The 288,358-nt window shown below is 35.7% G+C and overlaps 2 protein-coding genes and 1 long non-coding RNA gene across 3 annotated transcripts; all 3 read left to right on the top strand.

Annotated features, from left to right (window-relative positions):
- The first annotated feature begins 61,773 nt into the window (after window positions 1-61,773).
- Window positions 61,774-205,439, top strand: LOC145689447 (thrombin-like enzyme agkihpin-1). Its single transcript, XM_081763604.1, has 8 exons — window positions 61,774-61,910; window positions 105,964-106,043; window positions 126,870-126,991; window positions 132,090-132,202; window positions 138,407-138,530; window positions 188,301-188,411; window positions 191,457-191,612; window positions 205,296-205,439. The coding sequence occupies exons 1-8, from the start codon at window positions 61,903-61,905 to the stop codon at window positions 205,437-205,439; spliced, it is 858 nt and encodes a 285-aa protein (XP_081619730.1). The 5' UTR covers window positions 61,774-61,902.
- A 13,634-nt stretch (window positions 205,440-219,073) lies between these two features.
- On the top strand, window positions 219,074-226,836 carry LOC145688984 (uncharacterized). The gene is made up of 3 exons (XR_014132046.1): window positions 219,074-219,196; window positions 224,437-224,541; window positions 226,596-226,836. It is a non-coding gene; the product is annotated as an uncharacterized LOC145688984 (long non-coding RNA).
- A 3,317-nt stretch (window positions 226,837-230,153) lies between these two features.
- LOC145690621 (uncharacterized) lies at window positions 230,154-283,589 on the top strand. The gene is made up of 4 exons (XM_081765686.1): window positions 230,154-230,395; window positions 258,632-258,782; window positions 270,479-270,666; window positions 282,755-283,589. The coding sequence occupies exons 2-4, from the start codon at window positions 258,641-258,643 to the stop codon at window positions 283,424-283,426; spliced, it is 1,002 nt and encodes a 333-aa protein (XP_081621812.1). The 5' UTR covers window positions 230,154-230,395; window positions 258,632-258,640; the 3' UTR covers window positions 283,427-283,589.
- The last annotated feature ends 4,769 nt before the right edge of the window (window positions 283,590-288,358 follow it).

Here is a 288,358-nt window from a genome sequence, read left to right as displayed (position 1 = left end):
CCTGAGAGGGGAGAAGGCCCTAATACAAACAATAACTAACCCATTCCCCCGCTAGAAATGGTTCAATTCGGAAATGAATAGGAGCCCTTTCTGTTAGATTAAGCTGCCATTCTGAGAGTTAATATTACAAATATGAGACCTACTATATACATGCAATTACTGAATAAAAAAAATCACATTTACCAGAGACACTAACAAAATGCACAAAACAGGTCGTAATGTCCCTAACCCCTAACTAAACTCGTTGATTTGAAAGAAAAAGAAAGTAAAATCACTATTTCACTCTGTCTATTCTAGCTTGCAGCAACATGGCGTACTGTCAACCGGAATCTGATCTTTCGTTGAAGTATTAGCTGTTTCTTTAATAAAAATGTAGAATGTTGGGCTCCTAAGCCGCTTTCAGTTTTAACCAGGAACCTAAACTAGATTTTACCTAGATGTAATTAAACTGTCAGTCCTTTCTGGCAGAAATTGAGCAGTTGGTGTCGCGAATGGTGTTCCTTGATGCGTCCACGATGACAATAATAACATTGCGCCGAAAACGACAGAGATAGGAGGATTCCACCAATCAGGGCGAAATCTTTCAGCCGCGGAAATTACAAAGCAAATAGAAATTGGTGAAATCCAGATATAACCGGATCTCAAACTGACTATGGACTAGTGAGAGGGGGCGAGGGAAGATTTAGTTACCTAGCCAAATTCTACATTGGTCTGAAATTAAGAAAATTTATATCCAATGGCGGAACTATGTTTCGATATGACGTCCGAATGGTAAACCTTGTAACTATTCAACTTGTATATGCGAAAATGGGATGTACAATTAATCAAAATATAAATAAATATGTTATTCAGTGAAAATATGATTCCTAATGAGACCTTTCGATTCATTACATTCATTTGAAGTAAAGAGGATAAATAAATATTGTAATTAAACCGAAATCAAATTTTAAAAAAATTTACTAGGTACAGGGTGAGTAAAAAAAGTTGCCATTACTCTCAACTGTAACGTTGCATTACATTCTTCATGTCCTTTACGCACATCTGACGTACTGTTACTAGCACTTTTGATATTTCTTGATCAAAGGTTTGGAGAGGTCCGTGCCCCACCCAACCGTTTTCTCCAGAAAAATACGAAACCAGTATTCCCTCATTTTATGTCTACAATATGTGTGTACAATTTCGTTGACTTCGGTTCGCTTGTTTTCTTGCTTTTTTGGCGACAACTTTCAAAATTTTAGGTGGGGGTTTTAGCCCCCTAAAACAGTTTTTCCGCTAAAAAATAAAAAAACACGTATTCGTTTATTTTATGTGTAGTATTTATCTGCCAAATTTTATCAAAATCGAAGTGTTACACTTCGGAAGTGTTACTTGTGAGTAATGCTTATTAGCAACATCGTAGATGTTTGGAAAATATGCATAAAATATTTCTTTAAGCGTTGCCCGACTGAATGGTGGAGACAATTTTCCATGAAACCGACAGATGACTTACAAACATTGTTTTATGCGCACGAATAATAGACATGCAATCGCAAATTTCAAGTAATTAGAATCAACGCAAAAGTAAGCTTTCCGCAATCCACTAGCTCTGAAGAATGTTGTATCACAATGAAAAAAACAGTGGAAATGTTTATTGGTGAATTGTACGGGGTGCTTTTGCAAGAGTATGATGCTTTTCCAGAGAACCTGCTTGATGGGTCTAATCCCTAGATGGGTGCACGCTGTGCAGAATGCACCCATATTGAACATTTCTGCGAATAAAACTCTGATTTGGGATAGCCAATAGACGGTGATGCAAATGACCTGAGTGTACTCTGTCAGATTTTTCACTGTTCACTTCGTGTACAGTTATCTGTTTCACGCTTCTGAACGAGCAGAAAGTTTTGTCAATTGTTCATGATTGTCACTGATATCTCACATTTCCTAAATGTTTGCCGTTGTTTTTACAACTTCCTCTCATCGTTCAGTATTTTTCTCGATGTTTCGGTAATAAAAATGTCCTGGTCTTAACTCAAAGAATTTATCTAATAAAACCCTCAATTTCATGTCATTGTTAAACAATATACCATTCAAAGCGATCAAAAGTCATGAAAATCTGACAGCTCTAAATCTATAGAATACACAGAATAAGGCAGCACTTTCTATTCGAATTCCTGAATCACGGCCTTGGTCATTATTGACGATGTGATGACGGACATTGTCGTACTGCAGAAAAACGGATTTCGCCTATTCAGCTTTTTTCCTGAATTGCTCATTTGAATCGTATGTAGTTGTGGAACAAATTGCTCCGCATTGAGCATTTGGTTGTGTTCAAGGAGTTTGTAATGAATTATGCCTTCAGTTCCACCATACACACAATATATTCTTTCGAGGATGGAGGTCTTGTTTCTCTCGCGGAGTCGTTTGTATGTCGGGACTGCGCCATTCTTTTCTTTACTTCATATTTACGAAAAATTACCATTTTTTTCGTCGCCAGTCTTAGTGATGCAAAACTCTTTTTGTTGCAATATATTGAGCTATATCGACTGAGCAAACTGGCCCCAATTATGGGATGTTGATTTTGTTGTTTTTGCTAAAAGTGTATATCACTCCAAATACTGAATTTCTTAACCTTGCTCATTGTGTAAAGATAGTTTAGCACTTTTTTAAATGACAATCCATCTGTTCTGCCAATTCTCTGATCGCATAACGTGGATTACCGTGAAGAACGTTGCTCTTTAACGAACTCAATTTGTCCGGTGTATGGTCCATTCTTGAGGACAAAATTCCGGTTTTTGAAGTTGGAAAACTACAACGAGCAATACTTTGAGGCATTACTCCTTCTCCATACACAGCCCAAATCTCACCAGCAACTACGATGACCTTAACACTTCGATTAAATGCAAAAACCAAATTGTGTTTAAAATGCTTGGTTTTGTTCACTTGACATTCCACTTTAATGCTCTGAGAAGACACTAAAATCAATAAAATTAAAAACTACTGTGAACACATTTTTTTAAGCAAATAAATTTATTCTCATTAACATAAAACATTTTGCCAATGCAGTTTATTTCTGCGTGTATTTTTAAGTTTGAAAAATAAAACTCCGAAGGTTCTCAACCTCAATCCAATAATATAGCGGGGAAACTTAGAGGAAATCAATTGTGCACGAGGTTGGGATCCTGCAATTAAACAGAAGTGACTAATGTAAGTTATCCCGATTAATAATATAAAGAACTTGTCTTTCTGGAAATTTTTTTGGGAAAGAAAAAGGCTAAGCTCTGTGAGAAAAGCATGTAAATCTTTCAGTGAAAGGAAAAACTTACCCATCAAGAGAATAATGATAATGATGCTAAACAATAACGTATAGAAATATTTACACAATCAGAAGAAGAATGTAGAATATATACAGTGTTGTTTCTGGCGTTGAACAACGGTATGCCGCACCGTCGCCTTTTTAATGAGAAGAAAATATTTCCTCTTCGGTTTTAAAATTTGGTTGACGAGAAACTTTGAAAATAGCAAATAGGAAAAAAAATGTTTATTGGAAATCAGAGTTTTTATTGTTTTCCTTTTCTTCTTTCTAGAGAAAGAGTTGAGGATCTTTGTTCCTTCTTGAAGTTAGTTAATTGTGTTCAGGGAATAAAAATGTTTGGACCTTTTTGTCTTTTTATTCATTATTAGAAAGAGGAATAAGTGAAAACAACCCTTGAATTTCTTTTTCGCAAACTTTAGCCATCTATTTAGTAGAGGTTTGTAGAGCATTTTGGTAAAATTGATTATAGTGGCCGCGACGACTCGTGAAGCGTGGGCTCTACACGAATCATAGAACTGCTTTCTCTCACGTGTCATGAATCGGAAAAATTTGGTACGATTCCGGGAACTGCCTTCCGCACGCATGCTTGAGGAAAAGTGGAACAATTGAAGGGCACCAACAACATTGCCAAACTTACAGGACATGGCAAACAAGCGAAAGAAACAGCACTTCAAAAAACTATAAAACGAACACTAATAACACTAGTTAACAAAGGTTTTGTTACATAAAAGGAAATACCTGTTCTTAAAGGAACTTTTTGCGCTAAATTCGAATATGCACTCGGTTTTTCTCCATCACGTACGATTTTCCCGTAACAGAGGGATTTTCGGGAAAATCCCTCAAAAATTTCCCTTTTCGTTTATTTTACACCCCAAGATCTTGTCCCCTTGCATATACTAACATAGAAATTATACCTAAGTATACTTTGATTCATATTTAACAAACCCTCCAAGTTTCGTAATAATCGCTTTATTCTTTCTAGAGAAATAAATATGTTTGTATGTATACTGTGTGTACTGTTTATTGCACCTTATAGTAATGCTTTCAGATCTCTTAAGTTGAGGTAAAACGTTTTGCTTTATTACCACAAACACATATATAAAATATAATACAATATAATTTACAAGTGTGACAATTTACAATAAACAATAATACAAATGTACCAAAAGGTCATGAAAAGACAATCAAAACTATCACAATATATGAAACTTCCATTGGGTTACAAAAACGTACACTACTTCCTTCTTTTGTAAGAAATGTTGCATTCTCTAACAAGACCCCAACAATAGTCCCCCATCATTGAAGGATCCCATCGTCCCTGATACCTTTTCTCCATTGCCATTATATCTTGGTGGAATCTTTCCCCCTGTTCGTCGCTGAGAGCACCTAGGTTAGCAGGAAAGAAGCTGAGGTGGGAGTGCAAAAAGTGGATTTTTAAAGACATCCTACAACCCATCTCTTTGTATTTCTGTATCATGTCCTGTACGATTTATGTGTAACTCTCAGCTTTGTTATTGCCCAGAAAGTTGCGCACAACACACTTAAATGCTGTCCAGGCAGCTAGCTCAGCACTGTTTAACTTGCTGTCAAAGCTATCATCAAGCATTAATTTCCTAATTTGGGGACCAATAAACACTCCCGCTGAAATCGTAGCATCACTCAGGTTAGGGAACTTATCTCGCAAATACTTGAAACCTTCACCAGATGTGTCCATGGCTTTGACAAAGTTTTTCATAAGTCCTAACTTGATATGAAGTGGCGGTAGTAATATCTTATTAGGATCTACCAAAGGAGCGTATTTGACGTTGCATTCTCCAGGTACGTAATTCACTCTAGGTTCCCATTCCTTCACTTCATAATGTTTGTCATCAGCTCGGCTATCGCATAAACATAAAAAACATTGGTACTTCGTGTAACCGCACTGCAGTCCTAATAAAATACCAACTACCTTGAGATCACAACACATTTGCCAACAATTGTCCTTGTAATTTATAAGATTTAGCAAAGTTGACATGGTGTCATAGGATTCCTTAATCTTCACTGAGTGCACAAGTGGTATAGAAGGTTTTTTATTTCCATTATGTAAAAGGACAGCTTTAAGGCTGACCTTTGACGCGTCGATAAATAACCTCCATTCTTCTGGAACGTAAGGAATTCCTAGCTCCGCCATCAACCCATTTATATCCGTACATACGCACACATTATCTTGCATTGAGAAATAGTTTGAAAATTGAACATGCCTTTTCCTGTACACTGATATGTCCGTTTCTGCATCCAATAAGTTCCACTGCTGTAGCCTTGATCCCAGAAGTTCCGCCTCTTGTTTTGTCAGGTGCAAATCACGGACTAGGTCATTAAGTTCACATTGCCGGATGAAATGTGGCTCGCGAACACAGTCAGGGATGAACGTTGGATCCTTGGATGTACATGTTGATGTCGATGGTTCATCAAGGTCATGATCATCATCAGAGTCTCTTGGCCATATCTCTTCCCAGTTGGTAGGGGCCTCGGGAAGTGGAAGTTCATCCCCGTGCGGAATAGGTCTAATTGCGGATTTAACGTTGGGATAACTTATTGTGTATTTGCTTTTTTTAGAATGTCCCTTAATTACTGTGAGACAAAAATAACAATCATCCAGATGGTTGGTGGTTCTCTCCACACCATTGGTACAGCAAATTTCATGAACCTCCGTTTCCCTTTGGCCCATGCAAGTAAAGTGACGTAGCACGACGCACAAATTATGTTGGGTGCCCAAGTTTTGTCCTGATCTCCCACACGACATCCGAAATATATATTTATATAATATGCTAGTTTCACCGATGGCGTAATGGATCTACACTGTCCTTTAACTACAAACTGGCCACACACATAACGAAAACTATTTGGTGAGTTAACACACGAACGCCGTCCTCTTGACGCCATTGTACTGATCACAAACTAAACTTCTGGTCTTAGTTGGGTATAATGCCGTTAAGATCAAACATGAAAGCACTCTTAGCAGCAAAGACAACTTTGAAAGTGAAGTAGTGTTAAACCACACGTCAATATAAATATGTACAAAACTCCCTCACCAGGTGTCAAGAACACAAGAAAGAAAGAAATAAGCGGGGGGAGGGGGGAAACGATACCGTAGTGGAAAATTCAGACTGCATTAGTTCATTGTTGTCAACAATGAGTCTGTATTCCATTTTTTCTTTCTTTTACATTCTGTTACATTTGATAACAAATATTGATAACCATTTCATGAACAAAACGAAAAAACTTGGAGAATTGTATATATATGTATTAAGATATACATATACTGTACGTTTAAAAAAATATACGTTGGAAGTACATTCTATTTTTATACACGTTTCTAATTTACAGAGAGCAATACAAGTGTGTTGTTGACTATTGTAAATATTCATTTTTATGTCTGTGTTTGTAGTAATAAAGCAAATCGTTTTTACCCCAACTCAGAAGATCTGAAAGCATTACTATCAGGTGCAATAAACAGTGCACACAGTATACATACAAATATATTTATTTCTCTAGAAAGAACAAAGCGATTTTTACGAAACTTTTACGGTTTATTAAATATAAATCAAGGTATACTTAGATATAATTTCTATGTTACTATATGTAAGGGGACAGGAGCTAGGGGAATAAAATATCTGAAAAAGGGAATTTTTTGAGGGAATTTCCCGAAAATCCCTCTGTTACGGGAAAACTGTACGTAATGGAGAGAAACCGAGTGCATATTCGAATTCAGCGCAAAAAGTTCCTTTAAGATCAGGTGATTTTTCTCATGTAACAAACAAAAAGTTTAAATGTGTTAACTAGTGTAATTATTCGAATTAAGAGGCAACAATAATAATAGCAAAAATAACAAGAATAAATAATAACAAAACAAAACTTAGAGGCAGTCAGACAACACTGCACCCTGAGGACATGATTTCCGTACAGCACGAGAGACGACACAGACAAAATTTCATGGATGACGTTGATGACCAGGACACACCCTCTCGTTCTATTGGGTGGTGAAATTGGTAAATCTAGATCAAGCATCACGAGTCCTCGCGACTACTATAGTACTCTGAAGAACTGTAGTCTATGTAGGGGAAACTATGTGACGCCGGATTCAAAATATGGTTACATTGCTCTTTATTGAAGGAATTGAAAAAGGCTATTTTGGATTAATGTACATTTACAAGACGGTTTTCTCTTTTAGCTTATCATGAGCTGGTAACAGAGAATGGAACTACGCAAAACCTCGAAGGTGATCGTGGTTGTTTTACTGCGCAAAATTCATAGGATGTTTACTTATGCTTGGTTACTAACAGGATGAACATTTACAATTTTGTCAACGTGACCCCGCATTTGCGGAAATTTTGGTTAATAGTTAAGAATCTCTGGACCAGTAATAGATAAATGTGGATAATTCTGGAAATCCTGTTATTGAAATCTTCCGGCGGTAACAGTCACGCCATCCACGTGTGTGCTGGATCACGCCATAATTTTGGGTGCGGTTACTTGCTAATAGCCAATCAGAATGCAAAGAGCAAGTTTCCATATTTGTGAATCTGACGACCAGGATGTGATGACTGATGTGAGGTTTGGGAGTGGCCCTTGCAAAATAATAAAAAGGGACCTCAAGGTCTAGATTATTATTCTTCGGGCGGCAACGACATAGTGACTAGGAGCATAGTAACTCAGACATTCGGGACACCAAGTTGCAAGGTGTGACAAGACTTCTATACAAGGTATGTACATTCACAATTGCTATTTTGAGTTCAAGTAATAATATGTCAATCAGCACTACAAAATGATTCATCAGTCGATAGTAAAACTCTCACGACTAAGACTAAAAGTCGCATACTCCTAATTCATTTTTCATCTTTGCTAACTCAAATACTTGAATGTCCAATCAGTTATTCAATTCATGTTAATGTAGTCGAAAATCAATGAAGAGGCAGATATCAAATTACTTTTGTAAAATACCTAAATTAAATGTTGATGTATACTACCATTTTAGTTGTATAATAAACTAAATAACTTCAATTATATGTTGTCATTTCCCCTAGGTTAATCCACTTTTCCCATTAAAGTCATGGTGTAATTTGATTATAAAACTTTTGTGACATCCACTAACTTATAGTGCGAGCAGATCTCATCTTTGTGTGGAAATTACGAGCTAAATACTTAAAATGGAGACTGCCCTTCGTCACAAATGGGGGCTCGTCCAAAGCCTTTTCTTCCTTTTTCATTTTTCTTGCCGAAAAATTTTGTAGTGCTGCTATGACATCCTTCTTTTTTTTCTGTTTTGTTTTATGTTCTGTTCTGGTATATTGTTCATAGTGCATTATAATTTAAGTAAATTATGTAACTTGTTGTAATTTTACCAATGTATTATTGTGGATTATAATGGCAATTAGTGATTGATTATATTACTCATAGTGAAATACCCCCTTATATATTCTTCTTTCCTTCGATTAGAGAAAACGAAAATTTTAAGTAAAAATTCAAAATGTCTTTCCATTGGTTCCCCTTTTTCAAACCTAAGAAATTTCCGCCGAAGTTTCATGCTTGGTATATTACAAAATCGGGAGAGGCAAATTGCAAATATTGTAGGAAATCTCTTGCTCAGAAAACTGTGCTCACGAAGACCTTGCGTTCCGAGTTATGTCCTATGGCAAAGGAAGCAACCGATTTGCCAGTGCAACAGGCTAGTTTGCCAGTAGCTAGTTCGCCTACTTCTCTTGAATCGCGGATAAATCATCCACAGCAGTATAGTTTACCAGATTCTGTGGATAGGCAACCGATAACGAAAACGCAGCGTTATAAGGAAAATTTAGCTAAGTTTGAAGATACTTGTAATAAAATGTCATCCTTGACTCCTTTGGACAGTACACAATATAAACCAGTGGTCGCGAAACGAACAATTTTTCTTAAGCCAGAACAACTGACTAACCCTTCTAATGAAGATACAGTTAGTTCTTCCGAAGAATCCCCTGGTATTATGACGAGTGATTTTGAGTTTGATCCTAGGTTTGCGTCAACACCTTTAAAGACCGAAGAACAGCAGCAAGTAGTTGCTTCAGAAGCAGTCAAGGATGAAGTTTATTTTCCATTTGATATACCACCTCATGTGGGCGAACCCTTGAAAAATAAACTCCCAGAAAATTCACCGCCTGAATCAAGTAAATATGATTCAGAAGACGAAATTAAACAATTGGCAAAGAAGGAGCTCTATCAGGAAAAGACTGCACGTGACGTACTAACACCGAGTCCTTTCTCATATGAGTCAAGTGAAGAATTCAAAGATTTTGCAAATGACAAATCTTGTATTGAAAATCTAAGTTTTCCTAAATATCCGCAAATTGCTTCTCACCCTCCTCAAGTGAAATATTCCCCCACTGCCGATAATGCACTTGCACTATTGTTATATGAGAATATTAGGCAAGAAATATTAGTTAATCACGATATGAAGACTCCCTCAGAGGATTCTTTACAATTGGACGAGAATAAATCTATAAATTTAATTCACCCTCTCCGAAAGAATCCCAAGTTACAGAAAATAGGCAAAACCTTAATGAAACGATTGCACAGGAAGAAACTGATAATCAAGTAGCGACTGTCCCGGTATTCAAATTGCCAAAATTTAAAGGAAACCCTAACGAATCGGTTACTAAATTCCTTGATGAATATCAGACCATAGCCCGTGCCTTAAACTGGGATGACCGGGAGCAGTATATATATTTAGTGGCCTGTCTTGAAAATTCAGCTCTTGATTGGTTTCTATGTCATAAAGATGGCATCCAACTGTTACAGTTTCGGGAATTAAAGCAAATGATTTCTCGAGCATTTCCTGATGATTTGTATAAAGGTCAGCTTGAACAAAAGTTGAAGAGAAAACGACTCCCTCCTCGTTTTCCACCTGATAACTTCGCGTATACTTTAATACGGGGTTGGAAATTCGTGAGACCTGAAATTGGAGAAAGAGAGTTATTATGCCTACTATATAAGGCATTGCCTTCTAACTATGTCAAAGCCTTAGTCTTAAAAGAAGTATCGACCATAGATCAAGCTATCCATGTGCTGCGGTTATTGTACTTAGCTGACGTTTATACTGAATCTCATCGGGAAATGAAGAAAAATGTAAAGAATTAAGACCGCATCATGTAAAACCTTATATGGGTGCTAAAAGCAATTCGTTTGTTAAAAGAATGTGGAAATATAGACGTGAAATCGGGAGAGATGGTATGCCAATTGAAGTGAAAAGAGCTCGAACGAATTTGTGTGATCACAGATTGCCCACGATACCAATTCGAATTTTTAATAAAAAAGTAGATGCATTATTAGACAGTGGTTCACAAGTCTCTGTTTTGGCTGAAGAAATGATCCCTCAAAATTTTCCAATTGCTAAGCGAATGCGTGCCACTATTCGTTTGCGCACATTAGGGGATAAGTTAACTGAACCACTCCCAGTGGTTAGGTTAAGTTTCCAAGTTGGAACTTATGGTCGAAGATCGCGTCGATTATGGTTAAATGTGGCTTTAATTAAACAGTCTCAATTAGACGAGAAAATGGTTTTAGGAATAGATTTCATTCAGCGTTATACGTGTGGCATTGGGTTACAGTCCATTCTCATTAAAGGTAATCAAAGACATCCTAACATGAAGTTTTATGTTCAGTATTTGCCAAGTCGTAAAGAGCAAACAGTACTTAATTTATCGCATGTTCAGTTTTACAACAAAAATGGTAACTCTAGGACGAATAGCAAAGTTAGCTCAACATCAGTATCACTTACGAATATTGACGCGCCTCAAAGTAGTTTAGAACTCCATGATTCAATCTCCCTTTCTGAAGACGCACATTGTGATTCCCAATCTGAGGACGAATGTCCTATATTGAAAATCAACGGTATTGAGCAGCAAACATCTCGTAACTTGATCACAACTGCCGAGCGCATGCGAATACCTGCCGGGACAGTTGGTTTAGTGCAAGTTAAACCAAGTTATCCTATAACTGAAAATCATTTTGTTGAACTGAATGATGTTTTGCATCGAACATACTCATGCTTAATACCACCTACGATGTATGAAGAAGAAAATGGATATGCTAGACTGCCTGTGTTTAATTTGAGTAAGCGGGACGTCACTATTCCAGATGCTCAAATCATAGGACATTTAGAGGAATGTGTTCCTACACTAGAGGCAAGAGTGAACATGGTTAAGGCCAGCTCACCTTCCACTGAGAAAACAAAGGAATGGAATTCTAAAGTACAACACGATATTGGTAAAGAAATTGATATTTCTTCGGACTTGTCCCCCGAAGATCGAAAGAGAGTAGTAGATCTATTAACTGAATTTCAAGATATTTTAGCGTGGACAATTGACGATATGACCGTCACGCATGAATATGAACAGTCCATTGAATTAATTTCCAACATTCGAGTATCTTCACCTCCTTATAGAGAGACCTTAGAGACTAAGAGAGCCATGCAGGAAGAAATAGACAGATTGCTCAAACAAAACATCATATTTCCTTGTAGATCCCCTTATGCGTCTCCGGTCCTATTGTTCAATAAGAGAGATAATACTAAGAGATTGGTAGTGGACTTCAGAAAATTAAATTCTATAATATGTCCAGACTGTTATGCTCTTCCGTTAATCAACAATTTGATAGATCTATTCGCAAATATTCAATTTGTAAGCTCCATGGATTTGAGATCAGGATTTTTCCAAATCCCCTTAAGGGAAGAGGACAAATTGAAAACAGCCTTCATCTGTTCAGCGGATCTCTTTGCTTTCCATGTTACCCAACAGGGACTATCCACTTCTCCCGCAGCATTTCAAAGAATGATGGATAAAGTATTTGCCGGTTTGAAATTCGATATCATGGCATGCTATATGGACGATTTGATTGTGTTTGGAAAATCAATAGACGAGAAGCTAGATAGACTTAGAAAAGTATTCACTCGGTTGCGGGAAGCTAACTTAAAATTAAATCCATCAAAGTCCCACTTCATGTATTCTGAACTACCTATTTTAGGATTGGTCGTAGGACGCGACGGGGTAAAAATATCCCCTAAGCGAGTCGAGGCTATTGCTAACTTCCCCGAGGCTATTGCTAAAACAGTTCGTGATGTTCGCAGCTTTGTCGGGATGGCTAGTTATAATCGAAGGTTTATTAAAAAATTTTCTGTTATCGCGAAACCTCTAATAGATTTGACTAAGTCCGATGTACTCTTCCATTTTGGAGATAGAGAGCGTCAAGCCTTTAATATCCTAAAGGAAAAGTTAATTACTGCCCCTGTATTAGCCATCTTTGATCCGGAAGCAGATGCTACCAAGTTGTATGTAGATGCATGCGAGTACGGAATAGGTGCAGTATTAATGCAGATCAAAAACGGAGAAAAAAGGCCTGTTGCTTATTATAGCCGGAAAATCTCAGACCATGAAGCTAAGTCCTTGACGATTCCAGAAAAGGAGACAATGGGTTTGGTACAAGCCGTGTTACACTTTCATGAATATCTAATAGGAGTGCCGCACTTCACAGCATTTACTGATAGTTGTTGTGTATGCTATTTAAGGAACATGAAAAATCTGAAAGGCAAATACCTTCGTTGGTTAATCCGCTTACAATCTTACAACTTTTCGATTAAAGCGATAAGAGGTAATCCCTCTAATCGTCATTCCGATTGTATGTCAAGATATCCGACGCAAACTTTAAGTGAGGAAGAAAATGCCAATCGCGATGAAGGACTGTGCATAAACACGATGAAAATTGACGCGACCGATGTAGTCAAAGCACAGAAAGAAGATGAATATTTTGGTAGAATTCGTGATTTAGTGAAGTCTAATCCTACTAATAATGAGGCTCGTCCTTATGTATTAGTAGATGAGGTGTTATATCGTAAGTCTAATAATGATTTAAAACAATGTGTTCCTCGAAGTCTGGTTCCTGAGGTGCTATATGCTACACATACTTCATGTCTAGAAGGCGGACATCTTGGAGAACGTAAAGTATTTTCTCGTGTAAATGAGCGATTTTATTGGCCTCGAATGGGATTCGATATCAAACAGTATATTAAGTCATGTCGCGGATGTCAAGAACGTGAACCAATTAAACCAATAGCTCCTTTTCATACTTTAAATTTAGACGTGTTTGGCCCACTGCCCTCCTTAAACGGTTATAAGTATGTCATCACTGCGGTCGATCTGTTTTCAAACTATGTAGTAGCCCGACCGTTGAAAACCATAACAGCCAAGAATGTCGCAAAGTTTTTATTGGATGATATAATTTGTTATTTTGGGCCACCGCGTTGTCTATTAAGCGATCTTGGTTCCAATTTTATCGCAGAAATGACGCGAGAGATTACTGGTGTAGTGGGCATACATCAAAAATTTAGTACTGCTTATCATCCTAGAACAAATTCACGAGTGGAGAGATATAATCATACGTTAGCAAACTATTTGAGTAAATACGTCTCCACTTCCCAAAAGGATTGGTCGCTATTTGTTAAAACTGCTTGTTATGCATACAATACGGCAAGACACGAACATCATCGTTATTCTCCATATGAATTGGTGTTCGGCAGAAAAGCTGTATTAGGTATCGAACTCGAAACACCGTGTCGAACTCTATTTGGAAAACTTGTGAAAAAGAATCTAAGTCGAATAAGAAAGCTCGCTCAAAATGCCTTAATTAGGCAACAGGAAAAACAAAAAGTCAAAATTGACAAACATAGGAAGGCCCATACGTTTAAAGAAAACGATTTAGTCCTCGTTAGAAATTTCGCCACTAAGCCAGGATTATCTCCCAAGTTAGTAAGGGCTCGATATGTAGGCCCCTATAAAATTGTACGTATACATCCTAAAAACGTATGCGAGATTCTGCATGTGAATGGGAAAAGTCAGCCAAAGAAAGTTAATGTTGAACGAATGAAGCTGTATTATCCAAGTTCTCTGGTTCCGAATGGGATTGATTTTAATCGATCATCTTCTATCGCAAAGTCCAATTAAAAAAAAGTTATTTAATAAGTTATCGCGATAGGCGTAGAAACTTCTAACGTGAAATTCTATATTGAAGCAGGCTTTCTGAAAGAAATGACAGAGTAAAAAAAAGAACAAAGGAAACATGAATAATAAATAAATGATTGAATCCATAAGAAACTAAGTGATTTGTAGACAACGTTGTCCTAATAAGTAAAGTGTAATGTCTAAGTTAAGTTTAAAAAAATCCATTAATGGTCGGAAACACTGCAATTGAAATAAAGGAATATATTAAACAACATGAATACATTAAATACAACTAAGGAAGTTAACCGCTTACCTTGGCAAGGTATTATTCTCCTGGTGTTGACTAATAAGACAGATGGCCAGACAGACTGACCGACAAACCCATAACACCAAGTGAAAAAAAATTACAAAAAAAGGAGAAACTCATCTCCCTCCGTTAGAGAGAATAAATCGAAAAATAAAATCAACGATAGATGAATACCATGAAAGAATACACTTAAACTAGCATACGCCTTTCATATTTTGTAGGTCCAATTAAGGTCAATACTAACATCCGGCTACACCAATACGGATGTCAAAGGATTCTTCATTTGTTCGAAGTCCAGTCAGGACAAGAAGTAAGTGTCTTAACATGTGTGTAGAAAATCAATTCCCTTCTAGTTCTCTCGAAAAGGAAAAAGTATTAAAAACAAAAGTGGAAACACAATCAGAAATGGCTGGTATAACTGTAAATAAAAAAACTGCCCTCCATCACAATTCCCCCTTTTCTGGAAAATTAAATGAGGATATATCTCAATTTCTTGACGCGTATAAAACATGTTCAAATCTTTATTCCTGGAGCGACATCGAGATGAGAAAGTTTCTTCCCGCATATTTGCAAGGAAGTGCCGCTGATTGATATCATATGAAAAAAGACTCATTAGTGGCGTTGACAAAATTTGAAGATCTGGAGGTTCAGCTAAGAAAGGCCTTCGCAGCCTCAGCTGAGCTTGGTGAACCTTTTGCATTACTAGCGAGACGAAATAAAACTCCCCATGAAAGTTTTTCTGAATATATTTATGCAGTTTTAAGACTGTGTAACAAAGTAGATCCTAGTATGAGTGAGACTGAACGCAAACGACATATATTAAAAGGATTGGATCCGCGTGCATTAGAGTTCGTCATTACTCGTGAACCAGATAGTGTGGATGAAGTTGATAGATTGCTTAAATTGTATGAATCTGCTAAAGTTCAAGCAGGCTTGCGTGCCCTTTCTGATGCACCCTTGGAACTCCTTGAGGTGGAAGTTAATCAACCGAAGTTCGAAGTAAATCGACAGAGAATACAAAATCGTGTAGGACAAAGATTTTATAACAATAGAGGTCGTGGTACTCGAGGCCCCCGTCCTAATCTGATTCGAAGATTTCAGAATATAAATATTAATAATATACAATGTTACGCATGTGGTAAATATGGTCACTTTGCTCGCGAGTGCCGAACTCGACAAAATCAAAATCAGTATTGGGAACAATCTAATAGACCCCACCGCGGAAATCAATATTCAAACAGAGGTCAACCGATTAAAAGAGGACAATCTTTTGGAAGACGCCCAAATAGAGGAAGACGAATTAAAACGATAGAACTCAAAATGTAGACAATTCAAACAACACTCAAAAATAAGTATATATTGAAGTTCACTTTAAGTATATATTTTTTTTAGCGATAACTAAAGCGATAAAGTATACTGACTAGAGATTGGCACAATAATTTATATACCCTTATATTGTAGGATAACCAACTATGAACTACTATACGATTCACCCTCGAATAGGAGAATTAGGAACATTTCCGAATTCCATAAGGTCGTTAGTAGAGCATTGGTTGAAGGATATCTTACGGCTATGTTTCGAAGGTATCCCAGAAAGGTATGTCAAGTTCATAGTACCCCTTGAATTTTCGTTAATCTTAGCCACTGAAGCTTACCTAAGATATGCACATTTTCGTTCCGGATGTTTATTTAGATTTTGGTTATATAAATCAAAAAGACTATTAGTTTCTATAATTCGTAAACTTCGGAAAAAGTATGGCATTGCCTTCAAACTAATATTCAGGATAGATAGGAGACTTCAGCAAGTAATATTGTTAGTAGTGTCTAGAAGAATAACATGGCATGAATTTTTAATTGGTAATTAACTCTGTTCTTTACAGATGGGATTTCTTGTAATAGGGACTATTCTGATCAACTTAGGGTTATTAATAGATGTATCATCACCGACTTCAGGTAACCAATTCACTGTTTCAATCACAACAGGTGCATTCTGGAATAAGATTTCAAAGGTAATTCCTTATGAGGCTACAATTCCATTAGTTTACCATCAACAGGTAACCACTATACCCCCTGATGAAGATCAATTGGCTTTAATTCATAAGATAACTCAGGAAGTATGTTCTCAGCCAGAAAACGTAACCTTTTCATATTGTTCAGTAGTCCAGCACATTAATGAACTTGCTACGCTAATTAATGAACATGATATGACACATCTTGATTATACAATATTAGATCAAAGAGTGAAACGCGGTATAGATTTTCTCGGCTCTGCTCTTTCGTGGTGTTGTTCAGTAGCAACGATCTCGTTGGTAGATAAGGTGGCTGTTCGAACCACGGAAATGGAGCGAGTCATTGAAGGAATTAAGACTGAGATATATCAAGACCATAGAAACATAGTACAGTTTGTGAAGGCTGGTCAAAATTTCAATTCGCAGTTAAAAGCTACCATATCTAAACTAGAAACCCAAATTAAGTTGACTCAGAAAGCATTAAACCGCGAATTAGAGGAAGGCATTCCAGAAAAACAATTGTTAACCCTACAAGTCGCCGGGTTACACCAATTACTGATTCGAATCATCAAAAGTAACGAAGACCAAACAATATTAGCTCATTGTATGTCACAGAGAATACCTCCTATTATGATTACCCCAGATCAATTAAAAGCAAATTTGACTAAATTACAAGCTACATTAAGACGTTATTCATACATATTAGCTGTACCACTAACGGATCTGATGAAATATTATACATTACCTATTGCGTCTTGCCACTATGAGAATAATGATTTAAATGTAATAATTAAGGTACCTATTACTAGAAATCCGGGCAATGTCGAAGTATACGAATTAATAACAGTACCATATAAGTTCGGGAATGCTACTTGCTTAATCTCACATCAACCATCTATCGTTGTGAAACGTGCTAACGATATTTCAGTCTTGGCCACAGATCGTCTATCGGCATGCGATCCCAAGAGTAGTGAGTTATGTTACATTCCAAGTTATCCCGCGGATAATTTGCGTTCACCAGGTTGTGCAAGAACACTATTTCATACTGCCTTCGTAGCAGAGATCAGTAAATATTGTGTCTTTCGATGTGAAGAGACGAATGGATTATTGATCACTGAAGTAAGACCCGGACTATTTGCTTTAACCAACCCTCCTTCTGAAATCTATATAGAATGCCCCAAAGTCAAACGAACAATGCAACTCGATTCTACTATGCCTGGAGCTTATCAGTTATCATTGCCTTGTGAATGTAAAGCAATTATTACTGAGACTCATGTAATATCCCCTTCTTTTCCCTGCCCAGAAATTAATGATAAGGAATTGGAAATGAAAATCATAATTCCCGCTTCTTGGACTCAAGTTTCTACCTTAGAGTTGAAAGGATCAACCTTTGAAAATTCTGAATTCACACATCTCAGTCAGTGCCTAGATCCTAACTGGACAGCCCGCGTTCCCCACTTCAAAATCTCGACCACGTTATCTTCAGTTACGCCACTGACCACTCCGATCATACCCTTTGAAAAAATTCAATCTACCAGACCGTATTTAACAATTCTGTTTGTATGGAATGTCACTATCTCCTTAATTATTTTATGGTTTGGATATAAATTAAGGAGCCACTTGGGCATAGCCACCCTTATTTTATTGAGGCCAACCCCTGCAGAAGCCACACTATTACACGATATAGCAGAAGTAGTTTCATATACTCTTTTATCAGTTGTCATATTTGCACTATGTCTTTACATATTGTATAATTGTTGTTGTAAACATCTGTGTCCCCTTCTCGCTCAAATGAAGTCGCACAATAATATAGAAGCAGAAAATGTAGGAGACACAATATCGGTAAGAGCATTAGCTACCCCCGTAGCTACCCCTAGAACGGCGAGGCGAGGACTAAATCCATCAGACAATGTAGCTACCACAGCAATATGACTACTAACGATGCTCAGTGTTATCAATCATTCTGTTCAGTCATTATCAATTCCTACGTTAGCACATGGCGGATTGTCTATAGTTCCATTTGATTCACCAATTCTCTATGAATCAGCAGTAGTAATTCTTACAAAATTTTCTTATCCTCCAACTATTACGGAACAATATGAGTTTGAAACTTTTGATCAAAATATTTTATCCGAAACTATATCGGCTGATGACCCCTCAACAGGATCATTCTTTCATACAATTACTAGACTACATACGAAGCGACTACTGTTGACTAAGGACAATTTGGATTATATTCATTATCTAATCGGCAATTAAAATCAGAAACTGAATTTGAAAAATTATTAATTGGCTGTCAGCGACGAATGGTTCATCCGCAATTGATAAAGTTAACTGAATTGTCTTATGTAATAGAAGACATTCAATATCGGTTACAGCAAAAAGGAAAAACACTGAAAATAATACAATCAGACCCCGCTTCTATATATAATTATCCATTGGCCGAATGTCTTATATCGCCTCAGTATGCAATGCTAGGAATAAAACTTTCGGTCACTGACTTATCAGCTAATGATAGTGCATACATCATTTCCCCTCTTGCTTTCAGGCGACATCACCAAATTTGTCATTTGGATGTACCTCCTTTGTTTATAGTTTATCGTCACTGACTTATCAGCTAATGATAGTGCATACATCATTTCCCCTCTTGCTTTCAGGCGACATCACCAAATTTGTCATTTGGATGTACCTCCTTTGTTTATAGTTTATCGTCAAATCACCAACCAAATTCTTTATACTACTTGCAATATCCACACTGATTTATTATGTCTCGTGACCACTCCACCTGTTCACATGTTACAGTATATGGAATGTATTAAGGCCCAATTAAGTGGAAGAACAAAGGATATTGATCAATATTGTAAATGGAATTGCTTTAATCATTCAAGGGATATGTCAATATCATATATAAACTTTACTACAATATCCTTATTGATAGCTGAAGAACAAGATTTTACTATTTCATGTCCAACCGTAGATATCCCGTTGCATTCCACCCCCAAGGTAGGCTCTGTATTTGTACATCTAGGTTGCGATTGTAAACTAATGTTCGAAAATACGACATTAACTTCTAAATTTCCGTGTCTTTCATTGCAAACATTAATGGCCAAAGTGTCACATATAGTTCCATCATCTTGGTTAAGGTATAAACCGGAAGAAGTTCCAACCCTCATAACAAATTATGAAATATTAGACGATTCAGAAGGCATAGTAAATTATAATGAAACGCATGATGAAAGTTTAGGATGTATCATAACGTTAGTCGTGGGATTAATCATTAATATTATATTAGGTTGTCTTTTAATTGTATCCGTCTTTTATTATAGAAAATTGAGAAAACTCCCTCGACCCCCTAAGACTCTCCCCCGACCTCAAAATGTACCCGATGAATATGAAATGCCTCGCACCTTTCATACGAGACCCGAATATTGCGAAATATTGCAATAGTAAAATAATAATAATAATAATAATAATAATAATAATAATAATAATAATAATAAACAAATTTCGTAAGTATACGTCAGTACGAGTATAAGTATTAAAAAAAAACAATAATCAGATTATTACATAAATTACAGTAATAATTAAGAAATTACAGCTAAAATTGTCACTGTTAAATATCAAGCAATATACTTATAACTACATTTCTTTTTTTTTACTATAGGAAAGGAAACAAATTAAATAAACAAAAAAAAATATGGCTGGAAGGGAAAATTGTGTAATCTGCTCAGAAGGGTATATCAAGGAAGGTTGCGTGTTCGACTCACTAACGAGATATTTCAATCAAGTTGGCATATACCCCCATACCACAATCGAACAACAGCTACATGAGGACTCACAGAATGAGGAAATGATCTCGAAATGGAAGGAAGTATTCTTGAACCAACATATTCATGCTTTTTCTCCTTCCTTGTTGTTAAAAGCATTCCAAGGAATATTGAGAGATCGCTCCTTACTAGCTTCTTTGCGTTCATCTTCTTACCCACTGCGAAACTCTCCTTCCCAACCAACCTTCATAATTGATATCCAAGGCTTCTTATTGGGGAAATCGTATTATTTGCGTGAATTGGGAATCGCAACCCCAAATAGCACTTTCCTATTTCACTGCTTAGTCAACTTACCTTATTCCTTAGAATCCTTATTAGAAACTGATCAACGTCGAGTCCATTTTCAAACAACTCGCATTCATGGTCTTGAGTGGTCTCAATCTGAGGGGATTGCTTTTTCTACAATACAGAATATGCTGTCCACGTTAATTCCACCCAACAGCAGAATTTACTGTAAGGGCGGTAATAAAATTAAATAGCTCCAACAACTCTTCGCAATTAAAGCTGAGGATTTAGAAACCATAGGATGTCCTCTATTAGAACACCTCCCCCGCTCACACCAATGTTGTAGCTCGCATGCTCGAGTGAGCTCTGCGAGATGTGCTCTACGCCAGAGCAAAGCATTATGTGAATGGTTTGCACTTCACAAGATTAAGGCTAAAACGGAAATTGAAAGCCACCCCTCTGGGAGCGCACATAAGGAATGGCTTGTTTTAGAAATAAACTCCTCTCATGATGATTGGGAATAGATAACCCAATATATTCTGACTAATGGAATGAATGATTGGTATACATAGATTTAGGTTAAAAAAAGGGAGAACACAAAGATACAATTACAACTTGACATTTTTTTTTCAGACCTTTAAGGAAATCACACGCGGAACCTTAAACTTTCTGTAAGTATGGCTGAAAAAGCAATATTTCCAACCTTCGGCTCGCTATACTTTATGCAAACTTCATTAAATCTCCGCAAGGAAGTGGACAGACGAAAAACATTTTGTAATTGGCCTCATGTTTTTCTAAATCCCAATTTTCTGGCAAAATACGGTTTTTACTTTTCCCATCCCCCTGATTTTGTAAAGTGCATATTCTGCCAAGTTACATTAGGTAACTTTCGTCCGGGAGAATTTTTTCTACCGGTTATATTGCACGCCAACCCAAATTGCCCCTTAATACTACGCCGCGACACTCAAAATATTCCTATAGAGGAAGACTCTGGTTCGACCACTGCGCCATTTCAAACCATTGCATCAATAGGCCCCAAACCTATTCCTCCGAAAATTCATTTGGATCCCTTATATGTCATTGAATTGTATAATACACGGACTTATCTATGTAACCCTCCCCTGCTTCCAAAATATGCAATCGCGGGATCGCGATTAGAAACGTTTATCACATGGCCAAAAGGAACAGGTCAAAATTCAAAAGAACTTGTTCGATCTGGAATTTATTATACCGGAAATCATGATTTGGTTCTATGTTATTACTGTGGACTGGGATTATTTAACTGGAAACCTATGGATAATCCCTGGGTCAAACATTCAAAATACTCTCCCACCTGTTATTACTTATTGTTGTTAAAAGGAGCCGAATTTGTTCGACGAGTTCATCAAGAGTTGGAATCTTGTCCAAGATCCAACTATTTTGGTTCACATATAGGCGCTATGCCATATCCTCCAGTTAAAACTGACCAAAAAGAATTAAATAATGAAGAAAATGAGTCATACATAAGTAACACGAATCACAATTCGCCTTATGATATATCAGACAAATTTAAATGCAAGGTGTGTTATCAAAACGATCTCAACATTTTAGCCTTGCCTTGTAATCATTTAGCCGTATGTACCACATGCGCAGGTTCGGTGAATCATTGCGTAATATGTAGACATCCGTTAATAGGAGTTAGAAGAATATATTGGAACTAATTTGTGCTGTGTAAATTCAGACAATTAATATTACTGTAGTGATTTTACTGTTGTTTACCTATTCTTAGAGGTAAAATGAGTGACAGGTATAATCAACGACGACACGAAGCCGTACGCCGAAGAGAACGAACAGAAATTGATTCCTTTCAACACAAGAAAATGGACAATTCAAGGGACAGTCACTTTAAATACGTCTTATATGCAGAGCATTGTAAGTTAATGCCAGAAATCCCTTGCTACAGCTTAGCAGATTTTTCAAAGGCCAGAGAGATCATAACTTCTTCAAACCATTGCTACTTCCTTGTTCTTAAACCCTTACAGGATGATAAATACGATCTCTTCCTTTTAGGAGTCAGGCAGGCTTCCTTATCACACATAACTACTCTCTTTCAACGCTCCTCATTGTTCATGACTTTCATCGGTTATGTAATTGTGAATAAAAACTTTTCCTACAGACTAGCTTTTATTATTTTTACTGAATTGAATTATGACGATGTACAGCATCGACTTAATCACCTCAAAAACAAATTTGCATTGAAACACTTTATTCCATTAGTCAGAACAAGAAGTGTGCTCCAAAGCTTCAACTTTTATGATAAGAAGGCTTTTTTAGTGGCTTCACATAGAAGATCACTTTTACGCACAAGTGCATTCTCACAGACCGCTATAAATTGGTTGAGACGCCAGGCCCATGAGTAAATACTTCCCTTCTCGCCAGCTTGTCTATACTCGTACTGATTTTTCAAAACTTCAACTTTCAGTCCTTTATCTATGCTATGTGCCAGTTTTGCTTTTATAATTCTTGTAAAGTAAAGATATATGAAATAAATAGTAATAGATAGATTTGAAGAATTTGGTGTATAACCATATATAATCAATTATGTGTATATATCTATATGCAGTAGTTATTAGGTTGTTTTGATTTTCAAAATTCAGTATTCATTTAGTTTGTTTTAATTTTCAGTATTACATGGTTATTAGTTGTTACGTTTCCGTATTTAGTAGACATTTTAGATTTTTTTAGTAAAATAAAAATATTATGAAATAAATAATATTAGATAAAGTTGAGAATTAAATATATAAATATATGTAATTATTTATATGTATCTAACTACATGCAATAGTTATTAGGTTGTTTGATTTCCAATAATCTTTAGTTTTCAGCTTATTTTTACTTTTCAATATTCTAAGATTATTTAAATCATTTTAAGCTCAGTATTCAGTAAATGGATTATTTACTATTCAGTATTCAGTATTTTAGGTTATTATATTCTTGTTGAGTTTTCAGTATTTTATAGATATTTAAATGTTTTAATGTTTAGTATTCAATAATTACTCAGTTGTTTTAACTTTCAGTTGTATTATCTTGTAGTTAATAGTTGTTTAATTTTCAGTTTTTAGTAGATATTTAAGTAGTTATTATATTTTGGAATTATAGTTATATTTAGCACAATTTTATTATTTTAGACTACTATACATATATATATATTTGCACATTGGCATGATGTATCTTAGTAACATTCCATATAAATAATATGATAAATCCTTATTAAAGTTAGTACATATCTCGTATAGTCTACAGAATATATAAAGATACAATGCTAATATTCAAGAGAAAATTGTTAATTAGTACATTATATCTATATCCTTATATCATTATATCTATATTCTTATATCTTTAAATACATTATTGAATATCTCTAAGTGTCAACTAATTATAACTAACTAATTATGTGTAATTTCTATAGGCACTTTATTCTAGGTTACTAAAAGCTTTAACATAAGATAAAAACTCGATATGTACATGCATCATGCAACCACCCTTATATAACATATTGTGAGAACAACTACACAAGGCAAGAAAAAGTGACAATGCCTTAAAATAACAGTTGTGTTATTATGTACTGAATTCTACTAATACTACATGCTACATTCCAATGTTCATGCTACATTCCATTTAGTTACCCGAACACATATACCTCATCCCGCCTTAGTGCAAATTAATTCATGCTACTATTATGTGTAGATCCATTGGTGAAGGTCTTCAATCTCTTCTTCATCCACTTGGTCGAAAACATGCGAAGCAAATAAATAACACTCCATCAGGAGCCAACTTGCCAAACGGTATGAATGAAAAACGTTAGGTCAGGTTGGTTCCTTACAGAGGTCATTGGTAGTCATGCAAATGGGTCAGGTTCCACAACCAAAGAAATCCTTCTAACTCATGCAGCATCAATGGGGATGAATCTCCCTACCCTCCATTACAGGTATCTGTGTGCAATTGATATAGCTATCTACATTGTACCCCTATACCTGAGATGGCCAGTAGTTTAGAATTAAATCTTCTTGTATAGGATTCATAAGTATTAGTGAGTACCATCATCTTCCTCATGTGCCGTTATGTCGATCTTGTTTTCTACGACCTCATTAGTGTTTAATGATTAACCCATCTTAATAATTAGAGAGGACCAACACAGTGTGTTTTCTCGAGATTCTCCTGTTCCCTCCCACTTTTCTTATTTTTTTATTCTCATTCATTCTTTATTACACTGTCTCTCTTAACCTCACTGAAAAAAAAGTCAAGAATTTAAAATGTATTTTACTTATCCACTGAAATTCTTCACTACTTTAAAAAATTCTGGTACAAAGTAATATGTAACAAAAATAAATAAAGTGACTCTGATAAATAATGCAGTTTCACTTTACAGACCAAAATGGTTTGATTGCCAAACCAGTGAGTATAATTAAATTATCTAAACTGTATTCTTATTTCAGCTTACGACTGACTACTATCTTTAATTTCTATGCTAAGAGGTAAAAGTATATTCTTGTTAGATAAAACTCTAAAATAACATCGAAGATAATTAATCCTATAAATAGAGGCTTATGTTCATTAATGTTCATTCATGTTCAATTAATTGTTTTTTCTTTGTTCATTCACACCGTGCATAAAAGCATAGACAAGGTAATATTTAGGGATTTTGCATTGCTATCAGGTAATGAATAAGAATGTTTTATCGCCGATAGACTAATCGAAGATCCTATTGCCTCTGCTATCCAGCGACTGGGATAGAATTCTTATTCCAGGAAAGGTATGAAAGGAAAAAAAGGAAGCATGAAGCCGATATGAGCCAGACACATTCACCACTAACTAACTAACTAACTAACTCTATGGCCTATGGAACCCGGAGGTTCAGTGCCGCGTTCACAAAAGCTCTCCACTGACTTCTATCCTTAGCTACTTGCATCCAGTTTCTACTTTGTATTCCTATCTCTGCGAGATCCATCTTAATATTATCCTCCCATCTGCGCCTAGGTCTTCCTAATGGTCCTTTTCCTATGGGTCTACCAGTCAAGACTTTGAAAGCGTTTCTACTTTCTTCCATTCTAGCTACATGACCTGCCCACCTAAGCCTCCTAGACTTGACGACCCTAACAATGTTGGGTAAACTGTATAAACTATGTAGTTCCTCGTTATGAAGCTTCCGCCATTCCCCATTCTCGTTCCTCTTGGGTCCGAATATTCTTCTCAGGATCCTGTTCTCAAATACTTTCAGTCTATGTTCTTCCCTCAGAGTAAGCGACCATGTTTCGCAACCATACAGAACAACAGGCCTGATTATCGTTTTATATATTTTAAGCTTCAAATTCCTCGACAGAATTCGCGACGACAAGAGATTTTGAACCGAGTAGTAACACGAATTCCCTGCTTTTAGTCGACATTTAATTTCTTCGTGAATATGATTTTCGTCTGTTAATATTGATCCTAAATATTTGAAAGTATCCACTTTATCAAAAGCATTATTTAATATTTTAACGCCTCCACAATTTGCCGTATTACGGTCCCGACGCACTTCCATGTATTTAGTTTTCTCTGCATTTACTTCTAAACCCATGTCCCTGCAAGCGTTTAATAAGATCTCTGCATTTATTTCTACTGTTCTCCTATCCTCCCCTATTAAATTTACATCATCAGCATATGCCATAACCTGGTGAATGCCGTTCAACTCTAGGCCCTGGTTGCTATCTTTGATTTTCCTTATGGCGTATTCCAGCACAAAGTTAAATAATAAAGACACATTCACCACACGCACTTAAAACCCAAAAACAAAAACTGTTTTTATACTTAATAAAATAAATTAATATAAACTCTAAAACACATAACTCTACCACTATGTTACTATTTAGCTAACAAATAACATTATTCTCTCCAGTCTTGAATTATGTAATGCTAAAACAAAACAAAAAGAACCGGACGATGTTATCGTCACAAGTTCAGCTAAAGCTGATATCAAACGAACAAGGACATAGAGACGAATGAACTTTATAGTTTTTAGATACATCACACCATTGATTTATGTAAAAAAAAGTGAGATTTAATAATAATAATAATAATAATAATAAACAGCTTTTTATATATAGATTATTGAATCTCGTTAATGATGGTTAATACTTATTAAAATATATTAACAATTGGGATTTGTTAATTAGGGTTAATTAAATGTATTCTTTTATTATATTTATTTACTAATATCGTTATTTATATTTGTTTCATGAGTAATTATTGCCTACGGCATGTGAGTCGTATATGAGACTGCGCTGGGAGAAGATGCATCTGAACGATTGGTAAAACCTTCAAACACGTAACACAAATATTGGAAGAAACACACGGACGCCTGTTTCATTACTGGATAAGTTCAATGTTCACAGAATGCAATGTGACGTTAAAAACAATATATATATATATATATATATATATATATATATATATATATATATATATGATGTAAAGTATAGAATAGAGATATACTTACCTAATTAGTGAAAGTCTCCTTCTCACACCTGAGAAGTCCCATGCCTTCTAGGTAAATCCCGTATAAACGTTGCTTCACAAGTATCCGCGCACAAAGTGTTCGTGGTAATTCCTTCGACTCTTGCAGATTGAATAAGTGAAGAACTAATATATTACTATACAGAGTTCTTCACTCTTTGGGATAACGCCCTTCCTGTTATTCACTGATCACTTGCGAACGCCAATGAACTACCAGATTTCCTATTTTCAGACCATATTTGGTGATTGGATTTATTTCCTCCGATTCGTCAACCTCCCAATTATTCCAACCGGGTGCCTATTCTCTAGAATATGGATAACACAATTCAGAATTAACTGAATATCAAAAGTAGCAATTTTTAAACTCTTCCTTAGCTCACACTTACCGATCAAAATGGAAACACTGTTCTTGTTTTCGCAGTAGCAGTATTCATACAAGCTTCCTGTAATATTATTTTTAATATCATATCAGCGTCAACAGGAAGTCAGTATCAGCTTTTTGTGGTTTTTGTCCACTGCGTGGCACATAGTGATATTCAACCAAATTTTCCTCTATAAACTGTTTATGCATGATATGCGCATTTAAATTTGCACCTTTTCCTTAATGTATTTAATATTATATACCTTTTAGTTGTCGTGATTTTGTAGAATAGCCCCTCCCCCCCTGGAAACGTTGATTCCATACTGAATCAATGTTGATATTGTGAATGCGGTTTAGTTCTTGAATACAAGTACCCTGAGGTTCGATTCCCCTTCGTCACAAGATCGACAATCTAAAATCCTCTCTCCTCGCTCCATTGGCTACTTCAGCTCAATAATAGAAAGGAGAGACGATTGCTCCTCAGTCGAAAAGTTACAAATCCGACTATTGCCCCCTGCCCCTAGGGTTGTGGATATTCGCCTGTGGCAATGCTCTTTGATTGCCGGCACGAAATAAATAAAATATAAATGATTCAACTTCTTTAATTGCCTAAATTCGATATATCTGATACTTCACCCATAACCAGGCAGAAGCAAGAACCACTAGGTGTGGAGTTTCCAAACCTAAACAAGTATTGGTTCGATTCTCCGAAGTCCCCGAATCATAACAACAAGGGATCTTTTTCCTTCCTCGCTCCTTTTGAATACACTTGTAAACTTTTAAATTGCACAAAAAGGAGGAGAAAGGAAAGAGATGAACTCACCCTTTATATTGGTATAAGGACCAGATGGGTATAAAAAGAGAGCAATAATAACGGAACAGGGTCTCATGCCATGTAGACTCAAGGCGTACCTAAGGGCCAACTCCATTTTAAGTTTCTTTCTGTCTTGTCTATTTTTTTTTCAAAATTTTAGTGTAAGTACCTTACAAAAGCTATATGCCCATAGTCCCCCTTGATTCTACATGTTAAATCAATAATAATCAAAGCATTACTATCAGGTGCAATAAACAGTGCACACAGTATACATACAAATATATTTATTTCTCTAGAAAGAACAAAGCGATTTTTACGAAACTTTTAGGGTTTATTAAATATAAATCAAGGTATACTTAGATATAATTTCTATGTTACTATATGTAAGGGGACAGGAGCTAGGGGAATAAAATATCTGAAAAAGGGAAATTTTTGAGGGAATTTCCCGAAAATCCCTCTGTTACGGGAAAACTGTACGTAATGGAGAGAAACCGAGTGCATATTCGAATTCAGCGCAAAAAGTTCTTTTAAGATCAGGTGATTTTTCTCATTTAACAAACAAAAAGTTTAAATGTGTTAACTAGTGTAATTATTCGAATTAAGAGGCAACAATAATAATAGCAAAAATAACAAGAATAAATAATAACAAAACAAAACTTAGAGGCAGTCAGACAACACTGCACCCTGAGGACATGATTTCCGTACAGCACGAGAGACGACACAGACAAAATTTCATGGATGACGTTGATGACCAGGACACACCCTCTCGTTCTATTGGGTGGTGAAATTGGTAAATCTAGATCAAGCATCACGAGTCCTCGCGACTACTATAGTACTCTGAAGAACTGTAGTCTATGTAGGGGAAACTATGTGACGCCGGATTCAAAATATGGTTACATTGCTCTTTATTGAAGGAATTGAAAAAGGCTATTTTGGATTAATGTACATTTACAGGACGGTTTTCTCTTTTAGCTTATCATGAGCTGGTAACAGAGAACGGAACTACGCAAAACCTCGAAGGTGATTGTGGTTGTTTTACTGCGCAAAATTCATAGGATGTTTACTTATGCTTGGTTACTAACAGGATGAACATTTACAATTTTGTCAACGTGACCCCGCATTTGCGGAAATTTTGGTTAATAGTTAAGAATCTCTGGACCAGTAATAGATAAATGTGGATAATTCTGGAAATCCTGTTATTGAAATCTTCCGGCGGTAACAGTCACGCCATCCACGTGTGTGCTGGATCACGCCATAATTTTGGGTGCGGTTACTTGCTAATAGCCAATCAGAATGCAAAGAGCAACAAGTTTCCATATTTGTGAATCTGACGACCAGGATGTGATGACTGATGTGAGGTTTGGGAGTGGCCCTTGCAAAATAATAAAAAGGGACCTCAAGGTCTAGATTATTATTCTTCGGGCGGCAACGACGTAGTGACTAGGAGCATAGTAACTCAGACATTCGGGACACCAAGTTGCAAGGTGTAACAAGACTTCTATACAAGGTATGTACATGCACAATTGCTATTTTGAGTTCAAGTAATAATATGTCAATCAGCACTACAAAATGATTCATCAGTCGATAGTAAAACTCTCACGACTAAGACTAAAAGTCGCATACTTCTAATTCATTTTTCATCTTTGCTAACTCAAATACTTGAATGTCCAATCAGTTATTCAATTCATGTTAATGTAGTCGAAAATCAATGAAGAGGCAGATATCAAATTACTTTTGTAAAATACCTAAATTAAATGTTGATGTATACTACCATTTTAGTTGTATAATAAACTAAATAACTTCAATTATATGTTGTCATTTCCCCTAGGTTAATCCACTTTTCCCATTAAAGTCATGGTGTAATTTGATTATAAAACTTTTGTGACATCCACTAACTTATAGTGCGAGCAGATCTCATCTTTGTGTGGAAATTACGAGCTAAATACTTAAAATGGAGACTGCCCTTCGTCACAACTATACAGTCGTGGGCACCTTAAGGCAATTTTTTGGTGATTAATTTATAACTTTTATACGTTTGACGATATGTATCTAATATTTTTAAATTATATTGTTACAGTATGGGATTTCAAATAAATGTGATATCGGATTGAAATGTAACATTAGGTACGTGTAATATCTTTTTTTTTTTTAAAAAAAGTGCTATAGATGATAGTGATAGTGATGAGCTCTATAGAAACTGAGTTGGGCACTTTTGATTACAGTTACGGGCACATGTGCAAAATTTTCTAAAATTATTTAATAATGTCAAGATACATTACTTTGTGCATAATACAGCATCTCGTTTTGATGTTTTGTAATTTTACAGTAACAATTTTAATTAAAAAATTAGAATTTTTATGAAATAAGGCACTCTGTTTGCTTAATCACTGTCACTTTCTGGCCATACCAAAAAGTCCTTAAAAAGCGGCATATCTAATTTCTTGACTGGATACATTTTACCCTGGTCAGTAGTTCTATTTTGCTCTTCTGGTGTCACCTCAACCTGTAGAGAAGTGCTTGCTTCCTCAAGCTGTATTGCTAAAGCACTTTTAGTCTGTTGTAATCTTAGTGACTTTGAGGCTTCATATGACGGCAACTCATCATTGGTGTGGATTCTTATGAGCGTTTCATCTTTAGAAAATTCTTCAAATATCTTACAGAGAAGGCGAAAATCTCCACATTTTTCTTCATGACCATTTGCAGCTTTATCTTTAAATTGTTTTATTTGGTTACACTTCTCGGGCCCAAGTAAATCACGAAACTTATCATAAGTCAAATCACGAAAACTTCCATCGGTCGAACGACTCGAAGATTCACTAGTTTTACCTGTATCTTTCTCCTTGCGTCCAAGACACTTGCTAAAATCAATGTTTTCTGGGGCCCACGGAAACAAACCACAAGCTTTGAATCCACAACCAAAACGCATCTCACCCTTCACTGCAACTGTCCAGTTTCTTCAAACCACTAACCGGATGTTTGATTCCACTAACAGGGACTTGGCATAGTTGCACTTTCCGATGTTCGTGTAGCTAGTATAGGATGTCTTCGGAGAAAAGCTTTGTACTATTCTGTACCGGGCATATTATCATTAAAAGGGTTTTTCCGCTCATGAGACTGTAGAAAAGTTTGAACACTTGACTGCATGTCTTCCTTTCGACGAAGAAATCCCTTCTTACTTGATTCTAAGAACCAGTTACCTAACATAGTTTCTTCTTCTGATGTTAATATGGGGTTTGGACCAAAAGTGGTCTTTGATTGTCTTTTAAGGTGCAGCTGAAGTGTCGCCCGAGGAACATTGGGCCGCAGCCTTAATTTTCTCATAGTTTTCCACAGCATTGATGGCATCTGTTAGTTGTTCTTTTGTGTAGCTCGATTTTCCTTTGTTAGGCATATTTTCTGAAAAGGAAAAAGAAAATAAACATTAATTACCATTTTATTTACTCTAATGTATTATACAAACACATACGCAAAAACTCTATACACACATACTAAAACTTTTTTTTTTTTTTTTACAAAAGCATCTATTACAGTTGGCGAATGCGATTGTATTTCCTATCTTTACCGTAGCAAAATTCTCTACCAAATATGCCGACAAGATGCTCTCTATATGGTTTATGCCCTTTTAGCAATTAAGAGAGCAACTACGTTTCGAAATAATCTGATGGGGAAAATTCTAGTTCGTTAAATCAACAGAGGAGTTTTGCTGTTTGACCAGATATTGAATGTTGGGAACTGTAAATTGTATTCAAATAATATTGGAAATGATTCAGCCTCACTCAGCGCCGCGAACTAACTTGGGCAGCTACCTGAATTAAAACGCTGTGGTTAGTTTCTTAAAAGCCGGTATTAACAGCAGTGGAAAATGATGTGCTGAGTAATCACATTCAAGGCATCAATGCAAAAATCACCGATAGACACTGGCCATTACATCACGGAATTCAACTTAAAAAGTAACTAGGCTTATTTCATACTCCATAACTTCACGTGTAAGTACTGTACATACAGTCCTCGCACCACGAGAAAAGCCAGTGCAAAATGGCCACAACGTAAGTCAGTGGCGTTTCTCCCAGTGCGAGGACTGTAACCATATTTTAAATGTAATCACAATGGTGATTAAAAAAATATGAATAGGCCTTGTTATTAATTTTCAAGGAAAAAACTGTACACTTAGTAACATGAAAAAAGAGGTTAGGGACTTCCAACGCACACTGACGTTTATGCAGTGTTTCCTCTTCTTGTTCCTTTTCGGGATCATGATCTAGGTCTAGCTCAGTCTAAGCGTCGAAACCTCTCCTTTTATGTTGGTAAGAGTGCAGATTTCCTCTTTTTCCCTAATCAGATACATGAGAAACTTTAATCTAATTACGTAACCTTATTATAATGGGCCCTATACCGAGGTCATAGTTATACACTACCTTATACATTTTTTTTTTTCAGAAAGGTGTCTGTATAAAATAAGCCAAGTTCTATTGTTATGCTTAATCACGGCCGCCTTTATTGTTATACAGGCCAGAGTCTTGAAATGACAACTGAGCATTTTGGCCTTCCACAGTATCCACGCACTACAGCCGGCCGCCCACACTCGCTGTATTAATGTCTAGAGAAAGGGAGGGTCCTCGCTAAAATGTTAGAAAAATAATCTTTGGACTGCCAACTGTTGAAGGTGGACAGTCTGTGGCAGGCCGATTTGCGCAGTTGCCACATTCAATGTTCTAGCTTGTATAACAAAGGAGGCCGTGGCTTAATCCAATATAAATATGCAGTGATGAGTAGTGAGTTTACAGTAATGGGCACTGGGCCCATAACTGTTATAACCTTTAAATTTCATGAAATTTTCGAGCAAGAAACACAACAGCCTGAAATGCACTTTAGGCTTAAAATGACAAAAATTCATATATTAAAATATAGTTATGGGCACTGGGCAACGTGTCCCGGTGCGACCTCCGAAATATCACAGTATCAATAAAGGTATAAGTTTTTAGTAATAAATTCTTACAGTTTTATTGATAAAGAACCCGTGAAAGGTGCAGCGCGCCCTTTACATTAGGCGCTCTTCCGAGATCACATCAAAGATAAACGATTTTATTTACTCTTCTGTATAGTACAGTTCTGTACAATAAATATACACAGTTACTGTTGGCGAAGAACCCGTGTAAGGTACAGTGCGCCCTTTACATAAGGCGCCCTACGAAACATCACATTATAGATAAGTGGTTTTAGTTATCCTGTATACCATCTTTGTATAATAAATTCAAATACTGACTGGTAGTACAGAACCTGTGAAAAATACAAGGCGCCCTTTACGTAAGATGCCCTGCGAAATATCACATTATTTTTTATTTTATTTTATTCTTCTTATTTCAGTTTTGTATTATGAATTCATACAGTTGCTATTGGCAGAGAACAGGTAAAGAGTATAATCACTTACAAAAATATTATAAAGTTATATATCTATAAAACGAAACAATGTGATACATCAAGAATAGTTCGGATAGTCAAACGTACGATGCATTTATGTAATACCACACTGACGCTAGTCTCTAATTTACGATTTTTACGGCATCAAAGCTTTCACAGTCTTAATATGCATCCATATATCCGAGCATATTGATTTTTCCTGTGTATTTTAAAGCAGTGTTCGGATAATCAGTACCTGTTGTATTTCTGAAATATAGGTGTATTAATTTCCGTAAAATGTAGTCTTCCTGTCACCACAGCATGGCGCGTCCTCAGGTTGTGGATCGAGGAGAAGGTCTCTAGATACAGAGGTTAGCTGCGAATATACTGAATAAGCAGTCGCGGACAGACAAGGGGTGATAATCCAGCTTGAGAATTTGGTGTGAGGCTAACAACCTCATTCTGTAAAAGAAAGGAGTAGTAGTCCCCGACGTATGGCCGAATTGACCTTGATGACGTCATAGGTCAAAGGTCAATGACCTTGGCCCGGGGTCAATGACCGAGGGGTACCTAGGACCACCCCCTCTAAATTTTGGCAGGGGTACCTTGGCCCACCCCCTAAATTTTGGCAGGGGTACATAGGACCACCCCCCTTAAATTTTGGAAATTGCCAAATTTAAAAATTGGGTATGGTAGCCTAGGACCATAGTATGTACCTCTATTAGTATTGGGGGTCTATGTCGTTCCCTTTCATGGGTAAAAAATTGCCAAAAAGTCAAATTTCGGGGTTTTTTGACCTAATTTATCCCCTTTGATGAGGTGTTATTACCCTATATAGTTATATGGGCGTATACAGGGGTTCATTACCTTTCATAAGACATGGGTATATTAATGCACCCCTTGAAAAATTTGGGAGGGGTACCTTGGCCCACCCCTTAAATTTTGGAAATTGCCCAATTTAAACATTGGGTATTTTAGTACTGGACCCTAATATGTATTATGATAAATTTGGATGGTCCACCTCGTTCCCTTCTAGGGGTACAAAATTGCCAAAATATAAACGTAAGCAATACGTAGTACCACGTGTTTGGTTTTTGGTCGATTTTATCTCCTTGGATGAGGTCCTATTACCTTATATGGTTATATGGTCATGTATAGGGGTCCATTACCTTTCATAAGATATGGGTATATTTGTGCACTCCTTTAAAAATTTGGGAGGGGTACTTTGGCCCACCCCTTAAATTTTGGAAATTGCTCATTTTATATATTTGGTATTATAGTACTGGACCCTAACATGTATTATAATAAATTTGGGTGGTCCACTTCGTTCCCTTTTAGGGGTACAAAATTGCCAAAATATAAACGTAAGCAATACGTTGTACCACGTGTTTGGTTTCGACCCAAGTTATCCCCTTGGATGAGGTCCTATTACCTTATATGGTTATATGGTCATGTATAGGGGTCCATTCCCTTTCATAACATATGGGTATATTGGTGCACCCCTTTAAAAATTTGGGAGGGGTACATTGGCCCACCCCTTAAATTTTAGAAATTGACCATTTTACATATTTGGTATAATAGTATAGGACCCTAATATATATATATATATATATTACTATAAATTTGGGTGGTCCACCTCGTTCCCTTTCATGGGTACGAAATTGCCAAATTGTTAGTACAACCACGTGTTTCGTTTTTGACCTAATTTATTCCCTTGGATGAGGTCCTATTACCTTATATGGTTATATGGTCATGTATAGGGGTCTATTACCTATCATAAGACATAGGTACATTTGTGCACCCCTTTAAATTTTTGGGAGGGGTACCTTGGCCCACCCCTTTAATTTTGGAAATTACCCATTTAATATATTTGGTATTATAGTATAGGACCCTAATAGAGATTACTATAAATTTGGTTGGTCCACCTCGTTCCCTTCTAGGGGTACAAAATTGCCAAAATATAAACGTAAGCAATACGTTATACCACGTGTTTGGTTTTTGGTCGATTTTATCCCCTTTGATGAGGTGTTATTATCCTATATAGTTATATGGGCGTATACAGGGGTCCATTACCTTTCATAAGACATGGGTATATTAATGCACCCCTTGAAAAATTTGGGAGGGGTACCTTGGCCCACCCCTTAAATTTTGGAAATTGTCCAATTTAAACATTTGGTATTATAGTACTGGACCCTAATATGTATCATGATAAATTTGGATGGTCCACCTCGTTCCCTTCTAGGGGTACAAAATTGTCAAAATATAAACGTAAGCAATACGTAGTACCACGTGTTTGGTTTTTTTTTGTCGATTTTATTTCCTTTGATGAGGTGTTATTATCCTATATAGTTATATGGTCATGTATAGGGGTCCATTACATTTCATAAGATATGGGTATGTTTGTGCACTCCTTTAAAAATTTGGGAGGGGTACTTTGGCCCACCCCTTAAATTTTGGAAATTGCCCAATTTAAACATTTGGTATTATAGTACTGGACCCTAACATGTATTATGATAAATTTGGGTGGTCCACCTCGTTCCCTTCTAGGGGTACAAAATTGCCAAAATATAAACGTAAGCATTACGTTGTACCACGTGTTTGGTTTTTGACCTAATTTATTCCTTTGGATGAGGTCCTATTACCTTATATGGTAATGTATAGGTGTTCATTCCCTATCATAAGACATAGGTACATTGATGCACCCCGGGAGGGGATTCGGTACCATAGTACAGGCCTCAACATGTATTATGATAAATTTGGGTGGTCCACATCGTTCTCTTTTAGGGGTACAAAATTGCTAAAATATAAACATAAGCAATATGTTGTACCATGTGTTTGGTTTTTGGCCCAATTTCTCCCCCTTTGATGAGGTTCTATTACCTTATATGGTTATATGGTCATGTATATAGGTTCATTTCCTATCATAAGATATGGGTACGTTGATGCATCCTTTAAAAATTTGGGAGGGGTATCTTGACACATCCACTCGGTTTTAGAAATTGTTTAATATAAGCATTTGGTATCATAGTACAGGTCTTCAATATGTACCACTATAAATTTGGATGGTCCACATCGTTCCCTTTTCATAGGTAAAGAACTACCAAAAATCAAATTTCGGAGGTTATTGACCCCTATTTAGCACGTTATATGGTTTATTACCTTTATATGTTTATGTTCCCTTTTAAATTTGGGAATTATCGAATAACAAAATTCGGTAAACGTTTTCTAGGACCCGTTGGTATTCCTCTTATGGCCAAATATTCAAAATTTAAAGGTTATTGACCGGCTTTATTATTGAATAAGTACAGGATTTATTACTTTTTTCATAAGACACAGGTGTATTTGTGTACCAATCTTAAATTTTGGGAGGGGGTACATTTCTTATTGTCATATCAATAATTGGTAAATGTTCTTTGGGTAAATCATTGTGATCACGTGATCAGTTATTGACCTATGATGGGATTAGGAGTCCAGGACATTGGTACATTGAAACTTTGTAGGATAATTTGAGAATGCGTCATTGGTATTGATTATTACAGCCAAATATAAACGTAAGCAAGACGTTGTACCACGTGATTGACCTTGATGAGGTAGTGTACAGGGATACATAGCTAACCTTATTGAAACTTATGACTCATAGTCTTAAGGGAATACATGCTACAACACTGGCAAAGTTATTGTTGATGCAATTTGATTGGCTGATCACTATCTTTCGTGCAATCTGATTGGTTGATCACTATCTTTCGTGCAATCTGATTGGTTGATGAGTTTTAAATCTTTGCTGTATTCAGTTTTTAAGTTTTGTTTTACATTTAAAAATCTTGTTTTTGTTCAACATTTTGCACTCAATGATAAATATGATCAAAACCGTTTATTTGTTAATCGAATAGTTAAAAACCGGATAAAGTTTGACGGTTAACCGTGAAACGTAAAAATTTTTTAGTTTGAAATTTTTTTTGCTTGAAACATTTTGTTTGAAAATTCTTGCTTTCAAATTTTTTTTGTTTGAATTTTTTTGTTTGAGAATTTTGTTTGAAATTTTTTTTTGACAACTTTTGTTTCAAAATTTTTTGTTTAAAATTTTTTTGTTTGAAATTTTTTTCGTTTCAAAATTTTGTTTAAAATTTTTGTTTGAAATTTTTTCGTTTCCAAATTTTTTGTTTGAAAAAATTTTTGTTTGAAATTTTTTTGTTTCAAAATTTTGTTTCAAAATTTTGTTTGAATTTTTTCGTTTGAAATTTTTTGTTTAAAAATTTTTCGTTTGAAATTTTTTCGTTTCAAAATTTTGTTTAAAATTTTTTTCGTTTCAAAATTTTGTTTGGAAAATTTTGTTTGAATTTTTTTCGTTTGAATTTTTTTTCGTTTCAAAATTTTGTTTCAAAGATTTTTGTTTGAAATTTTTGTTTCAAAGTTTGAGTTGACATTTTTAAAAGTTTGTGCACCTATTAGTAAAGAACCGGAACTGTTTAGAACAAAAACCTTTGACAACATTGCGGTGCAATAGTACACGTCAGAACCTGGGGTTGTACTTGAAATGAAAAAACACAATTCATTGAAATGGATCATTTTATTACACTCCACATACATCCATACCAGATAGTGGTTCTGGATATTGTCGATACAATGTATTTTGAACTTCTTGCACTAGTTTGTCTTTAGCATATAATTTTAATTCCAGTTGAAGTCTTTTAAGGTCTAATGCAATATCAATTGGTGGAAACTCAATGGCCATTTGATCACAAATAAACTGTTTATCAATACAGTTATGTACCCACGAACGCTGTTGACAACCATCACAATATCTAGATACATGTTGTACAATATGCATAACACATTTTTCAAAATAGTACTTTTTCAGGAATATACTAGTTTTGTTGCACACTTCCACTGCATGTTTCACACACTGAAATACGCTGATGAATTTGTTCCATTCTGTTTCCGTTAGATACACCATGTTACGAGGGACATGGAATGTACTCTTTTTACGTAACAGCACCATCTTCTCTTCGAGGACTGTACGCAGCACCACTTCATGATTTGAGCCTAATGATTTGACTATGGTCACATTTAGCTCATCGTTCATTTGGTCGATTCGTGCCATTCTTCACAGGTCAGTTGTACACCAAATTGTTCTGCTTTGCCCAATCGAATCACTGGTTCAAATGTTCTAGCACTGATACCAATCATCACATGTTTTGTTTGAAATATATTTATTGGATAATAGCTTGCGAAGATGAACTCTTTATCGTTAGAAGTACACATCTTTCCTCCTGAAAAGCACTTGCTCAAATGATTTCGTGGGATGACACTGTATTTGCTGGTTTATAGTTATTGCTGATGTCGAATGTGCTGATTCATGATTTCATCACAGTTGCTGACGTCATGCTGACCAACCACATTCATACAACTACAGCTGACGTCATTGGAAAGAAATGTGCTGATTCATGATTTTGCTGACGAATCTGGCTGTGTACTAAATTCAAGTTGATGACTTCGACCCAAGAATCCTTTGTAACATAAAGATACAGATCCAGTATTTAAGAAACGCAGCAGTTCTTCTTGTTTTGATGCCTCCATGGGTAAATATCTTGCTGGTAAAATTATATTCTTATCATTTTCAAGCTTCACTACGATTCTTAATCCAAACTTTGTAGGGATCATTTGGCTAGCTAAGATTCTATAAGGTACATTCTGTTGTAAATCAGTAATCTTGGTAAATGATTTCATCACATCACGTGTGTTTAGAAACTGCAGACAAGTAGCCATGATGACGTTATCATGAATACTAACTCGAACGATACTTATATATGATGCAAAACTGATGACGTTGCATGATCATGTTCTGACGTGCACCACAATGTTGCCAGATGTTTTTGTTCTAAACAGTTCCGACTAGTGCATACCTGTATTGATAAACAGTTTATTTGTGATCAAATGGACATTGAGTTTCCACCAATTGATATTGCATTAGACCTTAAAAGACTTCAACTGGAATTAAAATTATATGCTAAAGACAAACTAGTGCAAGAAGTTCAAAATACATTGTATCGACAATATCCAGAACCACTATCTGGTATGGATGTATGTGGAGTGTAATAAAATGATCCATTTCAATGAATTGTGTTTTTTCATTTCAAGTACAACCCCAGGTTCTGACGTGTACTATTGCACCGCAATGTTGTCAAAGGTTTTTGTTCTAAACAGTTCCGGTTCTTTACTAATAGGTGCACAAACTTTTAAAAATGTCAACTCAAACTTTGAAACAAAAATTTCAAACAAAAATCTTTGAAACAAAATTTTGAAACGAAAAAAAATTCAAACGAAAAAAATTCAAACAAAATTTTCCAAACAAAATTTTGAAACGAAAAAAATTTTAAACAAAATTTTGAAACGAAAAAATTTCAAACGAAAAATTTTTAAACAAAAAATTTCAAACGAAAAAATTCAAACAAAATTTTGAAACAAAATTTTGAAACAAAAAAATTTCAAACAAAAATTTTTTCAAACAAAAAATTTGGAAACGAAAAAATTTCAAACAAAAATTTTAAACAAAATTTTGAAACGAAAAAAAATTTCAAACAAAAAAATTTTAAACAAAAAATTTTGAAACAAAAGTTGTCAAAAAAAAATTTCAAACAAAATTCTCAAACAAAAAAATTCAAACAAAAAAAATTTGAAAGCAAGAATTTTCAAACAAAATGTTTCAAGCAAAAAAAATTTCAAACTAAAAAATTTTTACGTTTCACGGTTAACCGTCAAACTTTATCCGGTTTTTAACTATTCGATTAACAAATAAACGGTTTTGATCATATTTATCATTGAGTGCAAAATGTTGAACAAAAACAAGATTTTTAAATGTAAAACAAAACTTAAAAACTGAATACAGCAAAGATTTAAAACTCATCAACCAATCAGATTGCACGAAAGATAGTGATCAACCAATCAGATTGCACGAAAGATAGTGATCAGCCAATCAAATTGCATCAACAATAACTTTGCCAGTGTTGTAGCATGTATTCCCTTAAGACTATGAGTCATAAGTTTCAATAAGGTTAGCTATGTATCCCTGTACACTACCTCATCAAGGTCAATCACGTGGTACAACGTCTTGCTTACGTTTATATTTGGCTGTAATAATCAATACCAATGACGCATTCTCAAATTATCCTACAAAGTTTCAATGTACCAATGTCCTGGACTCCTAATCCCATCATAGGTCAATAACTGATCACGTGATCACAATGATTTACCCAAAGAACATTTACCAATTATTGATATGACAATAAGAAATGTACCCCCTCCCAAAATTTAAGATTGGTACACAAATACACCTGTGTCTTATGAAAAAAGTAATAAATCCTGTACTTATTCAATAATAAAGCCGGTCAATAACCTTTAAATTTTGAATATTTGGCCATAAGAGGAATACCAACGGGTCCTAGAAAACGTTTACCGAATTTTGTTATTCGATAATTCCCAAATTTAAAAGGGAACATAAACATATAAAGGTAATAAACCATATAACGTGCTAAATAGGGGTCAATAACCTCCGAAATTTGATTTTTGGTAGTTCTTTACCTATGAAAAGGGAACGATGTGGACCATCCAAATTTATAGTGGTACATATTGAAGACCTGTACTATGATACCAAATGCTTATATTAAACAATTTCTAAAACCGAGTGGATGTGTCAAGATACCCCTCCCAAATTTTTAAAGGATGCATCAACGTACCCATATCTTATGATAGGAAATGAACCTATATACATGACCATATAACCATATAAGGTAATAGAACCTCATCAAAGGGGGAGAAATTGGGCCAAAAACCAAACACATGGTACAACATATTGCTTATGTTTATATTTTAGCAATTTTGTACCCCTAAAAGAGAACGATGTGGACCACCCAAATTTATCATAATACATGTTGAGGCCTGTACTATGGTACCGAATCCCCTCCCGGGGTGCATCAATGTACCTATGTCTTATGATAGGGAATGAACACCTATACATTACCATATAAGGTAATAGGACCTCATCCAAAGGAATAAATTAGGTCAAAAACCAAACACGTGGTACAACGTAATGCTTACGTTTATATTTTGGCAATTTTGTACCCCTAGAAGGGAACGAGGTGGACCACCCAAATTTATCATAATACATGTTAGGGTCCAGTACTATAATACCAAATGTTTAAATTGGGCAATTTCCAAAATTTAAGGGGTGGGCCAAAGTACCCCTCCCAAATTTTTAAAGGAGTGCACAAACATACCCATATCTTATGAAATGTAATGGACCCCTATACATGACCATATAACTATATAGGATAATAACACCTCATCAAAGGAAATAAAATCGACAAAAAAAAACCAAACACGTGGTACTACGTATTGCTTACGTTTATATTTTGACAATTTTGTACCCCTAGAAGGGAACGAGGTGGACCATCCAAATTTATCATGATACATATTAGGGTCCAGTACTATAATACCAAATGTTTAAATTGGACAATTTCCAAAATTTAAGGGGTGGGCCAAGGTACCCCTCCCAAATTTTTCAAGGGGTGCATTAATATACCCATGTCTTATGAAAGGTAATGGACCCCTGTATACGCCCATATAACTATATAGGATAATAACACCTCATCAAAGGGGATAAAATCGACCAAAAACCAAACACGTGGTATAACGTATTGCTTACGTTTATATTTTGGCAATTTTGTACCCCTAGAAGGGAACGAGGTGGACCAACCAAATTTATAGTAATCTCTATTAGGGTCCTATACTATAATACCAAATATATTAAATGGGTAATTTCCAAAATTAAAGGGGTGGGCCAAGGTACCCCTCCCAAAAATTTAAAGGGGTGCACAAATGTACCTATGTCTTATGATAGGTAATAGACCCCTATACATGACCATATAACCATATAAGGTAATAGGACCTCATCCAAGGGAATAAATTAGGTCAAAAACGAAACACGTGGTTGTACTAACAATTTGGCAATTTCGTACCCATGAAAGGGAACGAGGTGGACCACCCAAATTTATAGTAATATATATATATATATATATTAGGGTCCTATACTATTATACCAAATATGTAAAATGGTCAATTTCTAAAATTTAAGGGGTGGGCCAATGTACCCCTCCCAAATTTTTAAAGGGGTGCACCAATATACCCATATGTTATGAAAGGGAATGGACCCCTATACATGACCATATAACCATATAAGGTAATAGGACCTCATCCAAGGGGATAACTTGGGTCGAAACCAAACACGTGGTACAACGTATTGCTTACGTTTATATTTTGGCAATTTTGTACCCCTAAAAGGGAACGAAGTGGACCACCCAAATTTATTATAATACATGTTAGGGTCCAGTACTATAATACCAAATATATAAAATGAGCAATTTCCAAAATTTAAGGGGTGGGCCAAAGTACCCCTCCCAAATTTTTAAAGGAGTGCACAAATATACCCATATCTTATGAAAGGTAATGGACCCCTATACATGACCATATAACCATATAAGGTAATAGGACCTCATCCAAGGAGATAAAATCGACCAAAAACCAAACACGTGGTACTACGTATTGCTTACGTTTATATTTTGGCAATTTTGTACCCCTAGAAGGGAACGAGGTGGACCATCCAAATTTATCATAATACATATTAGGGTCCAGTACTAAAATACCCAATGTTTAAATTGGGCAATTTCCAAAATTTAAGGGGTGGGCCAAGGTACCCCTCCCAAATTTTTCAAGGGGTGCATTAATATACCCATGTCTTATGAAAGGTAATGAACCCCTGTATACGCCCATATAACTATATAGGGTAATAACACCTCATCAAAGGGGATAAATTAGGTCAAAAAACCCCGAAATTTGACTTTTTGGCAATTTTTTACCCATGAAAGGGAACGACATAGACCCCCAATACTAATAGAGGTACATACTATGGTCCTAGGCTACCATACCCAATTTTTAAATTTGGCAATTTCCAAAATTTAAGGGGGGTGGTCCTATGTACCCCTGCCAAAATTTAGGGGGTGGGCCAAGGTACCCCTGCCAAAATTTAGAGGGGGTGGTCCTAGGTACCCCTCGGTCATTGACCCCGGGCCAAGGTCATTGACCTTTGACCTATGACGTCATCAAGGTCAATTCGGCCATACGTCGGGGACTACTACTAAAGGATTGTTCAGATAAGTTAGCAGAATTCTCGGATCAGAACTGATAACTTGGCACGAACTCAGCAAAGTAAAATCGACATGAGTTTCGGAACATGGAATATTAGAAGTCTCTATAGGAAAGGCGAGTTAAAATTGTAACGAATGTATTTAGAAATAGAGGATGGACCTAGTGTGATATCAGGAAGTTAGATGAGAAGAAAATGGAGAAATGAAGTCGGGAAATTTTAAGTTCTTTTACGGGTAACGAATTAAAAATTACCAACTAGAAACAGGGCTTTCCGTTCTCAAACGAATACGTAATATCAGCAATTACATAGGTTGAATTTGTTAATGATAGATTTTCATTTACTTCTCTTAAGGGTCGGTGGTGTAATACTATTGTTTTAAATGCACATGCCCCAACAGAAAATAAGGATGGCGATAAAAAAAAATACAGTTTTTACGAAAGAATAGAACGGGTATTTGATCATCTCCTGCAATACCATACGAAAATTCTGCTAGGCGGTTTCAATGGGAAGGTAAGACGAGAGGGTATTTTCAAACCATTTATAGGGAATAAATGTTTGCATAAGGAAGGTTGTGACAACGGCGTTAGACTCGTGAACTGTGTAATATCCAGAAACCTAATCGTGAAGATCACAAAATTCCAACATCGCGAAATTCATGAATATACTTGGACTTCATCAGATGGAAAAACACATATTCAAACTGATGATGTTTTAGTAGACAGGAAAGAACAGTCTAGCACAGTAGTAGAAAATGGATCGATCTGGAACAGACCTGAGCCACTTTTGATCAACTCACAAGCCCCTGGGAAAATGACCACCATGCACCGTGAGACCACGGTCTTTTACGACCTCCATTTTAGGGGTGTATTCATTCCCTTTTACGAGCACTTTTAAGGGGGTGACCTCGTTCTCTTTTACGAGCTCCATTTTAGGGGGTGAACTCGTTCCCTTTTATGAGCATATTTTTCAACTCCTATGTTAATTACGAACACATAGAAGAACAGATAACACATAACACTACGTAACACACAGCAGAACAGATATCAGATAAGAATATGAAACATAGAAGGGGTGTATTCATTCTCTTTTACGACCTCCATTTTAGGGGTGAACTCATTCCCTTTTTTCAACCCTTATTTTAACATAGGAGATAACACATAAGATTACGAACGCATAAAAGAGAAGATAACACATAAGAGTACGTAACACACATCAGAGCAGATCATACATAGCACAGCTAATAAAAGAACATGGCTTATTTTCAACCCCTATTTTAACATAACAGAAATGACACTGAGATTATGAACACACAACAGAACAGGTAATACATAGCACAGTTAATAAAAGAACATGGATTATTTTCCAACCCCTATTTTAACATGACAGTGAATACGAAACATAGTGAAGATTAGATAACACATAAGAGTACATAACACAACAAGGGTGTATTCGTTCTCTTTTATGAGCATATTTTCCAACCCCTATTTCAACATGCCAGAGACTACGAAACATGGCGGACATAGCACAAGGGTGTATTCATTTTCTCCACCTCTAATTGAACATAGCAGAAATTACACTGAGAGTACGTAACACACAACATCCTCCATTTTAAGGGTGGACTCGTTTTCCAACCCCTATTTTAAGACAATGAATACCTATGTAACATAGCGATTGGATACGCTCTTTGAACCGATTTGGATAAAACTAGGCATATGGGGGTTTTCGACCATGCTGAGTACGAATATCATACCATTTTAGGGGTGAATTCGTTTTCAACCCCTATTTTAACATAACAGAAATGACATAAGAATACGTAACATAGCAGTGGGCCTATTTTTCCACCCTTATTTGAGCATAGTCCATTTTTAGGGTGAACTCGTTTCCAACCCCTATTTCAACATGACATATACTACGAAACATAGCAGAGGTGAACACACAGCAGATACATAAGACTTGTTCCACCCTATTTGAATCCATGGTCTTTTAGGGGGGTGAACTCGTTCCCTTTTCCAACCCCTATTTTAACATAACAGAGAATACACTGAGACTATGAACACACAGCACAACAGATAATACATAGCTACGGAGGGAGGGTGTACTCGTTCTCATTTTTCAACCATTATTTGAACATAACAGATAATACATTCGAACCTTATAGCAAAGATTCTAACCTATATTTGAACATAGCAGAGATGATTATTTAAAGAATGCGAAACTTCCGTGTTTTGTTATCAGTTACATAATAACTTCCGCCATATGTAGATAATTCTCATTACGTCATTCATCCGGATTTGAAAAAACATTGACCTAGTTTTCTCTTTAACAGACAATAACTTGTCGTCATTCAACGATAGGAATCCCTGAACGTAATGTAATCAATCACAAAGGTATAAAAAAAAAGAGGGGAATTCCCGAGGATGACTCATACTATTGCGCAACATGACGTAATACTGTCAGACAGGTATAAAAGACTGACCGACATGTTTTTTTGTAATCACTTCATGTTTACCGTGTGAAGCGTAAAGTTCAGATATTTTTTGTGTGTGTGCGTTTATATTATTAGTGTGGTTTATTAATAGTGTGGTTTTGTTTTCTTTTGTAAGTAAGACATTTTATAATAATACTATTAATATTATATTATAAAAACTCAGTTCAAAATTATTATAGTAACTTTGAAGAGTTAGTTTTTAAAAAAAAAATGGCAACAAAAAAGGTTAAATCAAATATTATCAATTCTGATACTCTATTTAATAATAATTTAAAAAATTTTATTTTAAAATGTGATACTGATTTAAATGAGGATAGTGGATGTTTTTTAAAGAATAAAAGAAAAGACTGTTTAGATATATTACAACAAGAACAAACTAAGACATCGTTTAAAGTAAATTTTTCTTTGGCTACAACTTTTGTAAAACCAGTAGATTTAGAAACATGTAGATTCTTTGTAAATAGTGGTAACGAAATTATTTTGCCGAGTACAGATTTGAATTCTATAATTGAAAAACTATTTAATAAAATTTTAGTTGAACAAGAAAATAGGGCAATTAAGAAATCAGGGTGGTCTTTATGTTCTGAACCAAACCATCAATTAGAAATTAAAATCAGTAAATATGATCCGCTTTCCGCTTCTTCTTTTATAAAATTACCTCAATGGATTTTATCCAAAAAGAAATGTGTTTTAAATATTCAAAATAATGATAATAGATGTTTTATGTACTGCATTATAGCTGCGTTGCATCCAGTAAAAGAAAATCCAAATCGTGTGAATAATTACATACAATATAGTAATACTTTATTACCATTATTTGAAAAAACCAATATACAATTTCCCGTCGAAGTAGAACACATAAGCAAATTTGAACATATGTATAATTCCGTATTTCCTAACGAACAAATTTCCATTAATATATATGGCATTAACTATGATCATGAAACTATTTTCCCATTACATATAAGCGAAAATGCAGGTGTATTTAAACATATTGATTTACTGTATTGTGAAGAAAATTGCAACAGTCATTATTGTCTTATAAAAAATATCAATGCGTTATTGAAGAGTCATAAAGAGAAAACTTATGTAAAATTGCCTCAATGGATTTTATCCACAAAATGTGTTTTAAATATTCAAAATAACGATAATAGAAGTTTTATGTATAGTATTCTAGCTGCATTGCATCCCGCAAAAGAACATCCAAATCGTGTGAATAATTACATACAATATAGTAATACTTTATTACCGTTATTTGAAAAATTTCCAGTCGAAATAGCACACATAAGCAAATTTGAACATATGTATAATTCCGTATTTCCTAAAGAACAAATTTCCATTAATATATATGGCATTAACTATGATCATGAAACTATTTTCCCATTATATATAAGCGAAAACACAGCTGTAGGTAAACATATTGATTTATTATATTTAAACTCTCATTATTGTCTAATAAAAAATATCAATGCGTTATTGAAGAGTCATATAAAATTGCCTCAATGGATTTTATCCACAAAATGTGTTTTAAATATTCAAAATAACGATAATAGAAGTTTTATGTATAGTATTCTAGCTGCATTGCATCCCACAAAAGATAATCCACATCGTGTGAATAATTACATACAATATAGTAATACTTTATTACCGTTATTTGAAAAATTTCCAGTCGAAATAGCACACATAAGCAAATTTGAACATATGTATAATTCCGTATTTCCTAAAGAACAAATTTCCATTAATATATATGGCATTAATTATGATCATGAAACTATTTTCCCATTACATATAAGCGAAAACACAGCTGTAGGTAAACATATTGATTTATTATATTTAAACTCTCATTATTGTTTAATTACAAATTTAAATGGTTTAGTCAGACATCAGTTAGGTAGTCATCAAACATTTATTTGTAGACGATGTTTAATATCATTTTATAACAAATCAAAATTAGATGAACATGACAAATTATGTAAAGAACACACTCCAACCAAAATTAACATGCCGAAACAAGGAGAAGTTTTAAAATTTCGAAAATTGAAATTGTTATTACAGAATGATGTGATAATAATTGCAGATATGGAAAGTTTATTAAAACCTATAAATAAACAAAGTGGATCTCATACAGTACAAATTCACCAACATATACCATGCAGTTTTGGTTATATTGTATGTTGGAGTAACAACTATATGAAATCAGATTTAGTTATTTATCGGGGAGAAAATGTATCGATGAAGTTTATGTCTGCTATGGAGAATGAATTAAGAAAAATCATAAACATATTAGATCAAGAAAAACCATTAATACCATTAACTAGTTCTCAGTTACAGGAGTTTAACCTATCCACTGAATGCTCAGTTTGTGATAGTAAATATACGAGTGACAATAGAAAAGTTAAACATCATAACCATTTAACTGGTCAATTTATTGCCACGGTGTGCAACAAGTGTAATTTACAAATTAAGCGTCAAAGTAATTTTATCCCTGTCTTCTTCCATAATTTGTCTGGGTATGATGCACATTTATTTGTGAAAGAATTAGGTTGCACCCCGGGAAATATTTTTGTAATTGCTGAAAGCACTGAGAAATACATAACATTCTCTAAGCACTTTAATTTTAATGGTAGACCTATCGAGTTACGTTTTGTAGACTTATTTAAATTCCTACCGTATAGTCTCGAAAATTTGGTGTCAAAATTAAAACCTGAGCAATTTGTCTACACAAAGCAATATTTTTCCGATGAAAAGTTTCCTTTAATTCTCCGTAAGGGAATTTATTTTTATGAATACATAACAAATTTAGATACATTTAAAGAAACTGAATTTCCTGGAAGAGAGGCGTTTAGTAGCAAATTGAATGGAACACAAATTTCCGAGACTGATTATCAATATGCAAAACTGATTTGGCGTGTGTTTAAATGTGAAAATTTAGGGGACTACCACGATCTATATTTAAAATGTGATGTACTTCTCACAGCAGATGTGTTGGAGAATTTTAGAAAGACATGTTTAAATGCTTTTTGTATTGATCCGATTAATTGTTTTACTGCACCTGGGTTGGCATGGCAAGCCATGTTATATAGAACAAAAATTGAACTTGAACTTTTATCAGATATCAATATGTATATGTTTGTAGAAAAATCGATTCGCGGAGGTATTACTCAAGCTGTGTTAAGGTATGCCAAAGCTAATAATCCTTACGTACATGATTTTGATGCGGAAAAAGAAAAATCTTATTTACTGTATATTGACATGAACAATCTGTACGGACTATCAATGATTGACTATTTACCATATGGTGGTTTTCGGTGGGAGGATAAAATTGACAACTGGCAAGACAAACATAAAATTATCAATTGGCCCACGGATAGTGAATGGGGATTTTTTCTAGAAGTGGATTTAGAGTATCCAAATTATTTACACGAATACCATTCTGATTTTCCGTGTGCTCCAACTAATGAAGTTCCACCGAATGGTAAATATTCAAAATTACTATTGACACTTAAACCGAAATCGAATTATATTTTGCATTATAGAGTATTACAATTTTATCTAAAACAAGGTTTAATATTGGTAAAAGTACATAAAATATTATGGTTTCGTCAATCTAAATGGCTTGCATCTTATATTCAAGAAAATACTCAACGCCGTGCAAATGCTACAATTGAATTTGAAAAAGATTTCTATAAGTTATTAAATAATTCTGTATACGGAAAGACAATGGAGAATGTACGAAAACGAATTGATATAAAATTAATTAACAATGAAAAAAAGTGTAAAAAATTAGTAGCGCAAAATCAGTTTGAAAATTGGGTAAAATTGGCTGATAATTTGGCATTGTTTCATATGGTAAAAAAATCGGTAACCCTTAATAAACCAATTTACGTAGGAGCAACAGTTTTAGAATTATCAAAATTAGCAATGTATGAATTCCATTATAATATAATGAAACCGCGATATGGAGATAAAATTAGAATTGCATATATGGATACTGACTCTTTCATTTACCAAATTAAAACTAACAATATTTATAACGATATAAAAGATATGAATGAGTATTTTGACACCTCAAATTATCCTGAAAATAATTCTTTATATAGCACAAAAAATAAACACGTTTTGGGTAAAATGAAAGACGAATTAGGTGGAGTTCCTATGATTGAATATGTTGGGTTACGAGCAAAAAATTATGCTATAAAAACTGGTGAAAATAAAGAATTGAAAAAATGTAAAGGGATCAAGAAAAATATAGTTAAAGAACAAATTACGTTTGACGATTATAAATCATGTATATTTAAAAACGAAACGATCTATAAAACACAATTTGAAATTAAAAGTAAATACCATAATTTAACAACAAATCAGGTAAGAAAATTAGCATTAGATCCGTATGATGACAAAAGAAAAATTTTAAATTGTAATATACACACTGTTCCTTGGGGGTATTATAATAATAAAGATGTAAAATGTACGATTTGTATATTGTAAATACGATATAAATTTTTTTTGGATATATTAGTATTAAAAAAAAATGTCACAATCAGTTCGAGAACAAATAGTTGCAGAATTACATAAAAGTGCAAGACGAAACTATCCTCGAATACCCGTTATAACGAAAGGGATTCATGATTTATGGCAAGCTGATTTAGTTGAAATGAATAGTGGAAAATTGAAAGGTCTAGCAAAAATTAATCGAAATTTCAAATATTTATTAACTGTGATAGATACATTCTCTAAATATGCTTGGGCTATTCCTGTGAAAAATAAAACTGGGAAAGAAATTACACAAGCATTTATAACAGTAATGAGAAAAGCAAACAAAAGCCCTAAATTTTTACAAACTGACAGGGGTCGAGAATTTTATAACTCAGAGTTTCAGAAGGCGATGAACCAAAATAACATTAAACATTATTCCACGTACAGTGATGTGAAAGCAAGTATTATTGAAAGATTTAATAGATCGTTACGTAATTTAATGTGGAGACAATTTACACTGCAGGGAAATTATAAATGGATTGGCATTCTGCCGGAATTACTACATAAATATAATAATACTATTCATTCCACTATTAAAATGAAACCTATCGACGCTATTAAAAAAGAAAATGAAAAACATCTATTGACAAACATCTATTGCAAAAAGTTTTCTGTGATAAAAAGAAAAAGTAAATTTAAGATAGGTGAATATGTAAGAATTAGTAAACTTAAGCGTCCTGGTTTTGATAGAGGTTTTACACGCAATTGGAGTACAGAAATTTTTCGAATTGCTAAAGTTTTCTTCACTAATCCTCCGACATATCACTTAGTATACTCAAATAATAAACCTATTGAAGGACGATTTTACGGACACGAATTACAATTAACGAAATTTCCAAACACATATTTAATTGAAAAAGTGTTGCGAAAGAAAAATAATAAGGCCTATGTGAAATGGTTAGGTCTGCCAAAAAGTGAAAATTCTTGGATCGATTTAAAACATACTATATTGTAAAAAAAAGAGAAGTCAAGAATTTATAGGTGAAGCATGTCGTCACAAGTATTTTAAATTCTAGCAACACTGTAAATTTTCGTTGCTTAGTTAAATTGTCATCATCATCATCATCATCACGAGGTCTATCAGTATCACAAGTTCTTCCACAAACGCTGTTTTTTTATGTAAAGGAGAAAAGAAAGCAAAATATTTAAAAACGCTATTTAAAATAAATTCAATATATCTGTAATAGAGATGGAATGGAAAATTCCTTTTACATGTATGGTAGCAGGTCCCACAGGTTGTGGAAAATCATATTTTGTTAAAACATTTCTTGACCATTATAGCAAGTTATTTAAAAATATTTTATGGTGTTATGGTGAATGGCAACCATTGTATGATACTCTTTCAAACTGTACGTTTAAAGAAGGTTTACCTCAAAATAATGAATTTCAAGCACATGAGGGTCCACATCTTGTCATTATAGATGATTTAATGCGTGAGTGTGACCATCGGATTGTAGATATATTTACTAAGGGTAGTCATCATAGAAATATAAGTGTAATATTTATCACACAGAATATTTTCCATCAACAAAAAGGAATGCGGGATATTTCGTTAAATTGTCATTATATTGTTTGTTTTAAAAATCCTAGAGACCAAGCTCAAATTAATTATCTCGCACGACAATTGTATCCAGGTAATACAAAATTTATTCAAGAAGCATATCAAGATGCAACTCGAATTGCTCATGGTTATTTACTCTTTGATTTAAAACAAAATACTTCTGATGAGCAGCGAGTTCGAACAAATATCTTTCCAACAGATTCTTTTAATTATGTTTATGTACCTGTAAAAAATAATAATTGTAATATGGTTTATATTCTAACAACTATTTGTGCTTTAATAGCCGTAAAAAATGATTAGTAAGGAAAATGCACATATGTTAAAACTTTTAGCAAAGTCAAAACCGAAAGCACGTAAGGCAATTTTACAAAATGCAGATCCTGATTTAATTCGCTCTATTTGTGAATGTTCCTATAACGTATTACAGGGAAATGTTCCATTAAATAAAACAGAGATAAATAAGCTAAAAAAATATAAAAAGGAACTGAGATATTTGGTGAAAAAAGGTCCGTCATTAAAACAAAAGAAAAAACGAATAATTATACAAAAAGGTGGTTTTCTTACTGCTTTGCTTGCACCTATTATTGGAGGTATACTATCTAGTTTAATTAAATAATTATGCAAAACGCACAAAAACTTATTTTAATCACACCAGAAAAATTACATCATTATCAAACGATATTTAATCTTGATGATGAAATGAAAGAAATTTTAAATAATAAAAGTTTAAATGTAGAAGATAAATGGACAAAATATAGAGAAGTCTTACAAAAATATTTAAATATAATTCATAAACCGGCAGCAGTTACAACAACAGCAACTACCACTACTACTACCGAGGAAGAACAAGGGGACGAGGATGAGGAGGATGATGATGAAATAATATCTACTCTCCCTGAAATTTGTAAACGTAAAGCGAGACCTTTATTACGTAAATTGAAACAAAATCCAAATATTCAATGGGACGATAATGGAAAAGTGAATATTAATAATAAATTAATTCCAGGTGCAAATATAGTGGATTTGATATCCGATTTTGTTAGATGTCGTAAGAAAAATATTTCAGTTGCTGGCTGGAAACCTTTTGCTACATTATTAGCAAAAGCCAATATACCTTTAGAGTACATTGGTAATCCTCAACGAATAGATTATATTAGAAAACTAACAGAAGAAGACGAAGAAGACGAAGAAGAAGATGGTCCTCCACCCCGTAAACGCAAATGGTGTACTTATAAGCAATAATAATAATAATATTCTATTGTTATCTATTGATATTTTTAAGTATATAGAAAGAAAGAAAGAAAGATGAATGAGCCCTATCTCAATTACTACATACACCAAGCAGGAAGTGATTATAACGTGTATAGAGGTGCACCATATCAAGAAGGTTATGGCATTGGTAGTTTTCTAGGAGGTTTATTTCGTACTGTATTTCCTTTATTAAAACAAGGTGCAAAAACTGTTGGTAAAGAATTGATACGTACAGGAATTAATGTAGCAGGAGATGTACTAGATAATAATAGACCTATTGAAGAGTCTTTACAAGATCGATGGCAAGAAGCCAAAACAAATTTAAAAAACAAAGCTCAAAATAAATTAAATCAGGTGTTGGAAGGATCTGGAAGAAGAAAAAGAAAGAAAGTTCATTTTAGTGGTGCTGGTGTGAAACGGATAAAAAGATCCAAAGATATTTTTGATTGATTGACTATGGAGCAAAGTGATAGTTTTTATCTCACACTTCCTAGCAATAGTTCTATGAAATATTTTCCTCAAAATACTCTTGCTTGTTATACTACTAAATTATATCAACCTATTGTACTGGAGAAAGGAGTGTGGGAAACAGCTGTTGTTGAAGTGCATTATACAAGTTCATTTCAGAATGTTTCCAAATATACAAATAATATTTATTATCGTCTCATGAATACAGAAAGCTGGAACATAACTAAAATCTTACCAGGACACTATTATAATGTTGATGATATTCTATCTCAAATTAATCATAAAAGTGATATATTAAATTTACAATTAAAAGTCAAAGCATCAGTGAAACGAATTGAGGTTAATAGAGTAATAAAAGATCAAGAGAAGCATATAGAAGTACGCCTATCTCCTGAACTAGCCCGAATACTAGGTTTTGATCATATTCAACAAGAAGATATTGCAGTTGTTCATCATGCTCGTTATCCACCTGATTTACAAAAAGCGCTACCTACACTTATGTATATTTACAGTGATATTGTAGAACCACAAATGGTGGGTGACACCGTAGCTCCATTGTTACGTATTATAAATACAAATATTACAGAGCATGGTGTTAATAATGTACATATTTTTGATAATCCTCATTATGTCACTGTGCAACGTAAACAATTTGATCAAATTATTATTGATTTAAGAGATAGTACAGGTAATCCACTTCCTTTCCAATATGGCAGTGTATGTGTAAAATTACATTTTCGTAGACGTAATACGGTATTGTAAATTTTACCATGTGTGAATATAATAGTAAGAAAAGAGAAAAAAGACAAAAATGCAGTGTGAGTGTATGAAATCAGAATTAGATTTATTTGCTGGTTTACCCACTCAAACCAGTATTATAGGTAATAAAATAGTTCCATATAAACCTGTGGCTTCATTAGCTGATAATGCACCAATAGAATTTGTAGTCCCCGGTCATGGGGATGACTATATTGACTTACCGCACACAATGTTATATGTTAAAGGTAAAATTACTAAATCAGATGGTTCTAATTTAACTTCTGCCGATAAGAAAATCGGCCCTGTAAATGATTTTCTCAATGCAATGTTCAGTGAATTGCAAGTATATTTAAATAATCAACTTATTTCCTACTCTTCACATACATATCCATATCGATCGTATATTGAAAAACTACTAAATTATAATGCTGAAGCTAAATCAACGCATCTTCAAACATCAATGTGGTTTAAAGATACTGCAGGGCATATGGACAGTGTGGCTGATGCTAATGTAGGATTTAAACAACGTTTTCTTCTCACTGCTTTAAGTCAGTCATTTGAATTATTGGGTTATATTCATGCTGATATTTTCAATCAGGAGAAATTTTTACTGAATGGTGTACAATTGCGTATTAAACTAATTCCAGCTAAACCTACATTTTGTCTAATGGGCGACGCAGATGCTGATGGAAAAGTTGTAATTACAGATGCAACATTGCTTGTGAAAAAGGTTGATGTATCACCGGCCGTTAAAATAGCACAAAATAAAGTATTACAAAATCCTAAATTTAGAGTAAAATATCCTATAACAAAAGTGCAAGTGAAGACTGAAACTCTGCCACAAGGAATTATGGATAGTACACTTCCAGATCTATTTTCAGGCCTAGTGCCTAAACGTATTATTATTGGTTTTGTTACTAATACTGCTTTTAATGGTAATTATCAAACAAATCCATTCAATTTTCAACATTTTAGTATGTCATTTTTTACATTGTATGTTGATGGAAATCCAGTCCCCTTCAAACCATTACAAACGGATTTTGATAATAATCTATATGTACAATCATATTCTACGTTATTTACAGGTTCAGGTATTTATTATTCTAATCAAGGTAATGATATTTCACGTGCTGAATATCCTAATGGTTATACTCTACTGGTGTTTGATTTAACTCCTGATTCAAGCGCAAGTGCTGCATTTCATACTAGTCCACAACGGCAAGGAAGTGTACGTTTAGAGGTTCATTTTAAAGAAGCACTACCATCTCCTGTAACAACAATTATTTATGGTGAATTCTCTTCAGAATTAGAAATTGATTTTCAGAGAAAAATATATATTAATTAAAGAAAGAAAATGTTAAATACAATTGAGCTTTATGAAGCATTACAACAAAATTTGCCTAAAGATCATTTTATTGGTGTGTATGCTGCTGATGAGTTACCTTTGTTTATTCATACATTTCCAGCCGCTATAATTATAAACACTGATTCTAGTGATAAGCCTGGTGAACATTGGGTTGCTGTTTATATATCTAATATGTGTGTGGGAGAGTATTTCGATAGCTATGGTATACCTCCCTATATACAACATCATATAAGGTTTTTAAAACGAAACTGTCTGTATTATACATGGAATAATAGACGTATTCAAGGTGATTTATCTCAATTTTGTGGACATTACTGTTTCCTATATTTAGCATGTCGTGCATCTGGTTATTCGATGCAGGATTTTTTAAACAAATTCTCACTCACTACTATTGATGCTAATGATATTATGCTTCATTCATTTATGAGAGTATGATGATGTTATTTTTTTAAACTCCGCCATTGCCGGTCCCAAGCCCTGGATGAGAAAGGAGGAGGGTTGGGGGTCTTGCTACCCCCGTAAAAGAAAATATGCTCATAAAAGAGAACGAATACACCCTTGTTGTGTTATGTACTCTTATGTGTTATCTAATCTTCACTATGTTTCGTATTCACTGTCATGTTAAAATAGGGGTTGGAAACGAGTTCACCCTAAAAATGGACTATGCTCAAATAAGGGTGGAAAAATAGGCCCACTGCTATGTTACGTATTCTTATGTCATTTCTGTTATGTTAAAATAGTGGTTGAAAACGAATTCACCCCTAAAATGGTATGATATTCGTACTCAGCATGGTCGAAAACCCCCATATGCCTAGTTTTATCCAAATCGGTTCAAAGAGCGTATCCAATCGCTATGTTACATAGGTATTCATTGTCTTAAAATAGGGGTTGGAAAACGAGTCCACCCTTAAAATGGAGGATGTTGTGTGTTACGTACTCTCAGTGTAATTTCTGCTATGTTCAATTAGAGGTGGAGAAAATGAATACACCCTTGTGCTATGTCCGCCATGTTTCGTAGTCTCTGGCATGTTGAAATAGGGGTTGGAAAATATGCTCATAAAAGAGAACGAATACACCCTTGTTGTGTTATGTACTCTTATGTGTTATCTAATCTTCACTATGTTTCGTATTCACTGTCATGTTAAAATAGGGGTTGGAAAATAATCCATGTTCTTTTATTAACTGTGCTATGTATTACCTGTTCTGTTGTGTGTTCATAATCTCAGTGTCATTTCTGTTATGTTAAAATAGGGGTTGAAAATAAGCCATGTTCTTTTATTAGCTGTGCTATGTATTATCTGCTCTGATGTGTGTTACGTACTCTTATGTGTTATCTTCTCTTTTATGCGTTCGTAATCTTATGTGTTATCTCCTATGTTAAAATAAGGGTTGAAAAAAGGGAATGAGTTCACCCCTAAAATGGAGGTCGTAAAAGAGAATGAATACACCCCTTCTATGTTTCATATTCTTATCTGATATCTGTTCTGCTGTGTGTTACGTAGTGTTATGTGTTATCTGTTCTTCTATGTGTTCGTAATTAACATAGGAGTTGAAAAATATGCTCATAAAAGGGAACGAGTTCACCCCCTAAAATGGAGCTCGTAAAAGAGAACGAGGTCACCCCCTTAAAAGTGCTCGTAAAAGGGAATGAATACACCCCTAAAATGGAGGTCGTAAAAGACCGTGGTCTCACGGTGCATGGTGGTCATTTTCCCAGGGGCTTGTGAGTTGATCAAAAGTGGCTCAGGTCTGTTCCAGATCGATCCATTTTCTACTACTTAGCACAACTGATGTTCGGTCGTTCAGAGGAGTTGATTGTGATAGTAAGAGACAGACTATCGTTGAATAAAGGAAATATTCAGTATCTGAAAACGGAGCGGTTTATTTATTTATTTTTTTTAAATAGAAGAGAATTAGGTGAGATGGGAGCCAGATTGAAGTGTCGAATAGATTCTCGGTTTTAGAAGGTTCGGAGTGCAATAGTGTTCAAGATACTTGGTTGAAATTACAGATAACATTAAAACTTCAGCAAAAGAAATATTGGGTCACACAGAAATACGTAGGAACAAACCATGGTTTAACCAGGAATGTACTAAAGTAGCAGAGAAGAGGAAACAGAAGAAACAGCGTTGGCTACAAGATCCGAACGAAATAACCACATACAATTTCATTGTCATCTGGCGGAAAACTTCAAAAACTTTTAGAACAAAGAAACACGACTTTTGAAAGTTAAAATTAATTAACTTGAAGATAATAGTGAAAACAAAAACATTCGGGACACGTATAAATGCATCAACGAACTTAAGAAAGGCTATCAACTTCGTGCTTATATATTAAACAAACCCAAAGGAGCAGTTCTCACTGATACAGATAGCATCTTAAATAGATGGACAGATTTCTTTGACGATTTGCTTAATACATAGCCAAAAACTAATGCGCGTGGAGAAAGTGAAATGCATGCAACATAACCGTATATTCCAGAACCTAACCAGACAGAAATAGAAATCGCTATTTTAAAAAATTAAACACACATCTCCGGATGTAGACGAAATTATGGTTGACTTAATTTTAGCTGGAGGGGAAAAATTGTAGAGCAAGATACACAAACTCATTCTCCTTATCTGGAACAAGGAAAAATTACCACAAGAGTGAAGAGAATCAATCATTGTTCCAGTTCAGAAGAAAAGCAACAAAACAGATTTAATAATTATCGAGGCATTTCTCTTCAGTCAACAGCCAATAAATCCTCTTAAACATTGTATTAGCAAGATTGACTCCATACGCAGATGAAATTATTGGAGATTATCAGCCCGAATTTAGGTAAAATCGATCAACTATCAACCAGATATTTACCATTCGACTAATACTTGAAAAGAACTGAGAGAATACAACATCCTGGCACATCAAAATTATTACTTTTAGACTCTGGTAGGGGGGAAACATTGTACAACATGCTTACAGAATTTGCAATACCGAAAAAGTTAGATTACTTAAGATATGTTTAAATGTATCCCAAAGTAATGTTCGAGTAGAGAAATTCTTGATCACGAGCTTTCATGTTGAGAATGACCTGAAACAAGGAGATGCGTTGTCGTCATTATTATTTAACTTTGTTCTGGAGAACACTATAAGGAAAGTCAAAGACAGCAATCCGGTCCTAGAGCTGAATTGTATTTGTCAGGTTATGACGTATGCTGATGATGTAAATTTAATAGGGAATGATAGAATAATAGAAAGGAATGCAGAAATCTTAATTAAAGCTTGCAGTGATATAGACTTAAAAGTAAATGCAGAGAAAACTAAATAAATGGAAGTTTGTCGGGATCGTAATACTGCATTTTATGGATGCGTTAAAATACCAACTTATATTTTCTTTCGACAAAGTGGATACTTTCAAATATCTAGGATCATTATTAACAGACCAAAACCATAATCACTTAAAAAAAATGATGTCAACTGAAAGCAGGGATTTCGGTTAAAAATTATTCAGTTAAAATTCTTTTGTTGTCGCTAATTCTGTTGAGAAATTTGTAGCTCAAAATATAAAACGATAATCATGCCTGTTGTGCTGTATGGTTGCGAAACATGATCACTGACTCTGAGGGAAGATCACAGACTGAAAGTATTTGAAAACAAGATTCTTAAACCAATATTCGAACTCCAAAAGAAACGGGAATGGGGAAAGGCGGAAACTTCATAAGGAGGAACTGCATAATTTTATACCATTTACCAAACATTGTTAAGGTCATCAAGTCTAGGAGGCTCAAATGGTCAGGTTATGTAGCCAGAATGGAAGAAATTAGAAACGCTTTCGAAGTTGTAACTGGAAATCCAAATGGGAAAATGACCGTTAGGAAGACCGAGGTGCAGATGGGAGGACAATATTAAAATTGTTCTCGCAGAGATTGAAATATAAAGTAGAAACTGGGTTCAGTTGGCTAAGGACAGAAATCAATGAAGAGATTTTGTAAATGCGGCAATGAACCTCCTACGTCCATTGGCTTGCTATATTAAGTTGTTAATACGTTTAGCTTCTTTTTATTTGACAAAAATGTTATTACAGGAACTAAAACGTTTTTCGCTTGTAAAGAGGATTTCGATTCGAGGTGAGCTATTTACGTTAATATTAAAACAAATTTGGTGGTGATTTTGATACAAAATGGCACCCATACTTTCTTTCAAAGTCTCTCTCTCTCTCTCTCTCTCTCTCTCTCTCTCTCTCTCTCTCTCTATATATATATATATATATATATATATATATATATATATATATATATATATATATATATATAGAGAGAGAGAGAGAGAGAGAGAGAGAGAGAGAATTATTTTAAGGTCGCGAAAATGAAGACGTGTAATTTTTCGTATTTAACATACTGAACAAAAACTGAACAAACAAAAAATAAAATAGCCTTTGTAAAGCCTTTTTCCAATGACTTTTAGGTAATGTGACAAAGTTTCAAGACACATATGGTCTTTTTTCTTTTTTCTTCAAATGTTAAACCTGACACGCTCGTTACCTTTATTTCATTTAAGCAAAGTAAAAATATTTCTCAAATATATATATATATGTATATATATATATATATATATATATATATATATATATATATATATATATATATATATGCTGTATGTAGAATACAAGAGAAACCTACCTTTATCAATAAATGGACATCTAAATCATCTAAATATTTTAGCTGAAGTAACCTATAATTATTAAGTGTTTTGATTGTTGTATATTAGCGTTATGCATAACGTAATTTTTTTTATCTAGTCTATAAATATTTTAAAATAAAGGTTAAGTACCAAATTTAAGTAACTTTTAGTAATTCTGAGTTGTATACGTTTTGTGATAATAAATGCAACTTTACTCCAATTTCCTTATCTTGAAGGTAAATATCAGTAAATTCTGATCACATGTTCAGTTATTTTACAGATTGACCAGATAGATAGAGATATATAGATAGATACAGATACATAGATATATAGATATAGCCTATACGTATATATCGCACTCAATAGCACATGTGACTGATCACAATTTGGTTTCTTTCTTTTGAACTATTTATCTCTACTTACACATCATTTTCATATTGCACACAAAAAACATGAATACTCCATAAAAATACTTTCCGGAATGCAGAAATGTACAGTTATAAGCGTCTGACTTCTAAACACAAGACAAAAAATGGTAAACATACCGTTTCGTATTAAACAAAACTATTTGTCAATTCATTTCTGGATCAATGACGTCATTTAATTCTCCTGTAACAATATGACATAAAACATTGGAATATACACCGTATAGTTTTTTTTTTTTTTTTTTTTAATTTCTCGTAAACTTTACAGTTCTTTTCACAAACGAGTGAAGGATTAACCATGCTGAGCGATGTACGTGTTAATGTCTTAGTGGATATGTAATGTTTCTTGCCAAAGTTTGTCTTCGTCATGGAGAAAATCTGATCTCTAATAAATTTTGAATTCACAGCTGGCGCAACTCAAGATGATTAGGTGAGTACAAAACCGGTTATAAAATCACACATTTTTGTCCGTAAGTTCTGATGTATGAGTCATATAAACTCAATATCATTAATTTAACAGAAGACAAATATATAGTTCTCCTGGAAGTTCAGTCAGGTGAAAACGTATTCGGGCATTGACTGTCAATGTTAGTCATTGTTCCTGGCTTTCTTGTGTCATTGTATTACTTGACAATTCAAATAACTTACCAATTTAATCTTGTTATCAAAAGTTTGGACCAGAAACAAACAGAATACATGAGTATGCACATGACAATTCTTTTTATTGGATCAAAAGATCCAATATATTTCAGGCAAAAAATTTCTTCTAGGGCTTATATCTGGAGAACTACGTATATTGTAGCCAAACCCAAACTGTCACTTAACTCAGTGTTTTGTGCTCATTCCGTAAAAATTACGAAAACTCGATTTAAAGTCCCTTCAAAAATTTTCTGCGCCCTGATCCAAAAAATTCAATATAAGTCATTCAATTAAAATTTTTCTTGTACGCCTTATATCTGGAGAACTACATATACTGTAACCAAATCCAAACAATCATTTAACTCAGTATCACGTGCTTATTTCGCAAAAAATACGAAAACTCGATTTAGGGGACGTTCAAAAATTTTATAACCCCTGATTCAAAAGCTAATTTTGGCCAAGATCGCAATCTTTTGATGCATTGTTTTGGGTCATTCCTAAAGTTTTTGGCCAAGATCGCAATCCTATGATCCATTTTTTGGGATTATTTCTGAAATTCTTGTTGCTCTATGCAGATTGGTATTACGAAACGTACACATATTCGTTCGTTAAAAATAAATTAATTTGCTTTGTGTTTAATCTTCTAATTATTTATTTCATGGGAAAAGAGACGGAAGGTGAGTTCATCTAGAGGTTTTAAGAGATTTTGCTATTCTTTAGCTTGGATCAAGGACGTCCTTGGGGTGGGTACTGAAAATCCGAACCCCACGAAACCCAAACTTTTCTATAAATTAGTATAACATTAGGGGTGATATTACATATCATAATATATTCATAATTTGAGTTGAGTTGAATTTCAGTTTAGCGTCCCTTTGAGCAGCGAGGCTATATGAGACATGGACCTACTGATTAACGTGGAATCCGAACCACATGAGCTCCCGCCGGGAATCGAACCCGGGTCTCCCGCGTCAAAGGCGCGTATGCTAACCGCTTAGCTATTCATAATTTATCTCTCAATTTAATTTGGACCCCCTAAAAGCTTTGGACCCTTCCCGAAATAAATTTCTGCGTACGTGCCTGGCTCGGATAGCGGAGACTTGTAACGAAACATTCCTTCTTAAATACGTCTCAGTACAACTTGACTTTCCTTAAATTCTTTCATGAAAAATGATACCAAAGCAACAAGAATTAAAGAAAAATATTTTTATTTCTCCAATCCTTCCATCCTCGCTCTTTCTTTTCTTTTCTTTTACCATTTTGATGGAAGACCTGAAGAAATCTTTCGAATTATCCAGAATAAATAAAACATGAAATCGTTCTGTTTAACGTTTCACCTTATGCTCTTTAGGCTAAGAGAGACGATAATGAAGGCAAGTAAATGATGATGGAACAATTGGTAGAATAAAATCGTGGGAGGAAACGGAAATACGTCGAAAAAAACACGGACAGTCCACCACAACAAACTTATTTGGGCAGGGATCAAACTAGAGACCCCACGCACCAGAGATAAGCGCTCTACCCTTCACTAGAGTGCCCACCCCCCCATCGATAGGATGAAGAAATAAGAGTTATTGGAGAGATATGAAGATATATGTATATATTATTTTCTTAAGAAAATTCGAGATACTCCAGGAACTGCAAATACCTTGTTTGTTATAGATTTCATTAAGATAATGACGTTTGCATAAGTCACTTGCCATATTACGATCTGTAATTCTTCATGTAGCGTAGTGTATGCAGGGTTTCTGCAAAGACGTTTTCCGATTTGTGTATGCGTGTGGTCTAATGGTATGGCCTGATGTATCGAATGAAACACCCATTTATGGACGACTCCAAAAGTGCACTCCCACCTGCCCTTCTCCCTTTCCTGCAGAACTATGCAATCCAAAAAAACAGGGTTGTTGGGATGGTTGAGAATTAGAAAGGCGTTGGACCAAACCTCAGTTTTGTTACAAATACAGGGTGTCCCAAATGTAATGGCGAAAAATTACACCAAAAATTCCTGGCACCAAAACAAGAAAAATGTTTATATGACATATAGTCCGGAAAGGTATTGGAGCGGAGGTAGACAGTTTCGAATCAGAGGGAAATGGAACTCCACACCTGTCAGTGAAATAATGATAGGAGCTAGGAAGGGGATTCAGAAATACATAAAAATCATATCAGCTTGACATGTTAAACGCATGTTACATAACTGCACCAGAGATTCTTCCTACGCCATTTAGAGATTCACCGAATGTGTTTACAGCAAGGGTACGGTGTAGTAAAGATGGGAACTATACATAAAAGAAGTTGTTATACATGGTAAAATTGCACGCACATATACAATGGGAATCAAAGCAAAGATCACTTAGCATGATTGCATAATCTCAGGGATCAATGAAAAGTGGTATACCAGATAGAAACTTGCAGACAAGAGGTAGAAATAAGAACAAGTGTAGCTAGACGTGTCATGTAATGAAATAACAGGCAGAATCCACAACGACGTACTGTATTTGTAACGTAGTATCTTACACAGAATAGCACTACAAACTACTAGGTCATGCGGGCTAACAATAAATGTACCTAGAGAGAATGTTCAAAGTACTCTTTTCCCATATATATGCAATGTGCTAATCGTGAGTTTCGAATGCATTCCATCACTCCCGGTGTGTTGCATAACTGTTCACACGCATTTTCAATGTAGTTTTCTAAATCGGCAAGTTCCATTCCCTAAGTGTGAAGTTTCTTTGCTCCTACATTCGAAGCTGTCTAGCTCCGTCCCTGTCCACTTCCGGACTATATGTCACAAACATTTTTTTCTTGTTTTGGTGCCAGGAATCTGTGGTTTCATTTTTCACCATTACTTTTGTTACACCCTGCATATCAGTGTGGCAAACTGCAAATAAGAAGAAAAACTGTTAAGAATGACGATTTTATTATCGTGAGGGAAATGAATAACAAAAAGTTACAAAATGATCGCACTTAAGAAGTTCAAATAACATGAATTTTAAGAAATAGATATCAGAAGAAAGCAGTTCGTCTCCTTTTTCCAAAAAATAATCTCGTAAAAAAAGGTTACATAATGTAAAGGTTTAATATAAAAACCTAACACCACAAAAGCAAACATCCACACGAAACGGAAAGAGAAATAAACATAGACTAAGGAACACCATTGGCGTAGCGGACTTGTTCGCCTCCCATGCAAGATAAAGAAATGGGACCCTAGTTGTAAACTCAACTGTTATAATAATAATAATAATAATAATAATAATAATAATAATAATAATAATAATAATAATTATTATTATTATTATTATTATTATTATTATTATTATTATTATTAAAAACTCTATTCCTTTCAAACCTCTGGTGCCTGGGGTCCCGGGTTCGATCCCAGCCCCCGCCAAGTGAACTTTGTGGTGGACAAACACCGTGCTCGTGGGTTTTCTCGGGGTTCTCCCGTTTCCTCCCACTTTCTTCATTCCACCATTTTCACTCATCTCTCATCATCACCGTCTCCTTTAGCCTAACCGGCATAACCGTGGGACGTAAAACTCAAAGATTTCATTTCATTTTTCTATTCCTTTCAAAAGTTTCAGACTCTGCCTAAGAGCATGTCTCCATATAGCGGTCATGTGTGCACTTTTTGTCAATGAGAGGTCCCAAAGGCCAAAAGGGATGGAAATTTCTCAGAGAGAGGAATAAACAATTTTCTTATGATTAATTCTAGATCAAAGTTCGATGCACTTGCTCTTGATAGTTTTTTTTTTTTTTTTTTTTTTTTTTGAACAGAAAAGTTTTGGTAGCAAAGAAATTACACTATATAATATTACGAATTTGCAAGTGGATTTATTTACATTTCAATTTGCGGTAATAAAGAAATTGTCATTAGAAAACATTATTCTAAAAATTAAGATTTATTTCCTCATCCATCGCAAGTCTTAGGGACCCCATATACGTCGTCTCACCCCTTAATGTCTATATCGAAAATTTAGGATATTGATACATCGATGTCGATATATTTGCGTTATCGAATGTTGATGTGTTAATATCGATATCGACGATATCGATAAAACCGCACAGAAATAAATCCAAGAAACGATGCTTGAAATATACTCGAATCAACAATAAAAATCTAAATATTTTGTTCCATTTCCGTACCTAAGGTTGAGTGGTTAGAGGGTGAACCAGAACAAACATTTTAAGAAAAAGACTTGTTAAAATAAAAGTAGTTATACTTCCCCCTTTATAGAAAACTATTATTGTAATTTATCTTTTACTTCTGTTTCTGATTGTCATTACAAATCAGCAACAATACTTTACATAGTATAGCAATATACTCTATAATTTTTCACAACTAAACAAACCGGAAGATGAAATTCCTGCGATATTAAAGTGGAATGTTCTACAAAATAATCAAAATTCATTGTCCTTATTTCTACCAGTACTTTCGCTACATACTGAGAGCTACAAAACTAATAGAACTAGAAATAAGAGATTTCATTCTTTTTTTCTCTCAGATTAAAAGACTTCTGCATTTTGCTAAAATTACCATTTTTTATATATATAAGTCCTCTATCCCAGGCTAATTCTGGCTATCTGAGTTTCGAGGTAATCGGCATCCGAAAGTGTAAAACATGTCAACTCGAAATTCTCGACAGTTTATTAAAAGGGATATCACATTTGATGTTAATTCTTCGTTAAAAAATACTTCTGGTTTACTCTATTCATTTTGTATTACTAACTATTACTTTTGTATTACTAAGAAAAATTCCGACTGCTAACACTATGCAGCTAAGTCATCCAATATACATCTTCTTATCTCATAATTGTGTCTGGTAATGAGTCTCTCTCTCTCTCTCTCTCTCTCTCTCTCTCTCCTCCTTTTCTCTCTCTCATACTAAAATAAGGAAACAAGATTAACACAATTCTAATTTCAAAATATACATGTATTAGTATCAACAAGAGGAGCAGATAACAAAATGGAAGATATACATTGAATAACTCTGTAAAGGAGACTGAGTTATTGAAGAAGAGATAGAGAAGGAAGAAGAGGTCGGAGAAAATGAATTAAGACCATCAATTTTACAGTGCGATTTTGACAATGCTTTGTAGAAAATACAACATTGTAAAGCCCAGGAATAGATCAAATACCAATGGAAGTGCTTAAGAATCTCGTAATAGCAACACAGAAGAAATCTTAATAATGAGATGCATACCTCCGGAAAAATACCAAGAGCCTTTGAGAAAAGCATATTGGTACCTAACCCGAAAAGGAAAGGCGTATGGAAAAGCGAAGAACACAGAACTTTAAGTTTGCTTCCCTATGCATCAAAAATACTGTGCAATAATTATCACACAACGAATAGAAGGGAAAATCAAAGAACGGCTATCGGAGGACCAGTTTGGATTCAGGAGAAAAAGGAGAACAAGGGAAGCAATATTGAGTCTATGGTTGATCATGGAACAGCACATCAGAATGAACAAACCAATTGTAATAGCATTTGCAGATATAGAAAAACTTTTGGCAACGTAGATTGGAATATCATGTTCGGAGCTTTGAAGAATCTGAAAGTGGATTACAGAGACAGAAGAATAATATATCAACTTCACAGGAGCTAGACAGCTGCTATAGGAAGAGGTCAGAAGGAAGCAAGAATAAGTAAAGGAGTGAGGCAAGGATGTGAACTTTACCTACCCCCTTCAATGTCTATATAGAAGAGGCTTTAAAAAAATTCTTTCAGAAAAAAGAAAGGCGTAACGGTAAACAGTTTGGTTTTCAGCACAATAAGGTTTGCTGGTGAGATACCATTGATAGCGGAGATCGAAAAAGACTTGCAGGAAGCACTTTCAAACTTGAACGACCAACTGGAAAAAACGTGCAAAATGAAGATAAATAAGAAGAAAACCAAAGTGATAGAGTGCACAAGAGCAGGAAAGGAAGAAGTAAATACATGGAAAGATGGAGAGAAAATTGAAGACGTTAAGAATTTCCCTGGTATTGAGTGTGGTGCTTTACGGATCAGAGACGAGGACATTGAGAAAATCTGAAATATCTAAGCTGGGAGCATTTGAAATGTGGTGTTGGTGCAGAATTCTGCGCATATCATGGGTACAAATGAAAAGGAATTAACACGTACTAACGGAAGGACGGAAGATCAAAACATAATAGGAAAAAGAAGGAACAGCATGCTTGGCCACCTTATTCGGCACTTCAATTGGCTCACCATGCTGATAGAGAGAAAGGCACAAGGAAAGGCAGGAAGAGGAAAACCAAGGATAGAATATCTAGATGCAGTTACGAAGAAGAGACCTTATCAAAGTGTAAAACTGTTCTCCCAAAGGACGAAAAAAGTTTTAAAATTTCCATGCTGCCCACCAACCTATGGTTGAGGTGAACAGCAACAAGAAGTATCAATAAATTGAAAGAATACACATGAGACGAAACTAGATTCATAAGTTGATGTAGGAAGAAACTTAAACATATTTCAATGTAAAATTGAAAGTAATAAATATCTGCTAGAGGTACAGAAGTGGGAAAGAGAAGAAAAAGGAGATAGAAGAAGAAAAAGAAAAGGAAGCACAGATAAAAAATTGGATTTAAACGTAGTAAGAAAATAACCTAACATTATAAAGTTCCGTTTCCAGAAATCTAACAGTAATATAGAAATAACGTTTATACCTTAAATACTTTTTCAGAACTATTTGAATATATAGAGGATGGTTGAATAATTCATTAAGTCACTTTTAAAATGAATACCAAACTTGGTATTCAAATTAAATGCCCAATTTCTAGTGAAACTCTAGAGTTCCGAGACATGTAGGATCATGCCAAAGTTTAATGCACACCCTTTCTTTCCGCGTGATTGCAAATTCGATAGTGTTCATTATACGTACCGATCCGAAATACATTATAATAAACCTAGGTGGTAGCGTAGGTCATACCTTCCATTTCAGACTAATAATACAAACTAAACGAAAAAGAAAAAGTAAAAGAAACAACTGAATGAGTGCTATATTACTGTTAAATTTCTGTCAGATAGAGCGTATATTAAAATTCCAAATTGTATCATAATGAAAAGTTACAAATGTTTAAAAGGAAAATTGGATACTCTTTATAGGCTTAGGAAATCTTGCATATTTCCTATTTCACACGTGGACAAAAATATTGAATTATAAGATGTAAACGAATATTGTGTCAATTAATATAAATAAAATCTTCATTTATAATAACCAAAAATGGGCCATTTTCTAGTCATTTCTGAACATTTCTTTGTTCTGAACATCCACTCTCGATTTCACCTATTGCGTTGTAATTCGCAATGATAGAGTGAACACGCTAAAGCTGAAACAAGTCATTGCATCAGTCAGGTGATGTGGGTTAGCTTATATACCACCACTGGGTCGAGGATTCGAACCCGTAGTGACACGGTGATTCGATTGAGGCTCGGTAACCCACAGGAAAATAAGATATTTTACTCATTTCTTAACATAAAGTGTGTGTTCGTGTGTGTGTATGTGTGACAGAGAAAGAGAGAGCGAAAGAGTAGGTGAAGATATAAGACATAAGGAAACATCAAGAAAGATGAATAGAGAGAGAGAGAGAGAGAGAGAGAGAGAGAGAGAGACTGAATATAAATATGAAAACTACTTATGATTACACTGTATGATGAAGACCGCACACAGTGTTTACTCATTTTCGGCAGTGATGCCTTGTAATTCTACAATCCCAGATGGATCTCTGTTAGTAACGAATGTTTTATGGGGAAGAAGATGCTACCTGATGCGGATTCAAACCGAGATTTTCCGTTTGGATGTCTAGCACGATACCAATACTCCACAGGTTACTCTTCCCGAAACTTGTTTAACGGAAGGTATAGTGTTTCTTTCTAAGAACAATAACATGAAAAGTGGATACTAGACCAATTAAGTGTTTCGAATTGTTCTAGTGCCCCCATGATTATTATTTTGCCTTTCCCAACATTCGTAAATCACTCTGTCATGATACAGGTTTTTGTTTCCACATTCTTATGGTCCACCTTTAGTATAGAATTTATCACAAGAGAGTTTTTTTGTTACTCTCTCTAGGAGATTTCCATCCCTTTTGGCCTATGGGACCGCTCATTGACAAAAAACGCACAGTTTATTATTATTATTATTATTATTATTATTATTATTATTATTATTATTAAAAACTTGTTTCGTTTCCAAAATCTCTGACTTAACAATGGGTTTACAACTTGGGTCCCATGTCCTTATTTACATGGGAGGTCCATAAGTCTGCTATGCCACTGGTGTCCCTTATGCTGTATTTGTCTCTCTTTCTGTTTCGTATGGATGTTTGTTTCTGCTGTCAGGCTTTTATGTTAAACCTTTACATTATGTAACCTTTTTCTTTTTTTACGAGATTTTTTGGGTAAAGAAGAGAAACTGTTTTCCTCTTATATCTATTTCTTACCATTCATATTGTTTGAACTGCTTAAGTAATATCATTTTGTAACTTTTTGTCATCCTTTGCCCTCACGATAATGAAATCGTTATTCTTAACAATTTATTTTATTCTCTTATTTGCAGTTCCACACTGATTGATATATTTATAACAAAATTGAGGTTTCGTCCAACCCCTTTCTAATTCTCAACCACCCCAGCGACCCTGTTTTTAGGTGCCTGCTATCGCAGGAAAGGGAGAATTGCAGGTTGGAATGCACTTTTGGTGTCGTCTATACATTCTTAACATGCATTTAAATTTTTGAACAAATGTGTGGTAGTCCTTTTATTATTGTAAAAAAGAATCAATAGCATTATATTTTGAAGACAGTGTCGTTAAAAATCTCCTCCTCTGCTTCGGTGAGTGGAATAGATTCTGATGATCTAATTTTACACTTTTGCTCCCATATTGGTAAATTTGCAATGGACCGTTCAATGTTTCTTTTCAATTCGCGGATGTTCCTAGCCTATTCTCATAGACGTGAGACTTTTCCATATAAAGTAAAAACATGATCTGGGTCGCCAATTAACGTCAATATTTCTCGACAGAACGTGTTTCGAGCAATTTTCGTGCAATAAAGGAAGAGTCTGGCGAGCTGCTTTTTCAAGTTGCACCGTATTATTTTAAAAAAAAAGAACATTGTTTATGACATGATTTGTCAGCTGAGGCCACAGAAAATGCATTACCATGATCCTGTATCGTTCGTCATTGATAGTAATTTGATTGCCATATTTATCCTCAAGAAATAAGAGCTGATCACACTATTAACACAAAATTCACACCACACCGTGAATTTCTGAGGATGGAGAGACATTTCGTGAATAGCGTGCGCATTTTCATTTCTCCAAATATAAATCAAGCATTCTTGTAGTTCGATTATGTTAATTATACATTCTTCGCGATGCAGGAAAAGTCCATAAACAGTCATTTTGATTACGTAAATTAGAATAATTTTCATACCTTGTTGAGTTATGTAGCTAGTGGTGTTAATTTATCATACGCTACTGCACATAGCTATCACAGTTTAATTTCCCAGATCCATTCAGTGTTATCATAAGACGATTTCAAAGTTCTGATGTTCATTTTCGCAACCCTTTATACTTGCCACAAGAAGATAGGGTTACTATTTTTCCACATTTATTTGAACAATTAATTCGAAACAATAAGCAAACTGCTCGAAGCACCAATTAAGTATATGGGAAGTATAGCGTGAACCAATATAAATTCAACATTTGTTCTAAAATTGATGTTGTGAATCTCAATCTTAGGTGATAAGGAAGGCCACGGATAAAGACCATCACTGAATCAGATCCGCGAAGGATCTCAATGTTGATCATTTGATCATAACTCAGCATTTGGAAAACTAGAAGAGATAACATAGAAGTTACATAAATTAAGTGTAAACCAAAGAAATCGACATTTTAAATTCTGCCCTACGGTGATCCAGCGCAAAAGAATCAATTTATCACTTACATTGGGGCATACGGGAAGAAATTAATCTTGTACGACAACCGACACATTTCATCAAACGTCAAATCACCCTTTCAGTTCTCAAATGTTTGCAAAGTCGAAGTTAATGTCAAAGAAGTTTGGTAAGTGTGAGACACTTCGTAACCACAAGGATCCACTGGAGCGAATAAGTAGTCAGTAAATTGGTTCAGCACACGAAAAACTTCAAGGTGTAGACCCAGCATTGGATAATGGATTAAAGAAGAGGCCTAATCATGTTACACGACAACAAAATGGATAAAAGACGTTTCAGAACTTACATACATTGCGATAGGAAACTCTTCCTCATTCACCGTAATCGCCAAATCTCGCCCACTCAATTCCACCTTTCCGCATTACCTGGACAAGGACGTGTCCTAACAACCAAGATAGTTCTAGAATGTCTCCCAAATCTTTATTTGTTCCATAACAGAAGATTTTTTATTAAAACTGAATATTTTTATAGATTTTTATAATAATATTCCTAGTTAACAGAGCTGTGTTGATAAGAGTGTTCTTTTCCGGTTTATTTCGTACAGCTTCAGGTAAGTTATGAGAAGCCAATATACAGGATGGTCCGAAAGTAGGAATACAGCTTCGCATTGATCCAGTATGAAAGAGCTTCCTTCTGTTCCGAGTTTAAGGTACAAGTGAAAAGTACTTAAGAACAAATAATATAAAAACTGAGTCAGCCAGTATGTGTAACAATGAATAAATTATATGAAATGCCATGAACCGATCAGTACGGGACTAAATACCTACTTTTTTGCCAACCTATATTGTAATCATTTGTGTAGGCAAGATATTTTCTTTCGGAAGAAGCTGGAATTCTAAACTGCAAAAATTTTAAAGCTAGTTTGGAAATGATGTTTTAGCATGAAAATATTTCGAAGATTTTGACAACTTTTAAAATCCATTCTGATAGTGTAACGTATCTCAAAACCATAGAGTTACTAAACTAGCCACTAGAACCACAATTGGCGCTGTAAATCTCATTCGTACTGCTGTATGGCAAAATCGTACTTCTATGGCAGAGTGTGTTATAAATAACGTTTGTTTAAAGAAAAAAATATCAATTTCTTGTGTCGTTTATGGCTCTACAGAGGGATTTAAAAATGATACCTTGTTTGCTCTTAAGTTACACTATCTTTAGATACAGGAAAATTATTTTTCTGCAAAAGTATTTTAATTTGTAAAATTAAGTTTCTAGTCCTGACCCAACCAATGGTTTCTCAGTTGTGGGAGCCTTGTTGAATTGCCTCGAAAGCTAACGTTTGTATTATTTTAATTATATATGAGGGGAGGTTACCAGTTCTCTAAAAAATTTAGAAGCTACAGTATTTATAACTTATCTACAGAAGATTAGTAGTCCGCAGTTTAAGTTGACAGATTACATCAGATTTAAAAAGGGCCACAAGTTCAATGTATGGCTGCAGAGAGGAATAAAAATAGTTTATATACAACGATAATTGTGTATTAATTAGAGCACTTATATATGATTTTATACTTGCATGATATCACAAAGTGCATGAAATGTTGAACTGACATATCGATGTGCAATAGTTCAAGTTTTGCTTTACTTTTCTGTCTTCCTTCAGATGATGTAGATAAATCCAAGAATTAACACAAGGTAAAGTGTAATAGATAAGTAAGGATTATCAATGAATCACGAGGCAACAGTGGCTTAGTAGTAGAGGCCCCTATCCTAGTACGTGACTCATTGTTCCGATTCCAGCTCGCGCTAAATGAGTTTTATGGTGGGCAAACCGCGTGTGTGGCTCTTCTGGGAGTCTTCCCGCTTCTCAATTCCTTCATCCCAGACGGCCCAGGGCCTGAGATTCATAGTGATCTGAGCCAAATCAGAGATTTTAAAAAAAGTATTTATTAACTTTATGTACACAATATATGCAATGTTTAACCACGTCCTAGAAAAAAAAAATATATTCTATCATTAGAAATCTAATAATATCATAGTTCAAACCTTCTCCCTGCTGACGTGCACATATCTCGACAAACAAGATATAACTTAAATGAGTGATGACTTATACATATAACTACGTGTTTTCCAGTTCTCTATTTTATATTATCTATCAATATATTTAAATGCATTTATTTATCTATATAGCATTGCATATGTATTATTACGAACATTTTAAATAGTTGTAGATATAATGTAACGCAAGTAATTAATTCTCACGACATTGTTGTTACTATACATCCATAGAAATGTACATTCCTTGATTTTTCCTGATGTAAATATGGCAATATTTCGTTTAGCGCATTGGGATTGATATGAATAATAATATAGATAAGAATTTAAAACAATCTCTAAATGTATAGCATTATTTTATTACCTTAATAACGTTTAAATACTGAGATTGAAAATGAGATCGTGGATGAAACATAGAAATATTGTGTATTCAATACAAAATAAAGAGCTATTATTCCTTAATTAAAATATGACGTATCAATGGAAAAGTTTGTCCATTTAATTATGAATGAAGATATCCAACTATGAAGTCTGTAAATAAAGCAATGAGACAGGAGTCATAATTCGCTGGGCATCCCTCTCAAAACTACGAGCAACAGGGGGCTATTAAATTCTGTCTCAAGTTTTGATACAACAAGATCCAGACTGTGAAAAAATTCAAATAAGCACACTGTGATGCTGCTTTGTCATAATCACAAGTTTTTTTTTTTTTTTTTTAAATTATGTATTATTCGAAGGCCGGGAATTAGTGAAAGTTGAGCTCTGTCTGGAAGGCTACTAATACTAAAAATTATGCAAATGTGGAAGGAATTGGAGACCTTGTGTGGATTAACAGTCAATTAACTGAGAGTAACAGCAGAACTTAATTTGAACCACACAAACGTTCATCCAAGTTTGATCAACAAATTGGAGATGAGAAAATTGTGCAAAACTGGAACCAAAAAATCTCACTTCTGAACAAATGAACAATAGGAGAAATGATGCCGTGATCTCTTGAGGTGGATTTCAAACGATGTAAATTTATTTGAAGAGGATCATCACAGACATGAATCTTTGAGTACAACCCGGAAACCAAACGACAAAGTACAGAGTGGCACACTTCCAACTCACTACGGCCAAAGAAAGCGTGTATAAAAATTCCAGAATCAAAACCATATTCATTTGTTTTTTAAAACAGTACAGACGATATCCATAAAGAGTTCGTCTCAAGGGCAAACGGTCAGCAGACATTTTATTCTAAAGTTCTTGGACGGCTGCGAAAACTAGTCGCTCGCCTGCGGCGAAATGTTTCGAACACTTGGATACTGGATCAAGACAATGCTCTTTATAACAGTGATTTCAGTCATGTAGTTTTTGGTATGTAAAACACATCTGTCGTTGTTCAGCATTCGTATTCGCCTGACTCGAATCCCTATGTGGAAACACATCTCAATGTCAATTATACGAGACTACGGAGAACATCAAAGTGTCTGTAACCAACCAACTAAAGACCATTTCGCTTTCTCAGTTTCAACATTGTTAGGAACATTAGAAGCAAAATCTTCATCGTTGAGCGCTCCGAAGAGAATAAGTTTATACAAGTGTAGATATACTTATTACAGATACTAATAAATTTCTCTATAGTAAGAAGAGTATTTCATTGATTTTTAGCAAATCTAGATTATAAATACACACCACACATGCTTCTCCCAATAGGTTTGTAAAGTCCAAGCCTTAATTAGATTGCCAACAATTCGAGAACTAATGATCCTCATTTAACCATTTTAAAAAGTTGGTAACTTTAACAAGCTTAATGTGTCTATGTCGGTAACCTTTAGGTCTTGAGTTTTCCGCCATGAAACTTTGTGTTCGAAGTCAAACTCCAAGAGCAGATGAGTTCTATTCATTGAATATATATATTTGCTATCTCTAATTCCAAAATTTAATACAAATAACTCGAGAACCAAAGGACTCCACTTCTCCATATTTGAAATGAGGATAGACTTTGAAGAGTTTAGTGAGCATATGAATTACTGTTTTATGCGGGGCTTTGGTTCCGGATTTATTGGCCATGTTGATTTGAGGTACAATCTTACTGAAAAAGTAAGTCCAAACCCCAGACTTGATGGCCTATAATGTGAATTCAAGTATGATGTGAATGATCTTGCTCTAAGCTTATTAAGTTGCGTAAAGACATGCCTCCATTGACGATTTACCAATGAACAGCTATGATTTCAAAAATAAATATTTTGGCCAAAATCGACAAAAATATAATTATAGACAAAATATATGAAAGAACTGCATAATTCAGAGAACCTCTGCAAATTTATGTTATTTTGGAAATGGAGATATATTTAAGTTTTACGTTACCATTATGCCGGCTAGGCTAAAGCAGACGCTGATGATGAGAAATGAATGCAATGGTCTAATGAATAAAGTGTGAAGAAACGGGAGAATCCCGAGAAAACCTACGAACACGGTGTTTGTCCACAAGTCCACTTGGTGTGAGGTGGGATCGAACCAGGGACCCCACGTACCAAAGGTGAAGCTGTAGCACTGAGCCACCGTGCGCCTCATTATGTTATTTTGGAATAGGCTTTTTTGTAACTTAAGTAGTACTTTCGTCACTTACCTAAGTTTTGTGTCTCATCTCCTACTCACAGATCCAATGACTTAAATGTGGATAGGTCCTCCCTCTAAATTTTGGCAGCAGTAATACTATGGCACATTTCTAAATTTTCGGAAGGGTACATAGGACCACCCCATTAAATTTTGGAAATTATTAAAACTAAAATTTTCTTATAGTAGTATAGGACCAATGTATATCCTTCTATAAGCTTAGGTGGTCCTTCTCGATCCCTTTTGTGGGTAAAAATTGCCAAAAAATTTGAAGATATTTGACCTATTTTCTTCTCTTTGATGAGCAGTTATCACATTATGGGGTTATATAGTTGAATATAGGAATTTATTCTCATCTATAAGACATGACCACATTAATGCATCTCCCATAAAGTTTGAGAAGATTACATTTGCCTACCATTTAAATTTGTGAATTCAGCCCCTTGGGACAAGATAATAATAACCCACAAAATTCGAATTTTTGAGATACAATAACTACAGTATCCGACATTAGATGGTTACTCAATCAACTATTAACATTATTTCGAAAACCACATTTTGTGACAAAATTCGAAGGTACTTATCATGTAACCCTAATATGTTACTCTCAAGACAATGGTAAGCCGGAAAATGTATGTAGTGTTTGTCTGGAGGCTAACAATGATACTCCATAGGATAAATGCACTTATAGTGAAAACAAGATGTTGTGTATTCGATATGGAACAGAGAGCATTATAGTGTAATAAGAATAACGAAATGACCCAATAGTCCGGAAACAAGTGTGTGTCTGTGTCAAGGCCTAAAATTGAGTGGAGTACTCCACACTTTGTGGAACTGTAGGAAAGAAGAGTGGAACTATAATTCTTAAAGTGTGGAGTGGTATTAATGTGAGTACCTTACTTTTCTCAGATTATGCATTTAAACGCGTTTAGTGTGTCAAACTAAGTCTTACTGATTCAATACATTCATTATGCAATGGGTTACTCAATTCCATATAACTGCCAGTATATGATATTAAGCCAGAGTTAATACGTATAGGTGTCTCCTAGATGTCAGGGAAAACCATTGCCAATTTTGAGGTGAACCTTTTAACTATATTTAGTTTTCAAACGTTTTCGGTTGCATTCATATAGTTTTAAAATATGCAACTAACTGCACGTTTCTCTTGTTCCAGTAGGACATTTCACTTTTCCGATATAATAAAATGTGTTGTTTTGAAGATAAAAATTACACGATCATTACAACCCGTTATAGAAATATATACTACCAGAGATAACATACATCAATAACAGCCAAAAATTTAGCCGAAGTACAGCATTACGAAAATCAGTAGAAAGAGTAATGTTTCCCAGAGTGACTTCGATAGTTACTGATAGTGAAAGCAGGAGAACACAAAGGAGAGTGGAAATTGTTAACTGATGAAAGAGTGCTTCAGGTGAAACCTTGCCTCTGTTGAAAATTTGGTGTGCTGCCCATCGCATTAATTTAGCATGGAAAGATGTCACAAAGAATGTTCAAGGAGTTTCATCTTTCATACAAGCAACATCTGGACTGTATGCTTTCCACCACTCTTCAGGGCAGCGAACGAAAGGTTTAACGATGGTAGCTTCAGAAAATAATTTAGAAGTTTTGCACTACCCAGAATATTTTGACGTCAGGTGGACAAAATTTTCATTTAGTATGCTCACTATTCTCCTAAAAAATTGGTATCCAAGCTGCCTTTACTTGTAAACGGAAAGCCATGTATGTAATGAAGCCAATGGTCATATGCGTAAATGGATAGAAGTAGATCACCTTCATCTTCTGTGTCTTGTGACAGACGCTCTATATGTTTTCAAGAACTGCCAGCAGAAGTTTGAGAGTGATGAAATGTTTCTTTTGGACATAATAACAAATAAAAATAGAACTATAGCACAATTGGAGAGTATGAAATAGAAACCTCTGTTAGGCGGGTGGGAAAAAACGTTTTTAAACGAACGTGTGCAAGAGAACGGTTACGGAAAAATACAGTACTCATTACATGGTATTCAACTTCATCGTAACACACGTCACAAAAAATCCCATAACAAATATGTCAGTGAGAAAAGAGATTTTACTGTAGTCCGCTACGAAGTCCTGGATTCCATAATTAACTTTGTTAGTGAACGTTTATTGTATGAAGACAGTATTGTTGCTTTGGAGCCTTTGCGTGTTTTGCAAGAGTATGTATCTGATGATGTCCTAAGAGAATGCCACAAAGTTATTTGTCTTGATACAGATCTTCTGCAGTTCGCAATGCAATATAGAGAGGCATCATCGTGCAGTATGTTGAAAGGTCTGGACGCTAAAAGCCTTCTCATGAAAATCTGTGGAAATCAGTTATTTCATGCTCTGTCAACAAGTCTAGCCCGAGTTGTTGCTTCGAAACCATCTTCTTCCGATTTTGAAAGACTTATAAATGACTGGAACATATTGAAAACAGATAACAGACTGTCTTTAGCCCCCACTATGTGAAAAATTACCTTCACGTTAATATAAATATGGGTCCGTTGTAAGATTTTAGCCCAACCCCTGCTGTTATGAAATGGCTGGCCAGAAAGAAAAGGCGTTTTGAAGTTAGTAGGAAGTCAAAGGAACAGCCCTGGTATGACGGTGTATTTGCCTTGGCAGAAAACAGACTGAGAAAGCGTGATGATCACGGAAAAATGACAGTAAAATTCTTATGTAAGAAAAAGTGACCTTTTTTCTTCCAGTGTGACTATTTTTCTTACCGGCTTTTCCCCTGCATTTTATGGTTAAATACAATACAATTAAATATGTATCCTAATGTGCCTTTAATTTTGTTTGCTCTGGATGCCAAAATTTTCCTAAATAATAATAATAATAATTTTTTTTGGTCGCAGGTAAACATGATGTACTGGACAGAACACTGATTATATGTCTAAACCAGCGTTTCCCAACCTTCTTCAACTTGCGGCACACTACGGGTATAACTTGAATTCTCGCGGCACACTTACAGATATTATTATTTGTAAACATAAAACACAGTGTTATTTTTTCCGTGATTACTGATCTTCTCACAGAGAAGAAAGCTCTATCACTAGTTTTCCCAGTGGTAAATCATTATGCTTATTCTTCATTCTAATTTAAAAATAGAAAACAATTGCAATGAAGTATTGGACTCAGGTTTTTAAAAATACGCTTTCTTTTCCGAAAACTGTATCCAACCTTTCACTACGTTGGAAGATCACTAAATAACGAACGAACAAACAAATCTTGTTTACTTATAAAACACAAATATACGTAATTTGTATGCATGTTTGCTTTGTCGAAGAGACTGAATAATATTTTTAATTTTCAAGTTACGAAATAGTCTGCAACAATAAACAAACAATAATGGTCATAACAATGATTATGACTACCATACTTTTTTCAACACTACCATACTTTTTTCAACATTAAAAATGTACAAAAAGTAACACGGTATGAAACTTAAAATGTAGATTCATGGTAGAGGTTCATGGTAGTGTGAAATAGAAATGTACATTTTTCCCTACGTTTTGTAATTTGATTGCTATAGAATTAATAATTTTGTTTCGATTTCCTCGCGGCACACCAACGGCCCATTCACGGCACACCAGTGTGCCGCGGCACACCGGTTGGGAAACGCTGGTCTAAACAAATACTGACTAAACTACCAAATGCTGACTATAAAATTTTTACCAGTGTGGAGCTGTGATTTCGTTGAATTTTAGGCCCTGGTCTGTGTGTTTGTAAAGTGTGATGTGTATGTGTGTAGTGTGGATTACCATTATATTGCACGGAAATTTGTTTTTATTGTGGGGTACCATCATCTTGACAGCATGGTATCCCAATTTCCTCATGGTATGCCACACAGTGTTGTAAAACTTCCCTTATTTTTTATTTCAGCCGAAAAAATGACCAAGAGAAGCAAAACAACCGTCGTACCCATCAGTTCCGACACAGCAAGACTGCTCAGCAGTTTCAGCATCAATCTCCTAGAAAGAGAAAAAGAAAATAACATCAATGAAAATGGAAACGTAATGAGAGAAAACAAAGGAGAAAAAGTAGGACAACTTACAGGGCCACAACAGGGAAAGAAGTGGTTGCAGCTACCATTGGGTCAACATGTGGTTGTGCTAGAAAATGTTTTCAAAGAATATCGGGTGACGAGCAGCAGAAACTATTTATAGAGTTTTGGGTTTTATCAGACTTTGATCTCCAAAATGCATATTTTACCGGCATAATGAAAGCGTGTAGTACGAAAAGAAGATACACAAAACCAGAGAAGAACAGAAGAAGTCACACGTTCCAATATTTCGTTAAAACCAAGGTCGGAGTGATATGTGTGTGTAAGAAAGGATCTCTATCAATACACAATTTACAATGTCACCGGGGAAGAGTTGAAAATATTCAAAAGCGCATGGTCATGAAAAGAAATCCTATGTGCGGAAAGATCATTAACATGAATGAAAGACCTAAACTAAGTAGACCTTGCCAGAATGTTATGGTAGTTATCAGTGGCGTAACTAAAAGCTTAGGGGCCCTCCTACAGACAGCGTGGAGTGGGACTTCTACCCTACCTCCCACTTCACGATTTGGGGGCCCCTGATGGCTAGAGGCCCCCGCAATGCGAGGTCTGCGGGGACCTTATTTACGCCCCTGGTATTTATCCCGCTAGAAATAAGGGCCAACCAGAAGTGTCTAGATAAGGTCGGAAGAAAGGATTGTGTGATGTATTACTAATCATATTCCTCTGAATGAAGAAAAGAGGCTAGTGGATGTGCTGCTTGTTGTCCTCTTATCAGAATGCTAAATGTGGGTCATGTATGGGAATATGAACATATACTGAATTTTCATGCTCACCGGTTCGCCTAAATGCATGCACACGATTGTCACTATGGCACAAGCACAAATAATTCTCATTGCTGAATACCTAAGTCCTTCAAAGTCCTTCATTCTTCTGGCCACTGCAGCCTCTCTCGACAATACAGGATATGTTATTAGTTATGAGTAGAGATGCAAAAAAGCCGGCTTTTTTGAATCGATAGTTTTTTCACATAAAAAGCCGGCTTTTTTGAAAAAAAACGAGAATTTTGGCTTTTTTTCATTTTCATGATTTTTCTATCTAAATAGCTTTCTTATAGTATATTTTATAGTTAGATAGGAATTCCATGACCTAAATGCCATATTTCGCTCTGAAATTCACCATCAAGATGGATGGAGCACATGTTTTACGAATTAAAGCAAACATAAAGAGTGTAATATTTGAGGGCGATTTTAGAGGCTGTTTAACTTTATTTTAACTTTTGAGTTATCGACATTTTTTTCATCTCTAGATCATTTTAGTTTGTTATCCGTATTTCATTTCTAAGAGCTTAGTACTCTAGCTTCTAGCGCCAAAGTTACACTTACGTTTTTCTATATATCCGTCCAGGGCCATGCTGGGATATTAATGAGGGCGGTGGACAAGTCTACTAAAAGGGCGCCCATACAAACGGAAATATATATATATGTGGGGGGGGGGGGTCGTTTGCAAATAGATTGGCCTTTTGAAGTTTTTCAATAGTAAGTTAAAAAATTGTTTTTAAAAATGAGTTCTTTTCGAGAGATATATTATTTATAAATATATCAATCTGGTAATCGGTATTTTTGACGTAGTTGGTAATGATTTAATATATTTTGAGAGGAAAGATGAATAGAAATGTCATTCTCCTGGGTGTCCCTATGTACAATTATTACTAACAACTCTTGTATATTTTCTTTTGATGTCAATTTTATTTAATAAATTTCACATACAATATTTGAAATATATGGCACTTTTTCAATTCAAAAAGAGAAAGCAAAAAATATATTTATATAATGAATTTTATATATCATCAAACTCTGTCCTTAATATTTCTGTCATTCTCCTGGGTGATTTCTCGTCTCTTTCAAGATCACATTTGATTACATGTACAAAATCGTAAGAGTTCATTTTTATACAGATACTACCTTCTATATCTGTGATATTGGCAGCACTGTTCAACCTGCCTGTTGCGTCAGACAGTTTCTGAGTAAGTGCACTGCGAAGTAGGTGTGTGCTTCTTTGCAGCATTTCCAGTCATTCTTCTGGTAGGTCATTTTAGTTTGTTTTTTACAATATATAAATTAATTAGCTTTCTTGAGAGAGACAAAACAGATATGTTTAAAATGAGTACATCATTTCATGTAACAGATAAATACGGTGTGAGATTTTAACGAAATGTTAGCGAAATGTCATTCTCCTGTCATAATTACACAGTCATTCTCCATGCATTTTCGTGCCAGGAGAATGACCGACTAGCCAGGAGAATGGCAACTACTACGTGATCAGGAGTCAGAGCACCCAGATGTTACTTATAAGGGATCTGAAGTGGACTTCCTTCTCACTTGCAGATGGCGAGAAAGAAGCAAAGTAATGATAAATGTCTTCAGAAAAAAAAGGGAAGCTGAACGTCGAAGACATGAGAGACTGAAGCAAAAGGCTGCGGAGTATCCTTCCTTCATTGCAGAATTGAAAGAAAAGTCCAGAATGAAATACCAAAGAAGACGGAAGAAAGGACAGGTTAAGCTAACAGCAAGAATGAGACAAAGGCGGAGGGTAGCAAGTAATACGACTATTTCTTGTGATATTATCCCACCAGACAGTGCTTCGGAACGCAAGGATGTTCCACATTCCCCAGAAATTGTAAAGACAACAGAGCAGGAGGAAACGAAAGTGAGAAGAGAAAAAATTGCGAGTTGAGAGTAAAAGATGAAGTGATTAAATGTCTGAAGAGAAAGTTTGATAAATACAAGAAACGGCTGCAAAGATTGAAAACGAAATCTTCTAGGGAAATTAGTTCAAACAAAGAAGCATTTTTAACTCCGAGAAAGAAAGTAGGAAAGCTCATAGCTTCAAGAAATAAGAGTGAAATAAGAAAAGGACTTCTCTTTGGTGAAGTTATTAATCAACAGTTAACACAATCAGTTAAGATAATGAAGGGTAGGGGTTCGGAGGGAAAAAAAACGAATGTTACACTTAATAACCAAAGGAAAATATTTAAAAAGTATCGGATGTTGTCCGCAGCTAGATTTCTGAAGAGTGCGCGTAAAAATGTTAGAGGCAGAAAATACCAGAGTGCGCAAGACAGTTACTCTGAAGCTTCAACATCTCGTTTTACGAGCAAGACAATGTCAGTAGAATATTCCCAGGAAAAAAGGATTATGTCAGTTGTAAGTGTGGAAAGCATCAACGAAGAGTATTGGAAGATAACGTGACCACCTTATATACAAAGTATTTGAGAGATAACCCGAAAAGGAAATATATCAGCTATAGCACGGTACCGGCCAAAATGGGTGACGGAAATGACTATCGGTGAAAGAGAGATGTGCAAATGTGTGAAGCATTCAAATATGGAAATGTTAATCAAAGCTCTCTATGCAAATGGCTGTTTAGATGTGTCAAAACCAGACTCGGTGTTAGAAATAATTTGCTGTGACTCGCAAGAGGAACAATGTTTATTAAGAGAATCTGAAAGATGCAACAAGAAAACAATCATTTTGAAGGAATTTGATGATCATGAAGCCGAATATTGAAAGTGGATCACAAAAACTGAAAATTATACAGATAGCAATGGGTGTCAAATCAGTGAAAAAAGTTGTTAAAGAAAAATAAATACGACAGTTTCAAAAATAGCAAATGAGTTAATAGAAACAGTAGATGAATTTTCGAAGCATGGGGCTCAAGTAAGACACCAGCAAAATAGTTTGAGATTGAAAAAAGCGATCATAACTCAAAGAGAAGCAATAATTCACATGGATTTTAGTGAGAATTATGCATGTTAGTATTCAGAAGAAATACAGTCATTTAACTTTGGAGGATCAAGACAAAAAGTGGCAATGCACACGGTGGTCGTTTATACCCGCGACAAAAGTGAGTGTAAGATTAATATACAAAGTTTTTATACTCTGCCAGTAACCTTCTACATGGAGTATCTGCGATTTGGGCCCATCTTCAAACAGTAATGAAAAAACTGCCTCCGACTATAAATATAATCCATTTCTAGAGTGACAGTCCTGTTACTCAATATAGGAATAACTTGATGTTTAGTGTTTTGTGTAGTGATTTTTTTTAAATGTACCCAAACATATCTAAAGCCACCTGGAGCTATCATGAAGCTGGTCATGGCAAAAGCGCACCAGATGGCATTGGTGGCACGTGCAAACGAGTGAAGACAACATAGTAGCACATGGTAAGGATATTGCAAACTCAGCAGCTTTAGTCAAGTGTTTAAAAGAGAGCATGCAAAGTGTAATCATTGAAGGGATACCATCGGATGATATTAAACAAATGCAGTGCAAATTATCCAGGAGAAAGGTAAAAAAAATTAAAGGAACCATGTCTGTACATCAAGAGGTCACTGAAAAGGACACAAGTAACAGACGATTACTCAGAATGAGAATGCTGTCTTGTTTTGATTGTACAGGCTATTGTTATCACTATGAATTAGGCCAGTACTCTAATTCTCAAATTTCAACCAAAGAAATACGAGTTGAAGACATTTATAGTAGTGATGATGATGCATCTTGTGCAAACGTTACTACTTCGGGACTCATTTAAGAGGGAAAATTTATTCGCGTTAATATAAAAGGTAGGAAAAAGGCCATTTCAGTACATTGCACTGTGTGGAAGTGATGTGAAGGATGGTGAAGTGAATGCTAAGTATCTTATTCAATGTGATAAAAACACGAGACTATAGAAGAGGAATCTCAATGTTATTACTTACAGTTGTAATGTTCATGAAGTTATTGAAGTTCTTCCACAACCAGAAATTATTGTAAAAGGACAGTGTGAGTTCTATAAATTTTAAGTATAGAATGGTAAAGAAGTGCTCTGTGTAAGTTCTTTTAAATTTAATAATACATTTGCTTCTATAGTATTGTAAAAGCTAATGATCGGTCTCCTACAATTATTATTGAATACGGTTTAAAGTCACACTCTTTTAGGTAAGATCTTGTTTTATTAGAAGTTATGTGAAAAATATATCAATTGCATTAAATTTATACTTTCCAAAACACAAAGCTTGTATGATGAAACGGTATGTTTGTTTTCAGACTTCTTGTCTTATAGCCGTCGAGTTTCAGGTTAGAATTTGTGTTAGGCTATATTCTTTAAGAAAGCATGTTGCTTCCTAGTTTCGCACATAGAAATGTGAATTTAAATTAGATTGAACGACTGTGATGTTACTGTTATATATCATTTTCTAAAACATAAATATATTATATACGTTTGTATGCATCTTGTAATTAAAATTAAGTATTATGTCATACATATCGCTTTATTATTTTATGTTCTCCCTATTCTTTATATAATAATATAATTTTAAAATTTTTTCACGCTCTGACTCCTTACTTTTTAACTATATTTAAAGGTTATTCTTGTATTAACACTTAAGCTTATGTGAGGCTCTGGCTGCCAGTTTAAGCATAAAATTAAAAAAAAATGTCATTCTCCTGGCTTCGCTGTCATTCTCCTGATGCATGGATTTCTCTTTTTGCTGTAAAAATGGTGAAAATCTTAATAAATAAATTGGCCTCGACCATGAACGGTTTAAATTTTTAGTGCGTATGATGAGTGCTAATTATGAGAATGATATTTTAATTATTTAAGTTTCGCCAATTTTTAGTCTCCAAAAAGCCAATTTATTTGCAAATGATCCATATATATATATATATATATATATATATATATATATATATATATATATATATATATATTTAGCGAGAGAGAGACTTTGAAAGAAAGTATGGGTGCCGTTTTATATCAAAATCACCACCAAATTTGCTTTAGTATTAACGTAAATAGCTAACCTCGAATCGAAATCCTCTTTACTATATAAAAAAAACTTATTTTCTGTAATAACATTTCTGACAAATAAAAAGAACCTAAATGTATCAACAACTTAATATTGCACGCAGGAGGCTTATTGCCGCGTTTACAAAAGCTCTCCATTGATTTCTGTCCTTAGAAAACTGAACCCAGTTTCTACTTTATATTTCAATCTCTGCGAGAACCATTCGCACAGATTGAAATATATCGAGAACCAATTGTCCTCCCATCTGCGCCTCGGTCTTCCTAACGGTCATTTTCTTATTTGGATTTCCAGTTACAACTTCGAAAGCGTTACTAATTTCTTCCATTCTGGCTACATAACCTGACCATTTGAGCCTCCTAGACTTGACTCTAGCAATGTTTGGTAACCGGTATAAAATTATACAGTTCCTTCTTATGAAGTTTCCGCCTTTCCTCATTCCCGTTCCTTTTTGATTTCGAATATTGGTTAAGAATCTTGTTTTCAAATACTTTCAGTCTGCGATTTTCCCTCAGAGTCAGTGACCATGGTTTCCAACCATACAGCACAACAGGCATGATTATCGTTTTATATTTTGAGCTACAAATTCCTCAACATTTAGTAACAGCAAAAGATTTTTAACTGAATAATAGCACGAAATCTCTGCTTTCAGTTGACAAGAAATTTTTTAGTAATTATGGTTTTGGTCTGTTAATATTCATCCTAGATATTTGAAAGTATCCACTTTGTCAAAAGAAAATATTATTTGGCATTTTAACGCGTCCATAAAATGCAGTATTACGATCCCTACAAATTTCCATTTATTTTGTTTTCTCTGCATTTACTTTTAAGCCTATATCCTTGCAAGCGTTAATTAAGATTTCTGCAGTAGTAGGCCCCCCGTTATGCGCGAATGACTCATCCTCACTCTCTTTTATGACCGGGATTTTTGAAATTCGTTCCCTTTTACGGCTAAGATGAGTGCTTTGGTATCTCGATTCTGATTGGCTGATAGAGGTCACGTGATGTTAGGCCCCGCCCACGCGGGAAATTCAAATTTTCCAGGTCACGTGGTATGACGTCATGAGTCACCCCGACCTCACCCGGGATTTTGAAATTTGTTCCCTTTTATGGGTAAGATGAGTGTTTATGATTGGTTGACAGAGGTCACGTGATCTTAGACCCTGGGATATTTGAAATTCGTTCCCTTTTACGACTAAGATGAATGCTTTGGTACCACGATGCTGATTGGGTGATAGAGGTCACGTGATCTTAGGCTCAGAGATTTTTTAAAAATTCGTTCCCTTTTATGGGTAAGATGAGTGGTTTGGTACCTTGAATTTGATTGGTTGATAGCGGTCACATGATCTTAGACCCTGGGATTTTGAAATTTGGGTATCCTCTTTGATGAGTACTTTGGTACTACGATACTGATTGCCTGATAGATGTCACATGATTTTAGACGCACCACATGATGAACAGATTACATGGAAATTCCTCACTCATACGTTTCATTTTACGGGTAAGATGTATGTTTTGGTACCTCAATTTTGATTGGAGGATAGAAGTCACATGATCTTAACCACACCCCATGCTAGAAATTCAGAGTGATATGACAGCGATTCACTCTTGACCGGGATTTTAGAATTTTGTTCACTTTTATGGTTATCCTTAAAGTTCCCATGGAGGGTTCAACCTCCTCTTAAATAACCTATTTGGTATCATGATATTGTACTGAAGTTTACCTTAAATATTATCCTTCTCTTTGACAGATAAGATGATTACCAGCTTTCTTACCTTGATGGAGAGACAGCTTGCCTTATATGTTTACGTATGGAGATCTTGTCCATTAATTAGTAGCCTATGCCTCTGAAAGGAACAATGGTGAAAGAGGGGTTCATCCTTGTCGCTTGTAGATTTCTTATAACATATTGTTGTGAGTTTAAGAGATTTTTTTAAACGCTCAGAAAACGCTTCATTAATGGAAACAGTGTTGCCAGATTTTTTCCTACCGAAACTGCTCCGATTCTTTTCGAAACGGTTCCACAGAGTGCAAGAAATTTTAAACTAAAATTTTTTCGAACTAAAAAAAATTTGTAACTAAAAAATTTTAAACAAAAATTTTCAAACAAAAAATTTTCGAACTAAAAAATTTGAAACAAAAATTTAAAAAAAGTTCGAACTAAAAAAAATTGAAACAAATTTTTCAAACCAAGAAAATTAAACTAAAAACTTTCGTACTAAATTTTCAAATCAAAAAAATTTCGAACAAAAGAAATTTTTAAAAAATTTCGAACCCAAAAAAATTTCAAACTAAAAAATTTGAAACAAAATTTTGTCGAACTAAAACATTTCTTAAAAACAAAAGTTTCGAACTAAAGATGTAAATCACATCTAAAAATTTTCAAATCAAACTTTTTATCAAACTAAACTTTTTAAATTTTCGAACTAAACTTTTAAAATTTTCGAACTAAACTTTTAAAATTTTCGAACTAGAAATTTAAACCAAGTTTTAGGAAACTAGAAAGAAAAATCCTAAGAAATGTTTCTCCCGGAATCGAACTCGGGTCTTTCAACCAAAGACGTGTATCCTAACCGCATAGCTATGAATGAATTCGGTTTTAATCGTGCTTGGTGGGTTTCGAACCATGGTCCTTGAAAATGATACACTTATACTTTAAGAAAATAAACCTGGCAGTGTAACGCTTCCGTTCGTGGATTAAAATAAAATGCTGATAGACTTCTTTGTGTGTTGACATAGAAGCACATACGACTGAAAATGCAAACGTCAGCGGATGTTGTATCGTATTACTTTAGTTTTACTACGAACGCGTCAGCATGATTCATGAAAGAAAAAAAGGAAACATTGACATTTTCTTACGGAATAGGAGGAAAATGAAATGTCGTCACAATTTACGACAGGTAGTGACATGATCCTGGCAGAAAGCATTTTGGGATGATGTCATGATCGGAATTGCGATACTAGATGTTGTAACTATTGAGAAACATGAATGACGTCACAATCGATTGTTACACAGCGTTTTGGTTCGTGATTCAGGACAAAAGCAGCGTTTTGATTGGTTCGTTGTGATGTCATTTTGTGAATTTCCTCGTTTCTGATTGGTTGATGATGACATCGTTTTCACAGCGACCTAAATAAAAATCTAAATTTCATTTTTCAAATCCTACACCGCTCTCAACTATCGTGTGAGAAGGTCTGTTTTTTAAAAGTGTCTTCATTGCACCGATTTTTCGTTCATTGAATTTGAGGTAAGTTCAGTGAGATTTTATTTTTCACACAAGATTCGAAAATCATTTTTATTTCATATTTGTGGGCGGTTCACTAATATAATGTTTTACTTTTAGTACGAAATATTTGGGCTATGTTGAATTAGTGGAATGGGAAAGTGGGAGTACACCGAATAAACTCGCGAGATCGAACCCACACATTAAAACTAAGCACGAGAAATGATATTGTTTAGCATCCCTTCAGCTTAATGTTGAATCTGAGCGACCCGTCGGGAATTGAACCATGGCTAAAAATGTGTGCGCTTGGGTTTGAAAAGAATGCATTCAAAATTTTGAAAACTACACCTGAGAACAATATGGTTCGATTCTCTTTGAAAACATTATTTTAGTTTAGCGTCCCTTCAGCTTAACGTGATATTCGAGCAATTGTCCGGGGTTGAACCAGGGCCAGAGGTGTGTACGTCAACCACTTAGCTTAGTTTTGAAAAGAATGTATGATAACGCGTGAGAATAATCAATTTCAGAAAAGGCTTGACAGCGATCCGACGTGAAAAAAGCAAACCCACCAAGGATTGAACCAGGACCTTCCACGTTAGAAGCATGTACGCTAAGCGCTTATAAAAAGAGTGCATGAATATTTGGTTAAAAGTTTTACGCTATACAGATTTTGTTTTGACAATTACGTATGCGTAACGTTAATGTTTGGTGAATCTCTTCAACTTGCAAACACATCATTTAAAGGTCGTTGTGAGTGGAAAAATGCTTACGCGTACTTTGCCACATCTCAGCACTGTTGAAACATTCATTCATGCATTCTTTTATCACTACAGAATGGTAGATCTGTTACATGCTGATGTAATGATCTCGAGTTTGACAGCAATAAAACACTCATTTCAGTAACATAATTATTTTTTAACTTTGATTTCTAGTACGTGTGCTTTAATAATGAGATTCTGAAGTCACCGCCAGGAATCAAACTCAGGACCTTTACATGAATTGCTTAGTTAAGAATTTATCATGAATGTTGATTTCCTGTTTATCAGATGATTAAGATTTTTCTTTCTTCTTTTCTTTTGAAGTAAATTCACGCTGGTCAATTCCTTTTTTCCCCATTACATATTTGTTTTACCGTATTGTACCTGTTTGTTTGTTTTCTCCTGTTTTAACCATGGCCGAATCGGGTTTTACTGTTCGTAATGAAATCACTCGTCATTATAGACTATTTAACATTGAGGGCCGAATGCTCGAAGTTCAATTTAACGCACCGCCCGTAGGAACCGATATTATCCAATACGTGCATAATAGTTTCCAAGCAATGTTGAACCATTTATTAGCCAATGTCGACGATGAGGCGATGGTTGGTTTATCGGTAATATCACCACGCAATACCAATAAGCCGTTTTGGGTGAGTTTTCGCCAAGCACGAAACCTGACACTGGAAACGATGTGGGCCTCGTTCGAAAGAGTTTTACAAAGTGGCAATGCATTTCTTCTTCACGAACCCTTCACCGTTCATTTTCATCGTGTGGATATTCCAAGAGGATACGGATATGGAGATCGTTTAGCCCAAGGAATACTACAAAACGAAGAATTGTTACGTTGCAAGCGAGGTATTGTACGTGTAAAAAATCAAGATTCAAGGTGCTTGGCGTACGCCCTTGTTATTGCTATTGGCCTGAAGGCATACAAGAATGTAGATGTGAAACGATATTGGCAATATCAACGTCAATCGAAATATGTTGTGGACGATGAAGTGGATGCGTTATGTGCAAATGCAGGAGTGAATTTGGATCATGGTGCCAGTGTAAATGAAATTCGGCAATTCCAATCATACCTCAAAGAATATAAAATTACAGTCTACACTAGCTTCACAGGCCATGATATCATGTACGAGGGGCCCAATGATGAAAATCGCACTCCCATAAATTTGATTTGTTTGGCTGGCCATTTTGACATCATCCAATCTTTAACGGCTTGTTTTGCAACCAAGTTCTACTGTGAGGCGTGCCATAAAAAGTATAGTAAACGTAATGAACATGTGAAAAATTGTCCTGTAACGTGTTCCAAATGCTTACAGAGACCTCTATGCGACAAGAACCAAACGTCGATATTGTGCAACGACTGCAATCGTTAATTTTACGGCGAAGAATGTTTTAACAATCATCGTAATATTGTATATCATCATGGGGAACCTGTATGCAAAATGGTGAAGCAATGTACTAAATGTTACAGAGTATATTCTTTTGTACGAAGTGGACAACGCATTCATGATTGTAATGAGATCTTTTGTAATGTTTGTAAGAAGATTGTTCCAGGATCACATCAATGTTTTATGCTTCCCGATCGACAATGCTTAAAACCTGGTGTTCCTTCACTCATGCACGCAAAGAAAGCATTATTGATTTTCTGCGATATAGAATCTATGCAAGACAAGAATATTGACGATAATACGTATGTACACGTTCCGAATTTATTGGTTGCACAACAAGTATGTTATGCATGTGTTGAAAACGACAATATCCAGCAGTCTTGCAGTACGTGTGGTCAGCGCCAGCATATTTTCCAAGGAGACGATCCAGTTTATGATTTTCTCCAGTACTTGCGGGAATGTCGTCCCAATATAAATAGGATTTTCTGTCTCGCTCACAACTCGAAGGGCTACGATGGACATTTTATTCTAAAGAGCATGGTAGAACAATGTCAATGGAGGCCTGACGTCATATTAAATGGGACCAAGATATTGAGTTTAACGTTGAATAATCTGACGTTCATTGACTCTTTGAACTTCCTGCCTATGGCATTAAGCAAATTGTCCAAAGCGTTCAATTTACCCGCAACCAAAGGCTACTTCCCGCATTTCTTCAACACCAAAGAAAATCAATCATATATTGGACCACTTCCAGAAACGAAGTATTATGGTGCAAATGAAATGGCCGTCGAAGACAGGAACAAGTTCATGCAGTGGTATAACGATCATCGCAATGACACGTTTGATTTCCAGAAAGAAATTCTCAAGTATTGTATTCAAGATGTCAATGTACTGCGACAAGCATGCGTTTCGTTTATGACGTCATTTGAAGCAGAAAACAAAAGTGAATCCCTTCTTGGAGACGATCACGATTGCCAGTGCTTCCAATTTAGTATTCCGCCGGAATTTCCTCAAACCCAACACCATTGGAATTCTACCGGCACATGGCTATCGATGGAGAAGTACCCAATCGATCGCTGCAATGCAATGGCTGGCCTACATTGAAAAAACCGAAGTAAAACAAATCTTACATGCGGCCCGACAAAAAGAAGTGTTTATTGCGGGATTCCATGTTGATGGCTACTACCAAGATCCTGAGACGTTAGAGGAGCACGTCTACGAGCATGCCGGCTGTTTTTATCACGGCTGTAAAGTATGTATTACTACAGGCCGTAATCAGCCCATCTACGGCAATCCAGAAGACACTATGGAATTCCGTTATGAACGAACGCAACGCAAAAATGCAAGACTGCGTGAATTGGGGTACATTGTACATGAAATGTGGGAGTGCGAATTTAATCAGTTCTTAAAACAAAATCCAACAATGGCGACGTATCTGAAAAATCACCCGTACATGAACCGCAGACCATTAAATCCAAGAGATAGCTTTTTTGGAGGAAGGACCAATTGTGTGAAATTGTACCACCAAGTCGACGAAAAAGCAGGAGAAGTAATAAAATATTTCGATATTGTTTCGCTTTATCCTTACATAAATAAGTGTGCTAAATACCCTGTAGGTCATCCTAGAATTTATCTACAGGGTGACGAAAATATAGCACCAATAAATAAAGTCAACGGTCTGATCAAAATGACGATATTACCAAGTCGCCATCTTTATCATGGTCTCCTGCCTTACCGATGTAACAAGAAACTACTCTTTCCACTGTGTGCTGCTTGTGCCGAAGAAATGAACCCAGACCCTACAGCAACGTGTACGCACAACGATCAGGAGCGGTGCCTCACTGGAACATGGGTATCATATGAAATACAGAAGGCAATAGAATTAGGATATCAACCGGTGGAAATTTTTGAAATTTGGGATTATGACATTGAACAATATGATCCCATCACGAAAACAGGTGGCTTGTTCACGGAATACATCAATACGTTTTTGAAATCGAAAATGGAAGCTTCTGGCTGGCCCAGTTCCTGTGTGACCGAAGAAGACAAATCAAAATTTATACAAACCGTCCTGGAGCTTGAAGGTATTGCATTGGATCCGTCCAAAATTGAAAATAATCCTGCACGAAGAAGTTTATCTAAGCTTTGTGTTAACTCTCTATGGGGAAAGCTTTGTCAGCGTTCAAACTTTAGCCAGACCACAATTATTGATCGGCCGGAAGAATTTTATGAAAAACTCACTTCCCCCGACATTAAACTCCATCAAATTGTACCTATCAATGATACGATGTTGTATGCGTTCTGGGAGTACAATGAACATGTGCCTGTTCAAAACCGAAACACCAATGTCGTGTTAGGTGCATTTACAACATGTCAGGCACGTCTGGAACTGTACAAATACCTGGAAATGTTGCAGGAACTTGTTTTATATTTCGACACGGATTCTGTGATATTTACAGAAAAGCCTGGAGAGCCAACCATTGAACCTTCAACGTACTTGGGATGCTTATCGGATGAGATGGAGTCTTATGGACAACGAACATACATCAAGACATTTGTTAGTGGAGGACCGAAAAATTACAGCTTAGAAATATACAATCCGGACACCAACGTCACCAGCTACATATGTAAAATTAGAGGATTTACATTAAATTACAATGCAGGACAACAATTAAATTTCAACACGCTAAAAGAAATGATTACAAATCAATGCCGTGGACAAGTCACCATTACCATCCCTCATAAAATATGCAGGACCAAAGACCATACCATCGTCACACGCAAAGAAGAAAAAATGTACAGCATCCAGTACACAAAACGTCGATTTAAAGAACTCAATTCCTATGATACGGTTCCGTACGGGTACGTTAAAAAACAGAAGTTCGAACTGGAAAAAGAAGAAGATGAAGAAAAAACTGTAAACACCCAATGAGGCCGCCATTTCTTTTTCCTTTTCCTTTTTTCTCCTTGACCACAAAACAGCAACACCAAGAAGAAAAAAATGAAGTACCCACAAGAGTTCATAAACCACCAACACCACCATCAGTGGAAGAAAATGTAGTCATCTCGTATCCAAGGGGGAACCTTGACCATAAAGCAGCAACACCAAGAAAAATGCAGTACCCAGAAGAGTTCATAAACCACCATCAGTGGAAGAAATGCTGTCATCTCGTACCCGAGGAGGAAGATGAGCCTAAACAGATCCATCATTTACGAGTAAGTTTTATTTCTCTCTTACCAATATTGACTCGTTTTTATTGTTTCAGGAAAAAAGAAATTCATAAAGTAATCCATTGTTTCTTCTTTTTCTTTACAGGATACGTCTACAAGATTCGAAGATGATGACACGTCCAAAATATTCATTAAACTAGATCCTGTATTTATTATGTTAATAAAATTGTATGAGAAGAGCACATACCTTTCGTTAAAATACAAGCTAAAAAAAATATGTTTTATTATTTCTCGAAACCCTGAACACTTGTTTTCAAATAATGGTAATCTTCAAAATTTAAGGTGGAAAATACATCCAAGATTTGGTTTAAATGATTTTGTTCGAAAAATTAATTAATTTTTAGTGTCCAAAATTTGGTTTTTAATTTAGTTCAAAAAATTGATTTGAAAATTTTCAAATGTGGTTTACATCTTTAGTTCGAAACTTGTTTTTAAAAATTGGTTCGAATTTTTTTAAAATTTTTTTGTTCGAAAAAATTTTGATTTGAAAATTTAGTTCGAAAGTTTTTAGTTTAAATTTTTTGTTCGAAAAATTTGTTTAAATTTTTTTAGTTCGAAATTTTTTTTGAAATTTTTGTTTGAAAATTTTTAGTTCGAAAATTTTTTGTTTGAAAATTTTTGTTTAAAATTTTTTAGTTAAATTTTTTTAGTTCGAAAAAAATTTAGTTTAAAATTTCTTGCACTCTGCGGAACCGTTTCGAAAAGAATCGGAGCAGTTTAGGTAAGAAAAATCTGGCAACACTGTTTCCATTAATGAATCGCTTACTGAGCGTTTAAAAAATCGCTTAAACTCACATCAATGTGTTATAAAAAATCTACAAGCGACAAGGATGCCCCTTCCCCTCTTTCACCATTGTTTAAAAAGGTAAGAAAGCTGGTAATCATCTTATCTGTCAAAGAGAAGGATAATATTTAAGGTAAACTTCAGTAGAATATCATGATACCAAAAAGGTTATTTAAGGAGGTGGTTGAACCCTCCATGGGAACTTTAAGGATAACCATAAAAGTGAACAAAATTCTAAAATCCCGGTCAAGAGTGAATCGCTGTCATATCAGTCTGAATTTCTAGCATGGGGTGTGGTTAAGATCATGTGACTTCTATCCTCCAATCAAAATTGAGGTACCAAAACATACATCTTGCCCGTAAAATGAAACGTATGAGTGAGGAATTTCCATGTAATCTGTTCATCATGTGGTGCGTCTAAAATCATGTGACATCTATCAGGCAATCAGTATCATAGTACCAAAGTACTCATCAAAGAGGATACCCAAATTTCAAAATCCCAGGGTCTAAGATCATGTGACCGCTATCAACCAATCAAATTCAAGGTACCAAACCACTCATCTTACCCATAAAAGGGAACGAATTTTAAAAAAATCCCTGAGACTAAGATCACGTGACCTCTATCACCCAATCAGCATCGTGGTACCAAAGCATTCATCTTAATCGTAAAAGGGAACGAATTTCAAATATCCCAGGGTCTAAGATCACGTGACCTCTGTCAACCAATCATAAACACTCATCTTACCCATAAAAGGGAACAAATTTCAAAATCCCGGGTGAGGTCGGGGTGACTCATGACGTCATACCACGTGACCTGGAAAATTTGAATTTCCCGCGTGGGCGGGGCCTAACATCACGTGACCTCTATCAGCCAATCGGAATCGAGATACCAAAGCACTCATCTTAGCCGTAAAAGGGAACGAATTTCAAAAATCCCGGTCATAAAAGAGAGTGAGGATGAGTCATTCGCGCATAACGGGGGGCCTACTACTTCTGCATTCCTTTCTATTATTCTATCATTTCCTATTAAATTTGCATAATCAGCATACGCCATAACCTGGCAAATACAATTCAGCTCTGGGACCTGATTACTGTCTTTGATTTTCCTTATCGTGTTCTCCAGAACAAAGTAAATAATAATGACGACAACGCATCTCCTTGTTTCAGATCATTCTCAACGTGAAAGCTCGTGAACAAGAATTTCTCTAACCGAAGCTTACTTTGAGATTCCTGTAAATATATCTTAATTAATCTACCTTTTTCGGTATTGCAAATTCTGTAAACATGTTGTACAATGTTTCCCTCCTACCAAAGTCTAAAGTCAATGATTGATGTACCAGGATGTATTCTCTCATTTCTTTTCAAGTATTAGTCGAATGGTAAATATCTGGTCGATAGTTGATCGATTCTACCTAAATCCGTTCTGAAAATCTCCAATAATTTCATCTGCGTATGGAGTCAATCTTGCTAATACAATGTTTAAGAGGATTTATTGGATGTTGACAGAAGAGAAATGCCTCGATAATTATTAAATCTGTTTTGTTGCTTATCTTCTGAACTGGAACAATGATTGATTCTAACGAGTTTGTGTACCTTGCTCTACAATTTTTCCCCTTCAGCTAAAATTAAGTCAACTAGAATTTCGTCTACACCCGGAGATGTGTGTTTAATTTTTTTAAATAGCGACTTATATTTCTGTCTGGTTAGGTCCTGGAATATACGGTTATGCTGCATGCATTTCACTTTCTCCACGCGCATTAGTTTTTGGCTATTTGTTAAGCAAAAGAAATCTTTCCATCGATTTAACATGCTATCTGTATCAGTGAGAACTGTTCCTTTAGGTTTCTTATATATATAAGCACGAAGTTGATAGCTTTCTTAAGTTCGTTGATGCATTTATACATGTCCCGAATGTTTTCGTTTTCACTATTATCAAGTTAATTAATTTTAACTTTCAAAAGTCTCGTTTCTTTGTTCTAAAAGTTTTAGAAGTTCTCTCCCAAGTTACAATGAAATTTTATGTAGTTATTTTGTAACGATTTTGTAGCCAACGCAGTTTCTTCTGTTTTCTCTTCTCTGCTACTTTAGTACATTCCTGGTTGGACCATGGTTTGTTCCTACATATTTCTTTTGCTGAAATTTTAATGTTATCTCTAATTTCAACCAAGTATTTTGAACACTAGTGTACTCCGAACCTTCTAAAACCGAGAATCTATTCGACACTTCAATCTGGCTCCCCTCTCACCTCACTCTCCTCCGCTCCGTTTTCTGATATTGAATATTTCCTTTATTCAACGATATTCTCTCTCTTACTATCACAATCAACTCCTCTGAACGACCGAACATCAGTTGTGCTAGACTGTTCTTTTCTGTCTACTAAAACATGATCAGTTTGAATATGTGTTTTTCCATCTGATGAAGTCCAAGTATATTTATGAATGTCGCGATGTGAGAATTTTGTAATCTTCACGATAAGGTTTCTGGATATTGCACAGTTCACGAGTCTGACGCCGTTGTCACAACCTTCCTTATGCAAACATTTATTCCCTATAATCGGTTTGAAAATACTCTCTGGTCCTACCTTCTCATTAAAACCGCTTAACAGAATTCTCATATGGTATTGCAGGAGATGATCAAATACCCGTTCTATTCTTTCATAAAAACTGTATTTTTTTAATCGCCATCCTTATTTTCTGATGGGACATGTGCATTTAAAACGATAATATTACACAACCGACCGTTAAGAGAAGTAAACAAAATCTATCATTAACAAATTCCAACCTATGCAATTGCTGATATTACGTATTTATTTGTGAACGGAAAGCCCTGTTTCTAGTTGGTAATTTTTAATTTGTTCCCCGTAAAAGAATGTAAAATTTCCCGACTTGACTCCTCCATTTCCTTCTCATCTAACTTCTTGATATCTCAATAGGTCCAACCTCTATTTCTAAACTCATTTTTTACAAATTTTAACGCGCCTGCCCTATTGAGACTTATATTTCATGTTCAACATCTCATGTCGATTTTACTTTGCGGAGTTCGTACCAAGTTATCAGTTCTGATCCGAGGATTCTGCGAACTTATCTGAACAATCTTTTATTACAGGATGAGATTGTTATCCTCCCACCAAATTCTCAAGCTGGATTATCATCCCTTGTCTGTCCGTGACTGCTTACTCGGTATATTCGCAGCTAACCTCTATATCCCAGAGGCCTTCTCCTCGATCCACAACCTGAGGACGCGTTATGCCGTGGTGACAGGAAGACCACATTTTACGGAAATTAAAACAGCTATATTTCAGAAATACAGCAGGTACTGATTATCCGAACACTGCTTTAAAACACACAGGAACAATGAATATGCTTGGATATATGGATGCATCTTAAGACTGTGAAAGCTTTGATGCTGTAAAAATCGTAAATTAGAGACTAGTGTCAGTGTAGTACTACCTAAATGCATCGTACGGTTGTCTATCCGAACTATTCTTGATGTATACATTGTTTCGTTTTATAGCTATATAACTTTATAATATTTTTGTAAGTGATTATACTGTTTACCTGTTCTATGCCAATAGCAACTGTATGAATTTATAATACAAAACTGAAATACACAAGAATGAAATTTAAAAAAAGTTATATTTTGCAGTGCACCTTATGTAAAGGGCGCCTTGTATTCTTCACAGGTTCTGTACTACCAGTCAGTATTTGAATTTATTAAACAAACTGGTATACAGGATAAATAAAACCACTTATCTATAAAGTGATGTTTCGTAGGGCGCCTTATGTAAAGGGCGCACTGTAACTTTCACGGGTTCTTCGCCAACAGTAGCTGTGTGTATTTATTGTACAGAACTGCGCTATACAGAAGAGTAAATAAAATCGTTCATCTTTGATGTGGTCTCGGAAGGGCGTCTAATGTAAAGGGCGCACTGCACCTTTCACGGGTTCTTTACCAATAAAACTGTAAGAATTTATTACTAAATACTTGTACCTTTATTTCTACTGTGATATTTCGGAGGGCGCACCGGGACACGTCCCGGTGTCCCGGTGGGCCAGCACGTGCCTGTATCCGTCAAAGCGTACGTTTTTCAATATATCCGTCAAACCGTACTACCACATTTCTGTTATACTGTAGCAGTGCAAAGATTTAACAATAATTTCCCGGATACAACATTAAATATCAATTTATACAAATAATCAGTAGAGGATTTAGAAAAGTCTTTGGGAGGGGTTTCTCTGATTGTTTCGTTTTTTTTTAAATAGTCCTAATTTTATTTGAGAGGTGCTTGAAGTTTATGAGTACAGTTACAACTAATATTTCGTTTCGTTTATATATTCAGCTATTATCTTCTGGCTACAACCTTGAAGATCATTTTACACTGAGAATCAGTGGCCAATTTAGAAAAGTATTTTAGAAGGGATTTTTCTTACTAATGTTTAGTTTCTCGTAATTTTTATTTGACGGGAGCTTAAAGTTTATGAGTAAAGGCATAACTAATAGATATTTCGCTTGTTTTAGACATTCCGTAACTTTGGGGAACAAGCATCAGTCCGAAAGACCGCCCCCCTAACCTTCGTAAAACCGTCACTGCTGGTAATTAGTAATTATAACGATTTAAAAACAATAAGAAAGGAAGTCGGCTAACTCACAGTACACGCACTATTTTTACATTCATAGATGGAATGAATGAAAGCTTTGTCAGAATGGTCGAATGCTGGGTTGAATCCCGGACTTCCCGATAAAAGCGCAAAAGCTAACCACTGTCATGTTTGTTGTATTTAGCTTAAATATATTTCGTAGTCCTTTTTGGAGGGATGGGTGGGGTGGGGAGTTCCGAAATGATATCTTGAGCCCCTCTTGTTAAAAATTCAGAAAACTTGAGGACTGATGTGAGTAAACCGTGATGTGGCGGGCCGGCGGTATGCGTTTGCGTAGACCGGCACCCACACAAGAGAGTTTTGTAATTTACCAAAATACTTCTTATTAGTCAACCAAAGTTTCTGCAAAACACCAACTATAACTCGAGCGGCAAAGTTATACTGGAAACAGGAACTCAGCTAACAAAACAGTCTGAAGAATCTTAGTATTACACGGTAGCGTTGGCCGTGGCCAAGACTTATCTTCTAATGGAAACAATGGAATCATTATCCTGATTAAGGTTTGATAACCAACAATCCTTTGGGATATCTCTTGAAACAAAACTCGACAAATATGTTCCTTGCAGTAAGCCTGCAGTTTATTGACTCTAAGCAAATTACAAGAACCAGAGCCGGGGCGATAGTGTAAGTACTGTGTCTATTTATAAAAGAGTTTTAACTTACGTGGCGGCGTTCCAATAGGTAGTTAAAAAAATAACTCACTAAAAGTCACTGATAAAAAACAAACTTGACTGTAGCACTTTTCACAATAAAACAAAACTGCACTAGACTGGGAGGGCACGAATCAGTCCTAGTGGGTAGGTAGGTAAGAGGTATACTATTTGATCTACCGGTCTGCGAACAGACATCAAATAGGATAGGCTACCAGAGGTTAGGAACAGGTTAATGTTTGATCTACCGGTCTGCGAACAGACATCAAACAGGGTAGGTGTAAAGGTTACCGTTTGATCTACCGGTCTGCTAAGCAGACATCAAACAAAGTTGGTTACCAGAAGGAATTAAGGTTACCGTTTGATCTACCGGTCTGCGAACAGACATCAAACAAGGAAGGTGTAAGGGTTTACCGTTTGATCTACCGGTCTGCGAACAGACATCAAACAGGGTGTAACTATTTGATTACCCGTGCTTTTTAGGCCAGCTAAGCAATAAACTTAGAGTCTGTCAAAACACACATCAAATAGGGGTGCGACAGAACTTTAGCCGTCAACTTCCTAAGCTTGCCAGCAGTTTCTGGAGCGAGTCCGGGCTAAAGCGAAACTTGCGGAAGTAGATTGCCAAGTTCGGAAGGAGGTAACTTTAGCCGTCAGTTTCCTAAGCAGACCAGCAATTATGGGAGAACCCTGGCTGAACCGTCTTGCTTTCAGAAACAGATTGCCAAGTTACCGTGAGGATTAGGTAGGGTAGTACTTTGACCGTCAGTTTCCTAAGCCGACCAGCAATTATGGGAGAACCCTGGCTGAGCCATCGAGCTTTCGGAAACAGATTGCCAAGTACTGGGTAAACCAAGGTAGTGAGGTAGGTAACCAAGAGATTGAGTAGGCAGGCCTCCGTAGAGGCAGAGAGGTTTGAAGGCAGAGGGATGGACAACTAGAGACTTCTTCGTGATAAGTTCCTGAACTGAGACGTACCTAACGAATTGCGTACTCCTCGTAGTCTGCACGTCTCTGAGGGGTTCAGGAGAGGGACGTTGTCCGACGAGAGAGCCCAAAACATGCGTTTTTAAGGGCCTCGGTCGGTGGTGCAATCGGCACCAATTTACGGTCTGTGTGCAAAAATAGTAACGTGAGCAAACGTTGCACTAGGACCGTAAGGTCAGAGGTTGAGCATGCGTGGAGACCTAAAAAGTACCTAGGGCGGAGCCCGAGGGGGACCAGTATCCTGAAAAGAAAGATTATTGGCTTTGCACACGATTTCGGGTGCAGATGACCTCGGAAGGGTTCCACTCTGAGGGGTGGAGCTACTAGCTATTGGAACGAGCCATGCCATTAACATCTAGATTGGCTAGAACAAGGTGCCTTGGGCGGAGCCAGGCAAAAGATAAGATTTTGTGTGTGCGCATGCGTGTGCGTGTGATGTGTAGTCCTTGAGTTTAGGTGTGTGAGCCCCTTTCTCTGGAAGAATGATATTACATCGAGATATTACAGAGAATTGTACAAATAGTATCTTAAACTATAAACATATACTAAACATAAACGATTTCAAGTAATAAACTTGAAAGGTTTTAAACATAATGAACTCAAGACCCTTCGACAGTTTATCTTACTTGTTTTCGACCAAAGACATACATATATATTTAATGTTTCGAAGAACGAAAAAGAATCTTCTTTCAGAAGCAAAAATGACATTTTAAAGATACACAAACTATATGGGTTTTCTTAACAGTATTCTACCACTAATAATAATAATAATCTAACTTGTTAAAAGACTACATAAATATAGAAAAAAAACGAAGCTTCTGTATCGAACCAGAAGGGGAGAATGTTTATCTTAACTGCTGTTGACCTACAGGTCAGAAAGGGGGAACTCGGTGGCGAGACGTGAAAGCAGACAGGATGTCTGGTTTCCAGGTAGGAAAAAAAAGAACATTCAACACGAATTTGTATTTTAAAAGAAGTAAATGGAATACGAATTCTGTTGCAGGTTTAAAAATGTAAAAAAAATAATATTTATTCGCAAAAAAAATAGTTTGCGAATTTGCGGCCCACTACAGTGATGGTGCTTATATAAAACTGTAGAATTTCAAGAATATACAAAACCAAACTCTCTAGATGTGCAGCCTTTAAGTGTATCATATAAATCTAAGTATTTCTCTTATGTTTTATTTTAATTTTATTTTGTTTCAAAAAGAGGGTATGGAATATTTTGAAGTAAAAATACTACATACAATTTTGCTAGTTATTTGTGTATTTTTTTAAAAAGAAGTGTTTATTTTTAGGGTTGGCTGGTTTACACCAGCTGTTTTTTTAAATAACTGGTTGAAACGAAAAAAAATAAAAAAATGAAAAATGCGAATAACGTGAACTACATGGTGATGTTTCCACATATCAAACCATCTGCATTAGTTTTATTTCATTTTCACCTTTTAATCAAGGTGTCCCAATTCTCGGTTCAATTTTCGGTTGAACAACAACCCATCTTTCATGCGTACCCCAAGTAGCGGTTCGGATGTCACTTTAAGCGAAAGTCTTCTTGATAACCTCGGTATTACGTAAGAATGTTAAGCCTAAACATACGAAACGAAACCAAATTGTATATTTCTGCATGCCTGAATGCCTGTTGTTTGATAAAGAAGCCAAGGTTGCTTAAATATATTGATAGAAATTGGCAAAATTTATCGATTGCCTACGTAGCTTCCAACATTAACTTGGATTGGACTTTCAATGATATCTACATACTAAACTTGTAATTTAATACCTCAGTTTTAGCGTACTAATTATGATACACTGACCTTTAAATTTTACATGCAAAGCAATAACAGGATTTTCCCGTTATTGTTTTACATTTAAAGTAATGACGGGATTTTCCCGATGGTTAGGGCGGGAGTTTCTCAATTTCAGAAATTTACTGACCGGACTTATTTAAGCTTATGGGACCTCTTCCAGTATAATCCCGTTGTTGGATAATAACACCAAGGCGAATCAAACTTATTTCTGTGAATATGTAATATAAATACATAAAGCAAAATATCTAAATCAAAAAACCTGGTTTAAACAAAAAACTGGTTTAAACTTCCCCCTAAAAACGGATTTTTGACATTTTCAACAACAACCATGGTTCTTGCCAATCCTGCTTACTTTTGTATATAGGAGGTTAAAAATATTCTTATTATATACATTGGTTAATCCTTTGGAATTCATAACGTAAATATGTTGAAGAAAAATTGTTTGAAATATCTTTTCGAAATTCATGGTTTATTTTCGAGGTTTTATATTATTATCGGCATCAATCACTAATTAAATGACTTTTTGTGTTATAGAGAAGCGAAACAAAGTCTGCTTTATCAATTTGAAGCAGAATTTTGAAAAAAGCCCAATATTTCCTAAGCAAAAAAGCGAAGCAGAAAGAACCGAGTTTTTTTTTAAAAAAAGCCGTTTTTTCCGAGTCCTTGCATCTCTAGTTATGAGTAGGTGCCAAGTCTAATCACGCGAGGCGAACTCACGAACGTAGATCTTCCTTCCAAGAAATCGATTCTTTAGATTCCATATGCTTACCTAGAGGTAGGGTGGTTGTGATTGCATTGACCATCATCGTCACATATGGCAACCCCTCTGTCAAAGTGTTTTCCGATGCATCCATCTGCACGTTTGTTGTAAGAAAGCATCGCCTTCCATTGTATGCCACAAGCGATACATTAGTGTCACGCGTGCAGCACTTCTATGGAGCGACCATCTGATGTCCCGCAACAGTATTCAAAGCCACTTAGTTGTACTTTCGCTGGCGTCGTCTTGTTATTGTCAACAAAGGCTGTGATTCATACACGACGAATTAACAGATAAGTGCATATTAGTCAACCTTCGGACTAGAAATAAATAATATCCTCTGCAAACATTACAGTCAACTTGCCATCTACAATATCCGTTACATTGAGATCTAAGATCATTATGCCCTTTGTATCAAATGTACACATTTTGATACAAATTTCGGTCTAATCAGAGGAACCCTATACATGAAGTTCTTATATCAATTTCCACCATTGTACGTCAGATACTGCAGTGTAGTCATATATTTTTATTTAGGAATTTGTATACTTTGAAATTGGTGGACACTGGACACTCCTATATGCAGCATTTCGTGTAAGTGCAGAGAGCAGTAATTGTGTATAGTTTTAACGTTAAATACAAACTAATTATTTGCTGAGCAAAACTATATATTTTCATTAAAATTCAACACGTGTTACAGTTTCGCAAACTATATTTATATTCGCCAGCAAATAATTAGTTTATATTTAATTATAACAAAGCAAAGCTTGTACTTATGGGAAATATCACAGTTATAACGTGTATACTACCATATCTATTAAACGGTTAATTTGCAAAAATCTCAAATGAAAGACAGCCTCTAATGGAAAGTAATAATGTTGAACAGTTAAGCTGAGATGGTGAGTTAAAGTGATTGAAAACTTTCATCCTAATTGTCTTTTCTACGTGTTTTCTACAAGACAATGTTTTCTGAGAATATTGGACTTTCTTGTAAAAAAAAAAAAAAAAAAAAAGTTGATTTTACAAAAGAAATTAGAATATATACTACTACTTTCTAAGAAGATATGAATTAAATCAAATTAAGAAATTTTTCTTAACAGTACTATTCGTGCAGTTTACTGAACACTGTAAATGAAGATTTTTAAATAATATTTCTTTTGGTTTTATATTTCAGTACATTCATACCAGGAAGAAGAATTATCATTTTCTGGGTGACGATACAAATACTACCATTTCTTGTTCAAAGTGATAAACGTAAGTCAGCTAACAATTGATAGCTTATTTTCAAAGGGGAATATTTCCACAATTGCTAATTTTACAGTAGAAAGAAATAAAGTTTGACTTAAAAGTGCTTTTGAGAATGTGCCCTTTTGAAAAAAATCCCTTAAACTAAATATGACAACTGTATTGTTATGTTCGCTTTTGAATGAATAATACCTAAGTGAATCAAGAAGATAGATGTCATAGACATGATTAACTTTACATTGTGGTTTCTACCAGAAAAGTCCCCGTTCGCATATATCCCGTTGTATAATCGAGCTCTTCCCAAGATTCAGAAACAGCTGAAAAATGAATTTTATAATTGAAGAAAAAAATTTCTCTTTTGAAAAGAATATTTTAAATTATATTTTGTCTAAACATAATATTAATAGTATTTCTAGTTTCACCAAGGAGAAAATTTCCAGTGAAACTACAACCTCGAAAGGCTATGTTTGTCCGAATAGTTTTTATTTTTTGAAGTAAGGATAGAACATTGGGTCCAACCGTCGTATGTTCTTTGTTTCTTGACCAGACGAATTCTTATCTAATATATTTTTTAAATTTAGGTAAAAGCGATTAGTAAAAGCAATTTTAAAACCAAAATTGAAAAGTGCAACATGCGAAATTTTAACAGTGTAAATGGTTTAATTAATCACTTGTTCGTGTGAGAACGACCTAAGGACAAATAGGTGATTTATTATATACTTACTTCATAAATTTGCCACTTTTAACTTTTTGATTTCTGCGCTTATTCCTTTCCAAAAAACTGACAATTTTATTCATATTAATTTTCGTGACTGTGAACTTTGTCAACTCCCAAACTCCTTAAATTTTCTTTGCATACACTCGCAAGAAAGTTTGAATTTAACACTGATGTCCTGCTTGCTTGTGTTGCGTTCACCATTGTTCCTTCGAAGACGAGATCATTTTTCGTTAATACTTAAATATTGAGCTAGAAATAACGAGATAGGGCTCCTGTGGGTGGGGAACACCTGAGCTCTGTACAAAAAAGAAAGATCACAGTAGAGGAAAAAGAAAGTTGTATGGCAGTTTCTGTGAGAAAAGTGATGAAATATAAATACCACACACACAAATTAATTAGTTATCCTTCTCCTCGTAGAAATTATGGCACAGCACTCCACTCCTACAACAGTAGTATCAATTATTAATACATATGATTGGCACTCAATATTGTTTTAAATAGGATTTTACTCCTTACTTTGTAATGTCAATTTTAGCGAAAGGAAAGTACTGTTATATACTTTTCAAATTTCTATTTCTTCTTTGGAGTTTGGACACTTTTCGCAACATCCAACTTTGTTTTGGGTACTCGATTCTCGATCACGGATTCGGGTACCCGATTCTCGGTTCCGGATCCAGGTATCTGATTCCCAGTTCTGGAGCCGAGTACACGATTCTCGGTTCCGGATCCAGGCACCTGATCCTCACTCGATCTGAAACTGAGTAATCCTATTCGAAATTTTGTGGCCATTCCTACTGCACTTCCCGCTCAAGAAAATTCTGGATCCGCCCCTAGGCTAACGTTGTGCTGCAAAGATTTGAGCAGCACAATGGTGAATTTCAATATATGCTTAACAGAAATGAGCACCTTCTTGATGTCATTGAATACCATATCTAAGCTCATTGACTCCTATCAACGGAATTTACAGGAATTTAAGCCACGTCTGTGTAGATGTAGTGCACTAAGGCCTCATTGTTTCCATTCCAAACTACATTCCTGGTGTCCTGTGAGGTAAAGGTGGATCGAGGCAAAACATTCGAAAACATTGTGGATTGTGTCATTTATGTCAAGTCACCAATCCACCAAACTGTTACTTAAATGGGCCACTAAACCCAGTCATACCACAGAAAAGTGGAATCTTCCTTTGTCTGGACTTCTGTGGGCCCCTCGTAAGAGGAAAAGGTGGTTTTCAATACATTTTAGTATTTCTGGACGCTATTTCTAAGCTTGTAGGATTGCATCCTTGTAAGCTAACCACCACGGAGATTGCCATACAAAAAATAATGACTTCTTAAAACTCTGTCTGAATGCAGAGATAGTGCTTACTGGCCGTGGGTCACAGTTCAAATCGGAGCTCCAGGAAGAAGAGATGAAGAAATTAGGCCTTAAACACATCATTAGTACGGCCGATTACCCACAAGGTGAAATGGCGGAGACAGCTGTCAAAAGCACTGTTCGTGTCTTACGGAAACCCTGCCATGACAACCTAAGAACATGCCCAGAACATATTACGGAAACCCTGCCATGACAACCTAAGAACATGCCCAGAACATATAAGTAAATTTGAACGCTGTTTGAACACGGCCAAACATCTAACTACTAACTTATCACCGTATGAAGTACATTTGGGTGTATTACAGACGAGAGAGGTCGCTAAAATTCTTCGATGTACCGGAAGTTGAAAGATCAGCTAGTGTACAATATTACGTAGACCTAGCTAGAAGAAATTAAAGAAAAAGAGCCAAAGCCACGAAAGAGTATTTCGACAAACATCACTACACTCTACAGTACGAGATTGGAGACATCGTACTTGTGCACGTCATTCTCAAATCAGATGCACTGATCAAGGGTGTCCAAAAAACTCATGGTTCACTACACTGGTCCCTGGCAGGTATGCAACAAGACCGACATGAACGTATACAAACTATAATATTTGGAAACACGAAAAGAAGTCATAAAGAGAAATGCATTCCACTTGAAGAAATATTATCTTGGAGAATCAGACGAAGACAAGATAGGAGTAGAGGAGCAAGAAACTGCTCGAGAGGAAGTGTAAATATCGCAAGTTAATTGTGTAAAATGTAATATCATCACACACAGTATATATCCTAACATGTATGCAACTTTTATGTTTATTCTTTATGTAATTTCAACGTCGTAGTATTTGTATTTTCTGAGTAAAATTGTTATAGAGTTTGCAAAGTAATTTGTGTGACCATATTAAAGTAGAACAAACATATATGTATAGTTGTATTATTTAAAAAACGATACATAGTTATAGAACATTATAAAAAGATTAATGTAATATGTTAAACGGTACTAAACTTTGAGAAAAAAAGAATAAGAAAAGAAATCGTAGATATGAATGTATACATAGGTATATTATAGTATCAAAGTAGAAAGTGTATTACGTAGATACGAAATTATATATTATCTACATCACCCTGTGCAAGGTGGTGTAATGTTTCTAAAATATTTGCACTAAACCCCCACAGATATATATAAAGGATAGAATACAAGTTTTAAATACCAATGATAATGATAATGATGAACTGTAATCCCTTGACATCCTTTATAAGTTACTGCGATCATGATTTTTGGAACATCTCGTATAATGTTTATGTAGCATAATGTCGGTGACAATATGTAATCCATAGATAGGAAGAAAAAATAATCGAGGAAAATTAAAAATCATAGATTTTCTATAGATCATTTGCCCTTTGAAACACGAAAGTGCTATATCAGCTTTCTTTCATTCAGTGAAGAATAATAAATAAGAATTTTCGTAAATAACAGAGCGTAGGAAGTGTTTGTATCGCAAGGAAAAGTGATTTATCCAACTGAACATGTCTTCGTGTTTCTTCTTTCGAATGGTGAGTACTGTATTTTTTTTCCAAAGTGAAAAGTGATATCGAATAAAATGTTTTATGCTATACAATGTTCGTAGCTAATTGAATTAAATAATTTAGATGTGTTTATTTTCTCATCCTATCCTTGTCTTTCGTGTTGCTACTTGAGAGAAATATTTAAGAGATGGGCTGTATATATCACATCCTATTTTTCTTGCTTTCGTATTTACTTCTTTTCGAGGTAAATATTATGAAAAATGAAGCCGCTTATAGAGATAATGTTCAAAGTCCATTTATGCGTTGTAAGTATTCTGTTCCGTATGAGTTTTTCGTTTGTTTTTTTTTCGTTTAAATGTCTTCGCTCAAACAGCGAAAAGAAGCTAATTATGTTTATGCTAAGTTTCATCTAAGCTCTCATAATAGGGTTTCATATCTCATCCACAGAAATCTCTTGTATTTTATGACTATCACGACCCGGTAATTAACTCTATAGACATTAGAATTGATCGTTAGAGGTATAGAAACTGGTACTCCAATTTGACGATTTGCATAAAACACAACCACTTTCTGTCCTTTTTCAAAACAATTTTGGTTATGTTTTGGATCGTAATATTTCTTTTGTTTCTCATAACTTGCGCCGAAATTATCTTTCACAATTACTCTAATTCTATTTAGGTCTTCCCGGTCGATACATAATGTTGGAGTCAAGGCAATTGCAATACCAGAGACCTTTTTTGGTTCACACCTGTGTAATAAGAAAAAACTCGAATGCTTGGTTTCCAGCCTGGTTGAAAAGTCTCAAAAGTTATGTATGGAATCAACTTCGGCCATTGCTTTTCATTTTCCTGTACAAAAATTTAAGGAAATGTTTTTAAAGTCTGTGGAATGTTTCCACTATACTCCAAGTTTTGTAATTGTATGCAGGGTGGAACTTAAATTCAAAGTTGTAGAACTTTGTCAAATTCTTTAGTCTCTAGGCGCTATGTACAGGGTGTCTGTTTAAATATATGTATGAAAAATAGTGTAGGAAAATTAGAGTTGGAGACATTAAAAAATTAGAAAGCAAATTTTCATTTTAACACATTCTATGGACTCCCCTGATACTTCACAGAAAAATCTCCAAATATCCCACCTGAAATGACATCATTAATATGGTGTCCACGCAGGTACGACTACTTATGCTTATGCGGTTACCGTTTAAAATTATTTCGGTTAATATCGTTTTTATGTGTTACCACCATTTTAAAATATGGCGGGTATTATCTTAAAAATTAATTTATTCCGTTTCGTTTTATTTGATTCAAATCAGATTCCTATGAAACTATCACATACATACATATGTAATACTTTTAGTATTTTAAAGTATTGTTGATATTGCTAATTTACTTGGCTTTGAAATAGTAAAAAGTCTGAATTTTACATTATGATATTATCAAAAAAATATTATTTAAAATAGTAAATATTAAAAATTTTACTGTTATAAAATTACACATATTTAAAATTTTCTTTAACAACATAAAACATATGTTTAATCAAAATTTAGAAACCATTTACTGCATTACAAATTACATACTCTAGCTCTCTAGAATTACCTTTTAACTGTTTCATTCGTTAATGTTTCGAGCCGTTTAGAAGATGATTTTGAAGTTTCTTCAATATGATCCAAGGATGTTATAAATAGAGGATCTGCCCATATGTATCTTCATCCTATTAAAACGGTGAAGCCAAAAAACAACCGAGCATCGGCACGTCTGATTGGCTACTCTCGTTTCTGCCATTGTCTGATTGGCTACTTTCGTTTCCGCCATGATTGTTGGCTCAAAACATTGCGATCCTATTGGGCAGAGTGGGCAGTGTAGAGGTAGCGAAACTGCAACGTATGGCTGTAACGTATAGCTTTTGTTGCACGGGCAGATCCTCTATTTTATTAGATCCTTGATATGATCACAAATACAATCTTCGTCTTCTAATGAATTTCATACTAGTTTATTTGTGCAGGATTCTCCCGCACATTCTCCACACACTAATGTACATTGGGGTCCTCCTTTTCGGCACTCACAGTTTGTGGAACATTAGGATCGAGTTTTCTACTATATCCACATTTACGTGCACGCGTGGAGGGCAAGCCCGCGGCCGTCGGGCCTAATTTGAAGGACAGACACCGTCAAATAAGGCCTACTGCTCTTAGTTCTTCATTCTGACTCTTAGTTCTCGTGCACGTAGTGCACTGTCAAGATCTGTTCCCCGACCTTGGAGCTTTGGTGTGTAACCCATATTTTCTAAGGGAGTGGGATACACCCACTGCGCGACAGAACCGAAGTTCTACTTACCAGTTACCTACTGGTGGAGGCGAACTGCTAGCTAGCCAGTCCTTCCATGCTCTGCAGGCAAGGTATCAGGGCAAGCTCTTGTACCGTCCATGGTTACCGTTACCCAGATTCCTGGGATTGGCTCCCATGAGCTACCGAATACCATGGAATAACCACAGCACAGGAGAGTCCAACTCAATCCGGCAGCCTCAGGCAATGCCCGAGGGGGCTTGTTGATTCCCGGCCCTGCCTACCTCTAACGTGCAACTGGCAACTGTCTTCGCGTAGGTACCACGCACACGTCGAGACACACCCGTATCTCATCCCGGATCCAATGGTACGTGTTAAATCACCATTTGAGTTTGGTGCCAGTCCATATCCTACACAGTTCCCCCCTTTCACTGAGATCAGAAATCCTTACCCAGATATCTGGGATAGCCATTTTTCCAGTCGCCGTTCAGTCCCCCGCAGCTAAGAATCTGACACTCCTCTCCCGGTAGGATCGTCCAAGCAATACGGGACTTCCTCCAATTATGACAGAGGTACAACGTACATTACCAGAGCCAATGATGGATGTTGACTATCTATTCAAGACAGACATTATCATTTGGGAGCCGTTCTCTCCTGGTAGGATCACCTAAGCAATTCGGGGCTGCCTATCTTTTACGTGTTTAAGTACCACATACAAGTCATAGTAAAACTAGATTCCGAACCCAATATAACGTCTAGGTCACCATTGGGAGGGACCACCACACCCTCTTTCGGTAGAGTCGTTCAAGGAATAAGGAACTTCTAATTACGTTAGAGGTACACCGTACATTGCCTGACGCAATGCCTGATGTCGACTGTCTACCTTTAAAGACAATGGTCATTTGGGAGATGCGACTCCTATGGTAGGGTCGTAGGCCCTGCAGCAAATAAAGTCAACAAAGCCTGGAACGAAAGGTCCCGCTTCCTCACCGCTCCTAAGGTACGAGTGTGCGTTAGGATACTAGGTATTCCATCTTGGACTCAAAAGCACGCACGTAACGCCCTTTGAAGGCAGTACCTACATAATCCTGCAGGTGGGCTATTGGATCAGACCTCTGGGCATACAAACTACTCACTCTTTCATACGTGTTGGGAGACCACGTATACTTCTCTTTCAGACCCATGTGTACGGCTTAGTTACCCATTTCGCAGGACAGTCAAAGCCTCATCTCCGCCTTTAGGGACGGCAGCAGAAGCTACCTACCTCACTGAGAACGTGATGAGGTCACACACACTCTTCCAGATCCAATGGCAAGAGTTAGTAGCCTATTTCAGAGGATAACCTAACCCTCACCTCCGCTGGTAGGTTGTATTCCGGCTTGATGGAACAATCTATAAGGAAAAGAGGCCCGCGATGCTGGACATTCGAGATAGATATTTGTTTCCAATCACCACTCAAACCTGTCTCACCCTCAAAGCATCCAGCCCGCTACATGGCATGCGGTAACAGGTGTGTAAAGAGCGGGTCCATCCCCCATTCTCAGCACGGGCTTGGGACAGGCTACGGTGAGGATTAGACGGTGCGTGCACAAAGTGAACCAAGAACAATGGAATACATGTTGTGTTTCAACATTTGTGAATTTACAGTAACATTTAATTACTCATCGACTTAAAATATCACGAGAGCACACTCAACACTATCATAATATAAAAAAGCCTGTTCAAATTTATGTACAATGATTTTTATCGTCATCGCTTGCTTGCCATATTGATGATGTCATGTTATGCCACTCCCCATTTCTATTTTGGGCAGATTTGTATGAAGTTACAGACGCACAAAATAATTATTAAAATGCCAGTAGCTTTCCAAAAGTTTTCGTCTTTAAAAGTATTTGAATATGTTAGCGTAATCTAAGTGCTAAAGATAATGCACTCCATACTTAAAAATTGCGGTACCACGTAATAAATATATTGATTGCAATCATATGAATCATGTACCTATAACTTTGTACCAGAACGACGTTCTTATCTCAGTTTTGTGATGAGATATTGAATAAGCATAAAGTAACGTATTTGCATGGCCGCCATATTGATGACGTCATTTCAGGTAGTTGCTCATGTACTATTTTTGACGAATCTCTCAGGAGTTTCAACGATTTTTGAAAAAAAAAAAAGTGTCAAAATTTTATTTTCCAAACGTTTATCCGCCTTTAATTGTAAAAATATTCTCACATGTTTAGCGTAATCTAATTGCTAAAAATTCAAAACCTTGCGCTACAGAAACTGTACTAGTTTGCTTAATTGCTAAGATGCACAAATAATATTGCTATCTTTATAAAGGTGAGACTCCGCTCTATAACGTTTACTTCGAGGTATTCTTTCATATATCTTAGTTTCATAGTAATCGACTTTAAAACAAATAAAATGAAACAGAGAAAATAAGTTTTTAAGATAACCGCCATTTTTAAAAATGGCTTCAACACGGAAGAACGATACTAGTTGAAATCACTTATGCAATGATTTATCTTTAATTTGCCACCAGAACAGAATTTGTATCTCGGTTCTGTGATGAGATATTACAGCATAAGCATAAGTAGTCGTACTTGAGTGGACATCATATTGATGACGTCATTTCAGGTGATTTTGGGGATTTTTTTCTTTTGTAGAGTATCAGGGGGTCCATAGACTGGTTAAATTGAAAATTTGCTTTCCAATATTTTTTCCCGTTTCGAGGCATTTCAGACTTATTTTTTTCTATACTAAAAGCTCCATATTGAGGGATGATTTAATGTATGAGAAATTATGTCAGTTCTTATTTTATCGACAACCTTTGTAACGCAGAAACGTGTTGACATTTCGACTGCGCCAAATATGTATTTAAACTTTTTTGTCCGACAGATATATTTCCTAATAAGTCGAATTGCCACTCAGTAGAAATAGTTGAAGTAGGATGATGTAATAATAGACCAGATAGCTTAGTTGATAGCTCTTTAAGTTTCTGGCAGAGACTGCACCCTCTTATTTTGTGTGCTATATATGCTTTCATATTGGGGAAATAATATGTCTGCTATGCCGATCTTTTAGGTATCTTTTAGTAAAACCGAAATGGGGGCCAAAAGGTTATTTTGGATTGCTTGCAAATATTGTTTAGTGAAGATCTTGGTACCCAAAGCAAATATAATAGTCGCAATTGAGAATGTTCGTGCGTCCCATATAATAGTCCATCTCTAATACTGCTGATAGACGATCCCAGAAAGCTTGAGCAAGACTCTTGTTCAAGACCATTCAAGAGTATTTGATAATAAAGACATCAGTACTGACGTCATTTTCGTCTTGAATTCAATAGTTTCGTTCAAGAAATTTCTTTTCGGTCCTGTTCTAAACAATCCAATTCAAGAGCATTCAATAGTCAATCAGTGCTCGAGTTGAGTGCAGAAAAATACAAAACAAGTACGATGGCGTCGTGAGATAGAGCGGCAGTTACTTAATAGATATCTTTTCATTACTCTTTTCCACAATTATCTGATGTTCCAAGTGTCCATTATAGTAATAAACAAAACCTAATATCTGCGCTGGAAGATATTGTTAGTATTTTTTGTTGATAATATACACGACTTATATAGTTACAGTGCAAGGTGCAAATGCGCATCCTGACATACGCCACAAATAAGAAAATGAAAAAAACACTAAAATCGAGGATGCTATTTATCAGTGTCAGGGCAAGGGGGCCCACGCAAGAGTGCGTCCGTAGGGGGTAGGCGTGTCATCGACGGGAGTTATAGTGCAAGAAACATAATAAGAATAAATAAGAATAGTGCAACAAACCCTTGACGTCGTATTCACTCATTTGAGCTCAACTATAGGCATTGTAATGATTTGATACTGGTAACATGAAACTTCTAAACATAAAATACTGGTTTCTACATTATACAGGCATGTTCCGATAGTGGAAATTATTATATCGTAGAGTCCTCTTTCATACATACTCACAATTTTAACAGTAAAATTACTATTTGTTTGACGGGTTACAGGGGTGTAGCCAGCAGGTTTATGTAGGGGGGGCCCGTAGTTTTTGAGGGGGGGCCAGCTACAAAGCCAAAAGAAATTATGTTGCAGCTAGTGTTTTTGAGGCATGAAAAAACCGGCAAATTTTGGTTTCCAGCTTCTTCTTCTTCTTCTTCTTCTTATTATTATTATTATTATTATTATTATTATTATTATTATTATTATTATTATTTGCTTTTTGTGCATAAATTATATTCCAGGTAGTTTTATCATGTTTAACCAATATTCACTGTCCCGGACCAAATTCCTTACCGGACCCGGAATATACCTTTTGCATAACTAGTTTAAGCCCTTGTACGCAGAACCTATCTACATAAGGCTAATTTTCTTTGAAATTTCACTTATTTTCTTTAAGATTTCCTGACAAAAATAATTATTTATTATTCGTGACTAAAAAAACATAATTATTTTATTAACATCTACAGTACTGGCACAATTATTATGGATTTTTGATAAAGACAAAACTTTTGTGCAAAAATGTCTTGCAAACAATTTTATTAACTAATATTTTATTTACTTTGCCACACCAGTACCAAACAAATATTTATTAGTTATTTTAGGTTGGTTTTACAGTCTTATACGGGAGTGTCTGGCAATACAGAGAGAAAATGTCTGACAACCCTGACACAATCACTGCATTGTCTGGACAGAGCTCAGTAATAGTCTGGCATTTGCGTGGAGAAATGTGTGTTTATTGCATTGTTCGCCTGCCATTTGCATGTTATCACTTTAGTTTTGTGTGCTTGTGCATTCAAGTTTAATACCAACTTTTTTCCCCAGATTTTCTAATGTGTTTATGCAATTGAGCAGACATAGGCAAAGTTCGTGATTTGAGTTGGACAGATTAGTGTTTTATTGAAAGAAACCACCTTAAAACAGAAAGAAATGGGGAAGAAACTTAAAGTTTCAACTCAAACCGTCAGTAATATCAAGAAGAAATTGGAATATGGCCACAGTTTGGCATCAAATAGGGTTGGAAAATGTGGTAGACCTAAGAAAACAACACCGAGAATGGACAGAAAAATAATTAAAATGGCAATTAACAACAGAAGAGCATCTTGCAGAATGATTTCCAACTAACTTGAAGCAGAGGGCACTACCATTGCTCGCAGAACAGTAAATAAGAGACTATTGGAAAGTGGACTAAAAGCATATCGTCCCAGAAAAAAGCCTCGCCTTACTGATAAGATGAAACAGGCTCGCAAGGCCTGGGCAGAGGCTCACGTTGACTGGACATCTGAGCAAGGGGAGAAGGAAAGAGTTTAAAATATTCATGTAAAAACGTTAATAACACAAATAATTAAAATTATGCAAAATATTAAACTTAACTTCCAATTTTAAGCCTTGCAGATTTTCACGTCATTAAGCTTACTCGTTATTCAATTGCTTCCATCACTTTCATCAGCTGTTCAACGCCTTATTTTGTGGCCTGTATTGTTGCAGATTGTGTTCTGTGACGAGTCTATCGTTGCAGTGCTTAACGACCGTGTGCAGACTGTAAGAAGGCGATCGGGTGAGCAATTTACACCGGAATGGTTAAAGAAGACTGTAAAATTCCCTCAGAAGGTCATGGTCTGGGGAGCCATTTCTGTGCATGGAACAATTCGTTTGGAGATTGTTGATGGCACCATGGACCAGTATAAGTACAAAGAAGTACTACAAAGACGTTTGCTACCTCAAACAAGGGACTGGTTTGACGATAGACCTTGGACATTTCAACAGGACTCTGCCCCGTGTCATACGGCAAGGTCAGTGAAGACCTGGTTTGAAGAAAATGGTGTAGAAGTGCTCTCATGGCCTGGAAATTCCCCGGATATGAATCCGATTGAGAGTTTATGGTCTGTATTGAAAGGTGAAATAAGTTCCCGTAAAGACCAAAGCAGAGCTCATACAACGTCTTACCAAAGTATGTATTCATTCAGGTAGAATCAGGGAATTGTGCAGGAAGTTGATCACTGGAACACCCAGACGTGTTAAAGCACTTGTTAATGCAAAGGGTGAACAAACTAAATATTAAAATAGTTGTTTACTATTGACGTACTCACTATTTGTGAATAAAATTGATTTGCATTATTATTTGTTTGCTTAAATGTCGTTTTTGTAGAAAAATTATGTTTTTTCCAAAAATCCATAATAATTGTGCCAGTACTGTATGTCTTATTTCCTGTTCTAGGGGCCGTCCACATATTACGTAACGCTATTTTTGACCAATTTTACCCCACCCTCCTGCTTATCACACTTCGTAACGCAAGGCCGAACCCCACCCCTTTGTTACGTAACACTTTTTGATCTTTATTTTTTTATTATTTTGATTATTTTAGGGGTTATTACAATAAAAAAACTATTTTTAATGGTAGAACTTTTTATTAGAAAATGCTTATATTATTGTGAATATATTTATAGCGTTTTTCGCCAACAAATCAAAGTATTAGAAAATGGTAGACTCGTAATAATCTTTTATCCCCATAAGGTTGTTTAATTAACCAAGGAGGTCGCACCCATCATTTTAGGTCACTGGTGATTGGCAAGAAGAAAGTACTGCGGAAGATGCAGTTAAAACAGGATTTAAAGAAATAACATCGACCTCTTCTTCCGAGATACAGGGTGCTTTGTGCATTTGAAGTTCGCCAGTGTTAAGGATGCAGAGTTCTGTTCCTCGTCGACCACAGATTCGAAGTGGCTGCACACGTGAAGGAGCAGGAACATCTCGTTTGTAAACAAGCTTTCGAGCATCTTCTTTGCACTTCGGACTTCAGTTTACCACTATACAAATTCTTTTTTTAAAAAAAATAGTGCGAGAATGCGAATAAACTCGATTTCTTCAGAAATATTCAAATCCAAAAATAATAATAATAAAGTAGTACGACAATAATATCCGACGAATTAGGTTTTTAATATCTTTAGGTCTGCAAATCGTGCATTGTTCCGTCAAAAAATGTTTCAAGAAAAAAAAAAAGTTTCTTCTGTTTCACATGCGAAACTTCTTCGAAGGAAAGAGTGGGTAATGATTCGAATCAGAAGTTTTAAATAATATTCTCAGAAATAGCGATACAAGTGGGAACGCGAAGAAATTTTAAAGCGGTGGTTACGATCACTAACAACTAACTCCAGAAAATCGTGTGACGTAAATGCAATGCTGCGATAGCCGCAAAACCGAGTTTTATTGTATTGTGATACACACAGAGTTCTTCACCAGTCATGCTGGTGTCTAGTGCGTCTTCGAATAACTTCTGTATGATTCAATTTATATAGGCTATAGTTCGAAACTTTCCGAAATAATGTAATTATTTATTTATCTATTTATATATACAGGGTGAACGATAACTACGTGGACGAACTTGGACGGGTGATATTATATCTTTAAAAAAGCAAAGATGTCCTAGTGAACAGGGGGGAAATTCCGTTCCGTTTAGGAATGACAGAGTGTTGAAAGCATGGGAGCATGTACTTCAGTGGCCAACAGCTTAAAAACAATACATCGTGGAGAGTGCGGTTAAAAACGTCACTTAGAAAGTCATACCTACTCTATTGAAAAATCCATATTTAAAAACGCAGCTACGTGTGCGCACGAAATTAACAACATGTGACACTTCTTTCCTTTACAGCATATCCGGGAATCCCTCCGTTCCTTTGGGGAATTCCGTGCCCACGCATAGCTGTGTTTCCAAACATGCATTTTTCAACAGAGTACGTATGACTTTCTAAGTGACATTTTCAACCACACTCTCTATGATGTATTGCTTTCGACACTCTGTCAGTCCTAAACGGGACGGAATTTCCCATGTTCACTACGACGTTTTTTTTTTTTTTTTTTTTTTTGTTAGATGAACTATCACCCGGCCAAATTTGTCCACGTAGTTACCATTCACTCTGTAATATATATATAATGAATGAAATTACTACATTTGTAACAACTCTTGAGCCACCCGACTGATTTCGATTAACTTTTCAACGTAGATGAGTTTCGGGCCTGGAATGTTTTTTATAGCTTTACTTTGAATGTGCACTTTGAAGAGAAGGGGGAGATATACAAAAATGATCGAAAATGACCAATATGAATGTTGAATCATAGTTTTCGGAGTGGCTGATACGAACAGTGCCACTTCTGATGCCGTTTAAATCTAAATTCAGTCCCCATTATTACTCCTAAGGGGGATGGTGACATGTAAAAATAATTAAAAATTACCGATTAATTAAAATCCATACTGAAAAACGTTGTTTTTCACCAAATTTTTCATCTGATATAAATGTTTTTTTTTTTAATACTAGTTACAGCATATAAAAAATGTAATGCACGACTACTTACAAATCAGTTTAGTACCATTGTTTTATGGTAGTATTTACAGCAAATTGTTGAAACATTTGTTTTCAAAGTGTCAAATATATATCGCAGTAAACTGTGTGATCTGCTGTAAAAAAAATAATAAACCATACTGTTTTCCGACTGGTATAAGGAGGAAATACCATACAATTTTTCGATTGGTATAGTAAAATAGTATTTTCCCATACTGTTTTACCGTAAATTATCAATTATATGCAAACTTTGTTATTTTCAAGTGACTGAAGCGAGGTAATATTACAATGATGTTTTAAAAGTTGGTCATTTGGGGGGGCCAGGAAGTCATTTGGGGGGGCCGGGCCCCGATGGGCCCCCCCATGGCTACACCCCTGACGGGTTATCTTAATCAGTACTAAATATGGGATAGGCTTGTCAAGAAAATCTGATGCAGATGGGCGGTAAGTCCAGTAGCACAAAAAAATATAATTTGGTTTCGTTTGGTTTCCTGTGTTTTCATTCTTTTTTTAAAAAAAACAGTCTTCGATATCATAGCATAAACATCAAGAGTCATTGCCTCGTGATACACACAATTTTAGGAAACAGTTCGATTGTTTTCTTTCTGAGTGTGATTCTGTCATCACTATCATTTGAAGAACCAGATAGCTTAGTAGGAGGAACGATTTTATAGCTAAGCAGCACTTTGTTCTTTTAAGGTAAGCTAACCTAACCCGCATTCATTGTAAAAGAGACAAAATACTTAGAGAAAATTCGATGGGCTTGCTAGAAAATTAATTGTGCTATTTTCTAAATGATTGAATATAATGTGTTGAATTCCAAATGCCTGGAGAAAGTTAGAAACTATATGCTAATATTATAGCTATTGGTGCGCAGGTCTGAACTAAATCAGTATGTAGTTTCGCTTTCGTTTGTTTTCATAGTTTCAGTCACTTGTTTGCGACTGCCACCGATCAACAAGTACATAAAACATGATTCAATACTTCTATGATCGTGTAAAAGTTGTTTCTAGTTCATTCGAGACTCTTCTACAAGTGTCTTGAACAATACTGATTTGAACGTGTAAATTTGAGATATTGAATTGTCTTGTTCAAGCTTTCTTTGATCTACAAGAATCATAAGAGAGAAATATTTGCGGCACTGAGTGTTGACATTTTATTAGGTTCCTTATTTTCTAAAACAGTGAAGATATCCGAAAATGTGGCAGATCTTTGTTTGTTATCTTGGCAGATTAGGAGTACTGTGGGCTGGTCAATTTGAAGGGTATGCTCCTGTGAGTGAGAGAAAAAATTTAGCGTCCTCAATGTTAGAAAAATTGTCACTTTCGTGCTCTTCATCGCGTTCTACTTCGTGATTCTTTACTAAAAAGCTAAAAATATCTACAATATGCTGCAAACTTTTAATATGCTGTATTTCAAAATTGTAATCAGGTGAAAATATCTTAAGTGAATTTTACCACTCTATCGGACTGAGTGTTCAATGAAGTAAATCACTTAGCATCAATAAATAGCTTGAATTTTCTATTTTGAAAAAAATATCGAAATTTTCTAAGAATACAGATAATGTATTTGAGTGTAAACGAATCTCCAGAGGTGGGTCAAAATGAAATAAAGATGGAGCCTGAATTATGTCTGGTTTGAATTTCTCAAATAATTCGTCATATTGTGATGTCATATTGACTGAATTTTAAATTCTTTTCTAAAAGGAAAGTGAAACGGCTCCACTTTCTCAGTAAAATTCTTGATATGGGCTCTCAAATAATAACAGATATGGGCTCTCTAAAATAACAATAAGAAGAAATACATTTTATGGCCCACTTAGAGGTTCAGTTTTTAACAATTCAGTATCTTATTGGCAATTTTAGATGATATTGTGATTTCTTTACCGCTGACTGCAAAACCTAGCACGTCTAATTCTGAGTACAACTTGTGGGTCTTGTTTGGGCAGACTCTAAATTCATGTTTACGTAGTCTCTTGAAAAGTAGTCTCAAGTCTGATAATTGCTGCTTCCAATTTTTACTCCCTATAATGAGATCGTCAGCGAACGCAGTGATATAAGTGGTAAGTAAGCCTTCAAGAATTATGCGTACAGCTATTGTTAGCCCCTGAGTTCAAGTGGCATGGCCCATCACGCAGTGTTGAAATTGATACGACTTTCTGGAATCATTGACTTCAAAAGTCATGTATTTGTGCCTCTTCGCCTGCAATAATAGTTGTAAATAGCTTTGCTTTATGTCAACACTCGATATACATGACTTGCCCCTAAGCATATGTATAATGTCTTCTGCCGATTGAAACTGCATACTAAGATATTTTTTGAACTTAATTACAAGCTTGTAAATTCAGAAAAAAAAATCCTGACGTATTTGGCTTTCTCATTATCAGAAGTGGCGATGAAAATAAACTATCCCTTGTTTCCTTAATAATGTTGGCCTCTAATAGTTACTTAATTTGGAGGTCAATTTGTGGTCTCACCGCAAGAGGAAAAGGGGATGACCTCTGATGAAAAGAAAGCACTTTATCTATACCTTTTAATGAATATATCCTAGAAAATATAGTATATGTGCAGGTGAATATGAGAAGACGACTCTTTTTTATAAAATAAATTTATACAGCGTTTTTCTGTTCTATTGTCAGATCCGGGTTTACATTAGAAAGTTTGATATTGAAGAGAGGCTCTGTTTTCTCTAATCTCTCTTCTATTTCCTGCTCTGTTCTATAGAATGTTTCATAATTTTGGTCGCCTAATTGTTGATCACCCGGTATATTAACCTCTTGTAGATCTTCCTCAAAGTAAGCAATTTTTGTATTCTTTGCTAAATGTTATTTGCCTATTAGATGGATTACATATTAGTAACGTGAAATTGTTTTCTGGTAATTTGGTTGGTAAAACCTAGTCCGTACCTATCCAATAAATTCTCAAGTGGAGAAACAACAAAATACTCTTTATGTGTGTTCTTATTCTTAAAGTTAACAGGAAGAAAGAAATGCGTTCTAGTTGGGATGGTAAATTTCTGAGTGATAAATACGTCAGTTGATGTATGCTGTCTTAGTTAATTAATTGTATTTGCCGATAGTTCCTCCTGTGCATTCACTTCGGTTGGAAAGTCGGTGGCCACGTTTATACAGACAGTGTATTGCGCTGTATACCAATTTTAGCTTTTCAGATGATTTAAAATATCTTCGCCGGAATAAACGTAAAAATTCTCCATGCTTTAAAATCTGAAAGTAATGTGAAAAAGTTGCTGAACCAATTTTGAATTTAATTAAAGCAATGTACCGCAATTTTACAATGGAATTCTCTATTCCTCTGGGATTGGTAGTAAAAGGAATTAACTGTTATTCGGAGGAATCATTGATTTTATCTATAGGCTAAGAGAGTTTCCTGTGTCTATTATTACTTGATATTTTTCTCTATTGATTATTATATTGACTAGTAGTTTATGCTCCTGATTTACTAATTTTATACTCTTATACTATTCAATGGAGCTACAGTGTATAGTGATGCCGGTGTTTGTTCAATTTAATGGATACAACTTTTTGTTGCTGGTCATCTTCCTGTGCAACGGTCCTCAGAATGTGTTCTGGGGGCCCCCTATGCGTTTTCCTTATCTGTTGTTTCAAAAATATATGCTGGAAGAATGGCCCTGCTTATAACATGTACCACAGACTGTGACAGTTTCCGGTTTAGGTGTATTGCTGCTTTTGTTGTTATTTTTAGGATTTCCTTTCTTTCCGTTCCTACGCTGATTATTATTGTTCTTATTTGTATTGCGTGTTTTATAATTATTACGGTCGCCACATCTAAACTAGGAGATTCTCATTGCATTCTGAGCTGCTAAAAGAGACAATTCAGCCACCTGATTAGAAAGCTTGCTTAATTCCAATGAACCACTGGTTTCAGCAGTGTTACATGTGCTTCGCACAGAGGCTCTGGGAGGGGGTTGTGTAGTGATAACTTGGGAGGGAGGATATGGAGGTACTTGATTTTGAGAAGAACCCTGTAGCAGGGGTGCACAATGTAAATTAAATGCTGGTGTTGATTGTTGACAGTGATGCCAATTGGGTGTTTGACTGCATGACGGACAAGTCGCTTGTTGGTGGGAAAGAGTCCACTAGCCATTGTAGAAGAATTTAAGCTATAAACTGACGCATTTTGATCACATAAAGAATAAATTGCTTGCGATAATCCGATGTAATTTTGCATTTTCATAAGGTTATGTGCTCTTCCTAAGTTATGAAAATATTATTGTAAAACCTTTACCGAAGTAAATGTTTCCAACGCGATCTTCTGTAAGAATTTTTTCTTTAAATCCAAAGACAAATAGTTTATTTTTTATTCCTCGGTGACCTGAGGCATGATTTGACGAATGACCTTTATTTTCCTTTAAACAATATGCATCAATAGGATTATTTTTTCCTTGAAGAATTTGAAAAATTTGAAATTCCCCCAATATGCTGGTAGTATTGGGCTACTTAAGTCCGTTAATTTAGTTTCCAGTTGTGCATAACTAATTGTGTCCAATTGGTTTTGTGACTTTAGTTGTAATACCAAATCGAGAACTAGGTCCTGAAGATATATAAGAAAAAGTTCCTTCTTCTTTTTTGGCATTCCATCAATGCAGTAGCGCAAGGTGGTCGAACAACATGAAAAACATATCAGGATCTTCTGTAACGTGTCAGAGTACTTAGGAAGATGAGGGATATTAAAAGAAATGCGGGAATTTGGTTCTGCCATATTTGTAATGTCTTTCGGAAAGGTATTTTTTGCTGATCTGTTTTGAGGCATATTGTGAGGTATACACTAAAAATATAGTCACGTCTAAGTCACTAAGTTCACTGATAAGAGAAGTCACATACCGATGAATTTTAAATGTGAATAGCGGTTAATGAAATCAGCTTTCGGTGGGGGAGTATTCAGTAAAACTGAAACGGTCAAGTCTCTACCATGTAAAACCGTGTCCTATATAGGTTGCAGGTAGAGTAAGGTAAATAAGTGAGTGTCCAGAATCGACTCCCACTATCGGCTTTTATTATAAAACTCACCATATAACAGTATTTACAGCAATACTACAAAGTTATTCTCCTCTAAATTATTTGGTTAGAAATTATATAGTCCTTGACTGTGAGGCCGAGGACATGATCTCTACAGAGCCTCGTGGCAGGCTAAGCAGAGTAGCGAAGGAATCTCCAATGCTCCCTGGCAAGCAGTGAGGAGGTTAGTAGTTAAAGAGCCCCGTGGGAAGCTAAGCAACTGAGGTAGTAATCCCAACAGAACCCCATAGCAGACTAAACCAGAAGGAAATTAATAGCCAAGAGTCCCGTGGCAGAATAGAGACTTGGGGTTAGGGTACTCCTAATGTTCCAAGGCAAACAGTAGAAGGGACACCAGAGAACTGGTAAAGAACTGCCGACTGCGTCCCATTATATAGGCGTCCTGTCGGCAATGGCGCTGCTGCTCTGATGTCATCATGTGCTTCGCAGGAGAAGCCAGAGTCTGTCGTCTGCTGCTTGTACTAAATCCACTTGGTTCGTAGTATCCTTACTTAAAACCATGTAGTGGTGTTTGTCACGCAAGCGTACACGGTCTTCGTAAATGTGTTGGTTTCCATAAATCGACTATGGAGAACTCTACTTATATTGTAGCATCATTGGCGCCATTTGTAACTATTGTTGCCAGCTTTCTTTTTCTAGTCAATTCAGCACATGCCACAATTTAAGATCTGTCGCAACTACTTTTGTCTAAAGTACAAAGAAGGATATTATCATCAGGAATAATTTAAGCTAATATATTTGTTATTGTTTATTTGTTTTCTACTTGGTGGTACCAAGGAAAAGGTTATAGCATAATTTACGTTATTGTACTGTATAAGAACATTAAAAACAATGAGAATCAAATATATTTATATTTTCATTCAACTGACATATACCTTTCCCAGTTCTGAGATCTGTTAATTACATAAGGCTGTTATTTCAAAGAATTATCGTATCAACAAATGAGATTATTGACAAAGAACATTATAGTGTAACTGAACAAAACTACAGAACAACAGTTAATTTTGTATACTACTTGGTACTTAGACTACCAATATATACGTTTCCTTCTTTCAATGCTACAATACAATTTAAAACTTTTAAATGTTATCACTGAAATAAGGAATTAAAATAAACAATAGTTTATTTGTTAAGTTTTATATTTCAATTTGGGATAGTGAGTGTCTTTTAAAATATGTGTTTGTAATTTTCATTAATGGAAATACATACTTTATGTATTTTAACTATAAACAATAATACTGGATATAAACTACATCTGAAATTATTTTCCTATTGGACCATTATGTAATCATGACTTTATACGCGTAAACAACATTGTAACTGAGCATAATACCTGTTGTGTAGATTAATAATAATAATAATAATAATAATAATAATAATAATAATAATAATAATAATAATAATAATAATAAACAATTCACATGAGAAACAATAAATTACGGAATTGAGATGAGAAATGAACTGACTCTTTGTACTTCAAGTACTATATTTAATAACGTCAGAAAATATTTATTTATTTATTTATTGTCATTGCAGTTCCTCATCCCGTCTGTGTCCAATCAATACGGGGAAATGAAATAATCAACAAACTAAGAAGTACAGGCGAAAAGCGCTTCTCGGATGGAAACCATGTTATTCCAACAGAATTTCCATATATGGTAATATACTGTAAAGTATTTATTGGAGTTATTGATAAAAGTGAAACATTGAAAAATTTCTCTGAATTTCATTTAATAATTTGATATTACTGGATGAGTCAGAAGTCTCTTACTATTCAGTATAAAATGGAAAAGAAGTGAGCTGGCTGAAGTCATGATGGTAGTGACATGTGAGGTCCAGGGCCGCCCACCATCTTAAATTCAATCTCAAATTTTAAATGGGAACGTGGCCATGCGCATAACATTTTCGTGGTGAGTTCAAAATGGGAACCACCAATATGGCGCGCCCAATCCGTCCAATTTCCCTTCAGTTTCATATATTTCTAACATGATCATTTGGGGGAATGTCAACTACATTTCATTTTATACGAAAAGGTAAGATACTTTTCACTCAATATGTAATTAGCAATAAGTAAATGATGAGGTTATCATGCAAATTGATTTTAAGAAAAAAAGAGTTTTGAAGCAAACTAATTTAGTCATCTTAATCCAAAACGGCTCTTTGTCAATTTACAGAAAATCCCAGAAAACTTAGAAGAAAAAATGTAGGATCTGCATGTTTTGTAGAACTGGGAATACTTTAGTGCGTTCATGTTAAAAAAAAAAAAAAAAAAAAAAAAAAAAAACTTGAACATCCTCAAATATTTCCAGTTCTACAAAACGCATTGATCCTGCAGTTTTTGTCGGTTTTCTGAGATTTTATGTAAATGGACAAGAGCCGTTTTGGAATGGGCGACTCAATTGATAAAATGTGTCTCTGACATTTATAATGAGCATTATTATTGTTTTTATAACATATTTCGAATAAGGAAATAAATGAGATTATTATTAAGAATTCCCTTGTATAGGGGCGGATCCACGATGGTCTTCTAAGGGGGCGATAGGGGCAGAAATTGTTGGTAATTGGAGTCGCTTTCGAATTGTCTATGAACTTACTTGGGCTTTCGTAGTACTGTGACCGTCGCACTGGGAGGGATGAATGGCCATCGCCCCCTAGATTCACCTATGTCCCTACATAAATGAACGAGCTGAGAAATATGGATGGCGCAGATATTCAACATCGTTAAGATTTACGTGCGTGCAACTTCAAACTTCACCGAGTGTGGCATTCTCGTCGTCTCGAATAGTCTTAAGAAACACTTATTGAAATAAAGAGCTCTCTGTTTTGGAATGGTTAATTAGAGTACTTGATTGGCTGATTAGAATTTAACATCCCGTCCAGCTGAAGCTATATGAGACGTGGACCTACAGGTTAAGGTGGAATCAAACTACATAGGTTGCCACCGGGAAACGAACCCGTGTCTGTCACACCAAATCTCGTACGCTAACCATGTAGCCACGGGGGAATTCTAAGTACTTGATTTCCTTCCTTGTTCGTTCAATAAGTGAGACACCAGAGGAAGGAGATTTCAATATATCGTTAACATTTTGAGGCATGTATGAAAATCACGGTTACAAATATTTCTATCACAATTTTTTGAAAAAAAAAAAGTTCAATTTTAGGTATTCCTTCCGTATTTATTTACTATATTTCAACTTATCAACTCGTTTTGGTATTATAAAGTTGAACAAAGCTGAAATTAATAGACCTACAATCAGTGGCGGCGGTTGGAAGTTAAAAGTGGGGGGGCAAGACATGATCTGAACAATTGTATATCAGTGTTAGATTTCCTGTTTGTTCCTAACACCAATGAAAGGTTGTATAACTAATAGGATACTATCCTTTTTCACTTAAAATACCGTATATCGTATTTCTATTTTATTAAGTAAATTCATAAGAGCAATACAGGTAGGTACTAGCCCTTTATACTCTAAAACAACGAAAGTATAAGAAGAGATTTGAGTTCTTCCTTATGAACATCTTAAAATTCTGTCTGGAAAGTTGTGTGATCAAATTATTTAATAAATTTGCAGAACAAATAAATAGAAGGGATAATATTAATCATAGTAATGAATAATGACGCTTGTTTTGCAGAAGTTATATTGAAACTGGGAATTAATGAACAACTTATACTTTTAATTCCACACATGCCATTAAATGAATGTTTTTACTCTTAGAAAATGAAATATAGTAAGTAATGCAAGCATATGCTATGACATTTAAAGAAATTTGCAATTGCAATATTAATTACTTTTAATTGCAATTAAAACGCAATTCCTGTAGCTTTCTTAACTCCACGGGAACCAATACTTACTCGCGCAACGGCAAATATCATATAGCACCATTTCTTTCTATGAAATAGTAATACATACAAGACCATTACCAGGGTGTCCACATTCTGGAAAATAAGTGAAAGTCAGATAAGTAAAAATGTATCAGGTGAAGTCAGGGAAATGGCAGATTGGTCAAGGAAAGTCAGTGAAAAATCGATTTAGGTCCATTATTCAATTACTGAATTTATGAAATAGGGTTGATTTCTTTACTGTTACTGGATGTAAAATGTGGTGTTCTTAATGATGATATTGAGGGAGTCAGTGTTCTCTGATATAGTTGTTGAAACTAATTTTCTGCGAGAAACACATCCAACTGCATCCTGGCATATTTGCTCAAAAGGGTAGACGCTGTTCTAGAAGAATTGCACGGTGTCAAGAGGATATCTGGACAAGTGGCTGAGAACGCGAAGAAATAGTATCTCCAGCTCATAGTGAAAGCTCAAACTGAAGAATTTAAGGAACACTCGAATGAATTCATAGCCAATGACAGAGATAGTATTGGACTTGATGAGTTTTTACTTAGTCTTAGGAAATGGGAAGAACTTCGTTGACTTATGGTCAGTTAGGAAATTGTGTTTTATCTTCTTTCGCGGAAACGCATTTTTTTAAAAGTGTTTTCACAATAAATAAAATTCTCATTGTTGAGAACTTACAAGAAGAATCTCTGGTGGCTCAACGGATCATGTATGATTCTGTGATAGAATAGGTGGATCATCAATAAAGTCAGTGAGAAGTTCAATGAGACAATATCAGGTGTATTTGGAAAAGAGAAATAAATGCTGAAGATGAGAAGAGGAGAGAGAAACGGAAATTCAGCAACAACTAAAGGAGCTGGAGGAAGAAGAGAAGAAAATTAAACTGCAGAGGCAACAAGAAGGATATTTAGATTAATGAGAAGAAAACTATGCGAGATAGGATGAAAACAAATTTCTAAATGGGTTGCATTTAACAACTGCACCAGCAAAAATATGTTACATAATTTTTTTAATAATCAGTAAAATCATGTATGAACTGTTTATTACTATAGGCAATATTATAATGCTGTGTAATTGGTATTATAACGTGTATTTTTTTCATATCTTAAGTACTCTGTATACTGCACACTTTCGTTTGTAACTTTACATTTTATGTAATATGTAGGCTTAATCAATATCGCCCTAATGCACATATTTGTAAATTTACATTCCTTTGGAAAGAAAATTGAAAGAAAGAAACAGAAGCGGAAGAGAACAAGGTCAACTATGGGGAATCTGGAGGATGGGGTTTCTTTCTTTTTTCTATATTTTTAAGTTATCCAGGGGGGTCAGGGAAATCTGGAACTTTCGTCATGGAAAGTAAGGGAAAAGTCAGAGATTTTTCTCCAAATTTTGTGGACACCCTGTTTACATTTCCAAATGAAATTATAAATTAGGGCGTCACGTCAAAAAAGTTGGGGGGCAACTGCCCCCTCTTGCCCCCTAATCGCCGCCCATGCCTACAATATTTGAATGTTTCCTATTAATATATTACAAAGTGTAACAATTAAAATTATACCACAAAAATTGTACATTTCGCAAATTACTTGAAATCTGATTATGAACGCTGTCGGTGCGTTTGAAACGTGAGCTGAAGTAAAGTAAATAATACACGAATGGAATATCAAAAATTGAACTTTTCAAATTATAGATATCGCATGAAAATTATATGGGATATATTTTCACACTCCATGCAAACTACTTTTTACTCTAGTCTCATCTTTCAGCACGACAATTTCAAAGAAGCATAGTATGTTCGGAAACACTAATAGCTTTCGAAAACTGATTCCTGATTCCAAAATAAGAATAAGAGAAATGACTAGGCTGAATGTTGGAATGCCTCCTTTTGTGCTATCTCCAGCCAAACATTTGTCGGTAAAATGCAAAAATACCCATAATTTGAGGATAAACTGTCGGATCGAAGTTGGATGAAAGGGTACGAAGAAATAGTAGGGAATGGTAGCAGTGATGAGTATATTGATTTATCACAAACGTTATTCTACATTTAAGGACAATTGTGATATCAGATGGCTCTTTATTCGCTTGAACAGTACCACCTGTAATTGATTATCTAATTGCTATGTTTAGTAAAGTGCAAACCTACCTGAATGAGAAACTGATTTCATTCCCATCACATAATCATCCGTATCCCTCATATCTTGAAAAAACAGTTAAATTATAGTGATGCATTTTAAAACACTTATCTACAATGTGCAATTTGGTTTCAAGACACTGCTGGTCATATGGACGTAACAAACAGTAAGAACAAAGGATCTCAAGAACGATATGAACTAATAAGACTTACTATTAATGTAAAAATTGACATGATGAAATAGTGTAAAATTGACATCTATATTGTGATATTTTCGAAAAGTGATTTTTTTAAAAATATCAATTGTCACATTGTTTGAAATTATAGTAATAAATGTGAGTCAGATAACTTCATTTACGAGATGGTCAATACCTTAGTTAGCTTTTATTTTAATTAATTAATTAATTTTTGTATAATTTAAATTATTAGATGTAAAAATAATACTCAATGTCAATGAAAATCACACCAATAGAGTTAATTCATGCTAAAATATTTTATTACTGAGCTTTGTGTAAACATCTTTTAACTATTGTGATAACCCTTTGATTGACTTTTTAATTACTTACATAACTATAATTCATTGATAATTTCCTAACTGAAGTACACAAGTATAAATGTTTGAAAAGTAGAAAATTATTATTTTACTGTTTTCTTTATTGCAATGCTTGCAGTTGCATTACTCCGTAAATAGCTTTAAAATTGTAGGTAAAAATGATTCTGAATTGTAGTTTAGTATGATGAAAATGCACTTAATCAAGATTCTTTTCTTCATTTATAGGCCATAGTATACAGGTTTATTGAAGAAAACACGACAGATGTTTATTGTGCAGCAGTAATCCTTACGAAGAAGTGGGTTGCAACTTCATCCATATGTGAAGCACAAACCCAAAGGTAATATATACTATGTAAACACCACTTTAACCGGAAATTTTCTTTTCAGTTACAAGTGGAGGTTACTTGCATATACAAGATACACTAAAGAGAAATTAAGATAGCTTTCGCTTTACCTTGTGCAATTATACTTGATAAATATTGTATAGCAATACATCTTCAAGGACATGTCTTAACCCATAAATAATTAGTGCTAAAATATAATATTTAATTCTAGTAGATCCATTATTCAATAGTACTGTGAGCACCCATGCGCAGAAAATTATCAACGTACGTGTATATTGTGTTTTACGAGTGTTCGCATATATTACATTTCCCCTTCCAGCTTTGTATATAGTTGAGAGATTAGTAAGTGGAGATGAAGAAAACATTTGTTGTATGAAAACTTTACCAAATATATTTAAGAGCATTAAAATTATAAGCAATATACAAAATTTAGTTCGATTGAGCGGCGTATTCTGACAACCATTCTTTTGTATAATTTTTATAGTTGGAGAGCACATTTACAAAGGGAAATCCTCAATTTCCACTAAAGGAGCTGGGTAAAGGAAGGAAAGCATGAAGGGAAGAAAGTAAGATGTTGAATCTGTTGGTTTAAACCTGGTATGTAGATTGACAAGCATATGTTGGCTTCTGCAATCAAGAACTCATACAAGAATATCTACAGAAACAAAAAAAAAATCCTGCTCTTGAAACTCGACGCAAGCGCTACAGCCAGAAAAGTTAAATGTATGTTAATAAGTGGAGAGCACATTCAACGGAGTCCCCGTTGATGCGTATCATTTCAATACCGGACCGAATTCCATTCCCTTTTATATATTTATTTTGTTCTTCTCCTATCTTACTGTGCTTTTTTGCATTTGTTTTAAAATTTTTAGGACATTTCTAAGATTTTAATATTAACAAGAGCAGAAACAATATAACAAGAAGTAACTTATGTTTAGTTTACGTATTTACTCAGAAACAGATTAGTATTGGTAACAGCTCTTCTATGCTTCCTTGTCCCGTCCCTTTGCATTGCAGACAGATAATTTCGAATTCAGACAAAAGAGAGAGATAGATAGATAGAGACGATACATCATACAGGGTCGTTTACAGCCTTACTACTATATATGATATACAATAAATTAAATTAAAAAGGTTGTCGTTATCAAACCACCCGATGACAAATTATTGTAGTAGAACTTTTCAGCTTTTTAGCATTTTAAAAAATACACTTTCTTTGTAAGAGTATACAAGCAAGGAATGAGATCCTACACACAAGTTTTGTTATGAAGTGAACGACATTTCTTTTCTTTTTTAAACAAATAAATTCAATATGTTTAGGTGCATGAAGAAGAAGTACCGTGTATAGTAGGATAGTATACGTACGAAACAAAACCATACCATTCTAAGAGAGATAATAGAGTTAGCTACTAATATTAAAGTGCTCGGTGGAAAACAGTAAATAACTTTTTCTTAGAGTGAAAACGTAATAAAATATTTCCTTAAGTTTCTTGGATATGAATTATGAACTCATGCGTCGATGCATATTCCTTTTAGAAACACATCTCAAAGTTTAAGCCGATTCTCAATATTTTAACGAAATCGAAATAAAAATTCCCATGTGCTTCGTTGTTAACAAAGAGCTAAACTGCACGAGCCCGGATTCGGTTGCCGGTGGGAGCTAATGTATTTTGATTCAGAGTTAAGGAGCAGGCGCAGAAAAGGAGTGCTAAACGAACCAAAACCAGTAATCTATCAGCAAAACGAAAGGAACAGGCTGTTGAAGCGACTGAAATATGCAACTGACATGTGTAACTTTCAAAGATAAAAACTGAAAACTACAAAACAGATTAATAAGTAGTCTTAGACTACTGTTGCTCATTTTTATCATTACTCAGTCCATGATGTAGTTCCAATGACGAAAGAAGTATGTGATGCGAGGAAGTCGTGAACCGCACTTCGCACCGACCTGTCATCAGGTAAGTTGTTTGCTGCCAAGAATTGATCACAATATCAAATGATATGGTACTACATGGGAGACGCTATGATGTTACAATGGATCATGAAAGTTTTCATAGTGCAGATCACAGTCTGTACCGCCCTTGGGCGTGCATATTTGAGCGTTCACTAAAGTAAATATTATAATACTATGTCTGTTGACCATTATTATTGATTGTTTGCGTAGAGATCCGCAGTGTAGTGCACACAGTTCTACATTGTAACGATCTTTAGTAAAGATTTCACCTCAAATGTTAAAGACATGATGATACTATAGATTACGATAGTAACAACAAAACATTGTGCAGTTGGAGAAGCGGTTTTTGAATCCATCTCGATCCAAAAAACTATCCTGACTATTTTCGGTTGTCGTAACATACTCATTTCTCATCAGAAGTAGCAGTGTGATGCAGGAAATCTTTTCAGTTGTTCCGTACATTCAGAGAATGCTCACTTCGAGACACGATTATTGTTGGCTATCAACTCATGTAGCAACCGTGAGTCCACTCTTGTAACTTACTTGCTGGACAGATTCTCTAAACGGCTGTTTATCTACAATTGCACAAGTATATTTTTCGAAGGTCTTTCTCATTGCTCTCAGTTAATGAAAAAATGCTGATAGTCAGTGGTAGTGAACCCCAGTCTTCAATGTGTCTAGGGACGAAATTTTGTCACTGGTCCAGATCCACTTTTAAGGATTCTGAAGGCTAGAGTGTCCAACTATGAACTTTTAAAGGAAAATCGCTCGTAATTGTAAATTCCTTATCATGCATTTCTACATGAACCTAATTAAGAACATAGTGCCTCCTGTCTGACGGGGCATTTCAACGTGTTTCTGAACATGGCGTAGTTTGTGATTAAGTACGCGTGATCGCATTCCATCCAATAGTTGAATTAAAGAAGGAGATTACCATCAAATATAAAATCAGACTTCAATTCGCACCAACCCAATAGTTATGAATTATTTAAATAACGTTCAAAATCATTGATCTTTACAGTTTGTGATGCATTATAACTATAATATTCATGTCATTTTAGGGAATCTTACTGACATCATGTTTTATTTCTACTAGCCTTCGTATGAAACAAATCTTTCGAGGTATTAAAACTCAATTCTATTTAGTGTAATGAAATTTATCGCAGGCTATTAATTTATGAAAATATCTATAAGCACCTAAGTTTGAACCTGAACCTTTCGATTACACTGTCAGCCCCTTAACATTGAGCTGGTGTCACTTACTATTATTTTGTTTTCTCTTTCAGGAGAACAAAACTACATACAAGAAACTCTCGTTAGGCGGATATGTCATAATACTATTAGAAAGATGAGAAAGCGTTTATAGGATGACTCAAATAATAAACTTGGTCAACTCGTGACTCGAATAAAAGTAAGAAGATTATGTTCAAACTTACTATTAAAGCTTTGTTTCCGTCAAGGTAAGATCTGAACCTACAAAATAATCAAACACGTTACCGTTACATGTTTATACTATGTTGGTTACGGAAGACGAATACCATGTTCGATTGAAGAATAGTTAGGAATAAGTGGAAGGAAACGAGAAAATGTTCAAAAACTGCGCGGACAAGATGTCCTCTTTTTTATTCTTTGGTCCAACCAAGGACCCTCCACGCTACGGACAAACTCAACCACTAAATCACTCATTGATTTGTTGAGGTAATTCATAGGAGAGTCAGCACCAATGCTATTTGTACCCCTCACGAAAAGACTAGTAGCCGATACATGTTTCTCATAAAAGGACACACTAAATAATAATGTTCAAAGGAAGGTTTATTAAAAAATATAATTCAAGTATCATCTCTAAAAATTAACCGAATAAAGAAATACGTGTAATTAAAATTAAGATGATGTTCTGAAAAAGCTTAAACAATGCAACAGAAAACATGTAACGAGAAACGTTATTAAACAATTATAATAAAACATAACTGGTATGACTTGAACATGTAATAGACCTGATAGATCGCTGACTCATTTAATTGCACGATAAAAAGCGGAAGTATTGTCACCTCAAAGAAGATGGTACTAGTACAAACCGGTAGCATGTGGAGCAAAACGTTAATTCTCAGGTGCTCTTAGATTATTTTTTCATATAGTAATATGCTGCGATAAACACCTTTACATCTAATAAAACAGACCTTCCGTAAATATTTGTAAAAATGCATTTCATATGCAAGATATTACGAGGAAAACGGCCATATTCTTTTAGGAGTTCAAAATGGGATATTCTGCACATCTAGCCGCGCGGAATTTCAAGAGTGTATTTGAGCCAGAAATAACGAATAAATATATCATACGACATTGGTTTGTAAAACTCATGCCGGTGATATAACATTGAAAACTGAGGTCAACGGTCACTGACGACCACCACTTGTCATGAACTTCTGAGGAACAAAGACAACGGATCTTCGAAAAGAATTAGTGCAATTGCAGACGGATCATCGTTACGCGGATCTGTGTAATAGGTACGGTAAAAAATGGACTCATGGTCGCCACATGAGTTAACGCCGGCCAACAAGGACCATATCTAGAGGTGTGTAATTCTCTTCGTGTACGGAGTAACCAAAATGTTTTCCTGTATCGTATTGTCTCTTCTGTTAAAAAGTTTCTCTTCTACGACAACCATAAACGACCAGGACAGTTTTTGGATCTTGATGAACGTTCAGGATGGACTCCAAAACCACTCCTACAACCTTATAAGGTTTTGTTGTTAATATTGTAACCTATTGTAGCATCATATCTTTCGCATTTGAAGTCAAACCGAACTACACTACACAACGTTAGAATGTCGAACTATGTGAAACGCACTACAAACCTCTCTGCAAACAATAAACAATGATTCCAACAGATATGATGTTCTTATATTTACTTCAATGAGTGCTCAAATATTCGCACAAATATACACTGCATGCCCTAAAAGGACGTGCAGACTGTGATGAACTGCAGTATGAGAACTTTTCTTTTTCTTATTGTGATGACTAAGCTTCAAATTTGTTAATTTTTATTTTCATTTACAATGTTACTCTGGCTTTTTTTTTGTCTCACAAAGTTAGTAAAATTGTCAATGTAGGTAGCATGGAATCATTATTCTTGTTTTTATTACTGATACATTGAACTAATAGAAGAAACAAAAGTGTTCCAGATTCAATTGGCTAATTTTCTCTCGTTTCTCAATATGTAATCCTCAAGTTTTTTTAAAACTATTTATATATTGATTACACAAACATCACTGTCCATACGTCTATTCCTCTTTATATATCTTTATATAAAGTTATACTGAAAATGGTATAGAATTGGTGTACTCGTACTAATGGTGAAAATACTTATTGTGAATTGACTCGCTGAAACGCCATCAGAAAGTGACATTCCCTGAATCTATAATTTATGTCTTTGATATGCAGTCAAGAGCACACAGTAGTGCAGTGAATAGGCTAAAGAAGATGTTGTAAGTATTTGAATAACGACTAATGGGAATTTAATGTTTAATTACATTAAGTTTGCAATTTAGATAAATTTGCTTTCTTAATTACAGTAGTAATCTAATAGAAGTCGGAAATAAAACACAACTTTATATTTAATGTTTCGAATATTGAAATTACAACATTATCTCGTCTAATGATATATTTTACGTCTTAATTTCTAGGAATACAATAAAATCTTAATAAAACAATAATAATTTCGGGGTGGACAGTATTATTTGATTTTAAGACATTAAAACGAAATGTCTTATGAATGTTGCCTACAGATATTTGTTCCAACTCATGTGTATTTCCATTGTTTAGGCCAATAATAATTCAAACTACGTTTGTGATGATCTACATGTTATATTTGCAAACCTTGGGAAAAGCTTTCCCGCGTGTGTCCTTTTATCACACAATTAGTCCTCTAGAGCTCACAGAACAAAATTATGTGTAGTATTAAGTATGTGTGTTTCTGTGAAATAAAGCATTTGTTTACATTTAGAGGGACATGTATGTAAACTGTCAAAGGAATTGGGATTTGCTTTTGTGGAAGATAGTGATGCATTCACTTGAGTATATTCGCTATTGTATTTATTTGCAGAATTGCATTAAAACTCATCTGATTAAATTTCTATCTATCGAAATTTATAGCAACCCGTTTCTATATTTTGAAAGTTAACAAACTTGAGTTTTTTTTTACTGATGTGACCTGTATATATTTGATATTTTATTATTTCTTTTCAGACCATTTGATATAACTGTGATAGTTGGTCCAGTAATAAAGGGGCAGGATAATAAACTTATATACGTAAGAAGGGATGTAGATGAAATATATCAGGATGCATCAACAGGTTTATCACTTTACAAGGTGAGATTATCAAAAATTCATATCTAACAATCCATTAAAAGAGAAATACAAATATTTAAATTACAGTACCTATAACTATTGGCGATATTAAATTATATATTCAGAAAATTCGCATGCAAACTTCAAGTACAGTTTATCTACGAGATCAGAAGTTAATATTCACAAAGCTATCTACATAACTTGAGTGAGTCTGGATCTTAGACAGTAAGTAGGCTTTGAAATGAAATTTATGAAATTTAAGTTTTAAATACACACAAACATGTGTTCGTTCATCCCCAGCTGGTTTGATTGCAAATTGGCCAACATATTCTGGTGTTCACCAGAAAATAAATGTATTTTAAAGCAAATATATTTAACAAACATTATAATTTATCTTGAATGCAATAATTATTTATTATCTATTTTAGCTTGCATTGTATATTTAATGTAATGTAAATCATTTGTGTCCTGTGGAAACTCTACATGTTTATTTAGTATGTTCCTTAATTTGTCATTTGCACAATGGTAAATGTTGAAGTGTATAACTAAAATGCTAATAACACATTTAAAATGATATGGGACATTTTCTTTAGAGTTATTTATCCCTTCCACCTATGACGGTAAATGTAGAATTCTGGAAGTGAAGATAAGGCTCTCAGCTCCAGAGAACATTCAATGCCGTCTGTGCTCTACCTCTCTAAGTAACGAAACATTAACATTGTGCGTAGGCGCGATTTGCAATACTGAAGTCACACCTTAAATGGAATATTGCCTGAATCTCAAAATACAATTTATACTTTGAGGGTAAATAACTTCCCGTTCTCATCCTAAATTTGTATTTATAAAAGAAAACTATCAATTTTATTCTTGGTAATACAGTGATATTCAAAATGGATTTTACTTATACAGTATGCTTTGTTTGTGATTCTGATGTTAAGCCGTATTTTTAAAAATAGTTTATCACCAAAAACATAGTACAGTCATAAACTATTTTTTAAAAATACGGCTTTATTTGAACATTACATAAACATAGTACAGTCATGTTCAAAAAAGCTCTATAATGTAAAAGTTCTAAAGTAAAATCAAAAACATTCAGTACATGTGTAAAGGCATCAAAGAATTTAAGAAAGGCTATCAACCTCGCACCTAAATATTAAAGAAAGCTGAAGAAACAATTCTTACTGCCATAGATAGTATCTTGAATGGATAGAAAGATTTCTTTGCAGATTTGCTTAATATACAGCCAAAATGTTGCTCGCGGAGAAAGGGAAATGCACACAACAGAACTGTATATTCCTAACCCTAACCGATTATAAATATAAATTGTTATAAAGAAATTAAAGAAATTCCTGGTGTAAACGAAATTTCGGGAGAGCTAATTTTAGCTGTACAGTGGAACAAGATGCAAAAACTCATTCTCCTTATCTGGAACAAGCAGGAATTACCTGAAGAGTGGAAAAAATCAATCACTGTTCCAATTCAGAAGAAAGGCAACAAAACTGATTGTAATAATTATTGAGATATCTCTCTTCTGTCAATAACTTATAAAATCCTCCCAAACATATTAATAGCAGTATTCCAAACTAAAAATTCAGTGAGTGAAACACTTTCAAACATAATTGTTTCCAAACATCTCAGTGATCAGTCAACCAGATTAGATCAAAGATGACTTTTCACCAATGACCTAGACTATGAGTTGCCGTAAGGTTCAAAGTATGCAATTATTGTACATTAATCAATATAAAAATTATCAAGTTTTAAATCCTAAATTTACAAGTTTTATTTTAAAGATCGGAAATGTATGTTAAGATGTTTAAAATTAATGATATCAATAAATAAAGTTAACTAATTAAAGTTCTAACAAATTCAAGTGTACCAAATTTCGTGACAAAAATTTTGAATAAGCACTGTACTCAATCTATAATCAATTTCATGTGTGAAGAACATTTTGAAAAACTTAAAACCACATTTTAAAAAACAAAATGACTTTTAATAAGAATTTCTCAACGAAAATCAAAACATTTTTCAAAATTAAATTAACGAATTTTCCGGACAACTTAATTTAAAAACAAAATTTTAATGATCACATTTTTTCTAAACTAAAGAACCAAAATGGTTGGGGAAAACTTAAAAAATAAAAAATGAAACTTTATATTAAATTTTCAAATAAGTTTTAAAATAAAAAAAATGTGATAGGAAGAAATTTAAACTAAAGAGTCCTTCCTAGTAAGATAGTAAAATCGGCCCTTGATCCAAATTGGGTCGCTATTGACCCAAAAGTTGACCTTAACCTAAAACTACCTAAAAAAAATGTTGACCCCTACCCCTCCCCTTACCCAATTATCGTATCATACATGCTCAAAATTGATATTTTTAAAAAATTTTGGTAGAGGTGGTTGAAGAATGTTGAAAGTTTCATATACTGTAGATACTATCTAGATGTAAATGTGCAATTTTTTCCAAACCATCGATGCGCGTTTTCTTCGTTTTTTTGCCTGTTGAAAATTTCAAAAAATTGTAGAAAAAAGTTTTAGGGAGACACGTCGCTGACTTTTTAGTTAAAAAATTGTTATACCCTTAGATACAACATATATTTTTTCGGGGCCTAAAAGTGATGGTAACATTGTCAAAAAGAAATAAAACTGAAAACAAACGTGTTTCTCGCGCAGTTTTCTCACTGAGGCCCCCTTCAATCAATCCTTTGCACAATTTTCCTTTCTCTTGCGTCTCTTCCGATTCTGCGTTCTTCGGCTACTTTGATTGTGTCCTTTCGCAATAGAAACCAATATTAATTGATCAATATTTATAGGAATATTTTTATTTTACTATTTTTACTATTCAATACTATATAAAATTCATTTCCAAAATGAAAACCTTGAAAATGTATACTGGACGAGTGCAGACTCGTAAAGAAATTATTGCTTATCATGTATATTGATCTCCATTCGAAATACTATTGAATCGTATCGACAGGAACACAGACAGAAACGTCGAGAACAGATATATATATATATATATATAGATAGATAGATAGATAGATAGATAGATAGAGAGAGAGAGAGAGAGAGAGAGAGAGAAGTGCGTTGTGCTCTGCGGGGACAAGAATTGCGCTCGAATGGTGTTTTACAAGCCGAATGCCTTAGACCACACGGCAATGGTAACAACTAGTAATTATAGCGAAAACTTGGAGTAGCAGTTCTCTTTACAGAATAACATGTATTTTCTATTGCCTAAAATTTAAGCCTAATTTACTTGGAGGTAATACAAGTATGTTTATTAATTTGTTTTATGAACACGTTATTCGTTACTTTGATGAATGATGTATGTTGTTGATATAGATTCTATTCCGTGTTCTTTCATAAATACTATAGAAAGTATCAGGGTTATTAATGACGTTTCGTTCAAATTCACAGGTGCATGCTCAGTACACAGAGAGTTCAAGTGAAAGGCAAGTAAGAAAATGCTAGCAGACTGTTAGAATGATTCACTCGCAAACAGTAGTTCTCCTCCGGGGGCGCGCATCCTCTTCCTGGGGAGACGTGAGGGGTTTATGAAGCCCCTTCATTTCGTTATACTTCCTGAATAATTATACATAATATCCAGCCACATCTTTTACCAAGGTACACACTTGGAAGTGATAAATCGTAGTATAAATTGATCGTCCTCCACACACAGTGATTGTTGCTTTTGCGAGATTAAAAACTGAAATACTTTCTATTTCAATAGAACATAAAAGTTCAATGGGAAGGGTTATAACACCCTCAATCCCCTGACTCTTCGATATGTCACTGCCTAAACTGTAACTTTCAAGTTGGATTCGAACAATAGAGACTTGTGATCTACTAAATATATTTTGCTTCATTATGCTTTTTCAGAAATATAATATGCACAATTACAATGGCAGTAAATGTCAAGTAGTTTCTTGTAAATCTTTGCACTTTAATTTTCCCCTCTTTCTTTTCAACTAAGCTTAAAAAGTGTAATGATAGGAGGTTAAGAATTTGTAATATTACGTATATTATAGCGTATTACAAAATTATATTTAATCGAATCTGACAGGAACACAACAGAAACGTCACGAAGAGGTAAAATAAAAATTATATTCTGGTGGAATTCAATCTACTCTTGAATGGTGTCTCACAATCTACAGCCGAATGCCTTAGTCCACTCGGCTATTATGACAAGTTGCGAATGTAGTAAGCGTGTTTCATGTTAAACCTTTTCTTTACAATATGAAATTTATTCTGTATTATCTGAGGTTTAAGCCTATTTTGGTCTGATGTAATTTGTCTATTGAAATTGTTTTATGTTTACGGTATTCTTTACTTTGACGAATGATATATGTTGTTGATATAGGTTCTCTTACGTATTCGTTCATAAATGTTACAGTAATTATCAGGATTATGATCTTTCATGAAAATCCACTGGTGCATGTGCAGTTGAAACAGAAAGATACACTTTACCGACATTTCTCATACGTGCCAGAACGCAAATTTCTAACAGGCTATTAAAATGCCTCGCTCTATAGGCTGTGGAGGACTGTCTGTTGCTCTGCGCGGAGAAATCAAAGGCAGAGAGACAAAAAGACAAACTGTGCCTCAGATTGCTAGCGATCTGGGCTGTGACAAGAAAACAGTCATGAAATGGATTCAGCAACAGAAGAAAGGGATGAACGGATCAGGTCTCGGTCAAGAAGTGGAAGGCCTAAAGTGACAACTGAACCTCAAGATCAAGCGTTAGTTACAGAAGTACCTAACAGACCTCTACGCCTCACGTCAACCCAGTTTTCTACGCCACACGTCGACAAAGCCAGAGAATGTAATTGTTCTCACGAAACAATAAGGAGATGATTATTGGAGGCTGGTCTACACTGTTTAAGACCAGCTAGGAAGCTCCTGATTGACACTCACAAGGCCAGATGAATCGAATGGGCACAGAACATAACCCAACCTCAGTCATATTGGAACTTAGTCATCTGGACTGACGAGAAGTTTTTTAAGTCTAGCCAGCAAGGCAGAGTTATATTGTATAGACCACGCAGAACCAGGTATCCTGAACAAAATATTATCAGAATTTTTTGTTGAGGACGAACATCAGCATACTTTTGAGGATACATGACGGCTACTGGTCCAGGAGATTTGGTTGTAGTGCCTGAGAGAATGAACAGCAATGTTTACGTTCATATCCTTGAAAATACGTTGTTACCGTCCTTAGAAAGAAATTTCCCCGAACAATAAGAATATATATATTTATGCATGACAACAGTGCTTTTCACACTTCCCGGCAAACAGGAGAGTGGCTAAGTGAACATCCTGCGTTAATTTGTACAGAGTGGGCCTCTATCTCGAAATTTGAACTCAATTGAACATCTGTGGGCCTACATGGTGCAAGATTGGGAAGAGAGACTTGAAAACAGAGACCAAACGTTTCTTCAAAATCATGTTATGGAACTGTAGCAACACTCTCGTGACACACCGTCATATTTCTCGAGACTTGTATCTGGCATTCCCTCCAGACTTCAAGAAGTTGTTGACTCTAGAGGTGACTGCATGAAGTACTAGTGTGTTATTTTTATGTAAACATTTAAGTTCCATTTATTTATTATATTTTCCAAGAGCAAGACATTCATTCTTCATTCTTTTCTTTTGTTTCTTTAGTTATTAGTTCGTTAAAATGTAAAAGATAAGTAGTATATCTTCAATAAGTATTTGTAAGTTTACTTTGACCGTTTCTAAGAACATATTTATTTCTTTTTCTTACTCGTATATCACACCCAATATTACTTTCATTTCAGTTCAATAAAGACTATTTGACATCTTTGATAAAAGTCTCTTTTTAACGATGTTTTCCTTTCGGTTGTTTAATTTCTAGTTTCAAGTATTATCTCAATTCGAATGAAAGAAGCACATTTTATTTATTGTCACTTCTTTAGCTGAGTTCGAATTCGAGAACAATGTGGTGTAATTTACGTTCTTAATTCTTCATATAGTGTAGAAATAACAACATTAATTATTTCTCATGAGTCCAGTTGATTACTTAGAACTTGTACAAGCATTAACCTGGTGATTTTTTACGCAATGACAAGTGTAAAATACGTTTTAGCTGTTCTTTATAGTTCACAGCGATAAAACCAATGCTTTGTATTGGTTAAAAATAAAGCAACGAGGAGAATCTTACGAAGATCTTTCGTTCCATACAAAACAAAGTGAGTCAATACATTTCTAAATATATACGTAATATTTCTAATTCTTAACCACCTATTATTACACTTTTCAGGCTTAGTTGAGAAGAAAGAGGAAAAATGGAATTGCAGATTTACAATAAACTACCTAACATTTACTGTCATTGTAATTACGGATATTTTATTTCTGAAAAAGTATAATGAACCAAAAATATAGTTAGTAGATCACATGTCTATTATTCGATTCCAACTTGAAAGTTACAGTTTAGGCAGTAACGTATCGAAGAGTCAGGGGGTTGAGAATGTCTCCGTCCCATTGAACTTTTATATTGTATTGAAATAGAAAGTATTTCAGTTTTTAATCTTGCCAAAGCAACAATCACTGTGTGTGGAGAATGTTTAATTTTTACTACGATTTATCTGCTCCAAATGTGTAGATGTGGCTGAATATTTTACATAATCATTGAAAAAATATAACGAAACAAAGGGATTTTGTAATCGCTTCACACCTCCCGGGAAGGAGGGAACCACTGCTTGCGAGTGAAACATTCTAACAGTCTGTTAGCATTTTCTTCCTCGCCTACCAATTGCACTCTCTGTGTACTGCGCATGCATCAGTCAATTTCCATGAAAGATCATAAATAACCCTGATAATTTCTATAATATTTATGAAAGAACGTATAATAGAATCTATATCAACAACATACATCATTCGTCATAGTAATGAATAATGTGTTCATAAAACAAATTAATACATATATTACATCAAAGAAAATTAGGCTTAAATTTTAGGTAATAGAAAACACATGTTATTCTGTAAGAAGAACTGCTACTCGAAGGCTTTGCTACAATCACTATTTGTTACCATAGCTAGTTTGGCGTGCGCAGAGGTGTAGTGAACATCGCTGTGATGTGCCTCCGATCTCAACAAGCCTTTTACGTACGTATTGACGTTGCTTGAGTGATTATTTCAGCTGTACTTCAGTGTGCGTGCCCGGTTATTAGGAAATAACAGTATAAACTAACAGTTTAATACCAGTGTTAAGCAGTTTATTACTTGTAGTATCCCGTGTTTTGTTTTCAGCCATGAATAACCTAAGGAAATGTGCTGCCGTGCTTGCATTTGGCAAGGCGACAAGAAATATCGGTCTTCGGTCTCGCAAATCAAGACTTTGTTAACTCACGAGTTACAGTTATCAATCTACGATCTTGAAGCTGCTAGACTTCACATTTATGATTATAGCTTGTATTTAAAATTCAAATTGCAAGAGAATGTTGACACATTTTTACGTCAACACCCGAATCAGTGGATTTCCGACATGAAAATGGAACAGTCACTCAGGTTAAAATATCAAATGCTAGTATACGGTACACTCGTGTACGCATTTAGGGTCTCTCAATGGAAATTTGTAACAACGAGCTCAGTGCTGTGCTTTGCCCCTTTCGAAAAGTCAGGTCAATAACTGAAGAACCGTGATCCAATACATTATTTTTTCCCGTTTACAATGGAAATCGTATTGTACAAATGTGACTAGGGAAACATATTCCTCAAAAATTGTGGTGCAGGGTTGTCGTGCTACTGTGATGTATCAAGGTCAACTACCAACGTTTGTCTGGCTCTTACACAACTAGCAAGTTCCTGTCGTCGCAAAATGAATGCTCAGGAGCCTTCAGTTCCCCTTGCTGGATTTAAGATGACTTACCTTTCCACTGGAAAGATGCACACCACCCCGAACTTTTATCCGTCTTTAAGTGTTAAAAATATAACTAACGAGCCTAATGACCAAAACATGGAATTGGAACAAACTTCAGTTTCCCAGGTTGTTAATCTCCACGGTGATACTGAATTCTCCCCTATTTCAAGTCTACCTGAATCACTTGCCACAACAGAACCAGAGCAAAGGAAACAAGACTCTGGTGTCACCTGTGAGCAATCCTTACTGCTACGAGAGACACAACACGTTGTGTATAATGTTTCTTCGTCTGATTGCTTACAAAAGCAAGAAGAGTCTGTTCGCCCTTCTCCCCATTCCTTCCCCTTCAGTGACTGTAGTGAGTGACCCAGTCTTCGAGAAAAGAAAAACCAATAGTTTGAACGTCAATGAAAAGAAAACAAGCAAGTTGTGTGTATGGCCTTCTTAAACTATATCCACCCCAGCAACAGTGACAAGTGAGAATAGCATAGCAATAGCGAATGAATAACACGTTACTTCTGTTTTTCCTGTCGATTAACAACATTGTAGAGCGCGACAGCCAAAGCACGTGTTCTATGTTAGGGCTTCCTTCCTATTCAAGGGCAGAAATGTTATTTGTTTATCCTTGAGAGGTAAGCATATCCTATCATCATTCGTTTCACACTACGTGTATTTATATTATATGAGTATAAAGATAGTGTTTACAAATGTGTCGAAACTTCCAAGGTTTTGCAGGGAAGTGTTTGCCCTTTGTTGTTTATTTAATTTTTTAAGTATCTACACATCGTTCATGCAAGCAATTCCTAATTCCATTTCAAGATCGTGTATCTCGTTAAACACAGAGGGATTTCTACTTATAGTAATAGTAATCTATTACGTAGTTTTATCAAGTAAATGTTACCTGAATTTATATTATTGCAAGAAGTAGTTTTTCAGAATTTTGACTTTCTCCTTATGTATAAAGCCTTCGTGAATGTGGGTCCTCAGCACCGAGGCACTGCAATATTATCTAAACGACGTGTCGAGGTTAAGAATGTTGTGTATGTTACATCTGACACGGGTACCTCCGTAACTTGCGACGATCTAAATCTGATTAACATTTATGCCCAAGTGGTTCTAATAATAGAAATGCAAAAAACAGTTTTACAATGAGGAAATTTTACCATTATTTCCTACTATCCCGAATAAAATAATATTCACTGGAGACTTTAATGTCGTGAATCATGGGATAGACATACCTCGAAATTTATTCCCTCCCCTGCTTTCCAAAAAATTAATTTCCTCCCTCAAACTTACGGATATTTGGCCAACACCGCCAGGATCTTCAATTTATCTTTAAGGCTCAAAAATCTCTAGTAGGATTGATAGGTGCTATACGACACCTGACTTAATAGCTTCTGTCACCGATATTCATTTACGGATTAAACCATTCAGTGGTCACGCAGTACTACTCTCGACATGCAAATACAACCTAAGTGTTTCTCTTATTTACGGGAAGATTCCGTGGAAACTAAACAATCAATTACTGAATTATGCAGAAACGAAATACATCTTTCTTAATAAATAGGAGTATTAGCTCAGGCAACGTCATTACTATTCAACGTTAAACGAATGGTATGTTAAATGTGTTAAGCCGAAAATACAGAGTTTTTTTAAATGGCAAGGTGCTGAATTACAAAGAGAAAAACGAGAGTCTCGCATATCTGTATCGAGCTCTTCAGGAGTTACGGTTTCTTCCAAGTTCCCAGCAAAATATTATTGACGTAATAAAGCATGATAGAACGATTACATCACTCCCAGAGATATAGCAGGTTTTTTCGATCATAATACGAAATTGTAAGCAAAACATGCGGCACCTCCTCTTCCCGTCCTGTCGGAAAGGGAGCGCCAGTGCTTAACGTCGCCCATCACAGAAGAGAAATACATAGAACGCTGACTTAATGTAATAAGGACTCCAGTCCTGACGGTGATGGAATCTCGTATGCATTCTATCAAAAGTATTGGGATATAGTCGGGAATGACATACTTTCCCTGTAGAGTCACTGATATTTCGTCCAAAATCTTCAGACGCAATGAAACGTATTATTCCCATAATCATGCTAAATACAAATTTAAAATTGTTTTTAAAAAGTTTGTGCAGCGCTTGTGAAATATCTTTGCTGGTAAAATTAGTCCTTTTCAAGCTGCGCTCAATAAAGAAAGGAATGTGTATTATGCACTTACGAAGATCCGAGATCTTGTAGGATACTTTCTTTTCGCTAGGGAATCCGACTTGTCGTGTGTTATTGTACTTCCAAAATGCCTTTGATAGCCTATCACATGAGTATCTTTTCGCAGTGCTTAGTGCATATAAATATCCGCTCAACTTCCTGAATATTATCAAGAACTTTTATGGCACTACTAGAGCTCGATTACAGATAAATGGTTTTCTTAACCCTTCCATTTCACTAAAAGTCGAGTGAGACAAGGTTGTCCCATGTCCATGTTTGTTTTGGGGCTTGCTCTTGAACCTCTTTCATATAAATAGGCAGCGTATATACAACCTCCGGTTTACAACCTACAAAATTTCTCCGCCACGGCCTATGCTGATGATGTGGTCCTTAGCTGCACGACAATACAACAATTTCACCATCTTATTGTTCAATTAGAACAATTCAGTGCTATTAGTGGTGAGCGTATCAATTTCTATAAAACGAAACTGTTGATATTTCATAACTGGAACATGGATGGCATCCCACAGCTTTTCTCAACTGTGGGACTAGCAGATCAAGTTAAAATATTGGGTGTTACATTTTCCAATAGTGACAGTATCCATTATGAAGGGATTTGGGATCCATTACTGAATAATATGCGCTTGCTGTGTCTCCAACAAAAATTTAAAAAATTGGACATGATCCAACTTATTTGGTATGTAAATAGTTGTGTGCCAAATTATGGTATTACGCGCACATATATCCGATATATTCGGAAAATAGATTTAGTTATTGGTTGGTTCATCTGGGTACTTGTGACACCCTTATTTTCCCTTGAACCCAAGGGAACTTACAACTCATTTCGATACGTGAGAAATGTAATGCATTCTTCTTTAAAAATAATTATAAGCAATATCAATTTTCAGGCAGCATTACACATCAATGTCTTTCGTGCTGGAAAGACTCATTTCCGGCATCGAACCCTCCCCTATGTATATTAAACAAAGCGTACAAGGTTGGTCATATCTACCTCTCTTAGATCCTACCAAGTATTTCAATGTAAAATTTCTGGATCAGTACTTACTTTCCCCTCTGTGCAACAAAAGGTTTCGCATATTCAGCAAATGTTTCCCACAAGATATTGGACGATGATATGGCAGAATGTACAAAATGTCACCCTGCAGGTAAGGAGTATCTGGTATATGATTGTGAATGAGCTGTTTCCTACTAAAGTAAAATTAAAACATATTGGTGTACTACAAAATGATATATGTCAACAGCATGGTCAAACTGGAACGATTGAACACAGAATGCTAGTCTGTAATCAATCAATTGATATCTAGCAAAAGTTAACACGAATGTTAAGTGTAACCTGCCGTTTACATTGCACTGCGTTTAACCATCAATGTATACTGTTTCCAGATTATTGTTCCTTTGCTTTCACAAAATACAATACTGTCACCTCTCTACCATGGACACGTATTCGTGTGGAAATACGTTTGATTACCTGATCTTTCTGAAAAATGCTTGTATAAAATTTTCTCTTCAGTGCGAAAAAATATTTTGCTAATTACCTACGAATACTGTAAAATGAATATATGAACTGAGATGTTACAATTTCCTGTAATGTACACAAATTAATATAATAAAATAATAAAATAAAATAAAAAATAACCGAGCGGTTAAGGCGTTCGGCTTGTAGAGCACCATTCGAGATCAGTTCGAGTCCCCACAGAGTACAACTCTCTTTTTCTCTCTCTTTTCACCTGTTCTCACCGTTTCTGTATGTGTTCCTATCGGATTCAATTAAAAGTATTTCGAATAGAGACCAATATATATGATAAATGATAATTTATTTCCGAGTCTGCACTCGTCCAATATACATTTTCGAGATTTTGATTTTGGAAATGAATTTTATATAGTATTGAATAGTAAAAATAGTAAAATAAAAATATTCGTATAAATATTGATCAATTAATTGGAGTTAAACATGCCTTTCCAGTCAGGATTATATATAGAGGACGTACTTTTAAGTGCAATCCGAGGAGTTTTAATCCGATACAAAATTGGTAACTTACAGGATAATTTTTGCGTGATTAGTATTATATTTTTTTGTTTTTAATATAATTCTCCATAAGTTATGAATGTACCTTTCAAAATGTAGAACGAGAAACAAGTGTAATAATATATTTATTACGAAAAGCTTCTTAGCAGTGATGATATCAGGGAGTGATCTGAGGGAGAATTTGGGACCCCTCTCGAGCTAAGAAATTTCCGCCTTCGGGACCATATCTTCGATCATGCTCAATGTGGACTACCAATGTTTTAACAGTATGCCCTCCACCCGTATATATTGAAAATCCCCACAAGGATAATTTTCTGAGATCACCACTGTTTATAAATACGTAGTTTTACGTTACAATCAGAGGATAATAATGGAATAATGAATATCTTATTTTCAACTATGGATTTTAGATTTGCAATTCATATGTTCCATTCAAATCGAATTTGAAACGAAAGAAGTTTCCAATGAGTTACTCAAAGAAATATTTTCAGCCTCCGGATTAAAATAGGAAGACACTTAAAAAAGAAACAACTTGCTACTGTGTTTGAACACACAAACACGTGACTGATAGAGTATCAACCCAAACCACTCGACCATTTCGTACGCCTTTGCAGGCCTTCTTTTGACTTTTGTGAAAATAGTTTACTGCTCTATACTCGCTTTTGTTTATTCCGATACGACTACGAATTCCCAAAAAAGACTTACAGAAGTACCATTCACCGATTTGAATGAAACTTTGTACACTTGTAGAATATCCAAAATAATCAGCACGCATCTTTTCGGCAATGGTGAAGATTTAAGGTTAGAAACCACCCTTTGAACGTTAGGGGGGATCTCCAAGCATAGACCGAAAACAATAGTTTAATATAGAAGAAAACATACTGCAAGGGGAGGGGTTAGGATAGATGATTCAGAATCTGATTTCAAAATTACACAATTCAAAATGGCAGATCCTGTATAATGATTATAATTACAAAATGCCTTCTAGTTTGAAATTCTCTACACTTAGCCAAGAGCAATTATGTGTGGCAAGGGTTATTACGAGATGGTTGCAAACCGATTTGAAATCCATTTCTATCCATTTGAAACCCCTTTATTTTAACGGAATGTTTGATTAAAGTGGGTCTCTGCACCTCTCCCTATTCGGGGTGCTTATGTGTAGTGAGCCCTCTCGCCTCTCAGTATGTCAGGATTTCACATATCCTCAGTTGTTATAATTATGAATTTATTGTGACAACTCTTCATAGTCATGATATTTCGTAAAAAAGAAGATGTGTGATGCATAAACACTGCTTACACTAAGCTCACCGTATTACAGTAATAATTGTGACAAAATGCAGCACAATCTTCTTCCAAATAACTGTTTTCGTATCACTTGTATCCAATAAGATTTGCAAATCTGGGAGAAGAAAGTTATTATGAACCAGTGATTTACACTTGGATTATAGTATTACGGAGATGTAAATTTATGTTATAGTTGTATAGGACAATATCGGTAAAATGTCTCAAGAAGATTTTCCACGTCCTAAAGACGAACACATCAAGAGGCTGAATCCTACCAGTTGTTCCTGCAGGAATGGTTTCTATTTTGAGGTACTCTTTTGTTCTTAAAATAGGTTCAAAAGTTGATGAATTGTGACCACTCTACGAATCTAGTAACAAAATGGACTTTGTATTAGACGCTGGGAGATAAACCTCTTGAAACCATGATCTCACAAGATCTTATGTTAATTTTCCTGAATTTGATGATCTTACAAGGAGATTTTCAAATTAAAAGAGGTTGTTTTGGACTATAGGGCAAAATGTTCCATTCTTTTCCTGCAAAATAATTAACAGCGGTGATAACAGAACACCATTTTCAGAAATTAAAGGTTGTATGGTGTAGCTGTGAGTCATAGATTTATTGACTGTACCACACTTTCTACTGTTTGTGTCTCTGTAAACGCTATAATGAGAGCTGCAGAGACTTACTTTGATCAAGCATCCCATTAAAATGAGTACAGCAAGGGGTTTCAAATTGGTCTGCAACTTCCTCGCAGTATTCTCTGCCAACTATAATTGTTCTTGGCTAACTACAGAGAATTTCAAACCAGAAGACATTTGGTAATTGTAATCACTATACTGGATCCGCCATTTTGAATTTTGTAATTTTGACGTCAGATTTTAGATCAACTGTCCTAAGAAACCGTGGCAGTATGTTTTCTTCTAAATTAAATAGTTGTTTTCGTTGCTTAGAGACCACCTATAACGTTAAAAAAAAAAGTGGCTCCTACCCATAAATCTTCACCATTGCCGAAACAAAAAAATACGTGTCGATTAATTTTCGATGCTCCACAAGTGTGCATAGTTTCATTCAAATCGGTGAGTGATACTTCCGTAATTCTCCTTGTCAGTGAATATTTGGACATTACGACTCTTGCAATGTATAAAAGTGTTTTAGAATAGATCACATTAGAGTTTACGTCCTAATAACATACATAAAACAGGTTGAATTCATGAAATGATTGAGGTTGGAGCGAGCGTAAATGTTTTCATAGTTAGGAGTCTGGATATGCAAACCCGCTTAACGTGGGGATTTACTTACGTGAAATTTGGTACGCGGACCTTAGTTCTGAAACGGTACACTCCTACATTTGGGTGATTCTTTGCTATTTATATGCGATATTCATGTAGTTTGGTTGGCGATAGTAATATTTAACAGTGGCGTAAGCAGAAGTTCGTTAAGACTCCAGCCTCTAAGTTCATAATTTCGTGTGGTTTTATAAATTTATATGAATAAAATGCTCGATTGCATTATTAGGCTTATATTATTGTAGAAAGTACCTTTTCGATAATATTCCATTTTGTCTCCCTTAGTAGCCTAAATTATTGGCAAAATGCCACATTTTGTCTACTTGTAGATTTCTGTGACGAAAGCGCTGATTAAAAGCCTTTGATCACTTTGTTCTGGCATTATGCCTTATAGACTGTTTTAACATTGACTGCAGCGTGAATTCCGAGATAGTACAACATGAAGGTTCCATGGTGTAATGATTAGCACTGTGGACTTTGAATCCAGCAATCCGAGTTCAAAGCTCAGTAAGACCTGTATGATATCTTTCTTCCTAATTATCCAATGACTTACACAGGAAAAAAATTATTAAATAAACATTATGTTTACTTATTTTTGATTTCCCATTGTGTTCACATTTCTGGTCTTTAAGACAGTAGTTCCCAAACTTTTTTGACTGACAACGTACTTCACTGAGTATTTACCACATCGTGACACTTTTCTAAAAATCTTTCTTAATTAATAATACTGATAACGTAAATCATAATCATGTAACACTACAAGTTTGTGTAAAGGAGTGACAATGTAGTACTGAACATTGTTACTGCAGCTGAAGACATTGACTGGTACAGTTTGTCACAAAATTAATTTTAATGAATTATTAAATATTTGATGATTTTTAAATTCCAAAATTTCGCGCCACACCCGTTGGGAACCGCTGCTTTAAAGCAGTGGCGGATCTAGCCCAGGGCCGAGGGGTCTATGCCCCCCAGCTTTTTAAGTGACAAAAGTAATTAAAGCTATTATTTAAATATTTTGAAAGTTTATAGTAAACTCATTATATACCAATCATATTCTGGGTTCTGGTTGCCCCCTACCAGATTTTACCTTCTGGATCCGACTCTGCTTTAAGGAATATACACAGAAGTGGCAGTGATTTTTTTCTTAACTCTTCCTTCAGCGATCCATAAAATATGCTTTCCTTCTTATGAAAGTTTTCTTCAGAGATTCCTATAATAGCTTTTTTTCTTTCTTATTTACACTCAATGCTTTGCTAATAATAGTATTTGATGCGACTGTTTCTGTTGAAGCTCTATCACTAATAAACAAAAATGGTAGTACGTTATCGTGAAAATTCACACTTGTCTGCCGTTGTCTCAAGTCCAGTGGCAGATCTAGAAGGTATAAACGGGGGGAAGGGGGGCTGACAGAACCCAGACTATGATAGGTGTATCATGAGTTTACTATAAACTTAGAATAATGCATAAACAATAACTTCAATTATTTTTGTCTCAAAAAAATGGGGGGCTAGGCTTCCCGACCGCGGGCTAGATCCTCCACTGCTCGAGTCGACGTTTGACTTCCATTTTTGAGTTCATTTTCTTTCTCAATTGTTTGTATAAACCCTTCTAATAGTTCTCTGTCTAACTCAATCACGTTTGAGATACATCCTGAAAATATACACTGAAAAAGACATACATAAATGAATGTAGTGGAAGTTATGCATCAGATTCTTCACATGACTGTACTAAAATTATTACAATCTTTATATGAAAGGTATTGGTGATTTTTTTTCATAAGCTCATAATTTTACTTCCAGAAAAGATGTGGAAGCACCTTCAATTTTAAATGAAATTTTAAACGTAGGGTATTGAGACTTGTGCATAAAATAATCCAGTTTCACTCAAGAATAGAATTGATTTCATGGCTTAGATTGATCTTCAAAATCGAAGAAATATTTTACCCCCTCGCTTAACAGTAGTTTCAACTTAGCTTTTGTGTTTGCCACTTTATTTAAGTTAAACATTACATTTTCACCAAATTTCATTTACATTTAACATACGGAGTTATTTCCAAAGACAATACAAAATTTTATCGCATGAACGAAAATTAAATTATGACAAAATAAAATTTTAGAGAACTGAATACGATCAGGAACTGAAAACATGTTTCAAAGTTGATTGCTATATAGTTCTTTAGTGTAATGAATTTATTAGATTACAAGTCATTGCTATTACTTTTGCTTCAATGGTGCTCATGTGGATGACAATTGGGCTCTCTTGGTCATAAATTTACTTTTTAAAAATGGACTTTGTGCCAAACGCCCTTTGCCAGCGCGTCCCCTCATATAAAGAAGTGATTTCTATCAAACTCCCCGTCCCGAACATTAGATGTAATCAGTTGATGAAGGCTTTTACTTGGAGTCCCAAAATACCCCTTATTAGGAGATGACCATGAGCACCGTTTTTATTTTTTAACCATGTTATTTATGTGCTAAGGTAATTCTATTTAAAAAGTTTCAAAAGCTTCATAGTTGTAACTTACGAGCAATGACACAATTTGTAACGAAACTTAAAACTGTATACTTTCATACGTGTAAGATACTTAAAAATAATTACTACAAAAATACCAAAAGCGCCCTTTTTATATTTTAATCATATCATGTATGTGCTTACATGATTCTATATAAAAAGTTTCAAAAGTTTCATAGTTGTAACTTACGAGCAATGACACAATTTGTAAGGAAACTTAAAACTGTATATTTCCGTACATAAAAAGTAATAATTACAAAAATACAAAAAAACACTCTCTTTATTTTTTAACCATACTATATACGTGTTAAGATGAATGTACAAAAAATGATTCAAAAGTTTCATAGTTGTAACTTTTTAGCAATGGCACAATTTGCGAAAACCCCTAAAAATTTGATTTGTATGCCCTAAAATATAAAGAAAACACATCATAAAATGTGCAAAATTTGAAATAAAATTATTTCTCACGTTATTAATTGCATTGATAAGTAATAATTCTTGTCACGTTTTATTTTTTTTTCTACGTCCTTTGGTGTTTGTTGCATGAAGATTGGTCAATTAGTTTGGGAGATATGGGCTTTTAAAGACAGCGCTGTGCATTCGCGATGGCGGCCATCTTTGGATGAACTAACAAATGGCAATCATGTCAGAATTTCAAATCATCACCGAAAGAATAAAAATCAAGTGTTAGTTCAATTTTAACCAGAAATGCACACGGGATTACACAATACCCCCCACTGCTTATAAATCAAAGATCGTTCTGCGACGGTCACTAGCATCAATAAATCTGTCTGCTAACTCGTCTAGGCTGAGAAGGTCCAGTAAATCATGGTATGTGTTATAGATGATAACATGATTCAATCTCTCCTGTGTCATTGTACTTCTTATATATGTTTTCAGTCTTCGAAGAGAGCTAAAGCTCCGTTCAGCTTCACAATCAGCTAGCAGCACAATCAAAAGTTGCCATAACTTTTCAACGTTTTTAAACATAGCCCGAACTTCTGGTTCCATTTCTCGTAATACATTGCGAGGATCACTGACCAATCACACCAATCTTCTGCTGAAATATTTTCACCTCAAGAGAGAGTGACATGACATCTATTTCTGGATATTTTTTAAGTCAACTTGTAGCACCACACCTGATAACAGTGTGTCCTCTAGTTGCCGCAGACGCAGGAAATTCGATTAAGTAAATTTTAATTCTATGCCTTTTATAGCTTCATCAATCATGGAATAATATTCTTTCCTATAATATGCATTGACATCCAGAGCCGTAGCTAGAGATTTCGGCGTCCCTACACTCGCCTTACCAAGCTTCTCCTTTTATTTTTATCGTTTTACATGTAAGAGATGTAGCTTTTGTTGTTATGCTACTCTGAATATTTATCAAGCTGCTTGGACAGATTACTGCAACATCCAAAAGCGATCATTATGTATTCTTTTAAAGCAAGAGCTGTTTTCAAGAAGCTTATTTTGGACCTTCTGTTAAGGTGGATTACCATCCAGAAGTCAGTATAACCATTAGTTCATTGCCTTAACCAATGCGTAAAGAAATAGCATATATTATAAGTATTGTACTATAAAATAGAGTTATGCGTCAACTACAACATAAGATACTATTCCCTGTGCTTATGTATTATGTTATCTAAAAAAGTAACATATAAGAGGAAAACTTCATGAGTTTTAAGATGAGTACGTAAGATGGCGCTTGCTGTTAGATTTTGCTACTCATGTACTCAGTTTTATGAATTTTTTACTTACAAGCATAAATTGTTTTGCAAGTTGTTATCTCATTACGGAATATGGATATTGTATGGCCATTTTTCGTGTTATGTTTTACATTTTATCCAAATATTATTCTATGTTTGAGGAAATAATTTTAACGGCTGAATCTCATGCTTGCGCAGGACGCCATAATGCTTCGTTGCCAAACTTGCATGTGTACTGTTGCAGTCACAGTAGTAAGTCAATTCCTTGTTAGCGTTTGAAGTCCAGAAGCGGAACCTGTGAATTGTGACAAAACTATTATAATTAATAAAAGTTTAAAATAGGGAAACGGGAGGAATCATACAACAGAGAAAAGAATACAACTTAAAGTAAAAGGTCGAAGAACCAAAGGAAGCGAAGAGAAAGGGAAGATAATTTGAAGAAACAGCTAAGTGCTTTTCAAATTTTTACTGTTTCTTGCCACGTAAATATTATACACACGTGTAATATAGTTTATTTTGACAACCATTTTGAACGTTAAATATGTAATATGTGTTCTTCTTGTTCTTTTCTTTTTTTATTTATTTTTTTGCTGAAATTTAATTTGCTTAGCTAAAATATTATATCTTCTTGAAAATAATTTATATATGTTTTTGGCTCACATATGTACACGAATAGTTGCCTGAACCCGTTAGTGGAAAATACTAATTAATTTCACTTATTAGGGAAGGTCGTGGGGTTTCATACTCTGACTTCATATTGACACTATGCTCAGTCGACTCCTTTTTACATATGAAACAATTAGGCAACCGGAGAAATCCTCAATGGCAAGTGTGTTCGAATTATGAATGTTAAAAGTTGAAAGTTGATCAGATTTTTTAAAAAAAGTTTGAAGTAACATTTTTTTTTAAATACACGCTTCATTTCTGGTACTGGGGTGTTTTCTTGGGTGCTGGACAGAATGATGAGGTTAAAACGTATTGATTTTGTAAGGTAAGGAAATTTATTTGAGAGAAGTTGAAGGCAAGGACGCCGATTTCTCAGTTAATTTGGGGGAAGGGGACATTCAAATGCAGAAGGCATATATATGAGGATTTTAAGACAAATTGCATTCAAATTATGCAAAATATTGTATATTCATAAACACAATGCGGGGTCCCACATGAGCTTTGGGAGAGGGCTGGGCCCCCTCGGCTACCTCCAGGATCGGCGCCCTTGGTTGAAGGGTAATGGCGTTTTACAACTTACAAATTGTGTACTATTTGGCACACCGGATCAGTAGGCTAATAAAATTTATTAGCTACTCCTGTTCAACTATACTGTCATTTCAATGTCACTTTCCTATGTGGCCATCTTAACATTGAACAATGATATTTGTCTCCGAAACGCTTTGTCGCGGAACTAATATGAATGGGACTCCCAACCCAGCCGGCCTTTGTGTATTGCGGAAAAAATGAAATATTTCAGTTTAACATCCAAGGGATATGCCATTTAGGCTAAGGAAGACGATGATGAAGGCAAGTGAATAATGATGGAAGAATAGATGGAATGAAAAGAAGGGAGTACTCCGAGAAAACCCATGGGCATGATGATATCCATTGTGGAAGACCGAGTTTCAATATTTCAGCACTAACCTCTTTTCTTTTTTTTAATTTTTCAACGGATTTTAGTGGCGATTGTTTGAAAACAGTGGTCAAACTTCAGGCAATATTTTACGGTATTCCGCGAGAAATTTGAAAAAAAAATGGCAAGTGATGTATGCAAACAGCCGTTTTCTCGAGAATAAAAGCCACCTGGTTCACAACTTTGAGCGTACATTCCCGCTAACTATTTTTTTCTTTAAATTTTTCGGTCTATTTTGTCGTTGAATGTCTTAGAATATTTCCTAGAGTTTGACCAATATTTTACCACAATCGACATTCCAATTCACTGAAAACTAAGCACATGGCTAGCGATGATGTATTAGAACACCGTATTCTGCGATGCATAAGCATAGGCCGATAGGGTCGGAGTACCGCTCAGGTTTGTTCCGCGGCAGGCCTTTCTGGCGCTGCGCGAGCTCTTTGGATCGCCATTTCCGTACAATTAACTACAAATAAAATACCGGTGGTATAAACTAATATTCGTATTCACCGTCAATGCCAGCCTGTAGTGGATAATTTATTTGATTTAACTTCATTTTAACAATAACATGATTTTCATTTTCCATATAATATACTATGTTATAGTGCTCCCCAGTGCAAAAATTTTGCTGAGTATGTTATAGTGCTCCCCAGTGCAAAATTTTTGCTGACTATGTTATAGTGCTCCCCAGTGCAAAGTTTTTGCTGAACAGCTGATTCGGACAAAATATGTTGGTGACAGAGCCTTTTGAGAAAATATTGGTCTCACTCCTAGCCACAGAAGGGGGGAAGAACACTAAAATATAGATCATCACAAGTTTAATTATGAATACCACGACATTTTTCGTTGAATTTTTCACGCCTGGCAAAGCGTTTCCTAGACTAATGTTATAGTTCAATTTGAAGGTGGTCACACAGAAAAGTTATATTTGAATGACAATACAGTCGAATAGGGGTAGCAAATACATTTTTATTAGCCTATTGGCCCAGTATGCCAAATGGGAGGCAATTTGCAAGGTGTAAGCCTTCACCCTCTTCCAAATAATTGCCCTTATCTTGCAAAATTCGTTTTGATCTTACCACTGTGATGGACACCCAAGAAAACTCCCTGCTACTAAAACTGAAGTGTCTATCTCAAAAAATGGTACTTCAAACTTTCTGCAAAATCTGTCCAATTTTGAACTTCTAACGCTCATAATTCGAATACGCTTGCAATCGAGGATTTCTCCGGTTGCCATATGTAAAAATGCGTAAATTGTTCCATATGTAAAAGGGCGTCGACTGAGCATATCAATACGAAGCCAGAGTAACACCCCGCGACCTTCCCTAGTTAGCATTTTAAAAAATCATAAAACTTACAGCTTGAATTGTTTTTTTTAATATGTATATATATAGACATTTTGTACATGATGCTGCTGGTTCGATCCCAGCTTTGCCAGGTGGGCTTTATGGTGGACAAACATGTGTATATGGGCTTTCTCGGGGTTTCCCCTGTGCTCCTACTATTCTCATTCTACCATTTCATTCATTCTTATCATCACCGTCTCGTTTAGCCTACATGGCATAATCGAGAAACATGGATTTTTTTTTGTAACATCCTATCATTGTGCTCCGAAGGAAAGGTAGACGGTGATGATGATAACGAATGAAATGGTTGAATAAAAGAAAGGGAGGGACCCGGAGGAAACCCCACATATGGTTTGTCCACCACAAAGCTCACTTGGCGCGAGCTGTGATCCAGCCAAAAACCTCACCTTCCCAGAAGTAAGTGCTCAATGTCTACCTCTTATTGATCCAATATTCTGACAGTAAGTAATACGTTTACCACTTGCGGTTTCAATATAAGAATAAGGAGTGGAGATGGAACGCATGCTTGGGACGCTGAATCTATACCAACAAATAATTTCTTGTTATCGCTTACCGTCTTTGCTCTATGTAAATTGAAAGTTTGATAACGGGCAATGCAGAGTGACTGGATGAAGTAGCTACAATCATTTGCATAAGTGACGGTTCAATCTGTAACATTATCCACGCTGTGCTCAGATTTCGGAATATGTGCGCCAGGATGGTATAACGCTAGCTGACAGACGAACTGAGGCAGCGATGTGTTGATGTGTGACGAGATTTTACCACGCCGCAAACGAGAAGGTTGTGACTTTCAGAAGAGATTAGTTACTGGGTGTGAAATATGGGTGCACTGGAAGTAAGGAAGCTAGCATGCAGTGGTAGTATCCATTATCGGACACAATCATCTACAGGGAAGTTAGTGCTTCCTTCTGGGACCAAAAGGGTGTCATTTTGGAGAGCCCAGGAACGCATAGTCAATAATATATTGTATTCCGATCTCCAAAAAGATCCTAAACCTACTATACGAAGTGACACGGAATTCTAATAACAAATTTCCTTCTACAACATAACAATACTCGGGTTCATACTACTGCCTGTGCAATGGCTGCGATCATTGAAAATCTTCATTTCGAGTATCTACCTCATCCACCTTGCGTACCGAATCTCGCCTCAGTGGTTTTCACATATTTGTATCTCTTAAAGAGGCACTAGAGAGAAAGAAGTTGCAATCTGATGAAGAGGTGCAACAAATGTTGTATGATTCCTTGCGTAGCCAATCAAAGAAAAAAGTTTTCAAAGGCATTGGGACACTTTGTAAGTAATGGGAAACTCGTATTGAGCATAGAGTAGATTGCGTAGAAACATGAAATTCATGTTTCATACTCGCTCAATGTTTAAAATAATAATAATAATAATAATAAAACAGTTTTTAAAGTTTTTTCACTGACTTCGCAACACTAGAAAATTGTTTCCGTAAGTACTGGATATGGAAGTGGAGATACAATTTTAACAACCGGTTCCAAAAACCTGAAAAATGTTAATAACCGGTTCGGGCGAACCAGTTGAATGACACCATTGAAAACAAATAGCAAAATGCTCTGTCAACGATAAGGCCATGGGCGCCCGCAGCGCAGGCAAGGTGACAATCGCTTTACAATGCATTTTCGTAAGGTGTTTAGTTGTTTCGAAACGCTTTTATCCAGAAACACACGTCAAGGCACATTATATTTGGTTACACCCAGGCCCATTTAATGTAGTCCACAAAGTTATGCAATATGCCTCAATAATAATTGTTTTGCATTAAGCGTTATGCGCATCAATGTATGCCGGGCTTTTGCCCCTTTCTCGCCCTTGCAAAATCCTGCGGGTGTTTCTGGATAAAAGTATTTTTATTCGGAACTGTTATTATCTTCAGGTGTACATAGCGTAAAACTGTTTTGAATATATGCCACTATAAACAAGAATTAGAGAATTCATATCTGAGCTTATTGTCGAAGGCCATGTGATGTATGAAGTGCAGCAATCAAGGTGCAAAAGCAAGTACTTGCAAAACACTTGAAGAAATGAAGTAGGTTAAATATACTAATAGATTTTAATAAAAATAGCTGTAAATAGCTGCGTAGATAAATCAATTCTGGCGCACAAGATCGCTGGTTCGATCCCAGTTCTAGCCAGAAGGACTTTATATAGGACACATAATGTGCGTGGATTTTCTCGGTGTTTTCTCACTTCCTTCAGTCCACCATTTCCGTAATCATCATCACTGCTTGTTTTAGATTTTGAGTATAATCGTGGAATATTAAACTAGAGAATTTCAAATAGCGCCTTCGGCACCTGTGTTAATCGCGTAGCTTTACTCGCTATGTTCCTTATGCAGAGTCGTTCTGACACATGATTAGTGTCATACTAGGGTGCAGCGTTTTACCACTTTTTTTTCGGAACGAAATGTAATACCTGGCAAAAGTGGCCCACCCACATGGACATTACAAGTATAGATTTTTTTTCAAATCAGATAATATCTTCTGTGAGAACTAATGCCTCAAAGTTTCAAAATTTCGCTGAAAATTACAAAAAATACCAAAATTGTTCATGAATTTTAGTTATGTTAAAATAAACATATTTTTGGATTTATATCTGCCAGATGCTATGAAAACTGACATTCAAGTCTCAAAATGCCAGTTATATGCCCCTGAGGTGGGATAGGGGTGCCTCCTCTGGGGCCCGCAAAGGGGGCAAATTCAGTACATTAAAGCGGTTTTGCAGGTCCTCGCTCACCTGGTCATATAGCCTGTTCAAGCGTCTACCACTTGGATGTGGCTGCACCTAAGGCTCCTCCGCCAGCCCTACCCAACCAACCAACCATATATAGGGATGGATGAACTAACCAATTCGTCACTGTCAGGAACAATTTTCACAAATTGGGACTTTGATTGCAATTTAGACACAGCTTGCCTAGAAAGTAAGGTTGACCTGATCATCCCGTCCCTAGCATCATTGCCACATACTCGGGAGGCTGCTTCAGTGACTAATTTCACTATCCGTTCTACTGCCATCGTGCGGGTGGAGGACTATTCTGGCACAGTGTTGTTAGAAAGTGAAAGTTTGTCAATGGGCTATTTGTTTGATACCGTCTTTCGAACTGTTGGTACAGTTATTGAAACATCAGTGCTTTCCCAAAAGATCATTTCAGTATTATCTTTCGCCTCAAAATTCAGTCTGGGAATGATGTTATATCTAATAGTGTTATGAAGATTCTCTGCTTCGTGTTTTCGAGCACTAAGAATCTTATGTAATACATCTTGTCGGACAGCAAGTAGACCATCAGTTATCATGGCGAAAAGAACATTCTCTGGGAGTGCGAGAAATGCATTCGTCTGAATGGATGAACGGATTACAGCCTGGTATTCATTTGGTAAGTATCTAGACCTGTGAAAGTTCTCAAAGACGTGACAAGGACCATTAGCAATGGGAGACTTGAGATAAGTATCACAGGTCTTTACTGAGTTTTCTGAGCTCTTCTGACTATGATGGGGTAAGTCACATTTTATTGGTTTCAATTACACCATTGGAAGCTTTTCACAGTCAGATAGGTTTGAACCTATGGGACCTGTGTAAGAATAGGGGCTTGAATTAGCGCCAATATTCGTGAACAGAGCTCGGAAAGGCAGTTCATTAAAATGCAATAAACAAATAGCCTGTTAGTTCCTTTAATTTTCGACGAATACCTCCCTTCCAACCAGTGTTAGTGTTTGTTCCATCACATCCAAGAACCTCAACTTCATCAAAGCCACCTTCGATTTGGTTCATGATGTACTCGAAAATAGCCGCGGTCTCGTCATGGCCAAAGCCAGAGGATGGTGTCACGTCACCAACGTATTGAGAGTTAGGTTCAGCCACAAGTGATAAGTGCTCTTTTGTAACGATGCCTGCGTGTGTTTTAGTGTCTTCCCTTTGACCATCAAAGTATAGGCTTTTAATGGGATCAACATTTCTAGAATGTTCTTTTAAATTCCGAGCAACTTTAAGTTTCGCATGCCTTATTTTGCTCCTGTCCACAATAAAAGCAGAGGTATGTTGCTAGATTGTTGAAAAGTTATAATTCCAGTCTTTAAAGCTGACTGAAGCACAGTTGATGTTATATGTGCCGCAGCCCTTTCGTTTACATTGTATCTCTGAGCAATCATAGCAGTTTCAGTCAAATCTAGCTTCGGTTTAGATGTTCTGTCTCTGGGTTTGGTCTCTTCTTCAGAAGAGCTTTCCTCTGCTTTCTCTTCAAGGTCTGCTTCATTGTCACTGAAGTCATTTTTGTGATATAATAAATAAGATTGACTGTCTTAAAAAAGAAATACAGAATTTTCTGTGAAAATAGTGTTTAGCAAACTATTATCTGTAACGGCCAATTCATATAAGCTGAAGGCAACAGTAACCAAATATAGCGCTTGAGAAATGGCGCCCAATTTGAAGCGTATCCGGATCGTTCCTGATAGTGACGCTGAGTTACGCAGATCGGGACAGAAGGGCGTTGCAGTATTGTGAGGTGGAGGGGTGGGAGCGTCATGGTGAAAAATAACGATGCTCTGCTACCACTATGAACCACCAGTAGAAGGAAAAGGCAAGGACGAAAATAGCTGTAGAAACGCTTGATTGTACTGAATTTGCCCCCTTTTCAGGCCCCAGAGGAGGCACCCCTATCCCACCTCTGGGGCATATAACTGGCATTTTGAGACTTGAATGTCAGTTTTCATAGCATCTGGCAGATATAAATCCAAAAATATGTTTACTTTAACATAACTAAAATTCATGAACAATTTTGGTATTTTTTGTAATTTTCAGTGAAATTTTGAAACTTTGAGGCAATAGTTCTCACAGAAGATATTATCTGATTTGAAAAAAAATCTATACTTGTAATGTCCATGTGGGTGGGCCACTTTTGCCAGGTATTACATTTCGTTCCGAAAAAAAAGTGGCAAAACGACCCACCCTAGTGTCATACTAAAGCCTTCGACTAACATGTTTCCTGCTTTAGTCAGGCTTTCAGTATGACACAAACCATACATCAAAACGACTCTGCATAAAGCTCTATAAGTCTCAGATTCTCATTCTTCCTGGATTGTGGAATAAATCTGCCTGTGTAAGTAAGCAACCTAACAAAAGTTGGTAGCAGTTTTCATTTAACGCAGTTTATGCTGTATTTGGTCCAGAAAACGCTGGAATTTTAGCCATGATGATTATGCCCTCTAAAGTTGCACTGGGGAATTCAACTTACAAAATAGATGCACTGGGAAACATAACTTTCAAAATACCAGTACGGGAAAACAATTTACAAAATACCACGCTTGAAGGAACTAATTCTGTTTTGTTGAAAAGAGCGGATTTGTGTAATGGTTTAGTATGTGTATCTCCTAATTTGCACCTTTGAGACATCTAGTTATAGATAAATGTATAATATCATTTGCTGAGAAAATTTTACCATAGAAGTAGCTTTAGTTACCCCTAAATACAGTTTGAATCGAATTTTGCGTAGAAAACGCTAGAATATTAGCCATGATATTTGAGCCTCTAAAGTAAAGCAGCTCCGAGGATTGCAACTTCGCTTATAAAATACCATTTTTGAACGTACTAACAATCTGTTGTGTCCTATATATCTAATTATACCATTTTAATTCATATTTTGTATTTGTACACATATTCTTAATCTGCACCGTAGAGGCATCTAGTTATAAATAAATATATAATGTTTCACTGCCGTTTTCTGAGAAACTATTACCATGAATATGATATAATTTTCCTCTAAATGCAAATTGAGTTTAGCTTTAACCAGAAAACGCTGGAATTTTAACCATGATAATTAAGCCTCTAAAGTAGAGCTACACCAAGGTTTGCAACTACGCTTATAAAATACCATTTTTGAGCGTACTGAGAGTCTGTTTTGTACACAAGTTGAAATTTATGTAATGATTTTGTATTAGTATACGTATTCTTAATCTGCACTGTAAAGACATCTAGTTTGAGAGAAATATACACAACGTTTTGTGAGTTAAAAAAGTAATTTTGATAAAAGAATATAATTAATACATATTTTAAAGCAGGCAGTATTGAGTAAAATGGAAATAAAAGTTCTCCCGCGTTCATTTCCCGGCGGAAGGTCATGTGGTTCGGATTCCACGTTAATCAGTACATCTACGTCTCATATAGCCTCGCTGCTGAAAGGGACGCTAAAACTAAAAAATCAATCAATCAATCAATCAATCAATCTCTTCGTAGTAAATCATATATAAAATGTGATCGTGTCTAAACACTTTTCTATCCGTAACACATGTGGCAACATCGCATATGTCGCAATGTGCTCTGCCATCTAGTGAGAAAGTTTTACTCTAAAATTGACTAGAGGTCCAGCTTAAACTTGACAACACTTTCTTTGGTTTTATACAAATCCACTTAAAAAACAACTATGGAAATTTATAAGGGTGACCAAGAAAGTTGTGTCGCTTATTGTGGAGCTCTGTGTTCCATCAGCCCTCACACTGTGACTTGAATGCGAATGGAGATAAGGCGAAAGTCAGTTGTTGATGTGGGTATGTCAACCTGGTTGTGGCAGTTCAGTTACACCATGAACTTGCGTAAGGACAGAGTGAACATGGGATCTCAATAGAACGTCATAAGAGCGTGTATGCTGTATGAGTTCACACTAGGATCAAATGCCACTGCAGCGGGGCGGAAGATATGCCAGGTCTTTGGTGAGGGTATCGTGACTACGCGGACAGTACAGCGGTAGTGTAACAAACTTAAGGGCGGTGGCGAAATGCTCGAAGAGACACCACGTGTTGGAAGACCAACACATGTACGAAATAAAGATCTTCAGGCAGCAATTGAGGCGAACAGTGGCCAGACATATGAGGAAGTGGAACTACAATTCAGTGTGAGTGGAGAAACCATTCGGCAGCATGTCTATCACTTGGGAAGCACTACAAGTTGGATTGATGGATCCCACCTGATTTGACTCCGGGCCAAAAGGCAACGCAAGCAGACACCTGTGCTTCTTGGCTTTCTCGTCTGAGGAGGGGGCCATATTTCGACAGAGTGTTGACATGTGATGAGAAGTGGGTCATCATTGGTTAGCATCCCATGAACCTTTTCCAAAACAGCCAAAACCAGCACTGCATCAGAAGGTCCTCCTGTGTGTGTGGTGGATTGCATCGGGAACTACTACCAGCTGGTCAGAGCATCAATGCAAATGTGTACCAGTTGAGCCGTGTTCAAGAGAAAACTCAAAACTCTGAACCCAGCACTTCTGAATCGCAAAGGGTCCTTCTGTTACAGGACAACGCTAAGCCCACGCCCATGTGGCTAGGATGACCCAAGACACCACTCTACACCTAGGATGGGAATCAGTATTGCATCCGTCATACTCTCCGGACATTGCACCATCCGATTATCACCCGTTCCATTCCTTGGACAATTACCTTAGAGGACGCCAGTTCAAATCCCTAGTAGAGGCGCAAAATGCACGTGATACCTTCTTCCTTCACGGCCCACCAATTCCCACCGCAATGGAACCCATGGCCTTCCAGAACGTTGGCAGAAGGTCGTCGATGCTGACGGGGACTGTTTTTGATCTTCCAGGTACTTCTTATGTGACATATTGATGTTCGAAGGTGGTGGGTGAAAAAACGACAGAACTTCCTTGGTTATGTTTATACAACTATTTACAACAATTCGTACTATTGATAAGAAATGAAATTTCGATGCATTAGAAACTATGTGCTTTTACAATGTTCAAAATGGGTGACAACATTAATTTCCAGTAATAATTGTAAACTTTTGTATGTGAACACACAAATAGCACTTTAATTTAGATTATTTTAAGGTAAAAGATATTTTGTGAAATGTATCGGAAATTCAGAAGGAGCCTTTTTTTGTGAATTTCTCAATATTGATAAATGGAGGTGAAAAATACGTATATGTTTGTATTTAAAATCCAAATTATAGTTTGGCTACAGCATATGTTTGAAATTATTGTAATTACTCAGTTTCTTAATGAATGAAAGCTCTGAATTTTGAGGTTACTAATTAACATATTAACATATGTGAAACATATTAAAAATACACTAACATACACACACACACACACACACACATACATATATATATATATATATATATATACAGTGGCGGTTCCAGGATATGACCAAGGGAGGGGCTAAACCATAGTTTGTCGTTTCTATCCAGTGTAAACCAGGATTGAATCCCATTTTATCTAGTGTATACCTGAGCGTCAAAGGGGGAAGGGCAATAGCCCCTATAGAACCCCCTTAGAACCGCCACTGTATATATATATATATATATATATATATATATATATATATATATATATATATATATATATATATATATATATATAATGTGTGTATATGTTTTTTGTGTATGTAGATAGATAAAAAATATCACACAACTAGATTTGTATGCACATAAAAGTATCCTGGCGATACAAGTAATTGGTGCAGAAATGATCTCAATAAATTCCTTCAAATTGGAAGCATTTCATATGTCAATGGAATGGAAAAAAAATCACTAGCAGTGATCAGTCTTTGTTAAAAACGAAATTCGTTGGTTAAGTTCTAACCCCTTAAGGCCCTATTCTCAGAAATTCTAAAAAAAAACTCAGAAATTCTAATTTTTGTCATTTTTTGCCTATAAAAAACGAAATGGACAACCTAAACTTAAAGAGTTACATACATTTTAGTATACTATCAAGCATATGGCGCATGAAATCAAGACATAAATTACTTCAAATTGGCCATATTCATGTTTATTTATATTCCAAATTTGACATTACTTTTGTAGGAAATCCATGAACCTATATGCTCAAAATTAGTTCCATTGAACTCAGTGTCATCAAATTTTTATAAAAATGAAACCAGAAATGTAACTGTCGAATTTTTACATCTTCATAAATATAAAAAGGGAGCATAAACTCCCAATCCCTTGTGTGAGAAAATGGGCCTTCTATTAAACCATATAACTACATAATGTGATAAACCCTCATTAAAGAAGATAACACAGATCAAAAACTTCTGGGATATCCTTTTTTTGGTAATTTTTACCTATAGAAGGGAATAAGATGAACCCCCAAACTTACAGTTGTACATACTCCTGCTCTATACTACTATAAGAAATGTGGTGGACAAACACTGTGTGCGTGGGTTTTCTCGGGGTTCTCCCGTTTCCTCCCACTTTCTTCATTCCACCATTTCATTCATTACTCATCATCACCGTCTCCTTTAGCCTAGCCAGCATAACCGTGGGACGTAAAACTCAAATCACATCAACCATCACTACTATAAGAAATTTTTAAATTCGGCAATTTCTGAAGTTTAAAGGAGAGGTCCTATGCACTTCTCCCGAAACTCGGAATTAAATCAAGGTATCTCTACCAAAATCGAAAGGACATTAACCTAAGAGATCATATCGTGTAATTAGTTTACGTGAGTAATCAGTGCCGAGTGTGATCAAGTTGTATGATTACTAGCGATAAGTGTTCCAATGCATTACTACTAGATGACGATCAAAAGAAAGCAGCAACCATTTCAACGAATTTGAAATTCGTAATGTTTTCTCTGTGTAAGGATCATTAGCTATCTAGCAACAATTATGCAGTGGATGTCGTAAACGACCCTAAAATACAGGACTAGCTCGGGAGAGTAATGCTCCCGGAAGTAGAAACGAGAAACACAGTTCTGATTGGTTGGCGTTATTCACTTCTTGCCACGTTAGATTAAAATAGCAGAAAGCAAACGCTGGCTGCTGTCGGCCTTCGTGATTTTTGAGAGACCCACGGGATTTAGAACATGTTGAAGACTGTGTTCAAAAATATTCTGAACATTCAGGTGCACTTTTTAATCGAGTAAAGACTAAACTCATGCCCTTAGGAAATGGTTCTACAAATTCATATGACCATTTTCAGAAAGTAGTGCCGGTTTTGAAAATATTGGGCATTTATTTTTCCCGCAACTTACATGACAGCATATCAAAAAATTTTGAAGATGTTTTTCTAAGGGTGAGATCTGTTTTACATCAACACCAATATCGTCAACTTTCGTTGATATCTTGTGCAAATTTTGTGAATACATATGCCTTTTCCAAGTTGTGGTATATCTGTCAAATTTTGCCAATGCCTAAACCTTATATTCACACATTTACAAGTATAGGTAACTGGTTTTTGTGGGCAGGTATGATTTTTCGAGTACGCTATCCAGCTACATGTTTGCCATATCATGAAGGAGGATTGAACTTGATACATGTTGAAAGTAAAATGAAAGCTTTATTTTACCACAGAGGATTCCAAAACATTCAAGGCATTGGAGATCAACTCAGCACTACATTACTTTCATCTCTCGTCGCTACCAATGATAAAACATTACCAGTGTCTTTGCCTCTCATTATTCCCGAATTTTGGTATTTTACAGACGTTCTATGTACTTATTTTTATTTGTCTGCCAGTGGCGCCCAAAATCTTCCTCAAAGTGTGAAACTTCTTTATACTCTGCTTTTACAACAACAATATAGCCGATGTCATCACATAATCTTCACATTACCAAATGAGAATTGGAAACAGATCTGGAGGAACATTTCCTTCAATTTTATATCTACTTCAACTCGTTCGTTATGGTACAGGGTTGTTAATAACATCATAGATACTAAGGCAAAACGACATCATCTCCAGATTACTGACGACAATTGATGTAATCTCTGTGGAAAGGTGGATACGTTGGAACATCGTCTCACGCTCTGCAACAGATCAACAACGATTTGGGAAATCTATTGTGAAATGATTCAATACCTCTGTAAAATCAGCTTCGACCGTATTACTGTCCAGATGCTCCTGTTACCTGATTTCAAGTACTTTCCAAAACAGAAACATCATTCGGTCATTTGGCTGAGTGCAAACACAATTGAATTTATTCTGTCTCCTTGTTCTCCTGAAGCACGCCACACGTACAGTCAGCGACAGTAGAAACTGGAGGTTGGATACATAAGAAATGATAGCTTTTTCCAGTAGAAGAATAGTTTCACTCGATGTCTGATAGTTGGACAACCAACATGACAGCAAACACGTGCCCGAAAATATAACATGCCAGGATATTCCTCCATTTGGAGGAAAAAGTATTACTATCTGAGAGCATCACTTAGAGAAACAACCACGAGATAAATCTGCAGAAAATCCATTCACTTTAAGATCAAAGAGATAGGAATTAATGCAAAGGAAACGAAAAGAATAATACGCATCATGCAGAGACCGAAAAAGTATGGAAAGCTAAAAGAAATGAGAAAAGAAGGAAAGAGGGAAAGGAAAGAGCAAAAGACATGGGACTAAATTAAATTTTAACATTTAAGGATAAACAGTGGCCGTCTTTCCTCCTGCCCCCTGTATCCGTCCTGGTTTTTCTCCCTTCATAGGATAAATCTCATTCAGCATCAAATGCGAACATCATTTATAGTGTTTAAATCTTTGAAAAAAAGTAACTCCATCCAGGCCGAGACTCGAACCCCGGACCCTCAGTATAACAGTCAGATGCTGTAACCACTTACCTACACACGCTATAGCAAATGTGTTTATAAACCAGCCATTACCGTCGCTATCAAACGTCTTAAACCAGCCATTGTCGGGAGTTACCCCACTTACACTTGAAGTTTGAATTTTATTTACGGCCTTTAGCTATCTACGGCAACAGGCCCCATGTTTTCATTAAAAACATTTGTTCTGTAGATTAAAATCAAGAATAACTTAATCTATACTCTTACTTACTGTTGTCAATATATATATATATATATATATATATATATATATATATATATATATATATATATATATATATATATATATATATATACAGAGAGAGAGAGAATTGTAGGTATATAAATATCGGATTAATGGGGGTTAAAAGAGTGATTTCGTAACTGCGAAATGGGTGATCGCATCACTACTGACATCTGGTAGCGGTGTTACGTAATACACCCATTAGAAATAACGCTTCGAAACGACAAATTGCATGTTGTGCCGTGGATAAGTCGGTAAGGGGTCTGCTTACTGAGTAGGCAACTCGAGTTCGAGTCTTGAGTACAGCAATATTTTTTTCCTTCAAAATACATTTCTATATTTTTTATATATGTTATTAATAATTGCTTTCCTGCATTTTTTGTAAATTATCTTAAATTAGTGAAGGTTCAGTAAAATCAAGAAGGTTAAAATACATATATATGATTGTTTTATCCGTATGTACAGTCCAGAGATGGAGCGGGTCGGGGGGCCGCGGGTCAACAGAACGTGACCCACTGCAACCCCCCACTGTGAGTTAACAATGTATTACGACCCACAGACTCATTCTGCTCAGTGCATTGTAGACAGCTTCTGAACACTGGTGAATCTGTCTACTTTCAAGGCATCCTTTTTCTTTTCATTTGTTTCTATTGACAAAAGAACTTCAGGCAATTTTAGATATTGATATTTGCAACTGTAATAATAGCAATAGGACTTATTTGAGACGCAGCCTGTGATTTCTTAGAGGAGCTAACAACTGGGAAAAATGTTTCAATCATGTGTAATATATGAATTATTATATAAAAAATTGAATGTAACTATGTGTGCATGATCATCATATCCAAATTGCAAAGTCAAATGAAATGATTTTTGGTATATACTTAGGCCTCAATCTCAACTAGGAAGTTATCATAAATTCGGTATCGATTTCATTATATTACATATTCTAAGAGGGTCCGAATTTTTGCGAAAAATTTAGTATCTCACAAGCCGCTCAAGTTGGAGAGCTGATATTCAGTATATTAATTCTTTATCTAATATAAATAAAATAAAGAGTTTGTTTGTGTGTTTGTCTGTCTGTCTGTCCGTGTGCGGCCTGGGAACCAGACGAGTGGACCGAGAGTTACCAAAATTTGGTCAGGGGTACCTAGCCCAGGCCCCAGATCAAGACGAAGTCGTTTTTTTAAATTTCGAACCAGGGGGTCTCAGGGGGCTTTTATTGGAACCGGCTTGGGAACCAGACAAATAGACCGAGAGTTACCAAATTTTAGTCACAAATACCTTGGTTCACGCTCCAGATCAGAGTTAAACGTTTTTCTCAAAATTCGAACCAGGGGGTCTCAGGGGGGCGTTTATCGGGACATGTAAAAGTAGTAGAAAATTTCCGATATTAGTGTCCAATTAATAGTTCTCGCGGTCGCTGAAATCAATGGTGAAACTCTGATCACGTTAACTTCCAAATTCACCTTATTCGAGCCGGGAGTCAGCGGGGAGGGGGGGATACCGAAAAATTTAAAAGTAATCTAAAATGACCGATATTAGTGTCCTATCTATAGTTTTCGCGGTCATTGAGATCAATGGTGACACTTCCATTAGCGAAGATTTACTAATTCAGCTACAATTGTATGCAAGCCGGGAGTCAGCGGGGAATACTGAGAAATGTAAAAATAATCCAAAATGACCGATTTTAGCGTCAGGTTCATAATTTTCGCAGTCGGTGAGATCAATGCTGACACTTTCATTAGCGATGATTTGCAAATTCAACTACCATTGTATGCGGGCCGGGAGTCAGCGGGGAGGGAGGGGACACGAAATGCCGAGACATGTAAAAATAATCCAAAATGACCGATATTAGAGTGAAATCCATAGTTTTCGCGGCCGCTGAGATCAATGGTGACACTTCCATTAGCGATGATTTGCAAATTCAGCTATATATGTATGCGGGCCGGAAGTCAGAGGGGGAATACTCAGGCATGTAAAAATTATCCAGAATGACCGATATTAGCGTCAATTCCATAATTTTCGCAGTCGGTGAGATCAATGGTGAGACTTTCATTAGCGATGACTTGCAAATTCAGCTACAATTGTATGCGGCCGGGAGTCAGCGGGGAGGGGGGATACCGAGACATTTTAAAGTAATCCAAAATGATCGATATTAGTGTCACATCCAAAGTTTTCGCGGTCGCCGAAATGAATAGTAATACTTCCACAAGCGTTGACTTCCAAGTACTGGCCCCATGCGAAGAACGGGTATATTCAGCTGGTATATATATATATATATATATATACTTCTTTAGTTCTTTAATACCAATTATGTATGTACTTTGCCAGTACATGTCCCATAGCGTTAGTTTTTGTTGGAATATTTTATTCCCCCCACTCAGACTATGTTAACAAAATCGTAGTCGTAATTATTCGTACTAACTAACAAGAAGTAACTATAAAGTTATGTAGCTTCCTGTGTATTTATATAAAGTTATAAAGTTATCCTTTATATATAACCTTATATATAAATAGAGACGCTTATATATAAAGTTTCCTCTTCTGGGGGGGGCGAACGCCCCGATCCCTCCTGGATCCGCCCCTGATTCTACCTAGGTATTTGTTAAGGAAACCTTTCAAACAGTGATGATTTCAGGGCATTACCTGTTCGAGAATTTGAGACCTTGTCGACATAAATTTTCCCCTTCGTGGCCATATTTTCGATCATGCTCAAAGTGGACTAATAATGTTTTATCAGTTTTCTCTCATTCATTACCCGGGGAGAATCTACTGAGTCTTGACCATTACCCGGGGAGAATCTTCTGAAATTATCAATGCTTATAATTAGTTTTTTATTACAAATCAAAGGATAATAACGAAATATTGAACATACTTAATATTTTGTTTTCAGCTTTGGATTTTAGATCTGCAATTCATATAATGTTCCTTTCTAATCGAATTTGAGAGAAAAGTAGTTGCCAAAGATTTATTCAAAGAAATGTTCTCAGTCCTCTGATGAAAATATGAACACACTTTTAAGAAAAAAAACAAATTGAATAATACCTACAGGGTTTGAACACATACACTTATGATTGATAGACTATTCACCCAAACCGCTCCACCAGTTCGTACGTTTTCACTGAGCCTCTTTAGACTTTTGTGTAAAGTAGTTTCCTGCTCCACATTTTTTTTTTATTTCGATACGACTATAAGTTTGTGGTGAATATTTGGGCGTTACAGGTGTTGCAATGCATAAAAATCTTTTTCGTATAAACTACATTCAATTTTACGTCCTAATAACTTATGTACAACAGGTTGAATCTGTGAAATGATTGGGGTTGGAGTGATCGTAAATGTTTTCATAGTTAGGAGCCTGGATATGAAAACCCGCTTAACGTGGGGATTTACTTTTGTGAATTTTTGTACATTTATTTATACACATCTATGGAAAATTTGATTTCTATAGTTATTTCAGGATTCTAGTTATTTATATGTTTGTTTATGAATGTATTTAGTACTTGGACTTTTAAGACTATAGATTACGTTTTGACGTTTAGACTTAGGTAGTTTATTTTGGGAATTTTTAGTTTTGGGGATTTTTATTTTGTAGTTAGAATATTTATTACTTGGGTATAGATAATTAAATTATTAATTTTTGTTTTGACAGATGACTATTGTACTTTTACATTCATAATTAGGAAAAATATACGTTGCATATGTTTGTAAATATACTGCTGGATGTGTGTAACGATTTCATTGAAGTTAAAAAGGTGAGGAAATCGGCAGTCAATTTAAAGTAAAAATAGCACTACTCATGTGATAGTGGATAGAATTGGAACTCGTGCGCTAGGTTGTGATTTATCCGTAGCCGTCCGTATGTTCATAATTACGACTACGATAGAGAAGTGGACAGTCAAATTCTCAAGGTTCAGTATCTGACCCTGGGTCTTCATTTTAGTTTTCTAAAAGTTATACATAATCGGAAGTGAAAACATGGAAATGTATACAAATACATGAGTATTATGTATCAAATATCGACGAAATGTTTTCTGTAACAATTTCATTCCGAAACTGGAAGAGAAACGTGAAAGGCAAGAATCTGTATGTTATTACGGGAAGTCAAGTTTTGTATGAAATTTTGTGATAACAACGCTCAAGTTATTGCTATATGGATAGTAGAGTTATATAGCAATTTCTTCCAATATCTCAAGATTTATTCTATATTCTGTGATTGATCCAAAAATATGTTGAAGTTTATTAGTGGCAAATGCTATTCTGCTTTTCATGAATTTTGTGAATACGGCTATAGTGTATGTATTAGTCAAATTCTTGTGAGTATTGAGTATAAATGAATTGTGTTTAAAGTTGTTTCGAAGATTCCTTATTAGCTTGTTTTGGAACAAATCCATATATTTATTGTATAAAGTGTAATATTCACTATGAAAGATGTTGTAGTGATATGCGAAAAATATTGGTAAATGTTAACTTTCCTAATTGAATACTCTTTTATCTCAAAGTTATCCTATTAAGTTGATTGAAGATTATTGAAGATTATCAAATAAAATAACTTTAATAGAATATTGAATATATTTGTGCTGATAATCAATGAATACACAATTATTAATTTTTTATATTTGTTGTAGGATCTATTTTGGAGTGATCAAATTGTTTATAAAATTATTTAAGTCAAATTTTATGTCCTGTTTCCTTAATGAAATTTACATATTATAATCCGACGAACTTTATGTATTATTTCATTGCATAATTCAAATAGCCTATTGAGCGATTTACTCAGTTGATAGTATTAATGCTTCTGTTTCAGCTTATTTATTACACACACACACACACACACATATATATATATATATATATATATATATATATATATATATATATATATATATATATATATATATATATATTTCTTTAGTTATTTAAAACCAATTGTTTATGTACTTTACCAGTACTTGTCCCATAGCGTTAGTTTTTGTGGAAACATTTTATCTTCCACTCAGGCTACGTTACAAATCACAAATTCAGTTTTCCACAAAAACAGTATTGTTTTATTTTAATAATTACGAAAGATGGAAAGATTGGTCATTCATTCTACGTGCACAATTGTGTGGGTCAGGGCTGAATGGGCTATGACTTTTCCTATAGGTGCCGTGAGAATGCTTTCTTCAGGGAAGGTTTTTAAACTAGCTATTTTATAAACTGACAATAGAAATTGAAATAATACATAATCATCTTGTCCATCACAAATAGGGATTTGTTTATATAAATTACTAAAGCTGTCTGAAGCAATGTCTACACTTACTTTATCTAAATTAGTATTAAAAGACATAAATGAATTCTCTACACGTGAATCACCAGACACCAGTCCCGATAAACGCCCCCCTGAGACCCCCTGGTTCGAATTTTGAGAAAAACGTTTAACTCTGATCTGGAGCGTGAACCAAGGTATTTGTGACTAAAATTTGGTAACTCTCGGTCTATTTGTCTGGTTCCCAAGCCGGTTCCAATAAAAGCCCCCTGAGACCCCCTGGTTCGAAATTTAAAAAAACGACTTCGTCTTGATCTGGGGCCTGGGCTAGGTACCCCTGACCAAATTTTGGTAACTCTCGGTCCACTCGTCTGGTTCCCAGGCCGCACACGGACAGACAGACAGACAAACACACAAACAAACTCTTTATTTTATTTATATTAGATAAAGAATTAATATACTGAATATCAGCTCTCCAACTTGAACGGCTTGTGAGATACTAAATTTTTCGCAAAAATTCGGATCCTCTTAGAATATGTTATATAATGAAATCGATACCGAATTTATGATAACTTCCTAGTTGAGATTGAGGCCTAAGTATATACCAAAAATCATTTCATTTGACTTTGCAATTTGGATATGATGATCATGCACACATAGTTACATTCAATTTTTTATATAATAATTCATATATTACACATGATTGAAACATTTTTCCCAGTAGTTAGCTCCTCTAAGAAATCACAGGCTGCGTCTCAAATAAGTCCTATTGCTATTATTACAGTTGCAAATATCAATATCTAAAATTGCCTGAAGTTCTTTTGTCAATAGAAACAAATGAAAAGAAAAAGAATGCCTTGAAAGAAGACAAATTCACCAGTGTTCAGAAGCTGTCTACAATGCACTGAGCAGAATGAGTCTGTGGGTCGTAATACTTTGTTAATTCAGAGTGGGGGGTTGCAGTGGGTCACGTTCTGTTGACCCGCGGCCCCCCGACCCGCTCCATCTCTGGACTGTACATACGGATAAAACAATCATATATATGTATTTTAACCTTCTTGATTTTACTGAACCTTCACTAATTTAAGATAATTTACAAAAAATGCAGGAAAGCAATTATTAATAACATATATAAAAAATATAGAAATGTATTTTGAAGGAAAAAATATTGCTGTACTCAAGACTCGAACTCGAGTTGCCTACTCAATAAGCAGACCCTTTACCGACTTATGCATGGCACAACATGCAATTTGTCGTTTCGAAGCGTTATTTCTAATGGGTGTATTACGTAACACCGCTACCAGATGTCAGTAGTGATGCGATCACCCATTTCGCAGTTACGAAATCACTCTTTTAACCCCATTAATCCGACTTTTATATACCTACAATTCTCTCTCTCTCTCTCTGTATATATATATATATATATATATATATATATATATATATATATATTGACAACAGTAAGTAAGAGTATAGATTAAGTTATTCTTGATTTTAATCTACAGGACAAATGCTTTTAATGAAAACATGGGGCCTGTTGCCGTAGATAGCTAAAGGCCGTAAATAAAATTCAGACTTCAAGTGTAAGTGGGGTAACTCCCGACAATGGCTGATTTAAGACGTTTGATAGCGCGGGTAACGGCTGGTTTATAATCACACTTGGTTAGGGATGGGCACGAGCGAGTTCGAGAGAGTTTTTTTTGAAACTTGATTCGACTCGAAACAGACATCTTTTAGCTCGACTCGAAAAATTTCTTCCAACTCGACTCGAATTTGGATCGAGTTTCGAATCGAGTTGAGCCAAGTCGAGCCAAATCTTGTGTGTAGTTTCAAGTTCGTTTTTCACTTATTCTGCATAAACAATATAATTATTATCAATGTTGCTACTTCCACTACAACTTATTATTATTATTATTATTATTATTATTATTATTATTATTATTATTATTATTAAATTCTGTAATTAAGCTTGAAAGATAGGCGGTTTGCGTCTGAATACTAAAAACTAGTTGACTGCCGATTTCGGTAGTCGTGAAATCTAGGAAACAAGGACATCGTTCACGAGGTTCTGGGTTTGAGTTCCAGAGGAGCAAGTGTTCGTGCTTGGGCCAAAATTTGTTAAAAGTTATAGCGTACCAGGCAAATATGTTTAAAACTGTTCTGCCTGGGTCTACGGTTGTCAACGACTTGTGCGGCTTGGCTCACAGCTTATTCAATATCGAACCGAACCGAGAAGTAGGGATGCGCACGAGTCGAGACACAATTTGTAAAATTCGAGTCGAATCAAGACTGCTCGTAAAAATCTTGATTCGACTCGAATGTCTCAAAACTCTTCACATATTTTTAAAAATAGTTTTGAAGAAACTAATTACTCAGAAACAGTTATATATATATATATATATATATATATATATATATATATATATATATATATATATATATATATATATATATGTATGTATATGTATATATATATATATTATTATTATTATACAGGTGCGGATCCAAGGGGAGCTACAGCCCTCTTGACACTCAGGTATACACTGGATAAAATAAGCTTCAATCCTGCTTTACACTGAATAAAGCGGCAAACTGTGATTTAGTCGCTCCCTTGATCATATCCTAGATCCGGGGCTTTAAGGGTTCATAGCTGTAAAACTATGGGATCTATCGTTAGGGATGCGCACGAGACGAGTCGAGACAGAATTTTCCTGACAAATTTCGAGTCGAGACACAGCTCTTGCAATAAAAAAGAATACATTTTTCGAGTCGAGACAGCACATTTTCGAGACGAGAAAGCCTCAAATCTTCTCTCGTGCGCATCCCTACCTATCGTAGTCGGGTTAAGACTTCACTTAGAAACTAATATGTGCGCTATCCAAATATACAATGTTTCAGAATTTAAAGTACACATGCGACAATTTTTAGAGAGGAACTTTGGCTATGTGCATATAATTTGAAGTACTCACCAAATACCTGTATAAAAATTGTTGCAGAAGTATGGCAGAATTCTGAAACATGGATATTTGGATAGCTCACGTACTAGTTCCTAAATAAGGTCTTGACCCTACTACGGTAGGTCGCCTAGTTTTGGAGCTATGGACCTTTAAAGTTCATTTCTTCATATTTTTGGCAGCCTATAACTCCGAAATTAAGCATTTGTGCGCCCAGGTTTTTTATTACCTTTTGTCTTATCTTGGTGTCAGGAACAGTATTTCTTCCAGATATGTTTTTGGGTCACTGCCCCCCTCCCGGAGGTCTGAGAGTGCCCCCCGGAGGAGACCAAAATATCACGTCTATAATACAATAATAAATAGAATAGTACCAGCAGTGCCCCTTCCCCCACCCTGAACATTTTTTTCTGAAAGAACAACTGGTCAGGAATCTCCTTGCATTTTTTAAATGGAGTATCGCATCGCAGTTTGCAGTGCAAATGGGAATGCAATGCAGTGCAAACATGGAAATGCAACATTGCATTTACATGTTTGCACTGCAAATTGAAAAATGTATTGTAAATTGCGAAATTGCGATACATCTTTGTGTCTTAAATTACTACGTAAGCTAAAATAAGGAGCAAGTTAAAAATATATTACTATTATTTCAAGAAACTTCCCCCGACTTGAAGGGTCGGTTATTGCAAGAAAAAATGCCTCGACTTTGGATTACAATAGTTTTCCACTTTTGTCTTTCCTTCTCTTTGTCAGTTTATTGTTACTGGGTCATTCTTCAGATCTTCTCAGGTTTTGGGTGATTATCCTTGTTTCTGAGCGTGTAATAATAATAAAAAAAATGTTCCTTGAAGAAAAGGCGCATTGGCATCAGATTGGACCTAGCCGATATATGGTATATATAGCATGATTGTGGCTTGGTTAGTAAAACGCAGAAGTGCGTACAGTAGATCAGTAAAACAGTAACGGTATTCTTCAATGCCAAAAAGACAGTATAGGAAATTACACTCATCTTTGTCTCTCTTTTCTTTTTGCTTTTCATTTGAAGTACTGATATACCTGATACCCATTTACGTTCCTTGTTAAAAACAACATATGTTTTAGCAAGATTTCTTCTTGGGAGACGCCGCGAACCTCAAAAAACATCCCGAACAAATGGAGTCTGTCTTTCTGTGTGTGTTTGAACCAATGAGTTGTTTTTCCTAAACCTAATTGTTGAATTTGCCGCTGTGGTAAAACTATTTCGCTCAATTTGACAAATAATATAATAAAATATAATACTTATCCAGCAATGAGCGTGGATTGCAAGGAAAAGCAGTGAACCCTAAAGTACCCCTGTAGCAGGGGCGGATCCAGAACGGACTTCTGGGGGTGGGGGTGGATTGTAATACTACTACTTAGCTACTTTTAAGAGCTCCAAATTTTGGGATGGGTTTTATTTACATATAAAATAAGAAAGCTTCCTCTTCCGTGGGAGGGGGGCGATTGCCCCGATCGCTCCCTGGATCCGTGTCTGCCCTATAGCCTCTCCCCGAAATTAAATACATTGATCTATTCTATCCAATTCGAAGTCATTTTCGCTTCCATGTTATTGGTGACGGAGCTCTTGTTCTTTGTATCTCTGTACTCAAGAAAATAATAATAATAATAATAATAATAATAATAATAATAATAATAATAATAATAATAATAATAATAATAATAATAATAAAGCATCTGAATAATAAAGATATTTTTCACCCTTCTTTAAACTTTCTGTGTATTTCTCTGAATCTGGATATGTTGTTTTATAGTGTATAATGCAAAAAGGCTTTAAACAGCAATCTGGCAAAAAGTATTTGTGTAAAAGACACAAACGTCTTATCAAGTTGTTCTACAAACAACTAAACAGCTGAAATTGTTTCTGTTTGCCTTTAAACACAATGTTACGATTTACAAGGCACAGACAAAAGTAGAGAGCAACATGATATTCGCCTAAGGGCAACTTCGTCGCTAAACTGAAGACTAGCACTCTGTCAATATATTGCATAGCTATCAATAAGTCAGACTCACAGGTTCTTTCCAAACGTTTTGTATAACAGGTTAATCAAACTACGTTGTTGTAGGTAAGGGATGAGACTCTGAAAGGCCGATGTGTTGGAGGTCAGAGCCGTAGCTAGAAATTTCGTTGCCCGGGGCAAAGTAGAATTCGGCGTCCCCCGACACTCACCTTACCAAGATTTGACTTTACTTTATGCGCTTTTATTTTTAACATATAAGAGAAACACCTTTTTGTTGTTATGCTACGCTGTTTTTTTTTTTTTTTTTTTTTTTACCAAGCCGCTTAGACAGCCAAAAGCGATCGTTATGTATCCTTTAACAAATAAGAGTCACTCTCAAGAGGCTTATTTTAGACCTGCTGCTAAACTTGCCAAACTACCTTGTATACAAATCCATTTGGAGAATAAAGCATGGAGTCGATTCTCCTACGTCAGGACGACCATGTTAGACATGGAGTTGCTGGACGCGAGTGGTAGCGTTGGAAAGGTCCGGGTCCCCTGAGTCGAGTCGAGTTCTCGAGTCGAGCTAAAAGATGTCTGTTTCGAGTCGAATCAAGTTTCAATAAAAAAAACTCGCTCGAACTCGCTCGTGCCCATCCCTAACCACTGCCCCTGAGTGCAGTAGTAATGTCAAAAGTCTGGCCCAGGCCACGAAGCTCAAGGAATGGGGTCTTGACGTCATGGATTCGGGTCCCTTTTATTCACCTATTAAGGGGATCTTCTACCTCTTCGCTTATGTTTCTAAGTTCCCATTTGAAAACATGTAAATTTTAATATGGTAATTTCTAACAAAGTATTGCAGGTAATGACTTGAAATGTTTAATACAAATACACTAGACCCATATAAATCCAACCACGGTTTCCAATTTACGTTACATGCGTTAGATTAATTGCAATATATTCTTCAGTAAGTTTGGCAACAGATAATAAAAAGTATGCTGCAGAGGGGAGAGGGCTGACCATCTGTTCTAGCTGCTTTTAATGTGATTCTCACTTCTCAGTGGTTAGAATGGTCTGGACTGGAAGAGCCCAAAACCACTTCTTTCTTCCTTTCACGGTTTGTTTGTTTCTTCCACCCCCTGCAGTCACAAGAAGACAACTTGTTTCGGAAAGCATTTTGAATTAGTAGCAAAAAGCAAAACTGAATGACACCACGGACGGATTAAAGGGAGGGGCGGTCACTCCCTCCGAGAACATTTGAATACTTTGAGTAATCGGAGTAAGAAACTAGAAATTGCGTAATCTAATAAGAAAAGTTTCTTGAAGTATACAGATCAAGACGCATTTCAAGTGTCACAGCATTGTACTCTCCTCCCCTCCCCTCCCAATTCCCTTCTGAAGAAGTTCTCTTTTGTTCCTCTGTTCCATATTAGCCTTTACACTTACACTTTCACTATCCAGTATTGATTTTGACCATACCATCTGCACAGCAAGGCGAGTAAGGTTTACGAGTCCTTCCTGCCCCCTTTTTCTGCCCTTTTTTAAAAATTGCTAATTAGAATAAAATTTATCGAAAACAATTTATCCCAACAATAAAGACTTATACACATTCATTATTGCAATCTTAAAATAAACTCGCCGCCTGTCGCGTATGCTAGCGATCTAATATATACGAATAGATGAAAAGTTAGTTTGAAGCCTTATGTATTGTTTTTCTGTAAGTAAGTCCGAATTCATACTTGTTTCTATTGTTGCATCGACAAAAGTGAGAGCCAAATCGATTTAGGCTCGTTGGTCTTTGCGAGGTCCCTAAAGATGCAAGGCCGTGGGCAGTCGCCCACCACTTGAAACGCCTCTGCACTAGAGGACTGCACGTGCTCGGGCCTACAAAGCATGTATCACTTCGGGCCCGGGAGGGGTTCGGGCAGTAGCGTCATTTCAGATTTGGCTTGGGGGGCAAGACCCCTTGATATATGTAAAATTTCGCGTTTTTCACTGACTTACTACTATTCTATTGATAAAATCTATATAAATCTCAAACTCAGGGGGGCAAATGCCCCTCCCTGCCCCCCTAAATGACGCCCCTGGGTTCGGGCTGTGAATTTTTAAATATACAACCATATTTCTTGGACTTTTTCGGGCCTAACTTTGTAAATATAGTGTAAAACACAAATTGCACCGTTCTTTCTGAAGGACTTTTAAAACACAACTGCAAAATCAAACCTCGAATTGCTGTAAATAAAAATACAATCTTGCATTAATAATTAAGTTTCTGTGATTCGGGCTTATTTCGGGCTCATTTGATTATCACGGAGTTCAGTCCGGGCTCGGGCCTAAATGCTAAGACATATTTCGGACTCGGGTCGGGCCTCACATTGTAAATTCACGGGCCGGGCCCAGGCTGAAAATTCCGACCCGTGCAGATCTCTGCTCTGTACCCGCACACATTCCTTCCTAGTCCAGAAAATCTCCTCCCCTCCGCATCGTCAATAATGGTAAATTTGTTCCTCGTATATTTGCTTATTATTGTAAGAGAAGTGCAAACGAGAACTCTAAACTTTGTTCGTTCTCTGGGGTAATGTGAGTAATGCAAATGAAGAAAGGTATGCGTAATATACAAATGTCAGAAAAACTTGATATCAATTTGAACAGACCTTTTACGTAATGTTTATTTTAAAAATAATAAACTTACGCAAATATATCGAGGCATCTGAAATTTAATGTTAAATAGTGGCGAGTGAGCCAGAAGGGGCGTGCACTATTCAGTTAGTCAAAGAACTCATATATGTAGCTTGAAAACTACTACTATTTAAACTAATATTGAATTAGACAAATTTGTAAAAAGTAGGATAACTATAGTTGGAAATAGTGTGTGTATTTTTTTAGGAGGAAACCCAGAAGTACATTCTCGATAAAATAATAATAATAATAATAATAATAATAATAATAATAATAATAATAATAATAATAATAATAATAATAATAATAATAATAATAATAATAATCTTCTTCTTCCTTACTTCAATCATAGGTTGAAGCGCAAGAAGGAAATTTTAAAACTTTTCTCTCCCCTGGGAAAGCTGTTTTATAATTTGATAAGGTCTCTTCTTCGTAACTGCATCTATCCTTGGTCGGGCCGCGGTGGCTCAGTGGTAGAGCGTTCACCTCTAATGCATGGCGTCCTTAGTTCGATCTCAGATTAGTGTGAAGTGAACTTAGTGGTGGACAAACACCGTGTGCGTGGATTTTCTCGGGGTTCTCCCGTTTCCTCCCACTTTCTTCATTCCACCATTTCATTCATTTCTCATAATCACCGTCTCCTTTAGCCTAACCGGCATAACCGTGGGACGTAAAACTCAAAGATTTCATTTCAATTTTTCATTTACCTTCCATGGTTTTCATACTGCGGGCACTGGAGTTTCCGAACTATATCATGGCGGCCATTTTGAAACTGGTGCTCCATATGAAACATCTTTTAGTACAGCGTTACTTAGTTTTCCAAGACCTTTCGAACGAGGTATTACTCGACTCATGTTCCCATTTGACATTTCAGAGTTACCCTCCGTTACCCCAATTTACGGGCGGCGGAGAGGGGTACTTTTGACGGAATTGGTTTTCCCCCTTAGCAATATATAACGTGTACTTCAAACATTTCTTCTATGTTTTTCATTTTTCAGATATTTCCGTGGATTGATTAAAATGGCCCACCCTGTATATATATATATATATATATATATATATATATATATATATATATATATATATATATATATATATATATATATATATATATATGATATAGATATAGATATAGATATAGATAGATAGATAGATAGATAGATAGATAGATAGATAGATAGATAGATAGATAGATATGTTGGTGCACCAGTAAGCTCACAAGAGTACAGATTAATTCATTCTTGATTTTAATCTACAGAACAAATGCTTTTTATGAAAGCAAGGGGACTGCTACACATAGATGGCTAAGTGAGGTAAATAAAATTTAAACTTCAAATGGAACTTGGGTGGCTCACCGACAATGGCTCATTTAACACGTTTGATAACAGCGCGGGTAATAGCAGATTTATAAACATAGTAGATAGAGCCTGTGTAGGTAAATGGGTACCGCGTGAGACTGTCATTCTAAGGGTCTGGGGTTCGAGTCTCGGCCTAAACAGAGTTAATTTTTTTTCAAGGAATTCAACACTAAATGATGTTCGCGTTTGATACTGAAAGAGATTTATCCTATGAAGGAAGAAAACCCAAGATGGGGGCAGCGGGAAAGACGGAAACTGTTTATCCTTAAGTGTTAAAATTTAATTTATTCCCATATCTTTTGCTCTTTCCTTCTTTTCTCATTTTGTTTAGCTATCCGTACTTTTTCGGTTTCTGCATGAAGCGTATTATTCTTTTCGTTTTCTTTGCATTAATTCCTATCTCTTTGAACTTAATATGAATGGAATTTCTGCAGATTTATCTCGTGGTTGTTTCTCTAAATGATGCTCTCAGATAGTAATACTTTTTCCTCCGAGTGGAGGAATATCCTGGCATGTTATGTTTTCGGGCACGTATTTGCTGTCATGTTGGTTGTCCAACTATCAGACATCGAGTGAAACTATTCTTCTACTGGAAAAAGCTATCATTTCTTATGTATCCAACCTCCATTTTCTACTGTCGCTGGCTGTACAAGGACTTCCTGTGTTTACGATATGGTAAATTCCCTCCGCCAAGAAAGAAAATATTATTTGCTAATTATCTGAATTATCTCTTCTATGGTCAATCTTCATAAATTTTTATATCACATATTCTGTACTGTACTGTAATTCTGTACTGTACTGTAATTCAACAATAATGTAAATAATAAGTGAATAATAATAATAATAATAATAATAATAATAATAATAATAATAATAATAATAATAATAATAATAATAATAATAATAATAATAATAAGTGGGCTAGCGCTATGTGCTAGTAATAAAAGTTTCTTTTGGCGCGAGTTCAAACCCGGCCCGAGGAAAGTTTTTTTTAATTTTTTTTTACATTTTTATAACACTTATTAAATTAAAATAATATGAAAATAATACTTAAAAAAGTTATTTATTTATTTTTGTGCAGATAAGTAGTTGTAGTACTTATGCCCTTGTACTCCATGATATAGGGCTCGTTTTGTTCCCCTTGTACTTCATGATATAAATTTTGTGACCAACTTAAAACAATTGGCTAGGATAGCGCGTAAAACAGCTGGCTAGAGTAGCGCGCGGAAAAACGTACTTCCGGGAGTATTACTCTCCCGAGCGGGTCGTTAAAATACAGCCTCTTTTTTTCAAGTGAATTAAGCTGACCACAGTATTTAAATTACTTTCGTCTTTCTCTTCATAAAGCATTTCGTAAGAATGTCATCATCAAGTATTCCATTTTCTAAATTTTGTACTCAACTTTTGTTGAACGGGTAACATTAACGTATATCAGGAGTCAATACTTGTAGATAAGTTTTTAATGAAATAACCGATACGGAAAGCACGACTTAAGAAATAAAGATTTACCTTTGCATCATTAAATTAAAGTTTCTTTTTAAAATAATGTGATTTTGTCATAAAGGATCCATAAAGTGACCCACAGGTCGCTGTTTTTTACGTTTTCTATGATTTCATTCTTTCCATTGCACGATATTAATTAGTATCATAATAAATATAAAATTAAACATGTATACCAAGTTCTACTGATGAAAGGAATTTGCAATCAATATTATAATCTTAGCAACATTTCTAACGATAATTAATGTTTCTGCAGTTTAAATACTAATACTAAACTAAGAATGTATGGGAGAATATTTTGGTTTTAGCCTTCTTTGTTTAATGTTCAACAGTAATATTACAAAGAAAGAAATATAAGAACTAATTAATTACAGGTATCGCAAGCTTTCAAATTTAATGACTTCATAAGAGCAGCAAAGCTTCCAAGCAAGTCATACAAACCGAACGCTCACTCGAGATGTTTAACTCTAGGTTGGGATCCTGTGGTGAGTAATGAAGATTATAATGATTTCAAATGTGCTAATCTTGATATGCATAATCATGAGTTGTAAAACTACTGTGTACTTTTAAGTAATACTTATAATCTGAGCCTAGAAATTAATTAGTGGCAGCTAAGAGTGCGTGACCACCCAAGGTAGACTTGATAATTGTCATATAGACAAGTGTATGAGTATGAAAGACTCTTCAGATGCAGTTTCTGTTTATATTATTGCTCCATAGCATTAAACATTCTGACAATGCAAGTTGTTTTTAACTCTTGTACTTGGATCTACCATAAGAAGACATCAGGGGCTCACCTAGGGGCGATCGGGGCAATTGTGCCCCCAAGAAGGGGAAACATTCTTATTTTATATATAAATAAAACCCATCCCAGAGTTTGGAGCTCTTAAAAGTAGCTCTTAAGTAACAGTATTACAACCCACTTCCTCCCCCATCCCAGAAGTCCGTCCTGGATCCGCTCCTGGAATACATTGGGAGCGAGCTTTTTATATAGACCTTAAATGTAATATCGAGAAGCAACATCGAATTGTATTGTTTTCACATTGGTTGACAATTGCTAGGGATGAAACACATTTTCAGCCATAATGTTTTGTAACATGCCAAACTATGGCAGGAATTTGTCATCATGGAAGGAAACAGGACGTGCAAAACGAAACAAACACAGGGAGACTACAATTGAGTAATAATATGAAATGATAAATGTCATGAGTAGAAGAGAGTTGGGTGCAAATAAGTAAAGCGTATGATCACTTCGGACATCAATGCATACTGCACATCTGTTTGCCATGCTGTTCACGAAAGAGTTCATGAGTTCCACTGTATTTTCTCATTCTTCCCTTACTGAAGTTCTCAGTTCCTAAAGGGTCAAAGGTAAATTCATCTGTGCAACTCGTCGTCCAAGAACATCTCGATCAGATTCATTGGGATTAAGGTCAGGTAAATACCTTTGCTAATCCATAAGATAGATAATCCAGGGTCTTTTCAATTTCGACGTTTCTGTGTCGACGTGCATGTTATCCATGAACACGAACTCTGGGCCGACTACACCACTAAAAAGACCAATATATACCACCAGGATCTCATTACAATACCGTTCTCCGGTTACGTATCCACCTGCAAATATGTGCAGTGGTATTACTCCATTTTTCATGATGCACGCTCATACCACAACACTAGTGCCACTATATGTATCCCATGGTAACGAGGTCCTCGTTCTCGCCGGCCTGAAACAAGGAGAAGCGTTGTTATTATTAAATTTTGTACTGTAACACACTACAATGAAAATCAAAGATACCGACCAGGGCCTAAAGCTGAATGGTACTGCCACGTTACGGCTTATGCTGATGACGTAAATCTGATAAGAGATATGAGGACAATAGAAGAAAATTAATATATTTTACTGAGCGCCTGCAGGGATCTTAGTTTAGAAGTAAACACGGAGAAGCATTCACCGTAACCATAGTATTGCAAATTGTGGATGCGTTAAAATATCCAACATTTAATATTCACAGCCCAAAATTATAACCAAGAAAAAATAAAAATGTCGGCTGAAAGCAGGAAATTCGCTTTATTATTGATTTTTAACGTTTCTCACAAATTCTGTCGAAGAGATTACAGCTTCAATCATATAGAATGACAATATTGCTTGTTCTGCTGTGAAGATGCAAAACATGGTCACTTACTTCGAGAGAAGATCACAAAAAGAAGAGTTTGAACATAGAATCCTGAAGTAAATATTGAAACCGAAAAGGGACGGAAATGGTGAATAAGGGAAGCTTCATAATAAGGAACTGCATAACTTGTAGTTGCTAGAACCATCTGGTCTAGGAGAATGAAGTAGGTAGATCATGTAGGCAGAATGGAAGAAGGTAGAAACACTTTCAAATTTTAAATTGGAAACTCAATCGGAAAAGACCATTAGGAAGACCTAGGAGCAGGTGGAAGAACATTAAAATGGATCTTGCTGAAATAGGAAAACAAAGTAGAAACTCTATCCAATTATCTTAAGACAGAAGCCAATGGATAGCTTTTGTGAATTCGGTATTGAACCTCAGGCTCCACAGGCCATAGACTCTGTTAGTACTGATTTCGATTACAATAGGCCACAGTGTTCTTATGCTATGGATTTTTTAAGGTTTATTTTTCATCGTTTTTTGCAGCTTATATTTTTGCAAGAATGCATTTCTGCCCTATATTTAGTACTATATTATTCTGCTTCTTTTGATTTCTTGTACAAGATGGCAATCTCCGCTATCGCCATTGTTTCAGCAACCGATATGTATAAGCCATGTGATAAAATCATTTAAGTTCATTTGTAGTGTAACCATTGAACTTACTATAGTTATATTTTTCTTGTCCTATTTTTGCTAAACCCAGTTATTTTACTTGCTTTTAGTATCAAGTTGAAGTGTAAATTCAGTTTACAAAATGATAGAAATACTTGTCTGTTTGTATATAATTAACGTTTTGTCTTTGGTTAAACATCGTAACTTATTAAGCAAAAACCTTGTACCAGTGATTTCAAAGTTTATTGTAGAATTTTGATGTTTCGTTACTGTTTGTTACATATGTATTAGTTCAATGATGTCCTAGCTTAATGTGTTACGATTGCTGGCCAGGAACCAGGTGGTAACTTAGTTTAAGAATGTTACATTCAAAAGAATATTGCTGAATCTTAAAGTGTCTGTATGTTATAATTTTTCAGTTAAACGTTTAGTTTCAATGAATTAAGGGCATTATTACTAATGAAATAACTATACTATAAACTGCAGTTAAAGAAGTATAGAAATGGCCAAAATATAATACATTATCTTATAAACAAAGGCTATATGGAAGTCGCTATTTTATTTTGTTGTAAACGGTTCAAACAAAAGAACATTATCATTTAATTATAAAGCATTAACGTTTTAGTAACAAGACAATGCTGCACTTAACCTTAACAACTAAGGCTCTTGAACGTACATGGCATCTTCTCTTTATCTTTACATGTATTAAAACAAAAATTATTTTCTTCATTTTCATTCTAATAGGAAGGTTTGAAAGAAGCACATTGTCTGATGAAGCATCAAGTAAGAATTGTGAATCCTGAGAAATGTGTATTGCCGTTTGAAAAGTATGATCCATTACAACCATTTCACTCTGGAAAAATATGTATTGCGACAGATACTAGAAACAATATATGTCCTGTGAGTATTAGACAGTAGTAGTAGTAGTATTATACTATTGAACTTAGCAAAATATAACGGGGTTCAAATTATATATAATCAATATTACGAGTAATAAGTGTAACTATAATAACTCAGAAGTTAGTATTTTGGTTGAAAGAAATATCTTACAGACATCCAAATTATATTCGGCTTGGAATAATTCAAATTCATGCTCAGCAGAGTTAAGTTATCCCTAAAAGTGCACGTTGCCCAAATGTCGCAAAAAATGGTGACAAAATCGACTTAAATAGCTTTTTTTCTAAAATGTTCAATAGCATACAACTCATTCCCAAATTTTCGGCGGTATAACTTCGACGGCTGGTGTTACATAAAATTATTGAACCGTTTTTCTAGCTTATTTCAAGATCTTTCAAAGATGTATTGAAACATCATGATTGGCAATGGAGATATTGTCATTTCATTGTACAGTACCTATGCCTGTCGATACGGTAGCCATTTTGAGGATGTCACCACAGAGGTTCATGACTTCTGGTCAAGTATCTCCCGGCGGTTTTATATTCCTTCATATATACATAACCACTGTGCAAAACGGGACTCTAATGCCCGGAAGTGAAATATTTTGGTTCTATTTGCGTTATTTCCACCGACTATACCACATTTGACGCAGACAGAGATATTGACAATTGAAATATTGGCAAATAATTAATACAAGAGATAATAATAAAATAATAATAATAGTGATAATAAATGACAAGTAAATAATTGTTAATGTAAATTTAAATGCGTCCTGCTTACATTTAATGTAAATTTAAATGGAAGCCTAGTACCAATAATGTCAAATAAATTTGCATTACTTAAAAGATTTGGAACTTTCCAGCTAATTCATACAGTTGAGAACATATGAAAAAGAATTTGAACTTGCATCTGTCTTATAATGCGAAGATATTAGTATTTTTGTTTTTTTATTATCGGTCATTATCGGCTGTGCAATAAAAACTATACCATGCCAAAGTGAATATTTTTCTCGAGAACAATGACAGAAGATGAACGCTGGTGCACACACTTCAACTACGAACCTGAAATAAAGTCGTAAAGAAAACAATACAAGTCTGTTATTTTCCTAAGAGTCATCACCTTCATAATATTTTTTTACCACTGACACGGGGTGATGCCAATTTAGCCTAATTTTGGCTATTTGGAGAGGCATTTAGCCATACAACTCTATGAAATGAGCCTTAAATATAGCTTACTTTATGATTTTTTTTTCATTTTTGGCTCTTTTATTACCCGTTAAATTAATTCTAAAAGCACTTTTTTCTTTGAAAATAAAGTGCAATCTTTAAAATTAAGTAAGGTATGTTTGTAAAAATTAGAATCTACCGAAAGAAGTACTACTGAAAATTGGGACAATAGCAGTCTACACAAACAACCAATCCACAATCCAAGTATGGTGCATCCAGTTTCAGGGCCTTATCTAGCTACGTCGTCATCGATGATAACTTATTTCAATTCAACCGATGATATGGTTGTTGATTTTCACAAATCAGATGAGTTGTTGATGAATTTTATTGTAATTTAAAGTCGCGTAAGTTTTCTTTTTTTTTTTTTTTTGTTAGTCTTCAGCGAATAAAATTAAAATTCAACATTTCAAATTTTACCATAACTCATCTATAATTCTAACTAAGTACCTAACTAACTCTATGGCTTATGGAACCCGGAATTTCAATGCCGCGTTCACAAAAGCTCTCCACTGACTTCTACCCATAGCCAACTGGATCCAGTTTCTACTTTGTATTCCTATCTCTGCGAGATCCATCTTAATATTGTCCTCCCATCTGCGCCTAGGTCTTCCTAATGGTCGTTTTCCGATTGGTTTTCCTCCACTACGTCTACGTCTAGTGGACGTCTTCCTCCACTTGGGGAGGACGTGCACCCACCAGGCCTGCTGTTGTGTTCGTCCAGTGTTTGTGTTGTCCAGTGTGTTGAGTCTTTGAATATATAAAAAAAAAACCAAAATTAAAAAAGCATAAAATATAAAATATAAATCATTCGCACCTTTTGTTGTTTTTTTTAGGCCGGTGGGGATCTGTCTTTTTGTTAACCAGCTTGTTTCTTCCCGTTTCACCTCTTCCTCTTCCGGGGTCACGCGTTTTTGTCGATGGTAATGGTTTTTGTTGAATTCCCATTTCCCTTGACCGCGTCGGCCCCACGCTGATACTACGGTGCGGGCGTGCCAAGAAGATTGTCAGAGCGTAGGGTTAGTACTCCTCGTTAACGTCCCGGTGTGACCTTCACAGTCCTTTTCTTTTTATACGTTTAAAAAAACACAGTTCTTATGGGTACAAAACCACTTAAAACGGGTCCTTGCTCGCCCTCTAGTAAAAAGCCCAAACTTAACGAGAGTGAGATGGACACTCCTATCATAGAGAATATGGAAAAGACAAGTATCGTGACACCTGTGGTCCGATATCTTGTAATTGAAGTTAAAGAAAATGATGGTGCCGATGCTACAGATAACCATCCGAGTGCTCTAAAGGGCTTGTCCCCTTTTGTTCTTAATAAAGTTATAACTTATAACGCCGGACAAGTTAAAGATATAAGAAATTGCGGAATAGCACCTTACTGGTGAAAACAATCGAGAAGAAGCAAACAGCGAAGCTACTGAAGTTAATTACTATTGAACCAGTGAACGTGTCAGTAGAACCCTATCGTCTACTGAACATTTCTCGAGGGGTGATATCGTGTTGGGATCTCCTTAATGCCACCGAGGAGGAGATAAAATCTGAGTTAGCGAACCAATACGTTATAGACGTAGTTTACATCAAAAGTAAGAAGTCAGGTGAACTCGTAGCTACCAAGTCACTGATTCTTACTTTCAGTTTGCCAAAGCTTCCGGGGTACGTCAAGGCTGATTTCTATCGTCTAAAAGTTCGGCCTTATATACCTAGCCCCTTACGCTGTTATAAATGTCAACATTTTGGGCACACCAGCACCTCGTGCAATGCGAGTGCTGCTCTTTGTGCTAATTGTTACCAGGCTAGTCATGGTGTGGATCCCTGTAAAGCGACCAAGCCCTTCTGTGTCAACTGCAAGGGTGAGCATTCTGCTTGGTCTCGGGATTGTCCAGCTCGATCCGCCAGTCTTGCTTGTAGGAGACCTAAATGCACATAACCGTCTGTGGGGCTCTGTCCGTGCTGTCAAGTAACGGAATTTCTTGAGGAGAGTGGATTGCCACAGGAGTCCCACTCACTTCTCCATTGCCCATGGTACATATTCTTGTATCGACCTTTCCAATGCAGTGCTGGTCTATTCCCCTCTCTGACATGAGGAGTGCACTCTGATCTTTGTGACAGTGATCATTTTCTATTGTTCATCGACGGTATCCCTGTTACTCCTCATTTATCTCTGCGGCGTTTCAATCTGAAGCGTGCTGACTGGCGTAAATTTCTTGAGCTCAGTGAGTTCCACTGTGGTGATGATCTCCCTGTAAATGCTGTAGCACAGGATTACGAGCAGACAGTTCTTGATTCTGCTCATGGTCCCATTCCAGAATGTGGCTGCGACGTCTCCCGCCGAAATGTTCCATAGTGGTCTGCGGACATTTGTGAGGCTATCCTGGCTTGTCGGCGCGCTCTTGCCACTTTTAATCGTCATCCCACCCATTGACGAAAATCTCCAGCGCTTCCGCATCTAAATGCTTCGAAAATTTCCATGCTCGAGCTAGACGTTTTATCAAACTCTGAAAGCGCCAAAGCTGGAAGAATTATGTTTCGTCTATCAATGGTCGTACAGTGATGTCTACTGTGTGGCGTCGGGTCCGCTCTCTTACTGGAACTAATTAATCTGTTCATGTCCCTGCTTTACCTGTCAATGGTGTACTACAGACTAGCCATTCAGAGATATCTGACATTTTGGGCCAGTATTTTGCATCTATCTCTGAGTCTGGACACTACCACCCCGAGTTCGCTCTATTAGAACCCGGTTAGAGCGGAACCCGTTAAACTTCCGTAGCGAAAACAGTGAGGATTACAATGCCTCTTTCACACTTGTTGAGTTCGATTCTGCTCTTCGTGAATTCTCTAATACTGCCCCAGGATTTGATCTATTTCGTACGATATGTTGCGCAACCTTTCCCGCGATACTCAGCTTGCTTTATTGCAACTGTACAATCGCATCTGGGTAGAGGAGTTTTTTCCACCTGCTTGGCGTGAGGCTCTGGTTCTTCTCATCTTAAAGCCTCGAAAAGTCGAAACTAGCCCCACGAGCTACAGACCCATTGCTCTTAGGAGCTGCATCTGTAAGCTGTTTGAGCGCATGGTCAACAAGCGCCTGGTCTGGCATTTGGAATCGAATTCACTTTTAAGCAAGTTTCAAAGTGGATTTCGTAGTTGCCGATCCACTACCGACAATCTCGCTTATCTTAAGGGACAAATTCAAAACCCCTTTCTCAGCGGATACTATCTTGTAGCTATATTTTTTTACTTAGAAAAGGCGTATGACACAACATGGCGTTACGGCATCTTAAAACAATTATATGACTGGGCCTTTCGTGGATATATGGCTTACTTCATTGTAAATTTTCTTCATGATCGTCTTTTGAGAGTGCGTGTGGGATCTAGTCTGCCAGAGCGTTTTAATCAAAAAAATGGTGTTCCCCATGGCAGTGTCCTTAGCGTCACGCTCTTTGCTGTTGCCGTCAACAACGTTCTTTCTCAGATCTAGGGTCCTGTGTCTGGTCTGCCTTATGTTGACGATCTTGTAATTTTCTGTCGCTCCCGCCACCTCCGCGGCTTTACTCCGCGACTCTCAATCGTCTTGTTCGCTGGTTGAACGAGACAGGATTTCGGTTTTCCACAGAGGAGTCTCAATGCGTCCACTTTTGCCGCCAACGATCTTGCATTGTTGATCCGGACTTGTATCTCGATGGCACTCGTTTGTCATTCGTTGATACTGTCCGTTTCCTGGGTCTACTGTTTGACCGTCGATTGTCGTGGGCACCACACAATAGCTCTCTTAAGTATTCTTGTCTCCGCGCTCTGAATCTCGTCGTGTTCTGTCCCACCGCACATAGGGTGCTGATCGAACTGTCCTGCTTCGTTTATACCGTAGTCTAATCCGGTCTAGTTGGACTATGGCTGTATTGTGTATTCGTCTGCTCGTACTTCTCTGCTGCGGCAACTAGACACAGTTCATCACCTTGGTATCCGACTAGCTACTGGCGCTTTTCGTACTAGTTCTGTTGCCAGCCTTTATGTTGAGGCCAACGAACCTTCGGTAACATTTCGTCGTGAGAGACTTTTGTTAAATTATTCTGCACATGTGCGCTTTGTCCCTGGCCATCCCTGTAGACCCTGTCTCCGTGGTGGTCGTATTTAGGAGCGCTATGCTGCACTTCCTCGTGTTACACGTCCATGGTACGTCTGGGTGTGTGAGAGTCCTCTCATTGCCGACTTCGTGTTACACACTCTCTCTCGCTAGTCCAGTTTTGTGCTGTCCCGCCCTGGTTGCTTCGGCCCTCATGAATTGATTTGCTCTTGTGTTCCTATTCGAAGCAACATAGCAGCTCCCAGGTCTACCAGCAGGAGTTCGCAGCATTATATATTAATTTTAATATCTCCATCATGCTGCTGATGCAGTTGTGACATGGATAAAACACTTTTGAGGCGGCTGGGGTTTATTTTACTATCACCTGTTAGAAATTTGTTACAACCGGATTTATACGGGCAAATGACCTTCATGAATTTAGTGAGTGTCAAAACGCCCACTCATTATTAAAGTGTTGCCTAATTCGTGCCACAGCATCTAGTAACAAACGACAGCTCTTATCTCTTGATACACTCATTTGAAGTGCCAGAACGCCTATTATATCACAGTAGTCTACATGTGATAATTTTAATTTTCTCTTATTCAATTTAGTTATAAATGGTCCTTGCTATTACGGACATGACACTCGCTAATATGCAGAATACCGCATTATAAACAAGAGCACATACGTTGAAACATCTTCGTGGTTTTTAGAATGGGCTAAACTCTACTCGAGCTAAACATCGAAGTTTATGTCCGGCTATGTACGTCCATAATAAATGTAATGAGATATTTTGTATTTTTCTCTTTTTCTACATGTAAAATATCTTTCCAAACTTCGGCTAATGGATAACACTGTGACAATACATGGGTTACAAGGGATTTGTTTAAACTTCAACAATATATTTTCATCTTAGGACTACTTTTCTCAATATTAGATTTTTAATATATGTTTAATCTATTAATTCACTACTTGGATATTAGGAAATATCTAATATGTCTTCTGTGGATACGAAGAAGCAAGCAGGCAACTAAAATTTAAACTAAAATTTCAATTATTCTGAGCAAAATCAAGATATTGCCCAGTTAGGTATAGTCTAACTCTTAACCTTTATAAACAGAGCCGTACTGGCAAGGCGGGAAATTTCGCGGTGGGTCCTGAACGGTGAATTTTTTAGTGTACCCTCAGCCTCATGTGGTATATATATAAAAAGACACGTCACGCACTCTTCGCATATGAGAGTAACGGAACGGAGGACAATAACACTTGGAGTACCGACAATACAGTCAGCTAATCCCAGACTAGTGTGCTAGCCCATTATCTTGCGAAACCAACCTTTCACGTTTTTCGTAATTCAATTCTTGAAAGCTTCCTGATTTCCCATTCTGCTTTATAATTTTCCTAATATTGAAATATTCTGCTAAATTGAAATCTCAAATGATGCATAACTTGAAACTAAATAATAATTTACATTTTACAGCACCCTTGATTTCGTATGGAAAATAGGCTATGCAGGGCCGGATTAAGACCATTGGGGACTCTGGAGTGGGAAAATACAAGGAGGCCCATCATAAACTTTTATAATGGGCCCCTCTCTCAATATGTTGAAAAAGGTTCATGGACTATATAGAAGTGATTTATGTCATGCACAGTCATCCTGTGCAACACAGCAGTGCCGATGTTGCAGTGGCGGAACCAAGGGAGGGCCTGGGGGGCAGGCCCCCCTGCTCAAATTCTTGGCCCCCTTAGTGGCCCACACACACAGAGTGATATTACTATAGGTCGACAAACGGTGAGTTGATGGTAGCCTCAAGTGAAACTACTACCGAAACATCTCTCAACAACAGAGTTACCAACGGCAGAATATCGATATTGTAATAGTCTGCGTTCTGAGTAAAAAGCTCCAGGCTCGTTTTTGTTTGTAGTACAGCAAGATCTAATTCATCGAAATCTGTATGGTACATGGATTGACCTCACCAGCTGATCGTTCCTTTTAATCTCTGTCCCTTATCTGGTTATTTTCTTTGTTTTCGACAAAGAGCCAAAAAAGAAAAGAAAATAAAAAGAAAAAAGAAAAAATCAGTCTGCATTCTTATTTGCTTCGATGTTGAAAGTTATATGAAAATAAGAGCTTACTTACAAATAGCATGCACTGCGATAAAACATTAGACTTCTGTTGGAGGAAAGAAGTCTTCGTGCCCTAAGTAATTAATTTTCATTGATTATGGCGACATAGAATAAATGCGTAGCATCCATTAAATAATTTGGTTTTATTATTATTATTATTATTATTATTATTATTATTATTATTATTATTATTATTATTATTAAATAATATCGAGCCGTCTTGTTTAATACCGTATACAGTAAAAGAAGAGAACAGAAGTTTTCATTATTTCTGTCATTCTCTCTGTTGTTCGTATCCCAATCGTTCGAGAAAATTAAGATACTCAATAATACCAACACCTACTATTTGCTATTGATACTGGTTCTCCTTTTCGCCAACTTTTGGTCTTGTCTCTAGTACGTCTAGTTTTCTAACGCTCTTCGCCGTTGTCAACTCAGTAGAAACTTTCTGCTGCGATGTTATCTCCAAGAAAAACGAAATCCTATAGTCCTTGGTGGACCTATACTACTAACTAAAGCCTGGGGAAATGAGGCTAACAAAAATCAGTGATTCTTTATAAATAAATCGTTTATGACTATTTTCTTTTAAATAATTTTAACTGTAGCTTAATCACAAAACTGCTACTACTAGAGAAATTCCGAAGTTTATCACAGAGACAGATTACTAACCATCAGATAAGATACCGAGATGATACAACTTGGTCACGGCAGTAATGCTATTTTGTGTAAAAGTGGTAGTTACCCCCATGACCAGATTGTATCATTGTTATCTGATGTTTAGTAATCAGAGATATATCAGGAGTTTGTGGGACTGGTCCACAGATATTCCACTCAGTAAGTTCAGTCAGTGAATACCCATTTTTATCACAGATTTATATTAATTGTTCTTCGTCAAAATATGCATTTCTCAAAAAATTAAGCACTAAGCATTTCTGAGAAAATTACATTGTAGGAATTATGCAGAACAGTAAATCAGTGGTGATATGAATTTTCAACAAGATATACTAATTAATGCCCCTCCTTCAAATCTAAGCTCAAAAGTAACAATATTTATTTAACATCGACTACAAAATAGTAGCGTTATTTCAACTACATTTGAATTTATTTTAAGGCTTTGAAACATCCAAGACTCAGAGGATAGAAATGAGGGAAATGAGTCAATAGGTCCATAAAAATTTCCCTAGTGACACCAAGGAAGAATCTTGGTAATCTCCTCAGTCGAAATATTTATCCACGAGGGATCGATCACACCATCTTCCGAATGTTAAGCTGATGTTCCACCGCTGAGCTTTGGCCATTCGGTGTGGGTGTGAAGTGTTTGTGTATTTCAATTCACGTCAGTAAAACTAGTGAAAGTAAACAAACGAAACAAAGGAAAAGGTCACGTATACTTTTTTTGCTGTAAGGAGTCCCGATTGAAATGTCTATTCTAACACTGTTTGATATTAGGCAAAGAAAAACACATTTCCTCTTTTTGCTTCAAAGAATGTTCACCTCATCATTTTAATAAAGTAAAGGCACATTCATTTCTCATTTTTGGAGCTCAAGGATAAAAGTAACCAAAAATAATTGAACCACGACCAGATCAAAACAAACTGTTGCAACCGGGGCAGTTGCCCCGGGCGCCAGCAAACTAATCTGTTACTTTCGTAACTAATTAGGCTACCATATTTTTCGAGCGTGAAATCGGAACATTTTTCTGAAATATTAAGAATACATGATAATTATTGGCAGTTTACTTTAAACTTCAAGAGTAGGGCTTTAAATTTAAAGTGGGCTGGGGCGGCAACTCAATGTCCTGCTAGAGTTCAGTTCCTGTTTCTGTACGACGTTTGTCTCTTAAGAACATTTATCCTTGTCCATCACTTTTGACTTTACTATTATTAATAATAATAATACAGTTAATATTAATAATATAATAATAATAATAATAATCTACCAAACAACTATTTATATTATTATGCGGCATTAAACCAAACCTAGAACTTGAGATATTTATTTACTTCCATCATTCCATCCTGCAAATTAGTGTAAACTGTAAAAAAGATAATGTTTTCGGGCTGGTAATATTTAAGATGACTGCTACCATGCTATATCTTTGAGCTTCGCCTTATCTCAAGTAGATGTGGACATGTCCGAAAGTTTGGTTCTTGTAGTCTCACTAGTTTAAACGCTGTCGAAGATGAGGTCTGGAGAATATGACTCTCAACGAACAACATTCGAACAAATTTATCAAGAATGTTTGGAGGTATGCAAAGAAAATGGTCTTGAAATTCCAGAGCCGGAAACAAATAAGCTATAGGGATTCTTCGTGGAAACAAACTAAACATTCGCCATCGAAATATCACAAATTCATTTTGGATGAATCTCTTCCTTCATTGGAGGCAGAAAATGAATTTTCTAAAGATGATATACTAAGAGACATTTTTCTGCCTACTATTGACAAGGCAATCACTGAGACTTAAAAACGCTTTGGATCATGTAGCAAAACCATTGGATTAATCACCACTCTACATCCAAAAAGGGAAAACTTTCTAAATTACATCATGGAGCCTATGGTCCAGTATTATGGAAGTGATCTGGAAATATTCAAATGTGAACCCAAAATCCTTCCATACACAATTAAGTTCTACGAAGGCGAGAGAAAACCAAAGTTGATTCCTTGATTAATTTCGTTGATCTTTGCGCCTACAAAAACGCATTCCTAGAAACCTACAAGCTAGATATCATCTCTGTGACTATACCAGTTTCTAGTGCTACATGTGAAAGGTCATTCTCATGTTTGAAAAGATTAAAGATATACTGTATACACAATTCAATGATTGATGATAGGTTGAAAGATTTAGGACTACTTTATATTGAAGAAAATTGCTAAATCGTTAGATCTTGAAGAAGTTGTGATAAGTTTGCTGCTGCCCACAAGAATAGAAAGATCCTCTTTTAAGTAAAGGCATGAACCTATAAGTTATTTTCTTTACCTGTAAAATTGTATTTCTCTGCTTTCCCTTAAATCAACCAGCCACAAATATTTTAAATGCCGTGATTAAAGAACTACTTACTTATATTAGAAATCAGTTGTATTAATATATCCTAGTTGTTTGAGGTAGTAAATTCTTACATTTTCCCTGTAAAAGAGTAAAACCATGAACAACAAAGATGAAAACATTCACCTTGAACACACATACCAGGTATATATATATATATATATATATATATATATATATATATATATATATATATATATATATATATATATATATATATATATATATATATATATATGTGTGTGTGTGTGTGTGTGTGTGTGTGTGTGTGTGTGTGAGTGTGTGTGTGTGTGTGTTTATGTGAATAAAAAAATTTCATTCATTGGAGATGGCGCCCTCAAAATTTTTTGTGTCCTTCATTGCCCCCTCCCTGAAAAAAGTTCTAGCTACGCTACTGCGATGTTGACCACCATCTGACCTACACTGCGTGTATAATCGTGATATAAGTAACGGACGCACAGTGAGGAGGAACTGTCTGACAGTTTCCTGTAAACAGTGAGCCGTGTGCGCGGTTTATTGTAGCATTTGCTTGGCATTTTCAAAAGAAGAATCGATATTCATTAAGGGGCTTTCAAAATTAACACATATTTATGGACGCATTGAAGAACACAAATCATCTAGAGCCCATAATGCAGCCGTCAATGCACATTTTTCTCCAGCTCGTGACAAAGACACTGAATCACTTGTGTATAATGAGTATACAAATTCCAGAAAGAAAGAAATGGCCAGAAATGTTGAAAATATGCATAGTGAAGTTGCAGTAGGGAAATGCATTGGGAAGCAGGGTCTGCCCTACAAGGGAAAAAGATTTAATGGCATATCTTTAATCATGGAAATCTTTTGGAGATAATTTGACTGTTCGTCCTCTGGAAGAACATCTAAACAAAGTTTATAAGCTAAGTGAAAATCGAAAGAAAAATTTGTGGACAAGGTAACCCACTTTCAAGAGGCCGAGGCGTGTAATTACACTGCTGTCTGCCAGTACAGTGAACAAAGTTATTGAAGCAATCTTGGACATAAGAAAACAGCTTGTTGATGAGCTTGGCATTCAAAAGTTTTCTGTGCAAGTGGATAACACACAAGATATCAGCACTTTTGAACAAGTTGGTATTGTTTTACAGTATGTCAAATATGAAAAAAGTAAGATAGAGATTGCTGGCGCTGGTACCATCATCCGACTGCACTGGTGCAGAATTGGAAAACCAGCTGCTCATTGTTTTTACAAATTAAGGTGTTAACTTAAAACAATGTCATTGGAGAATTCTTTGATGGTGCAGAAAAGCATTTCGTTACCTGGAGACTCGTCACGTGGATTACCAAACAGCATGCCACATGGTTAAAAATGCTGGTAAAGAATTGCAGAACTTACTTTTCCAAGACATTCTTCAGAAACATTTGTGTTTATTAGATAGATAAATGCTTGTATTGACGATATCTGCGAAGAACGTGAGACACTGAGTGAATGAGGATTGCATGCAAATTCCAAGAGAAGAGGGTAGCATGCAAGAAGCGGATGCCTGGAGAAAAACAGCAAGATAAAGCTCCAGACAATCCAAAACTTAGATATCGTGTTAGGGGAATTAAGCTCTAATTCATGATGCGTAGATTCTACAAGATTTCAAGAAATTAAAAAATATACAAACTATAAATGGCTTCTGATGCTTCGTATATGCACCAGGTGCGTCTATGAGAGATTCATGGCACAGGGGCGCCATTGTTATTTTAGAGGGAGATGTGAAACAATAGAGCTTTTGCAGATGATTGTACAGTTCCGGAGAAGAACGGGAGATTAGACATTATGTCAGATCAGTCAGTGTCAGGGGGAAACTACTGCCTAAAAAGTTTTAAATCCGCGTTTTAAGACCTTTTAGCATAGTTAATCCGAGTGATACTCTCGGACTCCCGTTTATTGTCGGATTCAGTATGTACACTTGTGTCCAAAATTATTGTCGCATGTCTATAAATATGTTCTTGTAGGAATATAATTTGATAACGAATTCGCCCGGGATTTCTTATAATATTAGTATGTGTATAATCGGCGAACACATGTATGTGGCAAATTTCATGTCAAAAGAGCTGTAAATAAAAGCAATAAAACGAAAATAAAACTTTCTTGTCCATTTAGCAACATTTTGTTTTACTCATTCTAATTTTCGTATTTATGATTCTTTTCCTATGAAATTTATCACAAATATACATTTCCCGATTATATATAGGGATGCGTTCGAGTCGAGTCGAGACAGAATTTTCCAGACAAAATTCGAGTCGAGACACAGCTCTTCCAATAGAAAAATATATATTTTTCGAGTCGAGACATCACTTTTACAGCACATTTTCGAGTCGAGACAGTCTCAAATCTTGTCTCGTGCGCATTCCTAATTATATACATAGTATCAGTATTAAAAGTACTCTGAAAAATCATTATCAAATTACATTCTTACAAGAAAACAGTTATAGGTGTGCGACAATCATTTTGACATGAGTGTACATGTTAACATAATGTTGTAAAATTACTATACGTAATTCAAAGAAAGGAATTTTAACTAAGAATCTTGAGTTAGTTAAACCTCTCAGAGCTGCAGGGAAACTATGAGAAGAAAGTTGGCTAGTTTAAACTAATCCCGTTGGAAGTTCTACGGCGACTTTTATATCTCTTTGCAGGTGGTGGTTTTGGAGTTTGTATTCCTCTTTGGTCACGTGTTCTGTGGGTAATGATAAATCTTGTTGTCTGCCAGCTTGTAGTAGTACTGAGGAAGCACGTGGCTTTAGTTACAAACATGAGGCACGTGTAGGATATAACAATATAAAAGAGGAGTAATATCTGTTGTATACTCGAATTTCTACTTGTTCTTCATCATTAACATCTATATCAGTGTTTTTCAATCTTTTCAATGACATACCACCAAAGCACATTAATGTCTTCGTAAATCGCATGTACTCGCGTACCAGCACTTGTACTCGTACTACAAGTTGAGTAATCCTGATATAGGGAATGTTATTATTTTCCTGTATTCATTGAAATTCTCATGCTTTTCTTGCTAACAATACACAATCCACAATAACTTGCATTTGTATTCATTTATACTCGTGCACCCACTAGAGTTACGGTTCCCTCCATTTGACTAATTTATGTATTACAACTAAATTAGTGTAATAAAGTTACTACGTACAATACTTGGCTTTTTTTTTGTATTTTTAAACTCTGTGTATATTGAACTATTTCAGGGAGATGCTGGAGCAGCACTGATATGCGATGACCAATTTGTTGGAATACTGGAGAAGCGAACGGAAGTTTGTTCATCATTGACTGTTTCTTACAAAGAAATAGCTCCTTCTCTGTCACTTATTTACGAAACAATAAAAAGTTAATGTATCAATATAAAAATGTAATTTATTAATACTTTTTCCTGGAATACTCACAGAAGTTTCAGTTCTTAAGTATAATTGTATACTACCATTTCAATTTAATTCGAATTACAATTCGAAAATATATCATTTAGCATTTCTAAGAAAATTGAGATAAATTTGATTAAGTGTGAAGATAGTTTTAATCAATACACTTTATTAACTGACGTGCATGCTTCCTTTGAACATATATATATTCAAAGTATAATGGGGTGTCCAGAAACAATACAGAAATCGTTTGGAAAATGAAGTTTCACACGGAAACATGAAAAGAACATAGACCAACATTGGACGATAACAAAAGTTATATAACTCTAGTTCGAAAGGTCGAGTGAAAAATATATGATTATTATGAGCCTACATTCAATTAACGCACCAGTGGGTGTGAAATGTGTCTGAGATGTCAGTTCCTAAGCACTTAATTTACTTTCTTCTTGATTTCAGGTTTACCCTTGTGCTACATCCACGTACAATAAAAATATCAAGCCTGAAAATAGTGACTATATACTTTTACTTGACCTTGACTCGACATTTTGTTCTCGACTTGTGACCCTTTTCATATTGTTAATACCTATTTTCGGCAGGTAATGGTACATTTGTGCACTCACGTTGGTTTATATTATAAATATGACAATTCATTTCCAAAAGGTTTCATGTGTTGTTTCTGAATACCCTCTATACGACGAATTCTTGCTAATGAATATATTCAATATTTTAATGTATATATAATGGTACAGAATATTGTACCTTATATAAGGAGTTTATTAGTATATATATTAGTTTATTAGTGTGTGTATGTGAGTGTGTGAGAGAGAGAGAGAGAGAGAGAGAGCGAATATAATGGTATGTCCAAAGACGATTGACCTTTCCCAAGCAATTCAATGCAATGACAGACACCAAACCAGCTTCCCTGTCATTTCCTACATTTCCGAAATTAAAGTACGTACCTATGTACATTACCCATATGTTCTTTCGACTCTCATATATTATCGTAAGACACGTGCATCATTGTATTTATGTCCCCACATTGAACTGATTCCTCTGGACGATTCAGAAGCAAAGAAAACAAGCTATACTAAATTCCTAGGATCAGTTTTTTACTGTTCAACTAAACAATAAAATTGAAATTTGAGTTCCAAAATTTCTCCAAGTGAACGAAATATTGACTCCGCCAGATGTTTGAAGCCCATAAGCATCCCGAACAAAATATTAACGGCCATTAACGACAAGTATGGTCACTTTAAGAGTTTTGTGAAAGTGGTTTGACATAGATATATGCTTGTAGATACCGCGAATGTGAGTATTGTATGTTATTTGTGATAGTATGCGGCTGGTAATACGTGTATGCGGATGCAGTATTATTTCATTACAAGTTGAATCATGGGGTAAAGAAGGGATGTGACCTAGAGGCAAAAGGAAACCATTATCTTCGGGCGTGAACCCTGAGCGAGGTGGCACAGTTCGTTGTCGTGTCAAATTCACGGTCAATACTGTCCATGCAGAGGAGAGGATGTCTGGCAGAAATTAATCCTCTCGGAGCAACAGTGGCAGGAACTCATCATATCCGAGTGCGACCGTGGATGTCTGGGAGGATTAGCAACCTCTAAACGGTTCCAAATCGGCAGGAATTGCTGCAGGAGTATTTTGCAGGATCCAGTCGTAAAGTCTCTGAGCGAATCCTGTAACGAGAACTGAATAGTGTAGGCATATTCAATCGCATTCCAGGGTACGTTCCACGCTGAATGTCATACATAAAAATCGCCTGTCGTAGGCAAAGGATCACCGCTACTGGACTTATGACTAATGGCGACGTGTCCTCTGGTCAGACGAATCCTGGTTTTGCCTCTATTCCAATGACGGCCGCTCCAGTAATACATATGATGGGCCGGAAAACCCTATAAGGCTGGGTGTGTGCAAAGGGCTGTAAAGAAGAAAGGCGGTGCTGGTGTGGGTCTCTTGATGGAGGTGCTCAACCCCACGAAGGCTGTGGATTACGTGTCCATTTTGTATAATGAGTTGTTGTCATTGTTCAGTTTTTGCGAGACGTCACATTCCACTATCAAGACGACAACTGCACCGTTCACCGACCTAAAATTGTGAGAGAAAGTTTGCTGAACACGAGGTGGACATCCCATATCTCACCTGGCCAGGGACTTAGCCTGATCTCAAGGTTATCGGTGAGCGTCATCCTCTTCCACATTGACAGAATGTCATAGAAAATCCACGCTGGGCGAAGTAAAGTTTTATAGAGCAATAAATTACGCACTTCATAATTTCATTGTCCGGAGTGCTACTTACATGCTACTCAATACCTAATGTATTAAACATTTTACATTATTACATTATAAAATTTCAGATTAATACCAAATTCGTTTAGCCCTTTATTTACATTATGAACCAATGAAGCTAGATATGATCCCCTTAGTGCTTTTTGCTTGAATAGGAGTAAAATATAATATTTTTGCAAAAATTTAAAAAAAATCTTTCCTGAATTTTTGGCGGTCCCTTTGACTCAAAAGTACCGTCAGGTCAGAAATGTCATTTTTCACAAAATGCACAGTATACAAGAAAATGTTTTAACTCTCTGTTTTGTGATTTTGTAAATAAAATATGACATTGTAAGTGAACGACTGACCTTTATTACCACTTAGAAATAAATGTAGACATTTACTATAGATATACCACATTGAGTTGACACCTAGTGTTCTGTTCTGAGTGCTGCTGTCGACTGAAGAAATTCCACTCTCTTTCGCTAATTCTCTCCCGTTTTGCAACAGCTGAACCCTTATTGGCTCAACGCGTGGGTGTGTCGAGGGTGAGTTTTAGTTCGCATTTTTGCCACGGCTCAAGACATTTTGGCAGCACTATAACCACAGTTGAATACAAGATAGCCTAAGTACCAACAGGAATAACGTCGAAATTAGTATACACATTAATACTAATTTCGATCTATTTCTATTGAGCCTAGACTACTTTGGCACGATTGGAACGCATAAATCTATATCACTGCACCAATAGTCTTTGATTTTCGGAAGTCTGTGGTACCCAAAGAGAAACTGTAGACCAAGAAACCCATAAATTTATTCCACACTTACTGGCTGTATCTTCCTTTGTTTTTGCACGGAATACAAATTGGATTGGTAGACGATGTTATTAATGATATTATTGTCAAAAAATGTCAGGAAATAATCAGTAGCGGTATCCAATGAATAGAATATTTCTGTAATGGGACCTTTCTGCAGTGTGAAATTTGGGATAGTTGTGCTTCCTTCCTTCTTCCGCCATTTTATTGCGATTGGAATATTCGATGGAAGCGAACTTTCTTCATCTTGAACAGCAACTTCTGGTTCCCTATCTTCGGGTAATGGCGATTCTCTGGAACAAGAACTTGCCTGGTATCAGAACTCGGATTTTCATTATTTTCATCGCTTGAACCCCAGGCCCGTAGTCAGCCCGAAAATGTAGAGGGGGCCCGGTGGAAGTTAGGGGGCCCGATCCAAAAATATTAGTTCATCCAATATTATAGTTCAATTTCAAGCCTACTGTGAAAATTTTAGAGGGGGCCAGTAAAAATTTAGGGGGGCCGGCCCCCCTAGACCCCCTCTGGATACGGGCCTGTTGAACCCTCAGGCGTTACAACATTGTCGTCCATCTCTTCTAAGCAAAAGAGGATTTCGTCTGAGGGGAGCAGGCGTCTATGTTCAGCCATCTAAAAAAAATGTTAGTATCGTAGGAGAATTACATAAATATCATACAAATAAGTTAATTTTAGAGCCCTATTTACTCAAATGTGGCTAGCCTGTAGCTCAGTCGGTGGGGTGGCCGACTGCCAATCCATCGACCCCGGTTCAATTTCCGGTGGGTGTAGTAGAGGAACCTTCCACCTGTCCTTAAGTCCCAGAGTAGTGCTCTCAAACGGGTCGGGTCAGGTCAGAGCAGCTCGAGTCACTTGTCGGATCAAGTTAGAGCTACTTGGGTCCCAGGTCAGGCTGGGTTGGACCTTGACCTGACCTGTTGATAGCACTATCCCAGAGGTTCACTCATCCTCTGAAAATGAGTGCCGACGAAAACCGGAATCAAACCAGTAGAGAAGGTTTCTCAAAGCGGCTGGGAATAGCGACACACTGACCACGTGCACCACGCAGAAAAGCCGCTTAGCTGGCCCTGATCTTAACAGGCTGTTGCGCCGCATGTTCATTTTATTTACACTAATGTTACTGAGGAATCTAGTAGAAACTTACAAATTTACTAGCACAACCGGAAGTGTGATTGCTCATCAGATTGAGTCCCAAACTCTCCCCACGGGTACCTTGCTGGTCGCGCCAATGAAACATCTGAATGTATTAATGGGTGCATTATTGGCGCGACCAGCATGGGAAGATTGATCATCAGATACTTTCCCGAACATTCCCTATTTACTTTGACTTGATTACGGTATCCACTTTTCAGATTATTTCCAAATATACATTATGTTATATAAAAAAATTCATGGATACGAATGCCTCCTAAACCCCTGTCCACATACGCCACTGCTTGCATCTGAGTCAGATATATCTATGCTTCATTCATTCAAAGAAGTTGCAAACACATTTCACATTACATGGAAAAGTTTACTCAATTCTCCCATAAAAATCACAAAAACAAGTAAAATGAGCCAATAATATATCTTTCCAGCCCGGACGGTACTTCAAAGGCAAGAAACAACAATTGGCTTTCTCGCACACAACAATCAAAGGATTCCGAAACTAAACAATGAATACATGAATACCGAGTACGTTGATAAAAATAAAAAAATTCTGAGCTCCTACCTGTTTTAGTTAACTCTCCAGGACCTTTCAAATCCTTAGTAGGTAAAACTGCGTGGCACCCTTTCTGAATTGCTGAAAGAAAATGGCTTTGACAGGAAAAATATTTCTTCTACATCGTGCAGCCAATTCAATGTATATAGAGAATTAAAGGTAGCACATTTTCTGCTATCGAGAGAAAAAAATACCCAGAATTCTTGCGCGACGTGACGTCACGTGGAAGAGAGCACGAAACAAACACATTGTAGGGAATACAGTAAGCGGTGTCGATGCAAGAAATTTATAAAGAATGGGTAATTATTGAGACAAAAATGAATAAAAATAACTTTGTTGTTGCTCAATGTCCGAATTGAGAAAGGAAGACTCCATGTAGGAAGACTCCATGAGAAAGGAAGACATAGCACCCCTTTCCTAAAATGTTGGTACAACGACAATGAGTTTCTCGGTGTAAACGCGCAGACAGAATCGATGTAAACAATGCTAGTATTTATTCTATTCATTTCTTACCGAAATATTATGAGACAGACTTACAACACGAACTTCATAAGCTACCTATAAGAAAAAAAGTTACGCACTCATGCAATTTCTTCTCTGCATATATCGAATTGGCATGGAATTGTTAAGAACGAACAGAAGTAAAAGGTTGAGAAAATAATTTATATTTCAAACATATGAAGTTGAAGAACTTGAAAGAAATTTAAATAACTAGAGTCATGGATGCAGATCCTGTAGGACGAGCAAAAATGTTAGAAAAGAGGATTTGCCCATTTTGTCCCCATTAACTCGGTGAAGCCAAAAAAATCGAGACAAAGCTGATTGGCTGCCCTCTTTTTCGCCAGTAATGCTCGCTCAAAACTAGGTTTTCCGTATGCCAACATGTAGTGTTCATTGCGTTTATTCTTATTTAAATATTCACTTTAATGTTTAAAATGGTTACATGTGGAGCTTATGGATTCGTGTTCGTTACCTTCAATGGGGCTCGCGTTCTTATCTCCGTTGAGGCTCGTGCTCACTTGAGCTAGGACTCATCCTCCAATAAGGATCACACTTAGGGTGGGATCCAGGATTTTCTGAGCGGGGGTGTACCAATAATTACCAAACTAACCAATCACACCGAAACTCTTCAAAGTGACATGTGACAATATTCTTTACCCTTGACAACGCTGACACATAAAACGGGGGGCGGTTATTTTAAAGAATGTCGCATGTTTTCTGTCCTACTTGACAAATGTTATATTGTTTTACTTGGTGAATCCTTTCCCTTCAACCTTCAGAAAATCGACTTAATGTATTTCTTTTGCAAAGCTCTGCTTTCTCTTAATCCCCAAACGGAAAAATAATGGCAGAAAGTTTCAGAAAGTGTTGCTATTTTCACTGCTAGCTTCTTATTTTAGATAGTGTATATTTACAACGAAGGGGTGAACATGCACCGGTACACCGCCCTAAATCCGGTCCTGATCACTCACTAGACTGCTGGGACTGGGAGCTCGTGCTCACTAATTTCATTGGGGCGGTGGTTCAGTGGTAGAGCGTTCACCTCCGGTGCTTGGGGTTCCTGGTTCGATCCCAGCTCGCGCCATGTGGACTTTGTGGTGGACAAACACCGTGCTCGTGGGTTTCTCGGGGTTCTCCCGGTTATTCCCACTTTCTTCATTCCACCATTTCATTCATTTCTCATAATCACGTCTCCTTTAGCCTAACCGGCATAAACGTGGGACGTAAAACTTAAAGATTTCATTTCGTTTTCATTTTAATTTAATTGGGGTACACGTTTATTGGGTTTGGGCTCACTACACTCAATAAAGCTCGGGCTTACTAATCTGAACTAGAGTAAGGGTCACTACCATTAATGACCTCGTGCTTAGTGACGTCAGTGGGGCTTGCAATGAGTTTATTACTTTCAGTGGGGAAAGCGTTCGCTATTCTCGTTAAGACTCGCTCTTACCCAAGCTCGGGCTCATATCCTTCAATGAGGCTCGCGTTTACTCGGTCTCGGTCTCACATCTTCCAGTAAGGCTCACTCTCACTAAGCTCCTTGGAGATCGCGCACCCTAATCTATTTCGAGCGAGCACGCGATTAGTTAAGTTCACTAATCTTAATTAGATTCTTGTTCACTCGCGCGTGCTATCTTCCGTCAACTGGGCTCGAGCTCATTCATCAAAAGGGGCTCAAACTCACTGACACCAGTGTGTATTAATGTGGGCTCGGATTCCATATTTTCAGTGGGGTTCCCGCTATTTATTCTCGTTGAGACTTGAGCTTTCTTGGTCTAGAACTCACATTCTTTAATGAGGTTCGAACTCACTAGGCTCCTTGGAACTCGCGCTCTCTAGTTTCCTTCGGTCACGCACTTGCTTGGATTCGGGCACACTAATCTGGATTGGACTCGTGCTCATTTGTGTTGGCTCACTTCCGTCAGCTGGGCTCGATCTCAGTACCATCAATATAACTCGAGCTCACTGATACCAGCGTGGTTCTCACTAATGTTGGCTCGGGTTCATTACCTTTAGTGTGCTCGTACTCATTATTCTCGTTGAAGCTCGTGCTTATTTGGCCCCGGGCTCATGTCTTTCAATGAGGTTTAGACTAACTACAGTAGGTTCCTTGGAGCTAGTGCTCTCTGATCTCTTTCGGGCAAGCGCTTACTTGGGCTCAGAGTTGAACACTCAGTGGGACTCAAGCTCATTGGCGTTAGTAGGGCTTGTACTTATTTTTGCTTGGGCTCACATCCTTTATTCAGGCTCCTGGCTGAAATCCTTCAATGAGATTTGCAGTTATTAGCCTCCTGGCACTCGCGCTTACGCATTTTGTTCGGGCACATTTTCCGCGAACTAAACCCAAAATATAGTAGAAACACGTAAAAACAAGAACATTTATTTGAGCAACCTCAACCTAAAATAAATAAAGCCCAAACAATGAAGAAACTCAGTGCAAAGAAAAAACAATCAATGCGTTCCGGGTTCTGTGACTTCTGAGGGCTGCAATTAGAATTATCACTAACATTTCCTATCAATATTCATAAAACAACAACGAGTGGATGATAACATTAATATAAATTTATTAAAATATAGCAATTTACCCTGCGTATTTGTAGTGTTAGAATTAGTAATATTGTCTCTATGCAGTTTCAACAATCAAATGAAGTTAGAATTTGCTCGTAGTATACAAAAAGTGTATGCTAAAAGCAGAAGACGCGATTTCCTCTCTTCCACGTGACGTCACACTTCCAGCGACCAATGTCAGTTCGAATCGCATATTTAGCAGCCCCTGCAGCCAATTGTTGGTCATTTTGCAAAAGAGAGTGAAGTGTTACCAAGAAGTACCGTTCGAACACAACGTACGAATGATTTTCTATAACATTTTCTTTCTGCATGTACGTAAAAGTAGATAAAGGGTTAGATCACGTCACCCATTGTTAATATGGTTGTAATATCCAAACAGTCAGAATCATATATTTTATTTGTTATTTATTTTAATCTGATTTTTTAAAATAATTTTATATGATTTTTCCCACCTGTTTGGAATAAGTTCACTTTTAAAACACAGTTAAAATGTTTTGGTGGGTATGGTGTCAACTTGTGTGCATTCTTTTCGAAAGTTTCAGATCATGTTCCATCCTGGCATGGGGCATTGTTATTAAGTTGTTTAATATGACTTATTATTTCTTGTTTTTTTATTGTTCATATTCTGTCTTCTATAGGTGTTATTTTCACTTGTAATCTTATGAGAGTTTGTATGCTGTAGCTTCTTTAGGTATATCCTGTGGTAATAGAAATTTTATTAAATAGTCTATTATTCCCAATTACTCGTACATATGCCATCTCCTCTTTCTAAAAATCGTAGCAGATGTTTTAACTTTATTGCTGAAATTTTCATTTATAATTATAAACTTGTATTACTTAGCATCGTTAACATTTCCATTATCTTCCTCACGAACAAAACTCAATAGAGGAGTAACATTTTCCTAGAAAATGTGTCCCTATCAAATCCTTTGATCGAAAGCACGAGATCCCTAACTGAGTATTACTTGAAAGAGATAATAATAAATTATATTAATTAATAAAATGAAACTAGACCTTCTTTTTGAAGCAACTAGAAGCCGACAGAGACCACACTTTCAGATAGAAAGTAGAGAGAGCAAAACTAAATGTGTCTATCAATTTTTACCTACTTATAAAATTTTTGAATCAAGAAGTACCTTGATCAAATTAATGGTATCTCCTAAAAGACAACATACAAGTACACAGGGGCGGATCCAGGACGGACTTCTGGGGGGGCGGTAGGTTGTAATACTGCTACTTAGAGCTACTTTTAAGAGCGTCAAAAAATAAACTATATATTTTATTTATATATAAAATTTAAAAAAGTTTCCTCTTCTGGGGGGCGATCGCCCCCCCTGGATCCGCCCCTGCAAGTACATCAGTTTATATTGTAACGTTTCACTTTGTCTTTGAAGTAACCAGGAACCTACAGGGAGTATTAATTTCCTAAAATAATTTTATCCTCACTAAAGTTATGAATATAACGTTACTTTGTCCAAGGCGAGTCATCTGTTAAGATATAACATGACATAATATCAACTTATGATGTAACATTTGATTTTGTATTTGAAGTAACCAGGAACAGACAGCACGGTTTTAACTTCCTAGTGTGCCGGTGCTGTGCCTCAGTTGTAGCTCAGAATACGTATTAAATGAACGCAACACAATGGGGATGAAACTGATGCACAACACGGTACTTAACTGTAAATCATATTTGAATTTAAATGAAATTCAAATGTTTTAATTTTGAAAAATTACTAGTTGGAAAAATAGGTGAGAAAGAGAGAGAAAAGTTTTGACTAAGACAAAGGAATGAGCACTAGCCTGATATTCCAACGAGGCTGGCGTCGTTCTGGTCATCTGGAACGATGAATGTCTTTCTCTGGAGGAGCCTGGATAAACTGGAGTCAGTCAACATCTGGATCTCTATCCTGTTGATCTGCAAAGGGCGTCAAATTCTCTCCTGACAATGCGTCTTTACAATGATGTTCTCCTACATCTTCATTAAACTAGTTTCAACTTAAGCTCGATGTATCTGCGGTGATAAACCAACAGAATGGTATTCTTCAGTTATGGAACTGGCTGTTCTCCAACGGTGTGATCCGCTACTCTCGTCCATCCTGCACTTATCCTAACTGTGTGTCGAATACCCTTTGTCCATGTGTCCTCAGTGGTTTTGTCTGGCTGTAAAGTGATGGCTTTGGCGTTCAATGAACGGGGAAGTATCAGGCTGTGCGGAAAGGTATGCGTAAAATGAAGAAGCCTGTTTATTGACAATTTCGAAAGTGATAATTAACAAATAGATGCTTATTCAAACTGTCTGGCAATGTACAACATTAATAAAAGTTTTGTTCCGATATATTTTAAAGAGTTCATGATTCTGTAGAACATAGTGGTAATTTAATAAAATAAATGAATTTAGCGAATTAAGTTAAGAGTTTACACAATTATCACATGGTCACTTCACATCTAACACAAGCTACTTCAAACTAGGAACGATTGTAGATTATAAACCAGACTCTAGGCATTGAATCACCCTAAATCTATGACGCAGACAGAGAGAGTTCAGGACATTTGATATATTGTTTATGGAATGGAACAGAGCACATTTTCCAATTTTCAGCTCCAAATTATTTTTTGCAAGGTCTGGGCCAAATTCTAACATAATTTGTCAACCTGCATGCGAAAAGAAAGAAAAGAAGTAACCATGCATGAGTCAGAAAATGGTTGAAGTAAACTAATACTATCAAATCTGGAATAATTGATTGAAAGATGATTTAACTGACTATTCCAATTCTACGCCGTTCGAACATCTGTTTTCTCTTCACAGATCATCCTTATCCGCACTGAGTATGAATTGAAATTGACATTGAAGCATGTTAAAAGTTCAGACCTGCCAGAATTCCAAACTGAGCCTTTTTGGTATAAATCATTTGCTGTCACCACTTATTTATGCAAACCGTTGATAGATGTCGCACAAGAACTGTTAAGCTAGTTAAGAAGCTATCATGTAAGTATAGCCAAGACAATAAGATATTATGAAATAAAGATCTTTAGTTGAGTTATTTGATTTTCTGCATGAAATGTTATAATTAGCTAATTATTGTTGAAATTTTATGATTAGTTTATTAGAATTAACGATCATTGCAAATACCACCATTTAAAAGACGAACATTTAAAAGATTGAACCTGCTTTCCATAAGTTATTGTGACGTAAAAACCATGGTTTGGGCGAAAAACACGCTTATAAATTACAAGGATAGTAATTTCCAATATTGTTGCCACAAACTCAGTCATATCTGATTGTAATCAAAACCTAGTGTGAAACAGGAAAACACTTCATACTAGATTAAAAGTAAATTTAAGGTAGCATAAGACAAACTCTAGCGTTTCGTTAAATAGTTTGTTAATTATGTGTTCTGTTCAAATCGTGCAGCAAGACAAGGTCTTTTATTGCCTGCTTCTAACTTAACCCGAAAACTGAGAATATTTCTTAGAATAACCTTTCAACAATCTTTCTCCTTTCGAATTCGATTAGCAAATAATGCTGCATGTATTGCAAATGTAGAATGGTGTAGCTTGAAGCAACCTATTAAGTATGGTCGCTATTGTATTACTATCTTCTCTAGCATGGGGCACAAGTGTTCAATTTTCCATAGTACGTCAAGTTTTTTGAATTCTAACCAATTATTACTCTCTATCTCATAACATAAAATCATTCCTTAAGATTTTCTTAACAAACAGAATATTTCATTAGATGATTGTTATACATTTGAAATGGCAAAATTATTATTTTTGTGAAAATCAATGAAAAAATATTTAAGTTGTTCCTATTATAACTCCTATTATAATACCGAATATTGTGTGTGTGGGGGGGTGTATGTTTGAAAGGGGGAGGTGCTAAAGCCAAGCTCGAGCTTTGTTTCGTACAAGTATTACAATTTGAAATCCCCTCTTACATGAAAATTAAGCTGGAAAAGGACATCACATGCCAATTAATCAATCAACCTAATATACTGACAAATATGACACAGTGCTTCGTAAAAATATGTGAGTAATATCTAGTATTAAAAAGATAGAATTTTAGATATCAAGTTGTCTAAAAAGTATTAATGATAAAAGGAGGCTCAAAATTGAGAAAGCATTTATTGGTATTTAAGAAACATCTTTTATAGAAGCTCAAGCTGAAGTAAAGAAGCTAAAGTGGAAAGATATATTGAAAATAAAGATTGTAAATACGGCATATAAACGAATTACATAATTATTTCTTGTTATTAGGAACTTTAACTTCTTACGGTGTCAAACAGCCAATTTCATGATGTCAGGGTCACATATTATGCGGCTTTGCTTACAAAGGAATCCAGAAAATAGGCAGGAAAGCAAGAAAGTTTACTGTGCTAACGGATCTAGCAATCCTTTGTTTCAAAATTTATACATGAAAAAACTTCACGACCGAGATGTGTTTGTAGAGTCTGGCTTTATCATAGCCACAGTAGGTAATGATAAATGGTGCATCGAAATGGGTCATATGATCGGTTTGTCATAGCAGGTCTCAGTTGGTCATGCAGTATTGAAACACAACTCATTGACACACTTTCAAAATTTGACTGAGTTAAGCCCTTGACCCACTACCCAGTGACCAACTCCATCTCTGAAATCGTAATGTAAGGAAACGAGAAAATATACAGTATGCGGCAAACAAACAGTACTGAAATCACGTCGTTGATATTTATTTATTTGCTGTACAACATAACATAAGGAAGGTTGTGAAATGGATGTCAACTAAATGTTACTGAACACATACTGTAAATTTACAAGGAATAATTCCTGTACATCATGTGTTCAAAATGTTGAACTTTATACCGCACGTATTTATTCATAACGGTCCTGTAGATCGATGAACATGTTAGTGAACACGGTTTGCTGGAATGACAAAGCAAATGACCGAATCTTTTCTCTTAACTCCGGTATAGTAGTGGGAAGTTATCTGTTCGGAAAATTGCTTCCTTCAGTATACCCCGTATGTAGGCATCTGGAGTCATGAGGTGAGGGGAGTGGGAAGGATATGGAAAATTCGTTCCACAGCAAATCAAGCGACGTCCAAACTCTTGTGAGCAGAAGGGTAAGTGACTCACTTGCAGTGTGGGCAATAACTCCGCCACAAAAGCCGCACAAATCATGCAAGACTGGATCAATAATCCACTGTCGATTGATGTGGCGATCAAACTACACATTGCTTTTCATCACTGAACCATATGTTACTGATGAAATCTTCATTTTCATATGCCATAGCTAACACTCCAGAGTAATACAGTAGAAGGCCACGCTAATCTTTTGCAGTGAGACGCTGCCTCACACCGTATGTGTGGAAATATTGCTCGACAATAAGTACCTCCTCCTCTGTTGTCAGTAACATTATCCCACAGAGCACATCACAGCCAGTGGACGTACATATTACTTCCAGAACGTCCAGTTTTAGTACATTGACTTATGCGTAACATCCATTGGTTGTCCATATTACGTTCGGCAATGGATATCCACATTCTGAACTTGTGTGGACGGTCCATTGGATGTCCATATTACGTTCAGAAGTGAATATCCATTTTCTGGACTTCAGTGGATGGTCCCTTGGATGTCAATATTTAATCCACAAATGAAACGTCCACGGACCTACATTATCTGGATAAAAAAAGGGACGTACGGAAAACAACATTCAATTGTTAGTGACGGCGCATGCGCAGATCCTTGCACAGTGCACTCTCAGCCGGTTTGAATTGAATGGTTGACTAAGGTTGTGGAATTTCAGTAATTTATTTACGAAGACCTTTCTGTGTTGGAGTGAAGAAGAAAGATAGAAAACGAACTGCGAAAAAGGTAAGATATGATGAGTGATTTGTTTATATAGATTTAGGTCCATGTTCCGTTAAGGGGGTCCAAAACTACACTGGACCCCCTTAAGCTAACCTAAGCTAACCGAACCTAACCTAACCTAACCTGACCTAACTTAACCTAACCTAACCTAACCTAATATAACGTTATATTATGTAATCAAACGAAAATCAATAGAAAGAAGTGGTGTCAAAGGCACTGGACCCCCTTAACGGAACATTGACCTAGATTTATTCCGGTGCACCATTTATTATACAACTGAAAGTTTTTGTGTATGTGGACAAAAGTAAGTCATTATCAATTATAAAGCAATTCTTAATTAAGAAGGAACAATTCAGGACGTGGATAACTTCACTATTACGTCGACATTCCATTTCAAATCTTATATTCGGGTGTATTATAATAGGCTGGGGTAACGTAGATGGGCACATGGGAATTGGTAATATATATATATATATATATATATATATATATATATATATATATATATATATCAGTGAATTCGGATGTTGAAGGGTGTAATAACACCCTCATATAAGATACTAGTGAGCTTCGTTCCTTCTGTACCAAAGCTCAGGACTCAATTCGACATTACTCGAGAAGACGGTTCAACCAAATTTTGACAGATTTCTTACATTCCCAGGTTACATTAGAGTTTTGTATTTCTTTTAGCCCAGCATGCACAAAATGAGGAGCTCCATTACTACTTGCAGATTGACTTCAGGAGGGCTCAGTATGGGTTAACTACTGTGTCGCCGGACCAATTTTAGAAAATTTACCAGATAAATTGGAGAGTTTCTTTGGTTCGTGAGTAAAAGTAAGTTGAGGGTGATAGTTACCAAAATACTTGTCGTTAGTTATTTTTGATATTGTAAGCTACACTATATATATGGGGGGCGGAAGGGACTATTTGGCGGTATATTTGTTATGATTTTTGGGAAAGGCAAGTGCGTAAATGACAAGGTTGTGTCATATCGTGATTGAGTTTTATGAAGTTATACAAAAATGAGTGTCAGTTGCCGAAATTGTGTGAAAGGCATGGTCTACTAAACAGGCAAAAATTTATTGTGACTAGTGTAAACAAATTGAAGCTACAGAAAAGAAGAGGAACATTTAACCAAACCTAATCGAATATAATCTAATTTAGTACATTTTGGTACTTTTTTGGATTGCATGTGGTACCTCCCCCAAAGCTGTGCAACACATAAGGCATGCATTTTATGAAATGAACTGTTTGATGAAATTGTTTTTCCACCATCCTCGTTTATGCGTATACTCATCGCCGCTGACGCGCCTGCTCCCTACGGACGCTGTTTCTGCTCTCCTGTTTTGATTCGGTTGGATGGCATTCGTGCTTTTTACTGGCCACGTAGCACAAATTAGTCAGTGTTTTATGGACTAGCTTTTATGCCATACGTTCACATCGTATTTCGAACAATAATCATTATCAAGTGAGCCAGGGCCAATATCTAGTATTTTGGGTGAGAAACTAAATAATATTCCTTTTCTTATTTTCGTATTCTGGCAATACAGCAATAATATCATAAGTATAAATACATTGCGGATGTGAGCTCCTCCCTGGCTAAGCAGTTGGCGTGCGAGACCCGAGTACGATTACCGGCGAGAGTTCAGGTGTTTCGGATTCCACGTTAATCATTAAGTTTACGTCTTATGTAGCCTTACTGATGAACGGGACGTTAAACTCAACAGCAACGACATTGCGGATACCGGTTCTGAAAGACTGGCCTGAGCCTAATAAAAAAAATTACGGGTGTGTGGCATAAAGTCTACAGTGCATGATGATGTACCAACTTGTGCTAGGTGACCAATAAAAAGCAGGAATGCTATATTCCCTAGGTTAGGCCTAGTTTGTTTCAGAGTATAATGAGAGTTCTTGGACATTTTACACTTCTAGTTATCGCTTAAAAGCTCTTTTCGCATCATTTCTCGTCTGCTCAGAGGAATGGGGTGAACATAAATTCGCCAAGCGGTGCTTAGTCTCTACCGAAGTTGCATACAGCACAACCCAGTAATGTGTATCGTTAGATTTAAATAAGGAGAAGAAAAGTAAAAAAGAAATAATTTAAAGATGAATCCTCCCTCTGGCCCCAATCGACAATAGCACAAGTTCCTTGAGTCCACCTTTTTTCCTTCTTTTACCTTTCTTCTCTTCACCTGCTTCCCCTTCCCCCATCTCACTTATGCTCCGTCGTTTCGTAAACGAATGAAAATTATATTTTTGAGTTTTACGTCCCACGTTTATACCTGTTACGCTAAATGAGACGGTGGTGATGATGAGAAATGAATTAAATGGTGGAATGAAGAAAGTGGGAGGAAATGGGAGAACCTCGAGGAAACCCACGCACATGGTGTTTGTCCACCACAAAGTTCACTTGGCGGGAACAGGATTTGAATCTGGGGCCATATGCACCAGAGGTGAACGCTCTACCACTGAGCCATCGTTTCGTAAAGTGATAATTCTTCAAGTCAACTGAAGGCATTATTTTATAGTGAAGATACGCTTTCACAATACGATATACTAAAAACTTTTAGATGCAGTGTTTATCTACTTAAACATATCTGCAGATATTGTAATATAAGACTGAAAATACTGCACAATAAAAACTGAAGATGCTGGATCATAGACACTCAGATGAAAGTAGTCGCCAAATTGTGTATTTCTATGTACTTGTTTTTTATTTTTTTATTTATTTATTTATTTATTTATTCCCCTGAGTTATTTTTTCTCTGTTCTGCCTCAAACGCTCCCGCATTTCAATACTTCAGTGTGTATCTTATCGTTACAATGATTATGAGAGAGAGAGAAACGCAAAAGGTCTATAGCATCAATTTTTTTTGGGGGGGGTCATAATAGTAAAGTTTATTATTTACAGTATCCTTTATATTTATTAAGTTGAAATAATTACTAGCAAATGCTAGCAGTGATATTTTTTTCTTCGTCACATCTGCCACAGGTGGATAGAAGAAATGTCATTGGTTAAAGATTTTAGCTCTCAGATTCTAGAAGCTGGGAGTAGGAGATGTAGAAGCGTCTTTTCTTCGAATATCGGGGTTGGATTAACACGTACAATGTAACTATAGAAATTTTCAGTTTTAAAGTTTCGGCGTAAAAGGTATATCGACCAGATGAGGTTGAGTGGAAATTAGTCGCAATTCGGCGTGCAAGTGAAGACGAATAGTGTAATGACATCTATGCGTATTGATATCTTGCGAAACTTCATAAATACGTCCATATAATATTTAGTAACGTTATTATATTATATATATTATAATATTTCCAATAACGAGGAAGATTTAGTAAAGAAAAAGTAATACAGGTTAACACATCCTATGTTTTTTTTTTTTTTTTTCATTATTTCGGTATTTTCCAGTTTTTTTAGTTGTACTCTATTTTCATTCGAATTAAGTACTTTCTTCCTACTTTGTTTTCGTGTGAGAGGAAATTTTCATCTCCTTGTATACTTCATGGCGTTTGTCATGGTTCCTTCGGGGCAGAGCGGTGTGATGTGGAGGGACATGTGTGTGAGCTCACAGTAAGAAAGTTTAACGTTATTTTCCATCACCGATGGACTTGTGCTAATAACTATCCGATTTAATTTTAAGCTTTCCTCCGGACATGTAAATTATTCCTATTTACTTAGTTCACCTTTTGGTTAGATTAATTTCTATTATTTAAATTTTCTTAAACTGGATTTTTTTTTAATTTTCCTTTCTATTATCTTTGCTTTTTGACCAACTTTTGGTGGTAACGAAGTTTGTTTGTTATATAGAATTTGTTCAATTCTGAAGGTCGTCTAGCCGAGACGAAATAACTAAGACGCAGTTACTAAGGGGGGGACTTTCTAACGGTGGTCCTCCTTCGTATCTCTACTTGTTCACAGACTTGTAGCTGGTTTGAGGATAGTATAATCGGTCTGTATTGAGAGGACCATACGTTTTTGGGGTCTATGTCTAATTGTTTCGGTTTAAGTCAACAAATGGTTGTAAGTTTTGTAAGTCCATAGCACACCATCTCCAGAATTAAATGGCATTTGCAGTACTGTCCTAGTAGAAATGCAGCGTTAGGTTCATACGTGTAGTATGTTACCAGAGACACGCGTCTGAAATATAAAAAAATGTCAAAAATATTGCATCATCAATTTGGTTTTAGTCTTAATATTTAAAGATTTGGTTTTAGTCTTAATATTTAAAGGTTAAATTGTAAGCTATAATGGACGTAGATAAAATTGTAATTGATTTCATAATTTTTTCTAAGACAGTTAATGAATTTTTTATCCAGGATAACACGGAAATAAAATTTACTTGAAAGAAAAGGGTCGGGTTGAAAATGGGCTGTAGTGTAATAATTTGACGTGCAATGACTCAAATATGTTTATCTCCTTTTTTAAAAAAAAATAGTACAATTTTTATGTTGCACATTTAATGTGCGATAAATATATTTTCGTAGTAAATGGGCTCAATGTTAGATATATAACATTTTTGAAGTCGATTACAAATATCTACCTTATAACATTTTTCCTTTCAATTACACATAATATATCATGTCTTGCTAAATTAAAGTTAGAGGCAGCGCCGTAACTTAGATTTTTTTTGGGGGGAAAGCATTAATATTTGAGCCCCCTCCAAAAGATTGTTTTGGATTCCCCACAAAATTCGAAAATAGATCTCGTCTTTCCATCTTTCTCTTACTCTTTGTGGGCCCTCCAGCTCTCTGCAGGGCCCATTCCGTACATGACAAATTAACTAAAGGGACAATATTTACAAATGTCAAAGCCATAAGAATAAAGATTTCTGGCGCACTTAATAATATAGACATTTTTTACTGAATTGGGTCCACGACACATTTTTGTTTTATCTACCTGTTGTGTGCTGTTTTGTGTATGGAATGTAGTGAACCTGTTTGATGCTTCATTTATAATTACATGTATTACAGTATATGGAATAAAAAATTGTCTTAAAGTAGGCCCCCTCGAACGGCGGGAAGCTTTCCTGGAGGGGCAGTTGCCCTCCCTGCCCCCACAAGTTACGGCCCTGGTTAGAGGCAAACAGGCATGATTACGTTAATTGCTGCAAAATTCTTTAGTTGCTGTTTTTACATTTTCTGGTTATAACTAGTTTAGGTCTCATAGATTTGCAGATGTTAGAATGTCAAAATACAGTAATATACACAGACTCAAGTATAACACTTATTCTTCTTTCCACAGAATCCGTAGAAAAAGCTTGCGGGACAGTTACAGAGAAAAAGTGGAGACGATAATTCAGAAGCGGCTGCGACGAACGAAGGAGAGACAGGAGGGAAGAGAACAAAGGTTAGTTATGATTTATTGAGAAAGTATAGTTTTAAGTTATAAAATTCAACAAATTTCCAAAGTAGTAAAATGATATTACGGTTGTTTTAATGAATTGCGTAGAACATAAGGTAGACGAACAAGATAACGTACAGAATAGAAACTGAAGTTTAATGTACTCTGGCAACAAACTCTACGATACCAAGAAGCTGTGTTGTATTGAAGTAATAGTATACTTGCTTACAGTTACCCGTTTAATTTAATTTTTTAAAAATATCAGGGTGTTTACTCAGTGTTTAACAAAACTTTTGAAAAGAAAAATGATAGTTTCACCGAACAGCTTGATATTCATTTGCATTCATGCTACATAAGTAGTAGATTAAAATACGGAACTATAAATAAATACATAGAAATGTTTAAACCTTTTAGGATTTCCATTTTTTGAGTTAACCTAAGACTTTCACTCAAACAACTACTGCTTCCTTAATATCTGTCGTAGGATCAAAATTCATACTTTGTTTCTTAAGGATAGAGGATACTTTCCAATTGTATCATTCGCTTGTCCGTATTATACACTAGAAACGAAAAAAAAAAACTGGGGGATTTTTTGGAAAAAAGAAATCGAAATTTTTGCGCCCTTCTGGCCCGGGCCTGGGTACAGTCATGGTTCAAACGTCATTTTCTTCAGTATAACGAGCTCTTTCTAACAGTACCACTACATGTCCGTATCGTACACATCAACCGGAACAATCGAGACAATCGGAAATTTTTCAGAAAAACTCACCGCTTCGGACCCCTCCGAAAAACACTTGAGCCCCTCGTACCCGACCCTGGTTTCACATAGGGATCTCAAAAAGAATGAGAAATACCGGTACCTAATGGTGCACGCAATCAGTATGCAAAGTTTCAATCTGACATCTTGAAAATTAAAGGCGTGAAAAATTTCTGAAATGTATTTTATGAAAAATTGCACGCACTTCCGCCCCCACTTGGCGTCGCCAAGTTCACCATCCGGTTTCAAAACGCATCTGGGGTGTTCTTTGGTCCATCCTAGACTTGACCAATAAAAAAACCGGCTTAAATATTTGTTATAGAACCTAAATAAGCGATCAAATACGATACTACGCCGTGGTAACAGAAGTTACTATAAAGCCTAAAAGGGTTAAGCTTTGGAAACAGAACGCCACTGTGGAGCTTCGCACTGCCGCCACCTGTATATATATTATTTCGGAAAGGTGGGGATATATTCGTACTTACAGTATATATTTTTTCCGATATTTTAGAAAATCGGAAAACCTTTAACATTCTTCGATCTTACAATGGAATGAGAAAGCCTGTTTCTTAGATGGAACGACTTTTGGGAGTTAAACTTGAAATTTGAGATTCATTGTATTGTGCTTGAACAGAATAAAGTATGAAAAGAAAATACATTTTGTGGCCCAAGGTTGCAAGAAAAAAAGTAGATTTTCAGAAACTTGAAACTGCCGCTAATAATACATTTTGTAATTTGTATTGATTAATTTATTTTTAGTTTAACGTCCGTTTCAGCAGCGAGGCTATATGAGACGTGGACCTACTGATTAACGTGGAATCCGAACCACGTGGGCTCCCGCCGGGAATCGAATCCGGGTCTCCCACGCCAAAGGCGCGTATGCTAACCGCTTAGCCACGGAGGAGCTCATTTTTGTAATTTGTAGTTCAATTTGGAATTGTAACTTTGTATACATAAAGAACCTTACTTAACCCGCGTCAGGTACCATGGGGTCAATTTTGTCCCCAAACACTTATACTAACAAATATCCTTCATTAGGTAAACCCGAGCACAAGTCTGTAGTAAGCATAATTCCTGTCTGAAACCAAAGTGAAAATACAAAAAAAAAAAGAAAAAAAAGCTAGAAGCAATTTCGAATGTATTAAAAGTTACAGCACTGTGAAGAACGTGAAGAACACTGGGGTCAATTTTGATCCCATGGTACCTGACGCGGGTTAACAGCAACCTCATAATCTGATTTTAATTTTGATCGTTGTGATATTGATTATACCTATAATTAATTTTCCCATTTTCTTAATTTCAGAAAAAAGAAAAATGGAGCGCACGAAGAAAGAATCTCATGATATATCAGTGAGAAGGTTAAAATTCACTTGCTTTAAAAAATATTTATTTTAGTAACAATATTATGCGTTTATAATACATTTCATAATCAAGAATAAAACATGTATACGAAACTTTTAATATCATTGAGATGCGAAAGAAAATCGTATTACAATCTTATTCAATATATAAAAAAGACAAATATTGTGGAGCAGTATATGTAATTAGAGGTAATCCAATAAAGTATATTGTTATGTTATTCGTTTCTTTCTATGTTACGCCTTTCTTATTCTTTAATGTATATAAGTTCAATAATTTGTAACGTTCTCGGCCATTAATGGATGGCATGTTTTGATTGAAGTTAATGTTTCTCCTATGAGTATGATAATATGCAAAAAAAAAAAAAAAAAAAAGGAGGGGATAGTGTTAAAAAGTTTTGGTCATCATTTGTTTCAATATGAGAAGTGAAGCGTAGCTATCTTGTCTGTTCTCAATACTAAGGAAAAGGGAGAACTGATATTTCCAAATGAATTTGAAACTTTAGAGTGAATCGAGGGAGGTTTCGGTTTGTGATGTCTTTCTATGCATCTACAAAGAGTGGAAGAGGATGCAGGTTTGAAGCTTTTTTAATCAACAAATTGTATTAACTGAAGCGTATGGGCAGAATACTTTACTTTGTTAATTATATTTTGAGTTCTCATTTTCGGGAGATAAGGATGCATTATTGTAAGGAAGGATTAATTCATGTAAAATTTAAACTAAAGTTCATTGAACGAACCTTCTGATCCTGATGTAAACATTGCAGAATTGAATTACTCCGCCTATCGGTCAGCGCTTCTTTCGAGAAGCACGTGCTTGTACCCTGTTGATGTTTTACTTATTCCCCGCATGTGACCATATTGTTAACTGTGATTCGCGCTAAAGTGTGGTCAAAACCACTTTCAATGCATGCGTATTCTCTTTTATTGCATTAATTCAATTTAGTTCTTAGATAAAGTGTTGTTTCTGTTGTCTAATTCTAAGGAATTCTAGTAATGAGCCTTATAAGCTAGGACTATTTTCTTCTGCCGCATGGGTGTTCTAAGGCTCTCTAACCAATAAAATCAAACAATCACCACGTGCATTTGTTTACATGAGGTACTGAACGTTCCTTGAATAAATTTTAGATTTGCTATTGATACCGAATCTTCAAATAGTTTGACCTTTCAGTAGATAAAAATCGAAAACCAATTATTTTCGTGGAACACAGAACAAGAATTTTGACTGGATAGGTACGAAATATTAAACTTATTAAAAATATTTCTCATTGTTTTTTTGTTTGCTCATAAAACTTTATAGTATAAATGTTGACGTGTGTATTTGTTGACTGCTAGTAAAAATTGATGGAAGATGGCTTATTTAAATGTCACTTTGATATGGTAAAATTTAACCTATGTTAAAAATAGATTTAACCAAGATAGTATGGCTTCTGTATCGGGCTTTAAGTAAACCTTCTGTGGCAGTCCTTTAGAACATTCAGTGAAAGGCCATAATTGGTCCGTGTAGGAACCAAAAATAGTCACAATTTGTACGTTCATGTTCCCATGATATCCACATACGGACGTCCTCTACATCAGTTTGAAGTCCATAATAGGTCCATTTTAGCTCCGAATGGACGTCCAGAAGATGCATGGCAACTGTCCCAAAGTAACATCTTGTGTATATCCAGTGGACGTCGTATGGACCAAAAGAACACGTCCATTGGGCGTCTGTACGTCCATAATTAGTTCGTTTTGGTACCAGAAATGGACATAATATGTACGTTCTGGACGTCCAGTAGATGCACGGCAACTGTGCCACTTGTACTCTCCCGTGTACATCCACTAGACGTTGTATAGACCAAAACCACACGTCCACTGGACATCCCGTAAATCCTTGCCCGGACGTTAAATGGATGTACATTGGACGTCGGTGTGCTGTGTGGGATCTTCGCACCAACTGCACAGTACGCTGGTTCACACACAACTGAGCACAGATGTGGCACTCACAGCTCATCCACATAGCATCTGAGCGCCACCCTACGTGGATTTCAGTACTGTTTGTTTGCCACATACTTTAGATCTCACGCAAAAATTAGAACTATCAATTTAAAATAAAACAATTACCAGTTCTATTGATACCTTATAAACCCTGGATTTTTAAGTATTGCATACTTAATGGGTGATATCAATAAAACTGAGAACTTACTCATTATTCCCAATTTTGTAGTAGTTACTCGCATTGGTATCAATAAAAAGAGAACTGAGCAATACTCGTCTCGGCTGACCTCGGAGACGCCCCCCCCTTTGGAAGTAACCACACCTCTATTCTGGAGCCAAGTAACTACTCCGCGTTTGATATCAATAAAAATCAAAGACTCCTCTGTGATGCAAGTAACTTCTCCAAATTTGTGGAGCAATTAATATTACCTTATACCATTTATGTTTTGGAGAGAAAAACGGGACATTTTGAGGTTTCAACAATTTTAGGGAGGTTGAAAGTGATTATATAAATCCGGAAATGTTCCAGCTAACCTACGACGCGTGGGAGTCCATAAATAAAACAAGCTCCTAATAAACTTTAAATCCTACTTAATCCTAATATTAATTTCAACAAGTTTATTTTATTCTAAATACGTGCAGATAGAGAATATAGATGCTACTTCTTATTTGTTTCATTGCTATTCTTATTCTCAATAATACCCTAATGTGCTCTAGACTCTAATTTTCTTGGGGGTACCTGAATATAGGCGTACAGATAGCTAATGTCAGTGCAAACTAAAATTCCATAAAGCAATTAGTCATGCGAAAAAACGTATCAGTCTGTGCTAGATGGTCACAAGAAGCAGGAATTAGGTGAATAGGGTAACTTAAGTAAGGTTAGTAGAGTAGGGTAGGTTTGACCAGTAGAGTAGGTGGCTTAGGTTAGGTTAGCAAAGAAAATTAAGTTATAGTATGATAGGGTAGTAGAATAAGTTAAGATACGTTAGGTCAGGTTAACAGATCAGGGTAGGTTAGTACTTGTATGTTGCACTTGCAAATATCTTAATGAAAGATTTCGGAATGGTATGATTTTCTATGACAAATGTAACGCTTTCAGACTAGTAACATTACAAAAAAATATAGCTCTCTTAAACTGTGTACAACTACTCTGCCGAAAGTAAATATTAACTACTCTCTGTTTCATATGAACTATTTTAACAGTTATGTAGCCCTTGTAATGATTTCGGAGAAGTAACCCTACTTTTGTGAACAAAAAGTGTAGCTGTATTAAAGTGAACAGAAACCCTCCGCCGCCGAAATTAGTATTTTATGCAGTTCTATTTCATATGCACTCAGTTATTTTGACTGGAAATTTTCTAAAAAGAAGAGAAGATATTCTTAATCTGTACCCTTAAATGCGTCTTTAGTTTGAAGTTAACTTCTTAATACACAAGCATTCAGAGTAGTACTTACTTTCAATATACGAAACGTAATGCAGAATACTGAACCATCTTATTTAAGTACCACTGACATTATTTTCACCTTTCCGTTCACCTATGACTTATTTGCAAAATGTTGTTTATAGTAATTCTATTTAATTAAGATTAAACCTCTTAGGAATCAATGGATTTCAACATGACTTGAAGATTTTTTGGGCATCTAAATCGTTAAAATTTAAATATCCATCATGACATTCCACAACAAGCAAATAAAATAAGCAAGATGTATACGAAAAATGTAATCAGCTCCTGATGATCAACATTTAAAATGATTCAATAACTAGGTAAAGCAATATATTATAGTTAGTTATAGGGGAGAGGGGGGTACATTTGAACATCTGTTTTCGAATATTCGTTTTTGCTTCCAAACACACAGTAAATTTCCTTATAGAACTGTAGCAAAAGCTAAATATAATATACATTATATTTGCCATAAAATAGAGTACTTTGTTTGATCTTGTCATTCTATGCAAGGGCGCAGGGGGTGTCGTTCAAATGTACCCCCTTGGGGGGTACATTGAAACAAGCATGGGGTAGATTTGAACATACATGGGGCAGTTTTGAACAAACCGTTATTTTACTACAATAATCGTTATTTTCAGGATGAATTCGTTTACGAATAACAAGGCTAATGTAGCAAAGCAGCATTAACGGTTTAAGGCACAAAAATTAACCAATCGCGTATGGCAAGGAAATAATAGTAATAATTGCTGAAACATATATGCAGGCCGTATTTGTATATTGTGCGCCTCTGTGCTCTAAATAATTTGCCTCCCCCTTCGGAAACACATCTGAATTGAGTTGAATTCATAGTTTTTGGGGTCGCTGAGATGAATAGTGACAGTTTTAATCCAATTCAACTTCAAGGTCATACTCAACTCCCGAGTGAAGCGGGTGAAAGTTTAAAAATAATCGAAAACGACAGATATTAGTGTTGAATTCATTGTTTTCGAAGACGCTGAGTTTAACGGTATCAGTTTTCATGATGTTCAACTTCATCCTCGCCCCTTGGAGTGGGTGTAGCAGAGGATGACTTTTTTTTTTAAATAATCAGATAAGCTAGCTAATTAGTAACTACTATAATTAGAGCGAATTAAACATTTTCTCGCTTTTGCGCGGGACTCTGAGTGTGGTAGTGTTAAATATAACTTTATTGTGAATCTTTTTTTAAAAACATCCAAAGTTTTGCCGCCCCCTAAATTGTGACGTCCTGTGCTCGAGCACAGAATAGCACTTACCTAAATACGGGCCTGCATATATGCTGTACGTTATACGTTACACACACACACACATAAAAAGGATATGTGGACAACATATCTATAGGCGTAGGTGTGATCTGAAGAAAATTTTTAAAAAATATGATCATCGAAGCACATGTGTGAAAATATGATTATGATTCACTTTTTAATTTAGCTCGTCATACCTGATAGGCTTAATGGAAAACCTATTACTACTAGCAATCTAAAAGATCTAAGAAATTACATTTTTTCACTACTAACTGGGTACTGGACACGAAATTTATTCTACCCTAAAATTCTGCAAATCAACATGAAATGCCAGAATTTTTGCAGTACGCTTTGTTTCTCCAGAAGTTGTGGGATTAGAAAGTCTACACACAATATCAGCAGTTGGCACTGAACATTTGTCTTCCTTGTCTGAGAACACAAACATGTTGCTGGTACTTATAAGTTTCAGAAAAATATAGGTAGAACAATGTTCAAATGTGCCCCCTAATTTTTGTTCAAAACTGCCCCAACCGGCATGACCAAGCGGAATTTGGTAATACCCATATAGTACAAACTATTGTGAAATACAAAGGGCAACATTAGATAAGTAAATTAATGTACTTGCTTCTGCAATGAATGGCAGCTAATATCAAAACACAGGCTTCTGGCAAAAATCTTACAAAACTTCAGAAAAATTCCAACTTTCCACCCCACAAATGTAACAAAGTACTGCTGTTCATCAACAGTTACACTAAAATTGCAGATAACAGTTGACCGTCACGCAACGCAGTTTTGCCAAACTAAAAATTTTGAAACCACCAGATATACTATTATTTCTAGCCTGTTATCTTACATGTTCAAAGGTACCCCCTGTTCAAATGTACCCCCTCTCCCCTACTTTAAATACCCAACATTTTGAATTTGATACTTTAATTTAAACATAATAATGAAGCGAAAAAAGTATCCACGCATAACAAAATCAGTAATAGAATTCGAATATATACAATATTAATGAGAATTACGAACATAATTTACTAAAATTGTTGTGTAAGGGAAGTTATAACCATTATTTAGATGCAGATCAAGTTTAGGCACACTACTCATTATGTTGAAAAATTATAATTATTTTACTACTTTTCTTATTGTATTAGATTTGCACTAAAATAGACTTGCACTCGGCGACATGCTAATACCCAATTTAACAAATAAAGTCAAGGGGACTACTATAAGTAATTGTAAAAAAATGGATTCTTTCACAATTTGAGTATAAATGCAGCGCAGAGATAGGCCCTATGTGTCAAAAATTACGATATATTTTTGGATTTCGAGGCCAGAATTTTTAGTTGATTTTTTTTTTTTTTTTTTTTACTTTCTTGGTATATTTTCTGTAGTTTTTGTTGGTTGAGGTTAGATTAGGGTATTTAGTCCGAAGTTGGTCCTCCGCCTGGTCTGGCTAAAAGATAATAATTGGTTTCTTTCTGTACCAAAGTTTAATATTTATTTACATAGTATTGCCGAGCGAGCGTTAGCGAGTGAAAGCGAGCTAGAGCCCAGCACGGCACGTTGTTTTCTATCTTTATTACTGTTAAATGGGAATGGGGACCTGTGTTCTAGAACCTTACCACCATCTTGGTTATGTTACTTACCATTACATTGCAAAGTATAACCTTCTCCACGTTTCTTTACAGTTTTTTGCTTAACACATTTCCAACAATTTACTTTTAGGTTCCTTAAGCTATGATTTTTGCTTACTTTTAAAAGATTTTCGTGATTATCACTTTATTGTTTCACAAACTGTAATAATGTTATCTCATATCCAAGACTGCGTGCCTATATACCTGCATCCATGTTTACAAAATAAATGTTCATCACATTCCCACATTCTTACCATGAAGTAACGTTGCGCCAAGTAATTCCTTCCGCTTGCCAAATAGTTCCATGTTTAGAACCGTTTATATAAGAACTTTCGCTCTCCTTATACATGATCAAGCACACAAACAAGCAAATTATTCATTTCTTCCTGGTAAATTTTCAAAATTTTGCTAGAAACGCACGACCAACTTTGGAACTTAACCCTAGATTAGATTAGGTTTGGTTAACTTTGTATTGGGTCCCCAGTTCCAAAACTATCCCAAAATTACAATGCAAGAAACGCAAAGCAGCCTACAGTAGATGGCCACAAAAATACAAGAATGTTATCATAGTGAGACATGCCAGGCAAAGCTGGTGGTTCCGCACCACAGCGCGCGGTTCTTCCAAATAGAACAGGCACGTCAGCGATGGTAAGTATATGCGCAAGCGATTGTGGTGAAAGTATCTGGGTTTCCGCAGTGATACGATTTCCTATAGCACTTGTAAGTTTTGCACTAGTAACCAGTGACGACGCCAGCTTTAAGTTCTTAGGGGGGCAAAGGAGGGGCAGATACATTTTGAGGGGGGCGGCTATTTGCCATACCAAAAATGACATATTTATTACGTTTGACTTATTTTACATTACATTGTGTATTTCGTTGCTGTTTTCATATTAGACCTGTATGATTATAAATTAAACTTATTTCAAGTAAAATTTGTAACTAACAAATAAGTAACCTCTGCACATGAAACAATTTTCAATGAAACTTTCGAAGCCTAAATATAAATTGAATTACTTTCGCCTATGCTACAAGTAACACAAGCGTCTAATACTACAATGCTACGTATCTCTTTCTCTCTCTCTCTCTCTCTTTCTCTTTATATATATATATATATATATATATATATATATATATATATATATATATATATATATATAAGAGAGAGAGAGAGAGAGAGAGAAAGAGAATTCAGGAGGAGCTGCTGAAAATGTCGTGGTCCAATCCAGAAGGAGTGTAGATACTAGGTAGAAAAATGAAACCGTAGTTTAGAAAAACATATCTCCGTATATACAAATACAAATTCTCATATTATTAATGAAATTCTTATTGTTTCTTGGGCCTCTGAAGTGATTATGTGTGCCCAAACAGCGAATTTCACGAACATCCAAATCCTAACTGTTATAACATTTTTGTTCCACAAGGAAAGTCACCGAAGTAAATTAATGAGGAAATCTGTGAAACACCACGGGACTTTCCTCCGTTATATATGGTGGTGAAGAAGTGGCTTAGTATAAACATGGTGATTTCTCAACAATTATGCTTTACATCCAGGATGATTAAAAGCAATGACTCTTCCCGAAATCATGGATGCAATTTGTGACATTATTCTTGAAAATTGCAGCATTTCAGCCAGTGATGGATATAGCCCGGGGCCGGAGGGCCTAGGCCACCCCAGTTTTTGAGTGACAAAGATAACTTAAGCTATTATTTATATAGTTTTTAAAGTGTATAGTAAACTCACGATATACTTATTATAGTCTGAGATCTGGCTGCACCCCGCTTTCTCAGTTTTTACCTTCTCAGCAAAACTTGTGTCAGAGATTGTGGGCATTTCTTTGGAACGCGTCGATAGCATAATTCAGAATGGCTTGGGTATGCGCAAGTTCTCGGCATAATGAGTTCCCAAAAAATCTGTCAGGAGAATAAAAGAGTGACGGCATTAAGAGAAGTCTTCTTCCAATTTGACCGTAATGCTGATCAATTTCGCTCACGAATAGTAACCATGGACGAAATATGTTTCTACTATCATGATCCTGAAACGAAACAACAGTCAATGGAGTAGTAGCACTCATTTCTCCCTCGCCCGAAGAAGTTCAAGACACAGAAGTAGGTTGAGAAACTGTTTGCAACATTCTTCTGGGATAAGTATGGAGTCGTATTCATAGACTACCTCCGCTACGGTTAGATATTTAATCCAGAATCTCTACATTACTTACAAAACTGAAAGAAAAATTCGAAGTTCAACGCCGCGGAAAATGAAAAGAAATGAATTCTGTTTCTTCAGGAGAATACACCTGTCCATAAAGCCCCTGCGAACACAACTGACATTGCATAATCTAGGATTTCAATGTCTAGATCATCATTCTTATTCCGCAGATTTAGCTCCATCTAACTATTACGTGTACTTATTTCCCAAATTTAATAACATTTGAAAGGACACCATTTTAGATCTGACAGGGGTAGTGCTACGAACAGTGGTGCGAGGAAATCTTCAGATTTTTTCTTTTCTGAAAAAACTGGTGCACTGTACAAGGTAGTATATTGACTCTCGGGGTAGTGTAGAAGAAGTAAAACTTCACCATTCCACGTGCATTCCTTCTGGGTTGGGCTACGAATTTTTCAGCAGTTCCTAGTCAATATGATAGACGTCACGTCAGTATTTTGAAACAAAATACGTTAGGGAGCACTACTAATAGTATAAGCCAATTACTAACTAAAGATCAGCACTCTGACAATACGTTTTATTAGGAATCAATTTAATTCCATAAATTTATTATCATTTGCAGGAAGAGAAAACACAACTCTTTTTATCCCCTTCAAAAAATTAAGCACTGGTAGTTGCAAAGTAACCTCCTGAATATTGAAAGCCGAGAATAATGTTTCAGAAAAAAGAAGTATAGAACCTTTAAATAAAACAAAATATGAAACTGAAAACTTCAAACCTGGATAAATACAAACAAGTTACGTAACTGGTTTTACCTTTCTTTTGTTTCCAATCGAAGTTGATCCAATGAGAAGAAAACAAATCAACCAAATCCAGTATTGTTCGCGAGGCACAATAATTAAAAATCATAAGAAAGAAATATAACTGAAATCTACCTCAAAAGGCGCTAAATTAGAAAACAGAAATATGCATGCATACCCAGACGCTCAAAGAAGAAAGCTTGAGGACTTATCTGCCACATAGTAAATGCATGGAGAGTAGACTACAATTTGACAATGAAATTGGTTATGATACTGATATATAATACTACATGTAGAATGTTTAAAGATTGTAGGAGTCTGGGGGGGCAGTCTAGGTGGCAGTCAGGGGGGCAGAAGTAGCTACTAGGGGGGCGCTCGCCCCCCTTGCCCCCCTCTGGCGTCGTCACTGCTAGTAACACTACACTTGTAAACATAAAATTTAGCTGTATAAAGGACTTTGCCTCCTATAAAAGTTTTTTTTTTTTAATGTGGAGTGCTTAAATTTAATTAGCACCTTATTTCATTGATAAAATGAAAATATATATTCGGTACATTCACACCAATTGCAATTAGCTTACCTTTCTTCAATGACTAAGTAAATTCAAAATTAAAAACACGCAAACTTAAACCAAATCTCAATTACGTTACATTCGCGCCAACTTTGAGTTTGTTTTCCTGCTATTTTAAAAATATTATAAGACTAATGTACCAAAATACATAATACATTCAGTGTCTTTTGTCTCAAATCTACTGTTATGCCTTAAAATCGAATTGTATTAGCGATTTTCCATTTTTACCAGGTATACTTGGATTCGCGTACGCAAGGGTGAGTTTCGGAATTAAACCACCTTAAGCAACATATAACGTCAAAAATTAAACATGTACTATATTAAAATATGAACACAAACATCTGAATTAAAATAAACTTAGGAGCTTGATCTATCCTTAATGAGATTCTGCGTACTCCATTGTACGTTCGTGCAAGGGGATCTGGGAAGACTTCTGAGTGAAGTCAGAAGAGTGGGACAATATACTTGTTAATGCATATAAGGCTAAGAAAATGTTATGGGTTTTATCTCAGAATACACTTTGCAGACTATACGTCAACCAGTCATATTTATTTTCCCTTTTCAATCGCCACATAATTGAAATTGGGAAATTGACGTCACGTCCTTGTGGTGTAAGCTGGACAATTTCAACAGTACCAATTTAGTGTATTTAGTGTCTTGAAAATTATTGTTTGATTAAAGAGCAGCTTCATCTATCATTCACCATTTATTTGCATGTTACTTGCCAGTTCTCTATGTTGCGAATACTGTTTAAGAACTTGTGGGTCGTTGAACGAAATTTTATATAAGGATGACCAGTTGACATCTTCCTTGGTTTTGAGATGGACAAGCATAAGAAAATCAAGAATTCAACATAAAACCAACTAAATAAGCAAGATAAACATATTAATATCTGGGGAATGGTATATGTAAGTTTTCCATATTGTTGATCCTCTAATTGTCGGAGGCAACTATTGATTATTAAACAATTAAAACTAATTCGATTGTTTTCGATCAAAAGGCAACTAAATTTTGTTCTGGCACTCATTATAAACATATCTGGAGAATTACATTTGTGAAATCTCAATATTTTCCTTGTAGCCTATACATTGTTGGAAACAGTTACCGTACATTGTTTCCGAGAACCTCAGAGTCAGGATTAATTTACAATAAAACAAAACGGCTCCAACCAGGGAGTAATCTACACCCCCTAACACCCCCCAAATTTCTTTACACACACCCCTGGATGGGAAAGGAATACTACCCCAAATCCAATTGTATCAATCAGTACCGTATCATATAGGTTATTTATTACATCAAGTTAAAAATGGTTTAGTGTTTAGGAAAGAAGGCAATATTCTTATTTATTTATTTCACTTCAAAATACGAAGCGACCTCGTTCTCATATACGGCTCCGAGAACCACATGATCTCATTGTTTTGGGCGGTGTTTCGATCAAAACAATTGACTAAACAGACCCGCTCATAGCTATACCTACCCTCCTGGGCTCCGCGATCTTTTCCGAGGTAAGAGATTGATGGACAGATGCAGATGACTGAAATTGGCAACGTCTTAAGCGGTCATTCACCTACCTCTTCATCATACGGAAAAATTTGACAATATAGTAATAAGCCTATACCAGATTCAGTTGCTAAGTGCTACTCTGTATGTGGTGTATCAACGGACTGAAGTTAGAAGGGTGTAGTCAAGACGTTTTTAGAAATTAAAAGATCGATCGAAGTAAGAATTAGATATATTTTAGACTGAGTATAGTGTTATGCAGGAACGCATTCGTCGCTAGCTTAATTTCTTGTAAAGTATATTTTTATTCACGTAAATTCATTGAGCGGATTATCAAAATTAGGCTACATTAAAACAGACAAAACAGAAAGATACAAAATATTTGTAAATTTATAAACTGGATTTCTGGAAAACAAAGATATTCAGAGCCAATAACGTAGCCAGGAATGGGCAGAAGCCGAGATTAAGAGATCAAATAATATTACAACAATTAATGTTAACAACAGGGTTAGAATATTAAGATAATGAAATTGCAACTATCTACATTATTAATTACTAAGCGAATGTGATTTCAGCATGGGACGAGGGAATTCTTTTCCAGTTAATGATTTGAAAAAAGAAAACACTAAAACTTGCTGGGGGTGAATAAATTGAAATAATGGCAGAATTTTGCAAAATGATTACAATAATTCGTAAGTAATCAATTTATATGTAATTACTAGGTAAAATAATGGTGGTTAATTCCTAATACAGTGAAAGCACTGGAGTAGTAGAAAATGGATCGATCTGGGCCAACATAGAACATAAGAGAACAACTCACAAGCCCCTGGGAAATTGAGCACCGTACACCGTGAGCCCACGGTCTTTTACGACCTCCATTTTAGGGGTGAATTTATTCCCTTTTATGAGCACTTTTTAGAGGGTGTACTCATTCTCTTTTACGAGCACATTTTTAGGGGTGAACTCGTTCCCTTTTATGAGCATATTTTCCAACCCCTATTAACACATAGAAGAACATCAGACTACGTAACATAACGAACATACAGCAGAGCAGATTGAACTCGTTCCCTTTTATGAACACTTTTTCAGGGGTGAACTCGTTCTCCTTTATGAGCACATTTTAAGGGTGTACTCGTTCTCTTTTATGAGCATATTTTTCAACCCCTATTTTAACATAGGAGATAACACATAAGATTACGAACACATAGAAGAGAAGATAACACATAACACTACGTAACACACAGCAGAACAGATAACACAAAAGAGTACGTAACATAACAAGGGTGTATTCATTCTCTTTTATGAGCATATTTTTCAACCCTTATTTTAACATAGCAGAAATTACACTGAGACTATGAACATACAGCAGAACAGATAATACATAAGAATACGTAACACACAAGGGTGTATTTATTCCCTTTTATGAGCATATTTTCCAACCCTTATTTTAACATAGCAGAAATATAGCGAAGATTAAACATAATCCATTTTAAATGGTGTACTCATTCTCTTTTAAGATTACTTTTTCAACCCTTAATTGAACATAGCGCATCAGACAGAGACTACGAAACATAACAGGGGTGAACATAACGAACACGAAACATAACAGGGGTGAACTCGTTCCCTTTTCCAACCCCTATTTGAACATAGCGCATCAGACAGAGACTAAGAAACATGACAGGGGTGAACTCGTTTTCCAACCCCTATTTGAACATGAGACTATCAACACTACGTAACACACAACAACCTCCATTTTAGGGGGTGTATTCATTCCCTTTTATGAGCATATTTTCCAACCCCTATTTAACATACTGAGACTATGAACACACAGCAGAACAGATAATACATAGCACAGCTAATAAAAGAACATGGCTTATTTTCCAACCCCTATTTTAACATAGCAGAAATTACACTGAGACTATGAACACATAGCAGAGCAGATAATAAACACAACCACCTCCATTTTAGGGGTGTATTCATTCCCTTTTATGATTACTTTTCCAACCCCTATTTTACCATAGCAGAAATTACATAAGATTTTTTTTCAACCCCTATTTTAAGACAATGAATACCTATGTAACATAACGATTGGATACGCTCTTTGAACCGATTTGGATGGAACTCGGCATATGGGGGTTTTCGAGCATGCCGAATTTCATACGTATTTTTACCTGGCTCTTATAGTTTATGTGGGATACGCCCTTTGTATGACACTTAAAACCTAATCACTCGTAAACGAAGCAACATATTGAGGTGGTGTTTCCACATTTAGCAATAGGTCATCAGGTACTACATGTCCCAAAATTAGTGGTCATCGAGGTCAAAGGTCAAAATACTTAAAACCTAATAACTCGAAAATGGATCGACATACTGAGGTGCTGTTTCCACATTTAGCAATAAGTCATTAACTACTACATGTTCCAAAATTAGTGGTCATCGAGGTCAAAGGTCAACCCAATAACTCGAAAACGGATTCACATATTGAAGTGGTGTTTCCACCTTTAGTAATTGGTCATCAACTGCTACAAGTTCCAAAATAATGATCATCGAGGTCAAAGGTCACAATACTTAAAACCCAATAACTCGAAAACGAAGCAACGTATTGAGGTGGTGTTTCCACATTTAGCAATAGGTCATCAGGTATTACATGTCCCAAAATTAGTGGTCATCGAGGTCAAAGATCAAAACTCGAAAATGGATCCACATATTGAGGTGCTGTTTCCAAATCTAGTAATAGGTCATTAACTAGTACATGTTAAAAAGTACTGACCATCGAGGTTAAAGGTCAAAATACTTAAAACCTAATAACTTAAAAACGGAGCCAAATATTGAGGTGCTGTTTCCAAATCTAGTAATTGGTCAGCAACTACTACAAGTTTCAAAAATAATGGTCATCGAGGCCAAAGGTCAATCTCGTAAATGAAACCACATATTGAGATAACGTTTCCTCATTTAGTAAATTTGTGTGATCTATTCAATTTTGTACAAAGCAGGAAAAAAGTGAAGAAGGAATAAATTTGAGTGGCTTATATACTTATGTATTAATGAGAAAGAAATCAAAGGAGCACAATTTTAACTAGCTCCAGAATTTGTGTACCTTTTTGGTCTATTCAAATGGATTAACAAGAAAGAAAGCAAAGATTATGCCGTATTAATTAGCTATGTATTATTTAAGCAAAACGAAGGGCTAAATTTGAGAAAGCGAACATGGACCATTTTACTCAAATTTGGATGGAGTATTTATCTTTGTATGAACCAGAAAAAAATAAAGAAGATCCGTTTTAACTAGTTCAATATTTCTGTATAATTTTGTACTACCCAAATAAACGAAATTTTATTTTTGTACCAATCACTAGAAAATCAAAGAAGGGTCATTTTATACCTTTTTTGTGCTATTCAAATAATAGAGGGAACAAATTTCAGTGGTCTATTTTATTTTTGTACCAATCAGAAGAAAAGCAAAGATATACCATTTTAACTATTTAAACAAACGAAAAGATAAATTTGAATGACCTATTCAATTTTGTACCAACGAGAAATGCCATTTTGTACTACTCCAATAAACGAAGGAATACCAACCAGAAAAAAAAGAAGTGAAGATTAGGTGGATTATTTTCTTTTGTACCAACTAGAAAAGAGAAGAAGAGCAACTTTAACTAGCTCAGTATGTACTGTTTACACAAACGAAAATTGACCATTATGTAACTTTTAAACTACTGAAATGTTCTATTTTTGTATCAATCAGAAAAACCCGAAGAAGGATCATTTTAAGAAGTTCATAATTTCGATGTTCTACTTTTTATACCAACGAGAAAAAAATGAACTAGCTGAATATACGAAAGAATAAATAAAAAGTGACCTATTCAATTTTGTACCAATGCTGAAATGTCATTTTTAACTGGTTCAGAATTTTACAACTCAAATAAACGAAGGAATTTAGGTTTGTACCACCGAGAAAAAACAAAGTATTGTACCATTTTGGAGTTTTCAAATAAACAAAGGACTTATAATTTGTGTCAACTCTAAAAAGGATCATTTTAACTAGCTGAGTATTTTATATCATTCTGTATTATTTCAAAAAGCAAAAGGAAAAAGCAAAAAAGGATCATTTGAACTAGTCTAATAAACGAAGGCATAAATATGAGTGAGCTATTTAATTTTGTAGCAACCAGAGGATTATTTTATACCATTTTGTACTACTCAAATAAACGAAAGAATAAAATTGTAGTAACCAGAAAAAGCGAAGAAGGCCCATTTTAACTAACTAAGAATTTCTGTACCTTTTTGTACTATTTAAACAAACGATGGAATACATTTGAGTGGCCTGTTTTTTGTACTAACCAGAAAAAGCGAATACCTTTGTACCAGCCCAATGAACGAAAGAACAAATTTGAGTGTTCTACTTTTTTATACCAAACAAAGAAGAACCATTTTAACTAGCTCAAACACAATTTTAACTAGCGCAGAATTTCTGTAACGCAAAAATTAATTTGGATGGAGTAACAAGAAAGAAAGCAAAGATATGTCATATTAAATATTTAAATAAACGAGGGAATAAATTTAAGTGATATATTCCATTTTGTACCAAGGAGAAATGCCATTTTTATCTAGCTTAGAATTTCTAGTGCATGTTGTATTATTTAAACAAAACGAAGGGCTAAATTTGAGAAAGGGAACATGAACCATTTTACTCAAATTTGACTGGAATATTTAGCTTTGTATGAACCAGAAAAAAGTGAAGAAGGACCATTTTAACTAGTTCAATATTTCTGTACAATTTTGTACCAATCAGAAGAAAATCAAAGAAGGGTCATTTTAAATAGCCAAGCAGAAAAAAGGAATGAATTAACACTTTGTACTAATCAAGTAAACGAAGGTATAAATTTGTACTGACAAGAAACGGAGAAGACGTTTATTGAGGTGCCCTATTTCCTCTTTTACCAACGAGAACCATTTTTAACTGGCTTAGAATTTTATACCTTTTTGAAAAATTTGTATCAAATCGAAAAAAGCAAGGAAATACCATTTTAAATAGCTCAGCATGTTATAGCTTTTTGGGGTTTTCGTCTACTCAATTTCTTGACTAAGTTGTACTATTTAAACAAACAAAGGAATAAATTTGTGTGACCTATTCACTTTTGTAGCAAGCAGAAAAAGCCCCTTTTTACTTTTGTATCAACCACGAAGGTCCATTATAACAAGCTCGGTATTTTTATAGCATTTTGTATTACTCTAATAAATTTGGGTGGTCTATTTCATTTTTTGTAACAATCAGAAGAAAAGCTCAGAATTTTATACCTTTGTGGTGTTACATTTTGTATATTTTTGTGTCATCCAGAGAACAATTTAAATTGACTCTCCCTGACAATTCAGTTGCCAGAGTCCAATGTTAGTTATCTATTAAATTCTTAATATTACAGTACTACAAATTGATCCAGTTAACAGTTCAAGTTCTTCTATTCTTACACAATCAAATGCATATGCTACAGTGGGCTCAGTGTTCATTTACAGAATTAAATAATTGTTTATCTTTCTCTAGAAACAATTCTACTATTTTGTTGATATAATAATCACACTCTGTAATGTATTCATATACCAGATTAAATTTTTTCTCCACAGTATAAGTGTTCTTAATATTACAACCTTTAAAATGCTTCTTTATATAAAGTTTATAGATTTTCTCTCATTTCACGTTTAATTAAGATCGTCCACACCTTTTGCAATAATTCGTAATCATACTGCAGCAAACAGTTGTGATCTTTTTCATTTTCATTATGGTTAGAACATGCTTCACATAATAATACTGAATTTGGTGTGTACTCATTAAATAATTGTATAACACATGTATCACTAATACTTTCACCAGTACACTCGCACTCATTAGCTTCCACTCCAAAACAGGTAATACTTGAAATACTGCCATCATCACTTTCCGGGAGTATTTCATCATTATATCTATTACAGCGTCTAAAATAATACACTTCTTCTATTTCTTGTGTTGGATATATGATTCTCACTTTATCACGTAATTCATCTGGCAAATCAGGGTCAGACGGGTGAATTAACAGTATAGGTTTTTCGTTTTCACACTGAATTTCTTTTTCTCTAGGTGAAACATAAACAATCTCCATGCTAGTCATTTTTCTGCTCTTCAGCAAAAACAAATCAAATAAATAATTTTATATACATACAATAAAAGCATTCTATGCATTCTCCGTGTTTAATAATATATTTCAAGGCAATATAACCTCATGATGTATGTTCTATTATTTTCCAAATATACTCCATAAACTTATATTCCATTATAATAAAATACATAAATGCAAAAATATATATTTGTCTTTTTGAACTTAGACGAGGAAGGAAAGCCTAAAAAAATAATTGAATCGTTGAGCAATAGGCAGTATACTAGCATACAACTGTTAGGTAACGCATTCGTAACGTTGTTTAAATATCTGCAGCAACATGGAACTTCGAAAACTTCTCTTACTTTGATATAATCTCTTCTTCTGCTGTGATTCAAAATGGACAAGTATGCTGTTATGATTTGTCGTCATTCATCAGTTTTCTTTAGAACGCTAATTGCTATGTAGTCTGTTCTACACAATTATTACGCAACTCTGGTTTGTTAAATCTCACGTTCAAATATTTTATGAGCCTGACACAAAAATATAAAAAATGCAACACCACAAAGGTATAAAATTCTGAGCTTTTCTTTTGATTGTTACAAAAAATGAAATAGACCACCCAAATTTATTAGAGTAATACAAAATGCTATAAAAATACCGAGCTTGTTATAATGGACCTTCGTGGTTGGTACAAAACTAAAAAGGGGCTTTTTCTGCTTGCTATAAAAGTGAATAGGTCACACAAATTTATTCCTTTGTTTGTTTAAATAGTACAACTTAGTCAAGAAATTGAGTAGACCAAAAACACAAAAAGCTATAACATGCTGAGCTATTTAAAATGGTATTTCCTTGCTTTTTTCGATTTGATACAAATTTTTCAAAAAGGTATAAAATTCTAAGCCAGTTAAAAATGGTTCTCGTTGGTAAAAGAGGAAATAGGGCACCTCAATAAACGTCTTCTCCGTTTCTTGTCAGTACAAATTTATACCTTCCTTTACTTGATTAGTACAAAGTGTTAATTCATTCCTTTTTTCTGCTTGGCTATTTAAAATGACCCTTCTTTGATTTTCTTCTGATTGGTACAAAATTGTACAGAAATATTGAACTAGTTAAAATGGTCCTTCTTCACTTTTTTCTGGTTCATACAAAGCTAAATACTCCATTCAAATTTGAGTAAAATGGTTCATGTTCGCTTTCTCAAATTTAGCCCTTCGTTTTGTTTAAATAATACAACATGCACTAGAAATTCTAAGCTAGATAAAAATGGCATTTCTCCTTGGTACAAAATGGAATATATCACTTAAATTTATTCCCTCGTTTATTTAAATATTTAATATGACATATCTTTGCTTTCTTTCTTGTTACTCCATCCAAATTAATTTTTGCGTTACAGAAATTCTGCGCTAGTTAAAATTGTGTTTGAGCTAGTTAAAATGGTTCTTTTTTGTTTGGTATAAAAAAGTAGAACACTCAAATTTGTTCTTTCGTTCATTGGGCTAGTACAAAGGTATTCGCTTTTTCTGGTTAGTACAAAAAACAGGCCACTCAAATGTATTCCATCGTTTGTTTAAATAGTACAAAAAGGTACAGAAATTCTCAGTTAGTCAAAATGGGCCTTCTTCGCTTTTTCTGGTTACTACAATTTTATTCTTTCGTAAAGGACTAATATATTTACCTGTCAGGTGGCTGTGGTGTTTAACTTTGTAATTTTCATATGTAAATTTCTTACAACATAGAGGACATTCAGTGGTTTTCTTATACATTTCCTCTTCTTCAAATGTCAATACATCCATTTCTTTTTTGTCGTGAATCCGTTGAATAATATTATATAATTCATTTTCTATGCGAAACAAAAATTCATCAGATGCAGATCGATCATCGTCTTTTTTTCGTCTATAAAGTACAGGTTTCGTTGGTGTATTATCACTCCAGCACACTTTGTACGCAAAACTGCATGGCTCATGATGCTGAATAGGACGGTATACGATATATCAGGATTATTATCAGAACCGCTAATTGGTTTCAAAATGCTTTCAAAATCTGCTATAATTATTGCATCCAATTTTAAAGTGCTCACAATTTTATTAAATTTAAGTATTTCACCAAAATTAGGCATTTCGATTCGTGATACTTTATGCTTTCTACATAGGAATATAAGTTTATGGAGTATATTTGGAAAATAATAGAACATACATCATGATGTTATATTGCTTTGAAAACATATTATTAAACACGGAGAATGCATAGAATGTTTTTATTGTAGATGTATAAAATTATTTATTTGATTAGTTTTTGCTGATGAGCAGAAAAATGACTAGCACGGAGATCGTTTATGTTTCACCTTGAGAAAAAGAAATTCAGTGTGAAAACGAAAAACCTATACTGTTAATCCAGCCGTCTGACCCCGATTTGCCAGATGAATTACGTGATAAAGTGAGAATCATATATCCAACACAAGAAATAGAAGAAGTGTATTACTTTAGACGCTATAACAGATATAATGATGAAATACTCCCGGAAAGTGATGATGACAGTGTTTCAAATATTACCTGTTTTGAACTGGAACCTAATGAGTGCGAGTGTACTAGTGAAAGTATTAGTCATACATGTGTTATACAATTATTTAATGAGTATACACCAAATTCAGTATTATTATGTGAAGCATGTTCTAACCATAATGAAAATGAAAAAGATCACAACTGTTTGCTGCAGTATGATTACGAATTATTGCAAAAGGTGTGGACGATCTTAATTAAACGTGAAATGAGAGAGAAAATATATAAACTTTATTTAAAGAAGCATTTTAAAGGTTGCAATATTAAGAACACTTATACTGTGGAGAAAAAATTTAATCTGGTATATGAGTACAACACAGAGTGTGATTATTATATCAAAGAAATAGTAGAAATGTTTTTAGAGAAAGATAAACAATTATTTAATTCTGTAAATGAACACTGAGACACTGTAGCATATGCATTTGATTGTGTATGAATAGAAGAACTTGAACTGTTAACTGGATCAATTTGTAGTAGTGTAATATTAAGAATTTAATAGATAACTTACATTGGACTGGCAACTGAATTATCAGGGAGAGTCAATTTAAATTGTTCTCTGGATGACACAAAAATATACAAAATGTAACACCACAAAGGTATAAAATTCTGAGCTTTTCTTCTGATTGTTACAAAATGAAATAGAGTAATACAAATGGTATAATGGACCTTCATGGTTGGTATAAAACTAAAAGGGGCTTGCTATAAAAGTGAATAGGTCACACAAATTTATTCCTTCGTTTATTTGAATAACACAAAAAGGTATAGAAATTCTGAGCTTATTCCGTCGTTTGTTTGAGTAGCAGAATATGGTATTTCTTTGTTTATTTGAGTAGTACAAAATGTACAATAAATTGACCTTCTCCGTTTTTTTTATTGCAAACAAAATTTTTTCTACTGAATAGGTCACTCAGTTTTAATAGCACAAAAAGGTTAGTTACCATTGCCCTTCTTTGCTTAAGCCACTCAAAATTTGATTAGTACAAAATGTTAATTCTTTTCTTTTCCTGCTTGTTTTCAAAACTGAATAGGTCACAAAAATTTATTCCTTCGTTTATTTGATTAGTACAAAATGGTATAAAATTCTGAGTTAGCTAAATTGGACCTCCTTCGCTTTCTTCGTTTATTTAAATAGCACAAAAAGGTATAAGATACTGAGTTATTTAAAATGGTATTTCTTGTTGATACCAAATTGAATAGGTCACTCAAATTTATTCATTTGTTGATTTGTGTAGCACAAAAATACTCAGCTAGTTAAAATGGCCCTTCTTTGCTTTTCTTCTGATTGGTATAAAATTGAATAGATCACTCAAATTTATTCCTTCGTTTATTTAAATAGCACATAAAGGTATAAAATATTTCTTCTTCGCCTTTCCTTTTTCTGCTTGGCACAAAAAAATAATACTCCATCCAAATTTAGTTTTTTCATTTGTTTGAATGGCACAAAAGTACAGAAATTCTGAGCTAGTTAAAATGATCCTTCTTCTGTTTTTTGATTATTTGAATACTACTGAGCTGGTTAAAATGGCATTTCATGCTGGTACGAAACGTATATAAATTCTGAGCTAGTTAAATTGGTCTTTTTTTCGTTTTTTCTTTCGTTTATTTGAGTAGTACAAAATGGTTCTTCTTTGTTTGGTATAAAAAGTGGAACACCCAAATTTGTTCTTTCGTTCATTGGGCTAGTACAAAGGTACATAAATTCTGAGTTAGCTAAATTGGACCTTCTTCGATTTTTCTGGTTAGTACAAAAAACAGGCCACTCAAATTTATTCCATCGTTTGTTTAAATAGTACAAAAAGGTACAGAAATTCTCAGTTAGTTAAAGTGGGTCTTCTTCGGTTTTTCTGGTTACTACAATTTTGTTCTTTCGTTAAAATACTCAGCTACAAAATTAAATAGCTCACTCATATTTATGCCTTCGTTTATTAGATTAGTTTAAAATGATATAAAATGATCCTTTTTTGCTTATTCCTTTGTTTGTTGAAATAATACAAAATGGTATAAAATACTCAACTTCGGTTTTTCAAATTAAATAGCTCACTCAAATGCATTACTTCATTTAATTGATTTTAGAGTTGACACAAGTTATAATTCCTTTGTTTATTTGAATACCCCAAAATGGTACAGTATTATTTGTTTTTTCTCGGTGGTACAAAACTAAATATTCCATTGTTTATTTGAGTAGTAAAATTCTGAACCAGTTAAAAATGCCATTTCTCATTGGTACAAAATTGAATAGGTCACTTAAATTTATTCTTTCGTATATTTAAATATTCAGCTAGTTCATTTTTTTTCTCGTTGGTATAAAAAGTAGAACATCGAAATTATTCTTACATAAATTCTGAGCTAGTTAAATAGTCAATTTTCGTTTCTTTAAACAGTACATAATGAGCTAGTTAAAGTAGCTCTTCTTCTCTTTTCCAGTTGGTACAAAAGAAAATAGTCCACCTAAATTTTATTCATACTTCACTTCTTTTTTTCTAGTTGGTATTCTTTCGTTTATTTGAATAATGGCCCTTCACTTTTTCCAGTTGGTAAATAAGGAAATAATCCAACCAAATGTTTCTGGTTCGTACAAAACTAAACACTCCATCCAAATTTGAGTATTACAAAATGAAATGAAATTCTGAGTTAGTTTAAAAAATGGTCCTTCTTGCTATAAAATTGGAAAGCTCACTCAAGAGTACAAATTAGTATTAAACTTCTGAGCTGTTAAATTTATCCGATTGTTTGTTTAAAATACGCAATTATTTCTCGTTGGTGCAAAATTGAATAGGTCACTCAAATTCACCCCTTCGTTTGTTTAAATATTAGAACATGGTCTAGAAAAAATGACATTTCTCATTGGTACAATATTCCTTCGTTTATTTTATTAGTACAAGAAGACATATAATTCTCAGCTAGTTAAAATGGCATTTCTCGTTGGTACAAAATTGAATAGGCCACTCAAATTTATTCCTCCTTCCCTTTTTCTGCTTTGTACAAAATTTATCCGTTGCTCCGTTTACAAGCTCTCGATGGTCATTATTTTGGAACTTGCAGTGATTGATGAACTATTACTAAATGTGGAAACAGCACCTCAATATGTGGCTCAGTTTTCGTGTTATTATGTTTTAAGTATGTTGACCTTTGATCTCGATGATCATTATTTTGGAACTTGTAGCAGTTGGTGGCCGATTACTAAATGTGGAAACAGCACTTCAATGTGTGGCTCCGTTTTCGAGTTTGACCTTTGACCTCGATGATCATTATTTTGGAACTTGTAATAGTTGATGACCAGTTACTAAATGCGGAAACAGCACTTCAATGTGTGGCTCAGTTTTCGTGTTATTAGGTTTTAAGTATTTTGACTTTTGACCTCGATGATCATTATTTTGGAACTTGTAGTAGTTGGTGACCAGTTACTAGATTTGGAAACAGCACCTCAATATGTGGTTCAGTTTTCGTGTTATTAGGTTTTAAGTATGTTAACCTTTGACCTCGATGATCATTATTTTGGAACTTGTAGTATTTGATGACCAGTTACTAGATTTGGAAACAGCACCTCAATATGTGGCTCAGTTTTCGTGTTATTAGGTTTTAAGTATGTTAACCTTTGACCTCGATGATCATTATTTTGGAAGTTTATGAGTTATTAGGTTTTAAGTATGTTGACCTTTGACCTCGATGATCATTATTTTGGAACTTGTAGTAGTTGATGACCAGTTACTAGATTTGGAAACAGCACTTCAATATGTGGATCCATTTAAGAGTTATTTGGTTTTAAGTATGTTGACCTTTGACCTCGATGGCCACTATTTTGGAACTTGTGGTACCTGATGACCTATTACTCAATGTGGAAACAGCACCTGAGTATGTGGCTCCGTTTTCGAGATATTAGGTTTTAAGTATGTTGACCTTTGACCTCGATGATCATTATTTTGGAACTTGTAGTACCTGATGACCAATTGCTAAATGTGGAAACAGCACCTCAATATGTGGATCCATTTTCGAGTAATTAGGTTTTAAGTATGTTGACCTTTGACCTCGATGGCCACTATTTTGGAACTTGTAGTAGTTGATGACCAATTACTAAATGTGGAAACAGCACCTGAGTATGTGGCTCCGTTTTCGAGTTTTGACCTTTGACCTCGATGGTCATTATTTTGGAATTTTACTAAATGTGGAAACAGCACCTCGATATGTTGTTTTGTTTTTGAGTTTGACCTTTGTTCACGATGGTCAGTAGTTTGGGGACATGCTTGTGTCATTTCTGCTATGTTAAATTAAGGGTTGGGAACGAAATCAGTGCTACGTTAAAATAGGGGTAGAGAATGTGTTCATAAATTTCTGCTATGTTAAAATGTTCAAATAGGGGTTGAAAATATGCTCATAAAAGGGAACGAGTTCACCCCCTAAAAAGTGTTCATAAAAGGGAACGAATCTTATGTATTATCTGCTCTCCTATGTAATTTCAATTAGGGGTGGAAAAAATGGTCATCAAAGAGAATGAATGAATACACCCTCTAAGATGATTATATGTAGACCGTGGGTATTCGATTGTAATCTTTGCTCGTTATGTTAAAATAAGGGTTGGAATGATTTACGTATTCTTATGTCATTTCTGTTATGTTAAAATAAGGGTTGAAAAATATGCTCATAAAAGAGAACAAGTTCACCCCTGAAAACGAATCTGTTCTATTGTATGTTCATATTCTACTATGTTCGAATAGGGGTTGGAAAATATGCTCATAAAAGGGAACGAGTTCACCCCTAAAATGGAGGTCGTAAAAGAGAACGAATACACCCCCTAAAAAGTGGTCATAAAAGGGAATAAATTCACCCCTAAAATGGAGGTCGTAAAAGACCGTGGGCTCACGGTGTACGGTGGTCATTTTCCCAGGGGCTTGTGAGTTGTTCTCTTATGTTCTATGTTGGCCCAGATCGATCATTTTTCTACTACTCACTGGGCATCTCTTAATAGTGGAAAACTTCATAAGATAACAATCTTTCTTATTCTTCCATGCCATATATATGTGTAGTGTGGTGTTATGAGAGATAACCCTTCCTTTTAGGGACACCTCTCATTTACGGACAAATTATCGTGTTCCACCGATGTCCATTTTAAGAAGTTTCACTCTATTAGTTTAATAATAATAATACGAGTAAATGTTCAAATGTGTAAACTTCCTTTATTGAACCTACCACTGCGAGGATATTATTATTATTATTATTATTATTATTATTAGTAGTAGTAGTAGTAGTAGTAGTAGTAGTAGTAGTAGTAATGCAATAGTTGCGTAACAAAATATACTATTTTCTTTGAGTTCGTTTAAAAATGTATATCACTATTCTGAGAGCACGCCCCTTTTATTTTGAACACCCCCCCAAGTAAAATTTCTGGCGTGCTTACTGGTTCCAACATTTTCAGGACGATTAATTCACAAGTATCCAAAGACTTTCTTGTCACCAAATACTCTTGGTAGCTATTATCGATAACCATTGCTGAAAAACAGTTGAAAAATACAAGATAAATCTAAAATTTAAGTCTTTAAACGAAATTCCATTTCTCGCCCATTTTATCCTAGAGTACGGTTATTTTCGGTGGTATTCCCATAATGTTTCGGGAACTGTATTTGAGGAACTAATATTTTCCTTGTATCCTCTTCGGGCCGGACGCTGTGTCGTATACGACACACGAAGTTAGCATTATTTGTCCTGATAGAGAGACAACATTGCACATACGACACGAGAATTTTGATTTTCTACCTTGTCTCCAGAGTAGGCGCTGCGCTTGTCAGAAGCTTGACAATTGAAGAATGCGTTCGGTTGGTTTGCTATAGTGCCTCTGGAGTTAAGAAAATATCGTGAAAACCGAAAAATTATACGATTACGTTAAGTATTGTACTTCTCTTTCTGTAACACTTTATTTTTTGTAATGTATGTATTGTATATTCGTTGTGCTTTATCTTGTTAAAACTTTGGGGATACGTACGCAGTTTATTATTTTGCTCGTCTATTGTGTGGGGGAAAATAGAGACCATTGTTTTATCATTTGTCGTATGCGACATCATGAAACCAACCGTTACCAAAGATGATTATCCATAATCTAAGGATATCTCATATTTTCAATCTCTTCACTTGGGTTTTCTGAGCATGTGACCAAGTTTTATTTATTGGATATTGTTGTTGTATTGCATAGATCTATTAAGTATGTAATACATATACGCGTACGTACTGCGGAGGCAAGGGGAACAGACTACTATCGTTTTTCACTTTATATTGGTTGAGTTCCAATGTGTCCTATATGGCACATATGATTGTCACTACTCTATGCAAAAAGAAAATATTGTAATTTCTCCTACTCCTTGCATGTATGGGACGAAAGCTTACGAAAATATACATTTTACAAGTCAAAACTGTTCTGTTCTGCTAGTGACATTGAAGAGGGAACACATTGTTGGAAGCAAGTTAACTTGCGAAATGGAATGCAGCTACTTCAAAGTCAGATTATAATAAAACAGTACGACTCCGACAGTTTCAGAACGAGCAATTGATGAGTTTCCAAAGGCTTTGTTCTCACAAAACACTGTCCGTAATTAAAATCGAAATGCTATTGTTTGCGAAAAAAGTGTAGAATACTGAACTACAAACTTACATTTAAGACGGGATTCAATTTTTGCCTATTTTATTCTGGGAAGAGGTAATTGTTTTAGTAGTATTCATAATAAGTATATCTAAACAACTATATTTCTGCAATTTCGATGTTTTCCATATAGCCATTGTGCGAAGCAGGTACATTATTACGGAAAGGGATGCAACTACCAAAACGTGGTCTTGAAACCATTGATAGGCATCCAACTGCTGAGAATCTCAATATCGGATTCGTTGTGCCTTTGCTAGATATCTTATTAAATGCACGAAGCACCGAACGTTTAAAGATTACGTAACATCTTTCAGTAATCGAACTATAGCAACTGATTCGTGCCATAAATGGCCACTGTTCCAGCACTCGTGCGTCTGTTCTCTCAGTAAACGGGGTACTGGAGGATAACAGAACCCCAAAGGTAGCCAACGTATTGAGCCCAAGTTTTCTTCTATTTCTGCATACTATTCGGTCGGGTGTAATAACTTTTGTGCTCGCATTGAGAGAAAAAGTTTAAATGTCTGTAATGTCAATTTAGAGGACTATAATGTTCGCTTCCCGGCTCTCGAATTCAAATGTACTGTAAGTCCTGCTCCAGGAATTGATCGTATAATATGTTGCACATCCCACACAAATCACAACTTCCATTATAACATCTATTTAATCGGATCTAGTCGGAGGAGACATTCTATATCGATGGCATGAAGTCCTAGCCTTTCTCAACTTGAAAGCAGAGACAATCGCAAAACAGCTATACGCTGCTACGAGTTTCATCTGTAAAATTGCCGAGTGTATGGTTAATAAGCATCTCATTTGTTACTTAGAGTCGCACCGTCTGTTAAGCAAGTTTCAGTACGAATTTTGGTCTTTCCGATCCAATACAAACAATCTTGCTAATCACAAAAAACAGACTAAAGAAGCTTTCTTTCATTGCCAGCAGCTTATGGGTATATTCTTCGATTTGGGGATTGTAACACTACTTGCTCTTGCGGAATTGTGAAACACCTCTATGACTGGGGTCTTCGAGTCATATGATGAAGCTGATAAGAAGTCTTACTAGATGAAAGTTGAATTCAAGTCTCTCAGAGTTATTCCTCAAAGATACTGGTGTTCTACAAGACAGTATTTTTAGTCACACTGTGCACTATCTTCGTCAACAATGTGCTGTCGCAGATAATAGCTCCTGTTTAAGGTCTGTTTTACGTTGACGAACTCGTTACGTATTGCCGCTATAAATACCTTCACGATATTACTCGACAGCTTCAATTCACGTTAAATCATCTTTTCCACTGGTCAAACTGAACAGACTGTGGATTTTCTGGCCAAGAATTTCAGTGTGTTCACTTCTATAAATAACGCATTTGTACTGCACATCTAGACTTGCATCTAGGTGCTGCGTCTATTGTTTGTTGAGACTCCTCGATCTTAGTTCTTGAATTTTGATCGTCGCCACATATTCGAAATCATAAGTACTCTTGTCACCTTTCTTCTTGTGCTTTCCCACCACATCTAGTGTGCTGAACGCACTTATTGATTATGATTCTATCGTAGTCTACTTCGTTCCAACGTAGAGTACACTGATTATTTATCTGCTCGATTTTTTCCTGAAATAACTTGACACTGTACATGAGTTGGGGATTAGTGTTATTAGTCTACGAATTACTGAGAAGGTCTTTTCAGAAATTATACAGTCCGTATGGGTTGCATTTTCAACCATCTCCTGTAGCTTTCGTTGCGTGGGGGGTCAAATTTATGACCAGTATGCAGCATATCGTTTGGCTATGCCCATGATGCATTTGTCCGTTTGACATGCTGCAGATAAATTTGTTAGTCTGTATCAATTTTTTATTACATGTCTATGCTCTTCCAACGTGGCTGTTGAGTGCACCAAGGCTCGACTCTCAACTGTTATCACGTATCAAAAGCACACAAATACCCAGAAATACCACCAAGAGTTTGGATTGTTGCTGAAACATTGCCACAGTATTAATGTGTGTTATATGGATGGTTCAAGAAGTGAGAATTCTATTATCAGTTTTTTCACCCAGACGAGAATAATTCAGGATTGAGTCTACGTCCTCTGTGTCCAATCTTTACCACTACAGCAGTTAAGCTTCCTCTCAATCATGTACTTCAGCTTACGCTATGGCATGTGCTTATCCGTACTGACTTGCGAAAAGTTGTAATAAGCATGTAAATTGTCGTTACAAGACATAATTTAGTACAAGTTATCCTTGAGAGATGGTAGCACCTACAACAACAAAGCAATATTGTTGTCGTCTGCTGGGTGCCGACACATGAAGGCATTCGAGAAAATGAACATGGCACAGGAGCCAAGAACGCCACATTGGCTGCGGTAACACCAGAACCAAGGGCGCATATTTCTTTGTAACTTTGGGAGGGGATTCAGATGTGTGTTTGGTTATAGAAGGCATATGTGAAAATTTTAAGACAATTTGAATTCAAATTATGCCAAATATTATATATATATATATATATATATATATATATATAAATTAGAAAATGAAAAAAAAATGAAATGAAATCTTTGAGTTTTACGTCCCACGATTATGCCGGTTAGGCTAAAGGAGATGGTGATGATGAGAAATGAATGAAATGGTGCAATGAAGAAAGTGGGAGGAAACGGGAGAACCCCGAGGAAATCCACGAGCACGGTGTATATATATATAATTCGAAGGGGTCACATAAGCATTGAGGGCCCAGCCCCCCAGGATCGGAGTCCTTGACCAGAGCATTCTCTCTCGTGCTCTAGTCTCCGTAGCTATTTCGTCCAACAGATGGGGTCTCTCACTGGCAGGCAGCTTGCATGGAGGCAGATGACTATAAGCTTCACTCAATATATATATATATATATATATTGACAATTGGCAAATGACGTCGTGGTTCTAACCTTCCGTATTTTGAAGATTATATAATAACACTAAAAGCAGCAGTCTTGTAGAATGTCGAGAATACTCACACATTTCAGAACCCTTAGGAATGTTCGAAAATCTTAGGTTTCAAGAAATAACGTGGTTTTTGATTATGCATTCTTTTATTCATGAAATTGAAATAGCTAGTGCACTCTAACCATTTCTTATTAACTTTGTTGTGTTATATGTTATTAATATTCCTATTTTGTAGAATGATTTTCACGATATGTATTTTGTATTTTTTTAAAAGTTTTTTGCTGTTTTTGTTTTACTTTTTCCTGGTTCAATGTCTCATTTAGTAGTTTTTTTAATTTCAAACACACTTTTTGAACAGTTTATTGTAGAATCTTAATGCACAGTATACGTTGGGTATTGACTGTGACAAATAAACTCGCTGCTGACGAATCCATATTCATTCAGACATTCATTATCATATTTACCTTTAAACAAAATATACTTTTATAAATGTTTTATGCCAAATCTAGAGAAAAGGGTATGTAAAGAATATGGTTAGGATTCAAGTACTGCAATAAATAAATAACTGAAACTATCAATACTTCCACTGTCTTTTCCGTGATTTATTTAGTATGTATCTGTTGTGACTATCGTGATGTCCAACATACCATGGTGTAGGATTGTCAAAGTGTGCACTTATCAGGAAACTTTTTATCTATTTTCCAATTATACAAATTAGTAGTAGAATGAAATCCGTCTTCCACATTGGTGTACCAATTGAATGGCAGAAGATACTGAAAGTGCCAATCAGAATTTCATCGTGGAGAAGTGACTAGTGATCTTTCTTTTTGAGTTTAGCATCCCATGATTATGCTTCGAGCCTCAGAGAGCCAGTGATTATGATGATGAACAAATAGTGGAATGAAGAAAGTTGGAGGAAACAAAATAACTACGAGAAAACCAACGCATATGGTATTTTATCACAAAGTGCACTTGGAAAGAGCTAGGATGCAACCGAACACTCCGTGCAGTTGTGATGAGCAGTCTGTCACTGAGCCACCGGGACTCTCTGCTGAAAAAATTAAACACTTTCGAATCTAGTAGAAGTACAAGGATCCTGGTGAGGTGACATTCTACATCGTAGATCGTGGTAAAGTGAAATGCTTCACTGTGCTTTCTATGATATTCCCACTTATGCTGAAATTACTCAGCAAAAATGCAAAGGTGAATTGTGAATTGAAAAGTGAACGGAAAGGGTAATATTTCGCACTGTTTTCACACTGTACGTTTTTTTCCCTAATGCGGAAAAGTTCCTCTTTTACACAGAAACCACAGAAACCTCTTTTACAGGTTTTACGTAACATTCAACACTTTGAGTATGGCAGGAAATTTTAGGTTTCCTATGTGTTGCGCTACATATCCTCCACTGGAACTCAAACTACTCAAATTATCTTCTGTTAAGTTTGATGTTGTTGGGAGTTCCGTCAACTCACATTTTTGCAAATCAGTCAAGTCTATATATGAAACGGCCTCGAAATTGAACTGCGGAATGTTGTATTGTCAAATCTCTTTCTCTTTTTCCACTCTTGCTCTTAAAACCCTACGAAGATGAAGTTCACGAATGGTCTGTCTGTCATATATGAGCATTGACAGGACTATTGCTTCTGGGTGGCTGAAATATGCATTTCTTTGGATAATGGAATTGACCACAGTACTTAATTCATTTTTCTAACAACATGAGGCATTTATTGTCTTCCACAAATACTACTATCGTTCGGCGTTTTCGTCTAATCGGTAAGATGGTGTATTTAGGGTGCCGTTTGAGTTGACATCGGTCAACAACATCGTTGTCTGGAGATGTGCAAGAAATAACCGGCAAAAACTTTTTGTTCCAAATAAGGTTGTCATTTCAGATAAATGGTCAGCATATACAATGATTGTTTCGTAATCAATATTAAGAACGGTTTTCTTTAACACTTTCCTACTCACATAAGGTATAGTAGTGGTACATGGTGAGGGGGATACATCATGTATTTCTTAGCACAGGTGAAACACAATTCAGTTCATTATCGTGTTGAACTTCATGAAACCTTGCCTACATTTTTTCGGGAACACTCAGCAATGGTCAAGAGACATAAGACGTTCCATTTATAGCTTACAACTTATTCTCTGTTAACTCATGTGATATTATATTTCATATTACTCTTTGAAGTAATTTTCTATCCTGTACAGAGTGTATTCCGTTTATGGCTTACAACTTATGCTTTGCAAATTCATGTGACAGACCTGTTGTCGGAACAAACGCGAATTAACAGTTAGTGACAAATTACACTGCAAATGGATGAAAGTCCAATTAGTCAGCAAGCTCAAATATAAATTTACAAAATTAAATATATTCCCTGCACCTATCTTACTGAACTTTATATTATAGGAACAGAAAATGGAAGAGAACGAAGAAGGATATGAGCTTCTGCTCTATTTATCGCACCAATCGCCTACAACTCCAGAAGGCTTTGATAGAGAATTGAATTTCTACTTAAATATTGCTAAACCTCTTATTTGCAACCTTAGACTTTCCACTGGTAAGTACTTCATTTAAACATCATGTTTAATTTTTTATTACCGGCGAAAACTTATTGGGTTAAAAATTGCAAAATGAGGTTTGAAGTGAGAACAGTGACTTCAAAACACAACCATGCTATCCTTTAATATCAAGTATTAGTATTGTATACTGTACGGCAGTTTCTAATATAATGACTGGTTATATTAGCACTAGTAAATTCAATTTTGCTTGTTTACTATAAATACATTAGGTCTGGTATAGTATTTTCTCTAGTATCAGAAACGCCTTTACAGATGCAACCGAGTTTACATGCGATATCACAAGCAGCAGACAATAGTTGAAAAGCCTGTGGAACATTGAAAAAGGCTTTCGCTCTCCAGTTGATGCACAATACACAATTTCTCTTTACTAAGATTTATCCCTATTGTTTGGTACGTCTTTTCCAGTGTATGCCATGAGAACATATTATAACTTTTGTGCATAATGTATTGTTTTACTATATACTGTACATGGAAAGGAAGAAAAATACTTATCGCACATCACTTAGAGGGTGGTTGAAATAAACTGAAAATATCAAACCTGGAACAATTAAAAGAAAAGGTTTGGAGATCTTTGTTTCCACTCATGATCTTACTCCAATTTCTTGTCATTTTTATCTCTCAAACATTTATTTCTTTTCTCTACAGGAGCAGATCTTGTTTATTACACTGAGTATGAATTGAAATTGAGATTGAAAAATGTTATAAAATTCAGACCTGCAAAAACTCGAACCAGGCTATTCTGCATGGAAATCCAGTGCTGCAACTAATTTATTAGTTCCTTGATGTTGTGAAAAAACAGTTAGCTACTTAGACATTTCTCATGTAACTTTAGACGAGTCACTAATGCTCGTATGAAGAGACAATCGTTAGTTGCGTTAATTAATTTTCTTTGTAAAATGTTATTGATCGCGTTATTCGTATTGCTATTCTATTAGGGCTTTATTATTATTAACGATCCTTCCGACCAGCATAATTTCACAGATTCAATCTCTTTTACATCAATTATTGTGACCAGGGATCTGAAAAGGTAGGAGGACACATAACGTCACGCCGTACCCAGTGTCTATCTTTGCCCATTGTAGTATTTGTGCAGTGGAATGACGCCATAGACATTTTCTATAAATGGGAGAACGGCATCCCACCACGTTTCCCCTCAGTGTGACGTAAAAGAAAATGTGACTTGTGCAAAATACGAGTGTATATTGGAAGTATTATAATCACCAAGGATCATTATATCAAACTGGCAGAATGAAAAGGATATAAAAAAACTTTTATTTTAGAAAGACGTTAAATAAGACTTCATTCTCTCAAAAGCAAACGAAAATACTGTTGAGAAAAAACCTTTAAGATTAGAAAGACACGGATTAGAGCTAAACGTCTACTCTCTACATTTAACTATAGCAATAGAAAGCGATCTGTGACCCGGAAGCTGACGACAGAGAACAGTGTCACGGGTCACCAGGTCACGGGGAATGTGATTCAACAGACATAAACAGATATGAGTTTCGAGGAGCGACGAAGATTTTGACAGTGAAAACTGAAGATCGGCTTCCTAAAGGAATAGAATATCATACTGCCGGAAACCAGTCCTGACCACACTAAGATAAAAAAAGAAAAAAAAAGTCTAACTTCGCACTCGGGAGGGCCAAGCTTCATCCCTATCATGGAGAACAGACACCGAATAAAGTAGCATTTCACATAATTTTGCACAAAGTGATTTTCTCTGTATTCTAACTTGGGTTCCCATCGTCTTTCAATATACCTTAAAGTCCTGCTAGGAAAGAAAATAATCGCATGCGTGCACCTCAATCCGTACTTCACCTTCATCAACAAATATTTACTATACCGTAAATTAAAGTTCATATCTATTATTTTTATCTACGTTTCTTATTTCAAACAATTTGATATATTTTCATACACATTTTAGTTGTTTCATATCATTAGTTACTCAGCACGACACTTCAAGTTTTTGTTCATTTTTCTGTAATTCATAATAGCTATATGTATAAATATATATCACTGTGTAATAATGTTTAAACGGTGAAATTTTCCTCTCCACAACAAATGGTAAGAAACGCAAAGTTCATTAAGTTCAGTTACATGAATAAAAGTATAATACAGTAAGTATAATACACCTATAGACTAACAAAGTCAGTCTCCTCACACCCTTTGTAAAAGAGAGTGTAATCCTCTCAAAGACAGCACTTAAAGACTAAATAAACATAAAATAATTATGATATAATGTGATATAAATCATTTCTCTCGAAACTTTCCAAAAGATCTCAAATCCTAAGAACCCAGAAAGACCCACAAGGGTCTGTACTTCGGTATATTCTTGAGTGTTCTTTTCTGGACCATATTCTGTAAAATATTTCGGACGATTTTATGTGTATTTCGTAATGCTATAGTGTGCCATAAGTAATCTGCCCTGAAATATTCAGGAGGGTGTATTTTACTCTTAGCGTAAATTTTATTGCGACCAACTTATCAAGTGCTCACGCGATTGTGTTCACATTACTAACAGCTGTATAATATTCTCCTGGATCTATCTTTCGGAAAGCTTATAAATGGAAATCTTGGAGTATTTCTTTCTGGACAATTTTATCAAAGAGCTCCTCAAGCTCTTTCTTCCCATTTTGTCAATAAATATATAACTAACAAACGAATAATTTGGAGTTAGCCGTTACCTTTGAAGATATATCTACAAAGGATAGTTTATTCTTGAGAACAAGTATGTAGGTGTGGGTGTTTTTTAATTTTTTTTTTCAGAACTGCTCAGCTAATTTCCTTCATATTTCATAAACAATTTTATCATGTGACGTAAACGACGAACTTAAAAAGTTCGTTACTGAATTTTCTGTTTGTATGTGTGTGTGTCTGTCTGTCTGCTGTTTGCAATTTGTTTCAATTTTGAGCTTTCCATTCGATAAAGCATTAAAAGCTATCTGAGAAAGGAAAGGTAAGTTTTTCGCGTCACTCTTACCGTTCCCGAGATAATGACCAGAAAATGTACTGTATTTCTGGAAATTTAAGGAGCCATATCTCGGAAACCGTAAGTTATAGAGAGATGATATTTTGCGAATTTTGCAAGAAAGAGAGGAAGGTGCGGATAAAAATATTTACTTTTTACTTTTACATGTAGGAATAATCACAGTTAATCTTCCCGCTTCATCTCTCCATTCTTTTTAAGTTTGTTCTGGTAATGCTCTTGGATCATTCTCAACTGCTCTTTAATGAAAATATCCAAAAGGGGTAGTATATACTTGTAGTGGGCTTTCTCAAATGGTTTATCTCAAACATTTCTCATATTGATCATGTTTTATAAATAAACACAATGACAACCTTATAATATGGCACAAAACACTTCAGGCAGTAGTTTAGTTTTCGAGATAAATTTTCCGAAAAGGCCTATTATATTTTATTAGTAATTCATAAATAAATCTTCTGTAATAAGTTCAGCATGAGTTGATCTAATTTAATAAATTGGAGTGAGGAAGTTTTGTGCGGTTGTCCGCAGACTTTATTTTATTTCGTTTTAAATGGCACTTAAATTAATTTTTCGGATATTATTATATAAATAGTAAAAAGCATCCTGGTTGTCTAATCTAATTTAATATTTTTCCACTTTACAATCACTATATTAATAAGAGTAAAATTAACAGTCCTCATACATGCCTTGGTCAGGTTAATTGGAAAAGGGTGAATTGTATTTGGAACGATAGAAATTGTGACAAAAAATTAAATATTGATTAAGGCAATTAGTAGATCTATTACGGTACTATATCTTTGAACTTGTTAGATGAAATTTCAATAAATAAGATTTCATTATAGGAAGCCTTTCACGAATCCAATAACAGGAGGTCGAAGTGGTAAGCCGCTCAATTGTTCTAGTACAATGATTCCCAACCTGGGAGACGCTTCTCCCTGAGGGCGTGAAGATCAAGCAATGGGGCGGAAGCAATGAAGAAACAAAATGTGAAATTATGAATAAAACATAACTAGTAATAAGCAGTTACATTTTAATTTTAGCCAACTTCAAACGATATATGTTTGCCATTTTGTCTTTTCTATTCCTATTCAAGATTTCTAGTTTATTAAAAACTAAATGATTATACAAACTATTTTTTTGCAAAATTATTAAAAATAAATACAAAATGCTATTTTTGTGTATAAGATGGATTTCAAAACTTATCAAGTAAGGTCACAGCAAAAACTCAGGGTAATGGTTGGTTTTGCTTTACCTTCACATGTTTCTTGATGTTAGGCGATAAGTTCGGCAAACCACACCTGAGATAAATTTCCACTTCAAAAAAGTTGCGATACTTTAATTTTATTGTGATTCTGATTCACAGAGGTAAGTTGTCGAGAACTAAACAAAAACTATTAAGGTTTCTTTTACTATTCTTGGATAAAAAGGCAGGAAACAAACCCAAAATACTTCCAAAAACAGAATGAAACGATTCTTTGGCACATTAATCGCACTTCAATTCATTTGCTTTCTTTCGTTTTTACATGTGAAAGAATGGTGTACTTGCTAATTCGCACTGACAATTTTCTTCACACAAAGTTCATTTAGTCGAGGAAAAGATCAAAAGTGGGGAGTAGAAGCAGTCAGATGGTGTTTCCATAGTAGGATCTTTACCATGAAAGCTCTTATCACATAAGAAGTTAGTGTGTTCGTGTTTCTACCTTAGAGATGAAGGTTATTTAATATTTTTAAAAAGTCAGCAAGATATGAAATAGAAAATACAAGCGTAACATCAGAAAAAAAGCATAAAGTTTATCTTTTTCTACATCTAGCAGAAATATTTCCACATCTGAACTAAACCCGCTCGTACAACCTATGTTTTATATTACCTTTTAACAACCAACGAACTTTGATATGTAAAAGTAAAGTTTATATTAAGCATTGAGATTGTTACACAAAATCTCAAAGAGAAGAGAATTCAGAGTAATAGATTTTACAAAATTAACAAATTAATAGCCAATGATAATTTCTGCTTCTGGTTCTCTGGTAAAGATTTTGCAGATAAGACTTGTCTGTGAAGTAAGCAATGTGAACCAATAATTGAACGATTTCTGTCCTTTGCCAGCTTTATAAACCCAGATAGCGAACCTAACATTGGAGATGCTACATCAGTACATACTCTTAAGATAAATAATTTTCAACAAAACATACTGATAGCAGAAAAAATATCAAAATCTTTTGATGATGTGTCCGAACTTTTTCAAAACGATATTTCTTCCACTAGCTTCTTTTCCTTTACGCCAACAGCATACTACTAAATGACAAAACTGAAATATGTCCGTGGAATCATCACACTGCAGGGCAAAAAATGGAGATTTATTTAACATTTTCAACTATCTGAATTTTTAAATCCAAGACCATTTCATTAATTAGCGATATTTTCCCAACTTTCTCTGGCTTTCTTCCCCAAGTACAATTTAGGTTGCTTTAAGTATGAAATGTTTAATAAGAGTTTCACCAATAGTTATTTTGGCTATTAGAAGTTCATATAATGTTTGCACCACCTTCCCATATTGTTCATGAAAGATTCCAGTTGAAAGTTAATAGAATGAACAATAGCTTGTGAATGGGTCCAATACTGCAGATGTAGACAGTTTGCGTTACGTTTATTATTCAAAAGCACTCTTGAAACAAGAAAGAAGGAGCCCGTTATCAATCGATCACTAATGAGTTCCAAACTAAATAATGTAGGAGAGGAGCGTGAAGTATTCAAGGTTTATGAATGCTCCAGGTAAACAAGAGTGGAAAGTCAAGTCTAGTTTTATTATTTACCAAAGTGTTTTTACTTACCCATATATTTATTATTTAGTTAAACTTTGGTTCGTTTATTTTTTCTTAATATTAGCATATCTCTTTATCTATAGCTTTTGTTTTTAAACTATCAATCTTAATGGCTTTGCTTCTGTCAAATAGGCCTTTAGGGGTTTTACAGGGCTGGTATTGACGTCATATTCGCCCAAGAAGTAGCTCTCTTTGCTGTGGAAAGTCTATTCTGCTGTTTCTGCTTTACCGAGAAGGGATTACGGACAACGATCTTATATCGCAGTGATCTAGACTTTCAGAAAACTCCCAATTAATCTCAACGAAAGAACATCGGTTGCTATGTTTGATCACGTCTAGTTGTGCATTGTCTTTGCATCATCAGGTTCCAACCGAACTCGTAACTGTAAAGAGATCTTTATAACTGATATTGTACAGGCTCTTTTTGTGGTTCCAGTCCATGTATTTTACCTGGACATTATAATTAAGATTTACATTCCGAGGGCAAGGACCTTATTTTACCTATTATTCAGAACTTCGGGAGATATTACGCACATGTGATTTAATTGATGTATGGCAACACTTTCGGCCTGAGCCATTCATAATATATCCTCATGTGTTACCTCTCATGAGACAGTATTCTGTTACAATCTTTCTACAGAACAACGCTTCTCCTCATACTTCACGTGTATATATAAAATGCTTGCATGTTGTTGAGGTACTCCCTCCAGCAAGCTCTCCGATGTGTTCCTGATAGAACATATATGGGATCAGCTCGGACGTCAATTCTCTTCAAGTGCCAATACCCAGGATACCGAGGACCGGTAACAATAGTTGTGGTTTGATACGGCAGCTGTGTGGCACTCTTCCCAACAGGAGCTGTAAATGCACCTAAGCAGGAGAGATGCTTAAATAAAATCACAGAATGATGTGGTGACAACACTAATGTGCTCTCGTGACCATTCTAGTCGTCTTAGATCATTGCAAGTTTACTCATTTACATACCCGCCGGTGACATAGAAGTGTACAAAATTACTTCTACACCGGACCATTCCTTCCAGGTATTTAACTTCTTTATCAGTAAGTGTACTTCCCATAGGACTTTGCAATTTTGTATAAATATTTCCATCTAACCTTGGCATCAAGAGGGAGTTTTACAAAATGTGGCCCTTATGTATATAAAACGATTACGGTTTTCGAAACTATTTAAATCGAACTTGAATCAACAAATATTTTGAAAACAGAAATGTTTACTTTCAAATGTTATCCATAAACCTTATTCTTCCCGTTAGAAGAACGAACATTCTGTTAGTAGTGATCATAATTTGATGTTTGTCCCATGTGTAGTTTTCAAGACCATAGGTTTGATCGAAACATTTCATTTGATTAAAATTAATGTCTAATGAATTACTCTCCACCGTCCTCTATAGCACAGAGAATTTATATCACTTTGACCTCTCTGTTTCTGAAATATACTATGGTATATTGTTTCAAAACACGGCAAATGTTATTCTAGAAAATGAATTTCTATAAGGTAGATGCGAATAATTCGCTTTGGCGTTTGGCAGAAACTAACTTAAGCAACACAACACACACGTGGACAAAGGTCACGCGTCTAACACCACCAACTCTCTGTACATGTCCAGTAAACATGCACGAGTTCTCAGACAGTTAGGAGGTGGTTCGTTCTTCAACAGGGTGGTGCACTATGGAAAACCATACTTTGTTCGTGCTTTTTTCTTAACAAATTCAAACTATAATATTTTACATTGTAAACCACAAAAAAATATTAAACAGAGCATTCGGGCTACGAATGGCAAATGAATGCACTATTCGGGTTAGTGAAATTCCGTTTCGGAGACACAGCATTGCAAAATTAGTCTTGTGGTCTCCAACCAACATCACGTTCGTATGACCTCCTCAAGAACACCGTAAAAGCAAACCTCGGAAAAGTATTTGCGCCACGCATACATTGTCAATCAGTGACTCTTAGCAGTCAATCAAGTGAAAAAGTCGGACTTATGAGTGCCACTTAACTTGACAACGAGCGACGAGAATTGACGTCTAAAGGAATGCACTTCTCTGAGTGTAAGGACTGACCGAAAAAAGTTTCCTGTATTGGCTGGTTACTTCATATTAAAGATGAATTTTCTATGACAAGGGTTTGGTTCTGATCAATGTCCAGGGCGGTTTCCTAAACCACTTTTCCACTCATAGAAGGTGTTGTTGCTGGAGTGATCCATTATGCCTTTCTCAGATTAGTTGAAACTATGTATTCAGATCGTTATGGTGTTGAACTCTATAAAGTATTCAATAAACTTGCCCACAAATTTCAGCAATAGTCAACGGACATTGGTCCTTCTATTGGACAACCATGTCTTCCTACATGTCTCGCAAAGGAGGGTGAAGATCTCTGTGAATTGCAGTATCCCACCGTTCCTCACCCGCAGTACTCCTCTCAATATCTATCGAAGTGACCAGGGAAGGGAAGTCCCCCAGTGATCGGCTGTGCTATTGCGATTGAGTACTTCCTCGCATCACAGCCTCCACACTTATTTCCCCACGGATTGCAATCATTCGCTGAGTGAAAGGAAAAGTGTGTGCTTGTGGCCGGCGACTATTTGATGGAGAACGTATTGTAGTGTATTTTGCTTTCTGAAATGAACATCGCACCAACCTAATAGTATCCTAATAAACTCTTATTGCTACTCTCCTGTTACCAAGTATAAAAAAAAATTTTCATTATATCTCATTACCCTATATCATGAAATCCAAGCCACGCTTATCTGCATATAGCACACTTCACAGATATTAAACTTGAATACCATATTCTACATTATATCAATAGTCACTTAGCTTGTATTTCAGTGTACGAAAATAATAATTTTAAAAAAACACAATCATATATGTGTTTTCATTTAAGTCTCAGATTTCTTTCTACAAGCAACCTTAATCCTTACAGCCATCATTAGCATTGTTAATTGGAACTTAGTGCCACCTCTCAGCAATGAGAATATATGGGATCAAGGTGGGATCCAAACCATTGCAATACGTAGAACTTCAAAGCTGCTCACCGGGAATCAAATCTGGACTCCGTCCGCCAAAGACGAGAAGCCAAAGGTCAGATGTATCTCTAGGCAATTTACGATGATGATGATGATGATTATTATTATTATTATTATTATTATTATTATTATTATTATTATTATTATTATTATTATTATTATTATTATTGGTACTAACCAGCGTTTTAAGTATATAAAGAAATTTTGTTTATTTCATTAGTCTTACGTTTAAAATCTCTTGAGAAGTCACTGTTGTTAGTATAGACTCTCATCCAATATTCTGTAAATAGATAACACTGTTCAACAAATTTTGATCAAAAGTATGTAAATTCTTTGAAATTGCGATTTTTACATTCATTTAAGTATAATATGAAAGGAAATGATAATAAAAAAAAATTCTTAGCTCAGGTTGTGAAAAAATGTCCTTGTACAACAGTAGCTGTATATATACAAATGTATTAATATTAATAGAACATTTAAGCAAAATCCTTGTAAAAACCTACATTTTACTACTTTTTTATCTATTTCACTGTGATGTGATAAGCTGGGGAGCTCAGAAGTACCCTAACCTATAGCTTTCTATACCCTTGTACTTCCTTTTTCAAAATTGCGCAAATACCAGTTTCACAGCGATACAGAAAATAAAGTAACCGTGGTCAAGTTAAACATTAACAATTCCGTAATAAAAATCAGTATTAACATCAAAACATGAAAAATATGTACAAATATCTTTTTGTGCAAGAACTACACTACAATGTAGACAAAAGTTTCAAGTGATCCCTTGTACAGGATTATGTTTATTTTATTTTGAGCGTCTTCGCTTGGCTTGCCTTTTGTTGGTTACATCTGGAGCATCCCTTGCAATAATCCAACAGTAGTCGGCCAATATGTTAGAACTCCACTTTCCCTCATATCTCTTCTCCATGGCTGCAATATCTTGATGGAAACGCTCACCATGTTCGTCACTTACTGCTCCACAATCTCCGGGAAAGAAGTCTAGATGTGAATGAAGAAAGTGGAGTTTCAGATACATATTGCAACCAAGATTTTCGTAGCACAATAACAACTTTGCTTCCAGTTGTTTGTAATTTGTTGCTCGGTGTCTCCCCAAGAACTGTGAACAAACACTCTTCAAGTTTTCCCACGCAGCTTTCTCCTCACCTTGGAGAATTTCGTCGAACTTGTGATCTTTGAATAGTTGCCTAATCTTTGGCCCTATGAAAACACCCTCTTTAACTTTGGCATCACTTAATCGAGGGAATTGTCCTCTTAGGTACTTATAGGCCTCACCCTTTTGGTTCATGCTCTTAACAAAACTTTTCATAAGACCTAATTTAATATGTAGAGGGGGAAGCAAAATTCGGTTACGATCTACCAGTGGCTCATGCTGCACATTTTTTACTCCCGGCTGAAGAGTTTCTCTGGTACTCCAATCACTTTTGCGTAATGAGATCCACGATCTCTACTGTCCCATTCATATATAAAACAACAACACTTTGTATACCCTAACTGCATACCTAGCAACAGTGCTATTACTTTAAGGTCACCACAAATGAGCCACTGAAAATCGTAATATTTAGTAAACGCTTGAAGTAAACGTTTCAAGTTTTCATAAGTGCCCTCATGAGACCATTTACATCTGTACATGGCACAAGTGTGTCTTCCATAGTAAAAAATGAAGTGAACATCTCCCTATTCCGATACACTGAAATATTTACTTTTTCCTGCAATAAATTCCATTGCTTTAAGCGTGACGCTAAAATTTCGGCTTTGCTTTTCGAGAGGTCTCTGATTATATCTCTTAGTTCCTCTTGAGTAAGTCTATGTGGTTCACATGGAGGTTCTTCTACAACAAACGTAGGGTCCTTCGAAGTACTTGATTCAGGAGCTTCAACTTTTGATCATCATCAGAAAAAAGATCGTATTCTTTAGGTGGGTCAGGAACAGGTAGTCCTTCTCCATGTGGAACAGGGCGCATTGCAGAAGGAATGTTAGGATAGATCAAGGCCCGCTTCTTCTTGGTGGAAATTCCCTTCTTCGCGGAAGGAACCATACAAAAATAACAGTCTCTGATGTGGTCGCTTGGCTCCCTCCAAATCATGGGCACTGCAAAAGGCATTGAGCGCCCCTTCCCATTAATCCAATTTCTTAGATTGCTGGCACAAGTGTTACACACAATGTGGGTGCCCAAGATTTATCTTGGTCTCCAATTTTACAACCAAAGTAATATTGATAGGCTTTTCTTATTAGTGGTGTTATAGTCTGCTTTTGTGAGGAAAACGTCATTTCCCCACACACGTAGCAGAAGCTATCCGCACTGTTTACACAATTTCGCGGCATTTTTGTTTATTGAAATCCTCAAAATGTCACTTGAAATAGTTCCGACAACTATTTAAAAATATACATTCGAAATACCAGTATTTTTGCGTACTTGTAGTTGTATTTTTATGTCCTGCACTACACAAACGTCACACCCAAAACGCTGATAACTGCACTAAACATGTCTTTTCTAACAATAGCAGAACGCTACTGAGATAAGGAACACAATGAAACGAAGCGTTCATATAGTTTCTTCAGTGTTGCCAGATCAGTGTAACATTTTACCCCAAACGAAACGAATATATTTATTTTTAAAGCGTTATTATTAGACATGTCTGTAAAACGAAAAGTAGAGCTAATATTCGAAAATAACTTTCAAATTCGTGATCAGCACCACAAAATCAATAAAAATTAGCTGATTTTGTTCAATTTACATTTTCGTTGTTGAATTAAGAGATGTCTGTTCTATAATTTTGTAAAAATGAGCATTATTATTTTACAGAACGATATTTAGCAGCACATTGGTTGAAGCGCCTTCGCAGTGAGCTCAGCGATGACATTGTTGAATTAGAGAAAAGGAACAACTATCTTAAATTACTTTTCCTTCTGGCGCAGTATGAATTTCTGGCAGGACCTTTCACAAAAATGCCTCCTTTACATCAGTTACCACCCTTCCCAACAGTCACAGAGGTAAAGTAAACAAGATATAGTGTAAAAAAATGTTTTAGGAATCATTTGGATAATTATTTATTTATACCCTACTCAAAGTGACTAAGAGTGTGTAGTCTTCTGCTTCACAATAACTTAACATTACCGTAATAATCTTATACCTTAGTATTATTGTATAAGGATATAAAAATCCATACGTTAATACAGGTTTTTTTTTAACTTTTTGCAGTTGAGGCTCCCCTCAACCACCAAAATCGGAACACGCCTCCTCAGTCAAAAATGAAATTGTCACCAACATAAATAGCTACATGTGTCCATAAAAGAAAGACAATCACTATGATAAACTATGTTCCTGTTTCATTTATTAATCACTAATGGAAATATCTCATTAACACAGGTGATCTACATTGTACACACTGACTACACCTTTTAATGTTATTAGCCAGTGTTAATAATTATAAATTGTGGTAAGTCAGATTATGTTAAAATTGAAAAATATGGACAGTGAGGAAATTTAAATAATAAAACACGGCATATTTAAATGTTGAGCAAAGTCAATGGGACGGGACGTATGAGCTTGTTTTGAGTCACACAATTTATTAAATCTCGGTACATATTTTGAAATGGCAAGACGTAACACGGCTTCGACCAATGAAAATAAAATAAGGCTATTTGTGAATGGCGGTAGTACTTTAGAAAAGATAAAACCCAAGAGTCATCCCAAAAATAAAAACAAAAACTTAAGAGAAAGGAAAAATTCATCTCACATGGCGTAGTGCGAAATTCCAGAGACATTTAAGAAGGAATACTATTCTACAGAGATAAAGTAGAAGATCCTTAGTGACAATCTAACAAGTATTGTACACATTTAAGCCAGAGGTAAAATGTCATCCCTGATCGCATGTGGAACAGAGCTGATACAAAGGCTTAGTCTACTATGTATTACTAAAGGAGAAAGGTGCAGAGTGCAGACTTAAGTATGCGTGTTTCCTTTTAAATATGTTCGTTTGTAAGATCTTTTATGAAAGTCCTCGCTCCTCTCCTGACAACCTTCGGCGTCTCCCCAGAGAGGTGCGCTGCACAGTTTGAAAACACCTGGGTTAGTATATTTCTTAATTCTATCCAAAATGGTTACATTAAAGTTAAATAAATGTCAATAACCATACCAACGTAAAGAATTTTGGATCCATGTTTTCAAAACTTTTTCATTGCAATTACATTGTAAAACATGCTGATACTCTTGTATATACATGAAACTTTTGATGGTGAGAACCTGGATCTAAGCATACTAATGTATCGTCACCAGCAAAAATATTTCCTCTCGGACTGCCACAACTCAATGAGATCGAGTACAGCACTTTCGTTGCTATCACAAACGCCTAAATAAATGCTATAAAATTTACAACTAACATTTCAACCAGCAAACGACAGTTGGTAAGCCTGTGGAGCATTCAAACAAACTTTTGCTGTGGATTTCCAGGTGTCTACCAAACTTCCGAAATGAAATTTCGTGAATTTGTCGTGAGCTTTTCTTTACCAAACCATAAAATTTCATAACATTCTCAAGAGCGAATTTGGGTGCGAATTAGGCCGAATTTTCATGCACGCGATAGAAGCGTGCTTTGCTTGCAATTTGGTAGCGTCTAAAGCCGACCATAGACATTTTTGGTGATAAATTTTGATGTTTTATAGAACAAAATTTCCTAGTCTGTGTTTATATTTGTACGGATGAAAAAATTGAGACCCAAAAGCTAAATTTCGTGACTTTTTCTTGACTTTCGTGACTGTTTTCTGATTTCGTGACTTTTTCCTTATTTTCGTGCCCGATAGACACCCTGATTTCATGCACGAAGAAATTTCTTCATTTTGAAATTAAATTCTATTATTTAAAGCTTTTTGTCCATGAGTACTATATATTAATGATATTATTTTTCATTGTGTAGATATGTATTATTTCACTACATATTGCATGTGAGAAGAAAGAAAAAACACTGATCATACATGAGTTAGAAAATGGTTGAAATTAACTGAAAAATCAAATTTGGAATGATTTAAGAATATAAGTTTGCAAGTCTTCGTCTCTATCCATGGACCTACTCCAGTTTTTTGTCATTCCAGTGTCTTGATGTCTTTCCTTCTCTACAAGACATATTCCACATTAGACAGAGTATGGACTGAAATGGAAATTGAACCACGTTAAATATTTCGTATCTTCAAGGAATCGCATCCGGGCTGCCCTGGTATAAAACTGATATGGAAATTGTTTGCCTACGCCGATCATTTGTTTGAAGTAGCATTTAAACTTTTAGCTAGATGAAAGTCTTCCATGTAAGACTAGTTCAAATATTAAGTGCGTTTGCACACGGCAACGATAATATCGGTGGAAGCACCGATAATGTCGGCGGTGAAATCGACTTCAATGTATTCAAATCGTAGCTTGCACACGCCACCGATATTGTCGGCCGATCTTCCGACATGCAGATGCTGTCGGCCAAGCCCCCAATACTGTCGGCGGTACCGCCGACACCGATTTTGTCGGGGGTAATGTTTTCTTATGATTGGATGCACACGCCACCGATAATGTCGGCCGGCCAGCGGGTTAGATGAAGAGAGTGAGTGACAAGGCGCTGTGTATTTTTGTTTCGTTTCTTGTCTTTGTAATTTTGTTGTTTCCATTTTTTCTATTACAATTGTATAATAATATTATTATTATCTTGTCCTATAAACAACTTCCTAACAGCTTATTATTTTTTACAGTCTCTGTTTTGGAGTAGCTAATTCCCTTTATTAAATAAATATAAAATGTGGGAAGTCTGAAGAGCACTGGTTTCCCTCTAAATAGCTATTACCAATAGAATATAGGAAATTTAGATAACCAATTTCTTGATTATTTTCCACTCTTTTTTTTATTTTTGTTATTTCTCTCTCACACACACACTCTCTCTTTGATGGTATATTTTTTAATCTATTAGTGCTTTTTAATTTTAATACATTCTGGAAATTAATTTAAGCGTAATTTTCAAAGTTTGATACACTGTGAACATAAGCATATGGAAAAAATCCTTATTATTATTACTTTCTTTTATTTTCATCAGAACTGTGTGCAGATCACCTTTCCCGGTTCCACTCAATAAGCAATGATTGAATAGAATATTTGTTGACAAGTCAAAGTAGAATTATTATTATTTTGAAACGAAACCAGCACAATCAAACACTCTTTCCAAAGCTCCAAGGACAAGTTACTCATTTGGCATTTTCTTGATTGTGATCTCAACAATAGGGATGTGACTTCATGCCTCACTTGTTGCAGATTTTTTCTCTCATTTCCAAAACTATCCCAAATCCCCCCTTTTTAAAAATAATTTGTGGAATCGCAATTGAAAACAAAGACCAAAGCTATGTATCCAAGTTTTCCCTCTCCCCTTTGTACCGGGATCGAGCCCCTGATAGAGTTCTGCAGTTTAGCTACAGTGACTGAATGAAAAGGTTGTGTATTATTGCATTCGTATCTTTCTAGTTTTGCTTAGATTTTTAGAGATGGCAGGAATTTTTCCATTCGATATTTTAGCCCTTATTGAACTTGTAGAATGTAGACCTTGCATATGGGATAAGATAACAGACTCTTTCAAGGAGAGAATTGAAAAGCAAAAAGCATGGCGAAAGTTTATGCAAGCCTTGCCCAGGATTTTGAGTTCATGGACAAAAAGAAACGAGAAACGACAGGTATGTATGCAACAGCGCAAATCTGTCTTCAACATTGGGTGGGGGGCGGGTAAGATCGTTCCCATATTATATATATATAGCGATGTTCAAACTATTTCTGTAGTCGAGAAACAATGCTGTGGAGGATCAGGGGAGCAGAGTTGTCTTTAACATTGGGAGGTGGGCAGATTTGAGGCTTATTCTGAGTGGACATTAATTTCATCTCACTTTCCTTTCTGCCGATCGGACACGATCAAATTTCTCTCCCAAAAAACACATTTCAAATCGGATTATTGAGGGGGACAATCTCCCCAGTTCCAAGATTGGAGGGGACACGTCCCCTTCATCCCCCCGGGATTTGCGCCAGTGTATGTATGGAGCAATGTAAAACAGAATTACTAATTCGAATCTTATCATTTAATCTACTATGACATTAATGTTAATTGCATGTAAAACAAAATAATATACATAGAATATGTAACAGTGTTCCAACAAAAATTAAAACTATATAGTTTGCAATGTACAGCAGCATCAATTCTCATCGAAACGAAAATAATATGTTTACAGCATCTATTTAAAACAGCACTGTTAAATCTAAACATGTTTAGGCATAGGACTATTTTTTCTAAGTTTTGTACCGTCCTCCACACCTCTTCACAACAGTTTTTGTAGTCCTTGTTTTAAAAAATAATTTTCCCAATTATTATTTTTTTTTTTATTTGTTTTCATATAAGGAGAAGATTTTTGTGTGTGTGTCGCTTACTTCGCTCATCACCGGCAACGATATTGTCGGGGCTTCCACCGATATTGTCGGCGACGTGTGCAAACACGCTAAGACTTGTATGAAGAGACTATAATTATTTTAGTTTCTCATCATTCCGTTCTTCAACTCAGAAAGAAGTTAAATAGATCTTTTTCAATAAGGAAAATGTTTCGAAACGTTCCTAAAGTTGAAGATAATGTTTTAATATTTGTTCCACAGCCTAGAAAGAAGAAAAATCTCAAATGTTATTTTGCAATGATTTGTTTAATGATAAACAAATTTTGTTGTTTATGGTAACTCTATCATTGATTTATATTATTATTATTATTATTATTATTATTATTATTATTATTATTAGTAGTAGTAGTAGTAGTAGTAGTAGTAATATTTAGAGGCCATGATCCAAGGATGCATAGGACCACCTTTTCTAAATTTTGGCACTGGTACGTTGGCCTACCCCCTAAATTTTGGGAGGATACATAGAACCACTCGTTAAATTATCAAATTTACCAAAAATAAAAACTTGGTATCGTAGTATAGGACCCAAAAATATACAACTTTAAATTTTGTGTGTGCTCTTTTACGGATATAAAATTGAAAAAAACATTTGAATGTTTTTGATCTAATCTATCCCCTTTTATGAGGGTTCATCACTTTATATAGTTATAGAGTTCAATATAGAAGCCCGTTTTCTTTTCAAGACATACAGATGGTGATCAGAAAAATGGAAACACCTGTAGTTTTCAACACGTCAGATATATGGGTTGGCAGTGGTGTCGTGACGCCCGCAGCGCCGGACCGCTGGTGGTGGTGTGTTAGCAGTGTCCAGCAGTGTCCAGTGGCTGCAGCAGACGGAGGTAGTGTAAAATGGGAGACCTCTCAGATTTTCAAAGAGAGCAAATTGTTGGTGCGCGGTTATGTGGAGTGAGTGTCACGGCAGTGGCTACTGTGTTAGGTGTGTCGCGTGGGACAGTGTCGAAGGTGATGACGGCCTACACAACACACGGGAAAACCACATCGGGGAAGCGGGACAGTGGGCCGAAGAAAATCATGAGTGACAGGTCACGCCGGGTATTAAAGCGCATTGTCACGCAGAACCGTCGTGCCACTGCGGAGCAAGTGACGGAGGAACTCAATCAGCACCTCCCTCACCCTGTTTCGACAATCACAGTCCGCCGCGAATTGCATGACATGAACTTACGGGGTCGTGTTGCACGGGCCAAACCGCTCATCAGGGACCATAACGCTTTCGCACGCCGCAAATGGTGCCGCGACCATGCAACTTGGACCGTTGAGGACTGGAAACGTGTGATATGGTCGGATGAGTCATCCTTCACCCTATTCACAACCACGGGCCGTGTTTATGTGTGGAGAACGCCCAAAGAAGCTTATGATCTGCAGTGTCTCCGCCCAACTGTGAAACATGGCGGCGGCTCGGTGATGCTGTGGGCCGCAATATCATGGTTTTCATTGGGTCCTGTCGTCACACTTAGCGGACGAATCACTGGCAACGATTATGTCGCAATTTTAGGAAACCACTTGCATCCTATGGTCCGGATGTTGTTCCCCGGACAATGACGCCATCTTCCAGGATGATAATGCATCCATTCACACAGCTGGCGTTGTTGTAGCGTGGTTTGAGGAACATCGGGATGAAGTTCAACACCTACCCTGGCCCGCCCAATCCCCAGATCTAAACATAATTGAGCAACTGTGGTCCGTCCTGGAAACACGACTCCGGCGACGATTTCCACCTCCATCCTCTCTCACAGAACTGGCCGATGCCCTGCACGAGGAATGGTGTAAAATTCCACTTGCTACCATTCACGACCTCTATGCCTCCACCCCACGTCGCATCAAGGCTGTTCTGAAGGCGAAAGGTGGCCCGACACCATATTAATCTGGTAAGTTGCAATTTCGTTCAGGGTTTCCATTTTTCTGATCACCATCTGTATGTACAGTGTCGCAACCGTCTAAAATTGCGAGAGGGATATATCCGATTATCCCTTAAATTTGGAGGCTGCCAAAAAAGTATATATTCTCTAGGACCCAAATATAGATCATTGTAAATTGAGTGGTTCTGCTTATCCCCTTCTGTGAGTAAAAAACGCCCAGCATTAGTATTACCATGTGGTCGATTATTAGTTTCTTTATGTCCATTGATGAACCTTTAACACGTTGTATGATTATATGGTTGCGTAGATGAGTCTCCTACTTAGCATTTGAGAGTTGTATATAAGACCAAGGCTTGAATTTGGGAATTGTCAGGAACAAAATTTGGCAATCGTTCTGTAGGACTCAAATATATATTTGGTCTAGGAATTAATTCGTGCGAGTGGACAAGAGATGGCGCAACGAACGGAGCGTCCCACAGTTCCGTGTATCCACACATGTGTTGCAAACCCCTGTCATCGCGTATCGTTCGTAGTATAGGGCAGTGGATTAAAGCGTCAACAACACCAGTTTGTAGTTAAGTGAACATGGCGCAATTTGTGCCTGATAAAGTGTTTTTGCGGGGTGTCCTGCTGCATTACTTTAACATGCAGAAAAGTGCGACTGAAAGTCATCGTATTTTGGTGGAAGTGTATGGTGACCATGCTCTAGCTGAGCGAACGTGTCAGAAGTGGTTTGCACGGTTTAGAAGTGGTGATTTCGGCTTGGCAGACCAAGAGCGAGCTGGACAGCCAAAAAATTTCAAGACGAAGAATTGACAGCATTGCTCGAGCAGGATTCGTGTCAAACGCAGGAACAACTTGCAGCAGCATTAGGCGTTGATCAAACAACAGTCTCCAAACGCTTGAAAGCCATGGAATGATTCAAAAGATGTCACATTGGGTTCCACATGAATTGAAAGACAGAGACGTTGAAAGACGAAAAACCATTTGCGAATTGCTGCTTCAACGACAGAGCAGAAAGGGGTTTCTGCATCGAATTATTACGGGTGATGAGAAGTGGATCCATTACGAGAACCCTAAACGAAAAAAGGCCTGGGTGAAACCAGGTGAACCAGGTCCATCACAACCAAAACGAGATATTCACTGTGCAAAGGTTATGCTGTGCATATGGTGGGATATGAAAGGTGTGGTGTACTATGAGCTGCTGCAACCGGGTGAAACTATGAATGGAGAACGTTATCGACGACAATTAATGCGTTTGAAGCAAGCTCTGGCCAGAACACGACCAGAATGGGAGAACAGACATGATAAACTTATTGTTCAACATGATAACGCTCGCCCACATGTCGCAAAACCGGTCAAAACCTATTTAGAAAATGTCGGATGGGAAGTTTTACCCCACCCGCCGTATTCACCAGACGTTGCTCCTTCGGACTACTACTTGTTCGATTGCATGAACAACGATTTGATTGGACAGCGGTTTACTTCTTCAGAAGATATCGAAACATGGGTCTCTGACTGGATCGCTTCCAAGGATGAGGACTTCTTTCGCCACGGAATCCGTACATTGCCTGACAGATGGGCGAAAGTGGTGGCTAGCGATGGACAATATTTTTCTTAAGGTATTTATGTATTTTGCGTTTGTACTACAGCTTCAATGTGTGCGTACCAACCGCACGAATTAATTCCTAGACCAAATAATTTTGTGTATTTGTATGGTCACGTTTATCATCTTATGCGGGTAAACAATTGCTAAAATATTCATATTACCTAATGTATTTTCTTAGATGAAACTTCACTACAACATACTGTTATATGATTGAGGACAAAATCAATTATCTTTTCATTCGACATATATACACTCATGTCCATATCTATAACTGTCTTCTTGTGAGAATATAATTTGATAATGATTTTGCAGAGTACTTTTAATACTGATACTATGTGTATAATCGGGAAATATATATTTGTAGTAAATTTCATAGGAAAAGAATTATAAATACAAAAATTAGAATGAGTAAAACAAAATGTTGCGCAATGGACAAGAAAGTTTTATTTTCGTTTTGTTGTTCTTATTTACTGCTCTTTTGGCATAAAATTTGCCACATACATGTGTTTGCCGATTATACACATACTAACATTATAAGAAATACCGGGCGAATTCGTTATCAAATTATATTCCTGCAACAACATATTTATAAACATGCGACAATAATTTTGGACATGTGTGTACATTATGTACTCCTCTTAAAATGTGGAGAGGGATACCTTGACTCCCCCCTTAATATTTATGAATTGTCATAAAAATAAATTTGGAAAATGTTCTTTAGGACTGGAATATATATTTTTGTAAATTTGATTGATACTGTTTTTATGGTATAAAAACTTTTTAAAAAGGTCAAAAACTTTAGAGATTTTTTGACCTATTATAACACCTTTGATGTAGGTTTAGTGTGTTTAGTGATGAAGCATATATTATATGATTAGATAGATGAGTGCAGAGGTCAATTCTCACAGGGTCAATTCTCCTTTCATAGGATATAGGCACATTGCTACTTTCCTTTTAAAATTGGGATATTAGCCCACGTATTAAATTTGGAAATTCTTAAAAATGAATATTGGTAAATGTTCTACAGGACTTGAGTATTTACTTCTTTAAATTTAGTTGGTCCTGCTTTTTCTCTTTTAATGGGTACAAAATTGTCAAAAGGTACACTTTATATGTGGCAGTGAACATAATTCTTGGCAGGAAAACTGAATTAGCATGAGGCTGAATACCTTGAGACTAGAAGTACATTTGACTCATCCTTAAATTTTGGAATAGTCAAAAATTAAATAAAAATGTGAAACAGTTCTCTAGGACTGGTAAATAAAGATAATCTACTTTGCATCCTTTAATGGGTAAAAAACTGCCAAAATTTGAGGATTTACCTAATTTATAATTTTTACATTTTGAAACTTAGGGACAACTAATAGTCTAAGGTTATTGGTATAAAATTTTAGGACTTGGAACCTGATAAGCATTTATTAAAACCAATAAATATGAAGTAATAACAGTTTCACACTTTGAACTTTAGTTATTGGTAATACTTTATGGTAATTGGTGGAAAGTATCATTGTTAAAATCTGATTGGTTGATTCTTACTTCCATTTTCAAATTTTCGATTTCAGTCCTGATACATAATTATTGTAACTTATTGATATACATTAACAATTTCCTACTTTTAATCTTATAATTGTAATCATGACCTACATGGAATTATCATTAATGAAAATTTTATTCTTGCTGCAATTTGATTAGTTCTTCAATTTAAGATATTTGTATACTATTTAAAGGTTTTTGAAGTTATGTTTATTTGCTTCGATCACTGTTTTAAAACTTTTTACTTTGAAAATATTTGAATTTTAGTATTGCGTATTGCAGTTACGACTCACAGTCTGAAATATTTGATGGAAAATTTAATGACTAGAAACCTGATAAGTAATTATGAAAATTTATTTCAACAACTTCACACATTGAATCTTAGGATTTATAATCATTAGTCATAGTCTAAGTTACAGATATAGATGAATAAATGAAACCATTTATTTGTTAATCGAATAATTAAAAACCGTCTTTTATCACAATATTTTTGATTGTCAATGTTTGTTTTGTTAAACAAATGTAGTTGAGTCTTTTAAACTGAAACGGTTTGTGGTACCTGATAGATAATTATTAATACTAATTGGTATGCAACAATTTCACACTTTGAACTTACAACTCATAGTCTAAGATCATTGATAGAAAGTTATTCTTGATGCAATCTGATTGATCACATTAAAATCTTTGTTTATTTTTTAAAAAGCTATTGTTTAAAATTTTACTTTCAAAATATGATTTTACTGTACCTTATTGCAGTAGTTACGACTTGTAGTCTAAAATGATTTGTACAAATTCATTCTTGATGCTATCCTATTGATTGAACACTTTCAATTCTACATTTAAATTTAAAAAATCTTTCAGTTACTTTATTCTACATTTTTCGATCACTCTTTGAATTTTTAAATTTTCATTTTGAAAACTTTAGTTTCAGAAGTTTTAGTTTGAATATTTGGATTTAAAAAAATATTAGAAAATTTTTGTTTCAAATTATTAGTATGAATATTTTGCTTTAATATTCTTCGTTAGAAATTTTGGTTTGTTTCTTCATCACTATTATAACTATTTTGTTTGAACAACTTTATTTTTTTTCAAATTCCAAAATGTTTGCACTCATTGAAAATTTTGATTAAATATTTTTATTTTAAAATTATTTGCACTTGCTGAAAATTTTTAAAGTTCTTTTGAAAAAATGCTTTTTTTTTAATTTCACTACATAAAAATTTACAATTCTAAATTTGAAAAAAAATAAAAGAATAAGGAAAGAGTCGAAATAGTTTCGGACAAAAAGACCTAATAACACAGATTATACAATTACAAAAAAACAATCGGATTAGTTTAGCAGTTAACTCTCGAACCTTATCCGGTTTTCAACTATTTGATTAACAATAAACGGTTTTCAATTATTCAGCTATATTTATAATCTTAGACAATGAGTGATGTCTGCAAATCCTAAAATTCAATGTGTGAAATTGTTGTTGTATGAAATAAGTTTCCATGATTATTTATCAAGTTTCAAGTCCTAAAATTTTCCATCAAATACTTTAGGTTGTCAGTCGTAACTACAAAGTAAAACAGGTTTTCAAAAGTGATCAAAAATTATGGAAACTTTTCAAAAATATTTAAATAGTAAGCAAATATTTGAAAGTGAACAACCAATCAGATTGCACCAAGAATAACTTTTCCACCAACGATCTTGCCCTATAAGATCGTAACTACAATTATAAGATTCAATATGTCGTATCAGGTTTCAAACCTAAAAGTTGAAGCTGGAGGTAGGAATTAAGTAATCAGATTTCAACAATGACTTAAGATGAGTGCAGAGGTCTGTCATGACTTAAGTTCAAAGTGTGAACATGTTATTGTTTCATATCAATCGGTTTTAATCAATTTTCTACCAAAGAGCTCCAACTCCTAAACTTTTACACCAATAATCTTAGAGTATTAGTTGTCCCTAAGTTTCAAAGTATTAAGACGATATATTAGATCAATATCCTCAAATGTTTAATTTTGGCGGGTTTTTGCCTATGAACGAACAAAAATCATCCAAATTTACCACAGGAGTCCTAATCAACAGTTTCGAATTTTTATTCAGTTTTGGACAGTTTCAAAATTTAAGGATGAGTGAAATGTATTTCTCCTAGTCTAAGGTATTCATGTTCAATAAAAGATAATGGAACCCTGTATTCATCCATATGATTATATTTTACAATCTATCTTAGTGAATGCTGGCACAACATTCAAAATTTACTCCTGGCATGGGTACATTCTCTATTTGTCTCCATTTTTTGTCATTTCGGAAATATTTCAGGTCGTAGAGTTAGGTGAGACTCCCTTTATATACATACGTATATATATATATATATATATATATATATATATATATATATATATATATATATATATATATATATATATATATATATAAATTAAAACATTTCTGCATTAATACCTCACAAGTAAAACATTTCTACATCATTTCTACATTAATACCTAACGTTAAGGCAATGTTAAGAGCTGCAGGTCTAATGAAAATGCATCATAACATATATATGTAATATTGATAATCTACTTGTAACATGGTCTGTTGATACTAATTTATATTTCCAGATAAGAGATATGGAGCAACTGGTAATTATCAAGCAGAGGAGACTAGGAAGTGCTGATCCACCTCCAAGAATATATTTTGACAAATCATGGGATAGGAAAATCTTGTCTTGCGTGCAACAAATTCCAAGATTTGGTGTCCAAGCATATCTAGCTGTGTCTAACGAGCCAGTGGAGTTTTGGAGAAATCCGCCAATTCCTTACTGGGCTGGAGCAAGAGACAATGAAGACAAAACTCCTTTCTCCCCACTTCCGTCCTCCTACGTTGGAGATAGCAGTCCTTCATCCACTCTGATGTCTGAAATAGTAAGCCCAGCATCTGGAATACGTGACGTGAGAAGGATAAGTACTCGAAGTGAAATAATGGGATGGTATTTCCACGAGAATATACCACCAAGAGGATCTAGTGGAGAGACCACAGTTCCTGGATATAATTATCCTGCGCTGCGAAGACATCCACTGAAACCTTTTGGTGTGTGGCTCAATGAAAGTGTACCAAGTTTTGAAGCATCGACAGTTTCGGATCAACAATCTAGATATTTAAGCACAACGACAGAATCAGGAGTAAATGTACAGAAATTAAATAATTCTCTGAAGGATTTGACCAACACGCTCTCTCAGACTCAGGACATAATCAAAAGTGCTCTCAAAAAGTCACCTAAAGAATCTCCATGAACCTGTGTTTAAAATAGGATGGGTCACTATTTATTGCACAAAATAATCTTAAACTTCAAAATCGAATGCTTCTTATAATATATGTATTATGATTCCTTAAGGGCTGAAATAATTAAACTGAAATTTAATACACTTTAAATAATTTGTTTCTACTTGCCAACGAAATTGATTGTTGAGTTTCTTGCAGAAAGAGAAGTTTGATTACAATCATACGAAAGTAAGAACTTATACGCAATATAAATATGTCTTGACCAGTGTTAACTGTGCCGACTCCTGAATTGTACAAGAGGAAAGACATCATTAGTGCTGGCAAAACCGACTTTATCCCCTCCTCCTGGCTTTCGGGTGTCCAGTGATGATTCATTTTAAGGCGTTTTTTTCTCTTTAATTCTGATGTGAGACACAAATATTACAAAATAATAAAGAACGAATTTGCCATTGCCATAATCACATCTTCCATATACGTCCCACATCTGGAATTATTCAATTTAATTTTAAATACTTTGGTCATCACAAAGAGTTCACATCTTTACCTTTGAGCAGAACCCAGCCTCTCTTATAGCTGTTAATCTGTTAGCTAGGACCAGGTGTAGCATACGCACTTGTGAGCATCACAGAAATACGATATTTAGAGGACTGACGAAAGTTGACACTTTCGGAGGGTCGCTTATATTTTTGGAATATTATTATCATCATTATCATCTTTGTCATCACTATATCATCACTTTGTCATCGCTTCATCACACGTATAGGTTGTGCTGGTCTTTGGACCGATGCACAAGAACCCACCCTCGTACGTGGGGCCACCGGCTCCTGGTTCCTCTCCACTAGATTGTGAAACTTTGTCTCGTTCCGGTCGTACCAGGCACCTTTCATTGGGCAGTCAAACCAGTTCGCGAGCAACTAGACCCAGAGATCAAACTGATTCTGGTGACTCCGCTCATTCAAGCAAACGACCTCGTGACAGATCTCGGTCTCCTGTAGCAACTAACATGGACTCGGCAATGGACACTGCTTCTGGATCAGGTTCAAATTTCTATGCAGCTAAAGGACCAATCTTTTCTTTTTTGCTCACCGATTTTGACACCAAATATACTCATCCTAAAATGGTATTCCTACAAATAAACAATTATCTACCTAGAGCCAGTATAGAGAATATTGTTAAAACTAGAAATGGCTTTATCATCCGCTCAAAAGACCCGAACTTTGGTATCACATTTCGGAACAAAGCGTCATACGAGATCTTTGGCAAAACGGCTAAATTAACCAAACAAGCTGATCGGAAGACAAAACAACCGCCTCCTCCACGAAAACCACCCATGTTTTCCGTTGTTATCCGTGGAGTAATACCTGAAATCAGCGATGAAGAAGTTCTTGAAGAACTCAAACTAGAAGGCATTGAGGTCAACAAATGCATTCGTATTAAAAATAACAATGGTCCTACTTACATGGTGCGCGTTTTATCCCAAGATCAGACAACACTTGACTATTTTTTTTAGCACATGGAGCTCCTATCTATAAGAAACTCCATAGAGTCGAGCCGTCCAAGACACCCGGACCTTTGCCAATTTGGTGTGAGAAATGGCAAACTTATAACTCACACTTTACTCGCCAGCGCCCAAATCCATCTAAATGTGGTTACTGTGGTGAATCTCACGACACAAAAGCTTGCAAAAATCAGCAGCAACAACCACACTGCTCTACTTGCAAAGAAAATAATCCAACAGACAGCTACCGCTGTAAGGAAAAACCACAGGCACAACCGGAACGTCCAGAACTGACAGTGCCAGTACAAAGTTTTGATAAAACCACACCACCCTCACAATCTGTTGCTCAACCTCTCACTGTCGAAGATCTTTTTCGTTATATCACCATTGTACTACAAAATGTTTTTCCTTTCCAACGGGAGCACATTCTCCATGTAGTCATATCAACAGCTAAATCTTTGTTCAATCTTAACTTTACTGCTACATATTCAGGTTCTTCCGTTCACTTCCATATCGGACCTCTAGAGACAGAAGTCTAAAACCAATATGGCAGTATACATTATGGCTCTTACTTTACTATTCGTTAACATCAGATCATTTCAACAACACAAAATACTTCTAGAACCTCTTCTGTTAGAAGAAAAAATTGATATCGTAGCTCTCAACGAAACAGCTTTAAAACCAGCGTCTTCTGCACGACTTTCTGGTTACCAACTTCAACGCTGCGACTACCACGATGTAAGAGCACGCGCTCAAGGCGGGGTGTTGATTGGCTTTTCTCCAAAACGTCCTTATAGACAATACAATCCTACTGCATTTGCAAAAATTTCTTAACATCTCTTATTTTCTATATACTACCCTTCTTTTACTGTTAATGTAGCTACCATATATATACGGCCTGGCCACCCAATACCTTTCACCTTTTTCGATTATATAGCCCATAACTTTAAAAACATAATCATCATGGCTGATATAAATATTCATACCAGAAGTGCAAGGGAGAAACAACGGTTTATAGACTTTGTTTCAACTACACTACAACTTCACATTCATAATCTCCCTGGTCCTACTCGACCAGCCAGCCAAACAACCCCGGAGGTAGTGATTACTTCTCTCGCACTTATAAATGACTGCGAGTTGAAGGTTCTTGATACGATTGGAAGCGATCACTGCCCAATCAAACTAACCATCAAGAAGACTCGGCCATCTTTACAAAAGCTAGAACCACAACTTATCCACCGTTATGATAAAGCTGATTGGCCTCAATTTCGGCAGACCGTAAATAACCGTGTTTCCACTTTTCAACCACCAACTTCAGAAACTGAAATGTACAATGTTGTAAACCACATCACAGATGCTTTACATACTGGTGCACAACAAGCTATTCCTGTGGAGAAAATGTTACCATCTAAGCCAAAATTGCCTCCACAATATCTTTCTCTAATACAAAAATCACGCCAACAATTTCGAGAATATAAACGAACCTGCAACCAAGAATGTCTCCGTCAACACAGACAATGGCAAAGAACTGTTACAAATTTTCTGATAGCATATAAACGTCGAAACTGGATCAGCGCATGTAATAAACTAACCGATGAAGCCTCACCAAACCGATATTGGAAAACCTTTCATAGACTCACAGGAAAAAGCACTAAACTATCGTACCCGCTGTTGGACAATGATGTCCCTCTTTTTACCGACCAAAATAAGGCTAACGCATTCGCAACACAATTACAAACGGTCTTTACGCCTGCAATGTCATATATTTCTCATAACCGCGCAGATTTGTGTACTATCCCAGCTCTTCAACCATCACTCTCACACGTCATAGATAACGACCATCCTCTTACAGTACCAATCAGTACTTAAGAACTTCAACGCGCACTTTCGTAAGAAACGAAACACTGCACCGATCGATCATGTTTCCTATCGGCTCCTAAAAGAAGCTCCACTCACTTTACTTACACTACTTGTTGCTCTCTACAACGTCATTTTGCGCATCGGCTTTTACCCAATGGAATCGAAGGTATCCAAGATTTGCATGTTTCTTAAGCCTCATAAACCAGCGCACGCTGTGTCTTCTTATCGCCCAATACAACTGACAACAGTGTTCAGTAAACTGTTTGAGAAAATTCTTGTCCATCGGCTCCATTTACATATTCAAGAACATAACTTACTGCCCATACACCAAGCAGGTTCTCGACCAGGTTTTTCCATTAACGACCAGTTACTTCGGCTGTCTACACTAATAACAAACCAATATAACAAGGCCTTTCCATCTTGCCTTGTATTAATGGACCTTGAAAAGGCTTTCGATAAAGTGTGGCATTATGGGCTTATACAAAAATTACAGAAACTAAACCTCTCTATCTGCTACTTACGTTTCATATATTCATTTTTAACTAATCGAATAGGATATGTATACATAGGATCTGCCATCTCACATCCCATTTTTCCGTATTGTGGCGTTCCACAGGGCTCTGCCCTCAGCCCACTCTTATATATACTGTATGTCTCTGATATACCTAAACCTATGCAAAACGTGTACTTATTTCAATATGCCGATGACACGGCCTTTCTGACTCTTGGCAAAACTATGCATCAGATTAGCATGAGATTATAATCCACTCTCAGTGAATTTATGCAATGGTGTAAAACCTGGAAACTTACTCTCAATAGCGATAAAACACAAGCATTAGTCTTTTTACCTCCGAAACGCCGCTCCAAGGTTCATCGCAATCTGCGAAACCTCAAAGTCACGCTTAATGAACATTCTCTGCAAAGAACATCTACAGCAACATATCTCGGGGTTGTATTCGACACAAAACTCAACTGGAAGGCTCATCTTGAAAAAATATCACAAAAGGCTAATATACGGCTCAATCTTCTACGTCGGCTAAGTGGAACTACTTGGGGATTAAACGCCCCATTGCTACTAAATACGTATAAAATGTTCCTTAGGCCTATCTTAACATTTGGTCACATTGCTTGGTGCAATGCTCCAACAAAGTTCTACGACCGTTTATCGATATTGGAACGCCATGCCATCCGACTTGCATATCGCATAAAGTTACCATATCCGAACTTCCTGACATATGAACATATCAATTTCCCTCACCTTATTCAACATATTGCCGACCTTCGTTTGAAATACATACTATCTCGCCTATCAGCCTCCCATCCATTACTTCTTGATACTCTACAAGCTGATGCGGAAACTGACGCGCCGTATAAATATTTACATTCAGCGTTAAACCTTCTTTTCACGTTATATCTAAAAACCACACATTCTACAGCCGAAGAACACGACATCTTTAATATATATCATATACCCGATCATCTTCCTCATTTGTTTCCATTGTAGCACAATGTCTGACTTCAATATTAACCTTGGGTTGCTCCCTTGTTTCCATCAGTCTCGAGTCGCCCCGAGACAGAAGAAATA

This window comes from Thermobia domestica, chromosome 7, assembly GCF_964235325.1.
Source record: "Thermobia domestica chromosome 7, izTheDome1.hap1.1, whole genome shotgun sequence".
Classification (NCBI taxonomy): domain Eukaryota; kingdom Metazoa; phylum Arthropoda; class Insecta; order Zygentoma; family Lepismatidae; genus Thermobia; species Thermobia domestica.
This window is presented reverse-complemented; position numbering and strand designations above follow the sequence as displayed.

Excerpts from the sequence above, each read along its gene's own strand:
- LOC145689447 (XM_081763604.1), top strand. Across the intron at positions 132,203-138,406 it reads TGTGAAGCACAAACCCAAAG|ACCATTTGATATAACTGTGA; the intron begins GTAATATATACT and ends ATTTCTTTTCAG. Across the intron at positions 191,613-205,295 it reads CTAGAAACAATATATGTCCT|GGAGATGCTGGAGCAGCACT; the intron begins GTGAGTATTAGA and ends GAACTATTTCAG.
- LOC145690621 (XM_081765686.1), top strand. The coding sequence starts at position 258,641 with ATGGAAGAGAACGAAGAAGGATATGAGCTTCTGCTCTATTTATCGCAC. Across the intron at positions 258,783-270,478 it reads CAACCTTAGACTTTCCACTG|AACGATATTTAGCAGCACAT; the intron begins GTAAGTACTTCA and ends ATTATTTTACAG. Across the intron at positions 270,667-282,754 it reads CCTTCCCAACAGTCACAGAG|ATAAGAGATATGGAGCAACT; the intron begins GTAAAGTAAACA and ends TTATATTTCCAG.